This window comes from Cantharellus anzutake (genome assembly GCF_015039405.1).
Source record: "Cantharellus anzutake strain C23 chromosome Unknown EI90scaffold_13, whole genome shotgun sequence".
NCBI lineage: Eukaryota > Fungi > Basidiomycota > Agaricomycetes > Cantharellales > Hydnaceae > Cantharellus > Cantharellus anzutake.
The window spans coordinates 889,001-1,168,611 of NW_024066963.1; the positions used below are offsets into that span (position 1 = coordinate 889,001).

Genomic DNA, 279,611 nt, shown 5'->3' on the forward strand with positions numbered 1-279,611 from the left:
TACCTGGGAGTAAACGACTTCGCCCAAAAGGCAAAGGAAAACCTCATGGCAGCACATGACACGATAATACACAATCACGCCGCTCAAACAATCCAGGCGAATAAGAAAAGATGCCCAGACCCGCCTTTGAGAAAGGGCGAGCTCGCATACTTATCCACGGATAAGCTGAACCTACCCAAAGGAAGGGCAGGAAAACTAAAGCCCTTATACATAGGGCCTTACAAAATTCTGGAAACATTTCCAAACTACGTCCTCAAGTTGCCACCACAACTTGAACAATGCGGAATCCACCCAAGATTCCATGTATCCCGGCTCATACCTCACGAGCCGAATGACCAAGAAATCTTCCCAAATAGGGAAGTAAACATATTCTATGATTTTGGGGAAGACCCCAATCGCGAAGCAGTAGTTCATGAAATCTTAAACCACACGTGGGTTCAAAACGAACTCTGGTTTAAGGTCAAATGGGAACTAGGGGACACCACATGGGAACCCCTAGGAAATTGCAACGACCTCATCCACCTGGACAAGTACCTCACATTACAAAATGTAAGGAAACCAGAAAAACTCCCTATCAAAGAAGACAGGGAACTCTCAGCATCACTACGCCCCCAAAAATGGAGGTGGAGGCAGTAAAGCCGAGGGATGATGGCCCACAGCCAAGAGCGTGGGAAAGTTCTGGGTGAGTAACTTGCCTGGACAGCCACACCATGTACTAGAGATCACATGGGCCAGGCGAGTAACTCACCTAGACCACGTGAACCACAGGCTCACATGTAAAAGCACACACAACTGCAGCAAATCCCACGCATGCAAGAACGAAAACCCCTCCCACCACCACGAGAAACATAAGGACAAAATGTTGTTCTCTGGGGGAGGCAACCCTCGGTTCGATCCAAACAAGCCACTGGACATCGAAATATGACAACCCAGGGAGAGAGGCTCCCTGGAACAACAACAACACCAGGCGCAGATAAGTGCCATGGACTACACGATGCACGCAGCACAAATGAGTGCCATGAACCAACAACCATCTGTGTTGCTAACAGGCACTGCATACCCCCACCTCAAAGGGGCTTCCAACCATATGCGGTGCAAACTGCACTGATGGTGCAACAAGCGCCATTCCAGGGGCAGCATTTGCTGCTGCAGCCCCAGGTATACTCCCCAGGGAACTTCCCTGGCCAGATCAACCCCTGGATTGGCCAATTCGGCCCAGGTCCAACAACACCCCAGCCAAATGCAGGCTGGGAATCAGCCATCGCATCAGTGGTAGCCGCTCAGACAGGTCAGCTTCACAAGGAGCTGAAAGAGATGAAGTCCCTCATAGGAGGGAGATGAGGGAGCGACAGCGGCTCCTTGTCCAGACCGTCCAAACAGGCATGGTCTGATAACTCGAGGGTGTCAGAAGACGCCTGCAACCATTGCACCCACTGGAGGTGTGAATACAACAGAGCACAAAGAGATGCCGAGGGCATCTTCAACTCTCTGAAAGACACAGAGAGAGAGGTTGATCTCCAAAAAAGGGAGATCGAATTACTGAAACGCGAGCTCAGAGAGGCACGCACACTGGCAGACCTCGCTGCCAGGCCCATTATGATGGGGGCCTCCCAGGTCAGGGGGAGGGGATATGGTTCTGGGCCTCATGAGGTGCAACCCCACATGGGGACTAGTGCACCAAGGGGTGGGGCACCGAATATCCCACCACCCTGTGGGCAGGCAACCCTGTCCGGGTTGCATAAGGGCCTGCCCTCAGAAGGGAAAACCCATGTTGAGGGGAAGAGGGAGAGCGGTAGGCAACTGACAGCAGACCCTAAAACAGGGACCACTGCCAGAGGCAGCAGGCCGCTGAGTACCTCAGCACCCTATGGGCAAGCTACCCTGCAGGGAAGTGTCCACATGCTATACAAGACCGCTGAACTCAATGAGTTCGGCAAAGTCAAAGCTCCAGTCGGCATAACAATCGACCCCAACTTCCCCATGAGGAGAATAGCGGGGTCAGAAGCGGTGCACGATGCCGCATACGCTTGGTGGACAAGTGTGAGTGGGAAAGAATTTGTACACTGGTATGAACAGGCCGAAGCTGCCTTCAAAAGCGGCAAGGTACACAGAACCCTTTGCGAAAAAGCGAAGGAAACCGAGAAATACTTCTTGGGACTCCCAAGTATTGCAAGACTTGTGGAGGAGTATAATTCCCCAGAGAACAAGGGAAAAATCTCCTGGGAAAGTCTAGGCAAAGCCGCCTATCTAAAGTCCCAGTTCAAACCACTCAGGACTCCTGAGGAACGTGCCACAAGAACTGCGGAGCAGGAAGCAAAAGCATCCAAATACCGGGAAAGAGACGCAAGTCTCTGCGCTGGACAACCAGCCCAACGACCACCCTTCCCCATGGGAAGAACGGTAGACCTACCATACTCCACACCTGAGCCAAGTAGCTCAGGAACACAACAACCCACTCCCACCCAAGCCCACAGCCTGACAACATAGCCCAGGCTACATCATCGCATCCGACGCAGCAATCGGATGTCCAGATGAACAACCCAGAGGAAAACCCTCCTCCGGGGCAATGATTCCACCCTTGAGGAAAGGGAAAGTGACACGGTAATATGCCATCGAGGTGCCTGTGAAAATACCTTCCCCCAACTCAAGGCCCCACACACAATACTGTATGTGAGGAACCGCAAGTAACAATTGTGGAAATCTCTACTCCGTCAAAAGACCCACATCCACCACTCACACACGAACCCTCATGGAACAAGTGAGGAACACCAAAGACATACAACCTTTGGGTCAAAATTCATTTTCGACAAACTCCACTACTTTTCTCCCTGCAATACCCATGTATCGCCGTTCACTTCAAAGTGACAGCCCACACTCACTTATTCCCTAAACCCTTTCTCTCTCCTTCACCAACATGTACAAAAATCACCCACTTTAAAGTGGCGACAACAAAACACTCATTGATAATTTCAAACTCAATGTAAATCAATTTTTAAAACGTTATTTTCTTCACCATCAACCTTGTATGCATTGCAAATGCAATGCAAGGGGGGAGAATGTCAGGGCAATAGCCCCAAACCCCAAGCCACATGTAATTAGATACATATAGTCACGTGGGTAAGCGGGAACCTCCAGGTAACTGCTTACACACTACTGTAAAATACACACACTTGTATCACTTACGGCTCTGTGTGCTGAGCTACCCTGAGACCTCACACCAGATGACCCAGCAGCTGCTATCGACAAAGGGGATGACTGCCTCGTCAATGATCCATATGAACACCCTGATCCTCAGGATGAGTTAGAAAGTGAGCCTGAAGGCGAGGTCGCCTTTGGGCATGTGGGTCTACAAGGGATGACATTCATGGACCCATCCGAGGACAATTACACCCTAAAACTTGCTTCGGCTCAGAGAGCGGAGAAACCCCTGAATGAAGAAGAAATTTACGCTGAACTGGTCAACGAACCCGTTCACCGATTCAAGACTGAGGGCCAGTTACCCCCTTGCAAGCAGGAAACCAAAACGGTTCCTGCTAAAATTTCAAAGAAAAACCTGCCCATGTTTGATGCGAAGTTTAGACTATCGCAAGAGGCAGGTAAATACCCTATGGATCGGAGTGCGGACTTGTGCCGCACTCTGACTGGTCTCGTTGAAATCAATGGGACTAGAGCATTCACCCTGTTTGATAGTGGAGCAGAGACGGATGCACTGTCCCCTGACTTTGTCAGGGCATGCCACATCCCTCTGCTGGAGCTACCAAACCCTTTGGTACTCCAAATGGGTACCAAAGGGAGTCGTTCCTGCATTTACTACGGAACAAATGTTGACCTGAAGATATTAGGTCAGAATAAGAAGCACTATTTCGATGTTGTAAACATCGAAAGGTACGACGCTATATTAGGTGCTCCGTGGTTGAACATGAATAAGGTGATGCTTGACTTTGGCAAGCATGTCATCCATGTCCACAGAGGCCAGCTCCCTTCATTTGACATTCCAATGGAACGTTCCTTTATCTTGACTGGGCACCAGGCCCACTGACACAATTCAAGCCTAGTTAAGAAGGCTTCGCCCTCAAATAATCAGGTGTCCAAATTGCCAAGCACACAGCAATTGTGACTTGGTAAGGCGAAGCCAACTTCGCCACCCGATCACCCCTCTAGGGAGGAGCCCAACTGTCATATCCATTCCTGGCCATTGACTTCCAATCCCTCCGATCCCTCCAGGCTACCTCCGCTCCTTCTTCACTAACCTTGGAGCTCCTGTATTCCGCTATCCCCTCGGTACCCCTTGATGGTCACCACCCCCTCCTTTCAATTTATTACCTATGCCTCCCTAAGTACGGAGCCCCGAAGACTTCCGGACAGCTCTGACGTCTGCTAGCACACTCCGGCCTCCGCTGGGCAATACACTCGCCTGCCCTGCAGAGCCCACCTTCGGGTCTATCCCTCCTTTCCATTTCTGGGTTATCGCCCACCTTTCCGTTAACCCTGTAACCCGACTCGTCGGTAACATTCAGTCGGCTAATGTTTAACCCTGTTAGTTCCGCTCCGCTTGGCTCTGCCATTTGCGGACCTGTCTTTGCTGTAACTATATATATCTGGCTTGTACATAGGTTACACTTCAGTAATAAAATCGACTAGAGTTTACCCCCTTCAGTTCTGGTTGCCAGTTAGTAAGTTAGGGCATGGACGTGTTACTTGGCACAGCGCTCCTGGCACAAGTCACTGAGGCTGAAGCCCTCCGCCACGGAGACATTCCTTCGTCTCGACCTGGTCTCTGACACCAACCCTCATAGTATAGCCACTATGAGGGGATCTTCTTATGTGTCGTCTGTACAGGATGCCACACATAATTTTCCGGAACACTGGCCTGACCCAAAGTCAGGTCAGTTACCTGATTGTTCTCATCTGGAACATCGCCCAATGATGGACGATGGTTTCATTCCCCTCTGCAATTGGTGGAGGGCGCATTTTGAAGACATCATGGCACCTGCACCTGAGGTCTTGCCTCCTTTCTGTGAAGTTAACCATAGGATTGGTCTTATCAATCCCATGAAGGGGTACAATGAGCAGCGCTCTATGTGTCCTCAGGCTCTCGAGCAACAGCTACAAGAGAAGGCTCTTCGTTACAAGCGTGCTGGGTGGTGGGTTAGACGTCCTGCTGCCATGGCATGCTCGTTGCTCTGCCTTGCAAAAAAGGATGGCTCTCTAAGAACCATCATAGATGTGAGGAATCATAACGCGAATATGATCCTCGACATCACACCGATGCCAGACATGAGATCCATAATGGACAGTCTGGCAAGGAACTCATATTGATCGAAAATCGATATGACCAATGCATATGAGCAAATACACCTGGAACTCGACTGTGTTCCACACACTGCATTTGCCACTCCATGGGGCACATACGTCTCGAATGTGCTGCGGCAAGGGGACTTCAATGGTCCCTCAACCTTTCAAAGGACCATGTTGTGGGTCCTCTGACAAAACATCAGATGGGCCATACACGCATGGTTTGACGATATATTTATGGGAACTGATTCGGTTTCCGGACACAATGAGAAGCTTTTGTGGGTTCATGACCAACTGAAAGCTGAACACCTGCACATCAGTAGGAAAAAGTTCGAGCTGTTTGCAGCGGTTCTGGACATCCTAGGATGTAAGGTGGATGGCCATGGAGTCCATGCAGACTCTGATAAAATGGCAAAACTTTGCAACTGGCGAGTACCTGAAGATCACCGGGAAGTACTATGCTTCCTGGGACTCATTGAGTATCTCGCCCACTTCATGCCAAACGTTAGTGCATATACAGGTCCATTACAGACGATATGCACCAACTACTTACCATTCTTCTGGACCCTGTTACACCAGAAGTGTTTTGATGAGATCAAAAATCTCGCCTGTAAAACACTGATTCTGAAACCCATTGTCTGGAGCGCCCTATGGGCCTCTCTGATGATGAACAATCGAGGTTCCAAGTCTGGGTTATCACAGACGCCTGCTAAGCAGGCGTCGGTGCTATTCTGGCCCAGGACACAAAATGGGAAACCTCCCACCCTGCAGCATTCATGTCGAAGAAGTTTACTTCGACACAATGTTTGTACTTCACATACAAACTGGAGGCACTGGGAGTCCTGGAAGCCCTGTCCAAATGGATGGATGAGCTAACAGGTGGCCAAAAGTTCTCAGTAGTAATGGACCATAAGGCCCTGACGTACTTCAAAGAGAAGCACCACATGTCACATAAGATGGAAGAATTTTTTCTATGGCTTAACTGCGACATAATTTATGTCAAAGGCCATAGGAATAAAGTAGCAGATGCACTGAGTCGCTACTATGAGTCTTTGTGCAACGAAGACTTACATTATGATGAATTTGTCTCTGCAGACATCCACATAGACAAATTAGGGGATGATCTCCCCTTAAGTTGCATTGAAGAAGCAGAGGAAATGTTATATTTTCATCACCTCCGTTTGAAACTTGTGATGACCAGAGTTGGGACAGAAGATTGCAACATTGAAGCCGCAATCTTGGACCCACCCAAAGACCCTTCAGGGAGGAGCATGCTGACACTCACCAACATAGTCCCTGAAGAAGGAAGTTTGAGAAGCATAACCGAGGAAGAGCCCTTCCTTGATTCCGTGAGGAAAGGCTACGACAAGCAATCTGCTTGGCATGGTATATTGGAGAACCCATTGTGCTTCCCCAAATTCAAGGTCTCCAATGGCCTTATCTCAAAATTGAATGAGTCAGGTGCACCACATCTGGTCCTCCCAGACGTCATTCACAAAGGGGAGAGGGCGACTGGTATTGCCATTGAGCATGCACATGAGATCCTAGGGCACCTAGGATCCCATAAAACCCTAGAATACCTGTGCCGCTATTACTGGTGGTCGACTATGGTCCGCAATGTGGAGAGGTACATCTCCACATGCGAAAAATGCCGAACCACCAAACGAATGATGCAGAGGAAGTCTGGGCTGCTGCACCAGCTGCCCATACCGGAGACCCCTTGGTCTTCAATCTCAATGAACTGTGTCGGTCCATTTCCATCAAGTTTGGACTATAACTACCTATGGGTAGTTATGTGTCGCCTAACTTCACAGGTACATCTGATACCTGTGAAGACAACAACCAATGCCTTGGAACTCGCATACAAGTTCCTCAAGGGCATTGTTCATCTACACAGATTACCAAAGTCAATAGTGTCCGATAGGGACACTAAGTTCACATCCAGATTCTGGACGGAACTACACAGACTCTTGGGGATTCGTCTGAAGATGACCACTGCCTTTCATCCCAAAGGCGATGGTCAAGCTGAATGGATGATCCAGAGCATGATCCAGATCATTTGTGCTGCAGTCAGACCCGATCAGTGTGATTGGGTCCTAAAACTGCCTCTTACCTGTTGGAATTTGTACACGTGGTCTCAGGAACCTTAATGCATAAAATATGGACATTCTGGGAGTCGAACCGCAGAGCCCTGCATAGGTACCTTGAGTGTGTTACCATTACACTAAATGCCCACATTAGGCGGAGGTGGTTTCTAACATTACCGAGTTTGCAATAAACTCGAGTGTTAACAAGTCAATGGGGTATGCCCCCTTCGAGCTTATTTACGGGATTATGCCATGTATGGTGGTAGAAGTACCACCTGTGCTAGATAATCTCCAGGGAGCTCAAAACTCGATTAAAAGAGTTGTGTAGAACAGGCCATCCAGTTGAATAAGCTCAGGCAACCAGACTTGCCTAAGCTGAAAGTTGGTGACCTTGCCTACCTTTCGACTAAAAACCTGAACCTTCCTAAGGGACGAGCCAAGAAGCTCCTCCCTAAGTTTGTTGGACCATATGAAATCCTCGAAGTATTCAAGGATTCATCTAACTATACCCTCAAGCTCCCACCAGAGCTTGTGAGTCAGGGAATATTCCCCAAATTTCATGTTTCTCATCTGGCCCCTCATGAGCCAAATGATCCATTACTGTTCCTGGGATGGGCTGCCCAAGTATTCTGTGACTTTGACAACGATCCTGAACAGGAATATCAGGTTCAAGAGATTTTGGACCATGCATGGGACACACACAATAGCCTGTGGTTCCGTGTTAAATGGGGCCTCGGAGATCTCACTTGGGAACCCCTGTCTCACTGTGACGAACTCGCTGCATTGGACAACTATCTAATGTTACATGGTGTTGATGCAGTTGAGAAATTAAACAGGGAAAGCTGCTTTCCCTCACCTCCTATATGAAATGCCACCTCAGCATCTCGTCCCCATCATTCCTGATGGCCTGCCCACTTGGGAATGGTCCTGTGGCCATCAGAAGGCCGTTTATGGCATTAGTTGCCATAAGTGGAAATTGCTTCCGTGGGTTCGTTAATATTCCCACGCATGAAAATTGCTCCTTCTTATCTCCTGCCATCATGCCTGATCTGACAAAGACTTCTGACGTTGGTCGCGGGCCAAGCCCATGCCCCTCTAACAATGCCATGGACGCTGATGTGTCCATGCTGTCCCTTGACTCACCTCATCAGCCGTTAATGCCTGGCATTGACGAGCTAGACTCTGTACTCCCCTGGATTCACGACCAGCAGACCCAGTGCCTATTCTGGCCATATCAGGCCAGTTGCCCCCTGCCACAGGTGAGTTTACTCAGTCCCAAGTCAACTATTCATCGAATGAGCCCCAATACATGGGGCAAAACTATGCCCCAGAAATGATGGTGCCTATGCAGGCGCCACCATACCCAATATTTGCCCCAGGCATGTGGGGGTATAATCCCCACATGCAGCAAGAGCCGGTGAGACTGCCCATTGCAGCCTCAAATGACTCAATACTAGGCAACCTTCTTAAGCAAGCCAACAGGTCCGCCTCTTGGAAGGCGAATTCTTCCAATCTTGCAATGAAGCCAATAACCTCAGAAACGAGAATAAAGAATTATGGGAGAATTTCCACAGGCTTGAGATCAAGAACGTTTGTCTCGATCTTGAGTTGAGAAACTCTTCCCATCACCAATCGTGGCTCTGAGACAAGTGTGACAACCTCGAAAAACAGATCGATCACATGGAAAAGGACGCTAATGCCTATGAGGGCTCTCGCCCTCGTAAGATCCCCCACATGTCAAGAGTAGGTATGCCACCTGTACTGTCTCAACACAGCCAGCATAGGGCACCAGTGGTCCCTATGTCTGTTTCGAATGTGGAGGCACATAACCACACTGCGAGACCTCCTGTCCCAACAAGGGTAAGGGTTCCTCTTGCTGGCCTCATGGATGGCCATTATGGTCACCATGCGGCTCCCATTCCTCCCCCAGGGCCTCAAGGGCCCTCATCTTCTTTTGGTGCCATGATGGCACCTCCTCCTCCCCAACCCAGTGAGGTGCCTAACTTAGTCCCAGAGGGGTATTCATGGTTCGCTGAGGCGAATCGCTCTCCTGCTGCTGGGACCTGGAGAAATGTCCCTATCCCAGGCACATTTTCCAGGGTGACTTCCGCTTTGGTGTCACTATCAGTGGCCAAAACTGGCCTGTGTCGGACAGTCATAACCGCTGCCAAAAGCGGTGGAATGACTGGGTTCACCCGTTCTTGAACTCGATTGAAGGGTTCAAGTTCATGGTGGACTTAAAATGGCTCGACCATGGAATGAGGAATGGGTTCAGCAGCGCTTCACTGGAGGCTCATCAACTTCATGGTCGATTCTTTGACATTAAGTTCGTGAATGGACAGAACGTGTCCACCACAACTCAATGGACGTTTTGGGGATCGTCCCCAAAATTTCGAAAATACTAACGAGGCAGGGAAGAAGTATCTTCTTTGCTGCCTCTGGAAACACTACCACTCAGAAGCGGCACAAATAGTGAAGGCGACTAGTGCCACTGCATACAACCTTTCCAGGTTGCAGGTAAGTGACCCTAGTTCTACCATTTTGGGACCCCCCCAGGTTCTGCCTCCTCACTACACAACAGTGGATAATAATCCACCGTTGCCATATTCGCAGGTAATAGAACCCACCCCACCCCATAACCCTGTCCCCCACACTGAGGGAATGTTGGTGGACAATGGTGTGGTAGAAGAGGCCCCAAGGCCGAGACATTTCCCGGCGGCCCAACAGATGCAGGCCCCCTCTGCTGGAATGCAGTGGCGGGCCCATCGAGAGGGCCCCAGGCTAGTGGGTCCATGCCCACCCGAAAGGGCAAAGCCAAGAAGGACTGATGTCCCCTTGGTAACCCCTGTCTACACTCAATGAGTGGGATGGGGTGTTTCTTGTCCAACGAGCAGACAAGGTCTAACAACCTTGGCTGCCTAGCTTAACTTCTGCGAGAGTGTTGAAGGTCTGACCACCTTTGTGTCAGGGATGCGTCCGGGGTCGAGAGGGCCCGGGGGTAATGTCTGGCACTGAGGCCGTTGCGGGGTGTGGAGCAGGCGTGCGTACTGGCGGGCCCGATCCAGGACAGTGGTCCCTGGCCACTCAGACTGAAGTGGAGAATGTGAGAAGAAGGTTACTTCTTCGGTTCCCACTTCAGGTACATTTATGTACATGCGGCTTGAGTCACATGACAGGTGCCACGTCATCCTCGGAGGCAGCCGCAGGCATCCGGGTGTCCCTGTGGGGGATCCTGAGAGCGTCCGCTGCATGCGCGCGTGCTGGGCACAGCAGGAAGCTGTCTGGGGTGTGTGGGCCGGACGGGTCAATAGTACATCGATACAAAGGAAGGTGGTCTGTGTAGATAGAAAGAAATAAACAGGAAGAGGAAGATGAGAAGAATGAAATAAAGAAAGGGGAAAGAAGAGGGAGGAAGGAGGGGGGAGGGGGATAGACAGTGGGGAGCGGGTGTGGTGTGGCCGGGTGGGTCCGGGTGGACCCGGGTCAGGCGGGTGTGCCCTGACACTTTGTTGCCTTCTATACTTGTTCCAGGAGGCTGGGGTTTAACCACCTCTGCCCAATTATTCTTGTTCAATTGAGTAACTGGGGCCTAACCACCCTGGCTACCACCCTTCTCCTCGCTGAGTGTCTCAGGTCTAACCACCTGTGAGGCCTGCAACTCTGACGCAGAGTGAATTGAGGTCTAACCGCCTCTGTCACCTGTGCCTTGGCATCCACAAAGAGAAACTGGGGTCTAACCACCTCTGTTTCCTTGTGTCTATTGTTAATTACCTTCTTGTCTAATGCATGTTTGTCGCATTTCTTGTTAAATTTTGTATATCTTTATTTCTTGTTCACAATAGAATATTTTTTTTTTGATTCTCATTTGCGATATTGAATATCGCAAGGGAGGAGAGTGTAAGGACTTACAATGTGTACCCACACATTGTCTGTCCTTTCCATACTTCACATCAAGCATGACTGCAGTCACGCTTCAGTAACATAAACAACCTGTATAATATTAAGCCACATTACATCATGTAAATACACATATATAAGATGCATGGGTAGGAGGAAAGGCTCCTCAGCCTTTACTCCCCTGTTAACAATATAGCTCATTAAAGCGTATTTGTGTGACAGACTGGGAGTGTGAGGCACTTATAACCACATGCTTACAGTGGCCAACCATGTAGCCACAGACACCCAAGATAACCTGGATGAGACCACCCACCCCTGCTTTCACTTGCGACTGAGAGTTGCGCACGCATGCAAGCGCCTTTTTTGGATTCACAACAGAGAATGAGCACAAGAGGGAATGGATGCTGCTGGTGAGGGTGCCCAATCCCTGCTATGGCCGCTTAGGCATGCGGCATAGAGGGAGGGTTGTGTATCCCAGCTGCATCAAGGACCCGACTGTCAGGGCACACCTGCCTGACCCAGCCCCACCTGGCCCCACTCCACCCGGTACCCCGCCACCCAGTCTTCCCCTACCTCCTCCCCCCTTCTTCTTTCTTTCTTCCTCCATTCCACTCTCTCTTTACTTATCTCACCTTCTCTTTATTTTCTCTTTATTCTACACGGACGACCTTTCCGTGTATCAATGTACCATTGACCCACCTGCAGTGCGCTCACGACACGCCCAGCCCGGGCGCCTCGGGTGACCCCCGCTATGTCCAGCTCGCGCGTTCACAGTGGACGCCCTCGGGATCCCCCACAGGGACACCCGGGTGACTACAGCTGTATGCGAGGATGACGTGGCACCCGTCATCTGACCTAAGCCGCATGTATATAAACACACCTGAAGTGGGAACCGAAGAAGTAGCCTTCTTCTCACCCTTTTAATAATAATAACACCCTTTTCCACTTCAGTCTAAGTGGCCAGGGACTGCCTCCTGAGCCGGGCCCGCCAGTACGCACGCCCGCTCCACACCCCGCGAGGCTTCTAGTGTCGGGCGTCTCACCCGGGCCTCCTCTACCCCGGATGCATCCCTGACACCGACTCCCTGCGGTGCCAGGCACCCAGGAGAGAGTTTGACATTAGGATTTTGATGGAGGATGGACATGAGAGGGGGAGGATAGGAGCTGATGAAGGAGCCCAAGGTCCCCTGCTGTGACCGCTTGGGAATGTGGCACAGAGGGAGGGTGGTGCTCAAGTAACCCCATGGTCCATGCACCCGGACTCCCCAGTGCACAAGATGCACTCGGAGGAGAGTTGTTTCTCACACACGACCCTGCATGGCCCGGTATCGGGCCTGATTAACTTTACTGCACACCTGCTACCCACCCCAAATTTTTTTCCCTTTCCATATTCTCCCCATCCACCCGAAGAGGAGCCCAGCATCCTAGGCAACGAACCACCATGTGCAGAGGAGGGAGGAGGGGGGGTTTTTGAGGTTTAGCCACTTCAGGGCGAAGTGGCATTAGAGGGAGGGTGGGAGCAGGGTGTAGACCCTGCCGGATCCCCTGGGACTCTCCCACTATCGCCACTACCTTGGCACTACCACACCCCCAACCCCACATACCTGGAGGAGCGCAGCCTGGAGGTCAGAGTGCAGGCATGCAGACAAATGGCCCAGAGGTCAAGTGCTGCACGACCACCCTCCATACCCGAAGCGGGCACAGCCCTGAGGCCACATCAGGAAATTGTCGTGGTCAACTTTGGACACTTCTGATGATCCTGTTGCTTCTAATACAATGAAACTGGCCGAATTGACCAATTTCCCAAAGCATTTTAGTAAAGGTGTCATGTTTCAATTCAGTTCAGAAGTGAACTCAATTGTTTTCAAACCATTTGAAGTGAAACCCTGAGGACCTTTTGCTGATGTGGACGTGATCACAGGGATGACATGACTGCAGCCATTGGGGCATCATGGGATGATGAGGGATGCAGGCTGGAGGTTGCCAAGTCACGAGCAGACAATGGAGGGTGCTGAAGGACCCAAATTTTTTTCGGGCAAGTCTTAGGGGAGTGCCACATATGCGGTGATGGACAACTAGTTTAATTTTTTTAACTTAGAACAGTTCTAACCACCTGAGGGACAGGTTACCTGGGGACTAGGGCCACTTTGGGGCGAAGTGGCTTAGAGGGAGGGTGATGTCAGGCACATACCCTGACTTAGCCCGGACCCGGACCTGTGTCCGGACCTGCTCCACTTCCCACATGTGCTTCCCATGCCACATGATCCATGCGCTGCATGCTCCGGTCCCCGGATCCTACCTTCATGTGACTTCCGGGTATCCCCGGAAGTTTTCACCATATTGGGGCCACTGTGGGAAAGTGAGAAGTTAACCTTCTTCTCACTTTCTTACCCACAGTAGTCATGCCCTGAGATGGGCTGTGTTTACAGGCTGGACTGTGGACTGTAGAGAGGGGTCATGGGGACCCGGGTCCGTCCCCTGACAGATTTGGCAATGTCCCCAATATTTTTTCACTGCCCATGCTGCTTCTTGCCCATCAAGACCCCTTTGATATGTGTCCATATAGCGGAGTGTGTCAGAGACTGGAGCGAGATGAAGGAGTTGTCTCTGTGGTGGAGGGCTTCAGCCTCAGTGACTCAGACCAGGAGCATTGTGCCAAGTTACACATCCGTACCCTAATTTACTTACTGGCAACGAGAACTAAAGGGGGATCAACTCTAGTCGATTTTATCACTGGGGTGTAACCTATGTACAAGTTAAGTGTATATAGTTACAGCGAGGGTGGGCCTGTGAATAGTGGGGCTGAGCAGAGTGGAGCTAATGGAGTTAAACATTAGCCAATTGAATATTACCGATGAGTCGGAGTTAGCGGAGTGGCAGGTGATAACCCAGAAATGGAAAGGAGGGATAGGCCCAAAGGTGGACTTGCAGGGCAAGCAAGTGAATTGCCCAGTGGGGGCAGGAGTGCACTAGCAGACATCGGAGCTGTCCAGAAGCCTTCAGGGCTCCATACTTAGGGAGGTGTAAGTAATATATTGAAAAGAGGGGGTGGTGACCATCGAGGGAGGCAGAGGTGATTGCAGAATACGGGGGCTCCGAGGTTAGTGAAGAAGGAGCAGAGGTAATCCAGAAGGACTGGAGGTAGTAGAAGACGATGGCCATGGATGGATATGACAGAGTGAGCGGTTTGCAAACCTGAGAATAATCAGCAATTTTAATCCTGAAATTCCACTGAGTACATACCTCCAGATTGAGAGTAAAGACACCGAGTCCAACGCATTTTTGGCATTAATCTCCACATCTCCAATCTTTGATGATGGGGAAGATTCATGATAAACCTGCTTTGCATATCCCCAGACTTGTTCAATAAAATTCAGTTCACAGTGGAACTTAGGGAGAAAAAGCACATCAAAACCAGCTGCTTTTCAATGGGTTTCAAGAAGGGTTTTGATGTTGATGAAATCATTGGAGTGAAAAAGAATATTGTGGCAGCAGCATTGGCTTGCACTGGCTTGGCACTTGAATTTCTTGCATTGGGCACGCAAGTGAGTTGTGTCATAGCCCTGCTCAGTAAGGATCTGGGCCATGCCTTTGAAATACCCAGGATACTGTGGGTGGTCATCAGGGTAATAAAGTTGCTGTGATTGCCCATTGAACATCGTATCAGCCATGTCTTGGTAGTCATGCAGGGTGTCATATCCATCCCCAGCCATCAACTTCCACTCCCTCCGGACTACCTCCGCTCCTTCTTCACTAACCTCAGAGCCCCCGTATTCCACAATCACCTCAGTATCCCTTGATGGTCACCACCCCCTCTTTTCAATTTATTACCTACGCCTCCCTAAGTACAGAGCCCCAAATTCCACCTTCAGGCCTATCCCTTCTTTCTGTTTCTGGGTTATTTCCTACCATTCCGTTAACCCCATAACCAGACTTGTCGGTAATATTCAATCAGCTAATGTTTAAACCCGTTAGCTCCACTCCACTCAGCTCCACCATTTGCGGGCCTGCCCTCATTGTAACTATATATACTCAACTTGTACATAGGTTACACAAATCGACTAGAGTTTACCCCCCCTTCAGTTCTGGTTGCCAGTTTAGTAAGTTAGGGCACGGACATGTTACTTGGCACAGCGCTCCTGGCATAAGTTGCTGAGGCCGAAGCCCTCCACCACGGAGACATTCCTTCGTCTTGACCTGGTCTCTGACATGGGGCTTTCCATCTGGACCATAAATGATTGAGCCACTATCGTCATGCAAGGCAACAGGAACTCCCCATGGCTTGGGATTTCTTGGGATCTTGACAGCTGATAATGCATCGTCAGCACACTTAGAATGAGTCTGAGCATTGTCAAAGACAAAAACATGTTTGTCGTTCGGGTAGCATGCCTGTAATATCTCCATGGCCTGTGATGCTTGCTGAATCACATCATCATTAGTGAAATATCCATCTTTGTTCTTTCCCGGCTTCAGAGTAACTGTCATATCCATACAATCCCGACCTCTGCTCCGGGCTCCTGGAACTCCAAACCTGACTTCTGGAGCCCTACTTCCCTTCTGTCACCTTCTCCTTGCCGACTCCCAAGAGGTTATCCCACCTCCGGCTCCAACACCACCTTCAGTCCGACTCTGGAACATTCCAGGTCCAACCTCAACCTCAACACCTCCCAGACGAGCACACAACACCTATGCTCCTGACTCCGGACCTCTGCTCCAGAATCCCATTTGTGTCTCCATCTCCGGAACCTCCGGTCTTAGCTCCGACCTCGGACTTTGACCCCACCTCCACTTATACCCATTGTATTGGTTACCTCATTCCATTTAATTATGTTTGCCAATATTCCAGAGTTTAACTTCCAAGTTCGGACTTTCCGGACTTATGTTGGACCTTGCAACTATTGCATTGCTCCATTCAATTCCGCTATACTCCCTCATTCCTATTTGGGCTGCTGCTTCCTTTCTATTCAGTCAGTCAGCCATTCCCCACTCCCATCCTCCTTCCTTCCTCCTTGGGCCTTGGCCCTTCACTCCTCCTTTGGGAAACACCATTGAGTCAAACCCTTGACCCTCGGTTTTGTTCCTCTTTCCAGCTCCCTTTGTCTCCTTTCGGAGTACCCTCGCTCCTTTTGATTCTGGACCCCTCCTTATATACAATGTACATAGTAACTTGTAACCTCAGTCCGAAATTGACCTGAATTCCTCCCAAGAGACTTTCCCTCTGCTAGATCCGAGGGACCCCCAGGACAACCAGCAATGGCACAGCGCTCCACCTGAGTCGCTGAGGCTGAGGTCCTTCCACACTAAGTCTCCGATTCCACTCTGAAGTCGTCCGAATCCGCCCATTCTAACAGACTTAGAGTACTTCAGGTTCTTGCCCAATTTCGCATTCTGCTTGGAGGAGTCAGGTGAGGTAGCTCGATCTCTCAGACAGTGCGACAACTTGCCCTTGCGCTCCCAATATCGTCCATCGATATCTTGGGCAAGAGAGCACATGTCATGCAGCAAGCATGGCTTACCATAACAAGTGATCTCATCCTTGATCCTATCTGGCAACCATTGTAGAAATGGTGCCTCAAGGCAACCTCACCATATCTGGATAACTGTGAAGCATTGTGATTAAACTTGACGATGTACTTGGCAATTCTGTGATTATCCGACATGGTCAGGGTACTTAGACGACGTTCAGCATCACCAAATGGGTCATGTGGGCCAAAGTTCTCTTCGAGTTCTCGGACGAAGAGAGTCGTCCATCCAACGTGGACAGTGACGTGGGTTATCATGAAGAAGTTCAGGCTTGAACCAACTCAGAGCAATCCCCTTGAGGAATGATGTGGTGTAGATGACTTTGGTACGCTCGTTGACAAACACTTGGGGGCGGTTCTGGAAGTTGAGTTCACACTGAACAAGGAAGGTATGGAGTTTCTGAGGGTCAGTACCGTCAAATTGGTCAGGCTCACGAAGCTTCGTCCTATGGCTGGGGTCTGGAGGTTGATGAGCAGCAGTGGTTGAGCGGGCCAGGGCAGCAATAGCGTCCATAACTGGGCCAACACATGGCTACCGGGGTCATCTGGCAGCTGATCCTCAGGCAGATCATCACCACCGTCATCACCACCACCACCATCACTGTCACCACCACCGTTACCACAGTTGGGTGGGGCATCTGGCAGGTCTAGAGGATTAGTGGGATCAGGATGTGGAGTAGGGTTACAAGAAGCTTCAGGGTCATAGTCATCAGCTTGGCTGTCCAGATCGACATCTCTCTCAACAGCAGCCGCCTCATCATGGTCTTGGAATATGGAATGACGAAATCAACAGGAGGGTGCAGGAGTGGAGGAGGAGGTAGGGTTGTCACAGTCAGCCATAAAGCTTTGGAATGGCAGACATTCAGAAGGGTCTAGGTCATGTCTGCGCAACAGTTCTTCAAGCATACCGAGACCTGGAAGCCTAGAAGAACCAGGTTCAGTGCACGTCTGTGAATGGGTCTGATAAGCTCTAGACATAGTTCAGTGAAACAATGATAGAGCAAGGAAAGAACGTAAGAGCGATTTGAGTTCATATATACTGTCAGGAACATGTCAGGCGCGTATCTGGGTGACCCGCAAGGCATATGAAGTTGTCTGGGCTCGTAAGGTCGGAGGGGCAGGACTTTAGCTTCAGTGACTTGGGTGGAGCGCTGCACTTTGTTCTTACGTTGGTGTCCCAATTTCAGACAGAAGCCTTACGATGAGGAGAAGAGTCTAGAGGGAGAATCCAAGTCGATATACGAACTGAGGTACATCCAGTGTAACCTACACACGTTATAAACACAAGTAACTAAATAGGACCGGTGTAAGCGTTGTTTAGGTTGAGTGAGTGAGTGATCTCGTGATAGTCAGGTTTTGCCTTACACTCCCAGTCCACTGAAGTACACTGTATGAAGCTGTATTTATCAATGGGGGGGTAAAAGGCTGGGAAAGCCTTTACCCCCCTTGCATGTAGGTTAAATACAATATTGTATATACATGCGATAGTTGTGGCTTGGGACCGCATGGTAGAAATGAAGGGTTTGGGAATAGAAGTGTTGTGTCAGGTACAAACCCGATGCGATAAATAAAGAATGAAGAATGAATAAGGTTGGCCGCAAGTATGCGGCCTATATCCCTTACACTCTCCTCCCTTGCGATATTAATATCACACAGGCAGGTATAACAAGAAGTTGTCAAGAAATTAATATAAAGTGGGGAATGGCGATTAAGCCATTCCCCTCAAAATTTTTTACAAGAATTATTCAAGAAAGAATTTAAAAACGATAGCTGTTAGGCCTTGACGAAACCGTTATTATGATGGTTTCAGGATTAAGTGAAAGTAGAGGCTGTTAGGCCTCCATGGGTCTGTTGTTTCGACAGACCAAAGAAAAGATATAAAGCAGAGGCTGTTAGGCCTCCACAGGTCTGTTGTTTTGACAGACCAAAGAAATATATATAAAGTAGAGGCCGTTAGGCCTCCACCGACCTGCTGTTTCGGCGGATTAGAGGAACTAAGGAAGTGAAGGCTGTCACGCCTTCACACAACTGTTATTATGACGGTCCAGAGAATGGGGTGGAGAGCAAAGCAAAGGCTGTTAGGCCTTTGCAGGACCGTTGTTACGACGGTCCCAGAGCAGAAAGCAAAAAAAAAAAAACGATGAATGAGGTGGTTAGGCCTCAGCGGTACGAATGACACACCAGAGTGGATGATAGAATGGGGGGTGATTAACCCCTCTTAAATGAGGCACATATACCTCGACGAAGAGAAGGTGATTAAACCTTCTTGGAGGAAGGGCCAGCGGTAGCTGAAATGGCAGCATTAGAAAGGTCCGAAGGACCAGCAACAGCGGCCTCGGTCTCAGACCAGATCACAGTGGGGAAACGACGTTCAGGAAGAGGGGCAGCCTCGTCGACTGACCCTGTAGTCGCCTTGCCATCACTCTTCATATCCTCGTCCTTGTCAGGGATAGGCAGTGGGGTGGGAGGGCACACAGCGGCAGGTAGATGGCCATAGTTGCCATCCATTAATTGAGAGAGAGAGAAACCCACATCTTTTGTGGAGGCGTGGGTGGAGCTGGTTCAGGCATGAAGTGCCCTGACCACGATGGAGGGGGAGGAGGTACAGGGTAGTCGCTCACATTTCCGAGAATTTGAAGGCAGTCATATTGGCCACCCTACAAGCCCTTGCCTCGTTGGAGGGATGATGCCTCCACAACGACAGCAGGATGTACTTCATCCCTGCCTCATTGGGAATTTTGGGAGTCCTTTGGACGTACCCATACCTCTTGTCGAAGTCATCCACAGAAGGATTCCTTCTGTCCTCGAATTTTAGCTCAAAGTAACGAGCATGAAGGTCACTGTCACGACCATGCATCCCGGCCCATTAGCCGCCCGTCCCGATGCTGCCCGAGCCTATTCCCGCTGTGCGAGCGCGAGCGCGAGCCCCGACCTCAGCCCTATCCTCCCTGAGGGCCCCCTGCTCACTCCCCCACTTGCCCCTAGGCTCCCCTACACTTGGCCGACTCCCACACAGCCACACCGACCTCCCTGCCCCGAGTCCGCCTCCGGTACTGACCTAGCGTGACTCTGCGACATCGCCTACTCCGCTATGATACCATCGCCGCTATCGCGGCCCTACACCCCTTCGTTTATTTATCTGTTATTGTTTGTTTTGACCCTCGGTCATTGCCGGCTGCTGTGCGGCCAACCCCGCTCGTTGTTCCTATTTGCTTCCGGACCCTTCGGCCTTCGGCCCGGGTCCGCTTCTATTCATTCTACCTTCATATATATATCCTGTATACTACATTATAGTACCTCAGCTCTAATATCGACTTGACCACGACCCCAAGCCCTGACCCCAACAAGGCAGCCCCAGTAAGTTCGAAATGAGGGCCAAGAGACAACTAGGGGGCACAGCACTCCCTTTAGAGTTGCTGAGGCCAAATGCCCTACCCTCGGGCTTTGTCTGAGGCATCGCGGCCAATAGCGGCCCGCATCGGCGACCTTCGGTGCCGACCCCGGACCAGTGTCTAACAGTCACGAACATCACCTGGGGCATCATCAATAACCCCAGCTGCCCCAACCTGCTGGTCGATCCACTTGAGGTCAACCAGCAATTTAAACCCATTCACTGTAATCAGGAACGGGAGTACGAAGTTGTCCCATTGCCATTGACGATAGCCTATTTCAGTGGTGATTAGCCACCTCTGGCCACTAACGGTAACTCCATGTATGAAGTCGTTGGCATGGAAGGAACCCGGGATGGGTATGTTTCTCCATGTCCCAGGAGAAGGAGAACGATTCTGGCTAGGTAGCCGGAACCATGAATATTCGAGTGGTAGGAGGGGGTGATGCGGTGCCTGCTCTTTTCCCAACTCAGGATTGGATGTATTTGATTGGATCCTATGGCTCACCGTTGGGTCAGCAACGGGTACTTGAGGACGGGCCAGTTTGGCTGGTCCAGGGTGTCGATGAGAGTTGTCATCTACATGATGCACCCTCTCAACGGGGGCATTCTGGGTACATGTTTCTGTGTGAGGGGTTTTTCGAGGGCATGATGCCTCATCTTCCTCACAACCTTTTTCAAATGGCTCGAGGTCCCTTTCCAGCAAGTCGCACTTTTGTCAGAGGAAATCCCGGTGTAACGAGACCTCCTGCAACTCGCTGGTGAGACGCTGGTTCTTGAGCTTGATGTTAAAGAGTTCCTCATGGAGCCCTATGTTTTCTTCTTGGATACGTCAAGTCCCTTCTCGAGACTGCAACAGTTCGTCATCAAGACGTTGAACACAGGCGTTTGCATCCATAAGGAGTTCAGTCAGGAAAGACCCTGACATTGTAGCATGTGGCTGGTGAGCCGCTTCAGGAGTGGGTGCTCCACAAGGGAGGGAAGGGTGGTAACCCTAGAGATTGGGGTTAAAGTATGGCAACAGCGGCGCTTGTCCTGGTGCCATTGAGTCCACGAAAAATTGCTGGCCCATTGTCTGATGGTCAGACACAGTGTAAGCTGCAGTAGCTTGCACATCCATCACAGGGGAAGGACGCCCTGATACTGTTGGTATCGGGGTAGGATTAGGGATATTTGCAGCGCTGGGGGCCTCAGCACCCGGTGTCAAAGTATGTTGAATGCTGTTTAAGGCAGGACCCATGGTCTCAGTGTCCATGGGGGTGGTGTTCGATCGTGGGCTTTGCCCACAGTCATCGTCGGGCAGCATTTCCCTCCCGAAATTTTCTTGCACTTGCTCAGACATGGTGGGGGAAAAGAAGAAGGATGAAGTTTTGTCCGTGGGAACAATGTTCATACCCCGGAGGCAAAACCCAAATACAGCAACTAGCACCATAATTGTCCTTCGTTAGGCCATAAGACTATTCCCAAGTGGGTAGTCCATCAGGAGCGAGTAGGATGGGGTGCTTTATTAGCCCCTCATGTGGGAATAGAAGGAAATTTGCTTTCCTTATTCAAATTTTCTACTGCATTGACCCCATGTAAGTAGTCATCCAATGCAGCCAATTCATTGCAATGAGTGAGAGGCTCCCATGAGAGATCCCCCAGGCCCCATTTGATGCGGAACCACAGGCTACCGCCAGTGTCCCAGGAATGATCAGGATTTCCTGGACCTGATATTCCCGTTTGGGATCTTCACCAAAGTCGTAGAAGACTCGGGCAGCCCAACCCGGGAATAGCAGTGAGTTGTTTGGCTCGTGTGGGGCCAAGCGAGAAACATGAAACTTGGGGTGAATATCCCTATTGAGAAGCTCTGGAGGGAGCTTGAGTGTATAGTTGGATGAATCCTTGAATGCTTCGAGGATCTCATACAGCCCAACATATTTGGGGAGGAGTTTCTTTGCTCTTCCCTTAGGCAGGTTGAGGTCCTTGGTCGCCAAGTAGGTGAAGTCGCCTACCTTCAGCTTAGGTGGATCTGGGCACCTATGCCAATTGGCTTGGACCAATTGCTTGATGCAACTCTTTATTATCGCATCATGGGTGCCTGTCAGGGACGCGTCCGGGGTGGAGGGGGCCCAGATGTAGCGCCTGGCAGAGGGACCTTCTCGGGGGCGAAGCGGGCGCACGTACTGACGGGCCCGATCTGGGACTGTAGTCCCTGGCCACTTAGACTGAAGTGGAAAACATGAGAAGAAGGTTACTTCTTCAGTTCCCACTTCAGGTACATTTATGTACATGCGGCTTGGGTCACATGACGAGTGCCACGTCATCTGCAGGGAGAGCTGCAGCCATCTGGGTATCCCCATGGGGGATCCCAAGGGCATCCACTGCAGGCGCGCATGCTATGCGTAGTGGGAAGTTGTCTGGAGTGTCCGAGCCGGATGGGTCAATAGTACAATGATACAAGGAAAGGTGGTCCGTGTAAATAGAAAGAATAAATGGAAAGGGAGAATGAAATAAAGGAGGAAGAGGAAAGAGGGAAAAGGGAGGAAAGGGAAGAAGGGGAAGAGGGAGGATGGAGGATGGAGGATGGAGGGAGGATGGGTAGCGGGGAGCGGGTCAGGTGGGCCCAGGTGGAACTGGGTCAGGTGGGTGTGCCCTGACAGTGCCCTGGAGATTATCTAACGCTTTCTGTGCAAAGGTGCCCACTCCAGGGAGGTCAGTCGGTGGAACTTCCACTGTCATACAGGGTATTGTCCCATAGATAAGTTCGAAAGGGGCATACCCTGTCGATTTATTCATGCTCAAGTTTTAGTACCCAGTCATGCTGATCTGGCCGAATAGCTGCACGAATTACTTGGATGATGCTCTGAACCATTTGTTCAGCTTGTCCATCACCTTCTGGATGGAAAGCGGTCGTCATTTTTAGATGTACACCAAGTAACCTGTGTAATTCCGTCCAAAATCTGGATGTAAACTTAGTGTCTCTGTCAGACACTATGGATCTTGGGAGTCCGTGAAGGCACATGATGCCTTTCAAGAACTCATACACGAGTTCTAGCACGTTGATCGTGGTTTTCACAGGTATCAAGTGAACCTGCGAAGTCAAACGGCACATAACTACCCAGAGGTAGTTATGATCTAGACTCGCTGGGAAAGGACCAACAAAGTCCATCGATATAGAGGACCATGGGGCCTCTGGAATTGGCAGCTGGTGCAACAGCCCAGCTCTTCGTCGAGTAGACCACTTGGTGGTCTGGCACATTTCACAGGAGGAGACATACTTCTCCACGTCGCATACCATTGTAGACCACCAATAGTAGTGGCGTAAATATTCTAAGGTTTTATGGAATCCTAGGTGACCTAGGATCTCATGTGCATTTTGGATGGCGATCCTAGTCGCCTTCTCCCCTTTATAAATGATGTCTGGGAGAACCAGACGTGGTTCTCCCAAGTCATTCAACTTTGAAATAAGGCCGCTCTTGACCTTAAATCTTGGGAATTGTCTGGGATTCTCTAGAATCCCTTGCCAAGCTGCATGCTCGGCATACCCTTCTCTCACAGAGGAGAGGAAGTCATCTTCCTCAACAACACTCCTGAGGGAATCCTCAGGCAGTACAATGTCAGCGAGCATCAGCTCGCTCCTCCCTGAATGATTGTCGGGGGGTCTAGGACTGCAGCTTCCAAGTTGCGGTCTTTGATCACACTACTCACCATAGCGAGTCATAACGAAAGTCGATGCAGAAGAAGCATTTCTTCTGCCTCTTCAATATGACTTAGAGGGAGGTCATCTCCAAATTTGTCTATGTGGACATCTGCAGAGACAAAGTCATCATAATGAAGGTCTTCGTCCAACGAAGACTCATAATAGCGGCTGAGTGCGTCAGCCACTTTGTTTTTGTGGCCCTCGACATACAAGATGTCGCACTTGAAGCCATAAAAGAAGTTTTGCCACCTTATGTGGTGCCCAGAGTGTGCTGCTTCTGTTTGAAGTAGGTGAGGGCCTTATGGTCTGTAACGACCGTAAATTCATGCCCTCCAGTCAATTCGTCCATCCACTTGGATAGGGCTTCCAGTTCATATGCAAAGTATGAGCGTTGTGTCGAAGTAAACTTCTTCAACATGAAGGCAGCTGGGCAGGATAGTTCCCAGCTGGCACCCTGAGCCAAAATAGCCCTGATGCCTGCAGGGAAGGCGTCGGTAATAACCCAGACTCGAAACCTGTTCCTCTCTTGTTCAGAGAGGCCATCTGGTACTTGCCAGATGATTGGTTTTAGAATCAGCATCTTGCATGCGAGATTCTTTATGTTATTGAAACACTTCTGGTGCAGTGGCGACCAGAAGAAAGGCAGATTGTTAGTGCAAATGGTCTGCAAAGGACCAGTGTATGTGCTAACATTAGGCATAAATCGAGCAAGGTATTCTATTAGGCCTAGGAAGCGTAGCACTTCCTGGTGGTCTGAAGGTTTGCGCCAAGCGCAAAGCTTCACCTTTGATCAGAATCCATGTGGACCCCATGGCCGTCAACCTTGCATCCCAGAATGTTGAGAACCAGGGCAAATGGTTCGAATTTCTTATGGCTAATGTATAGCTGTTCAGACTTCAGTCGGTTGTGCACCCACTGAAGTTTCTCATTGTGTTGGGAAACCATATCGGTTCCCATAAATATGTCATCAAACCATGTGTGAACAGCCCACCCGATATTATCTTGGAGGACCCATGACATGGTCTGCTGGAATGTGGAGGGACCATTACAGTCCCCTTGTTGGAGTACGTTTGAAACGTATGTGCCCCAAGGAGTGGCAAATGCAGTGCGTGGAATGCACTCAGGTTCCATGCAAATTTTCTCATAAGCATCTATCATATCGATCTTTGATCAATATGAATTCCTGGCCAAGCTATCCATAATGGATCGCATGTCAGGCATCGGTGTGACGTCGAGAATCGTATTTGCATTACGATTCCTTGCATCCATAACAGTTCTTATTGAACCATCCTTTTTTGCAAGACATAGTAACGGGCACGCCATAATGGCTGGTCGGTGAACCTGTCATATCCGTGCATACCCAACCCCGACCCGACTTCCAGACCTCCACCCTCTTCACCTCCGGAGTCATACCCTACCGCTGCCATTCCGATACTCACCTCCGGTCCTGGCAACACACCTCCTTCTACCCCCACGCCACCTCTGCTCCTCCTTCCCTCTCCTCCCCTATCTCCGTCCGCTCTGATACTCACCTCGGACCGAACACCGCCCCTCTCGCCACCCTCCTACTACTCCTCCTCCTACTCCGCTCCTCCTTCACAACACCTCCACCCTCCTGTCACCCTCCTACGCTTCCCCCGTCTGCTCCGATACTCACCTTCGGACCTGACAACTCTCCTTTCCACCACTCCTTCTCCCTTACCTTTCCCCTCTCTCCTCCCTCTGGTACTCCTCCGCCACCCTCCCACCAAGTTACGACCTTCCACCGCTGTCCCGTACTTCGTACTCAGACACTGCTTGTACCTTTGCTCCGAGCCTCCGTCATAGTCCCTACCTCGGACTTTGACTCCACCTCGGTCTTAGTCCATTGCATTGGTGACCTCATACTATGTAAACACCATTGCCAATATCCCTCGGACTTTCAACCCTGCCTCCATAACCTCCGTAAGCTCCGCAACCCCCAAGCTTCGTGGATCGCCTTCAGCACTTTCACCGCTTGTAATGTATCTCTCGCATTTTCCCCTCATCCCTATTTGGACTACTGCTTCTTCCCATTCTAGCCAGTTAGTCATCATCCCCACTTCTCCTCATCCTCCTGCCCCTCTGGGCCTTGCCCTCCCTACCTCCTTTCAGACGTATCACAGGTCCTGCCTTATGACCTTCGGTACCACTCCGCTTCTTCTACCCTTTGTTCCCATTCAGACGTCTTCGTTCCGATTCAGTTTCCCTTTGTTTCCTTGTGCTTTTGCCCCCTCCATTATATATATCGGTGCTTGTACATACTCGTTTTGGTTCAGTCCGAAATCAACCTGAAATGCCCCCTAGAGACTTCCTGCTCACCTACTGTGAAATTAAGGACCAAATGGACAAACAGCAATGGCACAGCGCTCCGCTTGAGTCGCTGAGGCCAAGGTCCCTCCACGCTAAGTCTCCAATTCCACTCCGGAGTCATCTGTATCCGCCCGGTTCTAACAGAACCCACCAGCCCACGCACTCGTATCAAAGAGTTTTCTCTTGTAGCTGTTGCTCGAGAGATTGGGGGCACGTTGCATGCCTCTCATGATACCTTTTATTGGGATCGATAAAGTCGATCCTGTGATTAACCTCCTGGAAGGGAGGTAAGATCTCAGGCACAGGTGCCATGACATCCTCAAATTGCGACCTCCACCAGTTGCGGAGGGCACTAAAACCATCATCTGTCATTGGGCGATTTTCGAAATGAGAACAGTCTGGTAACTTCCCAGACTGGGGATCAGGCCAGTGAGCTGGGTAACTTAATGCATCTGTTGTGGACGCATTGGATGTGGCCTTCATAGCAGATATGCTATGAAGACCCTGCTCCTCCCTAGAGGAGTGATTGGGTGGTGAAATCTCCTTCACCTTATTGAGTCACACCTTGGGTGTGTTGGTCAAAGCAGACACATGGCTGCTTGTGGGTGGAGGCCTCTTAGAGAGGCTAGTGAAATCTCGACAGGCCTGGTGGCCAGTCGACACGAAGGAACCTTCTGTAGGAACATCGAAAGTGGAGATAAGACTACCCTTCACATGGATGGTGTGCTTGCCGAAGTCCAGCAAAGCTTTGTAGGTGTTCAACCATGGAGCACCTAGAATAGCATCGTAATGTTCAATGTTCACAACATCAAAGTAGTGTTTGTTTTTCTGACCAAGTATGGTCAGATCAGCATTGGTCCCGTAGTAAATACAGGACCTACTCCCCTTGGTGCCCATTTGGAGCATGAGGGGATTGGGAAGTTCAAGGAGTGGGATGTGACACGCTCTGACAAAGTCAGGGGATAATGCATCGGTCTCTGCCCCACTATCAAACAATGTGAATGCTTTGGTCCTGTTGATCTCAACGAGACCAGTCAGGGTGTGACATAAGTCGGCACTCCGATGTAGGAGAAATAACGGCCACACTATGGAAACCCATTATGGAAATATGCCAGATAAATCACAAAAACCTCATACGACAAGTAGATATGAGAACATAGAAGGACCTGAATTTTAACGAATTTTACGAATTTTTACGAATTATTATGACTATACACAATAAATCGAAAGAAAGAAAAATAACAAAAATACTTCAAGCTTACCATCAACGAGACGGAATTCTCGGGGGAATTTATAGCAAATATTAAACCAAGAATTAGGACAATCGACCAAGATTTGACTATAAAAATAATCAGAGAACCTCCACGGAAACTACTTTCCCACGTCCGCACACGTAGCAAGGATGGAAGTACCACGGAACAAAGATTCCTCAGGAACTAATGCAAAAGTCAAAGTCGTGTTTATAATAGGAAATGTAGATGTCCCCCAAACGGAACCAATGAGAGTAATTACAGGGGAAACTACCCATAAACGACGGAGATATGACTAAAACTCCTGCAAAACGAGGACAATGTCTAAAAAGCAAGCGCGAAGATTAACTAGTAACGACCGAGACAAGCTTGATAGCCCATTAGAAAGGAAGGGATCTACTCTTAATCCTCCCAAATTTCCATAATAAAAGGATCATGCGTTAATGAGAAATCCAATAACGGGAATAGCGACATCAAAAGTCCGAGCTCAGGGACAAGACGATGATTGCGTAGGATCCATAATAAAAACATACAACGAAATTTACACGGAAATTATGAAAAATAGGAAACTATAGCTATGCAAATTCTCAGCCCAAACGGTCCAGCCGTTGTGAAGTTATACCCATGACGGGAATATAGGAATCCGCATCATGTGTAATGACACGTGAGGGTGGCGATGCGCAGGGAACCGGCCGTCAGAACCGAGATCCGCACTTCGGCAGATCGCGAAGACCAATTTCCGTCCAAATAAGGAAGAGCCCGGTCAAAACAAAGCACGGAAAGTGCAAAACAACCTTAGAACATGAGGGAAAAATCTGAAATAAATCACAGAAGCCCATATGAAAGAAATAAACACCCGCGCATATCATAAATCCCGAACAACTAAACGAAAACGGCTCCCGCATACGAACAACTATGGGAACGACGCACGTGATTACCAAATGTGCGCGCGAAACTTTGCTAACTCAACGAATACAGGGAAATAGGACACAACCTTAGTACCATTGGAAAGGTGGGAATAAATGAAAATTTATGATACCAAGAACGTGAGAAAACATCCAGAAATGAATGAGATACAAGGACATGAAGTTAGAAACCTGAAAACACGCGGGAAGACAGCTTCAAGAGGTCTAGAGCCCTAAATAAAATACATAAAAATATGATATCTTCGAGGACGACCTACTATAACAACGAACAATACATATGGAGGATTAGGATGTGATAATACAAAAGGGAATCAGGGAATATGAACGAAATTCACGAAAACTACTAAACTACGACAGACCATGGCGGGAATTTTAGGGAACGATGTTCTAATGAAGTAGAGAGCTATAACACATTCGTTTGAGTAATTCTTGATTACTAGCAACTTTTTCTTTCAGTTTTAAACCTGAATAATTCACTCATTTATCATTTCAGTCTCATTTTAACTAAATGTCACTAAATAAAATTGGAATAAATCAGCTGAAGGTCTCAGCACAGTCGCACGCATAGTAATGCGAGGTTTGAATTCAGTATGACCGAGTCATAGTGAACTTAATGGGAAATATGGGGAATTTGAAATAGGGAACTGCGGCAAATGCAGTGCAGACAAATTCTAATTAACCATTAAAATAGCTTAGGCGAGGAAGGACAATAAGGATTCCAGGCGCAGTCTGACCGCAGTAGAGCTGCAGTTCAGCGCAGCAAAGCGCAGTGGAACTATAGCGTGAAAATTTCACTTTTTATTCAGTTTGAGAAAAATACACTGTAAATAGATCCTGTAAATAGAAGGTAGAGCGTGAAAAAGGAAGGCGACCCAAGGAGTATAAAAGGGAGACCCTTTCTGCGACTTTTCGCCCCCCTCAGAGAAGTAAGAAAATAGAGTATTATTTTTCTCAAGCATTTCTGGTTGTCACTCCAGTGCGAAAAAGTGATATACAGTTAAGATTGCCACTGTAGTAAAAGGCAGCAATTAAGGAGAGAAATATTAAGTAGATATTTCAACAGGAGAGCTGGTTAACACTCCAGATTTCAAAGTGTAAACACAAAACAGTTATTTTGCTACTGTTAAAACAAGCAATAAAATAAGACAAAAATAAAACAAACTCAAGGGACACTCCAGACATAATCCAAATTCATTAACTGAATAGAATCTTTGAAACTTCACCAAGTAGAAGATTAAATTCAAGTTTAAATCCAAATTAAACAACGCTACACAGAATTACACCTAGACAAATTAATAAATTTCAATAAAGAAACAGCTCCGCAGGGCTCGGTTTATCTGTAAGTCAATTCCCAGGAACTTTAAAACTAACCCATAAAAATAGAATTAGCCAAAACACTCGGATTGGTACTTTATTTACAATAAATAACACTAGTACACTTCCCCATCCTAACTAAAGAACCAGGGAACAGCTTGGTGGTGGTCTCGTTTGAACCTCCCAACTGACTTTCCTTTGTTCTCTCCTTCACCGATCAGTAGGGTCTTTACCTGCCTCACGCAAAAGTCTGAACTTTGCATCGAACATAGGCAGGTTTTTCTTTGTTATTTTTGCTGGGACTATATCAGTCTCCGGCTTTGGGAGAGGCAACTGCCCCTCAGTCTTAAATCGACGAACTGGTTCGTCTACCAGCTCAGTGACAATTTGCTCTTCAGAGAGGAGCGAGTCAGCTCTTTGAGCTGATGCTAACTTAAGGGCATAGTTGTCCTTGGATGGGTCAATAATACCCATCCCCCGTAAACTTAAGCACCTGAAGATGACCTCGTCTTCAGGTTCACTGACCGTCTCATCAGGAGGACCAGCTGGTTCGTATGGGTCCTCGACGAATTGATCATCGGGATCGCCATCTTCAGCAGTAACTTCTTCTTCTGGGGCCTCCCCAGATGGATCATCTTCGTCTCCCTGACCCTCTGGCTCGTGGGGAGGGTCTTGGTCCCCTTCTACGCCCAGAGCGTATAATTTGGCTCTAGGTGGGTGGTTTGGACACTCGAAAGAGTATCCGATCTTGCCACATTTGTAGCAGAGGGGGTTGCCCTTCAAATCCTTCGAAGGGCGTCGTTGGGTGTTATAAGAATTACTGGTATTCGAAGAATACTGGTTGTTTGACGAAGAAGGGGCCTGGAGAGTCCCTTTGGCATGTGAAGAAGGTGAGCCTGTAACAGGCTTCATCGTGGCTGCAGTGGGCTTCTTATTACTAGTGTTAGAATGGGGCGGATTCGGATGATTCCGGAATGGAATCGGAGACTTAGCATGGAAGGACCTCGGCCTCAGCGACTCAGGCGGAGCACTGTGCCATTGCTGGTTGTCCTAGGGGTCCCTAATTTCGGATCTAGCAGAGGGAAAGTCTCTTGGGGGAATTCATGTCGATTTCGGACTGAGGTTACAAGTTACTAGGTACATTGTATATAAGGAGGGGTCCGGAATCAAAAGGAACAAGGGTAGGACGAAAGGAGACAAAGGGAGATGGAAAGAGGAACAACACCGAGGGTCAAGTGTTTGACTCAATGGTGTTTCCCAAAGGAGGAATGAAGGGCCAAGGCCCAAGAAGGAAGGAAGGAGGGTGGGAGTCGGGAATGGCTAGCTGACTGAATAGAAAGGAAGCAGCAGCCCAAATAGGAATGAGGGAGAATAGCGGAATTGAAATGGACAATGCAATAGTTGCAAGGTCCGGAGTAAGTCCGGAAAGTCCGAACTCGGAGGTTAAACTCCGGAATATTGGCAAAGATAATTAAATGGAATGAGCTAACCAATACAATGGGTATAAGCGGAGGTGGGGTCAAAGTCCGAGGTCGGAGCTAAGACCGGAGGTTCCGGAGACGAGACGTGAACGGGATACCGGAGCGGAGGTCCGGAGTTGGGAGCATAGGTTTTGCATACTCGTCTGGAAGGTGTTGAGGTTGGGGTCGGACCCGGAATGTTCCGGAGTCGGACCGAAGGTGGTGTCCGAGCCAGAGGTGGGATAACCTCTTGGGAGTCGGCAAGGAGAAGGTGATGGAAGGGAAGTAGGGCTCCGGAAGTCGGGGTTCGGAGTTCCAGGAGCCCGGAGCGGAGGTCAGGATTGTATGGATATGACAACTAGAGTAAGAAGAGAAATTCGGATAGCCCCTCATTGGGGCTATCCTAGGAGCAACTCCTGATGATCCCCTTGTGGACAGGGTTGAGTTGTTGGATACACTCGACTTGCTAGTCAGGTGTGTATTGGTTGATTTGGAGGGGGCAAGCCCTCCTTTATATGTGTTTATTGCATGCATTGAGTCCATTGCGTTGTCAACGTGAAGAATAGCCGTCCACAGTTCATCTTTGGACATGAAGTTGACCGAAATTCGGTCACGTAGTATGAGCTCTTCCCTTATATGATAGGGGAGAGTGTTTACAAAATGTTCGTTGAAACTCACCTGGTCAGGGCGAGTGATCATCTTCTCCGATGCTCAGAGAAGCTGAGTATAAAAATGCTTAATCCCCTTTGCAGGGTCATAAGCGAGCATTTTGAAGAGTTTGGTGGCAGGTACTGCCACCGACCTCTTCACATATGTGAGCATCAGCTTTGTTAAAAGCTGAGTGAAGGTGGGGATGGTCCCACTCTCGAATCCTAGCTTCATTTCATGAAGCACAATCTGTTTAGGATCGCCATCTAGGGTGCGAGCAAGAGCGTCTATGTGGAGCTCATTGTAGCTCTCGCCCTTCCACCCATTTCCTGAAATCCAAGAAGTGAGTTTGACAAGCCAACTCTCGAATTTTCGAGATTGTTCTCCCCAGACCATAGGGTCGTGGGGAATGGAACAGAGTTTTTCTTTGATAACTCTGTTTTTACATCAGCAGGAAGAGGGGTCAGGATCCTTATCCTGATCAGGTTCGTGATTCAGCGAACCAGCTCCTCCATGAATCCCTCAGGGTCGCTGGGGGACAAACTACTCAGGTCCCTCAAATAAGACCTGAGAGTGGATTCAACAAATCCGTTGCAGGGGATAGTCGAGCTCACCATCCAAGGGTGGACAGAGCTCGCAACACATGGAACTTGGGAGCTAGGCTCCCTTTCCCTCTTTACTGGGGAAACCACTATGGGATGTGAAGCCCCTCCAAGACCCTCTTGGAGGGTATGGTTGGTTGGCTGTGGGGTCAAGACTTCTAGTCTCGATGCCCTGAGAGGAATTTGTTGGGCATCCGCCCGACTGGGCCAATCTTGGCCTAATCTTTCAAGGGCCCCACTTCGTGGGTCCTGCGTGGTAAATCGACCATAGGAACCTAGCCTACATCTGATCTCCCAGGCATGATCATCCAGACCTTCAGGTCTGTGCATGTAGATGGCATCGCCATCCATCCGTGTCCCATACTCCATGGACATCTCACTAGGTGCATGGGGAGCAAAGATGGTTCTTTGCTTTTTCTTTATTTCGCCCCATGCGTTCATGATGAGGGCAGGCCCGGAACCGTGATGTAGGTTCCGGGTCAATCATGGATCACGATCAGTCTCCCCTTCATCTGTCAAACTTTCCAAAACAATGGGCGTTTCAGGCACAGGAAGCGACTGAGGAAGTGGCTGTGTCCTTCTGAGAACAACAGGCGGGCCCTGAGGGCCCCAATCGACACTCTTTCCCTTCAGATAAGAAGGGATTCTCTTTGGCAATGGGGTCGAAGAACTCCCAGGCACAGGTTCATCAGTGTGAGGGACATATGTCATCATCCTCACACTGGGATGCCTGGGCACAGGGAGGTAGGTGGTCATCCTGATGTAGTCTTTGTCAGCAGAGACTTCGTCCACCAGCAAGTTTCGTCGCTGGATGGGTTCTCTGTCCCGTCCCCTGACTGGTACAGGTGGAGGCACACTTGTTGCCTCAAACTGGGGTGAGTTTAGAGGGATTTGGCTTCCAGCCAATCCAGGGCTAGGGCAATAAATCCAAGCCCATAAGTCCTTTATAGCCTCGTTGTGGCGAGTCAGCCATTGATCGATGCTTCTTAGCATCATCATCAATTCATCATGCTGATCATTTGACGATCCAGGAGTTTTCGCTCGTGGTTTGGTGCCACCCACGTCGACAACCTCAACTGAGTTGTCAGGGCCATCACCAAGCCCTAACGCTTCACCTGATCTGAGAGGATTGGGGGAACCAGGTGCATCAGCGAACGGATCAGGTCCAACTGGTGCATTGGGTGGTCTTCCTCAAGGGGAAGAGGTGCAACCATGGCAGGTACAACCGTGGTTGTGGATTGGGAAGGGCCTGGCACATCCAGGTCTCCTGGTGGACCTGGAGATGTGTCGGGGTCGTCTGTCTCTCCTGGATCGGGAGGGATATCAGGTGTGTTAACGCTGGGAACCCCAGCGCTATCTGAAGTCTGTGCATTGTTTCACACAGCTGCCCTCATCCTCTTTGCAGAGGGCGAACCCGAAGCTTTCTTTACCATGGTGGTAACGAAAAGTCAGGAACTTCAATTAGATCGGTGCGCTTCACGACATCGATCGAAGAAGAAGTTGAAAGGTTTAAATTTGTTTGCTCACCAAGCATAAAAAAGTGTAAGCATTGTTTAGGTTGAGTTCACGAGTGATCTCATGATAGTCAGGTTTTGCCTTACACTCCCAGTCCACTGAAGTACGCTGTATGAAGCTGTATTTATTAACAGGGGGGTAAAAGGCTGGGGAAGCCTTTACCCCCCTCACATGTAGGTTAAATACAATATTGTATATACATGTGATAGTTGCAGCTTGGGACCGCATGGTAGAAATGAAGGGTTTGGGAATAGAAGTGTCGCATCGGGTACAAACCCGACACGATAAATAAAGAATGAAGAATGAATAAGGTAGGCCATGAGTACGTGGCCTATATCCCTTACAACCGGCCCGGAGGGAGTGGCAGATCAAGCACAATATTAATGAATGAAGAAAGAGACAAATAGTTAATATCGGAAAACTTGGTCAACAAAAGGCAAGCAAGAACAATGAGTGACAAAGGAGGAACAATAGTCCACAAGCGGACAAAAGAGAAAAGGCCATCTGGCCATCTAGCAAGCCGTCTGGTTGGCGAGCAGACAACAATGAAGCGGGCAACCTAGGTTGGAAGGTATGTGTGCGGGGGAGGAAGTGTGGATGAGGGTGATGGGTGGACAGATGGGTGGATGGATGATGATGATAGCGGCCAAGTGGCACTAGGACACATTGACGGAAGTGATGGATATGTTGGGTCGTGACAGAGTTACCGGGTTTGATATGCCAGCTGAGGGAAGTGTGGGTGGTGGATTATAAGTGGATGGGGACACAGGCCCAGGTTCAGGTGTGGATAAGGGTGTGGGTGCATGTTAGAATGGGCAGATTCAGACGACTCTGGAGTGGAATCAGAGACTTAGCATGGAAGGACCTTGGCCTCAGCGACTCAGGCGGAGTGCTGTGCCATTGCTGGTTGTCCTAGGGGTCCCTAATTTCGGATCTAGCAGAGGGAAAGTCTCTTGGGGGCATTTCAGGTCGATTTCGGACTGAGGTTACAAGTTACTATGTACATTGTATATAAGGAGGGGTCCGGTATCAAAAGGAGCAAGGGTACTCTGAAAACAGACAAAGGGAGCTGGAAGGAGGAACAACACTGAGGGTCAAGGGTTTGACTCAATGGTGTTTCCCAAAGGAGGAGTGAAGGGCCAAGGCCCAAGGAGGAAGGAAGGAGGAAGGGAGTGGGGAATGGCCAGCTGACTGAATAGAAAGGAAGCAGCAGCCCAATTCCAAATAGGAATGAGGGAGAATAGCAGAATTGAATAGGACAATGCAATAGTTGCAAGGTCTGAGGTGAGTCCGGAAAGTCAGAGCTCAGAAGTTAAACTCTGGAATATTGGCAAACGTAATTAAATGGAATGAGGTAACCAATACAATGGGTATAAGTGGAGGTGGGGTCAAAGTCCGAGGTCGGAACTAAGACCAGAGGTTCCGGAGATGGAGACGCAAACAGAATTCTGGAGTGGAGGATCCAGAGTTGGGAGCATAGGTGTTGCATGCTCGTCTGGGAGGTGTTGAGGTTGAGGTCGGACCTGGAATGTTCCAGAGTCGGACCAAAGGTGGTGTTGGAGCCAGAGGTGGGATCACCCCTTGGGAGTCAGCAAGGAGAAGGTGATGGAAGGGAAGTAGGGCTCCAGAGTCAGTTTTGGAGTCCCAGGAGCCCGGAGCAGAGGTCGGGATTGTATGGATATGACAGAACCAGAAAATCTCCCTATCAAAGAAGATAGGGAACTCTCAGCATCACTATGCCCCCAAAAACAGAGGTGGAAAAGTGAAGCTGAAGGGCAATTGCCCACAGCCAAGAGCATGGGAAGATTCTGGGCAAGCAACTTGCCTGGACAGCCACACCATGTGCCAGAGATCACATGGGCTAGGCAAGTAACTTGCCTAGACCACATGAACCACAGGCTCACATGTAAAACCATACACAATTGTGGCAAATCCCATGCATGCAAGAACCAAAACCCCTCCCACCACCATGAGAAACAAAACAATGAAATGTCATTCTCTGGGGGAGGCAACCCTTGATTCGATCTGAACAAGCTGCTGGACATCAAGATACAACAACCCATGGAGCAAGGCTCTTTGGAACAACAACAACACCAGGTGCAGATAAGTGCCATGGCCACATGTGGCACAAATGAGTGCCGTGAACCAACAACCATCTGTGATGCCAACAGGCACTGCATACCCCCAGCCTCCACAAAGGGGCTTCCAACCATACATGGTGCAAACTGCACTGATGGCGCAACAAGCACCATTCCAGGGGCAGCATTTGCTGCTGCAGCCCCAGGCATACTCCCCAGGGAACTTCCCTGGCCAAACCACTCCCTGGATCAGCCAATTTGGCCCAGGTCCAACAACTGTCATATCCATACATACCTAATCCTGACCCAACTCCCGGACCCTCCTCTCCACCACCTCTGGAGTCCTACCTTACCCCCATCCACTCCGATACCCACCTTCAGACATGACACCTCTCCTCACCTCCTATCACCCCTCACCTTCTGTCCACTCTGATACTCACCTTCAGACATGACCCTGTTCCTCTCTCCACTCCTCTCATCACTCTCCTCCCTCCTCCCCTCTTCCACCAACCTCCACCAAAGTTAGGACCTTCCGCCACAGTCCCATACCCTGTACTCAGACACCACTTGTACCTTTGCTCCGAGATCCCATCATAGTTCTGACCTTGGACTTTGACTCCACCTTGGCTTAAGTCCATTGCATTGGTGACCTCATTCTATGTAAACACCATTGCCAACATTTCTCAGACTTCCAACCCTGCCTCTGCAACCTCCATAAGCTCCACAACCTCCGAGCACCATGGACCATGCCCAGCACCTCCACCACTTGTAATGTATCTTTTGCACTTTCCCCTCATCCCTATTTGGACTACTGCATCCTTCCATTTTAGCCAGTTAGTCACCAACCCCACTTCACCTCATCTTCCTGCCCCTCTGGGCTTTGCCCTCCCTACCTCCTTTTGGTTATACTGCAGAGTCCAACCCATGACCTTCAGTACCACTCCGTTTCCATCTCTGTTCAGATCCCTTTGTTCTGATTTGGACCTCCTTTGATTTACTTGTGCTTTCATCTCTCCACTATATACAGGCACTTGTACATACATACTTGTTTTGGACCTTCAGTCTAAAATCAACCTGAAATGCCCCCTAGAGACTTCCTGCTCACTGCTTCTGAAATTAAGGACCAAATGGACAAACAGGAATGGCACAGCGCTCCACATGAGTCGCTGAGGCCAAGGTCCCTCCTTGCTAAGTCTCTGGTTCCCCTCTGGAATCGTCTGCCCTTGCCCAGTTCTAACAGACAACACCCCAGCCAAATATAGGCTGGGAATCAGCTATTGCATCAGCGGTAGCTGCCAAGATGGGTCAACTCCACCAGGAGTTGAAAGAGATGAAGTCCTTTGTAGGAGGGAGACAAGGGAGCGACAGTGGCTCTTCATACAGGCCATCCAAATGGGCACAGTCTGACAACTCGAGGGCATCAGATGATGCCTGCAATAATTGTGCCAACTGGAGGCATGAATACAATAGAGCACACAGAGATGCCAAAGGCATCTTTGCCTCTCTGAGAGATACAGAGAGAGAAGTCGATCTCCAAAAGAGGGAGATCAAATTATTAAAACATGAGCTCAAAGAAGCACACACACTGGCAGATCTCACTGCCAAACCCATTATGATGGGGGCCTCCCAGGTCAGGGGGAGGGGATACAGTGCTGGGGCATTGACTATCCTGCCACCCCATGGGCAGGCGACCCTATCTGGGTTGCATAAGGGCCTGCCCTCAGAAGGGCAAACCCATGTCGAGGGGAAGAGGGAGAGTGGTGGGCAACCAATGGCAGACCCCAAAGCGGGGACCACTGCCAGAGGCGGTGGGCCACTGAGTACCTCAGCACCCTATGGGCAAGCTACCCTGCAGGGAAGTGTCCACATGTTATATGAGACCACTGAACTCACCGAGTTCGGCAAAGTCGAAGCTCCCATCAACATAACAATCAACCCCAACTTCCCCATGAGGAGAGTAGTGGGGTCAGAGGTGGCACATGACACTGCATATGCTTGGTGGACAAGTGTGAGTGGAAAAGAATTCATACACTGGTACGAACAGGCCAAAGCTGCCTTTAAAAGCAGCAAGGTACATAGAGTCCTTTGCAAAAAAGCAAAGGAAACTGAGAAATATTTCTTGGGACTCCTGAGTATATTCTCTTCATCATTAACCATGTATGCATCGCAAATGCAATGCAAGGGGGGAGAATGTCAGGGCAATAGCCCAGAACCCCAAGCCATATGTAATTATGAGCCACATATAGTCACATGGGTAAGTGGTAACTTCCGGGTTAACTGCTTACACACACCATAATATACACACCATCGTATCACTTACAGCCTTGTGTGCTGAGCAAACCCACTGAGACCTCACATTACACCAAGGCTTCAGTGACTTTCTCATCTGCCGTGTTTTCTAACTGGTGTGCCATGGCCAGTTTGATTTTGTAATTTGTGTCATTGTGGTCAATGACAGACATTGGACCCATTCTAATGGTTCTGACATTGATTTCCTCACTTTCTGAGTTGGGTGAGTATTGAGGTCCCTCATATGGGTCCTCTACTTCGAAGCTTGATGCTCCAGAGTTGCCAGAGTTGTTCTCTGGTTTTTTGTCTGATGAGTCTTCTGACTCTTCTTCTGATGTGTTCGCAATTTCCATGGCATAATGTTTAGGGCAATCTTTTGTTTGCCCTATTTTGCCACATTTGCCACAAATTGGGACTAACTTTTGGTCAGTTTTCCTCAAATATTTCAAGGATGTATCCTCTTTCCATCTGGATTTGGGCTCCTCAGCCCTTTTCCCTGATGGGAGGGTTCTACTGCAGCTTGTGGTTGCCATGGTAGTTGTTCAGGTGTAGTAACCTGATTTGTATGCTGAAGACATCTTCAGCCCATCGATTATCTCATCTACACAAGTTATCATCTCCTCGTTTGAGGAGAAGTCTGCTCTGATTCTGTCATGAGTGATCATTTCCCTCTTCCATTCAAGGGGAATGTTGTTTAGGAACCTGGCATTGAAGGACACCTGGTCTGGCAGCATCACCATCTGGGATGCTGCTTTGGACAGTTCTAAGTAGAACTGTTTTAAACCTTTCTCCACTTCATATTTAACATTGTGGTACTTTTTTGTCATGTTGAACATGGCAGAGGCTTTGATGAAAGTTCTCATCAGTATGTTGAGAACTTTGAGGAACATGCCCTCATCTCCTCTGAGGAGAGTTTCATCTCGGAGTCTTATTCCAAGGTCAAATGCAGGTCCCCCTAGTCTGCAAATTAAGCAGTCCAAATGGACTTCATTGAACTGGGGGCCTTTGCATCCTTGGGGGGCAAGGAATCCCAATAGTTCCGTGAACCATTGCCAGAATGACTCCATGTCATTCTCCCCTGACCATTTCTTGTCAGGGAAAGCCAGGCTGTTCTTCAGGGCCTCCAGCTTTACTCCCTCTGGGTATGGAGTGAGTATTCTTACTTTGGCCATTTTTTGTACCATTTTTCCAGGTACTCCTCTTGTTCCCCTGCCTTAGCAGGGTCACTGTCCAATGGAGATTTCTCCTTTGGGGGGTTTTTTGCTGGGAGAGACTGTTCTCTCAGTGGTTCTTCTGTTTTGGGTGGTTGTACCCAAGGCTGGTTATAGATTCTCTCATTCCTTTGAGAGAGTGGTGTAGGAGAAATAACGGTCACCCTATGAAAACTTACTATGGAAATATGTCAGATAAACCACAAAAAACCCCATACAACAAGTAGATATCAGAAAATAGAAGAACCTGAATTTTTACCAATTTTTACGAATTATTATGACTACATATGATAAATCACTGCACCACACCAACCACACCCTCCTGTTGCTCCTCTTTCCCTTTCTTCCTTCCTTTCTTTCTTTATACAGATGACCTCTCCTCTTACCCATGTAGCATGGACATGTCCGATGCCGAGTACTCCATGTGGGTACTGCACCACCAGATATGCTGTGCATCCTCATTTGTACTTCTCCCCTCTGACACTCAGGATTGCCTGTGGAGCCATCCGTGATAGCCCAGCTCCACCTGGGCTGATGTGGCACCCCCCACGTGACCCACTCCCACCTGTATACAAACTGAGCCAAAGCAGAACCGAAGAAGTAGCCTTCTTCTCATTACTGCTTCAGGCAAGTACCTTACTCTAGCTTAGTTTAGTTTAGTTTAGCCTTTCATCCTAATAACAATCATTACTGCTTCAGCCTAAGAAGCCATACAGGGATGTGAGCCTGAGTGAGGGCCCCTCACCATACATTCCCATCACTCCACTGCTGCCTGGGCCACTAGTGCTGGGGGCTACACTGCTACCCCCACCTCTCCTGTACCATCCCTGACAATCCTGCATCAGCCAAGTCTGCACCATCAAAAAAACCACCTCTTCCAAGAGATGGAAGGTGAATGGGTCGTTGACCCTGATGCCCCCTTTGAGGAATTTGTTGCAAACCATCCACCCAGTTACCACTACTACAAATACTACAATGCCAAGCTCACTGTAAGGCTGATATAGGTATCAGCCTGGGTTGACTCCTTAGTTCTCAATCTGCTGAAACTTAGGCTGTATTGAGCTTAGTATTCAAGCAGGATCAAGGTAAAAGAGTTAACTACTCTTTTCCTGACCCTGTGCCAAACACATGTAAATACAGGTAATTTCTATTATTTATTGAGAATAAAGAATGCATGCTTAGCATGCAATAACCACTCCACACCCACCATCCATCCCTTACACTCACTGAAGTGCATGGCAAACCCCTACCCCCACCAACATATTGTCAATCAGTGGCCCTTCCTACCTGCTTCTACAACATTGACCATGTCGATAGAATCAAATTCCCAGACGCAGCTGCACCCCCCCATGACACCAAGTGGTTCAAATTGGTCCGAAACTACATACACACCGAAGAAGGTGTGAGATTCTATGCTATGATGTACCATCTTGCCTGGTCATTCAAGATGGGCAAGCCCTCACAAGAGGATGTCGACACCTGTACTGACTGGTACAGGGTGGCTACAAACAACCACACCTCATGAATGCATATGTCACACAACAACATTGAGACAGAGGCAAAAAGACTTCCCAACCAGTACCCCCTGACTCGTGTTGCACAGATATCCTTGCATGTAGATGGATAAAACCGATGACCAACAATGCTTGTGAGCATCATAAGATTCAGTGTCAAGAACGAGCACTTACTGTACCCACATGACCAACTACCTGTCACATGTCACATGGGCTCGCAGGTCAGGCTCATTTGAAGACTCTGTCACACATCATACAAGGCAAGCGGTCAAATTGTCCCATGTCATGCAAAAATGCTCATTCACTTGTGGCTATGCAAAGGCAATATCAAATTTCCTTTTTTGGGTAATTGGTATGTTCCAAAATGAAAAACAGCCACCTTGTCCAAATTGTGTGTTTTTCTAGCTTGCATTCCATGACCAAGGTTGGAGGGAGCCAAAGCAACCTCATCAGGCTCAGCCATTTTCCTGAAATTAGCACTGCCTCCCTTTTGGGGCCCAGCTGGCCATCAAACTGAGTCGCTGGTTGAAAATTTTGTGTCACGCTCAGGACCCAGCCGGTAGTTGGTCATGTGGGTACAGTATGTACTTGAACTCTCCCCCAACATTGTACACAAACCCACCTGTGATGTACGTGAACCCTCACCCTGTGGTGTATTCAAATCCTCCACCACAGTACCCCCCTCCAATGTATGCACATTCATATCCGCCCATGCACCACCAGTGCATGGGCATTGTAATGGGGATTTGCTGGTGCACCCTAAATGAGCCAAATCCCGCGATTTTACTACCCTCAGCAAATGCCTCACATCCATCACATGTAGCCCATATCCACCTATACTCCTTACACATATTTCCTATATTTCCTAATTTTTCTGATTTCATTTCTGGTGTCTAGAGCCCGATGTTTCTGTTTTCTTATTGTCATGTGATACTCTTTCCTTATTTATCTATCGGACTCTTCCGTGACCTGCTGTACAGTAGCTAGAGAGTGATCAGCACCACACTCTAGAGGACCGATATACCCCACTTCAGACCTGACTTGTAGTGAGATCCTTATCCCCCCTCTTTCCTGTTGCAAGTCTAGTTGGATAGACCCATTGCAGCATGCTCCCTCCACTTCCCATGGACACAGCCATCCCGCACACCATGTCCATTACTCGCACTGTCATCAAGATGAGGATGCATCCATGATCGACACCAACATCAAGACTCATCACTACGATGACAACTATCTCAGCAACAATGTCGCTGTCGATGCAGCAAGGTCCACAGTAACTCACAGGACCATGTCAAATCACCCATCCAGCTCTGGCCTGTCCGGGTCCGCACCGTGTAAACAGATGAGGAACTGATTGTCAGGGACTGCATGTCAGTTCATGACAATGGAGGTGTTCCTGAGAATCCTAGTCATTGTTAACACTGAAGTGCCACCTTCAGTGGAGATAGGGGTTATATACATGGGTACTGCTACCCACTAGAGTGCAGCTACAACAAGATAAGAGACAGCTGATAGAATGATGACATGAAAAGATAGATATTCATTTGGATAATCATAAGCAAGGTGTGGGAAAGGGGTGACATGTGGACGGAAGATAGAAGCAGGATGCTAAGTGAGAGCTAAGCGAGATTACCTGCATTCTTCAGATCACTCCAGATCATCTTACGGAAACTCCCTTCCGGCATAGGGAGTCAGGGTAGCCAGTTAGGCCATGCCCTGACACTGATCCCTTCCAAGGGAGAGAGGGAGTAAAGGGTTCCTAGGGGTGGTGATGTGCCTTCCTCCAGGTCAATCTTCAAGTCGTATTCATGATGCGGCGCTAGTATGGAGGCTTTGCTCTTGCTAAACACATCCACAAAATTGTGGTACTGCTCTGGAACAGCTGAAAGGTCGACAGCTTTGGAGGCTGAAGAAGCAGTGTGGAGCTTAGCTTCTATCAGGAGTGTGCTCAGGCTATATGAAGTAGAACCTTCAAGTTTTCACAACTTCATGAATGCGGAGTGGCTAATGAACTCAATGGAGGGGGCCTGGCAGTCAGATGCAATTGGTGTAATCAGGGTAGAGGAATTGACAGGCGGAATGAGTTCTGGATGCAATGGAGGTGTTAGAACAGGCAGATTCAGACGACTCCGGAATGGAATCAGAGACTTAGCATGGAAGGACTTTGGCCTCAGCGACTCAGGTGGAGCACTGTGCCATTGCTGGTTGTCCTGGGGGTCCCTAATTTCGGATCTAGCAGAGGGAAAGTCTCTTGGGGGGGGGATTCAGGCCGATTTCAGACTGAGCCTCCCATGAGTATGTACAAGCGCCAATATATATAATGAAGGGGGCGAAAGCACAAGGAAACAAAGGGGAACCGAATCAGAATGAAGGTGTCCAAACGGGAACAAAGGGATGACAGAAGCAGAGCAGTACCAAAGGTCATAAGGCAGAACCTGTGATACGTCCAAAAGGAGGTAAGGAGGGCGAGGCCCAGAGGGGCAGGAGGATGAGGGGAAGTGGGGATGATGACTAACTGGCTAGAATGGGAAGAAGCAGCAGTCCAAATAGGGATGAGGGGAAAACGCGAGAGATACATTACAAGCAGTGAAAGTGCTGAAGATGATCCACAAAGCTCAGAGGTTGTGGAGCTTATGGAGGCAGGGTTGAAAGTCTGAGGAATATTGGCAATGGTGTTTACATAGTATGAGGTCACCAATGCAATGGACTAAGACCGAGGTGGAGTCAAAGTCCGAGGTAGGAACTATGATGGAGGCTTGGAGCAAAGGTACGAGCAGTGCCCGAGTACAAAGTACGGGTCAGCGGTGGAAGGTTGTAACTTGGCAGGAGGTTGGCAGGAGAGGACCAGAGGGAAGAGAGAGGAGAGAGGGAAAAGGGAAGGAGTGGCAGAAGGGAGAGTTGTCAGGTCTGAAGGTGAGTATTGGAGCAGACAGGAGAAGAGTAGGAGGATGACGGAAGGGTGGAGGTGTTTGTGAGGGGGGAGCAGAGGAGTAGGAGGAGGAGTAGTAGGAGGGTAGCAAGAGGGGTGGTGTTCAGTCCGAGGTCAGTATCGGAGTGGACAGAGATAGGGGAGGAGTGGGATGGAGGAGTGGAGGTGGCATGGGAGGTAAGAGGAGGTGTGGTGCCAGGACTGAAGGTGAATATCGGAACAGACAGCGGTAGGGTAGGACTCCGGAGGTGGGGAAGGAGGAGGTCCGGAAGTCGGGTCGGGATTGGGTATGCACAGATATGACAGGAGGGGTGCGTGTGGAGGTAGGACTGGTATGTTCGGAGGTTTGGAATGAGATACTCCTCTTTACCCAGTCAATCAATGGATTGTGGCAGGTGAGCCAGTTGTGTCCTAGAACCATGGAACAAGTACCATCCAACAAGGTGACGTAAAAACTCATCTGGGTGATGTTACCAGAAGCAAAATGGAGTTTAATGTCTACTGCTTTAGTAATGATGGAATTGGTGGTCCCATCAAACAAGTGGAGAGACAATGGTAAAACCAGATAGGTCGACAGGCTGTTCTTAGTCACAAACTTTTTGTCAATGAAACAATCCAACGATCCTGAATCAATGAGAGCTTGGTATTGCTCATCAGGGGTGTTTTTATTATTGGGAGGAACAGAAGTAACAGGAAAAGGAGAAAGAGGAAGTGAGGACAGGGGAATTGGAGCAACAAATGATGAAGGAGGTAGACCATTTGGAGAAAACAGTTATCCTGAATCAACAACAGAAGGGAGAGAAGGAGGAGGAGAAATTAGACCATTTTCAGACAAAAGAGAAGAAGAAAAAAAATGGGAATGATGAGGGAGGATGTTTCGGATATCAAGGCAGCACTCAAGCAAACCTCTTTGATAGCACACAAGGGAGTAACACAACCCCGGGTTTGTGCTGAGTCCATGGAGTCGTGAACTAGTTTTTTGGCTCTACAGGAGGAGCCATAGAATGTGCAGTTTGGGCAATTCATGCCTTGGAAGCGTGAGAGGATGATTTTGGGCAGTCCTTGACCATATGGCCAGACAAGCCACAAAACATACAAAGATTCCCATTGAAATGGCACTTATGCTCTTCCGGTGTTAGCTTGCCATTTTCACCGAGTTTTGAAGAGAGGTCCGGTTTGGCCACAGGTGTCAGAGTCCGTGTGTCTATTCGCAGCGTAAGAGTATCCCCAGGAAACTAGTCGATATCAAAGCTGGGGGGCTAGCCCAGCTGGCATAGTAGCCTTATGTACATGAGTTCTGCTAACTCACGAGAGCGCAGTTACATTGGGAAGATGGTAACTAATAGAAACACGACATCAAATAGGAAGATAGAAGATGCGGGAAATGAGGGAATATCGGGTAAGGGGTGACGCAATAGCGAATATAGCGCAATGAGTTATATCTGTGTTCTAACTACGTAATTATCTCACGCAATCTCGGCTAACAATTACCTCATTGATATCGCTTAGAGTAAAGGGGGGCCGGATAACCGGGCGTCCCCTGACATCACCTCCCCTTCAAGATTCTCGCCTCGAGAATCCGCTAGTTTCCTTAACGCGGCACTCCGCCCGGTGGGAGCGGAGGAGCATCCGGGTGTCGTCCTCCTCGACGAGCGGTCTGCCGGGTGCCGGAACGGATCCGATCCAACTCCATGGTGTCAGGATCACGAGGGGTTGCCTGGCCCGGCTGCGACGAAGCAGGCCTAGAGGAGGGGGGTGGAGGTGCAGCTGATGGAGGGGGCCAGGGAACCTGAGGAGAGAAGGAGGGCCCTGCAGCGGCCAGAGGGGTGCTCGCGGTGGCCTGCAGTGGCGGCGGTTGGAGCATGGTAGCAGGAGTAGCGGGTGCAGGGGGAGGGAGAGGGGACTTGGCCGGTTGCTTGCGCTTACGACGAGGGGTACGGATACGTTTTTTGGCGATCCGGCGGCCGAGGGCGATAAGAGCATCGCCGACACACTTGGGCTCTCCCCTAAGCGTGACAGCACGCGATTCTCCAGGTCCAACGTGTGGCGAGACGTTGACCTTCGCGTGGGAGAAGTCCTGGATCTGTTTCAATCCAGCGCCCGCCCGCCCGATAACGTGCCCGACAATGGCGTCCAGTATGCCAATCGTCATGGTGATACGGGGCGGAGGTGTAGTGGTGGTGGTATGGATCTGCGCGCGGGCGGGGCGCTTCCCTTGCGCCTGAGTAGAGCCGCCTGGTCCTCGTTGTGCCCTAGGGGTACGTGCTTGCGAAGGCGCAGGAGGGGGGTTATGAGGGGGACGGGAAGAAGAGGGGGCGGGTTCTTGCCGGGCCATGAGAGAAGCAAAGGTGTTGACGAACTCTGGATCATCAGCGATCTGCCGGACCATAGCGTCGAGCTGCTCCTTAGAAAGTCATGGCGTAGACATGAGTAGGGAGGGGATAGATAGAAAGTAGGGTGGTGTCGAGGGCTAGAAAGATGCGGTCGACGTTGGGTAGCTTTGATATTCTGTCAGAGTCCGCGCGTCTATTCGCAGCGTAAGAGTATCCCCAGGAAACTAGTCGATATCAAAGCTGGGGGGCTAGCCCAGCTGGCATAGTAGCCTTATGTACATGAGTTCTGCTAACTCACGAGAGCGCAGTTACATTGGGAAGATGGTAACTAATAGAAACACGACATCAAATAGGAAGATAGAAGATGCGGGAAATGAGGGAATATCGGGTAAGGGGTGACACGATAGCGAATATAGCGCAATGAGTTATATCTGCGTTCTAACTACGTAGTTATCTCACGCAATCTCGGCTAACAATTACCTCATTGATATCGCTTAGAGTAAAGGGGGGCCGGATAACCGGGCGTCCCCTGACAACAGGGCATCTTTCAGACTTCTTGTGGTCTTTAGGAGGCAGAGGGAGTAGAGGAAGGACAGAAGGAAGTACTTGCCATTTGGGAGGCAGCAGCCTTGTCGAAGGTAGTGGCGAAGGAGGGCAGAGGTCTAACATGTTGTTGTTGTGGGGACAACTCCATGTAATGCAAAAAGTCGGATTCTGCGGAATTTGGTCACTAACATGCACTACATATCCGCTGACGCTCCCGATACTCATTCTATCACTATCCGACACTCCATACACTCACTCCATATTTTTCCATATTTTCCCCATCATTCCCAACAACCCCAAGCAAAATTCCCACACCCAACCATGCCGCCAATTTCACCCCCTCTCTAGATCTCCATAACCACACATACAACACAGCCATTCTTCTACCCGATAGTGATACTCTACCACCCTTCTTCACCCCCGGATCATTTCCCAGAATGGCAATCCCATACCTGGATGGTTCAGCACAGAGTATAGTCTCATGTGGTCTTGACAGCACCTGTCAATGGCCACATCTCAAGAAGTACTGCACCAAATGGGATGAATGAGGGCTCGTTGGAAAGCTGGAGACGAGGAGGTTGCTGACGGGAGGATAGGCGGGCGCTGTGGCGAAGTGTTGCGGAGATAACTTTCACAATTCCCATTTCGGACCCGTTATCATATATTCCCCATTCATTCATATTTCTTTTATTGTTTCTTTGTTCCCAATTAGATATTCATCATTTACGGTTGCCTAACGGCCCGTTTACATTCCCCCATTCCATTTATTCCATTTCCAACTCATATAAAATAGATGATAGCTTGTACATAACGAGTTAGTATTGAATAGACCCGTGAAGGGACAAGCAGAAGTTGCATCCAAGTGGCAAAGACGCCATCCACGACCCTAACGCCCCCTCTGAGCTAGTTGCTCACGTCTAAGACCCCTCACATCATAATACTCAGCCTTGACATCCAAGAGAGATGTAGGTGAGTGTTTGTTTGAGGTTTTTGCAGACTCAGTAGCGCCCACGGACCAAAACCCAGCCCCACAAACCACACCCGTGCACACTACCACCCTCCCCCTTCTCTCTGTCTCGAGTCTAGGTGATAGACCCGTTACATTGTCCAGCTTCAGCCTTACACTTCCAATATCGCACGTCGAACATCTGCATGAGTTTTTGGAGGGCAGAAAGTGAAGTAGGCTTAGTGACATGTGAGAAATCGTCCTTGAGACGCTCTGGCAGTCCATCCTAAAAGAACTGACAAAGTGCAGGCTTGCCATAACCATGCAACTGCATAGTATATCGATTAAACTCAACAATTTACTTATTGATGTGATGTCCATCTTTCATACTCAACTGGAGGATCTCGTCTTCAGTGTCACCCATTGGATCATGGGGGCCAAAGTTCTCCTTAAGCTCTAAAATGAATTCCTGAAAATTATCCATCCACAAAGGTCGAGCGCCCTCAGGCAGCCCTTCCAGAAGGTCCGGTTTGAAGCGACAAGGGCCATCCCTGTCAGGAATGACGGTGCATAAATGATCTTCAAGCAGTCACTCATGAAGGCCAGGGGGCAGTCCTGAAAGTTCAATTCACACTGGACCAAGAAGGTGTGGAGTTTGTGAGGATCGACCCTGTCAAACTGGTTGGGTTCTCGGACCTTGGTTCGAATGGAGGTGGATGGAGGTTGTACAGGAGCGGGTACCGGAGCAGGAACTGGGGTGGGACAATGTCAGGGCACACCCGCCTCCTGGCTCCACCTGGCTCCACTCCACCCACTACCCCCTTCTCCCCCTTTCTATCTCCTCCTCCCTCCACTTCCTGTCAGGGACAGCTCCGAAAGCGGCGAGGTCCCTGCACATGGGACTCGGTGGGACGAGTAGCGGCTGTGCGTAGCAGCGATCCCATCGCAGGGTGAGCATCCCCGACCACTTAAGCTGAAGTGGGAAGTTGTGATTATCATTAAAAGGGAAAAGCTACGGTACTTACCTGAAGTGGGAAGTTGAGAAGAAGGCTGCTTCTTCTGTTCCCACCCCAGGCACTATTATATACATGCGGCTAGGGTCACGTGGAGGAAGCCACATCATCTCTGCACACAGCTGCACCTCCCTGGGTGTCTCTGCAGGAGATCCTGGAGGTGGCCGCTCAGTAGGCGGGAGTGTGTGCAGCACGTGCGGCGATCAGGGGGGCAGGGTCAGGTATGTAGTAGTACATGGAGAAAGGGAAATCGACCATAGAATAGAAATAGAAATAGAGATAGAGAGAAGGGGGAAAATGGGGGAGGGGAGACGGGGAGTGATAACGGGGTAGTGCGGTACGGTGCAGGGTGCGGCGTGGGGTCAGGTGGGTGTGCCCTGACACCCACATCGCTTAGCTGCGAGACGGGTCCCAGTACCTCAAACTCTTGGATGACCCTGTTCACGGACTCGCTCCCCTGCCAGATGCTTGCTAGCTTCTGCCGGGCTGTAGCTCCCCAGTTCAGGTCTTGGAACATGGTGTCAAGTTCTGAATCGAACTCATCCATGGTGGGTGTGGGAGAGCTTGCTGCCAGCAGTGCCATGGTGCATTGTGTCACCCATGCCCCTGCAGTCCCTCCTTTCATGTAGGACAGCACAAAGAGGACCTAGGAGAGGGCATCAGGGAACTTGTCTGTGCGGACGTAGAGGTAGATTCCGCATTCAGCCCTGAAACAATCAAGGTCCCTGCTGGCTCCGGAGAAGGGGGTGGGGGGGGCAACCTTCAGTGGCTTGGGTCTGGGTGCATGAGTGGGCTGGTCCCGGGTTCGGCTCTCTACAATGGTTTGTAGTTTCTGGAACTGGGCCAGCAGGTCGTCATATTGTTCTTGCATCACCATGGCAAGGAGGGGGGCGGGAGAGGTGGGGGGGGAATGAGGTTAAAGTCTTCTTCTGCTGTCAGGGACCGGTCCAGGGTCAAGAGCGCCCAGGTATATCACCTGGCACTGAGGGCCTGGTGGGGTATGAAGCAGGCATGTGTGGCAATGGGTCCAGCGCAGGCAGACGTCCCTGAAGTGGGAATGGTGAGAAGAAGACCGCTTCTCTGGTTCCCACCCTAGGTATGTTTATATACATGGTGCTCAGGTCACATGGAGTTGCCATGTTGTCCCCATGCACAGCCCCAGCCACCCAGGTATCCCCATGGGGGATCCCGAAGGGATCTGCTGCAGGTGCGCATGCTGGGTGTGCCTGGGGGTTGTCCGGAGCATCCAGGGCTGGGTGCATCATGCATGGGTCGCGGGCAGGTTAGTAGTACATCGATCAAGGGAAGTCGTCCATGTAAATAGAAATAGAAAGAATAGAGAATGAGACAGAGAAGAAATAAGAAGAGGGGGAAGTGTCAGGGCACACCTGCCTGACCCCGCGCTGCACCCCATGCTGTACCGCACTACCCCGTTATCACTCCCCGTCTCCCCTTCCCCATTTTCCCCCTTCTCTCTATCTCTATTTCTATTTCTATTCTACGGTCGATTTCCCTTTCTCCATGTACTACTACATACCTGACCCCGCCCCCCTGATCGCCGCACACGCCATGCACACTCCTGCCTACTGAGCGGCCACCTCTGGGATCTCCCGCAGAGACACCCAGGGAGGTGCAGCTGTGTGCGGAGATGACATGGCTTCCTCCACGTGACCCTAGCCACATGTATATAATAGTGCCTGGGGTGGGAACAGAAGAAGCAGCCTTCTTCTCAACTTCCCACTTCAGCTTAAGTGGTCGGGGACGCTCACCCCGCAACGGGATCGCCGCTATGCACAGCCGCTACTCGTCCCACTGAGTCCCGTGCGCAGGGACCTCGCCGCTTTCGGAGCTGTCTGTCAGGGGACAGACCCCGGGTCCCCATGACCCCTCTCTACAGTCCACAGTCTGGCCTGTAAACACAGCCCATCTCAGGGCATAGCTACTGTGGGTAAGAAAGTGTATAGATAAATGGAAAGTAGGCTACACTTGCCTACTGTGGGTAAGAAAGTGAGAAGAAGGTTAACTTCTCACTTTCCCACAGTGGCCCAACATGGCGAAAACTTCCGGGGATACCCAGAAGTCACATGAGGTGGGATCCGGGGTCGGATCATGCGGCATGCGGAGCGTGCAGCGCAGGGAGTGCATGGGAAGTGGAGCGGATCCGGACTAAGTCAGGGTATGTGCCCTGACACTGTCTGTCAGGGTACCAAGCTGCTCGGACTCTAAGTCGAGGGATCCCGAGCCTTCGCTGGAGCTGAGGCCGAGGGGGACAGGATCAGTCTCAATGGGGGAACCCGGCAAAGCGGATTGCAATAGGGATTCCAGCTGAGCAGCGAGGGGAAGTGAGAGAAGAAAGTTATCTTCCTCACTCGCTACCCAGGGAATGATAAAGTCAGTATACCCGGCGAAGCGGGGCCGCTCTGCAGAAGGAAATATAACAAATGTCTGTGCCAGTCTGGGGATGATGATCAGGCTGTGTGGGTATGGGGCAGGTGTGTCATCAGTTGTGTGTAAGCAGTCCGGACTTAACCGGGCTGTACTCTGACACTGTCCCTGACAGTGGGGCTAGTCAACCACTTTGAGCAAGCGATCCACCCCTGGCTCCATGAGAGCATCTACCAGCTCCGCCCCATGCCCACCACCTGGGCTGAATGGAAGCATGAGGCCACCCTCCTCGACAGCCAGTGGCAGCGCTTCCAGAGGACGCAACCACGGACGCTTGCACCCGAACCCCCTCTCCCACCAACACCATCCGTAACCCCTGCAGCCTGCCCCAAGGCAGGGATGAGCCCGCACCGCAAAGCCCACCAGATCCAACGCTTGCACCCTGAAGACCTTCAAGCGCTGATGAAAGGGCTGAAGGGCCAAGCAACGAAAGGATCAGAGACAAGGGAGAAGGGAGTAAGGCCAGACCCAAGAGACCGCCCAGAGGACCATCCTGCGAAGGATACACACTGGCCGGTTACAGAGAGTGGCCCATGCAGACGCAGCGATGCACGTAAATTGTCACCAGCACCAAAGCTCCACCGACTCATCACAAAGAAGAGGAGGAAGGGTGCACCCTCAGCCCACACAGACAAGAAAGCCACGGAGGAGGCCCCAGAAGTAGCAGTATCCCCACCCACCATCTACATCCTCTCCAAATGCTCCCCGAGATCTCTGAACCTCTCCATGAAGCTGACCACCCTCACCTCCCTTGCCTCTGTGTCCGTGTCAGCCCTCCTAGACTTGGGGGCCACTGGGAACTTCATAAGCCCCGAGTTCATCCGGAAGCACAGGCTCAAAACCACCGCACTCCCCCAGCCCATCCCTGTCTGTAATGTCGATGGGACCCCAAATGAGAATGGAGCCATAACAGAGGAACTAGAAGCCCTCCTGACATTCAGACAGCATACAGAACGGGCCCGCTTCATGGTCGCAAACCTCGGGCAACAATCCCTCATCATAGGGCACTCGTGGCTGCTGCACCACAACCCGGAGGTGGACTGGGTACGACAAAAGATCACCATGTCCTGCTGCCCATCCTCCTGCCAGCTGCCACGAGCATGAGATGACCAAGACCCCATGCTAGAGCCCAGAGATGGGATCTACGCCACGATCATCCCCCCAGACTGGGGACACAAACTGAGGGCGACTACTACCCCCTCTCAGCAGATGGCCCAAGAGGCCCACAACCCAGAGGTGGAACCCGCACCGTTCGAAACACTGGTACCAGAGCAGTACCAAGACTTCCGGGACGTATTTTCGAAAGAGGCCTTCGACCAGCTACATACCTCCCCAGAAACCTTGGGACCACACCATTGATCTGGTACCAGACACTAAACTCCCCAGGGGGAGGACCTTCCCGCTCTCATGGCCGGAGCAGAAGGAGCTGGACGAGTTTCTGCACAAAAACTTGCAGAATGGGCGCATACAACCATCCAAGTCCCCAATGGGAGCCCCAGTCTTCTTTGTCAAGAAGAAGCACGGGTCACTGCACCTGGTCCAAGACTACCGGAAGGTGAACGAGATCACAGTGAAGAACTCGTATCCACTCCCACTCATCTCGGACATCCTTGCCTGCCTCCGCAGTGCTAAGTACTTCTCTGCACTAGACCTACACTGGGGGTTCAACAATGTCCGGATCAAGGATGGTGACGAGTGGAAGGCCATGTTCACGACCAACCAAGGGCTGTTCGAGCCCCTGGTGATGTTCTTCGGGTTGTGCAACTCACCCGTGACTTTCCAAACCATGATGAACGACATCCTTCGGGATTTCATTGACTGAGAGGTTGTCATCTGTTACATGGATAACATCCTCATCTTCACTGCTACCCTGGAGGAACACCGGAGGGTAGTACGAGAAGTCTTGGAGACGCTGCGGAAGAGGAAGCTCTTCCTGAAGCCCGAGAAATGTAAGTTTGAGCGGACACGGATCGACTACTTGGGGCTCGTCATTTCTGAAGGTAGCATGGCAATGGACCCTGTAAAGGTCCGAGGAATTCTCGACTGGCCGGTTCCGACCAAGGTGAAGGAGGTGCAGTCCTTCCTAGGGTTCGTGAACTTCTATCACCGGTTCATCAAGGACTTCTCAGAGAAGGCACGCCCACTCCATGTGCTCACCCAGAAGACCAAGGTTTGGAGTTGGGGCCTGGATGAGGATCTGGCCTTCCATGCTCTGAAGGAGGCCGTCACCACTGCCCCTGTCCTCTCCTTCCCCACCAATTCCGGGTGCTTCAGACTCGAGTGTGATGCCTCCAATTTCACAACCAGCGCGGTCCTCTCCCAACTCCAGTCGGATGGAGAGTTCCACCCAGTAGCGTTCATGTCCAAAAGCTTCATGGACGTAGAATGCAACTACGAAATATACGACAAGGAGATGCTCGCGATTGTCTGAGCTCTCGGAGAATGGAGACATTTCCTGGAGGGTGCCCAAGAGAGGGTCAAGGTTTACACGGATCACCATAACCTGGGGTATTTCCGGACGGCCCAGAGGCTGAACCGATGCCAAGCACAATGGTCCCTCTTCCTCTCCCACTTCTACTTCACCCTCGTCCACTGCCCAGGGAAACTCATGGGGAAACCTGACGCACTCTCCCGCTGTTTGGACCACCCGAGAGGGAAGGATGACAACGAAGGGCTGACGCTCCTTCAACCGGCTTGGTTTGAAGCCTGGGGGATGGAGGCGATCTCAGTGGAGGGTGAAGAGGCAGGTATACTGGAGAGGATATGTGGGGCAAAGGACCATGATGAGAGGGTGGTGAAAGCTATGCGAGAGTTGGGAGAGGGAACACTTAGGTCGGACGAATGGGAGAAGCAAGGAGAGCTAGTTCTCTATCGGGGGAGGGTGTACGTCCTGAAGGACCCTCAACTCCGCCATGATCTGGTACAGCTACACCATGATGCACGGGCGATGGGGCACCCGGGGTGATGGAAAACCCTGGAACTCGTCTCCCACGACTACTGGTGGCCCTGGATGGCAGAGTACATCGGGCGATATGTACACAGGTGCGACACCTGCAACCACGTCAAGTCCTTCCCCACACGCAAAGTGGGAAAGCTCACCCCAAACAAGATCCCTACCCACTGCTGGCAGGTGATCTCAGTAGACATGGTGGGAGAACTCCTGGAGTCGAAGGGCTACAATGCCATCCTAGTCGTAGTGGACCGCCTGTCCAAACATATCCACATGATCCCCACCACAACATCAGTGGACTCGGCTGGTATCGCGCGGCTCTTCCTGGACCATGTCTGGAAACACCACGGGCTCCCAGAAGAAATCCTCAGTGACAGGGGGAGCGCCTTTGTCTCCCGCTTCTCGAGAGAGCTCACGGACCTCCTAGGAGTGAAGCTGACCCCCTTGACACCCTACCACCCCCAGACAGATGAACAGACAGAGCAAGTTAACCAGGAGATCGAGGCCTACCTCCGGGTATTTGTCAACCACTGCCAAGACAACTGGGCAGACTGGCTCCCCTTGGCAGAGTTTGCCCACAACAACCGCATCCACTCCTCCACCCACCGGACCCCCTTCAAACTCGACACCAGGCAACACTGCAGACACCTTCTCGTCTAGGATGATGAAAATTGTTAGAACCGGGCAGATTCAGACGACTCCGGGATGGAATCAGAGACTTAGCATGGAAGGACCTCGGCCTCAGCGACTCAGGCAGAGCGCTGTGCCATTGCTGGTTGTCCTGGGGGTCCCTAATTTCGGATCTAGCAGAGGGAAAGTCTCTTGGGGGGAATTCAGGTCGATTTCAGACTGAGGTTACAAGTTACTATGTACATTGTATATAAGGAGGGGTCCGGAATCAAAAGGAGTGAGGGTACTCCGAAAGGAGACAAAGGGAGCTGGAAAGAGGAACAACACCGAGGGTCAAGGGTTTGACTCAATGGTGTTTCCCAAAGGAGGAGTGAAGGGCCAAGGCCCAAGGAGGAAGGAAGGAGGTTGGGAGTGGGGAATGGCTAGCTGACTGAATAGAAAGGAAGCAGCAGCCCAAATAGGAGTGAGGGAGAATAGTGGAATTGAATAGGACAATGCAAAAGTTGCAAGGTCTGACATAAGTCCAGAAAGTCCAAACTCGGAAGTTAAACTCCGGAATATTGGCAAATGTAATTAAATGGAATGAGCTAACCAATACAATGGGTATAAGTGGAGGTGGGGTCAAAGTCCGAGGTCAGAGCTAAGACCGGAGGTTCCAGAGACAGAGATGCAAACGGGATTCCGGAGCGGAGGTCCGGAGTTGGGAGCATAGGTTTTGCATACTCGTCTGGAAGGTGTCGAGGTTGGGGTCGGACCCGGAATGTTCCGGAGTCGGACCGAAGGTGGTGTCCGAGCCGGAGGTGGGATAACCTCTTGGGAGTCGGCAAGGAGAAGGTGACGGAAGGGAAGTAGGGCTCCGGAAGTCGGAGTTCGGAGTTCCGGGAGCCCGGAGCGGAGGTCGGAATTGTATGGATATGACAAAAATGCAGGAAGAGGCGAAAGCAGCGCTGGAACATGCAGCGGACGAGATGGCCCACTATTACGACCGAGACTGTGAGGCAGCCCCAAAGTACCAAGAGGGTGACCAGGTCTGGCTTAGCGCCCAGAATTACACGACAGACCGGCCGACCAAGAAGTTGGACCACAAATGGCTAGGCCCCTTCAAGATTATTAAAGTCGTCTCCCCAGCCACTGTTAAACTCCAACTCACTGCACGACAAAAGGGAGTCCACCCAGTCATGTCCATGACAAACATCAGACCGCACCACCCAGACAAGATTGCAGAACGACCTCCCGACCCCTGCCCAGGCCCAGAGCTCATAGATGGAAAGGAGGAGTATGAGGTGGAGAAAATATTGGACACCAAGTGGCTACACTGGAGACTTTGGTATTTAGTAAAGTTCACCGGCTGGCCGGACTCAGAAAATGAATGGCTTCCCTGTGACCAACTAACCCACGCCCCTGACCAAATTAAGGAGTTCCACCAGACGCACCCCCACGCCCCAGGGAGGGAAAGGGAAAACCCTCTGGCCGCTTCGAGGTGAAGCGGCTTAAGGGGGGGTGATGTCAGGGCACACCCACCTCACCCAGCTCCACCCGGCTCACTCCACCCACTACCCCCTTCTCCCCCTTTGTTATGGAAATGGGAATTTCCCATTTTAGACTCTTATGGGTTCTGTGTCACATGATTTGTATAGTAATTAAGTTTATCCAATCAATAAACAACCAAAAACCCGCTGTGCTAACATCTGTTACAACTAATGTTAAACTGCCTGTGATAACATCTGTAAACCCTAATGAACCACCTCCCTTCCCCTTTCCCTTTCCCTGTGCCTTGAACGGACAAAAATGGGTGCCTCCGGCCCCATTTTTGTAACACCCTTCCTATCTCCTCCTCCCTCCACTTCCCCCTCTTCTTATTTCTTCTCTGTCTCATTCTCTATTCATTCTATTTCTATTTACATGGATGACTTCCCTTGATCAATGTACTACTAACCTGCCCGTGACCCATGCACGACGCACCCAGCCCCGGATGCTCCGGATGACCCCCAGGTACACCCAGCACGCGCGCCTGCAGCGGATCCCTTCGGGATCCCCCATGGGGATACCCGGGTGGCTGGGGCTGTGCATGGGGACGATGTGGCAACTCTCATGTGACCTGAGCACCATGTATATAAACATACCTGGGGTGGGAACCGGAGAAGCAGTCTTCTTCTCACCATTCCCACTTCAGGGACGTCTGCCTGCACCGGACCCATTGCCGCATGTGCCCGCTTCATACCCCACCGGGCCCTCAGCGCCAGGCGATATACCCGGGCGCTCTCGACCCCGGACCGGTCCCTGACAGACAAGCAGTGGAGCAAGCAAGGTTGGTTATCACCTGTGCTAACTGGGTGAGTACCAGAACAGGGACTTGCTCAACTTTGTCGTCGTCACCAATGAGAATAGGAATTGGTGGGATAGGGAGGTTGAGGTCAACGAGAGGGACAGGTTCATGAGGAACCAGCCCATCTTCATTAACAGCCTCGATGAAAATGACCAAGTTGTGCATGCTACTGGCTACAACATGGTCGAAATCGGAACCTATAAAAGAGTGATTTGTAACTTGAGAGTGGGAACATGAATGTCTAGGTCATGAACGTGAGGAACGTGAACATCTTTCGGAGGATGATCGTGAGCTAGTAGTAGATGGAATGGTTCAAGAAGTAGGACTAGGAGACTCAGCTCCAGCATGTCTATTTGAAACAGGAAGACCAGAACTGGTTCCTGCTCTCAGCGTTGCGTCTATAAAGGAACATAATGAGTGCAAAATACTGTCAAGTACACAGCGAGGAGGGGCAGTGTCCTTGGACCTTTCCCCAGAAGGAGGCTGGAGGTAGAGAACAGGCAGGAGGACCATGGCCTCAGCAACTCAGAGGGGAGTGCTGTGCCTACATTCAGTAATGCTTAGGAGCTTGGTCCTTAACTTTCAGAATGAGGGGCTTGAACTCTGGGGGATAGTCTTGTCAATTTTGCACTGAGGTGCCATCAACTACAGTACAGGACTCAATAGAAGATAAATGAGAACAAAGGGGAAAACCCAAGGGGGACTTATGTCAGGGACGCGTCCAGGGTGGAGGGGGCCTGGATGTAGCGCCTGGCAGAGGGACCCTCTCGGGGTGCGAAGCGAGCATGCGTGCTGGCAGGCCTGATGTGGGACAGCAGTCCCTGGCCACTTATACTGAAGTGGAAAAGGTGAATTATTATTGAAAGGGAAAACTATGCTAGCTTACCTGAAGTGGAAAAGGTGAGAAGAAGGTTACTTCTTTGGTTCCCACTTCAGGTACATTTATGTACATGCGGCTTGAGTCACATGATGGGTGCCACGTCATCCTCAGAGACAGCTGCAGCCATCTGGGTGTCCCTGTGGGGGATCCCAAGGGCATCCGGTGCAGGCGCGTGTGCTGGGCACGGTGGGGAGCTGTTTGGGGTGTCTGGGCCGGACAGGTCAATAGTACATTGATGCAAGGGAAAGTGGTCCATGTAAATAGAAGGAATAAACAGGAAGAGAATGGTGGGAAGAGTGAAATAAAGAGAAGGGAAGAAAGAGGGAAAGAAAGAAAGGGAGAGAGAAAGAGGGGGAAGGAGGAAAGAGAAGGATGGGCAGTGGGGCAGTGGGTGAGGTGTGTCTGGGTAGACCAGGTGGACCCGGGTCAGGCAGGTGTGCCCTGACAACTTACCCACTTGCTGGGTCAGCGAGCTCGTGAGAGAATTGCCTTATCGAGCATTGTGGAGTGGGTAGGTGAAGGGTGGAATTAGCAACAGCTACTGGAGAGTGGGAAAACCTTTGCAGGGGTGGTGGAGGTCCTAGGAGGTCCATAGTAATGTTGGGTAGATAGAAATATTAAACATTTAAGATGAGGATAAGAGGTACTGGAGAAGGTACCAGAGATCGGAGGTGGAGGTGAACCAGAGGTGAACCAGAGGGTATGGCAGAGGTGCAGGGGGAGGATGGACCAGAGGTGGACTGGAGTGGTGTCAGGGACGCGTCCGGGGTCGAGAGGGCCCGGGGGTAATGCCCGGCACTGAGGCCGTCGCAGGGTGTGGAGCGGGCGTGCGTACTGGCGGGCCCGATCCGGGACAGTGGTCCCTGGCCACTCAGACTGAAGTGGAGAATGTGTTATTATTATTAAAGAGGAAAACTATACTACTTACCTGAAGTGGAGAATGTGAGAAGAAGGTTACTTCTTCGGTTCCCACTTCAGGTACATTTATGTACATGCGGCTTGAGTCACATGACAGGTGCCACGTCATCCTCGGAGGCAGCCGCAGGCATCCGGGTGTCCCCGTGGGGGATCCCGAGAGCGTCCGCTACATGCGTGCGTGCTGGGCACAGCGGGAGGCTGTCCGGGGTGTGTGGGCCGGACGGGTCAATAGTACATCGATACAAGGGAAGGTGGTCCGTGTAGATAGAAAGAAATAAACAGGAAGAGGAACATGAGAAGAATGAAATAAAGAAAGGGGAAAGAAAAGGGAAAAGAGGGGGGAGGAGGATAGACAGCGGGGAGCGGGTGTGGTGTGGCCGGGTGGGCCCGGGTGGGCCCGGGTCAGGCGGGTGTGCCCTGACACAGCTGCCCTGAGTTCCACCTCACCACATCTCTCAGATATAGCACCTGACATCAATTTTTCCGTGTCTTCATTTTCAAGCACTGTTGTGTGATTCAATACACCCTTTGCATATAGCAGCATAGTGTGTCTTATTATCTGTCAGGGCACAGCCCCCAACCCCACACACCCTCAGGTACCCTTCCCCTATTTTCTCCTATTTTTCCCTTCACTGTTCCACATTTCCGCATGCATGCAGACCCGTGGGAACGTTCTGGGCGAGCAGCTTGCCCAGAATCTTCCCACAGGGGGGTGCCAATTATGGAAAGTTGGCAAAGAGCCGAAAACTGTATAGTTCCCGACTCCCATTTGTAGTGGCTTCACAGGAGGTTGAGAAGGTTACCCTTCTTCTCAACTCATTTCCTGTGAAGGCAAGTGTAACTTGTTGGAGGAAGCGCCCTCAGCGCATGTATTTACACATGTTTATATTACTCCATACAATCTAAGAGTTAACCATCATGTTGTCCAACCACCGTTGACCTGGTTCTTTCTACAGGTTATGAGCCCAGGTGGCTCACCTGGACACCTGAGGTATCAATCAAATCTGCCTGACTCTTGCGGTACCCCAGCCTGTTTTCCTTAGCCATCTGAGAAAGTCCTCAGGCTTGAGGCAGGAACCTGTGATAAGTCCTGCTGGGCCTGTGTTGATTTTGGAAAGTTCTATTTATTAGGAACCTGTCACGACCCAGAAAATTCCCACGGTCAGGTGATCACTCCCCACACCTTCTCCCTCCTCTGCTTCGACCCTGTCAACTCCGCTGCCTGCCCAACGCTGCCTGAACAAGCCCATCACCCTCCCCTGTCACTGCTACCTGTTCCACGGCCCGTCATGGGCCTATGAGTCACTCCTTATCACGCTTGTTTTCCTTGATGGCCGTGCATGGTCATCCTTCTCCCACACTCTTTGTTTGTTTTCGTTCCTTCTTAAACCCGCCCGCAATCTCCATGAGATCTGGCGACTTATTTCTATTCATTCCATTACACTTAAATACCGGTTGTACACTACCTCGTACTTCAGTTCGAAAATCAACTAGGGTTACCCCCTGCACTCTCTGTTATGGAAATGGGAATTTCCCATTTTAGACTCTTATGGGTTCTGTATCATGTGATTTATATAGTAATATAGTTTAACGAATCAACAATTACCAAAAAACCCGCTGTGCTAACATCTGTTAAACCTCATGTTACAACATCTGTGAAACTACCTGTAAAGCCTAATGAATCACCCCACCTCCACTTTCCACTTTCCTGCACCAAGAATGGACGAAAATGGGCGCCCCCGGCCCCATTTTTGTAACACTCTCTGTCTGACTCAGTCGCACCCTCTGACCCCTGAAATATCGGGGCCACATCAAGTACGAGGCACAACACTCATGAACGAGTTGTTGAAGCCAAAACCCCACTTCACCGCGATTGTCTTCCCTGCCCTTAACAGGCTGTTACGCTGAAGTAGCGGACCTTAACGGTCGCCGATGGCGAGTCACGGTAACGTTTTCCCACGCCCTGAGAGCACCAGTAATCTGAAAGCCCATGGGACATGGCACTTTATCACTGTAAGCCCTTAGACAGGCATGCAATGTTTACCTCACATTTTCCTCTCAGCCCCTCCTTGCCACATCATCACCTCTCTTTAATTTTTCCCATGCCTCATCACACCACTGTTATTCAGAGGGTGAAAATTTTACACTCCTTCCTCATCATGCTGGCCACCACCCCATTCGACAAACTAAGTGACGACAATTATACAGCCTGGTCCCAGTACATGAAGGCTGACTTAGTCCAGAAGAAACTCTGGGGCTATGTTTCTGGAGATATACCCTGACCACTTGGAAGTGCGCATCACAGGACTGTTCAGGCCTGGCAAGAAAAGCACGATATTGCTGCAGCTGAGATTCTACTCAATGTCTCCCTGAAATATATCGGTCATTGTGATGACACTGATGCGCCTGGAACCTGGAACAAACTCAGAACCATATTCCACACAGAGGGCAGTAGTTCTATTGTGGCACTCCATTATCAGTTCAATTCTATGTGCTACAACGGGACCACAATGCGAGAATGGATTACCAAAGTTGAAGATGCCATGTGTCATCTTGAAGATGTCAAGTCCCCCATGATCCCAATTGACATCATCAACATCCTAATTCGCAATCTCCCAGAATCATACCCCCCCCTAATCGTCATTGTTGATACTCTGTTGGATGACCCCCTCCAACCTGTCATATCCATACAATCCCAACCTCCGCTCCAGGCTCCTGGAACTCCGAACCTGACTTCTGGAGTCCTACTTCCCTTCTGTCACCTCCTCCTTGCCGACTCCCAAGAGGCTATCCCACCTCTGGCTCGGACACCACCTTCGGTCCGACTCTGGAACATTCCGGGTCCAACCCCAACCTTGACACCTTCCAGATGAGTATGCAAAACCTATGCTCCTGACTCCGGACCTCCGCTCCAGAATCCCGTTCGCATCTCCATCTCCAGAACCTCCGGTCTTAGCTCCAACATCAGACTTTGACCCCACCTCCACTTATACCCATTGTATTGGTTAGCTCATTCCATTTAATTACATTTGCCAATATTCCGGAGTTTAACTTCCGAGTTCAGACTTTCCAGACTTATGTTGGACCTTGCAACTATTGCATTGCTCCATTCAATCCCGCTATTCTCCCTCATTCCTATTTGGGCTGCTGCTTCCTTTCTATTCAGTCAGCTAGCCATTCCCCACTCCCAACCTCCTTCCTTCCTCCTTGGGCCTTGGCCCTTCATTCCTCCTTTGAGAAACACCATTGAGTCAAACCCTTGACCCTTGGTGTTGTTCCTCTTTCCATCTCCCTTTGTCTCCTTTTGTCCTACCCTTGCTCCTTTTGATTCCGGACCCCTCCTTATATACAATGTACATAGTAACTTGTAACCTCAGTCCGAAATCGACCTGAATTCCCCCCAAGAGACTTTCCCTCTGCTAGATCCAAAATTAGGGACCCCCAGGACAACCAGCAATGGCACAGTGCTCTGCCTGAGTCGCTGAGGCCGAGGTCCTTCCATGCTAAGTCTCCAATTCCACTCCGGAGTTGTCCGAATCTGCCCAGTTCTAACACGACCCATGGACTCTACAACCATTCAAGATGTCATCAGGCAACTTCTAAATGAGGAAATTTGCCTTGCTAACACTACACACGATGGAGAACCCTGGGCTGCCAAAGTTGCCAAGGAAAGTAGGAACACAGACAGGTGTTATAACTGTGGGCAACCAGGACATATCAAATTCAAATGCAAACTCAGCCCATATGAAGTTCAGACATGCTGCAAGTGCAGGAACAAGTTCAAGAACATAAATGTGGATGAAGCAAAAATGGCAGAGCAAGATGGGCCTGATTATGAATCCCATGCCATTTATTAATTACATGCTCCTTCGTTTGAGAGGGTGTGTTGGAGGAAGTGCCCTCAGTGCATGTATTTACACATGTTTATATTACTCCATACAATCTAAGAGTTAACCATCATGTTGTCCAACCGCCATTGACCTGGTTCTTTCTACATAACTAGCTTCTCCCTAAATGTGCAGCAACTCATTTCCTGTGAAGGCTGGGGCTAGCCCCCTCAGTGAGTTTGAGGATCTCAGACTGGGACTAGACACCCCAGCAACTAGGAGGATCTCCCTGGCCCTGTCATGGAATGAGGGCCAGACCCTGACATTATCCCCATAAAACTCAGACAATTTGTGAAAGAACTCCCAGAGGGGGCTAGGTGCTAGATCCATTGGTGAAGCATGATGTAGGAAGTGGAAGGATTATTCACATTTAAAATTTTAAACTAAGCCTTAAGCACCATCAGGGTTCAAGTTGCATGGACACTTTAATTTCACAAAACTAATAAGATGGCTGAGATGGTGCTCAGAGAGCTTCACATTTAACTACAACCCACACCAAATCTACATGCTTTTCAAGGGAGGGAGGGTCGGCACTGGCATGACAGTTGCCATCTCAATGCATGCTTGCTTCCTGTTTGGTGTTCCCATGGGGATTGACCAGCAATTGACGCGGAATTGACATGATCTGGATGGATGGATGGTTTCATTTTAAAGTATGTAACTGTGCCTATCGGCATATGCCATACTATAGTGAAAAAAGTTTGGAGAACATAAGGATGTGAAGAAAGGAATTTGTTTGACCTAGGAAGTATGAGACATCAAGTAATCAATGGTGTGAAGGAGAATAAAGTGAGATGAAGCAATAACACATAAAGGGGCATGCAACCCCTGCACTGGGATTGAACAATGGGTGAGGGAGAATGGAGGTGGAAAGAGGTTGAATAGAGCCAAAAAAGGACACGCAACCCCCAGTGTTGGGGTTGCATGTTTTGCTGCTGTGTGCCTATGGTTAAGTCAATGTTTGAGTGCACGGTTCTTGCAGGTGGGTGAGTTGGAGGTGTTATGATCACAGCATTGCAGCCTGATCCTCTGAGTACGATATCACAGTGTCATTAGATTTTTTGTCATCCAGCTCTACACATCGTACTTATATACATTTCTGTGTGGCTCAAATGAACAAAGGCAAAAGCATTGGGACAACGAAACTTCCCATAAAAGGGAACAACAACCATAACAACAAGGGCATCAGAATGCCACTTCAACAGGAGGGTGCTTCACAGGTTTATGTCATGGTAGGCTGGTGAATGTTCCAGTGGCAGTGAAAGGCAATGAGTGTTGGTGGCATCTTGCTCATGCTTGTTGAATAAAGGCATGTGGCAGATAGGCTTTTGGTAGAAGAGGTAGTGGAGAGAAATGAAAGTGTTGGGGTGACAGCAGGACTTGAACCTGCATTCCTTGCAGTCAACTTTTTGTCGGCATATGGGGCTATCATTGGCACTACCACTATCATGCCTCATCACTAAGAGGTAGTGGAGAGAAGGATGAATCGGAAGGGTGTTGGGGTGACGGCAGGACTTGAACCTGCACTCCTCCAGCCTGCCCATGGACTTATGGAGGCTGTTGGAATTTGCATGTGGTCTTTTAGGGAAACCTAAAAGTTGGACATACTGGGAATCGAACTCCAGTCTTCTGGATCGCAAACTCAGCGTGCACTGCCATTACACCATATGCCCTGTTAGGCTGAGGTGGTTATTTCAACAGAGGCTACCACTATTGCACCTCACCATCCCAAAAGGTAGTGGAGAAGAGAAAAAGAAGGAAGGGTTGGGGTGACGGTGGGACTTGAACCCACAGTCCTCTGGCCAGTCCCATCTGGGCTTACGGAGGTCACCATTGGCATTGCCACTATCACGCTCATCATCCCAAAAAGGTAGTGGTGAGAAGAAAAAGGAAGGGTTGGCTTGATGGTGGGACATGAGTAAACCTAACAACCCCCCTTAGTAGAACAGATAAAAGTCACATGCACAGGCACGTGCGCTGAAAAATTTCTCGAAAATCATAAAATTAGTTCCGCAAATCTGATTCCAGATTTTCCATATTTGTAATGTTTCCAGAAGCATATTTACAAATTAAGTCCAGGGATAGCATTAGCGGTGTCTTGGCCTAATGGCTAATTCATGGTTAGCCTCCATTCTTGGCTTGGTTGGGTGCCAGTTCGATTCACGGCTATTTGTGCCCTTTTTTTTTTCTTTCTTTCTTACTCCCCCGGGGCAGGCGGGGGTTGGGCATTTAGGTCAGGGGTTGGGCTTTGGGTCGGGGTTGGGCATTGGGTCGGGAAGTTGGGTTGGGGTTGGTGGCTGTGTATTGGGTATGTGTCTATTTTTTTCAAAATGAGTTCGGTTGGGTTGGGTTGCTCATACCGTAGTTCAGATTCAGAGTCGAGCAATTCAGATTACCACACCTTGATCATTTATTTATGATAAATATAATATTCACGACATGTATCTCTAGTTGGTTTTAAAATATATTTCCTTATTTACGTAGTTGTGCACGTGGCTTTTGTCCGTTCTACTAAGGGGGGTTATTAGGTTTAGTGCGGGACATGCACCCGCGCTCTTGCATCTCTCCAGCCAGTGCGGCTCTGGGCTTACGGGGTTGCGGTTGATTGGCATTACCACGGTGGCCACGTCATCCTCCCTTCAGATGTTAGAGGCCTAATTAGTTTTAAACAAGGGCACCGCGTGAAGGTTTAGGCCCGCGCCGGGTGTTCGCTGTGGTAGCAGACCTCCCCCTCGACTGACATCCATCGTCGAGGCCCTGACGTGATCTGATACGAATTTGACCCGTCAGTGTCTGACCATGTGACAATTTGTGACCAGTGTCAATCCAACACTGGCTTTCGCAGCTCAAGCCGATAGCGCATCAAGAGCCCCGGAAGCATTTCCGAACTATTGCCTGAATGGCCGCCGGTTCTCCTTAGGCAGGACTCCAGCCTCTGTGACTTCACTCCTTCCTCGAGCTAACTTTTGATGGCTCCGGCTAGGAGCTGGATAACCAGGTAGGAATCAAGCACGTTGTCAGCAACAAGCTCAGTAGTACTGAACGGACGAATAGCATGACTCCAAGCTGTCCAAGGCACTTAAATCTCCAGGGATAGATGCGTGGGTATCTCCAGAGTCCGATATCCAGTATGAGTCTCAGTTAGCCTCTCAAGCCGATATCGCGATGGGGCTTCGGGAACCCCAGCTAGCAGCGACCCCAACTTTATCGATCAGCAACGGGGTGCGCCTTTAATTGGCCAAGCCTCTTCCGGTTCTTGAACCAAACATGTGACTATCCAATGCCAATATTTGAATCGGGTTGACTTTACGCAGTACAGTGATGGATGAACAGTGTCACCTTACCCAAGTCACTGAAATCCCCGGGGATATCGTACCCACTTGGGTACCTCCAGAATTCAACCTTCAGCGTGAGCCTCAACTCCCTTTCGCAGCTCAAGCCGACAGTGCTTTGAGAGCCCCAGCAGCAAGGTCGGCAGCAGCCCCTCCAAACTTTTATCGATCAGCAAAGTGGTACGCCTTTTGGTTGTCCACCATCCCCTTCATTCTGAGAGTAACTGTTTTTTTGGTAGGTCCCCGGATGGTTCGTGCGCGTTAACTGCAGACGAATCCATAACGTGTAGAATCCACAACCTGTGAATTGCTCTTCCTTCACAAATAACACAGAGTTGGATACCTGAACACTTTGTTCGCGTTTAGCAAAGCCACCGATGGAGTAACTTCACTAGGTTCGACTATTTTCTCTTTTCTTTCTTTTCTTCACTCTATCGCTTATTTTTGAAAATCACCATCGCAGATACAACATGCACTCTTCTCCAACCAGCTCCCATTCTGGACGGAGTATGGTACCCAGGAGCATCGATACAAAGCCCCGAAACCTTCTGCTTCATGGCGTCCGTTCGGAACTACCCCGTGAAACTTCTTGACGCCTCATCCGGTAGGGTATATCGATTCTTTTTCTCCTCCCCCCGCTACCATCGCGGAAAACTCAGCACTTACTCTCCCCCCCCCCCTCCCTGATTAGTAGTTACGAGCTTCGTATCGAATCGTGGATCATCGTGAACGCTTCGTCGCACCTCATAGTATGGCATTCGATCCTACGATGACAAAGTATGTTGCTTGTTCGTCACAAAAATTCATTCGCTCCGTGGGTCCGTTTGGGGGGCGGGAAGGGGACTCTAGTGCCTAATCTAATTTTTAAGATTATACTGCGGCTGCGTCGACTTTATCGAAATATTTGACCTTCAGCAACCTGGGGATGGCGTTCGTCTCGCTACCACCCCATCAAAGAAGAGTCGTGACGGCTTGAAAGGTATGGATCAAAGAGTTCTATGTAGGCAAAAAAAAAAAACACCGTTGTTAACGCAACGTTTATCCATCCATATAAAGGCATCATCTCAGCTATATCCTTTTGTTCCGATTATAGTGGCCTCTACGCTGCTGCAACTTACTCCACAACACCCAACGCTATCGCCTTATTCGATCCAGAAGTAGGCGAAAGCGGTACGCTCACTCATTTCCTAGGGGACGTACGACCAGGTGGTGTCACCCAACTCCTTTTCCACCCTACTCAGCCGCACATCTTGTTCGCTGCGTCTAGGAGAAGTCCCGTCGTTCAAGTGTGGGATTTGCGAAATCCGTTATGCGTTGCTGCGGAGTTGGATCGATGGACGAGTGAAGGGAAGCTGACGAATCAGAGGTTGAAGTTCGATGTAGATTTGGGGGGAAAGTGGCTTGCAGCTGGCGATGAGGTATTCTGCCGTCTTTTTTTTCTTATATAGATCGTGCATAGTGATTTTCTTGCTAACTTGTTTCCTCGTTAGGCTGGTTGGCTCTCCATATTTGACGTATCCAATGGATTAAGTTTCAATACTGAACCTGTTTTGAAGTTCAGGGCTCACAATGGTGAGTAGAACAGAACGTTTGCGCAGATTGATTTTTGACACATGCTGCAGATGCTATCGGATCCGTGTCATTCCATCCTATTCAATCCTTGGCGTTAACGGTATCAGGCTCACGACATTTCGACGTTACATCTCCAGCGTTACCCCCTTCCAGGCCAGCTAGTACTACAGATATGACATCCGACTCTGGCAGTGACTCTAGCCTCGATGAGGAACTTGAGAACAATGGAATTAGAGTCCATGATCCTACTATCAAGCTCTGGAACTTCTCTCCTCAGTCAACCATCCCGCATTCTCCAAAGTAATGCAAGAATATTATCACTATACGTACTCTTGGGTGAATGTAAAAAAGGGCACCATAATTATCCAAAAAATGCAATATAAGATTTTCATCATGAATCAAACGAAGGCCAAAGAGCAAGCTGGTGAAATTTCATTCTAGTCACGGGTTCAAGGAGATCGGGTCTCCAGAAGGACGGCATCCAACCATCGAAAAAGAGCACGTTCCAACATGTCTTCCCAACCTTCTTCCCGTCTCGCTGGGACTCTGGGATCGAAGAAAATGGGGGGTGATAGTATGGGATCAATGAATGTGCGGGGCAACTTTAGACGTTTGGCTGAGCCATCCTCAGCAAGTGGCGAGTCGGTAAATGGTATCATGTACCTGAGACCCACGGCACTGTTTCGTTTCATTACAATGCCCAAAAGATCAGAATAGGAGGTAGCAAACCGAGAGAACGAGGTTGGACTCACGCAGCCCAAAAACGTAGATTTTCCGTTCTTCTAAACGTCCATGTTGTTTTGCCCTTAGTCTGCATGCCAGATCCCAGGCTCATGGGGTCCTTCTCTTCCTCCACATCGGAATCCTCCGTCAGCTCCAACAAGTCATGCACCGTCTCAAGCTGAATGAACCCCCAGGGCCTCTTGCTCTTTCTGACTGCACCATTGTAAGCTGTACAAATGATCTGACCATCAGAAAGAACATCAAGGAGCTTGGATCGGAACTTCCTCTGAGCGGAAGACGGGGAAGCAGGGGGAGAGGAAGGTGGGGTGGGTGGAAAGGGGAGGAATGGAAGAAGGTCTGGTGGAAGGTAGGATATGAGGAAACTCAAAAGACGACTCAAAGGCTCGTGATGGAATTTTGACCGCTTTGCCCAGTCAGGCAGTTCATTGTCCGGTATTTCCTCTTCCTCTTCCTCTTCCTCCTCTATAGCCGCATCATCCGTGTCTTCAGTCTCTTTGACGGAGGCAAGGTCGTTCATGGCATGAAGGAGACGATGACTAACTAGTCTCTTCTCGTCGGTTTTTCGTGGAGAACCTCCCACCCCACCGAAGCTGGGCCGTCCAGTTCTCTTGTTCAACTTGCTTCCACTTGCCATTTCTATCTTGGCACGGACCCAGCCTCTGTGACCTGGCACTCCGCTTGCGCCTCCGAACAGTATCTCGTCTACGACGTCCAGGTATTGGTTTACGATTTCCTTCTCCTTTCCTAAACTGGCCAGATCAACGTCGTTCCGGTATAACCATCCACCTCCTAGCACAAGTCTCTCATCCCATGGATCCCGCTTGGAATCCTCATCGATGTCATCCTCCCATTCATCATCGCTCGGATCAGCCCATACGTGCACTGCTTTATTTCTACCTTGAACGATTAAAGGCACGACATCGGGGCGACTGGGTGACTTGGTGGCCCTCCGTCCACCACGTGGAGAAGACCACGATGTGGACGAGGAAACTGCCGTCCCTCCTCCAAGTTCGCTCACGTCGTCGTCAGCTGAATGCGTGGATGGGCTCGCCGTCCGTTCGGTAAGGAATGGCGTCGGACTTTGTGATATCCTTCGATTTCCAACACCCGAACCGGTCATCTCGAACGGGTCATCTGACATTGGCAAACGACATCGCTCTTCGATATCCCGAAGGGCACCCAGGACGTCCAAAGCAGATTTCCTGATAAGGGTGAGAGTTGATGGGGGTAAGGGGACTGTGAGGACCTGAGGGGGTGGGGCTTGAGTCGTGATATGGTGAAGTGATTTGGTTGACTTCTTGGGTGAAACTACGCGTAATGATGCGTATTTCACTTTCTGGTGTGGCTGGTTCCGGAAAGCGTCTACAACGTGTGGTCTGAACTTAAGTGATGGATCGTCTTCAGGTAATGCTAGCATGTAATTTCGAACTGATCGAATGGCACGCGTGGTGACCTTCAGGAGGTCGAGGATATTGAGGTGGTTTGACGGCACAGAGGGACTAAACGGGTCGAGTAATTTCATTGTTTGTAAGCCTAGTGCAGATGACCCTGTGGGGGACAACGACCAGCAGGTCTGGACATCTTCAAGATCCTGAATGGCCGTTGCTTTCAACGCGTCCACGTCGATAAAGGGTGTCGGATCCACGGATGGAGGGGCATGTGATACAGTGCTCTTAGGGAGTTCCGGAGAAGGTGGTAAATCGAAAATGAGAGTTGGGACAGAAGGTTGATCTTGCGGGATCGCCAAAGGGCCCAGTGCCGGCACGAAGGGCCCTTTGCCGCTCAGAGGTCTGTTCAAAGCGCGTTCAATACGCGTCAAAGCTTACACCGACAGTTATTGCTCACTTCTTGGAAGCAGAAAGACCTGTTTTGGTGAAATAGTGCTGCAGGTGCTCTATGCTTCCTAATGCAAGGACGCTGTCCCGTTTTGCTGCGCTTTTCGAGAACGGTTTCTCGACCTTGTTTGTCGAATTAATATTTGGGTATACTGCTGTCTGTCGCCTTTGCTTTTTCCGCTCTACATTGCTTGGGGATGACTGAGCGCTGTCCATCAAGGGCCAACGATGTGGCAGTGGATGCGGGTTTGGCCGGGGCCATGAGCTCAGCCATTCAAGCTCTCCGAACGCTTTGCGTCAACTATCAATGTGATGGCCTACTGCCTCGCATTATGTTTCATGTAAAAGGTCTACGTAGCAGCTAGCCATAACATGTGTCTAAACTCACATACCACGCCGGGTTCCATCGATTGGCTTCGCTTCGTACACGACACGCTCCGCAGTTGGTTTGTCTCCTTCCTAGCGGTTTCACCCTTGGTTATGATGACTAGCATGCGACCTAGATTCGGATCATGGACGTGATGGAGGCATGGGACTGGCTCCCACACATAGAGGCGGACTGAGACTCCGAGAATCCGAGGGACGCGCAAGGTGAGAGCTATGGCACACCGTATTGTTTGCTCACATGGCGCTTCCGAGTGCGCTCATGCGGTCAATGTCAATCTTCCATCGTGAGAGGGGGCACTGCTCCAGAACTGGTCTTTGAAAGCATTCCGTGAGGAATCGTCACCCTCATCGGTGCAAACCTGTTTGAGGAGTTGGATAACTTATTGCGCGATAGCCGATTTTATGAATTGCGCTCGCACACTCATTGGGTTCGAAGTGTCACTCACTCTTCCTGGAATTCGATCAGAGTGCCACCATCTTTGGAGCTTCCTGTTCCCAATTTCATGCAATATCGTTAATGCGAAGTATCGTAGGTAGACTCAGCTTCTTGCCTTTCTCGGTGTCATGCCTGTTGCTTTCTGTGCGGCCTCGTCTCGATCACAGGAGATGGTTATTAGTTTTTCTATTTAGAGATCTTCGCTCGGCCTCGACCTCCGCGAGCTTAACTAGCTTCTTTTCTTCACCGAGGCTCGTAAAATCGCCATGACCAAATAGGAGACCTTCTTCGGCCCCCAATTGTATTGCATTATCGGTCAAGAAAAACTCTGTCGCATGTCTCTGGGCCTTGATTCCGTGAAGTATGCTTTCAGAACCGAACTTAGCGCAGCGAGCTCAAGCATCTGGATGAGCACTTCCTATGACCTGAAGGGACTGGCCACAAGATCAAGATACATTGATACGATGACGGCCTAGGTTAAACGCGTCCGAAGCGGTACTCTCCTTCTGGCCACTTCCTTAGCAGGCGAACAGACAACCCGCAACCCGTCGCTGGACTTTGCGCAAGCTCGCTGTCATTCTACAGGACCTGATCATATTTCCGGATACTTTATTCTTTGATCACAATCCTTACCTGTTTCGCATGAGCATGCATTCCGCATGCCTCCGGTCTTCCATGTTTGTGCAGCAGGAATATCACACATCAGTGGGATCACCTCACTCCCGGAACTAGTTGTCAAATCCACAATGAATGACTACTGGTCTGAGAGGTGGCAAGGCTATGCGATACCTCTCGATTGTTGCTGATTTATTGTTGCGGTCAAAAGCTGTAGTGTAAACCTACTGATTAACCTGAAATGATGCCACGGTATGCTATAGCTGCTGGGTGTTGTACTCCTTTCTTGGCCAAGGACGTTATGCATGGTACCGCCCTTTGCACAAGGCTAACTTGGCCATCTGGTATCATCCCTGGTTCTGTGAATACTTCGCTGAACGGGTCAATGGGACAGCTCATTGATCAGCCCTTTCTAACACTATGCCTACTTCCGAGCTTCCTCTTACCATGACTGGCAATTCTACGCACTATGTGACGCCCGGACGAACCCGAAGAACGGGGCGGCACGGTCCGGCCTACGTAATCCACTGGACACGCTGGCCATTTGGTGGGTCTGGCATGCTTTAACGATACCCAACTCGTTATTCACCCCCCCCCCCCCTTCGAGCAGCATTTAGCCAACTTCAACCATGGGCATCCTCGGGTGGTTCTACCTGCTTGTCAGGCATCCTGACGATGTTCGGACATTGGTGCAATATAAGTTGTTGTATGAGCCTCCTCTCCCTGCTGCACCTTGGGCGTCTGGAATACTCCAACCCATCCACATTCTGGAATTCAGGACCCACATATGAGCAACCCGATACACGGGTATTGTGGCTCAATGTCCATGAAACTATTAGCCGTCCTCGAACACACTGCTTTCTTCACACCTATACTCTTCAAAAGAACGCACAAGGATGTTGCGTTGTTATGGTGACTCTTGCCACCCCTCTCCCTACTGCACCTTGGGCGCCTGGAACACTCCAATCCATCGGGGCCCTTCACATGACTTGCAGTCAGCCCTAGATGCGTTACCCAGGATGATCTGGGATCCATGGAGCAGCATATGACCCGATCCATGGGTGATCGCGGCTCTAGTCTCATGGCTCGTCGTGAAGCTATTGGCAGTTCAACAAATCGTTATCATGATCAATACTCCAGCGGAATTCATGCTGGGCAAATGAAGGCCAGGCTACCTCCGCCTTGATATGACCGCTCCTGATTATGTAGTGGTGAACTCTTTCGCCAACCTGAGGAAGGGACGAGGCTCATTTGTAACACATACTATGTACTGCCGATATGCTAGCAGCAACGAATGATCTACTCTTGCACTTTTTTCGCTTGTACCCATGCCTATATTGCCAAGGCATGTGGTTTGTTCATCCCCAAATCCATTTGCAATGTTTCCCCAGTTATCATATCAAGGTAACTGACAACTGATCGCGTTCGGTTTCCCCGGCGCCAAGGGACGTATAAACCTCAATTCCATGCGATTTCGACTCAAACCACAAAATGGGTCGATTCTGGGCTTGACATAGTCTTGGAATTATATATCCATGATTGGGTCTTGTCAGACGTTCTCTTGTCATTGCGTTTGCGCTGATAGTTCTGGTAAGCTTACATTAGAGCACAGCGCAAGCAACTGACGTGGGTGTAGATGAAGCAAGATCCAATGCACTCACTTACCACTGACGCTACTACCTTTTGGGGCGCCTGCGCAAGTCTTATTTTACCTCTGTACCTAGCCTCATCGCGAGTGCGTAGGGTCCTTTCGCCTCTTTCACCACTCCTTTCGGCTTGGTACCTTTTCTTTATAGGCAAAAGTTGGCGAAGAAAAGCAGAGATGGAGCATGTGCTCCTAGTGCGGGTAGCGAGAGCCTGAGCGCGAGCGCGTGAAACTTGTGAGAGGGCTATCCTCCCCCTATGTTTCGATCTATGGTAGCAGATGAATATGTGCTCAGAGTCCGGTCCAATATCACGCGGTAAAATTGATTGCTGTTCACAATTCCAATTTCTAAATTTAGCTAATAGACTGCCAAAAGTGGTACCTCTCCATCTCCTGCTTCAGATTTCTTATCCATCTTCCCCGTCTCAACCATGATCAAATTCACCCGGACATAAGCCTGAAAACCCGTCACCCGGGCATAGGGGTTGTGTTACGCATTGTGACGCTCCAAACTCGGTCGTTATCGTGCCAGTACAGTAGCAATTGGGCATCTAGATAGGTGCGTGAAGCTACATGCGCGGACCGTAGATGGAGGCGTGCCTCTTGGTAGACGCGGTGTTCGATGGCACAAGACATCGATTTTGTGGGTTTCCTTCTTTGGCAGCCGGCTTAGCCAGAGACGATACCGTTGAATTGGATAAATGAGACAAAATGAATTCTTCCAAAACACGCCCACGTGATGAGTATGGCGTACTTTATCAATGCGAATCGCACTTGCGTGTTCCCCGTCTCCTTCCGGTGTTTAGGGGCATGAAGTCTCTCGTAGGTATCTCACTGGCCCTTGCAGCCACAGCTCTAGCCCATCAGCCATCAAGTCGTAAATCCTTGGGCTTTGGGCCAAAGAATCCCCTCGTTAAGTTTGTCACGAATCCCGCCCGCGTCCCAAGCTTCGTCCCCTTGACGACCCCGAGGGATGTAGCGGTTAATTTCCTCACCTCTATCCAGGCTGCCCGTCCTGGCAGTCCCAATGTCGAGGGCTTGGACTATGTTATTCGAGATGATTCGTACACGGATGAACGAACAGGGGTTTCCCATATCTATGTTCGCCAACTGTGGAACGGTGTTGAAGTGGCTGATGGAAATATAAATCTCAATATTATGGATGGCGAGGTCATTTCGTACAGCGACTCGGTATGTTTGCTTTTTGAGGATCGAGATCAATATTGAACCGTTCTTGTGACCAGTTTTTCCGCGGGAAAACTTCTGAGGACTTCTACAACCGGGAGCCTGCTGAGGATTTTCACGCCGTCTTCTGTGCTCATAACTCGGGATCCGTTGAAGAGCCGAACTGGAACGAACAGCTCGTTATTGGTCACGACACCTTGTCTTCCAAGTCGGGACATGTCAACTGCAACACGATTTCCACTATCGACAAGGCTCGTTTGATGTCGCTCGCCAAGTCGGACTTGTCGCAGGAGGGCTCCAATGAGCCACAGAAGGCGTTGTTACACTTCATGATTGCCGCTCATCCATCTCCTGAATATGCTGAGTCATTGCTAAACAATTTCGATGAGCTTGTGAAGAAGATGGACCTTGTTTTCACGTCCCACCTCGTGGGTGCCAGCCACTATCCTACTGTGGAAGTTAGGAATGTCCCTGGTGCCGTGAATCCCGTCAAAGCCAAGCTCGTATATGTCCAGTCTCCCAATTTAGAGGATACTCAGCTCACCCTGACATGGAAATTCGAAATCGAAATGCAAGATAATTGGTATGAGGCCTACATAGATGTCTCTCACCCTTCGCATATCCACACCGTCGTTGACTGGACATCCGATGCGCCGATTCCCGAGCCTAAACCGTCCCTCGTGCCAAAATACACTGTCTGGCGATGGGGCATCAACGACCCATCTGAAGGTGTTCCTTCGGTTGAATCTGGCTACGATAGACTGGCTAGTCCTCTCGGTTGGCACACCTTGCCTCTCGCAAATGACCCATCTGAATCTGCGCTCGGGCATGATCCCGGTCAACTGCGTAACACTACCACAACTTGGGGCAACAACGTGAGACTTCCACTAGTGAATGCTCCTCAATCTGAGCCATTTGTTTCGCAGGTTTTCGCTCACGAGAATTGGGAGGGTGCCAATAACTGGATTGAGAACTATCGGCCTGATGCCCAAGATCTCAACTTTGACTACAAGTACGGTACAAAGAAGAATGAACCCGCCTCAGACCCAAAGGATTACGTTAACCTCACTGTCACGCAACTCTTCTATACGGCGAATAAGGTATGTCAAACTAACGATCTTTTGGTCAACCACTCAATCCGTGAAACTCAGGTTCACGATTTATTCTACCGTTACGGATTCGACGAAGTCAGTGGGAATTTCCAGCAATATAACTTTGGAAAGGGGGGAAAGGAGGGTGACGGAGTCATCGCCAATGCTCAAGATGGCAGTGGTTACAATAATGTACGAGAATTTGCTGAGTCACAGTGTAGATTCGTCGAAACTGATCCCTTGTCTCTCTCTCCTTAGGCTAATTTCGCAACGTCGGTATCTTCTTGGATCCCTAATTGATGTTGTCTCATCAGAGTTTCTATAGTCCTCCAGATGGGCAACACGGGCGCTGCCGCATGTACATTTGGAACACAGCGGTCGTAGGCATAGTTTTCTTTTTGTCGCCCGAAAATAGCGTGACTGAGAAAGTGTTGATCTCTCAGCCCTACCGCGATGGTGATTTAGAGTCTGGCATTGTTATTCACGAGCTTGCGCACGGTTTATCCACCCGTCTCACTGGCGGTCCTGCTAACAGCGGCTGTCTTGGATGGGGTGAAAGCGGTGGCATGGGTGAAGGATGGGGTGGTGAGTGGTTTGCATTCAGCAATGCTTCCGGTGACCTTCAACTTTCTTATGCCAGACTTCATCGCCACTACTGTCCGCAGTACTAGCGCTTACAAGGATTATCCTATGGGTGCTTGGGCTGCAAATCAGGAGCGGGGCATTCGGAACTATCCTTATTCAACTGTAAGTGAAAAAATGATCATGTGTGCGTGTTTATTTATGCTGATGATTTTTTTTAGGATATGAGCATCAATCCCTCCACCTACAAGACGTTGGACAAGCCTGGTTACTGGGGCGTTCATGCCATCGGCGAGGTTTGGGCAGAGATCCTCTGGGTTATCGAGCAAGAATTCATTAAGAAGCACGGATTTTCGGACACACTCTTCCCACCCCAGCCTGATGAGAATGGCGACATCCCAGAGGGGGATTTCTATCACAAGCAGGAGTACAGGGCCGACGGCACCAAGAAGCCTTTGGTACCCAAGCACGGTAACTCTTTGTTCTTGCAGCTCGTGATCAATGCTATGAAGTTGCAGCCTTGCCGTCCTTCGTGCGTTTGCTCTTCGTTATCGCCCTCGATGAGGCTCATGCTGTTTGGTTAACACTAGATTCTTCGACGCTCGTGATTCTATCCTCCAGGCTGACCGAATCCTTACCGGAGGCAAGAACCAGTGTGAGCTTTGGATTGGATTCAGTCAGCGTGGATTGGTATGTTACTATCGTTGCGCGATAACATATCCGTATACTGAGTCTGGTCTACCATAGGGTCCTGATGCAACCATTATTGGCTCCACTCCTTGGGGTGGAGGTGTCCGCACTGATGTGAGTTCGCGAAAATTTAGCTCATTAATGATCGCTCAACATCCTTCCTTTCAAGGATTTCGACGTTCCCCCTGGTGTTTGCAACAAGTAGAGGCGTACTTTCGAAAGATTCAATCGGCGATGGATACAAGATGTCGAATTATACATACATTACAGTACTACCATGGGTCGTCTATAGCTTTTTTTAGACTATTGGTACTACCATTCTATATGGCACTTCAACGTCTTACAAATTTCTGTGTGGATCCTCATTATACGTGTACAATTAGGTCAGCTATGGATCTGGGTTGGATTGGTTTCATGTTGTCAGCATGCGCCACAGTGTGTCAATATTGCTGTCATTGCATGCTGTTTTGCGTCCGCAGAACTCGGTTAAACGAACTTGGATCGTTGCGCGCGCACTGCTACGGATCGATCTAGCTCGCTGCAAGTCCAAACCAGTATTTGCTTGTGTAAACAGTAGCCAAAGCCAGACGAACTTCCGTGTCTTGATTGGTTTCGAACGCAGCAATGATAACAGGCATAACCGGATTTCTTTCACTGATGAAAATTTATTGCCGGTTGTAAGTATAACCGAAATCAATGCCATCAAGCTTTGCTAGGACTTTCCCCTTTCGGTTCCGTCTGAGGTGATACCTTTCTACTCTTTTCAGGTGCTGATCGATATGCACCATGCACACTCATTCACTTTGATGCTCACGTACGTATTAACCATACTGAATTCTGCCTCCTGTGTTTTGCGTCTCGGTGCTCGAATCATTTTCCCTTTCCTTGCGACGTCCAAAGCTCTTCGAGCACGATCCAACACTTTCGGTCAAATGTCAAACATCGCCGTCGGGCCCGTTTAGTCATCCATCGGGTAGAACGACGTTAGTGGCGTAATGCATGCTTTGCCGCTAGCTCATTGCGTCCTCGAGTTCTATCTTTCTGCGGCTTTCGACATGCTTTTCCTAAGTAATTATATTGAAGAATCAAGTATGTTGATACTGCAATGTATGCTAAGCAGCCCAAAAAGTGTGAGAGCAGTCAGCCGACCTTCACTGGTTATTACCGTATGCTGCTAAGGGGGAACTCAAATGACCTCGTATAAACGACTCTACACATACTATATTTCGAAGCTGAGGCTCTTCGACAATTATGCCCCTATGTGGCGTAGGACTATCGAGAGCATATTCGGTTCCTTGTATCGGAAGACTAGAGCGCTAGGGCGTGACCCAACGGTACCCAAGACCCACACGATGCCTAGCTAATTGTTCCTTGTGAAGGCCAGAGTGTGATTCTCCTTGATCGTCTGACGAATACGCAAACGCCTTATTATCCCCCTGAACTTGGGTCAATGCTGGTGATGCAGAGTGAGCAGCAACACTAGGTGATGGCCCATAGGCATGGGCGTTTGTGGTCAGCGTGTATTCAAGAGTCATCCTTACGGCGGAGGTCAATCTCGTCCGCGTCTCGAGAAAACGCCCTTCTTCAGGTAAGGAAGCACTTGAAGTTATCTCACGAGGCAATAAATTAAGTATTGATGGCGCATTGGGCTCAAGTCCATATCGAGTGGCCGTGCTGGATGACGCCTCTGCTGCGTGGGAATAGCCCAAAGAAGTTGTTTAATGTCTCAGTACTTCATTGGTAGCTTCATATGATTCCTGTACGTCGAATTGCAATCAATCCGCCTCGTGTCAACCGCTGGCTTGCCGATATGTTACCAATTGACGGTGACTAAATAACCTGGTGGATCAGTAGAAGAATCCACGGGTGTGCAGTATGGGGCAGTTCGGGTCCTGGGTTTCATCGATCAGGTAAGTTCTATACCTGATCTTTAGGTGTTGCTCAGCAGTGAACGCGTTTCACAACAGGAATCAAGCGGATGGGAACTAAATATTGGTTTCATGCGTGAGACTACCAGAAAATGGGAGTGAATAAACAAATGTATGCCGCGAAAATGGCGCAGTGGGAAGTTTATGGGGACCATATTTGATGGATAATGCCCCTTCCACGGTATAAATATGCAGGAAGACTGCAGCGTGCTATACCCCCTTGACGGACTTGGAACTGTACTGAGTGGCTCATTAGTCTGTTCAACCCCGTGCCGATTGTGGGGATGTGTGATCCTGGTCATCCAATTTGTACCACATGCAATGGGTGGGTAGGGTGAGTAAACCCCGCAGAGCGGATCGGTGGTTTGGGGAGAATATAATGGTCCACAGCAGTGCGATTCTAAATGTCCACACGTCCGACACTGTTGATCATCGTATTTGAACGCGTGTGACTCACTGGAGCGCCGTCATCGCCATCGAGAGACATATTGTAGGGGAAGGGAACACTCGGGATCCACAAGATGAACATGGTGAGCGAAGTGTTGCCTTGGATGCAGATGCTATCCGCAGTGTATGCAAAGCAGCCCAAAACGTGTGAGCAGTGGGGCTAAGGGAGAACTCAATGAGTATCAACGACTCTACATATATGTTTCGAAGCATTATCCCGTGGCGTAGGACTATCGAGAGGATATTCGATTCCTTGCATCGAATGACTACGTGTGACCCGACCCGACCCAAACAATGTAGATGCCTAGCTAACTGTTCCTTGTGAAGGCCAGAGTGTAATTCTCCTCAATCGTCTGGTTCCGGGTGGCTTCCGTAGTTCTGAAAGGGAGATCCTTTTGTCGACTGCATTTTGCACTAAATTAGCGCTTCCATCTTTTTTTTCCGTAAAGTCTTGAATATAATGCGCAATCTTCTGTGGAAGGTGCACTCCTGGTCGATCGACAATCAGTGGTTAGCAGACAGACTGTCAGTCAAGGTATCGACAGTTAAGGCAAGTTTGTGGGATTCCAAGAGCATGCTGTTTCCGCCAGCGAGCGCGACGAATATGGGTTGAAATGTGCTCGCCGATAGGGAAACGTAAACCGCAAACGCCTTATTATTCCCCTGGACCCGCGTGATGTAGAGTGAGCAGCAACCATGGGCGTATGTGGTCGGCAGGAACCATCCTTACGGCGGAGGTCACGGAGGTTAATCTCGCCCGCGTTTCGAGAAAACACTCTTCTTCAAGCAAGGAAGGACTTGAAGCTATCTGGAGCAATGGGTACGAGGCAGACGGCGCAAGCGCATTGGGTTCAAGTCCATAGGGCTGACATCTCTGCTGCGTGGGGATAGCCTAAAGAGGAACTGGGCCACTCAGAGTCTCACTTTTCGAAACCGTTAATTGGTGTGATACCTTCACATGATTCCTGTGCATCGAATTTATATTTACTTCCAACGATCGGGATGAGGCGCTGATCGCAATCAATTCGCCCCGTGTCAACTCTGGCTTGCTGTGATTGTGCGGTGACTAAATCCCTTGATGAGGTGGACTGTTGGTGAATTTTCCCCGTCGCGCGGGCCGTACTTGCAAGGACGCCAGCGACTCTTAAATAACCTGGTGGATCAATAGGAGAATCCGCGGGTGCGCGGTGCGTGGTAGTTTCGGGTCCTGGGTTTCACACCTGCTCTTAGGGATGCTCAGCAGTTGAACAAGGCGTTTCGCAACAGGAATTAAGCGGATGAGAACTGAATATTAGTTTCATGCGTGAGAGTACGAGAAAATGGGAGTGGATAAACAAATGTATGCCGCGAAAACGGCGCAGTGGGAAGTTTATGGGGACCATATTTGATGGATGATCCCCCTTCCACGGTATAAATATGCAAGAAGATTGCAGCGCGCTATACCCCCTTGACGAACTTGGAGTGGCTCATTGGTCCGCTGCTCTACTCCGTGCCAACTGGGGCTCGAGGAGCCGGTTCGAGCCATCACCGGCTGCGCATGCACTGGTGTTCCTGCCTGCTCTTTGTTATTGGTTGGTTCGGAAGTCTGGCGGCGAGATGAACGGAGTGATGAGACGATGTGGGAGTGCGGGGTTTTTGTGACACTACGCTTACCGAACCGATTTTCAAGTGGAGATCCTAATACAAGAATCCCCCCATTCTGGACGTCCGAGTCAGTCGTCGGCCCTCCAGTGGAAGTCATGAAGTAGAAAACGTACGCTGGACCCGTCATGACCGGGAGAATCATTATGGGGAGCATCCACATCTCCACTTTGTGGAGATATAGGACTAAGGGCTATGCCCTCGTCGGAACTTCCCCGTGGTGTAATGCGGAGGACCAATATCAGAAATGATAAATAGTGTACCTGCACAGACAACATCAGATTTCTGCATGTATTAATGTCGAACATAAAGGAAAACTAACCGGTCCGGACAAAACCGACATCAAATCCATGACAAGTGGATTGGGCTATGTAGTGGTAAAGGATGGAGATGAGCCGGTCCGCGAGCTCTTGTCAGATGATGTCTCACCCAAAAGAGGAGGAGAAATCCTCTTGGGAGTTGTACAGGGAGAACGAAGAGGAAAGCAAGAATCTTGAGAGTTATTTAATATAGTGTGGCGTTTGACAAGTGGCCTTTATGTACACAACGCTGCCTCCATTTGAATAATGTTTGCTTGAACATATCATCAGAAGATGGTTGTCGCAGCCCTCTGCTAAGAATTCGCCGTTGTTCTACATGCCAGAGAAGGAAGAAAGTGATGGCGAAATTCATGAGCAGGCAGACGGTGCCTGTGAACATGGCCGTCGCCATTATACGGTTTCGTCGTTGATCGTGTGAACTGACGGGGGGAACAGAAACTGTAGTATGAGGTCGTCACGATGAGTAAAGCAGCAAGAACTTACGGCCCTTGCTCCGCTAAAATTACTCCATAAATAGACAGTGCTGTTGAAGGTGTTAAGCAAAGGAAACGTGTGAGACACAATAGCGCCCACCGGACTCAGCTGCACAGAGAAAAATTGTGACCACCAAACAAAATAAGACAACTGGGTGCGTCAATCGGCGGCAGCTGAAGCATGTACAGATTGACCGTAAGGCTCTGACCGTCTACAGCATTAGACTCTAGAGTGGATGACGAAATGGAGACCTTGCCTGGAGCTTAGGAATACTGAAGGCAAACACAATCAGAGTGGGAACATAGTCAATGGCCAGAATTATACTACTCACAGTGAAATCCGCTGATTGTTGGAGCAGAGGCTAACAGAGTGCAACTTCGGAGTGTCGTTGCAGCCATTTCGTTGACCGAATTGTCTGGAACATAGGTCGAGGTAATGACCGAAGCCTCAATATTCTGGTACAATAGCATACTGACAGGTCCAGAGATGTTTGGTTATGAGAAGCTCCCCACTAACTATGTGGGAATGAATGTATATCAATTGGTGTGATCCTGGTCATGGAACTCACCAATTTGTACCACATGCAGTAGCATGAATAAAATAGCAAAAATGAGGTAACCCCGCAGAGCGGGACGGTGGTTTGGGGATGATATGATGGTCCACAGAAGTGCCGCTGGGGTACCGGAGACACAAGTGAGGATAGCGAGCCCCACAATGCAAAGAGCGATGCTAATGTCCACACATCAGACACGGTCGATCATCGTATTTGAACGCGTGTGACTCACTGGGCCGCCGTCATCGTCATCGAGAGGAATATTGTAGGGGAAAGGGAAGTCAGCAACAAGGGATCCTCAAGACGAACACGGTGAGCAAAGTGTTGCCTCGGATGCAAATGCTATGTGCTGAAGCGACTCCCGTCAAGCATCCTTCGGCGAGCTAAGCTAGGTCGACAACCTTCGAATCTCATCACGCAATTTCTTTTCTGCCACACCAGCCGGCGCTGCTCACACGATCCTGGGCTGGCGTGTGGCGTGTGGCGTGCGGCATGCCGCTTGAATGGAATTATTTGCACGAACCCTGGGAGGGGTTGCTTCTGCCACATGGACATCCAGAAGATCAGGACTGGGCATTCCAAGTCCACGAAATAAATGGGTTGCGCGAGAACAAGCACCATTCACCTCGTCAAAACGTCTTCACTCGATTGATTTTCCCCCTACACCAGTGACGCTGCGGTACTATTTTTAAGATCAGCAGCAGAGCAGGAGCGCGCATGCGATATCTGGCCTGTAGGTCTCTCATGTACAGTCAAGGTGAGCGACATTCATGAACCCAAAGATGTGATGTTGGATGGGGGAAATTGGCAAGAGCGGCGAAAACAAACATACAAGGTATCATCGTTTAGTATTTGGATTGATAACGTCAAGTCTCGACCCAAGATTTCGTGCATCCCAACGCCCAACGCATTTCAGCGTGTATCGTTACGCAGTGGTGTGCCCGAGGAAATCAAGGTTCGCGTTACTTGTACATTTCGCACAACGTCAGCTGAAGAGGTAAGTAGACACAATACCTACTTCGAGGCGCGACCCACAAGAAGACGCTGCTGACTCTCAGTTTGTGGACAGGATTCAAACGTTGACAGCGTTAGATAGAAATCCATCCTCGGCCGAAGGCGCGCAATGTGGCTCTGATTGATCTACCATCGATTACGGTCCAACAGTACGCTGATGACATTGGAGCTGGACTTGATACTACAATTGGCGACAGAGATCGGTACAGACGTCTAATATGCTGGATGGAAAAGGTAACGGGAATGACTCGAGAGAGGTGTAGGGCACTTGAGCGCTGTTGAGCAATCAGGTCAATTCGACAAATCGGCTCGATGATCCCAACGTTCCGAGCCGGAGTAGGAAGACTCAGCCTATATAGCCAGGACATCAAGGTTTCCAGAATTCCATAGCGCATACAGTATGAGCCGCTGCAATTAGTCCGGTCGGAATGCAGTGTTGCGTTTAGTCGAGGCCGGATTGCCAGCGTTTAGTCCGGGGGGGTGCACCACTTCAAACAAACAGATAGGTCATTGGCAACATTTTGGATGTGAAGCGAGCTTTCTCTTATCATTCTAATTGACGGAACCTTGAAGTCCGCAGAGATAATCAGGTATGACAGAACAGTTACTACCCGCGCGGCATTCTGAATGCCAGCCCTCGGCGAACGCCGCTTTCATACACTGGTGCAGCCATCCCTTGTGCCTTGCTGGCTGCACGCATCCCTGTGGTCGTTTTTCCGGGCTGCTTTGCCTTTTTGACTACGACGATCTACTTTATCAGGCTGTTGAGTCTTGGTTGTTATTGCACAATTCTTGCAAGTAATACCCAAGAGGACTATCGCATCCGAGACCTCAACACCGTTTCCTCTCTCCTAACGGATCAATTTCCTCCAGACTCGCGTCGACATTTCTTTTTGTCTCGACACATAAGCACTGCTGATGCACCATGCACTTAAACTTGGTGGTTCTCCCAGTCTCGGACCTCGTCTTCGGGCTTATGCGTTAACCACACTGGATTCTGCCTCCTGCACCTTGCACCTTGCCGAGACTTTCACTGCCACATAGAAAAAGGTTTCATCAATTCTAGCTCCTTATTAGATTTACTTTACATGCGACGAACAGCGAAGAATGAGTTCGGGTGACGCAGTCAGGCCACCTGAGTATGCTAATACATCGGTGTAAGGGCTCAGGTTAGCCCGACGTTTCCGGACTATCATAAGGCATACGGCAAGCGTGGCAGGTTGGTCCATTTCGAGCATACTTTACGATCTGAGCCCGACACACTTGACAAAGAACATGGCCGCATGGTGCGCCAGTCGTTGGGGCCCGCTCTGTGTCCATTTCTTCGAAACATATAGGGCACTCCAACGTATAGGGTTTGGCTTCGAGTGATCGCAACACTGTTGGGATTTGAAAGAGATTCCAAGCAGTCCATGATTGGGAACCCCTCCAAATCACCATGGGGTCTCGATAGAGAAACAATAAGACCATCGACCATTTGTCAAGTGCTTGCAGAAATCTCAGAAGCATAAGATAACCGCAAATAAGTGCGTTGGCGACGATCAACAAAACCAGACATCCTGTAGCGTACGAAACAAGGAGTATCGAACGCATGACATTCAAAACATATGGTTTTAGTTCGTAAGTATGCCTAAAAGTCGTGGACAGAACTATTGGCATAACGTGTAAAGACGGGGGGATACAACTGACTCACAGGTTTTCTGTGCTCAAAAAGCCAAAGGGGGTTGGATTGGTAGTTGACATGGTGGTGCTGTTAATTGCAACTGGGATACGTGCCCTTCAGTCAGGTTGATACAGCGTTCGTCAAAGAGATAAAACTGGCGAATGGAAACCATACCCTATGAGAAGTGTTGTTGGTCATAGTAAGGAGGAAGGAAGAATCGCCAGCGAGAGGGCAGGTTTTATCTAGAATCAAAGCGTCGATTTCAAATCTCAAGGAACACAGGTGCAAGTTTCACGAACTTGAGCGAGATGAGACTCAAACCAACGATGTCCCTGTTTATTGTTGCAGATTTCTCCACCAAGTTAAGATTTGTTTTGGCGTCCCCCCTCCGATTGGCTGTTTCCAAGTTGCCGTTCTCTCCTGTCCGGCCGCTGTCTTGTTCACACTCAGAACATCTATTGCATTCATATCCTCATGAAGTTATTCCCACTATTTCGTAGCGACTTTATAACTTAGGCAGAGTGCGACGGCTCCGATCGCTCGAACTGTGCCCCTGAATTGTATCTCCAGAATGCATCTCTTGTTTCACTCTGGAATTCGGTGCTCACGTCGAGCAGATTCATCGTTCGGCGATGTCGAATTGGTCGTGACAGGTATTGACCCACTTCTGCTGCCCTTCGTGCTCAAGTATCAATGTTAACGACCTACCAACCCACCCCTTCCCAATACCTACCTACTCGCCTTAGATTCCCGGTGAGATCGGTCATATCTGTAAATAAGTACAAGTGAAGATAGAGAGATCCTCGAAAAGAACATGAATCTAAACCTATAAAGCACCCCAAACTTGGACGAAGTAGGACCATATATATTGCTCAACCACCCACACCGCTTTGGACAGGTGCGCCCGTTCATCTGGCACTTGCTTGCCACCATGCCCCATAGCTTTGACTACAATCTCTCTTCCGATTTGGACGGCATCATGCGTTTAGGTGACTCGGGGGCTTAAGTAATGGAGTACTACAGCTAAGATCCACAATAAAGTTTTGGGATTCGTCCACCTGACGCCACCGGCTATTAATTTTAAATTGCTCTCATGAGGAAATATAGGCAAAGTGCCTCGTTCTGGTGTTGCGTGCAACTTCTATGGCAAGCGAGTCATACCCGCCCTACTTGAAAGATCGGCAATGTCGAAGTTGGAGGGGAGTGTTATTGCCCGTAGTGGCGCTCATGCCTAGCGCCTATACTAGCCGTTGGATGTGGTATGACAAGAACGTTCGGGTCGAGCGGTCCGGAAGTGGCCAAGCAAGCGCTTCGCGGTAGAGCCCCGTCCTTGAGACCTGGGATCCCCCCTCAGTTTCCTTGCAAAGTCGGTTGTAGGCAAGAGGATTGTTCCACCATTTAGGCGAAATACTCTACTTCGCTAAACCTGCCGCTGGTCGCGTTTAAGGATAACAAGGAGACGCTGAGATACTTCTTGGAAGGTGGTGTAAGCGTAAGACTTGCTGCAAACTAAAAAGTGACCCAAGACGATCTTGCTTGGGAAGTAGGGGACATGCCTAGACTGTTCGTGGAAATCCCGGATATGTGAGGCACGAAATGCAGAGCTTGTGAAAGTCTGAGCACGAGTGTGGTTGGATATCGGGTTCTCAGCCCACATATCGAACTTATAATGCGTGGCGCAAGGTAAAGAACGAAAGGCAATCCCTTAGCGATGCCGCACCTGAAACCTCGGCTTTGTCTCCAAAATGGTTGCTCATATTGTCGACTAGCCAACCATTGGCACAAAGGGCATCGGAATCTTCAACAGAGCTCCTCGAAGTGCATAATTCTTTGTTTGCCCACTTGTCGAAGGGATACCCTCAGGTCCATGAGGCCTTGCTCTTCCGACCTTCAGATGGATTACATTGATCCCCTCTACCAGTATCCTGACGCCTTGGCACTTATCGAGATCACCGTCAGCGCAATGGCGATGCTTGTTAAGGGAGCAGTGTTCCCAAGCAGTTAATTTGCGGGTTCATACGTCCGCGTTGCTTGGGGGAGGGTAGATTGGTCCATCAGAACCGTCTCACGATTCGACGTACGGCAAGTTCCCCGTGTCCTGGCCTGGGTCATTTTCACCTTCGCTGTGGGTCCAGAGAGGCCCGGAGGCATAATTCATAAGGAGGTTGAGGATTACGCCAGTATCCTCCAACTCTTGAGTATCGTCAATTCGGCTCATGATATCTCCACACAGCGGCCGCGCGTCGGGCATATTTATATCTCGATCCCTGACTTCCCTGCTGAAGACTGCATGCGCAGTTACTCCCACAGAGTAACTCAAATTTGCCTCGCCTCATTGTTTCCCCAAGGCAATGACATGACTCCTATCCCTGGAACTTCTAATGGTGTACTTCATAGGCTTGAATGTCGTGAGGAGTTTCTTCCCGTAGTGGAACAGAGAATGTCAGTAAACCGGAGAACTGTTCCACCGAAAAGCATAAGCGCCGTTGATCTATATACTCGAGTCTGTGACTGTGAATCGAACGAGCTGCGTGGCACCAAGGCTAGTTTCGATAATCTACTTCTAGTGTAACTACGCCAATTTAGGCAGGACTATTTATGCGCGGGTCTGAATGGCCATTTTCTGAGCAGAGATTGAACGGTTATTATCTTCTGAGTGATCATCTACGGACTAGACCCGATCTCTCCTGACTCAGAAGAAGTCAGATGGGTGGCAATAGAGCGCTAGATGGTCGCGACGATGATTTATACGTAATTGCACAAAAAAAGTGGTTGCCGGCTCGACCATGGGGCGCGGGGAGCTGCATGGTCATGCTCTGAGTCAACAACCGCGACTGATAGGTCGTCCATTTCCAGAACAGCGGCTGTGCGCTTTCGCGGAGCTAGAACGACGAGTTGCTGTGCATGTATGGCCTGCACAAGTCTCAGGCATCTTTGGAAAGATGGACGTGAGGCGTCAGCCTGAGGGTCGTCGAGGAATGGTTATTTCCAAATAAATCTTGTCCTTCAATTTATAGAACTATCCTCATTGGGGACGCGTTTCAAGCGATTAGAGCACAGTGTATACATCCCAGGGATGTTCCTGTATCCTTTCTCCCAAACTCTTCAAACGAGTGGGCGGTTGATGCCTTGACAAATGAAAAAGGACGTTTCTCCTCCCGTATCCCCAAACACCATGAGGGAAGAGATGTGGAGTATATCAAGAGGGGGGAACAGAAGCAGCACAGAAGGCAGAAAGCCACGAGACAGGGAAAGGGGAGACGTGGACCTGTGTTCCGGCGTGGGGGGGGGGCTGAAATGGGCGCTTGTACCACGAATCGGATGACATGAGAAGCACAGGTGCGAGCAGGAGGGAAGGGGAGAACGAGGAGGAAAAGGAACAAGGCGGGCTGGGTCTCAGCGAAGGCCAAAGCGAGATGGCTGATGATAGCGTAAGACCCAAATGATGTTTTCGAATTCGATCGTGCTGTGGTGCGTAACACTCGTTCGGGGCGCCCCACAGTACGTGGTATCAAATGTTAATCCGGGAACTTTTGGTATTTTATTGTCACCGTAGGTTGTCTGGCCATGGCGCGGGACGAGTTAGACCGGATATATTAGTATAACGATATCTGTTCCAAGATGACATTCAGCTCTCCGCGAGGTCTCTGAACTGCGTTATCCACTGGAGGAATACATACATTGTGACTATAGCGCGTGTTTCTGTTTATTATTGCACAAGGTTGTCTGAATTCGAGCTCGGGATAAATTTGAGCAGGGATAATGATATCTTTCCCAAGACGACGTCCGACTTGCAACACAGTTTCCATCTCAACTTTCCACTTAGCCATCGCCGTCCTCGAGGTATGCTGTAGCTCGATAAGCTTCAGGTTTCGACTCGATGGAGAGTTCAGGAAACGCATGAACTCGTGTGGCCCAAAATAGGTCCGCCAAATCAGGGTGCGCAATATGCGAAGTGTTTCAGGTGGTTTGGAGAATGAAGAGAGTGGAATTGGGCTGAGGAGCGAGAGCTCTTCTAAATGTGGGGAGCTTTGGAAAAGTGCACAAGGGAGTTCGGAAAAATCATGCCACTCCCATGTTTTGGTGATATGGAACTGGTCTGAGCCGAGAGGACGACAGGTGAGAATGAGTGTTTTGAGATTGGAAAATGCTTTTGTCGTCTGTATCATCCATAAGAAATCCTTGGGCGTTAACCAGTATGGCCGTTGTACTTCTAAGACACGTAAACGGGAAGTAACATTCTCATCTTCCTCGAGGCACTCTGTACTTTTAAGAAGCTCGAGCATATGGGGCAATCGAGGGGCTGACGTTGTTTTAAGACGAATTTCTGAAAGTCGTGGAAGAGAAGGGAGGTGTGAGATGGGAGTGAAAGGCCGGCGGAATGTGGACATAGGAGTGATTGGATCCCACTCATAAATAATCAAAGTTTCTAATGTCCGAGAAAAATGCTGGAGAGCACAGCGCAACCCATGTGGATAACCTCCATTTGTCCACGTAAAATGCTTCATGGAGGTTGAAGGAGCGACGACAGTCTCAAAGTTGTCATTGAACTGGGTGAGTTCGGCAAAGGCATCATCGTGCCAGCCAAAACTCTCCAAGCCCATCAGGTGCGAACATGATGCAAAAATTTCATTTATCAGCATAGCCCTCTGATTGAACCGAGCCAGCTGATCAGGAACCCTGTCAATGAGAGATGGACGGTCCTTCAAATGATGCGTTCGAGAGTCGAGAATGACGGTTCGAACGAGATTCCCACGAGACTTGAGTGACTCACGGAGAGAATATACGGACGCTTCGGTGCAGATGAATATTGCGATTTTACGATAGAGGCCACGCATCACAGGATCGACCCAATTTCGAGAGACGAGAGCGAGAGATGCCAAAGCAGCACGTTTCTGGATGTAACTCATCACAAATTGACGGAAAGAAGATGAATAGCCATCATCCCCAGGATACAAGTGACGCGGGATGAGGTAGTGAACAATTTCGTGTATAACATCCGAGGGGAGTGTGTTCCAGGATCTGGATGCACGTGCTGGGCCGTCAGTCGCGTGGGCAGGATGTTCCAATCCTGGTCGCAGCTCCTTGATCATGACGGGCCCCTAACGCCGACACTGGGAACTAGGTAGGACTCCAGCTTCTATGATTGCGTAACGAAAGGCCTGTTGTTCTCGTCAATTGCCGTGCGGGGAAGGGCAAGTGCCGACACAACCATACTTGTGTATTACGGTGCTCCAACCAGGCTGGAAAGTGACCCTGCAAGCAAGGTAATGGACAGTTTGCTACATGCAATGGGCCTTGTTTAGATCAAGAAGACAGAGACCGCTGCATTGATTTAAACTATTGTTCGTCCAACCGGAGGGCTTCTGTGTATTCCTCAGCCTGATATTAACGTGTCTTCTACTGATTTTGCATGGAAGAGAACCGTGGCGATATGCACACAGGCAGCTTCTGAAAGCTGCTGAGAAATATGCCTCTGATCTGGTGATCGGCTTTAAATTGGGTGCATACAGGCGCCTCATGATTGAAATCCGACCCCTGCAACACTTGTTGCTGCCATCTTCCCTAGTCCACATGTCATCCCAGGGACAGCCCTCATCGCCTCTTAATACTCCAACTCAAATATTTCAGACTCGATTACCCGCTGTGGACCAAGGCCGCCTTGCAGGCGTCCTGGAGAGACAAAGGAAACAGCATTCTAGGTATTTTGGTATCGGGAGGCCTGCCAATGAGACAGTACTCTATGGCCCTGTCAATGCCATTGTGAATGCTGTATTCCCGGATAACAGTTTATACAGGCCTATGCAGCAGTACACACTAGAAGATGGGAAGCGGGACCAACGCGAACTGCTGCGACCTGACATTACCGTAGTAACGGATACAGAACTTTTCGATCAACACTCGGATTCCCTCACCTGCTTGGTGATAGAGGTGAAGAATAAGCCACTTTCTGCTAAAGATAGGAAGGAGGACACAAGGAAAGCGGTGGATCAACTCTATCGGTACATGGTTGATGCCTACCAAAAGAGAAATTGTACGGATGTGCTATACGGCATTGCCATCGTGGGCTTTCGAATGTACCTGTACCAGATGATGGGCATAGCTGCACGGATGACTCACGTCAAAGATGGATTTGCCCCAAATTTTCTAGACGACAGTGCAACCGAGCTTTGGATGGACATTCGCAAATTGGTTGACAATGAAGTCCGTTTGAAGTCACCTACGTGGCCGCGTGCAACTCGCTCTCTCAACAGCAGTGTGGGTGTGGCCCAACAAGATGCTGACATGGAGAGATTCCAAGATACGATGGAAGATCTCTTTGAAGATGCCGAGGCATTGAAATTCCCTCCAATGCCTGAACCCAAAGACCCCAATGCATTCGGTGCTGCGTCTTACCTACCAGGCCTTAGCCCTGCAAACACTGATTCTACTGGGCACCGTGAAATCGACAGCCCAATACAACTTCGCTCAGCTGATCGGGTTGGGGGGACTCTCTCATACATCCCATTCTTCGATTCCCCTGCCTCAAGCAGCTTGAGCAGCGATCACGGAGTCAGCAAGACACCGCGTCTCCCCGGCAGTGCCCAACAGATGTCCATCCCCCAGCCAGGCCAAACACGGCCTTTTCAGGGGATTCGATCCATGCCCGCTGCTCATTCAGGTGGAATGCCAATCACTCCAAGAGCTCCCTCGGACTCACTGCTGCAACCTGTTGGAACTCCATCCTCTCCGAGTCTTCTCATGCCTCCATTGGAATCCCCTGAATCACCACTCCACCGCTTCTCAACACAAAGGCGGCAGCTGCAGATAACTAATAATGTTAATGCAATTGGTATCCTTGTGAGAGACCAGGATCAGTCCTCTGGTACTGCAAGTCGAGGTGAACCTGAAGAGGTTCAAGTTCCTCGAGGTGGCACTGGCTGGAACCCGAGCTATGCTGCTAATGCGCCTAGAACACCTGAACCAATCGGCCGGCGCACCATAACGGACCGGTACTCTATCCCGGCTTCACATGCACCTTCAATGAGCAGTCAACCACGTAACTTTCCGGCTCCCAACATCGTTTTGCAACGCTCGCGGCACTTTCACGCGTCCGAGCGAAATGTCGACAATAATAGCCCCGATACGCCCTCCCCCTCAACCGTTACAAGTGGGATTGATCAGAACAGGGGAAGTGATGCCCAACCAACTCGCCCATAGGTCGCATCGTACGTAGCAAGGGGGTTCTTGCCATCACACTATTGTTGAACACGATTGCTTGTAGATCCAACAAGTGCATGAGCTCGTAGCATGATCATCTCTTTATAGAATGGGACCAAAGGCACTGATGTCTTACTATGTCCACGGGCGTTCTGTTCTCTCTTGTATTGTTGTTTAGAAGACCCAAGCGGGCCGTTACATACAGAAAGTGAATGATAGACACGTGCACTGTGTTCCACAGGATAACTGGGCACCGGATCTTTAGATTCCTATGCCTCCCCATATGCGAGTCCGGCGATTCTCTTCAAGATTATATCCGCTAGTCGCTTCGCCATTGCAATGGTTGTTGCTGTAGAGTGGGCCACAATCTGGTTCGGGAAGACTGAAGCCTCACATATGTGCAAGTTCTGGACATGCAAAGAAGCTTTCGGTGACTCAGCCATCCGAGCCGTAGTAGTCTATTTCCACTCCCCATCAGCTCCCACATAACTCCGCGTTCTGGATGATACACTGTCTCGGCATGCAGTCTTCAATCTCTTTATCAAAGTCTAAGGATTTTGATCAGCAAGCCAGTACATGTTCGTCGTATCATTGTTCAGTTTCTCCTTAGGGTCGACAAAAACAAGGTGGTCCGAAAGTGGCTTGGTGCGTGCTACCTTCAACACGATGCGATGCGGAGGCCTGGCACGAGGGCCTGCAAATCAACTTTCAACTCCAGATAACTGGATTGTAATGGTTAGATAAGATACCATACAAGGTTGGTGAACATACTTCGGTCCGCAAATCACCTTATCGGATACATTCCTGGATCGCACCTTGGCTCTCAGGCCTGAGATGAATAAGTAGCTTTCGAAACCAATTGTCATGATATGTTCATTAGGATAGGTCAGTACTGTGATCGCTCACTATGACTTTCCGCCTGGCTCAACGGGGATAGAACCAGCATGGAAATATGTCACAGGAAAGCTGACAAGTCTAATATCGGGCGGGTCTGGCCCTGACGTTGTATCTGGTACCAGGGCATCAGAGAGACTTGATGAGTTGGACCTCCACGGCTTCCTGGATGAAGTCAATTTAGAAAAAAAAAATTCGGCGAATCAAGGCAGAGAAAAGTGACACAGTCCGTGTGCTGAGCCACTACGTTAGCAACTTCAAAGAAAAAGTGGCGGGAACAAACATTAGGGCAAAATGGACCTGTGCCGAAAGGGCGTGTTGGAGAAGATACAAGCTTTGAATGATTGAGATAATCAGCTGAGACCTAGAGCGGAAAATGGCGGAAACCGTGAGATGCTGAATGACGGTTGGTACAAAAAAAATAGAATATTGACAGTTAGCCAGATTTTTCGTGTACAGGCGTCGCTCAGGTTCATTCCACGTGTATGCCGAGGCCTTCTGCGTCGGGGACTAGGCCGGAGATTTCCACCTTCAGTAGCACGTCGTCGGGTCTGGTCCCAGTATCTGCAGCATGTTGATCGCTCCTGCGCACAGAATGACTTCCTTCTTGGCAACAATTTGAGTCTCATTTGCGTGTGGCGGCACTCCAGCTGATGGAACCTCGACCACTATGCAATTGGGATTAGGATCGTCATGTGCATCAGCAGATGAGAGAAGGAGCCCCAAGATATAAGGACGGGACGTGCAACGACAGCGGGCAAAAGATAAGCAGTAGAAGGGGGACTTCCCGCTGCATTGGTGGTTCCGATAGATCCCTCAACTAAGAGAAGCCAATGAATGTATCGATGATAACCTGCTGCCTGGCTCTGGAAGTTTACTGATCAGTCAAGTTCCATTCGTAGTATCTCCGGCGAATACATATGTTGAAAACTGGGCCGAGATTCCGTCAGCTAGGCTACAACCTTAGCAACCTAGTCATTATTCAACGCCGCATGTCTTGGCACTGAAGATCGTTCTACATCTAGCTCAGTGTCACATTAGACAACATGCATCATTCAGTGGCCACAGTGGTTCTCAGCACCGCCAGTACCTGAACTTTTCATTGGGTGACACTGCGGGCTAGGATCGCGGACATGGCCTCAAGATTTATTTGAAAAGGCCCGCAGTTGAAATTAAATTGGCAACATCATACCGGTGGTGGCAATCATACCCACCTGGATCAGATGGCGCAAACAGTGCGAGTCAGGTGAGACGAGAATCGCGTTGGGGGTGCCGAGGATGGGAGGGGCCCGTATCCCAGTGACCCCCGACATCGAGAATGGCCGCTTCTTGTTCGTGCGCACCTCGAATGGATTAAGGTGCAGAGAGGAACAGGAGCACAGAGAGCCATGGGGTATGAATGGGTCTGTGTTCCGGCGTGGTGGGGGCTGTACTTTGAGGAAATGCACTTGTCCAAGCCCTCGAGCCCAACGAATCGAATGAAACGAGAGACACAGGGGCGATCATGAGGGAAGGCGAGAACGAGGAGAAACAGGGACAAGGCTGGGCTGGTCTCAGCGAACGGCAAAGCAAGATGACTGCTGATAGCGTAATAAGCGGTAGGGTAAGGTCCAGAGGGTGTTTTCGAGTCCGATCATCATTCCCAGTGCGAGGCATTCGTATGGGGCGCCCAATGGTACACGGGACCAAAATGCTAACCCGGGCACTTCCCCTCATTTTATTGTCGCCCCAGGGTTGTCTGGCCATGGCGCGGGACAAGTTAGAGAGGGTATATTAGTATAACGATATCTGTTCCAAGACGACATTCAGCTCTCCGCGAGGTTTCTGAATTGCTTTGTCCACTGCGGGAATACATACAGAGCGACTGTAGCGCACGATTCTGGCTATTATTGCACCAGGTTGTCTAAATTCGGGCTCGGGATAAATTTCGGTGGGGATGATGGTATCTTTCCCAAGATGACTTCCAACTTGCAACACAGTTTCCATCTCAACTTTCCACTCGGTCATCGCCGACCTCGAGATATGCGGAAGCTCGATAAGCTTCAAATTTCGACTCAATGGGGAGTTCAGGAAGCGCATGAATTCATGCGGCCCAAAATAACTGCACCAAATCAGGGTGCGCAATATGCGAAGTGTTTCAGGTGGTTGGAGAATGAAGAGAGTGGAATTGGACTGAGGAGCGAGAGCTCTTCTAAATGTGGGGAGCTTTGGAAAAGTGCACAAGGGAGTTCAGAATAGTCATACCACTCCCATGTTTTGGTGATATGGAACTGGTCTGAGCCGACCGGACGACAGGTGGGAATCAGCATCCTGAGATTGGAAAATGCTTTTGTCGTTTGTATCATCCATAGGAAATCCTTGGGCGTTAACCAGTATGGCCGCTGCACTTCTAGCACAGGTAAACGGGAAGTAACATTCTCGAGACATTCTGTACTTTTAAGAAGCTCGAGCATATGGAGCAATTCAGGGCCTGACGTTTTTTTAAGACGGATTTCGGAAAGTCGTGGAAGAGAAGGGAGCCGCAAGATGGGAGTGAAAAGCCGGCGGAATGCGAACACAGGAGTGATTGGATCCCATTCATAAATAATCAAGGTTTCTAATATCCGAGAAAGGTGCTGGAGAGCACAGCGCAGCCCGTGTGAACACCCACTCGTCCACGTAAAATGTTTTATGGAGGGAGCGACGACAGTTTCAGAATTGTCATTGAACTGGGCGAGTTCGGCAAAGGCATCATCGAACTCTCCAAGCCCATCAAGTACGAACATGATGCAATAATTTCGCTTATCAGGATAGCCCTCTGATTGAACCGAGTCAGCTGATCGGGGAACTTGTCAATGAGAGATGGTTCCTTCAAATGACGGGTTTGGGAGTCGAGAATGATGGTTCGAACGAGGTTCCCATGGGACTTGAGTGATTCGCGGAGAGAATATACGGATGCTCCGGCCCAGATGAATATTGCGATTTTACGATAGAGGCTACGCATCACAGGGTCGACCTAATTACAGGAGACGAGAGCAAGAGCTGCCAAAGCGGCACGTTTCTGGATGTAACTCGTCACAAATTGGCAGAAAGATGTGTAGCCATCATCTCCAGGATACAAGTGACGTGGGATGAGGTAGTGAACAATTTCGTGGACAATATCCAAGGGGAGTGTGTTCCAGGATCTGGATGCACGCACTGGACCCTTCGGGTGAGTTCCAACCCTCGTCGCAGCTCCTTGATCATGACGAGTCAAACCCCTAACGCCGACCCTAGAAATGAATCAACCTAAGTAGGACTCTAGCTTCTGTGACTGCGTAATATGATGCGGAAAGGCCAACTGTGTTGTTGGTCTCTCGTCAATTGCCGCACGGGGAGCAAGTGCCGACGTAACTATATTGCGATCACCTGTGGCGTCTTCGAAGGCCATGGTTTGCTGCCAGTTTGACGCAACGGACCTTGTTTAGATCGAGAGGACGAGGACCTTTGCATTGATCGTCATTCCTTCAACCTGAAGGTTTCCGTGTATTCTTCAACCTCAAATACTCCATTTCCGTGGTGTGCTTATACCAGCCTGGCCATTATCAACATGTTATACGTGAAAGAAGAGAACCGTCCATAATGCCAGCAATACTACACGGTCAACTTATGAAGGCTATGAAAGAAAACATCTCTCCCGTATGATATGCTTCTGATTTGATGAGCCCGGGCTTTTAATACGGGCACTTCATGTTCGAAACCTAACCCCTGCAACATTTCTTGCTGCCATCTTCCCTGTCTTCTATGTCATCCCAAGCACAGCGCTCATCAGCCAACACAAATATTTCAGATTCGATTATCCGCTGCGGACCAAGGTCGCCTTGCATGCAGGTGTCCTGGAGAGACAATGGAAACAGCATTCTGGGTCTTTCGGCATCGGGAGGCCTGCCAACAAGACAATACTTTATGGCCCTGTCCATGCCATTGCGAATGCTGTGTCCCCGGGAAATAGTTTGTACAGGCCTATGCAGCAGTATACGGGAAGCGGGATCAACGCGAACTGCTGCGACCTGACATTACGATCAAAGACTCGGATTCCCTCACCTGCTTGGTGATAGAGGTGAAGAGTGAGCTAAAGATAGGAAGGAGGACACAAAGAAAGCGGTGGATCAACTCTATCGGTACATGATTGATGCATATCAAAAAAGACATTGTCCAAGTGTGCTATACGGCATTGTCATTGTAGGCTTTCGAATGTACCTGTACGTCCCGATGATTCATGTCGAGTCGGGATTTGCCCCAAATTATCCAGCCAACAGTGCAACCGAGCCTTGGATGGGAATTCGCAAATTGGTCGACGACGAAGTTGCGCCCGAAGTCACTTACGTGGCCGCGTGCAACTCGCTCTCTCAACAGCAGTGTGGGTGTGGCCCAACAAGATGCCGACATGGAGAGACCCCAATGTATTCGGTGTCGCATCTTACCTACCAGGTCTTACACTGACTTCACTGGGCACCACGAAATCGAGAGCCCAATACAACTTCGTTCAGCCGATCGGGTTGGGGAAACTCTCCCGTACATCTCGTTCTTCGATTCCCCTGCCTCAAGCAACTTGTGCAGCAATCATCGAGTTGGCGGAACACCACGTCTCCCCGCGGCCGGGCAGTGCCCAACAGATGTCCGCCCCCAGCCGGGCCAAACACGGCCTTTCAGGGGATTCGATCCATTCCTGCCGCTCATTCAGGTGGAATGTTGGGAACTCCGCTGCAACTCGTCGGAATACCATCCTCTCCGAGTCTTCTCATGCCTCCATTGGAATCCCTTGAATCACCAGTAGTAGACATATTTTCTGGTTGGATAATACCCCGTGGCGGATTTGATCCTAAGGACAGGGCGTAAAGGCAATAGCTTTCCATAGATATCCGAAGGTCTAGACTCTGAGTGTTTAGATAGGAAGCAGGTAAAATCAAGTGGAAGTATATACATAGTAGTTTCCTAGAAAGAATAGGTTATTTTTCACACATTGATCATGGGCGGGGACACATCAAAAACATAACAGGTACACAATATACATCAGAGCACGCATCCGAGGGATCAGAGTGATATAGACATAACCAAAGAGCACAACATATTTTGGATCACTACGATCGATCTCACAAGATTGACGCCAAAGGTAAGGGAGATTACTAAATCAGATTAGTAGTTCGAAGGTTAAGTCTCAGGCCGCCGTTCGGTATCTGCCGGTCCGTGCACGAACGGGGCCAGGCCCAAGAATTTAAAATTCCAGCGGCGATGGCATGCGCGTCCAGTTCCTGAAGCTATTAATTGGAGTAGAAGCCGTTTGTTGCGTCAGTTCCTCCACTCGAACCGGCTCTATGTCTTATCCTCCACCAAGTTATTAATATGTTATTTTTCCATTATCCTGCACTGACGCAAGTCCTAACCCCGTCGGCATGAAACGTTCTGACGTCACATTGCCTATAAGAACGATATCCTCTGATCATGAGTCCCCTCAGCCTCTGCCCTCTCTTTGACGGTCTACTTCATGTACGTCCGTACTCAAAAGGTCTTCACCCGTCCTCACATCCTTCTAGAAGCTCTGAGTTTTACAACAAGACCACGATCGAGTAGCACTTTCAATGTCCATCCTCACACGAAAGATCAAGGACGTCGAGATTTCAGGCAAGTAACCGAGCATATATGATATGCCGTCTCGGATTTGACGTCAAACTTGCTTTTGCACCCCAGCCATTGGATATGGCACCATGGGTATAGGTGGCATGGCCTATGGTGAGGCCGCTGACGATGAGGAGCGTTTCAAGGTGAGGCATAAATACAGAGTAATGTTAGAGAAACATTATGAGAATCCTTTTTTTTTCTCATTAGGTTCTCGATCGCCTTTATGAAATTGGTTGCAGGAATTGGGACACTGCCGACATCTATGTATGCTCTTTCTTCTCGCTCCGTATTGGGTTTGCTCATGTATGGATGCATTTGGACCATGGCAGGGAGACGCAGAAGACCTGATCGGAAAGTGGTTTAAACGTGAGTTCCTTTTAACCCGCTCCTCATTGACAATCAGTTCCACTTTTCTCACTTATCTGAAGGCACGGGAAAACGGAATGATATCTTTCTTGCTACCAAGTTTTCATTCTTCAAGGATAAAGATTCACAATTGACTCTTCGTGGGGACCCTGAGTATGTCAAACAAGCAGCTGCAGCTTCCTTGAAGCGGTCCGTCTATCTCGTACTAGTCTTTTCCCTCATGAACACTGATCCTTCTTACCGCCGGATTTCCAGTCTCCAAACGGATCACATTGATCTTCTTTACCAGCACCGACCCGATCCCAAGACGCCTATCGAGTTAACCGTGGGCGCGATGGCGGAACTCGTCGCGTACGTCTCATTTCTTTCTGTACTCATCACCACGTGTTTGCTCATTTGCTTCATTCAAGTGAGGGCAAGGTGAAGTGGCTTGGTCTGTCTGAGGCATCTCCGAAGACTATCAGGCGCGCATACAAGGTTCACCCTATTGCTGCAATCCAAGTCGAGTTGGTATTCGTTATTGGACTTACTTATATCTCTCACTCATAATCCCGAACCAGGTACTCACCTTTCGCTCTCGAACCCGAACAACCTGGAGGCATCATCGATACTGCTAGGGAACTTGGAATTGCGTAGGGGCTGCGTTACTTCCACTTCAAGGCCAAACGCTCTAACACCTTTGTGTTTTTTTTTTTCCAAATAGGATTGTCGCATATTCTCCTACCGGCCGAGGCCTCATCACCGGGCGTTACAAATCTCCGGATGACTTCCCTCCAGAGGATTTCCGTCGACACATCCCTCGTTACAGCCGAGAAAACTTTCGACACGTCCTAGCCCTTGTTGAAGTCTTCAAACGTATCACAGAATCTCGCCCTGGAACGACTCCGGCCCAAATCAGTATCGCTTGGTTACTTGCACAGGGCAATGACATCATTCCGATCCCCGGAAGTAAACAATTGAACTATGTCGAGGAGAATTGGGATTCTATTCATATCAAGCTTAGCGAGGCGGAGTTGAAGGAGTTGAGGGATAGTATCAAGAATGTTGAAGCGCATTTGGGCCCGGAGGCGAGGTATCCCGAAGGGCTCATATCTCAGCTCTATGCTGATACTCCCGAATTGAAGGAGTGAAGGTCTGCTCCAGTGAATGCCTTTCTGCGGTGGCCGATGACCTGTTTTCTGCTTATTATAGCGAAGGGGTGTCCAAAGAGCTCATGACGAATGGCTTTTCCACAAATTATGCCTGCACAGATGTTTTTTCAAAGTTGCTTGTCGGATAAATTCTGTAACAATGTTCCCGGTCACAAGTCATCATTTGCGCGGTTGTAACAATATATCAAACGAAATAAATGCGCAATGTAACTCTGGTTAACCAAATAGTGAGCTCGGCAAAGTGGGGGAAGCTTTGCATGGGAAAAAAAAAACGATCGATAAGCAACACTGAACTTTGAAAAACGAGTTATCCCCATACAGAACTTATTTATTTTTTTCGTGCGCGTGTGTAATCTGCCGTAGCTTTCGCTCTCAAAGACAACTGGTGGATGCAGCATGTCGCCCACTATTCTTACGTAATATTTCATACAATTGTTAGATAATCCTCTATGACATAATAACTAGAGACCTTAAACCCGTGGGGTGCTCGTTCCTCGCACACCCACGCGTTCTTCGGTCTCTAGCTCCTGCGGAGGGCATCGGGGCTGCGCCCCGAACCCCCCTGGGGCGTTGCCCCAGACCCCATTGGGGCTCCGCCCCATGCAACGACATCCTTGGTATTATTGTTCCCCATGTGCTAAAGAAATAATGAGATATATGGTGATTATTTATGAACCAAGGGGCCAGCCCCTTGAACCCCAGCTCCTGCGGAGAGCTATTGGGGCGTTGCCCCAAGCCCCACTCCTGCGGAGAGCCTGGGGCTGCGCCCCAAACCCCCCTGGATATATTTGATTATTTTTTACACCAAGGGGCCAGCCCCTTGAACCCCTGCTCCTGCGGAGGGCCATCAGGGCGTTGCCCCGAACCCCACTCCTGCGGAGAGCCTTGGGGCTGCACCCCAAACCCCCCCCCCCCCCCCCCCCCCATTAATCATGTACACAAATGAGAAATGCCTTTTCCCCTGTTGACAATGCACTGGAAGTGGGGCCTGCTACACACAAATTACATGGACCACATACCCACCTTACACCCTTGAGCACATTTGTGTATTTTTATTTGCTGTTTTTCTGGCTATTTCCACAAATTTACCATGAAATTTGTTCATTCTCTATCAGGTTTTTTGCTGTTATTTATAAAGCAGTGTTCCCCATGTTGCCATGATTTTTTTTGATTTTATTTTATAGAGAGCACCTTTTATTTTTCTATCTTTTTATTCTTTCCTGTCCCCTGTTGCCGTGAATTATCTGGATTTTAATTTGTATAGAATACCTTGGTATTATTTTTCTTGGTTTTCCCACATTGCCGCAATTTTTTCAGATTTTATTTTATATAGAATACCTTGGTTTTATTTTTGGATGTTTCTATTTCATGTTGTCCCATGTTGCCGTGAATTTTTCGAATTTTTACCTTATCTGGAACCTTAGTTCATTTGGTTCTGTTGTTGGAAACTCCGGATTTTAACTTACTTACTTCCTATTTATTTATCTATTTTACATGCTAATAGCGAAAATACAAAGAAAAAAACAATACCACCATTGATTGTACATGCCAATTTTCGACAAAAAAACAATAACTTATACAACAAAAATACTACTACTACTACTACTATTACTATAATTATTTATTCACTATTTACTACTATTATTATTATTATTATTATTTACGACTATTATGACCTATTTATCTACCTATTTTATCTATTTATCTATCTATTTTATCTATTTTACATGCCAAAGTCACATGGGAACAAAAAAGAATTGCTCCCATGAGGGGGTGTAAACCGGTTTTGAGTGGGGGTATTAGTACTTTTTCGCTTATGTCTGTGCGCGAACAAAGTTGTGGGAGGTTACACTCAATTACTCACGTGAATTTCCTCAAACTAAACATATACACGTGATTTTTCACATAAACCTATCATATCTCTCTCAGTTCTCATCCGTTTCTCGTCGGGTTTTTTTCAATGGGCGCGTCTTGATGTCCTCTACATGTTGTATTATTAGTCCGACTCGTCGTTCGGCGATCCCGAGGAGACTATGGCGATTTTCTCATTTCCCACACAAAACTGTATGGTATTATTCTTATATCTCGCTTAATACCTTACCAAATGTTTTATGAATTTGCGTACTAATTTATATATTATCAACGCAAGTTTTTGACATTTTTTTATATTTTTTTAACATGCCGTGAGGCACTGGAAGACGTTTCCCACGCACAGACCACGCGCAGAGCAGACACTACATTTGTATCTCTGTCAGTTCTTATTCGTTTCCCTTCGGGTCTTTTTCAACGGGCGCGTGTTAATGTCCTCTACAATTTGTATTATTACCTCAACTCGATATTATGCGATTTTGAGGGTGCCAAGTGGAAATTAATCACATAATTTATTATATCTCGCTTGATACTGGCCCGAATGTCCTGAAATTTTGCGAACCATTTTATATAGTATTAACGCAGGTACCTGGTTTTTTTTCATATTTTTAGAACATCTGTAGGGTGCTGGGGACCGTTTCCCACGCACAGATCAGCCGCGGAGCTGACACTGGATTGGTATCTCCCTCAGTTCTTGACCGTTTTCCGTCGGGTTTTTTTTAATGGGCCCGGATTAACTTTCTTTACATTTGGTATTGTTAGTGCAAGTCGTGAATCGGCGTGTATGAGGAAGTAGCACGATTTTTCCACAAATAAACCATGTACATTAGTATCTCTGTCAATTCCCATTCGTTTTTCGTTGGGTTTCTTTCGATGGGCTCATACTACCTCCCTGGTCATTTTCTATTATTGGTTCAAGCCGCGAATGAGCGCGTATGAGGCGGTAGGACATGTTTTTACATTTTTTCACAAAAAAACCATGTACATTCGTATCTCAGTCAATTATCATTCGTTTTTCGTCGTTCTTTTTTTTACATGCTTGTACTAACGCCCTCATCTCTTTATATTATTGGCGCACATCGCGAATGAGGGTGTATGAGGCGGTGGGATGTTTTTTCACATTTTTTCACACAAAAACACATGTACATTCGTATCTCTGTCAAATCTTGTTTGTTTTTCGTCAAGTTTTTCTCAATGAGCTCGTCCAAACGGCCTCTCTATACCGTATTATTAACCTTAGTCATCAAACAGCTTGTATGAGGCCGTGGACACTTTTCCCACACTCAAAACACGCGCTGGCATGGGCCACACCCCATATCTCTCTCAGTTTTCAACCGTTTTGCATGGGGTTTTTTGCAATGGGTTCATGCCAACGTCCTCTCCATTCTTTATTATTGCCTCGCCACAGGTTATCCAGCTCAATGGCAAGATGCCACCAACAGGCTTGAGCGCGGGAAAAGCTTATATAATTAACTGTGAAACAATACATTCAACCTCACTTAAGTATATACTAGAGACCTTAAACCCGTGGGGTGCTCGTTCCTCGCACACCCACGCGTTCTTCGGTCTCTAGCTCCTGCGGAGGGCATCGGGGCTGCGCCCCGAACCCCCCTGGGGCGTTGCCCCAGACCCCATTGGGGCTCCGCCCCATGCAATGACATCCTTGTTATTATTGTTCCCCATGTGCTAAAGAAATAATGAGATATATGGTGATTATTTATGCACCAAGGGGCCAGCCCCTTGAACCCCTGCTCCTGCGGAGAGCTATTGGGGCGTTGCCCCAAGCCCCACTCCTGCGGAGAGCCTGGGGCTGCGCCCCAAACCCCCCTGGATATATTTGATTATTTTTTACACCAAGGGGCCAGCCCTTGAACCCCTGCTCCTGCGGAGGGCCATCAGGGCCTTGCCCCGAACCCCACTCCTGCGGAGAGCCTTGGGGCTGCGCCCCAAACCCTGCGCTGCCAATCATACACAGGAATGAGAAATGCCTTTCCCTCTTGGCAATGCACTGGGAGTGAGGCCCTGTTTTCCTTCATTTCCTGCCCATTTCTGCAAACCCACCACCCCAACTGATCAAGTTTTGTCTGTTATTCCTTTGTAAGTTTATAAAACAGTGTTCCCCATATTGCCATGAATTCTTTTGGATTTTATTTTATGGAGAGCACCTTGCTTTTATTTTTCTGTCTTTTTATTCCATGTTGCTGTGAATTTTCTGGATTTTATTTTATAAAAAATTTATTTTCCTTTGTTGTCCACACTGCCGCAATTTTTTCAGATTTTATTTTATACAGAACACCTTGGTTTTATTATTTTTGGATGTTTCTGTTTGATGTTGTTCCAAGTTGCCATGAATTATCTCAAATTTTACCTTATATAGAACCCCTCATTTGATTCTGCTCCAGATTTTAATTATTCAATTAGTATTTATCTATTTATTTTACATGCTAATGGCGAAATACAAAGAAAAAAACAGTACCACCATTTATAATACATGCCAATTTCGAAAACATAACCAAACATAACTAATACAACACCACTATTACTATTATTATCTAATTGTATATGCTAATTAGCGAAAACAACAAAAAACAATAACTAATACAACAGCAAAACTGCTACTACTACTACTATTTATTAATAACTAATTAGCGAAAACAACCAAAAAAAAAAATAACTAATACAACAACAACAACAAACAACAACTACTACTATTTTTATTTTATTATTATTTTATTACTATTTACGATTATTATGACCTATTTATCTACTTTTATTTACCTATCTACCTATTTTATCTATTTATCTACCTATTTTTACATGCCAAAGTCACATGGGAGCAAAAAAGAGTTGCTCCCATGGGGGGTTTGAACCGGTTTTGAGTGGGGGTATTAGTACTTTTTCGCATATGTCTGTGCGCGGAAAAAGTTGTGGGAGGTTAACCTCATTACTCACGTGAATTTCCTTAAACTGAACATATACACGTGATTTTCACATAAATCTCTCATATCTCTGTCAGTTCTCATCCGTTTCTCGTCGGGTTTTGTTCCATGGGTGCGTCTCAATGTCCTCTACATGTTGTATTATTGGTCCGACTCGTCGTTCGGCGATCCTGAGGAGATTACGGCGATTTATCGCATTCCCATGCACAAACTGTATAGTAATCTATTATATCTCGCTGGATACTTTACCAAATGTTTTAAAAATTTGCGTACTAATTTATATATTATCAACGCAAGTTTTTGACATTTTTCCATATTTTTTTTAACATGCCGTGAGGCACTGGAAGACGTTTCCCACGCACAGACCATGCGCGGAGCAGACACTACATTCGTATCTCTGTCAGTTCTTATTCGTTTCTCCTCGGGTTTTTTTCAACGGGCGCGTATTAAATTCTCCTACAATGTGTATTATTACCCCAACCTGATACTTTGCGATCCTGAGGGTGCCAAGTGGAATTTAATGGAATAATTTATCATATCTCACTTGATATTGCACCAAATGTCCTGGAATTTTGCGAGCTATTTCATATAGTATTAGCGCAAGTACTTGGTATTTTTACAGATTTTTAAAACATCTGTAAGGTGCTGGGGACCGTTTCCCACGCACAGATCATGCGCGGAGCTGACACTGGATTTGTATCTCTGTCAGTTCTTATTCGTTTCTCTTCGGGTTTTTTTAACGGGCGCGTGTCAATGCCCTATACAATGTGTATTATTACCTTAACCTGATATCTTGCGATCTTGAGGGTGCCAAGTGAAATTTAATGGACTAATTTATCATATCTCGCTTGATACTGCACCAAATGTTTTGAAAATTTGCATGCTACTTTAAATATTATTAACCCAAGTACTTGATATTTTTACATATTTTTAAAACACCTGTGAGGTGCTGGAGAACGTTTCCCACGCACAGATCACCCGCGGAGCTGACAGTGGATTGGTATCTCTGTCAGTTCTTGACCGTTTCTCGTCGGGTTTGCTGCAATGGGCCCGTACTAACATTTTATGCATTTGGTATTATTAGTGCAAGTCGTGAATCAGCATGAGTGAGGAGGTGGAACGTTTTTTCCACAAATAAACCATGTACATAATTTTCTCTGTCAATTTCCATTCGTTTTTCGTCGGGTTTCTTTTAATGGGCTTGTATTAACTCCCTGGCCATTCTATATTATTGGTGCAAGCTGCGAATGAGCGCGTATGAGGCGGTAGGACGTGTTTTTACATTTTTTCACAAAAAAACCATGTACATTCGTATCTCTGTCAATTATCATTCGTTTTTCGTCGTTTCTTTTTGTACATGCTTGTATCAACGTCCTCGTTATTTCATATTATTGTCGTACATCTCAAATGAGGGTCTATGAGGCGGTGGGACGTTTTTTCACATTTTTTCACACACAAAAGACATGTACATGCATATCTCTGTCAAATCCCATTTGTTTTTCGTCGGGTTTTTTTTAATGAGCTTGGATAAACAGTCTCTCCATTTAGTATTATTAGCGTGCATCGTCAAACAGCCTGTATGAGGCTGTGGAGACTGTTTCCCACGCACACACCTCGCGCAGGGATGGGCCACACCCCATATCTCTCTCAGTTTTCAACCGTTTCGCATGGGGTTTTTTGCAATGGGTTCATGCCAACGTCCTCTCCATTCGTTATTATTGCCTTACTACAGGTCATCCAATGCAATGGCAAGATGCCACCTTGAGGCCTTCAGCGCGGGAAAAGCTTATATAATTACTTGGAATCAATACATTCAACCTGACTTCATTGTAGATTGTAGATAAGTATATATCCACACCGTCTGGCCGTTTTTAGAATCAAATCTCACATTTTCATTGTCAGGGAACGTGCTGGGGGTCGCATTCAGGTCTACTAGCGGGAGAGAGTCGCCACCCCAATCGTAAGATGGACGGGTCTGCAGTATATAGCTGTAGCCGCAACGACCCGTATCGGATAGGATACTATATATAGTTCGCGCGCTTATGTAGGTTGAATGGTTTGATCCTCGGGGCTTCTTTTGACACAGGAGATGTCGATGCTTGCACACAAAGTGGGTCACTTCTACACGTTGTTTTTCCATTCAATTTACATAAATGCGTAGCAACGACGAACCAACCCCAATTTTACCTTCACAGTGAGGGTAGCAGCTTATCATCTTGTCTCAACCATCTCTTCCGTGAAAACATCTGGTCTTGTCCTATCCAAAGTTCGTAAACTATCCAATCAGCAAATCGTCTCAGAAGCTAGGCCCAGATACATGTGGAGATCCTTGAAAAGTTCGCCACCCTCGCACTTATTTCGGGTTTCCACTGCGTGACGGGCAGCGTGGCCCTTCCTTTCCACCTTCCTGTTCTCTTGGGGCAATGCTTATGACCTTCTGAGGCGCACGAGGCGCAGAGAGGAGTTGAAAGTCGTTGCATTGGAACGCAATCTAGCCCTCAGGAAGATCGAACTCGAAGACGTGGCCTTCTCCATTATGATCGCCTTGATATCCTCGACGTCAGAGAAACAGGGAGGCATCGATCTCAATGATCTCGCTCTTGATTTGACATCCCAGCCGTCTGATTTGCTATCGATGGATGTGTCTCGCGTGCCCAAAGCATCTGAGCCCGGCTCTGGGCCGGTTGACGGGTTCCAGGATCTGAGTGTCCATCTGTATGATGCCACTACGTCTGCGCTTTCTGGGGGGAATAACATCAGTCTGTCAGACGAGGTACACTCTCCGTCCTTTACTAGCACCCCGAAGTTCACACCTTTATCTGCAGGTTGGTAAACAGGGAACAAAAAAGGTTACTTGAGACGAAATTGTTGGTAAGTGAAGATTGTTACGGCTTTCACGTATGGTGCGTGCTAACAGCATCACCAGAAGGAATCATCTGATCCAAAAGAGGAGCCACCTAGAGGCTCCAGTGGTCGGAAGATGGGGCAGTCGCTCGGAGGAGGTGGTGCGGTGGTTGGCGGATCCTCTAATGCAGGGAGTACGCCAAGTGCGCCGGGTGATACTTGTCCAGTGGAGGAACGATTCCAGGTGTGTCTACCTTAGCTTCGTTCGACCTCTTAATTTTTTTCTGATCCAAGTGCAGCTCCAGGTGCGCCCAAAAAGTTGTTTTTTTGTTCCTGTACTAACGACTCGTTTTCAGCAATTAACTGGTATGGGTTTTACCAACGCGCAACAGAATATTCGGGCATTATTAGCTACGGGTGGCAACGCGCACGCCGCGATTGGGTACATTCTGGAAGGCGGTGGCCTGTAGAGTAACCGGCAGCCGGTATGGTCGATATGGAACGATTGGCGAAGGTGATCAAGAATGCCCACCACGAATTATCTATCTGCATTGTTTTTATTTATTCCGAAAACCGAAATTGATAAAACATGCAGGTGCTTCGCTGATCTTTTCATTCCCGATCGATTTCTTGGTCGACAGGGATAGCGATAGATGGTGAACCCAGATGGCTCTTCATCTTCATTCCAGTTGTTAGACGCGGGAATGGGCTCAGGCGCTCCATCATTAACGCCCAGGGAAATGGTCTTTGCCCGGTTCGGGTGGTTCAGGCACTCGTAAGAGTACCCAATCTTGCCCATTTGTAGCAAAGAGGGTTTCCCTTTCGAATCCTTCGAAGGTCGTTGTTGAGTTAAAGTATTACCGGTTGTCGTTGGAGTAAGGGGCTTGTGAGAGCCCCTTTGAAGCAGACGAACCCGCGGTGGGTTCCGTGGTTGTCAAAGTCGTCTTATTACTAGAGTAAGAAGCAGGGTTCTGGTGACCCTGTGTGGAAGCAACTCCCTTCGATGGGTTATTGGATTCACTCGGCTTTTCAGTTAAGTGGTTTGAGGGTGTAAGATTGGAGGGGGTGAACCCTCCTCTATGCGCGTGATCAACGCGTAGTACGGCAACCCAAAGATCCTCTTTGGACGAAAAGTCAACCGAAGTTTGGTCGCGCCTCACTAGTTCCTCCAAAACTTTGAACACATCTTAGCCCTTATCGAAGTGTTCCCACTCAAGGCTGGACCAAATTTAAGGCCTGCAACATGAAGCAGAATAAATGGACGGTGGCACTCATCTCTGGCGTTTCCTACAGTTTCGCAGGATTCAACCGTGCATCGGTTTGAGCGTTGGGCGCTGATACGCTTTCGAAATCTGCAGCAGCATGGGGAACCAACGATGTTGGTATAAGAAACGCTATAGCGGGAACGACACCGCTAATTGTCCGTGTCATCCCTTCTCTCAGTGTCTACTCGGGAAGTGCCGAGGAATACGAGCCTATTTTGAATTTTGACATCGAACGACGCGCTTTCTGGTATTTGTTTGGTTTTACCGCTACTCGTGGATTTCACCTTTTTTCACTCTTCCTCGCTCTCTTGGGATCCAATCATGTTCAACGTTACGAATCATATCACTTCCGATGTTTTATACGCCCAGGCTGGCACTGATTTCAGCAAGCTGAGTTGGTTGGAGTCGAAATGGGCTGCTTGGTACTTGTGGATTGGCAACCCAGTCCTTGCCACGGGAATCATGAGTTTTTTGATGCACGAGGTTGGATATAATTACATGCATTTATGGCCCGGGGGTGGATTGCTCACTCTTGTGGCCGGGGTCAATAGTTGGTTTATTTTGGTCGTTGTTTACCGTGGATGGTCATTGATGCTATCCCGTATTTCCGCAAGTGGAAGCTCCAACCAGTAAGCAATGTGTTTATGGCGGGATTGGGTGTCGTCTAATTTACACTTGGTCCGTAGAACAAAATCCCAACGCCAAAGGAACAATGGGAGTGCACAAAGTTGGTATTGTTGACGCATTTTACAATTGAACTCCCTCAGGTAACTTGTCTCCACCTCCTTGTCAACGATTAACATCTTTCTGATGCGCATATATAGATTTGGTTCTTCCACCCGCTAGCAGAGTCATTAGGCATGGAAACATGGCAGGTGCCACTACCTCCCTGGAAGACAATTGCACCACAAGTCCTCCTCTTTTTCATTTTGGAAGACGCTTGGCACTACTTCTGTAAGTCGACTTATTCAGGAAGTTTTGTTTTGGATTATTCTGAAATGTACATCTTTTGACGTCTAGCGCACCAAGCTCTTCACTATGGCCCCCTCTACCGACATATCCACAAATTACACCATAGATATAGCGCTCCTTTCGGTCTCGCGGCCGAGTATGCCCATCCCCTTGAGATTCTGATCCTTGGAATGGGCACCGTCGGTGGACCGCTGCTTTTCTGCTACCTTACACGGGATTTGCATATCATTACGGTCTACATCTGGGTCTTCTTGCGTTTGCACCAAGCTGTTGACGCTCACTCAGGATATGGTGAGTCGGAATGACTTTCTTGATTCAATCCGAGTGGGATTTTAATCATCCTTTAGATTTCCCTTGGTCGTTGCGTAACATATTCCCTCTGTGGTCTGGGGCTGAACATCATGATTTCCATCACATGGCTTTCACCAATGTATGACATAACTTTGCAAAGCCTCAGTATGTTTATGGGTGACTGATTCTTCTTGTATACAGAACTACTCCACGTCCTTCCGTTACCTCGACTACATCTTTGGCACAGACAACAAGTACCGCGCTTATAAAGCTCGTGTCGCTGCTGCTGCCAAGGCTGGTCAAAATAGGGCTGAGGTGGAGAAGCGACTGTTGGAGGAGACAGAGAGGGAAGGTCAACTTGCTGAACACGAAGCTGAGATGGCGGGTAGTGTTTTGTCGAAGACTAAGACCTTGTGAAGTGGATTGTTATGATGGATGCGTGGCCATGTCTTGTGATATCTCTTACAAACTTATTTTAATAACATGCCGTGGCTCCCCGTGGGGGGGTCATTACAGCGCCTCTTTCATGGGTTTATGGTTACGCCGTTCTTTTTTCGAAGGCTGCCCAGGTTTTTCACACCACATTTTCGCGTCATCGTGATGCTCATCGATCTTGAGCACGTACGCACGATAAAACTCGGGCACGAATCGGACATGCTGATTGAAGTACTTTTGATTCCCGACTCCTAGGGAGATTCCTCCACGTCTTGCAAAGCTATACCTCCCCGCTCAAGCGACTGCCATACATAGACGGTCATGGGTGGGCTTGGTCTCAAAGCTCAAGATAGCTGGCCGCGGCTAACCGTCTTCAACTAAGGATTCGCACCGGCCGCGATACTCGCCTTAGTGTGGCGGGTCATGCCGTCGCCTACATACTCTCCAAGGAAACGTTTCCCATCAGTTCCTTGAGCTCACCGAACGATGCGCTCTTTAGGGGGCCTTGTCCTCAAAGGCTTGGTTCCCTTGTTTTTACGCAGGGGGCTTTGGGAAGCCGGAACGCTATGGAGTTTGACATGATGGACCCCGATTGATTGTCCTGACCGCATTTGAAGCGACAGATCGGACCAAAAAGTCACCGTAAATATCAGTTTTTGATGACACGACGTTGGGCAAATTGGCATCACATGGGTGCCTAGGCGCAGGTCAGTTGGAGTGCGACCTCGCGCAATGCTCATCGTTCGTGCTTTAGCGTGGATGACAGCCAATAAACTAACTGGAAAGGTCGGTCTTAGCCCACCTCGCTGTCGCCCTTCACCTGTCATTGTTAAATCCAGAGAACCTATCTGAATTAGTCCAGAGGAACTACGCCTTGTTCCCGAAGTCTTGGAATAGGGTGCGATCGTTTGGCCCGGATTTTGAAATTGCCCATCGCTTTGGCATGGCTGACCAAATCCAGAAGATTATTTCACCAAAGAGAAGCAAACCCATTCTGGTAATTGCAAGATGGTATCAAGGTGTGAATACACGCATGGTGAAATACTGAGAGTATTGGAGTGGTGTCTAGGGGCAGGGTAACCCAATGGTGCCACATGGGTGTGAAACGAAGGATGTCAGCGGTCAATATTAAATTGAAGTGGGATGAGCCTCAAAGATGGAAAAAAAAATTAAATGCGACCGAATCATACATCTTTCTTCAGAGTCCTGTGAAGATGCGCTACGACCTGCTTGCTGAGTTTTTCCTGGCCAGTTTTGAGGTCAGGGAACGTTACGGGTAACTCGAGCCTCTCTTTCCCCATCACGATCCAGATACTGTACTCAACACTTCTTCCGGTGTTCACCGCATTAGAGTGGAACACGGGTCGAGGTTTACCAGCTTCCTTACACAATTCTGAATCGCGAGATTTGAGAGATTATGGTCAATGAAGATGAATGCAGCAGCGTGATGGCCTACCGAAGAGCTGCTTCAGATAAGATTTGTCACTGGGCTGGGTGGACTCAGAAACATCTACTTGGACAGTAACAGAAGTTACACTAGGTTCCTGCACCGCCTCCATAGGGGGCCCTGCAGAGGAGGAGAACGGAATAGAGTCATCATCAAACTCAAATGCTCCCAGATGTGCACGAGTGCGATCTGAAGAATCAAGTTGTTTGTCCGGGTCGGCCCCTGAGAAAGTCGTATCAGAGGAGGACAAGGGGTTAAGTCACATTCTACCCACCGCTCGCGTAGGCTGTAGGGTTTGCATCTAAGCCCGAAGACCCAGCGGCAGATACGACACCGCTTTTGAATCTGTTATTATGGTTGGAAGTAGAGCCCGGACTTCCATACAAAGAATCATCATGATAAGAATCGCCACTGGGTGCTGCGTCGAGATCGAGGTATGTCCTGGGACCCTGATCTGGGACGTTGGAATGCTGAGAAGGCTCATGTGGGGGAGGAGGATATGCAGCATAGAGTTCATCGAGAATCTCCTGCTCTGAAAGGGGACGCTCGGCACCAGAAGGCTGAAGTGTGCGCTGGAGTTTTGGTTGAGAATGATACGGATGCTTCGCGAAGCCGGACATAGGGGCGAAGTGGTTTTGATACGGAGGGTGATTGGGCTGCCGTCTCTCCAGGCCAGGGTTAACAAAGGTATGATGGTTCTTCATAAGAGACACCGTGGCCGGGTTCGAACGCGACTCTGCAATCATGGGATGCACAGCAGACCGATTAAAATCACGACCCAATTCATCCCTACCCTTTACACCCCAGTTTTGAAACCTTCCACCGCCGCGGTAGGGAAACTGAGGACGAGCCAGACGTTGGCTACTAGGTCCTCTGGGAATGTGCTGGTCAGGTGTCCATGCATAACCTTCCTGCGATACGTCGCGATCTGAAGGACGACTATACGGCGTGGGCCCATATGGATCGTCTAGACCACGACGCATTGCTTGAGGGTCAAATCCAAGGCGCTGATGCCGACCAAGCACAGGTTGCGAAGACTGCGCTTGAGCAAACTTTCCCTTCCAGGAAGCAGGATATTGAGGGGGAATACGCCCCCGAAACTCGGGGTCCACGCTCATACGGCTTGAATCAAAGTTCTGCCTCGGTCGTTTGAACGGGTTCTCACCGCCGTGACCATCAACAACCCCAGCATCAGACAAAGGTGGTTTTTGATGCTCCAAGGACTCAAGAGCCACGTCCTCAAGTTCACGCTTTCGCTTCTGCAGCATCTTCTGCTTCGCCTCAAGTTCAAGATTTTGCCTTCTGAGTTCCTCCAAAGCCGCTTGTCGTTCTGCAATAGCTTGTCGCTTCTTTTCTTCGGCGATTACCCTTGCAGCAGCATCAGCCGCTCTCTTGGCCTCCACAGCCTCGGCAGCCTTCTTCGTCATATGGACCCTCCAATCAAACGTGTCTCTATTGTAGTCCGCCGGCGGCGACTTGCCGCGAAAACGGATCAACTCTAGCACACCTTGATTGACGGCCATGAGGGCGACGGCTGCCTTCGCGTCTCCGCGACTTCGGTATTCCATTTTTGTCCTATAAGTTCGTTTGGAGACGCCATTCTCCATTGGTATTGGTACCGTGAGGTTGCAACCGAAGACTGCCATAGTGGTCAAACCCATTATTACGGGCACCGCTAACAAACAATATGAGGCACCTTGATTCTCGCAGATGAACTCCCATTCTGCTCTCTGACTTGGTTTTGTACGAGATAAATCCTGTGTAATGACAGTATATAGCTTTGTTGCTTGTTCCTAGGAAATGATCAATGCCAAGCTTCAACTGATGCACTCCCTTTGGAAGATAGGGCAGAACATTTAGTAGAACGATACGAACTTTCATATCTTTCGTCAAACTCTCATTGTACTTGATCCCTGTCGAGCGAATATATTCCCCGACATCTTCGGATATAGCCTGGAGGCAAACAGCAGTCTTCGCTTCTTGTCTTTTGGAAAACACTGCATCGACCATGTAGGACCTAGAAGGCAAAGAAGGGTGATCTAGACGCAAAACGCAGCCATGCACTGGTACCAAATGGATCTCCATCAACGTGCATACTTAGGAATGATAAACGAAAGCCACATACAACCAGATCGTGGATGCATTGACCATGAGAAAGTCAATGTCAGCTGGCAGCCTTTGTTCTGCTGCAGCATCTGATTGACCCATGACTTCGGGTCCACCAAATCCCCAGAGCCGACACCCACACCAGGGGCCGGGAGCGGTTTGGGAAGGGCGTCCCAAAATGTGTTGATCGTTTGGATCTTGGTCATTTCGTTTTCCTTTGCGACCCTGTCGGAGGCTTGGCGAGTTGCCGGAAAGGATGGATCATCCGGTCCCTCCATAAGGTATTCGGGAGGAGCATATTCTGCCGCTGATGGCATAGGTTCTTGTTGCCCATCCCCGTGTTTGATGAATTCGAGGATACCTTGGGCAACGGCTTCTTTTGCAACCGCAGCTTTCGCATCTTCATCGTCCTGATGCGCCGTCCGGACAGAAAACACTTTCTTCAGATGTGGGGTAAGAGCGATGCGAAGTGCGCAACCATGAACTGCAGAAGTCCCATATGTGCGTTAGAACGACAAGCGGATGCGTAATAGAGTGCATTTCAACTGACGTCCCGTCTTTGGATCTGTAGTTCTAACGAAGTCAGGTCGAACGTGGTCGGCACGCCACTCCTTACAGCATTTGTCTATTTCGTCGACTTCTTTGAGTTTCTCAGATCGGTCAACGACAAGAAGTTGTTCCGATTGGCCCTTCGTCTCACCAGCAGGAACCACTAATCCACTACTGCCATCCACTGCGGCGGCGGCTGCGGGATCAGTGTGTTTCTTCCCTCGTTCTTTGTCCGGGGCGTTGACTAGGCGGAGATTGTGCAGTGAGTTGGTACCGGGATCCCCGCCCGCAATAAAGAGCAAAGCATCATGTTGAATAGCGATGGTCGCTACTTTCGCTTTCGCCTCTCCTTTACGGGCGAACACGGGTTCAGTAGTGTATATCCTCTTCTGACCGTCAGGCTTGGTTATTGTCAATATGCATTTCTTGCCTGAGAAGCACCCTTGAGTGAACATCGAGGATTCCATGAAATGTAAAAAAAACGTTACGTCGGGGACCCTGATCTTCCAGGAAATCATAATTCAAATGATGAACGGACGACCCAAAGGCCCGCTGGGCAGCTCGGTTGAGTTTCGCCACGCTGGCATACTGTAGTTGGTGGGCAGAGGTAGAGTTCAAGCCCTGTATGATTTCTTCGTCTTCCTGTAATTCAACATCTTCCTCGACATGAGTAGATGGTAAGGTTGGGGGTTGAAAGGCGTCGTAGTCGGTGGCAGGATTCGAAAAAGTAGATAGAGGTGCGCTCCCAAGAGCAAGGAGTTTCTTTGAAATCTCTGCTCGGTCTGAGTTGGATGGATTTGAGAGGAGGTCTGCTGGTGTTGAGTTGAGTTGAGTTGAGATCGACATGGAACCGTCGCGATCCTGATCCCGAGATAGCTCTGCAGAGGAGCCAACGAATGAGCCCGGCTTTGTCTTGGAGGGAAAGCCCATCTCAGCGGTCGCTATTTTCAGCATCATTCGTTCGCAACTCAGAGGGATAACGGAGGGTCCGGAGTGTAAATGCTGAGATCAGAAAAGCGCCCACCTTCTGGGGTGTTCGGCAATCCCCAGTTCCAGATCGGCACTGCCTGATTGCAGACTTGCAGCAACGCAGGCTTTGGTACTTCATCTATTGGATCTGATTCCGGCACCTAGGTAGCACGCGCGCTTACTTGATGTGTGTATGTTGCTGATTTGCCTCCACGGTAAGATACCGCGTCCAAAACAACTTCACATTTGGTACCTCCCGGAGATTTACCACTCCCGATATAGTTTGCAAGACTCAGGTTCAGGTTCTTCCAGGGATGATACCAGCATTTTGGTAGACAGTCCTGCAATCCTCTGCTACAAAAAGCTTCTTGCACTTACACGTGCAATGGCTGTCACGATGGAAACTGTGGCCACTCAGACGCGGACGGAGCAGTGACCAGATACGCCGCAGTTTACTGCAGCACACGCAACTCTAACAAGCTTCCGCCCCCTGAACATCCTCAATACGCTCGACGTGCGATGTGCAGCGTCTTGTAGAAACGTAGACTGTTCTCAGTTATCGGTAACGGGCATTTATGAATCCAGCGTGGTTTCTTGTGCGAAGCTGGGTGAAGGTAGCACAAGCGATAGATCTAAGCATGACATTAGGAAATATATCTCTTTGAGCTAGTAAGGCGTATATATCAATGAGCCGGTTTGCACCGGGCCTTCGAGCTTCTCAATCTTGGTCAAGGGAATCTGTGTCAAAAATCAATCAGCATCTCTCCGGGCTGACCGTTCCCGGTCTACCCAGACCCTAAATTTTCATTAACGGGGCTTGTGAGCGCGTAGATGGAAATGATGACTGGTGTGGCCTCGATTGTTTAACCTCACTCATTTCATATACGACTAATCCCTCCAGCTTACATGTGACACGTTTTCCCCAATCTCGAATATTCTGAGTAGATGCAATGTATTCATAGTACTTACTCAGACGTTTCTCTCAATCATGAGAAGTTTGATGAGACGATGGGAGGCTGTGACCGCTTCGTGGGAGTTGCCGAGGTGCCAAACTAACTCCGCGGTGTTAGACCATATTCAACGATCCTCCAACCTCAGGCACACCCCGAGAGGCCACTAACTTTAAGTAAGTGAGCTTGAATTAAGGATATTCACTTGTTGGCGCTTATCTACTCCCTCTTGCACTCGCTTTGGCAACGAAACATGATTATGCAGCGTCTAAACGACCCCTCCATTTTCACGGACCGCCCTATCACCGGGGAATCGATCTCGAATGACCTCTCGCAAGCGAGAAGGTGAGGCTGCTACACCTGCAGCCTCGGATTCCGCGTTACAGAAACCCAGCAAGAGGGTTAGAAAGGCCATAAACTGGTGTGTGTTCTTTAAAATTGCATTTTCTTGCCTATATGCGATGGCATTTATTATTGATCCCCCCTATATATTCACCAGTGAGCCTTGCCGAGCTTCCAAGTTAAAATGCGACCGAGGCCGTCCTTGTTCCGGCTGTGTTCTGCGTGGGACGACGGCACAATGCTATCCTGATGAGGAAAGGGGACCGCCCCCGCTTCAGGACCATAAGAAAGAAGAAGCGACACTGTGAATACCCTGGGATGTTTAGATTCTGTGGACTATCCATTCACTTGCAAACCATTCTCAATACAGGTCGTTAGTGGATGTACGGACGGAGGTCGGCCGTATTCGCAAATCGCTTGCCATCCTCGAGTCGTTGGTTCCACGAGAGGGTAGTTTTTCAGCTTTCTTGTCTTCTTCATCTTTCCAGGGAATACTCTTGTCGTTGATGAAGCAGTACGATCTGACACCCACTAGGCCGAAAGAAGGAGGTTTGTACCTTGGTCCAACGGCCCCTTGTTCAGCCGTCTTGACTCTGAGAGTGTGTTAAGTCTATGCCACGCCGAAATTGGATATTGCTCACTCTAATTGCCAATTAGAGCGACGAAACCGGTTCTCCGGTCCAGTCTGAAACACTGGCCGCTTCCGCAATCAGAGCTCTGCGCTCCCCCCACGCCAACGCTGATATTCGCTCAGAGATACCTACTGACTTCGTGTATACGACTTCTCTTATCACTTTCTTTTTTACTCGTACCTCCCCCTGTCCCCCTATTGACCATAATGCTTTCAGTGAGGCATGGGCACGCGCACGAGGCTCGGATTATACGGACCATCTTGTCATGGCGACTCTGTTCCTTATGCTGGCCGTCGCTGTTTACTATCTTCCCCCTCGCGATCCTCTATTGGCTCGTCTGCCTGCACCGCCCAACGTCGTGGCGAACAGGTGGTACAACGCCTCGTTGATAGCAGCAAATCGCTACAAGAAGTTTAAAAATCCCCCTGATTTGGATTGGATTGAGATGCTTCTTCTCAAAGCGCAATTTTTGAGCATAAGTGGCGCAGATCACGAAGAGATATGGGGAGTTAAGTGCGAAATTGGCTCGGCTGCGTTGGCGATGGCTCTTCACCGAGACCCTGGGGCGTGGAAGATGGATTTGGAGGAAATTCAGAGGCGCAGGTGGGTATGGTGGAACTACGTCGTTCTTGAGAGGTGGTTGTCTTTTCTGGTGGGTTTGTGTCTGCAGTACTATCGGTCGACTTTGGTTTCTCATCGGGGAATCGTTTTTCTTCAGTTCGGTCGCCCGCTCGCCGTTCGGTCAGACCATTTCGATACTAAGTATCCTGTTTCTGATGCAACGCCTTCCCGAACGGCCACTGGCTCATCTCAAAAGTTGGTTGTGAATCACCCTTCTGCTCCGCTCTCCCATCTTTTCGCACTCGCGCAATTCCGCCTTGCCGCCATCATCGGTGAGGTAGTCTCGGATGCGACATCTGTTAAACCTGTCCCATACGACCGCGTCAAGGAACTGGACAAGTCTCTTGAAGATTGGGAGAGCATGTTGCCCGAAATTCCGTATAACTCAAACATGGACAGATACGGTATTGGAATCAATGGGAACATGAACAGGGGCAACCTTGACCCGTTCGAATTGAGGACTTTGACACTATGGAAAGTACATCTCAGGGTGCAGATGTTTCATGTTCGTTTCATTATGCATCGACCTTACATGAACAGCGCTTCCCTAAATGGGTCGGATGGAGCTGGAGCATGGTCAGTAAATGGCCGTGCCACGGCGATACAAGGTCCTGGAGCTCAAGCCTGCCCCCCACCTCACTCTGGCAGCGTTCCGCCATACACCGACGGGAGCACTGAGGGGAGCACCTCGAGTGTAGTTGCACCCTCAACCACGCCAAGTTATGAAGCTGCTTTACACTCGGCAGAAATGGTTATTCAGCTTGTTTCCGATGCGAGCATTCAGCTCCTGGGTGAAGGTTCAAGCCCGTCTGGCGGAATGGGCTTTCTTGGTGTTCCTGGGCACATCGCTTGGAGTGGGTCATGTTCTCTTGTTCCATCTTGTTAATCTAACCCTGCCCCCCTCTGAACAGTTGGATATTCCCTTTTCTCGGCTTCCGTCTTCTTCGTAACGCTCATGCTCACAGGGCGTTCCAATGCGCCTTCCTGGTCGAACACTTCGGTCCACTACCGTCGGATCTTAGCCGCATCCGAAACACTTAAATATGTCAAAGCTGCGGTCCCTTTCGCAGAAAAGGCGCTTCTTGTACTATATGCCATGGCTCCGTTTTTCGAAGACGATCTTGACGACGCAGGGAAGAAAGCTCAAATCGACGCCATCCGAACCTTAGCGTTTCCGGGCCACAAAGACCCTCCTTTGCCCTTGCATAAACCAGACAACGGTGCTTTGGGGGACTTGAGCGCTCACGAGTCATTGGAAGCCGAACTCGAAAGGGATTTGGACTCGCGGCTTGAAACTCATGTGCCATCCAAATATGACGGGCACCATCGCGCAATCGCAGCTCCGAACGTTCCTCCCCCTCAGCAGAACGTGATTTCGCCGGTGGTGAGGGCACCCGTGGAAGCGGACGAGTTACCATCTATGCCTGGATCCTCGATGGCAGGTCGAGCGACTTCACAGGCTTTCACGTCCACGGAGCCTGCGAGCATTTATGGTACACCTGATAGATCGACGCGTCCTCCGTCATCAATGCGAAGCCCCTCTGAGGTGTCGATGGTACCCTATCATCTACAACAGCAGCCCAATTCCTTTCTTAATCCCATAGTGATGGGTCCAACCGATGGTGTCTCGAGTCCGATTAGTGGAGTCGAACCCCCGTATAATGTTCCTTTGAACGGGCCATTCCAGATAGCCGACAATTCGTCCGCGGAGATGAGGGCGATGCCACCTCCCTCAACTGGTGGTCACACTGCCCGCAATCTTGCGGTTCCTACATCTCAACCAAGTGCGGGCAGTCATTCGGCAATGTCAGCTCCACCTGCTCTTCACCCCTCCCAGTCATCGACAGAGGCCATGTGGTATCCCCAGAATCGCCTCGTCGGGAGTTCTCAAAAACAAAGTGGCAGTGGGATGGGGTTGGGGATGGCAGTTGGTCCTGGAATGGGGATGGTGATCTCACCTCAGCCCAAAGTGAATCAGCCTCCCCAGTACTTCTTGCAGCCTAACGCTGCGCCTCTCTCTGGACCTGGAACATATATGGGACACATCACCCCTCCTGGAATAGCTGGAGTTGCGATGGGCCCTCCTAGCGCAATGGATGTTTATGTGGGTTATATCCAGCGGACTGTAGGAGATGAGGTTTGGGAGCCCAATCCTCACGGCAGTTCCGATGGGGTGGACTGGGCCGATAGCGGCTCTTCCCAAAGGCAGCAATGGTAAGGTTTTCTCTGTGATGCAGACGCGACATTGTGACTTTCTTATCCCGACTGGAGAGCTTTCCTCATCTATATGCTTGCTTTGGGGGCTCTGAGATTTTGCTTGTGTATGATATTCCTTGTACATACTTTATCACTATATCGTGCCCAGTACTCGAGTGATCGTGTTTGTCATGTTCACAATCTATTATAATCGTCGGAGACACGACACTACAGTCATGGAGCAGGTGGCAGCTGAAGAAAGCACAAATGTATGTATAGTCCATCCGGATCCAGATTGTGGATTGCGACGGCAAGAGACAAGTAGGGAAACTACAAAGATCCTATCTGGGTGGTCCCTGCCTGCCCTGCCAACTGTCTCTTGCTTTACTAGCTTTGGTGTCAATCCTGACATACTCAGCCTCATCCAGGGCACTCCCTTCTTTCTTCACGTTCAAATATGCTTCTCCAAGCACAAGCAGAGCTCTAGTACGTAAAGCTAGTTTCTCCCTGGATGGAGCATTAGGCCCGTTGGGGGGCGGATTTAGTACACGATCGCACGTCTCCCTCAAGACAGAATCTATTTCGAGCTTCGTCCCTTTGAAGAGCGCTTGAAGTCCCTTCTCGGCTGCCTGCTCTTCCAGATTTTTCTTCTCCGCTTCGGACGCCCCTGATTTCTCTGCTTCTGCAAGCTGTTCGAAGACTTGCTTCAATTCGAGTGCTATCAAGATACGTTAGTGAGAAACGAGGGACGAGATATATACTAACCTGAGCGCACCGTCGAGACACTACCATGCCACGCAGGATTTGTTCGTTCAGAACAGTACGAATAATCATGAGGCTCCACTCACGTTTCAGTGAAAGTATGATATGTTCCCTTGATCCCGTGCATCCACCCGCCAACGCCTAAAAAAGTCGAATTCGTTGCTGCGTAGTGTCTAAATCAACCCATAGAGGTGAGCCGTCGAATGGGTGGAGATTACTACACCTACCTAGCTTTCGCAACGTAGGCGTGACCCACGGCATGCAAGAGTTCCACTCCGTACGACTCTTGCTTGAGCTCTTCTGCTTCAATTTGGCATATCTGTTTCCAACTGCTTAATACATCCCGGTCATCAGGCCCAACGGCCGACTCGCTGAAGATGGAAAGCTTGCGTTCTAGCTCGGCGACAAGCTTCCGAACCCTTTCTTCCCGAACTTTCGTTCTCTGCGTTGAGGATCCGTCCATGAGCCTAGTAGAGATTTAGGGTTTCAGGGAGTACGCACTTCAGCAGCAATCCTTTTGTCCTTCTCCTCTTTCTTGGCCTTCTCTTCAGGCGTTAGAGCCTCCTTGCCCTTTTTCCCTTGACCCGAAGCTTCGGCCTCATCTGCTTCCTGCAAAGCAGCCTTCATATCCCTCCCAAGAGAGATGTCGCCAATAATTGGCACAAATCTCTCACCACCGAAGATCGCACTGAAAATTTCTTCGGGGTCGACGAAACCTCCTTCAGGAGACCCTTCTTTAGGACCAAATTCATTGTACTTCTTGCGTAGGACCGGGTCCGAGAGGACCTGGTAGGCCATCGCTATCTCTTTAAACTACATCATATGTTCTTAGATGCCAAATTTGCCCAGCGAGGCTAATGTATTGAGGAAAGCTCACTACTTCCTCGGAGCCTCCCTTGTCGGGATGATTCTTGATCGCCTGGCGCCGGTAGGCTTTCTTTATTTCTTCGTCCGTCGCGTTAATGGGAACCCCAAGAAGATCGTAATACCTAGTTTCCTGTTGATGTTAAGATTGATGAGGGAGTATCAGCTAATAAAACTTAGGGGCGATGAGCCACAGAAGGTGTGCCTACCAATGGTCTCTCGTTTGTCCCAATTTTTCGGCCTTTCCGAGCACCAGATGATGAAGATGAGTCACCATTACCCTGAGCGCCGTTCAAACTCGTTAGGCCCCCATGCGAAAGGGAATTAATGGAGTGCGATTGGATGTTTCCGCATTGAAAGCATTGTACTTGGTATGATATGGAAGAAGAGGTAGAGCTAGTGGGCGGAAGGAACTCCAAGGGCTTGGAGCATTCGGAGCAAGGCCCTATCTGGACATGGGGTACGGCTAGACGTGAAGGTAGAACTTCTGTGGATGACATCGATTTGACTTCACGTGCAGAAAGCTGATGATTCAGATCCTTCAGAGGCTATTGAATTTGCAATGGTATTCAATTTATCGGACTTGAGAACTAACACGGCCCAGCCAAGCCCAGCTCTCCTGCTTTCAGTCGTTTATTTCGACGACGGTTCGTGCATGTAGCATACTATAATAATATATATATGCATGTGTACCGAACAGACATTCCAGAGTCACGTGATTATCGAACCGTGTCACTTCAGGAGCGGCCCCAACATGTCGGACGTGTATAATCTCAAACTCTTACTGATAGGTTTGTGATCATATTTGCATTCCACTTTATTAACTAATAGTGCTTTTATGTTTTCACTATTTCGCCGACCGGGTGATAGGTATGTGATCTCACGAGTTTCCACTGTGAGTCCGCAGGCCTTGTTGTGTCTTTATCCAGGCAATTCTTCTGTGGGGAAATCCAGTCTTCTCTTGAGGTTTGCGGACGAGACTTGGCTTGACGAGGATGAGAGCCATGCGACAATTGGGGTCGACTTTCGGTTAGTGTTGTTGCAGCTTTGCGATTCAATCTGACCATTCGGTCTGCCCTTGTGTAGGGTACATCGAGTGCAAGTCAAGGATGGAAAGAAGGCGAAACTCAGCATCTGGGTGAGTTTACTCGGCTGCTGCGTGCGTGTGGACATTATGGTATTCATTCGAGGGGCCAGGACACAGCAGGGCAGGAGAGGCAGGTCGCTCACATTAGACTGCCAAGTCACCTGTCTGAACAGTGGCCAGGTTCCGAACTATAACGTCTTCTTACTACCGTGGGGCCCAAGGGATTATTTTGGGTATGCCGACATGCATCATATCCCATTCGTGATGTCAGACACGATTTCGTTTGCAGTCTACGATGTTTCTAACAGGGAGTCATTTGATGCCCTGCCACGATGGTTCTCGGAAATGGAGTCCTACGTCTCTCCTTCTGTTGTTAAGATCATAGTTGGTAAGGATGACCTCATGTTCGATCCCTGGTGACGTTGACTTGCTACATCTAACAGGGAATAAGGTTGATAAGGTATCGTGCCTCAGAGGAATAACCGATATCTTTGAGAACTCCATTTTGTAGGAATATTCACGAGCTGTCTCCCCAGGAGAAGGTCGGAGATTTGCTGAAAGGATGAACTCCCTTTTCATAGAGGCCTCTGCTAAGACAGCAGTTGGAGTTCGTCAAGTATTCATTGACCTTGTCGAAAGGGTTAGTACACCATTCCCTCAATGATCGCATGCATCCCGGAAATCATCTGTGTTCCTAGATTATTGATACCCCTGAGCTGTGGTCAGCTTCGGCTCCCCGTGGTATACCCAATCAGCCTGGTGTTGCTATGCCTGGGAATATCTCCCTCACTCAAGTATCTGACACCTCGGAACCTTGGGCTTGCTCCTGTTAGAAACCTGACTGTGTGCAAACTACGTTTCTTTGGCGTAAATGTTTATACCCATACATGGACCAGCGTTTCATTACCATAATTACTGCAATTAACGAACTTCAGTGACCGACCTACAAGGCTATCTGCATCCTATGTGCATATTGATTTTTGGTTATCATACATAAATCGCATGCATGTACTAGTCGTTTCTACGCAGAATACCTTGTCCATTTCAATTCTGAATGCCTAATTTTGGTGATCTCCGAAGGGTTTTTATACAGACCAAGCACCTGGTGGCAGCTAGCCCATCACCATAGCAAGCAGAGCCATACGGACCTGAAGAGGGTGAGATAAGCAACAGCTAGAAATCTTGACGACTTACAAAGAGCCCGTATCGCATCTGTCGGAAGTACACTGCGCGCCGAGAATCAAAGTCAACCTCAGGGTCAATTTCTGAACAGCAGGACCAATCAATTTCGATCCAAACCTGTGAAACGAGGGCTACCTACCAGTTAGCCGAGGCAATGGATGCATGACGATCATATCTGCCTTCGCTCTCGCAAGTACAGAGTGATCAACGACGTACGACTTGTGGACCCGCTCCCATTCGACGAGATCGGTGAAACGTTCCTGTTGAACGCGAGTGACATAAAGCACATCTGTCCCAGATAAAACATCGTTGAGCGAGTTGGTCTCTGTGATGCTCACACTCGCTCTTCTCGCTGCAGAGGTGACACTGTCGGGCATGGTGAGTTCAGGCGGCGAGACAAAATTTAGCCGAACTGAGTAGAAACAGAGAAGGGTGACGAGACTATGGACCGTCCGACCGTTCTTAAGATCGCCGAGGAGAGTGATAGTCTTTCCATTGACAGTACCAAGCTCAGATCGAATAGTGAAGATATCGAGCAAAGCCTAAGGCATTGATCAGTTCTATTCGTGACGGCGCTGGGTATGTGCAGTACCTGAGTAGGGTGCTCTCCTACACCATCTCCGGCATTGATAATCGGTACCGGCGAGAATTTTGCGGCGCTGGAGACAGCCCCCAAAGTTGGATGTCGCAAGACAATCGCATCTCCATAACAAGCAAGAGTGCGAATGGTGTCTGCGAGGCTTTCTCCCTTGGCGACGGAAGACCTGTCTGCCGAGACAGTAACGACCTCGCCTCCAAGACGCTTCATCGCAGACTCGAACGAAGAACTGGTGCGAGTGGAAGGTTCGTAGAAAACATTACACAATATCCGACCGCGCAACACGTCAATAACACCATTTCGTTCGACTTGCAGACGCATTTCATGAGCAAGGTCAAACAATTGGTGTATATCAAGGTGCGAAAATTGTTTCACACTGAGGATACTACGTCGGTGGAACGCTGGATGAGGTGGGGGCAAAGTCACGAGTCGGTTCGGCGAGATATCCCGCGTTGAGAGATGGAATGCTTGCAGGACGTCAGTGACACGACTCGCAGAAGCAAGAGTAGGAGATACAAGCTGGTCAACTTGGATTGAAGGCCGATTAGTTGCGATAAAGGAACTTGCCCTGCCAGCAGCGCGCTGGATTGGCATGACTTGCAGACCGGAAACGTCGCGACCCAAAGGATTTGCAAAGTTCACACCATCAAGATAGACGGTTTGACCTTGCAAGACAACCCTATGAACGCAACCCTTCACCATTACTCCCTGAAGTGGTGACCAATGTGGACCTTGAGCAAGATAAGTAGTCCTTCTATTTATTTCGACTTCGACCTGAGAATTCGGCTGCTCTGGTAGCTCGAAGATCTTCAGAGGATTGTCGTGAAGTTTAGCGCGAATATCGTCCAGCGTCAGTTGGCCTTCAGACTGTGCAGTCAATAACAATGGTAAGGTTTCTTCGATACCACTCCGGGCACTGGAAGATTCCCCGAGATCGAGGGCTAAGCGGTAGGGTGCTGTCCCCACGGCAAAGACATCAATGGAGGATAAATGACTCCACAACGCCTGCTGATCAGCGAAAGTAGGCAAGTGGGTAGACGCAGGATACTGTTCTCGAGTGAAGAATAAAGAGTACACAGACACATCACATGTCACTTTCAGTCCCCTTTCTTTGCTGAGTGCAATGAGTTGAATGTCCTCTTTGCTGCCAACATCGGCAACGTGAACGCTTCGGTTATGGAGGCTCGCAAGGAGAAGAATTGTCGCCAAGTCGGTAGCACGTGCATCGGTAATGATAGGTTTCTCCTTGGGCCAGGCAGCAAAATGTGCAGCTACTGCAGCTACTTTGCTGATATTTTGGTCTGACAAGCCATTGAACGGAATAAACAAAGCTTTTGCCTCCTCCTGAAGCTCTTCGTCCAGCGTTGAGGCATTAGTTGCCGAGGCAGCGATCGACAGTGCGTAGTTGCTATAAGCCGCTCCTTTGAGGTTGCTTCGTGTCACATCCAGACTTTCGCCACTCGTGACACTGGCTTCGACGTCGAAGGGCATGATCTGAACGGTTGTAAATCCAGCACTAACTGATGCTTTTGTCATGAGCTCGAAGTCTCTGGACCCTTGCTTCATCCTCGGTACGAAAGCCTGAACATTGATGAGGCCGGGGAGACTGAATGTCGTGTGAGAGGTCTTGAAGTCAATTGGCGATACCTCCAGCGGCATCTTTCTAACCAAAGCCTCAGCTAAAAGCTTCGCTATCTTGACATTCGTTATCAGTGGGACGGCGAAGTCCACTGCCATGCGCCGAGTGCGATATCCCTTACTCGTATAGGTGGCGGGGCGACGATAGTTGTTCTTTGAGGGCAAATTGATGTAAAGGTCGATCATGTTGTTAGCGAGATGCTGAGTCAATGAGTACTCGGACTTCTGGGTATGACTACCACTGTCTGGCAGAGCTTCAAGGTACTATGAGAAGGTGTCAATATATGACACGTCCATAGCAAGGTATGCAATGCACCTTGCAAGGAATGTTATGTTCGGTGAAGAAATCCGCTGTTCCCGCCGTTCCGAGTAGGTTGTATCCTGCTTGGTGAAGCTTCTGGACGGATGGCAGCATTTCTAGCTTCTCCTTAAAACTTCCGATAGATAGGAGGATGTTCTTCTCGGGCAAAACGATGCCGGTGGAAATGAGTGCTTTGAGGTATGCCTCGTACTTGTTCTTTCCAAAGCAGGCTACTTCGCCTGTGGAGGCCATCTCGACACCCAGAACAGGGTCAGCTCCGGAGAGCCGATTGAAGCTGAACTGTGGGACTTTAACCCCAACGTAGTCAGGAGGAAGATTCAAGTCAGGGTACGGAACGACGGGAAGATCCAGCATGACTTTGGTGGCCATCTCGATTGCATCAACACCAGTAACCTTGGACACAAAGGGGAAGGAACGTGCAGCACGGAGATTACATTCGATGACCTTAATGTCGTTATTCTTCGCGATAAACTGGATGTTGAATGGGCCAGTAACGTTGAGTGCATTACCAATCTTGCGTGTCGCGTCTTCAATACGTCGAACAGTCTCCGGATCCAGGTCTTGAGGTGGCAGCACCAAGGTAGCATCTCCAGAGTGGACGCCAGCATTCTCGATATGCTCCGAGATATAATGCATTACCAGCTTCCCGTTTTTGGCGATGGCATCCATCTCAATCTCCTTTGCCTCTTCGATATACTTCGAGATGACAACAGGATGTTCGCGTGAGACGGCAGTTGCTTGATGAAGATAATTTGACAAATCATCCTCGGTGGAAACAACATTCATGGCCGCTCCCGACAACACATAGGATGGCCTGACCAAGACGGGATATCCAACTTCAGTGCAGAATGCTTTGGCACTGGCAAAATCAGAAAGTTCCTTCCAGTGGGGTTGATCCACCCCGATCTTGTCCAACAAGCGAGAGAAATTGTACCGGTTCTCACAAGTATCGATCATCTCTGGAGAAGTACCGTAGATGTGGACATTTTGTCGATGAAGCGGAAGGGCAATATTATTAGGGGTTTGTCCGCCCATCGATATTATCACGCCCGAGGAACCCTCTAAATCGTAGATGTCTAGGATTGTTTCGAGACTGATGTTGTCGAAGTAGAGTCTGTCGGCTTCATCATAGTCCGTGCTAACCGTCTCAGGGTTATAGTTCACCATCGCCGCCTTGAGACCTTGCTCTCGAAGAGTTCTGATGGCTCGTACAGCACACCAATCGAACTCCACGCTAGATCCAATCCGATACACACCAGAACCAAGTACCATAACGCCGTGGTCTCCAAAGTCGACGTCATGCTCGGAGGCATTATAAGTGGTATAAAGATAGTTCGTGAAGGCGGGGAACTCAGCAGCCACTGTATCGATCTGTTTTACGAAGGGGAAGATCCTGGCTTCTTTACGAAGCTGACGGATAGCCAGTTCGGTAGTGTTCAGTGCCCGAGCGATCTGCCGGTCGCCGAAACCCTTTTGTTTCGCCGTCCGAAGGCACTCGGTAGTGATGGTGGATAGTGACTTGCCGCTACAGAGAACCCTGCTGAATCCGTTCGCACTTGATTGCCGAGGATGATGCATACCTTAAGTACACGTTGAATTCGTGTAGCTCGAGTAACCTCGCCAGGAACCATTTGTCGATACTTGTGAGCTTCCAAACTTGATCAACGTTATACCCGGCTTTGAAGGCTGCTGCAATCGCGAACATGCGCTTATCCGTGGGATTCGATAGCTCTGCATCGATGTTACTGCTAAAATCATTCTGAGCGCTTTGTAAGTAGTCGAGTCGCAGCTTAAGGACGATACACCAACCACGTCGAAGCCAATAAACAGATCGTCGATCGCCCGGATTGCCTTTTGAATACTCTCTTCAAACGTCCGACCAATAGCCATCACTTCGCCTACACTCTTCATCGAGCTACTGAGCTGCTTGCTGACGCGACTGAACTTCTTTAAATCCCAACGGGGGAACTTTACCACCACATAGTCAAGACTAGGTTCAAAACACGCCGTCGTCAGCTTCGTCACGGTATTCTTGATTTCATTAAGGGGGATACCAAGACCGAGTTTGGCGGCAATAAAGGCTAGGGGGTAGCCGGTTGCTTTTGATGCTAGTGCGGAAGATCGAGACAAGCGAGCATTGACCTGGAGGACATGGATGGGACCGTGGAGCTACAGGAGTCTCCGCACTTACTTCAATGATACAGTACTCCTTGGAGAATGGATCCAACGCATACTGAATATTACATTCACCGACTACTCCTAGATGTCGTATGACATTGACAGCAGTCGTCCTCAACATGTTGTAATCGGCATCAGAAAGAGTTTGCGAAGGTGCAACAACGATCGAATCTCCAGTATGGATTCCCAATGGGTCAAAATTCTATTGCGGCCAATAGCGAATGCAATTTTCACGCGGAATGGGAGTGGATCATAAATAACGACCATAAAAGATGCAACAGGAAGTGTACACACCTCCATGTTGCAAACGGTAATGCAATTGTCATTACAATCCCTCACAACTTCATACTCGATCTCTTTCCACCCTTTCATACTCTTCTCCACCAACACCTGAGGGCTCGTCGCAAAAGCTGTCGCGCAAAGACGTTTCAAGTCCTCCTCGCCCTCGGCAAATCCGCTCCCAAGGCCTCCAAGAGCGTATGCAGCGCGGACAATCACCGGATATCCGATCGTCTGCGCAGCTTCAGATGCCTCGTCGAAGGTAGTAGCACTCGCACTTTCAGCACACTTCTCGCCTATCTCTGCCATGGCTTGGCTGAACAGATCCCGGTCTTCGGTTTTGATGATTGTATCAATGGGGGTGCCAAGGACGCGGACGCCCAGTGACTCGAATTCGTCTTTGAGTTTGATTCCCACGTTAAGAGCTGTTTGACCACCGAACGTTACATAGATACCATCTGGGCGTTCGTACCGGATAATGCGTCGAACGAAGTCTGGAGTTACTGGAAGGAAGTAGACCTTGTCTGCAAGTCCCTTCGAAGTTGCAATCGTTGCAATGTTAGGGTTCACAAAGATCGTGTATATTCCTTCCTCTTTCAGTGCCTTGATGGCTTGGGATCCGGAATAATCAAATTCCCCCGCTTGTCCAATTGATAGACCTCCAGAGCCAAGGATCATGATTTTGCGGAGAGTCCCCGAAGGCTTGAGATTTGGAACGATATGATTTGATAATGATGATTTGGGCATTGTACTGATGGGGGTGGGGTTATGTGTGCGCAAGATCTCTTCAATCTTGTCGATGAACACATCAAACAAAAATTCAGTGTCGCGAGGACCAGGAGTCGATTCAGGGTGGAATTGAACCGAAAAATAAGGGAGGGATGTATGGTATATACCCTCATTACTGCCGTCATTGGCGTTCTTGTAGAGCTCCCTCCATCCTGATGGAAGCGTGTTCACGTCGACTTGGTAACCATGATTCTGGCTGGTGATATAACACCGTCCAGTGATCGCGTCTGTACAAGGGATGTTATGACCACGGTTACCGTATTTCATTTTGGATGTGGAAGCACCGGCCGCAAGAGCAAGGAGCTGATGACCCAGGCAAATCCCGAAGATGGGTTTCGAGGTTTTCTGAAGCGCAAGACGCAAGAACCCTATCGTTTCAGACATAACCGTAGGATCGCCTGGTCCATTCGATATAAAAATGCCATCATATGGCTCTTCGGTTGCCGCCAAATAATCGTAGTTCCACGGCACAACTTTAAGTTCAATCCCCCGTTTCGTGAAGCATCGTATTTGGTTGTATTTCATCCCAACGTCAATAGCAATCACCCTAAGGCTCCTGCCCGAAGAGTGGAGCTTGCGCGATGAAGTCGGATGGTAGAGTTTGGGGGCGGCTAGTGACACTCTGGCGACTAAATTCTGCACATTGGGGTCAGAAAAAGGAACATCGATATACTCTTCGGCCCAACCGATTTTTGAGCTCGGAGAAGGGGCCCGTGAGCTCATAGCTGAGTGGTTGGTGGATGCCGCGAGGCCCTTGGAGCGAAGTGGAAGGCCTTCGCGTTTCGCAAGGATTTTACCCAGCATAGATCCCTTCTCTCGTATTTTCTTCGTGAGGGCTCGAGTGTCCACGCCATACATGGCAGGGATTTTGCTTTCTCTGAGCCATGCGCCAAGAGACGAGTTGGCCAGAAAATGGGAGAAGTGATCAGAATAGTAGGCGACCACCAGAGCAGAAACATGGATGCGACCAGACTCAAAATTCTCGGGGAGTTTGCTTAGCTTTTCGATCGTTCTTTTTGGCACGCCGTAGTTTCCAATCAAAGGATAAGTTAGCACAAGGATTTGGCCCTCATAGGAAGGATCAGTAAGAGACTCAGAGTATCCAACCATTCCTGGGAGTACAAAGTAAGCTTGGAAGGCCTTAAAAAAGCTAATAGCGCGGCTACAAACCAGTCTGGAACACACACTCCCCCGAGACACTTCCTTTGTAGCCGAAATTCGTACCATAAAAGGCCGATCCATCGGCGAGGACGAGCGCTGTGTCCTCAGTAGGTGCTCCATTAAGCATTATAGGTTTTGGCCGCTGGTCGGCTTTGAGAACATCATTCTCTTGCATAGTTGTGGGGTTTGAAGTGAAGAAAAAAAATATTGCCCTCGGGACGCAAATTCAGCTGGGCGTGAGAACCAACACTGGATTTCGGTTAACTCCGTTATGCGGCGCCAGAAGAACCCCCGTGACTCGGAATCTTGTGGTTTCGACTGTCCAAGATGACAAAGGCAAAACAAACCCGATTTCCTGTTGTAAGAGATCGCGACAGATCCCTCTAGAATTTTATATTGAGATTGCCTTGGAATTAGGCCAGAATCAAAAAGATTATGCAAAAAGACGAGGAAGTTGGGAAGGTCGCCCAAGCAACTCCCATGCTCATCTGTTCGTTCACTCGCCCCGGTTTTTCTGTTCATAACTAATAATGTTCATTTGTCAGCCAAGGCCTTGGAACTGTTCATGACGGACTTGACGAACGAAATGGCCAAGGTGACTCAAGAACGCAATCTCAGCAAAATAGAGCCATGGCATTTGTGAGTAAACTTTCGATTGCGCTTGTTTCACTGTGTTAGATCTCATTGTGGCTCAGGAAACGCGCGATTGAGACTATCGATACATTTGACTTCCTTCGCGAGATTGTTGCGCCAATCAACGATCCGGCGGACGCAGGTGGGGAGGAAGAGGAAGCACAGCCTCAGGAGCCGAAGAAGAAGCGGCCAAGAGCCAAAAAGCCTCTCGATTAGCACACAGTGTCGTTGCAAAGATATCCTGCTTCATGCAAACGGGTCACATTCGGGGATGGCACACCTCACGTCCTGTTGTAAGCCGAAATGCCCCTGCAATGTATTTCATGGTTTAATGTGCTTATTTCACACGACTAATCATGAATGGTTTGTAGCACTGATGGGATTTCGCGGCTCTCGCCATTCTGAGTCATGGCGTTTGGTGTCTTCATGGTTACACCGTCTGGTTAGATTATGATAACAGGCACTGACTAAAGTGCTCGATGCTCTGCCCAAATGTGCTCAGCTTTTTCGATGAAACCACCCTTCATTGTTCACGGTCTTTCTCTTTTCGAATTTTTCGTTGTTGTAACTTCACTTGCTCGGCTGCATTGTTCAAGCGTTACCCTCCGCCTCCGCTGTCTCCTCTGAGTTACTATACATTAATGGATCGCCTTCAATTTTCAGATTGTCAGGGCTGTCGCCACACCACACCTACTATGTGCTTCTGTGACTGCACACAACTTGATAAATAGATGACACGGTCCGTGCTAGCTCGCGACGCGCACCGAGCACTCCAGTTTTGAATAGCCTCTAGAGGGCCATCTCTCTTTAACGGGAGGATGGAGCTCAGGTGGTTCCCCGCGTTTGCACAGCGCTCTCAAGGACGTGACATTCATAGAGCTGATGTCTGTAGCCGTAGCTTCTAGCTAGTGTGTTCCTCATAACAAGAGTTTGCTGGTTCTCCTAATAGCTCCTGTTGCAGGCAGCAGACCGAGCCGAGCGAGACTGGACAGATTGTTACGAAGTCATAGAGGCTGTAACTGGACAGTCCTGAATAGGGTACTGGTTTAATGCTTGCCAGTTCGACGAGATGGACAATAATGCGTCTTCCAGAGAAACCGGAAAACTGATCTTTGATCGTTATCCACGCTTCGTGAACCTTTGTGCAACCGAGCCTACTATTGATAAATTGCCACTCTCGTCCTTAAGAGGATACATGCCTTGCGCAGCTCGTAATTAGATACGTCTCTTGTGAGTCCCTGCAATTCTTGAGCAACGCCATTCACGCCCACACAACAAGTTAGCAATACCACTAGCACTCACTCCGTTGACGTAAAGGCGAGATCGGTAGAATTAGCCTTTGTACAACAGACCATTGCTTAACAATCCAACGAGGTCAGAGGCGATCACAACCTTTGGGTGCGCTTAGTGGAATTTCCCTCTGGGAAAATTCACTTTTCATGCAAGTAGCCAGCAGATAGCGTCTCATCAGGGCCAGTTTGTGATTAGGCCGTGGTGGCGGGCGCCCCTAGTTGGGCCGGGCAGAAAAATAACCGCGGACAACGCAGGTCGACCATACATAAACAAAATGACGTTCATCGCTAGAGATAACCACAAAATGGGAACGGAGGACTGTATCAGTGACACAGGCGGCCCAACCAAATGTAACATGATCAACGGTGACGATACCCAGCACCCTTCATTGGTGTTTCGAGAGTTGTGTCACTACTCATTGCAGGCACCAGCGGGAACGTTGAAATCCTGTAAAAGGAATAAAGGGAGCATTGAGCAAAAATAGGCGAGAATTAGATGCCATGCACGTACGTCGGTGCGGACATTTCCACCTTTTGAAGGGGAACGGGCGATCTTCGCATTAGGTCCCTATTGTGATCTTCTTATTCAACCGTGGGGAACCTCATGAGGGAACATGGCAACGTACCAATCCACGCTCACTGAATCCAGTCCAAAGCTCACACTTGTTCTGGCCTCCTGTGAGAATCTGGTCAGCCTGAATGATAGCATCGCGAGCATTGAAGAATCTGGTGATAGTCAATGAGCATAAACTTCACTAATGATGAGGACAAGGGGAAACCTACGTAGGACGGCAGGGCTGTAGTTTCAGGGCATTAATAACGAGCTGCAAGATCAACGAGTTGCCATGTTTAGGCACTAAAGGCTTCTTGGTCCCGTCAGGTCTGTATTCCTGTTTATTGTAAAAATCGCCCTCTGGAACAACGCCGTTTTCATCCTGCTGAGGCGGGAAGAGGGTATCCGTAAATCCGTGCTTTTTAATTAACTTCTGTTCAATGATCCAGAGGATCTCAGCCCACACTTCGCCAATGGCGTGGACATCTGCAAAGTCACGCCTATCCAGGATTTTGTAGGTTGTAGGATTGAAGGTTTTATCCTGAATAACAGGCGTTAATATGAACATGGACGTTGGTGTGGTTCCTCATGCTTACAATTGAATAAGGGTAGTGTCGGATTCCTTTTACGTTGTTCGCAGCCCAGGCACCCATAGGGAAATCCTTGTACGCACTGGTGCTGCGGACTGTAGTAGCGACGAAATCTAGAGACCCTAAGTTTTAACCCAAATACCCATACTCAAAGGACTCACCACCCCACCCTTCACCCATGCCACCACTCTCGCCATTTGGAAGGCAGCCACTGTTGGCAGGCCCTCCGGTGAGACGGGTGCTTAAACCATGTGTGAGCTCATGAATTACAATCCCGGCTTCGAAGCTACCGTCACGATATGGCTACGTGGCAGAAGTTAGAGTTAGGGCTTTAAGATCGCAAGAGAATCGCGCTTGCCGTTGCAGTGTTCCATATGTACATGCGGCAGATTCCGTGTTGCCCATCTGGGGGTCTATGAAAGGTTAATTAAAGCGCAGTGCCATTCGAGATACGAGGATGGCACCAACGTCGCAAAGTTGGCCTAAGGGGGGAACGAGATAATACGTAAGTTTCTGTTACACCAACCGGACGATGGGTCATACATTATTAGTACCGCTACCGTCTTGGGCGTTAGCGATGACTCCATCACCTTCCTTGCCTCCTTTCCCAAAGTTGTATTGTTGAAAATTACCGCTGACTTCGTCGAATCCGTAGCGGTAATATAGATCATGAACCTGTTTTACAAGTTGAACGATTTGATTGGAAGTTCAGAATCGGCTTGACGCACCCTGTTGATCGTATAAAAGAGCTGCGTAACGGTGAGGTTGATGTAATCCTTAGGGTTTGAGGAAGGCTTGTCCTCAGGACCGTACTTGTAGTTGAAGTTGAGATCCTCGGCGACAGGGCGGTAGTTCTCAAGCCAACTCTCAGCACCCTCCCAGTCCTCATGTGCAATAACCTGGAAAGTAGTGGAAGACAAGCTACTCAGATCTAAATGACGATCTTTGGTGGAGTACTCACGTTGTTACCCCAAGTCGTCGTGGTGTTGCGCAACCCCTTGGGCTTGGGTGAAGTTTGAGATGGGTCGTTTGCGAAAGGTAAAGAGTGCCAACCCAGTGGACTGGCGAGTTTGTCATATCCAGATTCAACCGAACGCACGCCTTCAGATGGGTCGTTGATGCCCCATTTCCACACGTTGTACTTCGGCTGGCTCACAGGTCGCGGAAGGGGAGCATCGGAGACCCAATCGATGACGGTGTGGATGTACGAAGGGTGCGACGCATCCATATATGCTTCATACCAGTTGTCTTGCATCTTGACTTCGAACTTCCATGCAAGAGTGAGCTGGGTCTCCAAAGTGGGAGACTGAACGTAGACAAGCTTGGCTTTCACGGGGCCCAGTGCGCCAGGGACGTTCTGAACTTCCGCGGCAGGATGGTGATTAGCGCCCGTGAGATGGTACGTGTAGACGACGTTCATTTTCTCTAGGTGCTTCTCGAAACCGTGGAGAAGCGATTCGGCATACTCGGGAGAGGGATGTGCAGCAATCATGAAGTGAAGCAATGCCTTCTGAGGCTCACTGAAACCATCTTGCGACAAGTCCGCCTCGTCGAACGCCAGACGAGCCGCGTTGACAATGGAAATGGTATTGCAATTGATATGGCGTGATTTCGAAGATGGGGAAATACGGCCAATAACGAGTTGCTCGTCATCCCAACTTAGCTCTTCAGCGGGTGGAGATCCAGCGTGCTTAGCGCAGAAGGTCCCATGATGGTCCTCCGCAGGCTTGTTGTTGTAGAAGTCGTAGGGGGCTCTTCCGCGGAAAAACTGATTGTAGGACAGGTTCATTTCTAACCTCAACGGACAAAAAGGCAATCTTACCGAGTCGCTGTACGAGATCACTTCATCACTCAGAATGTTAAGGTGAATATCCCCATCAGAAAGCTCAACACCGTTCCACAACTGGCGAACATAGATATGAGAAACACCTGTGCGCTCGTCGGTGTAGGAATCATCTCGAATGATGAAGTCAAGTCCCTCAACGAGGGGAAGCCCTGGGCGGACAGATGGGAGAGTAGTGAGGAAATTGAGCGCTACATCCCTCGGAGTGTTCAAGTGGGCAAAGCTGGGGACGTGGGCGGGATGCGTAAGGAACTTGGCAGTTGGATTTTCTGGCCCGAAGCCTAAAGATTTACGAGCGGAAGGTTGGTGCGCCACCGCTGCGGCTGCGAGAGTCACATAAATGCCTACGAAGGACCTCATGGCACCCGGATACAGGGGGACAAAGTGCCTACCATGGCGACTTAAAAACTATCTGAACCCCGATTTGTGCCTGATTTTTTTCAAAGGAGTCGAGCCTGGTGACCACTGCTCAACTCGGCGCCAAGAAATTTACACAGCATATTGGAAAATCCAGGATACTTCATGTCCGGCGAGCGCTGCGTGAATTCATAGTTGATTCCTAATTGCAGCGATTAGGGGGGCAGCACTTGGTATGATCATCACAAAGCAGAGCAAAGTCAAATACTCCGAGCGGCGGTCATCCTCCGGTCCAGCTCATGAGGCATTTGTGCCATAGTTATCGTAACGCTGGAACACAGGGCACAAGGCGGGCTTTACCATGTCCTCCATTACTCTGCACTGCAGAATCACCCAGGAGTTCACCGTGGTCACTGTGGCAAATTTCGACGCTGAAATTACGTCATCATCTTCATTACTAATCTTTGCTTACAGTGTTCTCTTTATCAAGTAAAACGATCCTCCTTACTCATTTCCTTCCCTTCTTCGCCATTCCTTTCTTGTGACTTTTCTCCCCTGCCCTATAGAGGCTGGAGTCCTGCCTACCCCTGCCCATTCCTCTCATTCCAAGAGGTCCCTCTTTCGGGTGTGGATCTGCCCAGGTGCTGGCGGCCTCGACATTCGCGCCAATAGCGTTCGTGACACCGTCGAACACCCATCGATGATCGAGTATTTCCTTTAACGCGCCAATCCTTCTTCCCTTCCCGAGCGCTCAATCCGAAAAGCACATGCCATGTCTTGCCCCCGATTAGACTTGCTGCTATTTCGGTGTAAGCGCCTAACGCAATCTTATCGATCGCATTGTGTTTCCCTCTCCCATGAGGATCATTCGCAACTTCCCGGGTCGTTCGCCATGCATTCTTTGCTGCCAAATGATGCGTGATGATGCTATAAGTATGCATGCAGTTGATCCGGATGGAAATCCCCAAATGTTTCCGTCCTGTCCAAATACTCGACATTGCTGTTTCGCAAGCACCATACGTCATACTCATCAACTCCTCACACTTCTGCCCTTGGTGACGTCAGTTCTCTTTCCCGTTAGCGATTGCGACCACTTGATGAAATTGCACAAGTCATTCCTGCTTGCTGCACGTACTTGTTCTTGCGATATCTCCCGCTCGTTTGCATTGTCTGCTTTCCTTGTTCTTTTCTGGTATTTCTCGTACGTAAGAAATGGGAGGGTCAATATTTCTTGCAAAAAGGAATGTGAACAAATGAGGCGTGACTTCATCGAAAAAAAGGGACAAGGTGCCGTGGCAAAGCATCAGTCGGTGCCTGTTTAATCTAATGTAAGCATGAAGACGCAAAACGCCATGACTCAGAATGGTGAACATCCACAAAATTCCATCAGCGCTTGCACTGCTTACTCTTGTTTGGTTGTGAGCCGTCTGGTTGTGCTGCCTGCTTGCTCTGCACAGAAGCACCGGCAACAAACTCTTGCTATGAGGAACACACGAGAAGCATGAATGCCGTGTCCTTGAGAGTGCTGTGCAGATCGCGAGGAATCATAGGCTATTTGAAATGACGCCTTCGTGAACCAATAGCGTTAAATAATCATTGATGATCCTCCTATAAAGGGCTAGGTTTAAATTCTTGCTATTTGGAGCTCGTTTTTGTCATAAATGGATGACCTATCGCCAGCGCCTTCACTTCTGCACCAGGGCCGCACCACCTCGCACCACCTCGTACGAAAACCTTTACTGGCTTTGTGGGTGATGCTTGATTTAGTCCAGAGGTCACGAAACTCTAGGATGATTCGACAGAACATGCTCCAAACGTTGCGACTTCAGCGTCATTCCCTGCAGTGGCTCAAAGTGGGTACGGACACGTCCAACTAAGGGATATCTCATGCCTTCTGACACGCAGTCCGAACCTTGCAGAGCTGTTGCCATAGTTTCCATCGCTTGTCCTTCCAGACCATAGCCGAGGCTCGGTGCAGCCAGAGGCCAAGACGTTTCTAATTTTCGCCCCATCCTCTGCCTCCTCGGCCGAAGTACGCAGTCTCAAACCTCCCTCGCCAACGCGATCAGTGGAAGTGGGCCGGAGGACGCGATGGTCGCGTCAAAAGGCTACAGGAAGTCCATCGGCGAACGACTTGGGGACTGGAACTCTTTACCCACGCCCCAAGTTCGCTGCGAGGACTAGCGGAGCGCGTTTCACTTACATGCCTAGACATGCTATGCTGGGAAGTATAGTTTCTAGTACTAATGTTCATACACTAGTTACATACCCACAAACGAGGTCCTCCGGTATAGCGGTGCTTGCATTCCAAACATACTTGAAGGTTGGATGGGCGCCTGGGCGAACGAGACGACGTTTCAGAGAGAACATCACATAATATAATCTTTCCGATTGGCCCACCTCTTTTAATCGAATGCCCCGCCGACGGCTAGCATAGGTAGGTAAAAACTCTCTTTTGTAGTGTCAAGCATGTCAGACTACTCAAGTATGACTGCGAACTGCACTGGCACCAAGAAACGTCGACGGCGAAATACAAGGGACCACATCTTGAGCACTGAGCCTAATGGCCTCTGGCAAAATGCGACGCAATCCCAGCCTGTCTCTTGGCATTTCAGACGATCAAATTTTGAGGGACAAATCTTACTGTAAGGTACACAAAGAATCGAAGCTCCAGTTTCCCTATTTATCAGAACGAGCTCCAATAGATTTATCACAAGTATCACAGTTAGATAGTTGGCGTGCACTGATAAGTGCTCATGAGGCCGGCAACGAGCACGGTCAGGTTGGGTCAGCAAGTCGTCGTCAAATCCAGTCCCTATTGGAATCAGCCCACACTTATTGTTCAGGAGCTTGCTGAACTCGGCCGCATGCCCCAGGCTTATAGCTCATATGAAGCAGCGAAGGAGCCCGGACTTGCCTAAGCCGTGGTGACCCGGAATGCATGAAATCCAAACCGATGTCTGCTTACTGGAGGTCGCCGTACTACATACTCGTGAGGGTCTCCACACAAAACTCCGGAAAGCGTCTCGGTACATGTTGACCTGGGTGATACAGAGCAGCTCGTGATGTGTATTGTTTTAATGACATGGGTTCTTGGTCACTTTTTCAGTCCATTATGCCAACTTGCTGGTTTGGAGAGTCCGCAGATTGATGCGGTGGGGCTGGGGGGAGAGACGCTTTAATCTGAAAGATCTGGACTCCCAGGCGCATGATTCTCTTATCCTTGGAGAAGTGTCAGGGTCAGTCAAGAAAAGGTATATAACTCTCCAGCCCACACATTGTGCAGATATATGTAATGGCTACGTGAAAGGAACAAGGAAGCGCGTCCTGTCGTGATGCAAGTCCAGTGCCAAGCAGTTCGCTTGGGAGGTGGAAGGGCGATTCAAGATCAGTTGTTATGGCTATGGGAGAACGGATACTGGAGATTCATTCCAAGCTACCAAATTGAGCTACGGCGGCGCAGCAAAGTAAGAACGTTCCTGGGATCCCCTATTAAGACATCAATCACGATACCATTCATCGGAATACAGAGAGATATTGTATTCGTCAATTTCTCAGCCTCTGGGCATGGCAGCGCTCGGAGTCGAAGAACATGTTCAGGAACAATACGGGGAAAGCGGATCTAGGATAAAAATTAAGGAACGACGCGTTGTTGGAATTGGGCCAGATAGGAGTGACAAAAGGGGATCGGTTGAGTCGGTGCGTGACATTGGGTAGGGTAGCGCAACGGCGACACATCGCAGAACGTCGTGAGGGCAAACAAACCTATCCCGGCACGGGTTGGTGGGAGCGGAAGGACGATAGGCTTACCAGATCCCAACGTTTCGCGACTCATGCAGGATGTGATGTTTTGGAATCAAGGTTTGCGCAAACGTAGCAAGATCATCTAATTAGCTACGAAGCGAAAATTTCTTGGGTAAGACAAACGTCTGCCTTACTCTGCGGCGTTGACCATCCTTCCGCGAGGGATATCCTAACCAGACTCCAATCAACAACAGCAGGTGCGATGTCAGGAGGACGGCGGAAGAGGTGTTCGTGGAAGGAAATACATTCCAAGCATATTCGATAGTTCCTAAAAGCATGAATCTACAATATGGGGGTCTAAGAAATCTGCGATCTTTTTGGTCATATCAAACTCCATACCTCACAACAGAGGGCAACTTCGATCGCCACAATAGGAAGGGAATTTGTTGCGCGTACCAGGCGTAAAACTGGTAGTGCAGGGACCGAGCAAATATTAAGCCGATTAGATTCGTGGTGAAAAGAATTATGACGATTTCTGTTGCAGGAAAAAATCAGTGAGAATCTAGATCATTGAGTTAGGGACATGCGTACCGTTCCGTGAAGATTCTGCGGAAGCCCCGCCCCTACTGGGTCCTCTTAGAGCCCGCTTAAGGATCGATATGGCGCCTCCATCGTCTGCACACCATTTATACGACGCAAAAAGGACTAGAGTGACCAAGTGGCTAATGAGGAGGACGTTCGCGAACGATTTGGATAAGAATGTTTCTTCGGGAAAAAACCTCCAGTTGACCGTCCATTTAAAGAGGAACACGCGAGAGAGGTCGAAGGCATGTGATACATATTCTCTGGGATACCGTTCTAGGAAGGGTTTGGCCACAACTATTTGGACAGCAAGGGCAGTCGCGATGTACTTAAAGGTGCAGAGAATCCCAGCATCCTTTACCAGAATAAGAAATATCCCGGGAAGATAAAGCAATATATTCATTTTGACGGAGAGAGAGACGCTGCTCCGGATCCGTGAAAACAATGGGAACGAGTAGTCATGCTGTCATACCTGTATAGCACTGCCGCTGCGAAGTATGACCGCTTGCAATGACAGATGAAGGACAGGAGAACGAAGAAAACAGCCCAACAGTCGTTGAACAGGCGAAGTACGTATATCGAGTGAAGCCGTTTGCTTAGTGCGACGACTGGCAAGACCCAGTTCGGTACACCACCAGCCAGATCGAACAGTGCCATGTAAAGAAACTGGTTTGCGGTATAGATACCCGCGTATATCTGCTGAGAGAGTCTCTGGTTCTTCCCGCCATCCGTCAGGTAATGCAGCAGCCGATGTATTAGAACGTGGCCCGCGGGATATCTCCAAATGAAATGTCAGAGTCGGGATAAGGATCCTTTTGGAGAAGAGGAAATACGCACACCAGTGGACCACTCGGGCCATGAATGAGAGAGTACCTTCGTTCGCCGGAATTGTACACTTCGATTTGAGACATGTATGTGGCGAAATCAATCTCAGTATCTACGTGATGAAGATGTCATAACACGTAGCTCAAGAGACAAGGATTGCAGGAACTCACAGGGGACGTATCTGATTACGAGCTGCGTAAGACATGCATCCCCAATAAGGACGAGGGCCGCAGTATACCAATAGTAAGCTCGGTTGCACAAGAGTTCACGAAGGATGGAAAGCGGATTCTTCGAATCAAAAAGCAGTTTCCCAGTTTTTCTGGTAGACGTAGCATTTTTCACGTAGTCGGACTGGCGGAGGACGGACATAAGCAAGTGGTTGACGAAGACGTATCGGATGCGTTGTTTACTCTTGTTTGGTCGTGTCTGTGCTATCAATACCCCGAGCGTTTTCAACGTTCACATGCTGGGAATGAATTATAAAACTAATTGCATGGGCCACGCAAGCAGCCTCGCCATGCTCTGTCAATTACTCTGATGCTTCTGTGGTCGGGATTTTGGAACAGGCTAACCTACTGAGGATGTTAAGGTAGTCCTCTAGATTTATCTCTGCCGCAATTTGCCACACCTAACCGCTGGCATGTTTTTCGGACTTTAGCTTTCCGACCACAAACGCTTTGCGGATCGTCTTTTCCGGGTATCTGGTGGCCAGCTGGAGGCTGTCATTTATTTCAACCGACATTACTTTAACATTGCAGTCCTACGCACAACGTAACAAGTCAGTATGAGTCCCGACCTGCTCCGTCGCAAAATGACGTGACCGAGGAAAGAGGAATTATGGGCGGTGTTAAACAATCTGGCTGAGATCGACGATGATCGGGGCTTTCATCTTGCCCTGGATAGAAATCGAGTTCCATCTTTACTAGCCTGGGGAAAGTAAGGCTTCGTTCTGGTTGAAGAAACTGGTTTCTTCGACCCGTTTCTTCAAGCAGTTTCTTTGGTGCCTATGATAAGAGTCAGTTTGTCGCACTCCCAGTTCTTTGGCCTCCAATATGTTCACGGCAAAGGTATCCTGTGAAGGGGATTAGGGTTGTGGATAAGTCTATGTTGAACGAGGGCGCTATTTGACTATTTCATCCATCCAGTCAGAGGGACATTGTCCTGTCTGATGCTATGGACATCGCGAATGGGGTTCGAGGCCAAATAATCCATATATGGACGGACCCTAGAGAAGTTGACCGAAAGCATCCAAGCAAGTGTCCAGATTGTATGCTTCCATCGCAACATAATTAGCCCCGACAAGCTGAAAGAATCTTCATATTGAACTCTCAGCCCACACTCGGTTTGTCCCTTCTGCTTGCAGGATAGCCCGAAGGCGGTCAGATATTAAACACCAAATTATAACGATACAGCATTTTTGACATTGCCACATACGACATACAACGGTAAGGCAACATGATTCTTGACCTACTTGACCACAAATCAAAGACGGTGGCTGAGGAAAGGGAAGTTATGGACGTCAGTTGGGGCATTGAAAGACCTTGCTGATATCAACAACGATCGGGGCTTTCATCCTGCCCTGGATAAGAAACCGAGTCCCATCTTTACTGGCCTGAGGAAGGTAAAAACGGCACCAAAGGTACGATTTGTTGCTGTATATCATTCGATCTCCATACCAAACTTTCCAATCATCAGTGGCTTCTAGCTGTCGCTCGATTGTGCGGTAATCAGATGGGATGGTGAGTTCATGGTTTCCGTTGAACCAGATCCACCGTGCAACATCAAGGCAAATTAAAGGGACCTTTCCCGCAGCAGAGGAATAAATGCCACAGTGTTCATATCCGCTGCCCTTCATGTTTGGTGAGAGGTCATAAATGGGGTACTCCAGCCAGGATTCATCTGAGTCATTCCCAGAAACTGGCTGGGTATCCTCTTCTGAGATCAGTGGAAAGGAAGGTTGATGGAATGTGGCATCCGGGGTGGGACAGGAGCGAGATGGAACAATGCCGGTATTGAGGACCATGTTGCCGGGACCTGGACTACGAAACCGCGCGATGAACTCGCCTGAACTTGTTGACCAGACAAAAACGTCATCTGCATCTGAAGCACAGACATATCGGCCTCTAGGAGAAAAGCCAAGCATGTTACGTTGAGGAAGAGATAAACGATTGTTGGGCCAGGAAGACAGAGTTGGAGGTGTGAGAAGCTGAATGGATGGGGTGTCTGAAACTCGTAAGACTGCTGTGTTCTTGTACCAATAGCCTTTGGCATTTTGTGGGACCCGTATGATGAAAGATCCATTGTCCGACACCACAGTAACAGGAGGGTAATGGCTACTGGGGAGAGGGCCAAATTTCACTGAAGGCATTCCACCGAGAATCGCAATGTTTCCATGAGTATCCTCAGTGGCAATGTGAATGTTGCCACCGTGGATAAACTCGATCCAAACAGGAGGATAGGGAAGATTGTTTTGAAATCGAGAGATGGTGCACTGATTATCAATGTCGGCTATTTCGATGATACCACTTCCAAATCCAAGTGCAATGTGATGGCCGTCTCTTGAGAGCGCTGCACAGGTCACAATGCCATTGCGAACGTTGTCATTGAGAAACTCGGCTTCATAATTGATCACCTCTTTGCCAGCATATTTATCAACTACCTTTGGCAATTTAGGCAGCTCCCCCTCCATCACCTTTCGAGCCCTACGTGCATCCTCACTTAGAGGGATAAAGCCACCAGCAAACTCGCCGGAAACACTGAAGACTTGGACAAGAGAGAGATGACCATAAAACTCGTAAACGGGCGATGACACTGGAGTGAATGGAAGGACGTCTCGATAAACATCCTGAAGACTCTTACGTCTAAAGAGGCTGCTGGCAGTACGAATGATGGAGGTTGACTTGTGATTCTGTGAAACAGAATGTTATGTCATTGAAATAATCGATTCATTTGGGCCTCACCTCCCAATCGTCGGGGATAGTTCCACCACCATTTGCTGAGAAGAATGAAAGCAAGTTTTGTGACCATAATTGTTCAAATTCTCTCTGCAATTCATTAGACTCTTCCGAAAAGAGGAGCAAAGGGTCCAAGTGTTGGAACAAATACATAAGTGTATAGTCGACATAACTGGGCAGCTTCTTTTGCTTCATGTCTCGAAGACCCCAGTCATTCCTCTGAATCGCACCATTCACAGTTTGAAGGAGCCGCAACCCAAATGAATATCCTTCTTTGTCGCTAATAAAGAACACTTTGTCCTCTTCCTTGCCGATCGGATTTCCTGTGATGAATTCCTTCACCGTTGCGTGGTAGAATTTGATAAGTCTTTTGTTCTTCGAAGGTAGACCGACTATTGAGCTGATGGGCTTGAGTGTCGAGTAGACCTCATACTCCGTGAACGTTCCCAGGAGCTGTGATATATCATACACGCTGAGTTCCTTCCGTGCAGCAATCATCATCCCAACAACTTCACGGTATTTCTTGGCGGTACGTGAATTCATTTCGGGATGCTGGCGTAAATAGGCTCGGCGCATTATCCGCAAGTACTCTGAGTTTAGACCCTGAGGTGCATCTGTGAGATTGAGATAGTAATCAAACTCGGATTCTAGCGTGGAGCCGCTTTGAGTCTGAAGATGCACGTCACGTATTCTGGTTGAGGCGATAATTGGTAAGCCACGGCAAGCTGAGGTGAAATCATAGAGATCCTTCGGAGTCGGTTTCCATGGGGAGTCCTTGATACAACCATGAAGCCCATCCGCAACCATACAATGGATCGTATGGAAATTCTCGTCTTCCGCAATCTGATCCATATCTTCATGAACGATTGAGAGATGTGATTTAGCTTGGTTCCAAGCAGAAATCACTTGTGGTTCTGGGCGACAACTGACGAGTATGGCAAATGTCGAAGGCAGCTCATCGAGCAGAAGAACGAGCCTCATCAAGGACCCGAGTGCTTCTGGATCACCGCACTCATCGAGTCCATCCAATACGATCACAGGGCGATCATTTCCTGAAGACAACACATCCCTGAGTCCAGCCATTGGATTGATAATCCAAGCTTTCATGTCCTTCTCTGCAGCAGAACCGCGAAGGCTGCTAAATGAAGCGGGCTCTCGAAGTTGCCTGATAAGCATGCTCTTGTATTCAGCATTGAACGCTGAAAGCTGAAGAGCAAGGGTGGAGGGAAAGCGCTCAATCGAATCAAGTCCTGTTCCCTGTTGGTTCTTATCCCAGAAGAAGGATGCTGCGAGGGTGCCCTGGCTATCGAGAGTGGAAGCCACACTCATAGATATCGCGGTTTTCCCGGTCCCAGGTGAACCACGCAGCCAGACAAATCGGTTCTTAGGTTCCCTCAGGTGATCGAAAATTAAGCCGCGAATTTTGTCCCGTGTGGTTTCGAGGCATTCTGACTTGCTTTTCACGCGGTGCCACTCAGCATCCGCTTTGGGCAGTTTTGAAAGCTCATCTGAAAATGGACATTGAGCTAGAGAGCCTGAATCGAAACAAAAAAGACAAACAGTCCACCGACACTTGAATCGTATTGAGAAGGTTCAAAGTTGTTGCCACAGTCTACAGCGAAGACTTTATTAGTCAAAGTTTAGCAGCATGAATACAGATCTTGCGAACCGAAAACCGGGAGAGAGCTTCACTAACGCACGTCCTCACACCATTTATGCTTTGCGTTAAAGCGCCTGCCGTGAATATTTTCTTCCTCAAAGGCTTCCGATTCTGACTCTCGAGCAACTTGATCCGCTTGACCTGGTCTTCTAGGGCCCTGTCAACGATTTTTCAATGTTGAATGAACGATTGGAACGGTAGCCACATACAAGTGTAATTCTTTGAGTGGGAAAATTACTTCGGGAGGAATGTGTCCCGTCCACAGCTGGAGGGGGCGCAGAATGGTGTCATATGCATTTTTCACATCACCACTCAGCCCTTTGAGAGCTTCATTATTACCACTAATATTCTACGTCAACGAAGCAAACATCAGAAACATATCATTACTAGTTGTGAGAAGCTGAACTTCGTAAACCTGAAGCAGCGTGAGAAGCAAGTCTGGAATGTTAGGGAGGAACGGGATGGGAGAAAATTTGAGAGCAGTGGATGCGGTTTGGAGAATGAGCCTAGTGGCACCGATGATACTCTTCTTTTTGCCATCTGACGGGCCAGCCGACGATGATGGAGTCCGTTCTGACACAGGGGGTACAGGAAAGTTTATCCCCGCATTTTCCAGTTGTGTCCGGATGTGTGCATTATTGCCGTAGGGGCTCCAAGGGTTGGGACTTGCGCAAGGAGTTTCGGAGCACGACAGCGATGAGGGGGGGGATAGGGATCGATCCGAATGCGCAGGAGATGATGGCACGGGCGTAGTGGGGACAGAGGATCCAGGGATAGGTGTGCTTGATTGGCTACTACCGTTGGGATTTGAACGCCAGGGCGTGACCTCCATACGTGGCAGCTGAAGGGATGGAGGATCACCAGAAGGTGACCGTGGTGCGATCTGGGGATGTCGGAGATAAGATCTATCATGCCGATCACGGTGAACGTTTTCGTTGAGAGTCTGTGAGCTAGTGGCATGGTTTTGTAGCGATGAGGCCGAGGCGTGCGATTGCGAATCACTGACAGATAGCTCAGTCGCACGCTTCGGCCAAGGCATCCAGAGCTTCCGAGGGTCACCGGAAAGCCCAAAAGTGGGCGCCGGTCCAGGAACCCCGAGATGAGGTCCAACTGGCCTGTTGCACCGATCATGAGGAATGTCGCGGCTTTGGAGAGACTGGGGGTCAGTAGGAACGACTTGATGTGATGGAGGGGAGGAATACAGGTGCGGATGATTATAAGATAGCCCAGGCAGCGTCGTCACACTGCTTGGGGAGTGAGAATCACTAGAAGTAGTTGCGGTTCCGTGAGGCACAATATACGCTCCACTGTGCCAATCATCAAGACTATTGTCGCCGGTTTGAAGGGTCAGCGGGTGGGTCTGGGAAGGGTCAAGTGATGAGGATGGAGCGGAAGATTGTTGCCGATTATCATCGGGTGCCATAGGGGAACGCTGTTTTGGTGGGTGAGGTTCCGGCCCATCGGTAGAGGGTCGTCGTTTTCGGCGGTCCATAGTGCGAGTGTCGATGTGGTCCAAAGCAGGGGCCGGAGGGTAAGTAGATTGACTCTCCACCCACGGCTTCTTATATAGTTAGAGATCCATTCCAAGCTACTGATAGGCGCGCGGTTTGAGCTAATTTAGCTACGGCAGTGCAACCACAGTGAAATGCGTGGCTCTGAGACTGAGGTACCCTATTATGGCATTAGTTCATCTGCCACCCGTCATATTACAAAGCGATATTGAGTTCGTCGATGCGCAGTCACGCACTGGGCGCGGCGGTGCTTCAAGTCACAGAACTGAATGAAACCCAGGCATTGTCGCAAGGAAATACAGGTATGACGTCTGTATATTGTTTGTTTGTCATGGGGGCTGGAGTCCTGCCTAGGTGTGACGTGAAGGCATGCCATTGGTGTCGGGGAGTACGATGACGCGCAGGACATAATGTTCTATAGTCAAGAATGGCAGTTGGCATAACATAGCAAGCGCTCTTTGACAAACCGCGAAGCAAAGATGTTTTAGTAGGATAGGCACATGCATGACAGGAGCACAGCGAAAGAGGCCAGGAATACATTCCATGCACATTCGGTGGTTCTTGAAAGCTCAAGTCTACACTAGTGTGAAAGGAACACTGTATTATTCGGCCAAGTCCGTACTTCACCTAATTTTATTCGCCACAAGGGGGGAGGGGGATTTATTGCACGGATCAGGAATAAAAAACTTGTAGCGCAGGGACGGAGAAAATATCAAGTCAGTTGGATTCGCTGTGAAGAGAGTCTGATCATTGAGTCGGGACAAGCGTGCCGTTCCATGAAGATTTGCGAAGGCTCCGACCCCACTCGGTCCTTTTAGAGCCCGCTTAAAGGCTAATACAAACACCATGTGTACACCACAAAAAGGACCAGGTGGCCAACGAGAAAGACGTTGGCGAACAGCTTTATGTAATGACGAGACGCCCCCCCGAGGAAGAACCTCCAGTTGCCCGTCCATTTGAACAGGAACACGCGGGAGAGGTCGAAGGCATGTGATACATATTATTTAGGATTGCCGTTCCAGGAAGGGTTTGGCCACAACTTGGACAGCAAGGGCAGTCGTGATGTATCTAAAGGTGTGGAAAATCCCAGCGTCTTTCACCAGAATAAGAAATATCCCGGGAAGATATTCATTTTGGCGGAGAGAGACACTGCTCCGGATCCGTGAAAACAATGGGAACGAGTGTCATGCTGTCATACCTGTATAGCACTGCCGCTGCGAAGTATGACCGCTTGAAATGACAGATGAAGGACAAGAGAACGAAGAAAACAACCCAAAAGTCGTTGAAGAGGCGAAGTACGTATATCGAGTGAAGCCATTTGCTTAGTGCGACGATTGGCAAGACCCAGTTCGGCACACCACCAGCCAGATCGAACAGTGCCATGTAAAGAAACTGATTTGCGGTATAGACACCCGTGTATATCTGCTGAGAAAGTCTCTGGTTCTTCCCGTCATCCGTCAGGTAATGCAGCAGCCGATGTCTTAGAACGTGGCCCGCGGGATATCAAATGTCAGACTCAGGATAAGGATTATTTTTGGAGAAGAGGAAATACGCACACAAGTGGACCACTCGGGCCATGAATGTGAGAGTACTTTCGTTCGCCGGAATTGTACACTTCGGTCTGAGACATGTATTCAATCTCAGTATCTGCGCGATGAAGATGTCATGACGCGTAGCTCAAGAGACAAGAATTACAGAAACTTGCAGGGGACATATCTAATTATGAGCTGCAATCCTCAATAAGGGCGGAAGCTGCAGTATAGCAATTGTTGTAAGACAGCAACGGTTGGTTCGACGCTTAGCGCAAGGATACCCGACCTACATTATCTCGGTGAGATGCCCGATGATTGATGTTAGGTTTATTTCTAGTCGGTCTCTACTGTCTGATCATTCCATGTTTATTTAGCATTTATCTTCCTTTTTCCGACCTGTTGGTCGCTTCACTTTCCTTCATTTGTAATAACTTTCACTCCTGTTACATTTGAGTAATCGATGCTTAAAAGCTCGATGTTTACTTCGCTGACGCCCTCAGTTCTCATTGTGTTCACAACCGCGAGACTGAGTATTATTCTATTCTAGTCCGCGTTAGCAATAGTAAGCTTGATTGCACAATAAGTATGGAAAGCAGATTCTTCGGATCAAAGAGGAATTTCCCGGTTTTTTTGGCAGATGTAGCATTTTGTAGTCGGACTGGCGAGGGACAGGAGACGGGATACGCTGTTTACTCTTGTTTGGTCATGACTCCGTACTCTGACACTCGTGCTGCTGTCGAAGAGAGGGAACACCATGTCTACGGTCATCACCTCTATGAATGTCGCATCCCTGAAGGTGCTCTGAAACTCATCGGATATTTGAAACTGACCCACCAGGCTCTCCTGGAAAGCTTGCCGTCTCCCGTCAATCCTCCCATTGTGCACCAGAGGCGCACCAACCCACGCTGTTACAAAAATGGGGCCGGAGGCGCCCATTTTCGTCCGTCCTTAACGCAGGAAGAGGGAAAGGTTGGGAAATGGGGTTCATATGGTTATACAGATGTTATCACAGGCAGTTTAACATTAGTTGTAACAGATGTTAGCACAGCAGGTTTTTGGTTAATTATTGATTGGTTAAACTATATTACTATATAAATCACATGATACAGAACCCATAAGAGTCTAAAATGGGAAATTCCCATTTCCATAACACACGCCACCCAGTGCGAGAACCGTTACTGGTTTTGAAAGCGATGCTCTTTAGTATAGCGCTCTTTTACCCTAATGGGGGGATACCAAACTTCAGGACGACGCGATAGGACATGTTTCGAACATTATGACTTGTAGCTCAGTTTCAGTGCCTGTAGTAGTTCAAAGTGGATGCGGTGAAGGAGAGAACGAAGGAAGGTCAGTTGGGAGGTTCAAACGAGACCACCACCAAGCTGTTTTATTCCAATTTTATTTAGTGACATTTAGTTAAAAATGAGACTGAAATGATAAATGAGTGAATTATTCAGGTTTAAAACTGAAAGAAAAAGTTGCTAGTAATCAAAAATTACTCAAACGAATGTGTTATACCTCTCTACTTCATTAGAACATCGTTCCCTAAAATTCCCGCCATGGTCCGTCGTAGTTTAGTAGTTTTCGTGAATTTCGTTCTTATTCCCTGATTCCCCTTTGTATTATCACATCCTAATCCTCCATATGTATTGTTCGTTGTTATAGTAGGTCGTCCTCGAAGATATCATATTTTTATGTATTTTATTTAGGGCTCTAGACCTCTTGAAGCTGTTTTCCCGCGTGTTTTCAGGTTTCTAACTTCATGTCCTTGTATCTCATTCATTTCTGGATGTTTCCTCACGTTCTTAGTATCATAAATTTTCATTTATTCCCACCTTTCCAATGGTACTAAGGTTGTGTCCTATTTCCCTGTATTCGTTGAGTTAGCAAAGTTTCGCGCGCACATTCGGTAATCACGTGCGTCGTTCCCTTAGTCGTTCGTATGCGGGAGCCGTTTTCGTTTATTTGTTCGGGATTTATGATATGCACGGGTGTTTATTTCTTTCATATGGGCTTCTGTGATTTATTTCAGATTTTTCCCTCATGTTCTAAGGTTGTTTTGCACTTTTCGTGCTTTGTTTTGACCGGGCTCTTCCTTATTTGGACAGAAATTGGTCTTTGCGATCTGCCGAAGTGCGGATCTCAGTTCCGATGGCCGGTTCCCTGCGCATCGCCACCCTCACGTGTCATTACACATGATGCGGATTCCTATATTCCCGTCATGGGTATAACTTCACAATGGCTGGACCGTTTGGGCTGAGAATTTGCATAGCTATAGTTTCCTATTTTTCATAATTTCCGTGTAAATTTCGTTGTATGTTTTAATTATGGATCCTACGCAATCATCATCTTGTCCCTGAGCTCGGACTTTTGATGTCGCTATTCCTGTTATTGGATTTCTCGTTAACGCATGATCCTTTTATTATGGAAATTTGGGAGGATTAAGAGTAGATCCCTTCCTTTCTAATGGGCTATCAAGCTTGTCTCGGTCGTTACTAGTTAATCTTCGTGCTTGCTTTTTAGACATTGTCCTCGTTTTGCAGGAGTTTTAGTCATTTCTCCGTCGTTTATGGGTAGTTTCCCCTGTAATTACTCTCATTGGTTCCGTTTGGGGGACATCTATATTTCCTATTATAAACACGACTTTGACTTTTGCATTAGTTCCTGAGGAATCTTTGTTCCGTGGTACTTCCATCCTTGCTACGTGTGCGGACATGGGAAAGTAGTTTCTGTGGAGGTTCTCTGATTATTTTTATAGTCAAATCTTGGTCGATTGTCCTAATTCTTGGTTTAATATTTGCTATAAATTCCCCCGAGAATTCCGTCTCGTTGATGGTAAGCTTGAAGTATTTTTGTTATTTTTCTTTCTTTCGATTTATCGTGTATAGTCATAATAATTCGTAAAAATTCATAAAATTTGTTAAAATTCAGGTCTTTCTATGTTCTCATATCTACTTGTCGTATGAGGTTTTGTGATTTATCTGGCATATTTCCATAATGGGTTTCCATAGTGTGGCCGTTATTTCTCCTACAGCGGACATATCCAAGATAAGGGATTCATTGTCCTTGTGCGTTCCAACATGCATCTCAGGCCTTGCAGAGCCATTGGCACACCCCACCCATTTCACTTGTCCTCCCTGACGATAGCTTGGAGCATCTATGCGACAGAAGGCGAGACGCTTCCAATCCTTCCCAGCCCAAGGCCTCTTTGGTATCTATACATGACTCTATCTAGAGTATACAGTCCCAACCATTCATCTCCAACGCCGAAGATTCCTGCCAACGGCGACAAAGGACACGATATTCGCGTTGAGATCATTCAAATAGTCATGGGAAACAACAGGGAATCAGTTTGCAAGCCAATTGGGACTGGAACCTGTTACCCACTGCTCCAACTCGCTAGCAACGACTACTGGTGTGAAGCACTCACCTCATACCCAGATATTCTACACTCAAAATTGTTCTAGATTCTGGTGATTCGGACACAGTTTTAGCTTCGAATATGAACTCGAGTTTCAGTGGGCCATTGGGACCAAAATAGCCCGCTTCTGCTAGTTTCGAAACCATTTATCCAAGCCCCCTCCCGCAGGATTTCTCGAAGCTCATGTCTGGCTGTCCTCGAAAATTAATGGTCAAGATGTCGTCCGGCTGGGCGTCCTCCAGCATCATTGGTACTCAACTTCACATGGCAGAATGAACCCCGATATTTGGAAGATTTATGTGGAATACTCAATGACTGGACATGCAGCCCAGGAGTTTTTGCTGAAGCCATCGGTCACCCTCCTGATGATGGATTCGCTTCACGACCCAAAATGGAGGCCGTCGGTGTGGGTCTCAGCACAATGCTTCATTCCGATTAGTGTAACTATTTGTCTTTGGAAGCGCCAATGGGGCTGCGATCACTGATACCGTTCGTTGGATGGATGTTGAATATTACGAACGTGGGATTAGTAGGCTACATCGAGTGGCGAAAAGGGAATTGCCTGGAACTAACATGTTGAATGAGGTGGTTTTGAAGGTTACCAGGCACTACATATTCGAAAACGTTGCTGGAAACAAGCATTTCTATTCCCTTGGAACGCTTCACCTTCAGGTCCATTCTTATTTCTATAGCCTCAGTGGCTTATTTCCGACCTCTATCGAAATAGCATGTGAATCTAATGAATAGCATTCAATCATGTCTCCAGCATCGTCAGACATGCAGCAAATCATGCAGAGCGGAGACAAAAGCCATACCTGACTCTGAACATGCAGAAATTTAGCACGTTGGACATGTGTGTTCTGAATACAACCATGAAAGCACAAGTGGCCGTTTCTTGAGTATGGAGTCGTCATGATGGTTGCATGTCAAAATTTCCCGGAGCTTCTGCACTGCACCGCAATACGATACACCCCACCTGGATTGACAACGTGCCATTGGCAGAGACCAGATGGCAGCATAGATTCGCAATTATCAACTCCGCTCTTTGCACAGTGCCAACAGTGCCCCCTTTGAGATTCCCTGTTTTCTTGTGAACTGCTCGAAAACGCATTGAAACTGAAACCGAATTAGCCGAATCCGGAGACGTGACATCTTCGGAAGTGGCAGTAGTTCCGTCGAGAAAGGATGTAGTGAGGGACACGCATGTCAGGCAATATAACCACACAAGAAGGCCTGGGTAGGCACTGAGCTCCTTAATATATTGTGTCACCACAATGATAGTGCACAGTGGGAAGTAACCCTGGCAGATGGTGTAGGGTTGCCCCGGTACTAGCCCTACTAGGTAGCCCCATTACCATTTGACAGGGCCAACCATCAGATTTCGAGTGCCGGGACCTCCTATCAGATATGCGCAGTCTGACGGGGCCATCCTGACTAGGCAGGGTACCAGCCTCTATAAGAATAGAGGCTGGGACTCGACTGACCCTCTTGAATGGGAGCCCATATTTCAAATTGCATTAAGGAACGGATTCTTACTTAACCAATTCAAAAGGGAACTCCCATAATACATACGTTCAGAGTATTTATTTTGTTTGAATTCACTTCCTAAATAGTATACTGCCGTTTCGGGCATTGTTTACCTCTACACTGGTGTCAGGGCACAGCCCTTGACCCCACTCACCCTCAGACACCCTCACCCTTTCCCTAACCACCCCCTCCTCACATTTCCCCATTCCCCTTATCCTTCCCCCCACTGTTTCACATAATGACACGCGCACGCGAACCCGTGGGAACATTCTGGGCGAGCAGCTCGCCCAGAACTTTCCCACGGGTCACACCCATTATGGAAAGTCGGCAGCAAGCGGGAACTGTATAGTTCCTAGGGTCCTTTTGTGTCGGCCTCACAGGGGGCTGAGAAGCTTACCCTTCTTCTCAGCTCATTCCCTGTGAAGGCTGAGGCCAGTCCCCTCAGTGACTTCGAGGAGTTAGCACCTGGGGAGAGTACCCCAGCATCCACACCCGGCCTCGCCCTCCGGCCACTCCCAGCTGGGGTCCGGGTCCTGACAACTGGCATACAAGTGGAAAAAATCCACATACATGCCCATGGATACCCAAAGCTCAATGTGTGCACTTGGAGGTCACCCTCAGCAAACTCCACGCATTCGGAGGCAACTCAACCCTGGTACATCATTGGGTCGACCCCCAAAACGCAAACTTGAGACACTTTCCAACACTCCTCAGAAGCGCAAGTCACCACAATCACCACGATCACCACTCAGCGACCTAAACAATCCTTCAAGTGAGCCTCATGCTTTCTCAAATAATTCTGGGAAATTAAACCCACCTTCTTTATCACAAATGGTTACAGAAGCCACTGATGTCTCAGGTTCCAAGCATGTTGCACACACATCCTCTGGTCTCCCTCCGATAGACTTGAGTGATCACGGAGTCAACACATACCTTCCCTCTACCCCTACCTATATCTTGGCATGCAAAACTTGCGGCTCCACACAGCAACAACAGTATGTGCATGCTGCTGGCAGTGAAAGGCTCCGTGGCGTGAATCTTGTGATGGCTATCATGCACCGGGAGGGATTGTCCTTAGGAAAGTTCCTATCTGTCATTTTTGACTTGCAGAGCAGAAAGGATGCTTTACTTCCCAGTGCACATCAGAAAGTCAACAGCTTTCTCAAGGGCTATACTGACCAGGGAACGCTGTTGGAGATCAAGCACGAAATCATGTATTTACAATTATTTACTCCGAAAATATACCTTAGCGGTCTACTGTCATCTTGTCCGACCCCGGCTCTGGAACTCCCATAACCCTATATTTTCTATAAACGCAACCTGTTGATATTGTAAGACTCGTCTTTGAACATGACTTTGGCCGTGACATGGGATGCCAGCCAACATACCACCCACTCCCTCCTTTCACTTCTCATCCTCATCAAGAGGCTGCTGGTGGCTTCCCTGCAAGCGCCAAAGGAATTCAGGCAACAAGCTTCTATGAGCGTCAAGACTTCAGTGGCGAGGGTTCTGAAAAGTCATTGAAACAGTACTTTGCCCAGAAAGTACTTGAGGAGGTGGATCAAGAGATGACATTGTTAGCAAGCGACAAAATACTGAAAGCCGGTGAACATACAGCACTTACATGGGCAAAAGTGACCGGCTTTTCCTTCACACAAATCCAAGGGAGAGTGAGGGAAAAGGCCCCACTACTCTGGACAATTCTCACGATGAGTGCAATTGGATCAAATGTGTCTCGCTTGGAAAAGGCCTGTGAAGATGCCATTGAGGGAGCAAGAGGCTGTGGAAGCAAGAATAGACGGGACCCGTGGCTGGTTTGTGCTTTAGGCAACACACTCACGTACCAGATCTGATCTTTGGTTGGTCAGGGATGTACCGTATCCATTCTCATCCTGGCCTACTTCCGTTACGTCAAAGCGAACATGTTACAAACTGTGCTTGGGAACGTACTTTTCACCACCAGTGCTCACTGGTCTCTCCATTCAATTCTTGGGCATGTGGGCCTTGTCACTGCATACAGCAACACCCTTGAATGGCTGTGTAGTCTGGGCCAAGATAAGAAAGCGATGCTGAAAGCCCTCGGCTGCGCACTTGTGGCAGGAAAAATTCAAATCCATCTTGTCTACGATAACATAAATCAATATCACTGAGCTTGGAGAGCAAATCTTACCAATCAGAACAAGCTCGAGAGTGGAACAGCTGCCACTGTGATTGTACAACGCGAAGTTGATGGATTGAAGGACGCATTTGACGGACCGGAGTATGAGTGCCGCAAGTCAGAGTCAAGCAACAAATCTATCACCTTCAAGAGTCTCAAGGCCGATCTGAAACCACTCCACCTCGAAGGTGTTGCCATTGCAAATATCCTGCGGATTTTCCTCAAGTTTATACCTCACCTTCAAAAGTTCAAAAAAGATGTCGATAATCTCCAATATGTGAAATATGCGAAGTGTCGCACGAAGCTGCAGAAGACTGAGTACCATCCACTGGAGTGTTCAGGTTTTAATGAAGCATCTACCCAAGGCAACCGTGATGTCGTGTTGGATGCCTTTGTTCGACAACTGGGACTGAGCCGTGATGAATTGGAGGGAAGGCAGTTCCCGGTGTCTGGGGACCAAGCAACAGTAGCCCGCTTACGCACTCTACTCAATCAAACATCACTCTGTCGCTCCTGGTTCACTGCACATAAATGGGTGCTCCCCGTTATAGAGCTGTGGCACCTTAAGTGGGCGTTTTTAAAAGGGATTTTCAAGGCTCACTGGGCATCAAAAGTAGGGAAGGGGGATGTTGGATTTCGTACTGCTGCTGAGGCACTGGGGTGGAACATCAATCCTGAAAAAGTCGAATTTTACCCATGCTACCAGCTGGCTGAACTGGTCTTAACAACCATGACTCTTCATTATGCCAGGTAAGTCTGTAATCTCTTTGTCTATCCATTAGTTTGATGCCTGTCATATCCATACAATCCCGACCTCCACTCCGGGCTCCCGGAACTCCGAACCTGACTTCCGGAGTCCTACTTCCCTTCCGTCACCTCCTCCTTGCCGACTCCCAAGAGGTTATCCCACCTCCAGCTCTGACACCACCTTTGGTCCAACTCCGGGACATTCCGGGTCCGACCCCAACCTTGACACCTTCCAGACAAGTACACAAAACCTATGCTCCCGACTCCGGACCTCCACTCCAGAATCCCATTCACATCTCCATCTCCGGAACCTCCGGTCTTAGCTCCGACCTCGGACTTTGACCCCACCTCTGCTTATACCCATTGTATTGGTTAGCTCATTCCATTTAATTATGTTTGCCAATATTCCGGAGTTTAACTTCCGAGTTCGGACTTTCTGGACTTACCTCGGACCTTGCAACTATTGCATCGTCCTATTCAATTCCGCTATTCTCCCTCATTCCTATTTGGGCTGCTGCTTCCTTTCTATTCAGTCAGCTAGCCATTCCCCACTCCCAACCTCCTTCCTTCCTCCTTGGGCCATGGCCCTTCATTCCTCCTTTGAGAAACACCATTGAGTCAAACCCTTGACCCTCGGTGTTGTTCCTCTTTCCATCTCCCTTTGTCTCCTTTTGTCCTACCCTTGTTCCTTTTGATTCCGGACCCCCCCTTATATACAATGTACCTAGTAACTTGTAACCTCAGTCCGAAATCGACCTGAATTCCCCCCAAGAGACTTTCCCTCTGCTAGATTCGAAATTAGGGACCCCCAGGACAACCAGCAATGGCACAGTGCTCCACCTGAGTCGCTGAGGCCAAGGTCCTTCCATGCTAAGTCTCCGATTCCATTCCGGAGTCATCTGAATCCGCACGTTCTAACAATGCCCATCCTTGATCACAGATGTTTTTTGCGCGAGAAGGCTGCAACACAGCCTTTTGTCTCCAGTGAAATCAATCGATTGCACCTCATCGAGGAGCTTCAAGAATATTGCAAGCCTGGTTACCCGCTCCATCAATGTTCATTTGCTGACTTGGTTGATCTCGCGCGTAACATATATACAACATATGGCACAACAGAGGCTGCGACTTTCGCTCAGCACCACAACTCCACTGTTGGTGGGGCCTTTTTTGGCTCTCGGATGAGTGGGATTCATTCATCTCCAACTTCCATGTTGTCCCCCACACCCCAACCATCTTTGTCTGAGCCAGATGATGGCATTTCATTTCTTAATACTGGTGACATGGATGACGCCACTCCATCTGACAATCCCGACCCCATTGCAAATGACCTTCCCCACTTAGATGACCAGTTCACTGGTGACACACAACTTTATAATAGTATTGTCCTCTATTGCGATCTGCTCCATCTGTACAAGTTCAACACCAGTGTACATGATGGGGACATTGGTCGTACATTTGAGGTTATTCACGTAAGTTTTGTTCAATCTCTAAATTACATAAAATCTGATGTTGCAGTGGCTCCGTTTCTATTTTTTTGGTGTTGGGTCAAACAACTATGGCAATGAGTTGCTTCAACAAGCCTGTGATTTTGTTAGATACTGATCCGGGGTCGGGCACCGAAGGTCGCCGATGCGGACCGCTAAGGGCCACGATGGCCGCGATGCCTCAGACAAGGCCCGAGGGTAGGGCATTCGGCCTCAGCAACTCTAATGGGAGTGCTGTGCCCCCTAGTTGTCTCTTGGCCCTCATTTCGAACTTACTGGGGCTGCCTTGTTGGGGTCAGGGCTTGGGGTCGTGGTCAAGTCGATATTAGAGCTAAGGTACTATAATGTAGTATACAGGATATATATATGAAGGTGGAATGAATAGAAGCGGACCCGGGCCGAAGGCCGAAGGGTCCGGAAGCAAATAGGAACAAAGAGCGGGGTTGGCCGCACCGCGGCCGGCAATGACCGAGGGTCAAAACAAACAATAACAGATAAATAAATGAAGGGGTGTAGGGCCGCGATAGCGGCGATGGTATCATAGCGGAGTAGGCGATGTCGCGGAGTCACGCTAGGTCGGTGCCAGAGGCGGACTCGGGGCAGGGAGGTCGGTGTGGCTGTGGGGGAGTCGGCCAGGTGCAGGGGAGCCTAGGGGCAAGCGGGGAAGCGAGCAGGGAGTCCTCATGGAGGATAGGGCTGAGGTTGGGGCTTGCGCTTGCGCTCGCATAGCGGGAATGGGCTCGGGCGGCATCGGGATGGGCGGCTAACGGGCCGGGATGCATGGTCGTGACAGATTTCTGGTGGCACCTACCCACAGCGACACAAACAGCAATTCTCCTCAACTACTTAGTTAACCCATCTGGATTGCCCAGCCACTTTCACGAACGGGACTTACTTCAAGAACATTTGAACTTTTGGTTGAAGTGGGTTTTCAATGGACGAAAGAACGCATTTGATTCTTGCTTTCTCAGGGAAGCCGTCTCACTTAATATTGTTGAACTGAAAGATTTACTTCAAAGCTTCATGGGGATGATCGGGCTTGCAAGAGTTCATCCAGGTCGTACCCAGGCAGACATCGAAGCAGATATCAATTGCCTCAGAGTGGTGTATCTCCGGGAGTCGCATCATCTGTACGTCCCTGGTCGCTCCCAGACCACAAAGTGTATAGATGGATTTGCATTGGGGGGAGAGAAGCTTTTGACATGTATCTTGGCAACCCAATCTAACTAGCTAGGATACTCAAATCCATTTAAATTCTAGACCTAACTCTCTTGTAAATGTCTCCATTAATTGCCCTAGCGGTGAGCCTAACTTCCACTTCCCTTTCGCATGGCTCTAACCCAATACTTCGTCCATCAAAATTCTAGGTCCAATTGTCCCCGTAAACATCACTTTCAGGGTGAGTCTGATTTGCCGCTTCCCTGCTGTGCACCTCTGACTCAACACTTTAGCGGATGTTGTCATATCCATCCCCAGCCATCGACTTCCGGTCCCTCCGTTCCCTCCGGTCTAACTCCGCTCCTCCTTCACTAACCTTGGAGCTCCCGTATTCCACAATCCTCTCGGTACCCCTCGATGGTCACCACCCCCTCATTTCAATTTATTACCTACGCCTCCCTAAGTACAGAGCCCCGAAGACTTCCGGACAGCTCCGACATCCGCTAGTGCACCCCCACCTCCGCTGGGCAATACAATCGCCTGCCCTGCAGAGCCCACCTTCGGGCTTATCCCTCCTTTCCATTTCTGGGTTATTGCCTGCCTTTCCACTAACCCTGCGACCCAACTCGTCGGTAATATTCAGTCGGCTAATGTTTAACCCCGTTAGCTCTGCTCCATTCGGCTCCGCCAATTGCGGACCCATCTTCGCTGTAACCATATATATATCCCGCTTGTACATAGGTTACACTCCAGTAATAAAATCAACTAGAGTTACCCCCCCTTAGGTTCTGATTGCCAGTCAGTAAGTTAGGGCACAGACGTGTCACTAGGCACAGCGCTCTTGGCAGAAGTTGCTGAGGCCGAAGCCCTCTGCTACGGAGACACTCCCTCATCTCGAATCTGGTCTCTGACAGATGTGAGAGGCCTTTTCCACATGCTGCTGCAACCAGAGTTATTCCCAAAATCTTTTATGTTGTTTGATTCAGGATCATATCTACCCAAGTTTACATCTAATCCTCTTTGTATCTGTTAATTGCTTTAGCAGTGAGTCTGATTTGCCGCTTCCCTGCAGCACGCCTCCCACCCAACACTTCGGCTGATGCGGGTTCTAAAGTAATATGAGATTGCTAGCGAAGCAGGGCAACTCAGTCTCAAGCAAATAATGCGAAAGAGAACTAGAATATATTACCTAGCGAAGCGGGGCAACTAGAGGTAATATACAGTATATAAGTATAGATTGAAATAAAGGAATGATGTTGCTAACCTCAGTCTCAAGCAAATAATGCAAAAGAGAACTGAGGGAAAAAGTGATTCAAAGAGTGGTAATTCCCATGTAGTTTGGGAGCGGGATAGTCCGAAATGAATACAAAAGAATGAATAAATAGATGTGGCTGGCCAGGCAAGTTCCTCGCTCGGCCGTGGGAATGTGGCTGTACAAAAACTCGCATGGCCACGCTAGCGCGCTGTTTTCCAACAGGTTCTACTGCCATTTCCCTGGTGAGCACCAATCCCTCATCGCCATCATCTTGTGCGACTTGCACCCGAGATCGTTTGCGGACTGCAGTGCTCTTCTTCATTTCAGCTTCTTTCTGCTGGGCTTTTGTCTGCTTGCGCTTCGCATTCCACCATGAATTGCATGCGCTCACCACCGGAATGAGAGACAGCTTTTCTTCATCACTGAGGTCAAGCTCCAGGATATTTATCCACTGGTCCAAGATCTCTAAGGTGCGACTTTCCATTGTTGCTTGGTGGATTACTGACACCAGCAAGCTGAGTGCTTGGCCAGTGACTATGAAATTGGGAGGATCCAAGTGACTAAGTTTGGCTTCTGCACGGCGTCTTGCCCACACATCCTCCCTCCAATCCATCAAATTCTTGAGCCCTAACCCAATCATTTCCTTATCATACTTTGGTAAATCATTGGTGTCTTTGGCCAACTGAACTGAAGTTGTTCCACACATCTTTGGTGATTTCTTGGCATACTCGGAGGCCACTTTGCATCAGCAAAAGGTCCTCAAGGTTTCACTTCAAATGGTTTGAAAACAATTGAGTTCACTTCTGAACTGAATTGAAACGTGACACCTTTACTAAAATGCTTTGGGAAATTGGTCAATTCAGCCAGTTTCATTGTATTAGAAGCAACAGGATCATCAGAAGTGTCCAAAGTTGACCGTGACAATTTCCTGATGTGTCAAGGTCCATGGGTGGTCCGGGGTGGCAGCCAGGTGCCTTGCAGCAATTTGCTGGTTTCTGGCAAGGTTCACCATAGTAAGAGCACACCACTTCACGGCAGCACCTCATTGGCCGTGGGTTATAGTACTCGATGATCACTGGAGGACACCTATCCCGATACTCCTTCTGTGCTGCAAGCATTTTCTCTGACATTTTTCGCTTTCCTGCTACAAGGTCGCCATCAAGGTCCACAACATTTTCAATCCGAACCGCATCTGACGCATATATGATTGCACGCCCCCCTGCCCATCCCGACCAGCCCGTCCATTCCATTGCGTGATTGCTTCAAAATCTGCTGGTAGGTCAAGGACAATGACATCACGTACTGCCATGTCTAATCCTACTTGTCCAGCTGTCGTTGCAACAACAATCCAAACTAACCCAGACTCAAGGTCAGCGAGGGTTTGGATCCGGTCCTCTTGTGGAATGATCGAATGGAAGGGGTGAACCCACGCTGATCTTTCCCCTCCCTCTTCGAATCTTGCAAGCTGCTTATTTAACCATTTTACTAGGTTCTGAGCAATTGCAATAGTCCCAACAGCAATAAGGGTCCGCAGTATATCATTGGGCGATGCAAGCGCGTTGAAAGAGGGCTCGCGGCTCTCTATGCCGACCAAGCTTGTGGGGCCAAACTCTCCAAAACCTCTACTTTCTCTCTTGACTTCGCTATGCTCGATCCTAAAACTCCGTGGTGGGTTCTCCGGGATTCCGCAAGGTCCGGGCTCAACTAATCTACTACCCACTCGTTGTGGGCTAGACAGTTGCCCTTATTCCTACTGTTGGATTCCACACACTCACTCCAACTCTAGCGTGTCCTAGAGAATTTTGGGGGAGGGGAGAACTTCTTTTCAAAAATCCGGTATGTACAGGATTATAAGAAATAATTATTTTTAGAAATAATAGATGGTGAATATTGGTACCATATGGCACCTGGGTACCTTATTAGGCGAAATAATAAAAAGGGTAACAGTAACAATAAAAGAATATCAATCAATAACTGAAATGATGGTGAAATATGAAAATAAGCGATATCTCCAATGGATTTACGGAATTAAGAGCCTAAATTGGAAATGTAGCCGGAGATAACTCTCACGCAGCCAATGAGCATTTTTACCAATTTATTAGACGCCGTGGGAACGAGTGAGGCTGGAATTCTGGGTTGCCGCCTGAGATTCCCACGCCCGCACATGCCCGTGACCTGCTGTGCCTAACTTGCCCAACATTGAACTCCGTCAATTCTCCACCGATTGGGACGTTCTTGATATCGTCAGAATCGTACGAATTAGGACTATTTTTAGATACCGAATCCGTATCGAATTGTCGCATGAATGGAAGGGGTTTTCTAATCGTAGAAGCGGGTATCCGAGCCGGCTCTGCACGTGGGCGATTATCCTGCCTACAGCGTCTGGAACAAGCCAAGCTAGGTCTGGGAACTCAGTACCGGTGATGGGATATTTTAGGGTATGTGGACAATAAATGAGGTCAGTCCGATCAATTGGGAGTGATACATCATCGAATTGTGGAGGTATGAAACCCAGGATTTCTTGTGTCTTAGGTCGTGCAGTCATAGGGTGCATGGAACCAGACATGGCCAGGAATGTGATGTAGGAAGGGAGAAGGGAGCGCAGTTTTCCCAGAATTTTGTAAGACTCTCGAAAACCATTCCCCCAAGGTATGATGAGATGTGCTTCATCAATGACACAAAACCCTAGTTGATCTTGGAAGGTTATAGTTTCGAGTAGCTCTTTGAAATTTTTGGTTGGGATCCTCTTTGGTGCGCATGCAACAATATCATACTTTCCGGATGTGGCCTCAGTCCAAAGTATGCGAGGTGGATTTTCCTGTGATGCCCACGTCAGAGATTCATTGTGAATTGCCAAGAACTGTATTGCCTTCAAGTGGGCTCTGGCTTCCTGCATTATGCATTATGTGAATTTGGGGATAGAACACTGTTCAGGTACCGACCTGGTCGTCCATTAGTGCCCGAGTTGGATAAATAGCTAAAGCAATTCTCCGCTTCCACATGAGCTTCCGAGCCAGAACAGCTGCAAGCATCAGTAGCGTCTTCCCGCTCCCAGTCTTGGATGTAAGAAAAATATCTCTATTATGGTACAAGCGGAGAGCATTCTTTGCCTGCCATTCACAAGGCCAAAATCCAAACCAGTTTTTGATTATCTGAGCCATCCACTCCACCGTCTCGCAACGTGTATGTTGTACTTTCTGCACAAGACACTGCAGCTTCTCTTCATCTGGTATAGCAAGTGTGCTGATGGGTGTTGTGCTGCTAGGAACCTCAGCCATGGGTTAAAAGGGGAGGCAGTCACGGCGTTGAACAAGGGAGCGTGTTACTTAATATAAAACTTCCATTTCCGTGACATTGTCGCTTCTGAAGTTCCATTTCTGTCCAACTAAATACAAATGTGTTCCTTAATGGAATTTGAAATAACAGCTCCCATTCAGAAGGGTCAGTTGAGTCCTTGACTATGGCTCTGCCTAGACTTCCGTGACTGCCTATTTTGCATTTTCACAGAGAAGTCCCTTGCCTGCATGCACGATATCTTGGAATCGTTGAGTTGACCGAAAGCATTCAAGCAAGTGTCCGGATCGTATGCTTCCATCACAACGTAGTTGGCCCTGGCAAGCCGAAAGAATCTTCATATTTAACTCTCACAGCCCAAACCCGGTATGTCCCTTCTGCTCACAGGATAGCCAGAAGGCTGTCAGATATTAAGCGCCAAGTTATAACAATAACAGCATTCCTGACATTGTCACATACAACATATGACAGCCACGGTAAGGCATCATGATTCTTGACCTACTCAACCACAGACCAAAGATGGTGGCTGAGGAAAGAGGAAGTTATGGATGTCAGTTGGGGGATTGAACGACCTTGCTGATATCAACAACGATCAGGGCTTTCATCTCACCCTGGACAAGAAATCGAGTCCCATCTTTACTGGCCTGAGGAAGGTAAAACGGTCTTGATGGTCCAATTCATCTGATTTGTTGTATATCATTCGATCGCCATACCAAACTTTCCAATCATCAGTGGCTTCTAGCTGTCGCATGATTGCACGGTAATTGAATGGGATGTTGAATTGACGTTTCCGTTGAACCAGATGCCTGGTTGGATAGAAAGGTAAATTAAAGGGACCTTTCCTGCTGCAGAGGAATAATTGCAAAAATTGTCGTTCGTCATGCTTGGTGAGAGGTCATAACAGGGGCACTCCAGCCAGGATTCATCTGAGTCATCCCTGGAAACTGGCTGGGTATCCTCTCCCAAGATCAAAGGAAAGGCGGGTTGATGGAATGTAGTGTTCAAGGTGAGAAAGGAGCAAGACGGGACAATGCCAGTATTGATGATCACATCGCCGAGACCTGCACTACGAAACTCAGCAATGAACTCGCCTGAATCTGTTGACCAGACAAAAACAACATGCCCATCTGAAGCACAGACATATCGGCCTGTAGGAGAGAAGCCAAGCAGGTGACGTTGAGGAAGAGATAAATGATTAGAGTTGGACCAGGAAGACAGTGTTGGAGGTGTGAGAAGCTGAATGGATGGGTTGCCTGAAACTCGTAAGACTGCTGTGTTCTTGTACCAATAGCCTTTGGCATTTTGTGGGACCCGTATGATGAAAGATCCATTGTCCAACACCACAGTAACAGGGGGATAACGGCTACTGGGGAGAGGGCCAAGTTTCACTGAAGGCATTCCATTTCCGAGAATGGAAACATTTCCATGAGTATCCTCAGTAGCAATGTGGACGTTGCTACCATGGATAAACTTGATCCAAACAGGAGGATAGGGAAGATCGCTTTGAAATCGAGAGATGGTGCACTGATTATCAATGTTGGCTATTTCAATGACGCCACTTCCGAATCCAAGTGCAATGTGATGGCCATCCCTTGAGAGCGCTGCACAGGTCACAATGCCATTGCGAACATTGTCATTGAGGAACTCGGCTTCATAATTGATTGCCTCTTTGCCATATTCATTCACCACTTTTGGCAATTTAGTCAGCTCCACCTCCATCACCTTTCGAGCCCTATGTGTATCCTTGCTTAAAGGGATGAAGCCACCAGCAAACTCGCTGGAGACACTGAAGACTTGAACAGGGTCTGAGAGATGACCATCAAACTTGTAAACGGGGGATGACTTCGGAGTGAATGGAAGGGCCAATCGATAAACAACCCTGAGACTCCGGACTCCAAAGAGGCTTATGGCAGCACAAATGATGGATGTTGACTTGTGACTCTGTGAAACAGAATGATATCACGTCATCGAAATGATCGGAATACATTTGGGTCTCACCTTTGACCAATTATGAGGAATAATTACACCACCACCTGCTCCGAAGAACGAGAGCAAGTTTTGTTTCCAGAATTGTTCATATTCTCTCTGCAATTCATTAGACTCTTCCAAAAAGAGGAGCAAAGGGTCCAAGTGTTGGAACAAGTGCTTAAATGCATAGTATACATAATTGGGTCGCTTCTCTCGATTCATGTCTCGGAGACCCCATTCATTCCTTTCAATGGCACCATTCACAAGTCGAAGGAGCCGCAACCCAAATGAATATCCATTCTTGTCGCTAATAAAGAATACTTTGTCCTCTTCCTTGCCGATTGGATTTCCTGTGATGAATTCCTTCACCATTGCGTGGTAGAATTTGATAAGTCTTTTGTTCTTCGAAGGTAGATTGACTATTGAGCTGATGGGCTTGAGTGTCGAGTAGACCTCATGCTCAGTAAACGTTCTCAGGAGCTGTGATATATCACACACGCTGAGTCCCTTCCGTGCCGCAATTACCATCCCAACAACTTCACGGTATTTCTCCGTGATACGTGAATTCATTTTGGGATACTGACGTAAATAAGCTCGGCGCATTATTTGCAAGTACTCCTCATTTAGACCCTGAGGTGCATCCGTGAGATTGAGATAGTAATCAAACTCGGATTTGGAGCCACTTTGAGTCTGAACATGCACATCACGTATTCTGGTTGAGGCGATGATAGGTAAGCCACAGCAAGCTGAAGAGAACGCATCGAGGTCCTTCTTGGTTGGCTTCCAGGGAGACTCCATGATACAATCCTGAAGCCCCTTCTCAACCATACAATGGATCGTGTGGAAATTCTTGTCTTCCGCAATCTGATCCATATCTTCATGAGCGATCGAAAGATGTGGATTAGCTCGAGCCCAAGCCCAAGTGCAAATCACTTGTGGCTCCGGATGGCAACTGACGAGTATGGCAAACGTCAAAGGCAGTTCATCAAGCAGAAGAATGAGCCTCATCAAAGATGCAAGTGCCTCGGGATTCCCACACTCATCGAGTCCATCCAATACAATCACAGGGTGACCCTTTCCTGAAGACAATAGACCCCCAAGTTCATGCATAGGGTTGATGATCCGAGCTTTCACCTCTTTCTCTAGAGGAGAACCATCAATACTACTGAATGAAGCAGGATCCCAAAGTTGTCTGATAAGCGAGTTCTGATACTCGGCATTGAATGCCGCAAGCTGTCGGGCAAGGGTGGAGGGGAAGCACGATATCGAATCGAGTCCTGTTCCCTCTTGGTTCTTATCCCAGAAGAAGGATGCTGCAAGGGTGTGCTGCTTGTCAAGCGTGGAAGCTACACTCATAGATATCGCAGTTTTCCCCATCCCAGGCGAACCATGCAGCCAGACAAATCGATTCTTAGGATCCCTCAGGTACTCGAGAATTGAGCTGCGGATTTTGTCCCGAGTGGTTTTGAGGCATTCTGACTTGCTCTCCACACGATAATATTCAGCATTTACTTTGGGCAGTTTTGAAAGCTCATCTGGAAATGGCACTCAGATAAAGAGTCTAGAATCAAGCAAAAAAGACGAACAATCCACCAACACCTGAATTGTATTGAGAAGGTTTAAAGTTGTTGCCACCGTCTACAGAGAGCGCTCTATTAGTTGAAGTCTAATGGCATAAATACAGATGTTGCGAACCGCAAACCGGGAGAGAGCTTCACTAATACATGTCCTCACACCATTCATGCTTTGCATTAAAGAGCCTGCCTTGAATATTTTCCTCAAAGGCTTTCGATTCTGACTCTCGAGCGACGTGATCCTCTTGACCTGGTCTTCTAGGGCCCTGTCAACAATTTTTCAATTCTGAATGAACGATTGGAACAGTATCCACATACAAGTGTAATTCTTTGAGTGGGAAAATTACTTTGGGAGGAATCTGTCCCGTCCATAGCTGGAGAGGGCACAGAATGGTGTTATACACATTATCGGAAAAAACCGAAATCCGTGGAAATGCGTTGCAACGCAATGCAATGCCCAAAACGGGTAAGTGGCAATGCAACCGTGGTGTCGAACACTTGATGTTGCAATGGCTAGGTCCGTGTTGCAACGGCTAGGTCCGTGTTGCAGCGGCTAAGTCCGTGTTGCAATGGGTTTGTAAAATGGACCAAAAATGAAGACCACCCCAGTTTCGAACTCACAACCCTCCAGTGGAGCCTATTACTATATAGGGAATCGAATGTATATAGGACATATTATTAATACACAATTACAATTAATATACACAACCATAATACCGCTTGGCCAGCGAGCTCCTACATATACCTACTCTACTTGGGCTTTATATCAATAACTATTGATGAACCGTGGATGGTCCGGAATAGGAACACTCCCTTCATCAGTTCAGTGAGTAGCAGTCACGGGCTTCTCTGCAACACCTGAAGCGATGACACACACAAAATATGGCTGAGCTGGCCACTTCAACTTATTATCAGTGACTCGGAACATGATGAGAGGCAGTGGACTGGTATGACTAGGTGCGCAATATCGTGTTTGCTTTAGGGTGGTTCTGCTGGGTATGGCACAATACTGTTGTGTCATATCGCGGGTACCTCAACAATAATTTATTACGTGCGCTTACTACTATCTTACACCACTCCCTACTCCTATGCAGTACTGGCAGATTGACACCTCCCGACTTCATCATCACCAAACCTCATCAGCAACACTGTTAGGCCAGATTGTAATATCGCATGCACACCGACTAATCTCGGCACTATATACTCAACCTCGCAGCGGATGCCCATTGCCCCAGCCATTCCTGCCACCACCACCAAGCCGATTAGCAGTCAGCAATGGGATTGGGATAATGTTGCAACACTGCATGCATTCTATGCCAACCAATCCCAAAGCAGACGGCGTCCCCCATCACCAAACTCGCAGCCAGCGCTTGTATTGCACATTAACACCTCCAACTCCCTCATCATTGAGCTGATCTACGAGTGTTGGACTTCTCCTTTCCCATTGTTGTCAAATAGTAAAACATGTAGTTAGCAATTTGAAATTCAGTTTTCAATCCTTCCAACTACCACAAGGCCCTGGTTCGCTGTCTGCAATCTGCCTGCAATCTGTCCGATAAACATTGAAGGAGGTTCCTTTCACGGCCCACAATGTCCATCTCACCAAACCCAAGCTCCAGTGCATTCCGATCTTGTCGATTCCAGGCACCAACTAGCTCTGAGGTTGCGCCACCTGCTGACCCTCCTACCAACACTGTGTTGAAATCCTTGTTTTCTTGGTACGCTGTGGACTGTCCATTGAGTCTGTCGGACTATACATCTTGCGCATGGGCATTTCCATGAAGGATTGCCTGATGCTTCTACTTTTGGCATCCATGTTGATGAACGCAGTCGAGGATGGCTTAAAAGCCACCTTGCGCGATTTTTCTCTTTCCTCTCTCCTCAGTTCACATCTTTGGAACTGAGGTGAGACTCCTTTTTCATCACTTGGAATATTGTCTAATCTTGTACATATTTCCTAGCGCTAATTCGCGACTAGGTAATGACTAATAATACTTAGTTCACATCTTTGGAACTGAGCACTAATTCACGACTAGTTCATAATTTCAATACACTGATCCTCTCACCCACACTGATACCTATGATAAAATCAATGATGGCACTGATGCAGATGGTTCAGATCCTGGCTCTCGTGATATAACCAGTATTAAAAGTGTCGAGAAAAGAATTCGGGAATATGCAGCTCTCTATGCAGTTCTCTATTCTCCCTTTTTGTCAAAAGCTTCCCTTAGAGTGGAACTCAATAGCAACTTCCATTCATGGACAGCTGAGGCAATGTTTTCATCCGAGGCAAATTTCAGCCAATACTGTGTCCACAAGATTCTTGAAATGAAGTACTCTATATTGACAGATGAGCTCCACACTCATTCTGGAGTTATGCCCTGGTTGGCCAAGGTATTCCCTATGTCCTGGTGGCTTGCCTTACAATTAATTAATCAGATATTTCTGGTATGGCTAGTTTGTTTCTGATGTTGGGGCAAGGAGACAGCAAATGATGAGCCGCTTGCGAAAATCAAGCCTTCAACTGTTTGGCATGGACTTAAGTGTAACATTGCTGAAGTCAGGACATGGCCCAACTGCTGAAGAACGCCAACAACATCTCGGAATAATTCCTGATTCTCCCACTCCCATCGATCATCTGCCCTTGTTTTTGTTTCCAAATAATGACCGTTCTTGTCGCCAGCATGTATTTCGCTCACAGGTTGTTGCAGCTGTGAGCACTTTACTTGTGTGTTATGCTAATCATCTCACTCATATTGCTCAACAAGGCAATTATTGTTGGACCTGCTGCACTCAATGATGCTGTGTCTGCTATCCCCTTCCTGGATCTCCTTTGCTAGAGGATTGGGAATCTGCAAGGCTGCATGCATCGCCAAAGGCATTGGGTGTTACACATGCAGTAACTGAAATAACTCCAGGCACTGTTGCCATTGTTGCAATGCTGGTGGGCACCACTAAAATCCTATTTGACTGTCTTATACCAACCAATTGAATCTGAAATAACAGGTCTATTTCATGCTATCTGGTGATACTGAGTTGGTTTCTGCCCATGGGAAACCTAGTCACACCAATTATCTTGACATCCTTCTCAACTTTTACAAGTTCATCCTCACTGTGCTCAAACGAGAGGAAACTGCTACACTCCATCCAATGCATGAAACAATGCAGTGGTATCAGCATTTATTGTTTGGTTCCCCTGCAAGAACAGAAGAGTCAAATCTGTTGGTGGAAGGTGGAGGCCTTGCTGGGGGCCTGGATGCCCTTCTTGCTGAAATGGATGTCAATGATAGTGAGGTGAGTCCACTGTCCAATTTCTCTGTATGAGTTTTGACATGGGGCGGGTCTCCATCTTGTGTTGATGCTGAAAATTTGCTGTAGGAACCTGAAACAGATCCAGCATCACCCAACATGCCCTCTGAAGAGCCTCATAAGTTCAGCCAAAACTCTTATATACATTTTGGTGCTAACACTCTCACAGAGGGCCCAGAACCAGATGTTCAGACTGAAGTGGTGGCTAGCTCTGCAATTAGCTTGGGTGAAGGGGGTTTGACAAGGCATGGGCGCAGAGGTCGAGTTCATAGAAATGACAGCCCTGGAGATAACAGTTCCAGAGAGGTCAGTCGTGGAAGGAGAGGCCAGAGGCAAGGGAGCAGAGGCAGAGTTAGGGGCAATAGTGGCTGTGGAAGTCATAGAGGCCATGGAAGTCATGGAGGCCAGAGTGCTGCAACTGGTGATGAGTAGCTTCTGTGAATACACCATGTTTATACCCCTTTCCCTTTGTCTGTTTTTTCTCTTGTCTTTTGTCTGTGTTTTGCCTTTGTCTGAGTATGTCCTTCTGAGTATGTCCTTGTCCTTTGTCTGAGCATTTCCTTGTCCTTTGCTTGTGTAACTGTCATGGTCCTTGCATGTTCTAATGAAATAATCATTGGATATAGAGCCTAGGGATGGAAAGTTAGACTAGGTAGATACATACAAGGCAAGTTGGTGTCAGGGAACATGTGTCAGTTTGACCTTGCAGCTGAGAATCTCCACAACCACTCCCAGTTCCATTACCCCCAGTTGTCATATCCATCACTTTCCACCACCTTCCATCACCTTCCATCACCTCCAACCATCTCCATCCCTTCTGCACCAACCTCAGGACCTCAAAATTCCGTATTCACCTCCACACCCCCCAATGGTCACCACCCTTATATTACATATGCCACCCTAGTGTTAGAACCAGGTGAGAGTGGACGATTCCAGAGGGGAACTGTAAGAGACCAGATCGAGACAAAGGATTGTCTCTGTGATGGAGGGCTTCAGCCTCAGCGACTCAAGCCAGGAGCGCTGTGCCAAGTTACACATCCATGCCCTAATTTACTTATTGGCAACAAGAACTAAGGGGGATCAACTCTACTGAGGTGTAACCTATGTACAAGTTGAGTATATATAGTTACAGCGAGGGCATGTCAGAACCGTGCGAATCTTTGCCGATGGTAGCCATAGGCGACCGAATGTTGCCCGCTGGTGGTAAAGGCGTCCTACACATGACCGAGCTTTAGCGAGGGATAAACCCCACCGATCTCAAGGCTGAGGCTACTTAGGTGAGTGAGCTGGGATTTTGGCTTCAACGACTCAAGGAGGAGCATTGCGCCTCGTTCTTGATGTGGTCCTGATACTTCAGAAGGTTGGAGGTCTTATGGGGGACAGAGGTAAGCTTAGGGGTGAATTCTAGTTGATTTCGAACTACAGTACAAGCATTAGTTACAAGCTGTATATAAGTGCTAGGGAACTGAATAGGGAATAAGTCGCCAGATCTCACAGAGATTGCGGGCGGAGAAAAGAAGGAGGAAAACAAACAAGAAGCACATGTTCAAGACAGCGAAGGTCAAGTGTGACCTTCGCCACGAGATAACAAGGTGCGGTGAAACATGGAACAACAGGTCGCAGCACCCTGCACCGCTAGGTCGTTCAACGACAATTAGGAGAGGGGTTGTGGAGAGGTGGCGGGAAGGGGTTAGACAGCAACGGGTGGTGAGCGGAGTGTGCGGGGAGTGTTTGGGTGTGGGAGAAGGTCGGGGAGGAGGTCGTCTGACCCTGGGGAATGCTGGGTCGTGACAGGGTGGGCCCGTAAATGGCAGGGCCAAGTGGAGTGGAGCTAATGGAGTTAAACATTAGCTGATTGAATATTACCGACAAGTCAGGTTACAGGGTTAGTGGAATGGTAGGTGATAACCCAGAAATGGAAAGGAGGGATAGGCCCGAAGGTGGGCTTGCAGGGCAAGCAAGTGAATTGCCCAGCAGAGGCAGGAGTGCACTAGTGGATGTCAGAGCTGTCCAGAAGCCTTCAGGGCTCCATACTTAGGGAGGCATAGGTAATATATTGAAAAGAGGGGGTGGTGACCATCAAGGGAAGCAGAGGTGATTGCGGAATATGGGAGCTCCAAGGTTAGTGAAGAAGGAGCGGAGGTAGTCCGGAGGGACCGGAGGTAGTGAAGGACGATGGCCATGGATGGATATGGCAGAAGGTGACTAATTAAGATGATGAGGGCAGAGTCAATGGAGGATGCAGGTAGCTCCAAAGCCGCAGTTATGTCAGGGTACCGAGCTGCTTGGACTCTAAGTTGAGGGATCCCAAGCCTTCGCTGGAGCTGAGGCCAAGGGGGACAGGGTCAGTCCCAATGGGGGAACCCAGTAAAGCGGATTGTGATAGGGATTCCAGCTGAGCAGCGAGGGGAAGTTGTTGGAGATCAACCTCAAAACATGTATTTACATATATTTGTGCTGACAATTCTATTCAGCGGTCTACTCTCATCTGGTCCAACCCTGGCCCTATTGTGGCCTCATCCTATGGTTTTCTATAGAAGTGAGAGAAGAAAGTTATCTTCCTCACTCGCTACCCAGGGAATGATAAAGTCAGTATGCCCAGCAAAGCAGGGCTGCTCTACAGAAGGAAATATAACAAATGTCTGTGCCAGTCCAGGGATGATGATCAGGCTGTGCGGGTAATGTCGGTCTGGGGCAAGTGTGTGTGTAAACAGTCCGGACTTAACCAGGCTGTACTCTGACAAGTTACCTATCCAAGAAATGTTGGGTGACTCCAATAAATGAAATGGATAGAAGAAGGGTTTAGAAGTATATAACAAGATGTCAGAGGTCCATTGGGAGGTTGGAGCATTCTGGGGGTGCCGGAGGTTCCGGCTTGGGACCGAGCTTCCGGGATGGAGGTGGCTTAGGGTGAGTGTGCCAAAGTCCAGGCTGGAGCTGAGATGGTAGGGGTGGAAGTGGGGTAAAAACATAAGGAGAAATGTGTTGGAATTTGTACACATGGTCTTGGGAACCTAAATGCTAAAATATGGACATTCTGGGAGTCAAACCACAGAACCCTGCATAGGTACCAAGAGTGTGTTACCATTACACTAAATGCCTGCATTAGGCGGAGGTGGTTTCTAACAAAATGGTGCAGAGGATGGTGAGGTTGTTAGGAAGGTGTAGTGAGGTGGGAGAGTGTGGGGTTGTGTCATATCCCAGAACCCCGACCCTGCACACTCCCACCACATCACACCTTCCTAACAACTTCACCATCCCCTACACCATGCCTCCCCACTCCCCAAGTCACCTTCCCTCCTGACTGTCTCAGCTCTGGTCTGGTTGCGGCACACCAAACCTTGGCCACTCCCATCCCGGAAGCTCAGTCCTGAGTCAGAGCATTCAGAGACTCCGGATTTGCTCCGATACCCCGATGGACCTCCGACATCCTGTGACACACCCTTAAACCATTTCTCCACCCATTTCATTTATTTGAGTCACCCAATATCCTTTGGATATGCAACTCCGCTTTCGGAGTTACCTGCATCCTTCGGTGATCTCACTCACGTCATCACTTATTAGTCACCTTCCATTCTTAGCACAACTATCTTCTTCTTACCATTCAGTCGGCTAACCCCCCCTTACCCATTTCTCGTTCCTATTCATTTTCCGGCCTCTTACTCCGCCCTCCATGGTCCGACACCTCGGTTCCCCATTAAAGATATCATTTGGGACCTTTCGGTACCTCTCGGTATCATTTGGCACCTTTCGGTGTTGTCCCATTGTCATTCGGACTTTGACTAAGTCCATTCCATTTCCCTTTATAAATACCTGTAGATTAGAACCTGTAGTTCCTCAGTTCTAATCTCGACTAAAATGCTACCCAAAGTCCCTCTGAGTGAATCCCGTTCTGTTCTACAAAATACCTCAGACATAAGAAATACAAGGACTAACTGAGATGTAACGGAGGCACAGCGCTCCCTCCGAGTCGCTGAGGCTGCATCCTTCTTAGAGCCTCTTGTACCATCCAGCAGAACCAGGCTTCCTGGAGAAGCTTCGGTCCACCACCGGAGTTCTCGGATCCCCCTCTAGTTGAGCCCTGCCTGCATTCAGACTCACGCATTTACCCCATACGATCCGGGTTTTTGACAGGTCAGGATTCCAGGATATGGCAGTAGCTGGCTAATGTGTGCCCTGGAGTCCTCCCCCAGATGACCATCTGACCAATCCAAGATGTGGCTTGAGTTTGACATGGTGATGTGGTTGCCAAGTGGTGGTAACTTCCCATTGCATTTTAATGTGGGAGTTAAAAAAAATAAGTCCAAGAATTTCAACAATGCCAATAATGAGTTTTAATCAATCAATAATCAACCAAAAACCTGACTCTGGAACTACTCATTACACCACATGTGCCACCACCTGTTCTACTACCTATAAACTCTCATGAATCATCTCCCCCCTTTCCCTGCACTTAGAAGCTTTTAATTCATTTCTTTATATATATTATATATATACCATGGACAAATTGACCCATAATCATTAGTTATATTACTTCTGGACTGCGAGTGAATGGCTGAAGCAGTTTGCCATATTTAGGATGCCATATTACAACAACAGGTTGCAGTGATGCAATGCAACACTTCAGTGTTGTATCTCATTGAAATGTGTTGCAACGCGTTGCAACTACAGTCACGTGATGCAACGGATCTGCAACTTTTCGGACAATTTTGCACATCATCACTCAGCCCTTTGAGAGCCTCATTATCACCACTAACATTCTACGTGAATGAAGCAAGACTCAGGAACATATCATTACTAGCTGTGAGAAACCGAACCTCGTAAACCTGAAGCAGCATGAGAAGCAAGTCTGGAATGTTGGGGAGGAATGGGATGGGAGAAAATCTGAGAGCGGTGGATGCGGTTTGGAGAATCAGCCGAGTGGCACTAATGATACTCTTCTTTTTGCCATCCGACGGGCCAGCCGACGATGATGGAGTCGGTTCTGATACTGAGGGTACAGGTACGTTTATACCTGCGCTTCCCAGCTGTGCGCGGACGCGTGCATTATTGTCGTAGGGGCTCCAAGGGTTGGGACTTGCGCAAGGAGTTTCGGAGTGCGACAGCGACGAAGGGGAGGATAGGGATTGGTCCGAATGCGCAGGAGACGACGGCGTGGGCGTAGTGGGGACAGAGGATCCAGGGACAGGTGTGCTCGATTGGCTACTACTGTTGGGATTTGAACGCCAATGCGTGACCTCCATACGTGGCAGCTGAAAGGACGGAAGATCGCCAGCAGGTGACCGTGGTGGTGCAATCTGGGAATATTGGAGATAAGATCCCGGCGATCCATGACGCCGATCATGGTGAATGTTTGAGCTGGGGGTCTGTGAGCTGGTGGCATAGTTTTGAAGCGATGAGGCCGAGGCATGCGATTGCGAATCACTAACAGATACCCCAGTCGCACGTATCGGCGAAGGCATCCAGAGCTTCCAAGGGTCACCGGAAGGCCCCAAAGCGGGCGCTGGTCCAGGAACCCCAGGATCAGGTCCAACTGACTTGCTGCGCCAATCATGAGGAATGTCGCGGCTTTGGAGGGCCTGGGGGTCAGCAGGAAGAACCTGATGTGATGGAGGGGAGGAATATAGGTGCGGATGACTGTAAGATAGCCCAGGCAGCATCGTCACACTGCTTAAGGGGCAAGAATCACCAGAACTAGTTGTGGTCCCGTGAGCCACGACATACGCTCCATCGTGCCAATCATGAAGATTATTGTCGCTGGTTTGGAGGGTCCGCGGGTTGGCAGGATAGGTCTGGGAAGGGTCAAGGTCAAGTGATGAAGATGGGACGGATAATTGTTGCTGATTATCGTCGGGTGCCATAGGGGAACGCCGCTTTGGTGGGCGTGGTTCCGGCCCATAGGTAGAGCGTCGTCGTTTTCGGGGGTCCATAGTGCGAGTGTCGATGTGAGCCAAAGGAGGGGTCAGAGGGCAAATAATTAACTCTCCACCCACAACTTCGTGTATCTATTAAAATAGCTGTGTGAAGGAATCGGGCAAGAATGCGTTGTCCGCGATGCAAATTCAATGGAAAGAAATGCCAGCTTAATTGATAGTTAGAGATCCATTCCAAGCCACCGATATCTAGGCGCGTAGTTTGAGCTAATTTAGCTACGGCAGTGAAATGTGTGGCTCGTGGACTGAGGCACCTTATTAGATCCTCTGCCACCCATCGAATCACAATAGCGGCACTTAGAGTCACGGAGACTGAATGACACCTGGATAAGAATGAGAAAATAGGGCATTGTCCCAATTGGAAAATACAGGCGCGACATGAAGATGAGTGGAGGCATGCTGTTGAGTGCGATGACAACCGCCCCGAAGTGTCGTGAAGGTAAATGGAACTGGACAGCGCCCGTTGATGGGAGGGGGAGTACGTAGAGTGTGGGGCCTGCCGACAACAATTTTTTGAGATTCGCGCGGGACATAATGTTTTACAGTCAAGCATGGCAGTCAAGGATCCTTTGACAAACCGCGAAGCGAAGATATATTGGTAAGATAGGCACTTCCCCTGCTGTACACATCTAAGTTGGATGGAGGGCGCTAGCCCCTTCTAGAGGGATATCCTAGCCAAACTCCAATTAACAACGAAAGGTGGGATGCTAGGAGCACGGCGAAAGAGGCCGGAAATACATTTCGGTAGTTGTTGAAGCTCGAATCTACACTAGCGTGACGGAAAAATCTTCGGCCTTCGTACCTCATAACCGTTGGCAATTTTAATCGCCACATATGGAGGGGAGGGGGAGGATTATTTGGACGTACCAGGAATTAAACTTGTAGCGCAGGGACGGAGAAAATATTAGGTCAGTTAGATTCGTTGTAAAAAGAATCTGATCATTCAGTGGGGACAGGCATACCGTCCCATGAAGATTTTCAAAGGCCCCGCCTGCACTCGGTCCTCTTAGAGCTCGCTTAAAGGCCAATATGGCGTCTCCACCATTTGGGCACCATGCACACAACGCAAAGAGGACTTGGGTGCCAATGAGAAAGACATTGGCGAACGGCTTTGACGAGACATTTCCTTGGGGAAGAACCCCGAGTTGACCGTCCATTTAGAGGGGAACACATGGGAGTGGTCGAATGCACGTGAGACACATTTTCTGCAATACCGTTCCAGAAAACGTTCCGCCACAAGTACTTGGACAGCAAGGGCAGCTGCGATGTATCCAAGGGTATAGAAAACCCCAACGTCCTTCACCAGAATGAGGAGTATCCAATCCAGAGAAGATAAACAAGCACGCTCATTTTGACGGAAAGATCATGCAGAGATGCTGCTCCCGATCGTGAAAATGATCGGAAGAAGCAGTTGTGCTGGTATACCTGTATAGCACTGTTGCTGCAAAGTACGACGGCTTGGGAAATGAAGGACGATAGAACGAAGAAAACAGCCCAATGGCCTTTGAAAAGGCGGATTACGTATATCGAGTGAAGTCGTTTGCTCAGCGCGACGACTGGTAAGAGCCAGTTTGTCGCACCCCCAATTCTTTGGTCTCCAATATGTTCACAACAAAGATATCCTGTGAGGGAAATTAGGGTTGTGGATAAGTCTATGTTGAACGAGGGCGCTATTTGATTATGTCCTTCATCCATGCAGTCAGAGGAACACTGTCCTGTCCGATGCTATGGACATCGCAAATGGATGGAGTTTGAGGCCAAATGATTCGCATATGGGCAGATCCTAGAGAAGATTTAGGAAATGCATCGAGTGAGCAAGAAATGGAATACCTGCCGATTTGCATTTTAGTTCACGCTAGAAAGGTTTCGTGGACATCAAACAGAAGAACTGAGAAAACGAAGGGTCCGATTCAACGAACGTTCCAGGTATTCATGCCAAATGGAGGCAAGAAAATTATTCACATAAGGCAAATGATGATGGATGCAGCTTACGCTTTCATAGATTATCGTGCCCAATAAACAAACTATCGAATATTTGTGAGTGGACACTGGAACTCCGTCGAGAGGAAGCCTTGTACCTTTTAACGCGTATGTGACATTGCCAGGGGTACGAGAACGAGCGGACATTTTTTTGGAATTTCAGAGGCACATTTTGCAAAGACCCACGTGAAGTACTGGAGGAAGAAGATGAAAGAGTAGGGTTGAACGAAAGAACGATATTAGCATACAGCGATGTAGCAATAGAATTCGGACAACCCACAAATGAACTCGACAAGTGGATTCGTGGCTGAAACCCCACCGGGGGCGGGAAGCGGACAGGAGCGGCGCCAATGAAAAACTATGGAATCAGCCACCGAAAAATAATATACTTGTCACGGGTTCATAAATTATATGTCTGACTTGTCTGAGGTCCGGGTTCAAATTTTATATTACAAATGTAGAAGTCACGCTCTGCTTTCAATACAAAAAATCACATGTTACACGGGGATAAACCCAAGTCCGATCATTTACTCCATTCTGGGAGTGGGCTCAGGCATTTGCCGAAGTCTGAGGAAACAAGTCTGGGGCATGTGAGGTTCCCATGCAGAGAGAAGGAAAGTCTAGACACAGGCCCAGTTACTTTGCTATCATCAGCAAAAAATTGTTATGCTCCTGAGTGCTCCGGAGTATTGAGAGCACTGGGAGAATCAGGAGGAGATTGGCTGGTCCAGGAACAGCCCATTTCCTCCGGAGTTGGCTAGGTACTCCAGGGCACTCCCAGGAGGGCCTGGAGCATTGCTTTGTGCACAAACATATCCAGTAAATACAATTTAAATGCTTCAAAGTGTATAGGGGTGAGAAGCTTCTGGGAGCTCCTGGAGCATTTGAAAATGAAAACAAAAAAAAAAGAGGGAAGATCCCACATGAATACCTCCTACCACAAGACTAACACAACAAGACACTGCTTAACATTTAGATCAAACACTATACTATATATCAAGGACACTGAGACTCACCAATACACAATCAAAATTTATGGCCTGATATATGATTAATCTGGCAACTTAATCACTTTTGGGCTGGCAGAATATGGGGGAGGGGGAAATGGGGGAGAATGAGGGGAGAATGAGGGGGAGAATGAGGGGGGAATGAGGGGGGGAATGAGGGGGGGAATGAGGGGGAATGAGGGGGGGATGTAGAAGGAAATGAGGAAATTTTGAAAAATAGGGACTTCTAAAAAGTTGAAAAAAATAATTAGGGAAAAAATCAAAAAAATTCAGGAACTGTAGTGCCTTTGAAGTGCTTTCAGGATATATAATTATTTGCAAAATCGAGGAAGAAATGATGGAGAAAAATGGAAAATACTTTCGGAGACCCGAGAAATAATGAGAACTGAATTGATGGGAAAGTCTGAAAATTGAATAGGGAAGTGAGGGGAAGCCTTGTAGCATTGTTATTTTCTGCTGTTCTAATTTTTCCTGATTGTTCTTGGTCTCACTCCCAGCTGCTACTGGATACTCCTGGATACTCCTGGAAGCTCCTGGGAGGGTCCAGGAGCAGCTAATGGAAAATACTTTTGGAGACCCAAGAACTGAATTGATGGGAAAGTCTGAAAATTGAGTAGGAAAGTGAGGGGAAGCCTTGTAGCATTGTTATTTTCTGCTGTTCTGATTTTTCCCGATTCTTCTTGGTCTCATTCCCAGCTGCTCCTCAATACTCCAGGAAGCTCCTGAAAGCTCCTGGGAGGGTCCAGGAGCAGCTGGGAGTGAGACCAAGAACAATCAGGAAAAATCAGAACAGCAGAAAATAACAATGCTTACAAGGCTTCCCCTCACTTTCCTATTCAATTTTCAGACTTTCCCATCAATTCAGTTCTCATTATTTCTCGGGTCTCCGAAAGTATTTTTCATTTTTCTCCATCATTTCTTCCTCAATTTTGCAAATAATTATATGTCCTGAAAGCACTTTAAAGGCACTATAGTTCCTGAATTTTTTTTTTGATTTTTCCCTAAATTTTTTTTTTCAACTTTTTAGAGACCAAAATTTTCCTCCCACTGCTCCTGGCACATTACAACTCCTCACCACTCCCAGCTGCTCCTGAACCCCCTCCCAGGAGAACACTATTGGCTCCAGGAGTGCCCAATCTGCTGTTTTGTCTCCCACATGCTCCAGCCACTCTTGATGCTCCGGAGCATAACGGACTTTTGCTGATGATGAAGTCAGCACCCAAGCCTGTGTTAGGCTCTACTGCTTATATATTACTTCGCATGCTGTAAAAGTGTTGGGTGTTGCGGTCCAGATGGTGGAGTGTTAGCTTGTGATTTTTATTTTGAAGCCATGGGTTCAATTCCAAATCTTGTTTTTTTTTTTTGGTTTTTTGTTTTTTGCATTCCCATCTGGTTGCAGTGGGAATGTTTTATGCACAATGCCAGTAAATTAGGAACACTGGAAAAAAATAGAACCGAATCCATGCCTTCATATAAGTATTCAGGCCAAGCATGGAATACAAAAAAAAGATATACACAGTGGGAATCGAACCTGCCACAACACCTAACATCTTTATTGCATGCAAAGTAATATATAAGTAGTTAAACCCAACACTGGCTTGGGTGGGCGGTCTAGATTGTCCCATGGGAACTTCGCATGCCCCAGACTTCTCAGACTTCAGCAAATGCCTAAGCATGTTGCCACTCCCAGAATGGACCAAATGATTGGACTTGGGTTTATCCCCGTGTAACATGTGATCTTTTGTATTGAAAGCAGAGCGTGACTTCTACATTTATAATACAAAATTTGAATCCGGACCCGAGTATGTCGATCAAGTCAGACAAGTCAGACATATAATTCATGAACCCATGACAAGTATATTATTTTTCTCCATCTAATCAGGGCTATCAGTGTTGTTATATAGCTCTCAGCGGGGACACTCGGATAATGGGGGAACAAAACCGACTTGATATTGTAACCGCTGTAGGAGAAATAATATTCAAAGAATAAAACAATGATCTATCAGAATAGTCAACGAACAGGTGACAAGTTCAGACGTTTAACAGATCTCATGATCTTTATGAGACTGGACAGACATTAGAAGATCATTATAAAATATCTACACCCATGTAGTATGAGATTTAATCTACTACAATCATGCCTAGAACTTGACATAGGTGTAATATTCAAAGAATATATCCCTACAACAAGAAAATAGCACATAGACGGCAGAATAAGAAGGAACATTGGGAAAGAAATGTAAATATCTCGGGAACCAGTAAACTTTTGACTGTAATCTTTTTACCATCTGGAAGGACTGTTTCTTGACTTTATCCACGGTTTTGTTTCATTCTATAAGCTTCAAAACTGACGGAGATATCGCTCAAACGGCGAAACACCTTATAATTCATATATATTTATTTGCTAATTCTTACAAAAGGTAATGTGACTCAAAGGAAATATATTGGCACCCGGAAGTCAGGCGGACCGAATACCATATGATAGAGTATTCCCCGGCGCGGGCAGACAGTTTTTGATCGCATCAGAAGAGGAGAAAATGCTAAAAAACCGGATCTTGTATATTTTCCCATGATTCATCAAAACTTTTTGATTTTAAGCCCAAATAAATCGGAACAAAGGAATGATTGATGATCTGGATCTCGGATCATAAGCATGAAGTGATTCAGAAGTCCGTGGATCAGTTAATTAATTGGGAAGGCTCTAGAACATTAGTAATGATGTGGCTTCACAAAAAGGGGTCAATTAGAGAACAGTCTAGAAAGTTCCTTTATAGCCGAGTCATTTCTAAAGATAACCGTTCGTAATTAAGGCGGTGTAGAGCATAGCTTCAGCGCTACAAGATCCCGCTGAGATCGGCCCAAAAGACAAAGAAATGAATTACTTATTGCTGAGTCATGTCCTAAGTCCATTATTAAGCTTACACAGCCCAAGCCCCTATATCATTCTAGAACTATCTATAATACAAATGTAGCACATGTAACTAGTGCGAGGCGTGGGAGTAGAGAGGCCTCTGAAAAGCATAAAAGGCCACCGCTTCTGCCCCCTCTCAAACCTCAGGTAGAAATAAAAGTTTAATTCTCCTCACCAGTGGTTGGTTCGTTTGCTCCAAAAGATAAAAGCAAATATTAGTTGTTAGCTAATATAAAACTAACACGTCACTCTAAGCGTGAGTTAGGGTCAGTTAGACACAGCTGAACAAAAGTGTCATAGTAAGAATTAGTGAGAATTTGGTGGAGGGACTTCTTAATTGAATAATCTCTCAGCAATACTTGGTTATCACACCACAGGAGAAAAGTGAGCGATCCTGAACCTGCTAGATAACTAGCACGCACTCTAAGCGATAGAAAGAGCAGTTTGGTCACTCCTGTATTGAGTAACATTTATTGCAGAATTATTTTATTAGCAGTTTTCCTTCAGTAAATTATCAGGAAAATCACATCCTACTGAAAAGTGGTAAATATAGGTGTAATATTGACTAGAAATCATAGTAAAGTCAATATAGAATTTTATTCGTAGACGATCTATACATCAGGTGAGATCGTTGGGGGGTGTTTATTGTTGTTTAGACAGTGAACAATCATATATTTGGCAACCAAAACACGGTCAGTATGCAAATCAGCACAAACTCTAATATCGTTATTGGACGTAGGAAACTGGTTACATAAGGTGTTCCAGCTCCGCTCCTTCACCGCACAGTGGTATAAGTAGTTAGGGTAATTACACAGATATCAGACAAGAACAATAAAAGGATGAGATACATGCAAGTGCTACATGTGGAATGCAGTCAACAGTGAGACACGCAGCACATGGTGAAGGGGTATCATGTCGGCTAGCCAATATGGGCATGATATGCGTACCGGCGCATCGTTATGTCTTGCTCAAACAACACTCCCCCTCAAGTCATGACGTCATCCGTTAGTGAAGAAACAAATTTGGTGAAAACAGGGTTTGGAAGCGGTTTAGTAAAAATATTAGCCAAGTTATCTTCAGAATGGATGTGAAAAATAGAAATATTTCCACGTTCAATGTGGTCACGAATAAAATGATGATGGATATCGATATGCTTACTGTGGCCATGGAACTGAGGGTTGCACGACAATGCTATTGCTCCTCGATTATCGCTGTTAAGCCTGAATGGATGCAGGGCCTCAAAACCTAGTTCCGCCATAAGCATATTATGCCAAAGTATGTGCCAAACAGCATGGCTGATAGCAGCATATTTGGCCTCCAACGTAGAAAGGGCAATAGTGCCCTGCTTCTTCAACGTCCACGCAATCAGTCCACCAGACATAACAAACATGGCACTGGTAATGGAATGGTGATTGAAGTCTTCTGCATAGTCAGCATCAGCAAAACCTTCGGCAGCAAAACCAGAGTTGGATTTCCTATACATGATCCCACGATTGACAGTGCCTTTAAGGTAACGTAAGACACACTTGACACCATGAACATGATCGGGTCTGTATGTCATGTTGAATTGGGCAAGATGTTGAGTGGCAAATGCAATGTTGGGACAGGTGTTAATAGCCAACCACATAAGTGATCCGACCATAGTGAGGTAAGGGTAGTTTGGACGGGGGCCAGGGAATGGGGAAAGCTTCCTCTTGGGTGACATGGGTAGGTCTTCAATGTTGCAGTCGACCATCCCAGCCCATTCGAGGACTTCATGGGTATAGGATGATTGGGAGATGGTGATGGACTCACGTGTACGATCTCGCATTACTTTAATCCCAATGAAATGATGTAGCTCACCAAGGTTGTGTGTGTTGAACTTAGACTTAAGTTCATCCTTGACTTGGTCCATGTGAGTGTCATTGGCGAAAATTGCGGAGTCATCAACGTGGAATGTGATCATAGAGATTTGGTCATCTAAGTGCCGAACGTAGACACATGAGTCCGTGAACAAACGAGTGTAGCCCAGATCGACGAGAGCAGTGTGCAAACGTCTATTCCAGACTCGGCCTGCCTGTTTCAGGCCATAGAGCGTCTTCTTCAGCCTCAAGACCTTATCCGTCCCATCCTCATACCATGGTATCTGCTTCATATAGATTTCTTCCTCCAATTCCCCATTAAGGTACGCCCCTACGACGTCCATCTGGTGAATCTCCAGGTCTAGCTGCACAGCAAGTGCCAGCAGGAGCCTGAACGACTCAGTCCGCATCACTGGTGAGAAAGTCTCACCATAATCCATCCCCGGAACCTGCGCGAAACCCTGCACAACCAACCAGGCCTTAAACTTCACAATCTCCCCCTCAGCATCCTTCTTCGTAGCTAGAACCCATCGACATCCAATAACTTTCCGATCTGCAGGTGCACATATGGGTTCGAAAGTGTCCAGGTTTAGTAACTGTGCGACTTCAGCATCCATCATGGCCCACCAGTGCTCAGCATGAGGTCCTTGAAGAGTGTCCTTGACCTCGGGTTTCCTGTCTGTGAATGCTGCAAGAGCAACAGGGTCACAGTCCCCGCAATGGGAGTACTGTACTGTTGATTGAACAGCACCACAGTCAGAGACAACCTTGAGGAAAGGCTCATTCAGAGGAGTGCGGCATGTGTGGTATGGGCAGATGGGGTGGTTGGACTGATTGGAAGGAGGTTCAGAGTGTTTGGGAAGGGAAATGGGATTGTGGGTAGCGTGCTCCCCCTCTTCCTGCATCACCTGTCCACTTTCAGCAATCTCCCCCTCAGGCGATGGCAGTGGAAGAGGGAGGGAAGGTGGACTCTCAGGGGTGGGGTTAGGGAAAATGATGTTCCGTGACTTTGCAACCTCCCCACTGGACTTGTAATACCAGTAGGCGGTGGTCTCCTCTGAGTTGCCTAAGAACCTGAACTTGTTAGAACAGGGATCTAACTTCCCATTCTTACCAGATTGGTCTAGGACCCAAACATTGCACCCAAATATTTGACTGCCTGCGACACTTGGCTTCTTTCCAAAGAAGGACTTGTATGGAGTTTGGCCATCAAGCGTGTGCATCAGGGTACGGTTTTTCAGGAAAGTGGCATATGATACAGCATAGGGCCAGAGGGACTTAGGGAGTTGGGAATCGAACAACATGGCATGCAAGTGGTCTAGAACGGTGCAGTTCAGATGCTTGGCAATGCCATTTTGGGCAGAGGAATGGGGAGCGGTTGTCGTATACGTAGTTCCTTGTTCAGCAAGAAAAGACTTCATTGAATCGTCGAGATACTCGGTGCCGCTATCAAACTGGATGGCTTTGATTTTACGATTGAACTGAGTCTGGATGCAAGCAGCAAATCAATGATATTGAGTAACCGATTCGGATTTCTGACAAAGGAATGCTACGACGCTAAAATGGGTGGCAACATCAGTGAATGAAATGAAGTACTGATACCCACCTTTGCCTAGAACCTGAGTCGGACCCCAGACATTGGTGATGATCAAGTCCCCAACTGATTTATATTTAGTTCTGGACTCTTTGGGGAAAGGCCTCGAGGCCTGCTTAGCTTGGTGTCATATCCATACAATCCCGACCTCTGCTCCGGGCTCCTGGAACTCCGAACTCCGACTTCCGGAGCCCTACTTCCCTTCCGTCACTGTCAGGGTCGTGCATGCTTGCAACAAAGGATGCCCCCAAAACCAAGTTGATAGCAAAGCTGGGGGACATGCCCACGCCAGCAAAGGATATATATGTACACAGTAGAGATGGTAACTAGCCAACTAACTAATAACCGGTAGAAGCGGATCAAAGATGATAGAAGATCACATGGCATCATAACCAATACCATGTGACCAGATCAAATAGAAGATCAGAAGCGGAAAAGAAGAAGAACCTGATGGGGATACAGGCCATGTGGCACTGCGCTACTTACGCTAGCAACCCAAAGACGTGCCCTGACAGTCACCTCCTCCTTGCCGACTCCCAAGAGGTTATCCCACCTCCGGCTCTGACACCACCTTCGGTCCGACTCCGGAACATTCCGGGTCCGACCCCAACCTTGACACCTTCCAGACGAGTATGCAAAACCTATGCTCCCAACTCCGGACCTCCGCTCCGGAATCCCATTTGCATCTCCATCTCCGGAACCTCCGGTCTTAGCTCCGACCTCGGACTTTGACCCCACCTCCACTTATACCCATTGTATTGGTTAGCTCATTCCATTTAATTATGTTTGCCAATATTCCGGAGTTTAACTTCCAAGTTTGGACTTTCCGGACTTATGTCGGACCTTGCAACTATTGCATTGCTCCATTCAGTTCCGCTATTCTCCCTCATTCCTATTTGGGCTACTGCTTCCTTTCTATTCAGTCAGCTAGCCATTCCCCACTCCCAACCTCCTTCCTTCCTCCTTGGGCCTTGGCCCTTCACTCCTCCTTTGGGAAACACCATTGAGTCAAACCCTTGACCCTCGGTGTTGTTCCTCTTTCCATCTCCCTTTGTCTCCTTTCATCCTACCCTTGTTCCTTCTAATTCCGGACCCCTCCTTATATACAATGTACCTAGTAACTTGTAACCTCAGTCCGAAATCGACATGAATTCCCCCCAAGAGACTTTCCCTCTGCTAGATCCGAAATTGGGGACCCCTAGGACAACGAGCAATGGCACAGCGCTCTGCCTGAGTCGCTGAGGCCGAGGTCCTTCCACGCTAAGTCTCCAATTCCACTCCGGAGTCATCCGAATCCGCCCATTCTAACAGTATTTCGGACTCCATGTTGCTGTTGTCCAGCTCTGACTCCTAGCACCTGGCGTCTGACTGAGATTCCACCTTCCGCAGTCAACTGCACCCTCTGCTCTGGCTTCGGGTAAGCCACCAGCACCTCCCAGCCACTTTGGGCGCCCCTTCCGAAGTCCTGGAAGCGGGTTGACTAGGCACCACTACTCCTTTCTTTCTAGGTGGCGCTTGCAGCAGCCTCCTTCCCCCTTTAGGTCCCTGGAAGCACCCTCCATCCACCCATCCTAGGTTCCCCTGCAGTCCATCACTTCCATCGGCGATTAGATCCATGTCTACATCTGCCCACTGATGATTGCACCTACCCGGAACCTCTGACCTCACCTTCTGCTTCCACACCTCTTCACCCTGAGGCATCAGAGATGCACTCCAACCCCTCTTAGGTCATCACACACCGACCTACTTCACTCTCCTTACCCTCAGTTCCTGGAGTTACCCTCCAGACCACACCCCCTGATGGATGCAACATACCCAACTCCCTTGCTACCATCTCCTGTGATGTCTTGCACCTCTGACTTCAACTCCGCCTACCTCTGATACACCCCTATCCCTGGTTATCGAGGCCCATCCTTCGGTAACACCTCCAATTGGATCTGTGGTTAAGTCCAGCCCCTTCGGCTGTTGATTTACTTCAAGTCCTTGTTCTCCCGCACCTTCGGCTTGAGCAACCAAGGTCTGCGACTCCGGAAATCAAACTGGAAGTCTCTTCAGAGACACACAAATAGTCTGCTCTCTCTTTCTCTTGTTTCCTCTCTTTGGTTTCCTTTTCTGTTTTGTTTAATGGTCTACATTTCTCGTCTTTAAGTATAACACCAAACAAAACATCTCATCCCTCCACTATCACTTTCCTCCTTGTCCTATATCATCAATTCCTGCCTTCTGTACCCATAACCCCGACTCTCCAACTCATATTTAGATCTGTTTCCTCTGCTTTGTTATTTTCATTTTGGTTCTAACTTTCGGTTCCTCCTTTAATATGTCTTCTGTTTATTCTAGAATTCTCGGTCCTTCCGGACCTCACCTCTTCTGTCTCGGACCCTTCAGTCCTTGACACCCATCACCTTCTGATGCACCGGCTCCTTGCTGGTCATCACTCAACTGTCGATTAGGCACTGCTGGCACACCAGTACACAGGCCATCAACTTACCCCATCCGCTTCACTTCAGTCTGAATCAACCTGGACGAATCTTCGTCATTCGTAGATGGTCCTTGTCCCTTAAAGCTCTGGGACACCTACTGACTCGCCCAATTTCGATCCGTTGATCAAGGGGTTTAAGAGCAGTTACCTAGTCTGTGCTTCAGAACAACCCAGTCTGGCTTTCTGTGATCACCCCCCAGTCTCCATCTGTACTCCTTTGTCCAATGGTAGACGCTTCCACCCGATTCCCCATTGCACTCACCACTGCCTGGCATTCCATTAGTAATGCTGAAGCACTCTACTCCAGGATAGCGAGCCATGCTCCGCTTCCATCCCATCTGGCCCCCATCTTCCTTTGGACCTCATCCTGTTGGTTGATACTACGTCCTCCTCTCTTCCGATGATGTTTCTACGCCACCCTGGCTGACTTGGCTTGTGGTTCTGATGTCTCATGGCATAACTTGTCTCTCCTATGCGCTCCGTTGAGCGATAGTCTTGAGCTTACCTTGTCCGGACCTCCGGAACCCACAACCCAACTCATCCACCTCCACTTACTCTTCCGTTAACCTTCGGACCTCACACCGCTGGTTGACACACACCTTCCCTCATCAATTCCGAAGATGTTCTTACATTGCCTTTGTCAAATGGACCTTGTCTACTGTCTAGGGCACACTGGTACTCTACCTCTTGCTCCATTGAGTGACTGGTACCACAGTACCTTATGTCCAGACACTTCGGACACCCCAGTTTGACCACCTCACACTCCAACCCTGACTCTACCTCACCTCGTTGCCTTCGGTCAGTGTTCCACCGCTAGGATAACTGTCTCACCTATGTGCTCCGTTGAGCCTAGATCATGAGCAGTATTTCCGAAACACCGGACACCCTACTGCAACTTCCCCATACTGTCAGGGGACGACTCCTGGGTCCCCATGACCCTCCCCTATGGCCCACAGCCTCAGGTCTGGCCAGCCCTATCCAGGGCACAATCCTACTGTGGGTAAGAAGATGAATAGATAAAGAGGCAAGTATATACACTTGCCTACTGTGGGTAAGAAGATGAGAAGGAAGCTAACTTCTCATCTTCCCACAGTGGCCACAATATCAGCAAAACTTCCGGGGATACCCGGAAGTCACATGAAAGGGTAGGAACCGGGTCCGGAGCATGCGGCGCGCGGAGCGTGCGCGCGTGCAGGAAGCGCGGCAGGTGGAAGCGGGTCCGGACGCGGGTCCGGGTCCGGGCTAGTCAGGGTGTGTGCCCTGACACATACTCTTTCCATCACCTCCGGACCTAGTTCCGCTGGTTGACCCGTTCCCTCCATCCTCTCTCCTTGAGTTAGGATCCCATCTGTTGACATTTCCATGTCTCCCCATCAGATAAGTTTGTGCTCAAGTATCTGGCTAATGTCTGCTCACCCTGAGACTCCGTTGAGTAATGGACCTGAGTAAAACGTTGTCTAGGTATGAGAACACTTCCTTTCCTTCCACCCTCGCCTTTCCCTGTCACCTCCGGACTTTGCTCCAATGGTTGATACTCTTTCTCTGTCTACCTCTTACCCTGAGGAAGACTCCTACCCCATTGGTAACCTTGTATGCTTTGCCAAAGCTTGCTACCGGTTAACTTTTAACCTTTGCACATGGCACGCACACATCTCTACTCCACTTACTCTCTTGCCTTCGGGCTCACCTCCAAGAGTTCTCTGGACGATCGTTAGCATGATCTTCGCCCTCCCACATCTCCTTGGAAGTATTCCGGAACCCTCCAGTTACTCCATACACCTCTCTTCCACCTTCCCTATGATGTTCAGCTTCCGCTTCCGGATGATCCAACTTTAGCCTGTTGTCGATTAGATGCTGGGACTGTCACGACCGACAAATCCCGGGGCTCCGTCAGCGGTGAACCAATGCTGATAGGCGAATCCGCCGACCCGAAACCCATCCTAACCAGCCCCCAACCCCATGTCTGGCCCCCTGCCTTACTGTGTGAGACTTGGCCAAGAATCAGAACCTAGACCCTGTCGGTATTCCGACCTTACCTCCAGTTCCTGAGCCCTTGGTGCTCCCGGCATTCAGTCATGCCTGCCTTGTCTCCATCTGAACCACACTCATCGCTTCCTGCTATGTGGTCACAGCCATGCCCCGCTTCCATGCATTCCGCACCCTCTGCCCACTCTGCACCCTCTGCCCACCTCTGTACCTCTGTTGGCCTTCATGCTGTCCTTGTGTGACAGTGCTGGCAGATCAACCTCTGTTCGCGGACTTGTGTCGGCACCGCACCGACCCCGCTTATTTGCGGACTTGTATCGGCGCCGCGCGCTGACCTCCGCTTTCCCTCTGGCCATTTGTCACTTGGCAGCTTATCATTCATTCCTTGCCGAGTGCCATTTATTGTTTGCTTCCCTGCCAATATCAGCATTTGATCCCCTCTTTATTGGCACTAGGTTATTGATCTCATTCAGTTATTCATCAATAACCCTTGCCACTTATTGTTTAGTGATCTGTTCCTCATTTCCAGTTCCCAGGCTCTTGTCCTTATTTAGTTTGACAATCCCCGCTTATCTCCGCGCCGGACTGACCGGCCTTTCTATATTCCCTCTTGCCTATTTATCTACCTTGTAAATACTTTCGGGGACCCCAGTCTGAAATCAACTAGAGTACCCCCCTGTCTGTTCTGAGTCTCTTCTTCTGCAAAAGGGGCTTCCCCCCCTCTGAGTCCGTGCTCGCGGAGTCCGCGCTCCTCCTACAGGTCCGCTCCGCCCGCAAGTCTTGTTTGAAGTCCGCTGTGAGTGTCAGTTTGTAAATACGGGATCTCCCCCAAACGTCAAGCTCAGGGCACAGCGCTCCACCTGAGTCGCTGAGGCCGCGATCCCACTCTGCTAACCTTGAACAGCACTTCCGGACGCGCCGCATATTTCCGCCCGCATATCCGCGCGCGCGCTCCAACAGACCTCTGCCATAATCTCCGACCCCGACTCAGACAGAACCCAATCCATTGTCTATCTGTCTTCTGACAGTCTGCCAGACTCCAACAATATTCCCAGTCTCTGACAGCATTCCAGATCTCTGACAGTATTCTGATTCCGACAAGAATCCCGACTCTGACAGGGACGTCTAATCCTAAGAAGGGGATATGGACTCCGCTTCTATCTACCTCAGCACTGTACATCAGTCTCCACCAGGAGTATTTTCGTGTCGTCCCTACAGACAACCCTAGCTGCTCAAGTTCCCTGAGCTAGCTCTACCTCCGATGCCGAAAACACTGCACCCCAACATCATACCCAACCTCCTTTTCGTCATCCTGTGCCTTGCACACCCTCGGACCTTCACCATTTCCGACAATCATGACTCCATCGATGCATAAGACCCATTCAGGTGGGCAACCATACTCTTCCTCCTGATGTCAACTACCCCCGATTCTGTATCTCATGATACACCCTCTCCCATCTTCGACAAACCTTACCTGGCTGGTACCCCAAGTTTCTGCTCCGGACCTCCGGACCTTCGATACCATGCCAAGGTACTCCTTTTCAAGCCTTCGGCTTGCCCCCCAAACAACTCCAATCCCTATACGCCTGTGGAACTCCACCCCTTGTGTTGTCAATCTTGAGTTCCTCCCCATGTCAACTCCGAAAGGGATCCCAAGTTTGTTCTCTTACCTCCCCTGCTCCTTCTGAGCGAGCTCCATTCCCACATGTTCTTTGGAACTCCATGGACCTCGTCTCCCACCATCATTCCTTTCTGTGACTGAGTTGTACCATGCGCAGCACAATCCCATCCTTGAGATTGTTGTGGCAATTGGGGACTCCTTCACTCCGTTCCTTCGGATACTTCGGAGCTGACTTCGGTCCTCCTTGTATCATCACATGGACCTTCGGTCCCTCCAACACACTTTGTGAGTCACCCATCCAGCCTCCTTTGTGTCACACCTGGGTTCCTCCATTCCTTGAGGACCTCCCAACCCACCAAAGCTTGGTCTTGGAACAGACTTTGCTCCGGATTTTCCGCCATGACCTCCGGACTTGCCACTCTTAGGAAGTTATGGTTAGGAAGGTTGAAGTTTTCTTTCTCAGACAAGGGATGAATCGCATCCACTTGGCTCCACTTCCCTTCCTTCTCCAAGCTTACCCTCTTACTCTAACTCCATTCCTACTTCCGATCAAGTCTCCTCCATGTCCAGATCCGACTCCGCTTCCCCGAGTCTTCAACATCACCTTCAGTTCCTTGTCAAGTTCTTCCGGACTTTGATCCCACCTGCCTCCGGACCCTTCCGGACCTCTCTTCTCCTCCATCTCTTGTTGGTTGAACACTCTCCCCAATCTCTCTGAGTTGATTGACGAAAGCCTGCTAAACACCTGGCAGCCTTCATCTCACTCCTGTGTTCTCCCACTCCCTCTGTCGCTATTGTAGTCGGAATATTCAGCCCCCGATTCTAAGGCCTTCAAGGGTTCAGGCCCAAGAAGGGGATACTGTCATATCCATACAATCCCGACCTCCGCTCCGGGCTCCCGGAACTCCGAACTCTGACTTCCGGAGCCCTACTTCCCTTCCGTCACCTCCTCCTTGCCGACTCCCAAGAGGTTATCCCACCTCCGGCTCTGACACCACCTTCGGTCTGACTCCGGAACATTCCGGGTCCGACCCCAACCTGGACACCTTCCAGATGAGTACGCAAAACCTATGCTCCCAACTCCGGACCTCCGCTCCGGAATCCCGTTTGCGTCTCCATCTCCGGAACCTCCGGTCTTAGCTCCGACCTCGGACTTTGACCCCACCTCCACTTATACCCATTGTATTGGTTAGCTCATTCCATTTAATTATGTTTGCCAATATTCCGGAGTTTAACTTCCAAGTTCAGACTTTCCGGACTTATGTCAGACCTTGCAACTATTGCATTGCTCCATTCAGTTCCGCTATTCTCCCTCATTCCTATTTGGGCTACTGCTTCCTTTCTATTCAGTCAGCTAGCCATTCCCCACTCCCAACCTCCTTCCTTCCTCCTTGGGCCTTGGCCCTTCACTCCTCCTTTGGGAAACACCATTGAGTCAAACCCTTGACCCTCGGTGTTGTTCCTCTTTCCATCTCCCTTTGTCTCCTTTCATCCTACCCTTGTTCCTTCTGATTCCGGACCCCTCCTTATATACAATGTACCTAGTAACTTGTAACCTCAGTCCGAAATCGACATGAATTCCCCCCAAGAGACTTTCCCTCTGCTAGATCCGAAATTAGGGACCCCTAGGACAACGAGCAATGGCACAGCGCTCTGCCTGAGTCGCTGAGGCCGAGGTCCTTCCACACTAAGTCTCCAATTCCACTCCGGAGTCGTCCAAATCCACCCATTCTAACACTTGGATACATTCACAGGTGAAATTCAGAGTGGAATTGGGGGTGACCTCCAAGCCTTCAACGACTCCCATGTCCCTCATCGTCCTAAGTGAGGACAGGTTAAGATGTCCAAGGGCCCAATGCCACTCCTCCCAGGTACAACTTTTGGGCAAAGAATCACCCGAAATCGCAGCTAGTATGGAAGGGGCATCGGTGTCATATCCATCCCTGGCCATCGACTTCCAATCCCTCCGATCCCTCCAGTCTACCTCTGCTCCTTCTTCACTAACCTCGGAGCTCCCGTATTCCACAATCCCCTCGGTACCCCTTGATGGTCACCACCCCCTCCTTTCAATTTATTACCTGCACCTCCCTAAGTATGGAGCCCCGAAGGCTTCTGGACAGCTCCAACGTCCGCTAGCGCACCCCCACCTCTGCTGGGCAATACACTCGCTTGCCCTGCAAAGCCCACCTTCGGGCCTATCCCTCCTTTCTGTTTCTGGGTTATCGCCTGCCTTTCCGTTAAACCCGTAACCCGACTCGTTGGTAATATTCAATCGGCTAATGTCTAACCCCGTTAGCTCCGCTCCACTCGGCTCCGCCATTTGCGGACCCACCCTCGTTGTAACTATATATATACCCAACTTGTACATAGGTTACACCTCAGTAATAAAATCGACTAGAGTTTACCCCCTTCAGTTCTGGTTGCCAGTTTAGTAAGTTAGGGCATGGATGTGTTACTTGGCACAGTGCTCCTGGCATAAGTCATTGAGGCCGAAGCCCTCCGCCATGGAGACATTCCTTCATCTCAACCTGGTCTCTGACAATCGGCCATGACAGTCTGTATGTCAAGACGGTAGAGGTGGTCTTGAATTCGGCCATCACAGAGTGGTGTGCGATCATGCGTGAGAAGTTTGATCTGGCCGGACTGTGTTTGCATGGTACCACCAACATCATCGAGATGGGAAAGGGATAGGAGGTTGGGTTGGGATGATGGAATGTGTAGACAATTGTGGAGAGTGACAATCCATGAAGAATCCCCAGCATGCATTACCATTGCAACAGTCCCGCGTCCTCGGATGGGAACCTTAGCTCCCCCTACACCAGTCACAAATTGGCCAGGGGTCTCTGCATAGTCAAAGAAGGCTTCTCGCTCAGATACAATGTGGTCATCTGCACCAGTATCTCCAATCCATTGACTACCAGCCAGGACAGCAGGATTGGCAGATGCGATGAAGGAGAAGCTTGGCTCCTGCTCCTGAGAGGAGACATTTGCTGAATTCTTCTTCTTCTCGTCTGCTATCCACTTCCGGCACTCCTTGGCCCAATGGCCATGCTTGTGGCAATAGCGGCACTCAGAGTTGGATCAATCGGGTTTCTGTTTGTCTTTGTTTGGTTGGTCGGATTTGGAATTGAATGCGGAGTTGGATGGCTCTGTATTGCACGATTGACGACGATTGGCTTCGCCTTTAATCCTGTTAAGGATGTAATCAGCAGCGGCGCTCTTCACAGCAGTGTCTGTAGAGTCAAGATCTTTGAGTTCAATGGTAGAGGTGAAGCTATCCCAGGAGGTGGGGAGTGAGATAAGTAATGCCATTACAAACTCTGAGTCATGAATGTTATCACCAGCTATGTGCAGATTATTATAGATCGTGTGCATCTTCTGGACATGCGTGTCCAGGTTGTCATCTTCGGCCATGCAAGTTGTGTATAACTCCCGGCGAAGGAATATGCGGGATGTGGCACCGGTCACCTCAAATTCCCTTTTGAGGATCTTCCAGGCCGCCTCGGGGGTCTGAGAATCAACGACAAATGTGTGGACGAACGGTGATACTTGTAGACGAATCAACGTAAGCGCCTTGTGCTGTGCCTTCTCAGCTGTGGCCTTCTGAGTCACATCAGTGGGCAACATGTAACTGGTTTGAACGTAAGCCCATAGATCCGAGAAAGTCAGTATATCCTCCATGCTGGTTTTCCATTGAGTGTAGTTTTCCTTCCCAGACAAGATAGGGAGACGTTTTGTTACGGGGATGGGGGAAATTCCCCATTCCTCGATCCGTTCTTATAGTGGGATGACGAGGGTCATGTCTAGTCTGTACCATAACAGGATATGTAATCGATGAGTGATCCCAGTCTTGCCTGGGAGCGGACGATCGAATTCCCATCGATCGCGATTGGTGATGTAGTGAGCTATTAAGGGATTGATGATAGGTAGTCAGAGATACCAGGACAGATGGGTCAGCCATGGGTACTTGGCGCTCCTCAATGGAGCATACCGTGTGCGAGGTTGCGACTTGTGAGATGGGTGAGAACTTCGTATAGTTGCCATCGGGTACTTGGCATTCGCAGTGCGAACGTACCGGTAGCGGGTTGATATCATAGGTGTGCAATGAGGACTGACTAATAGGGCCTTCGGTGACTTGGCGTTCCCAAAGGGAACGTACCATTGGCGGGGAAACATGATGACTGGCGAAGGAAGAAACAGATGGTGGATGGGCAGCTACTTGGCGTTCACGTAGCGAATGTGCCGGCATCACAGGTAAGTGGGCCTCAGAGTATTCACAATCTCCATGATCATGATGGGACGTCGTGTGTCGAGTACTGGGGGAGAGCGTAGTGATGAGGACCCATAGGGTACAGATTCCATAGGACAAAATACATGTCGAGAGTCTTCAACTTGCGACCTCGAGTTCTCACGGTGAGGGCCGTTAGAGGACTCGATATAACCAGACATATAAGACATATTGAGAGTTGTACAATCACACGGGTTCAGTTGAGTCACAGGGAGGGTTGTTACAGAAGACGGTACACGAGACAGTTGTAGAGCAGTTGTTTTCTTAGTTCACAGGAACTGCCTTCGGCGGTTTCCGTACATGATGCATGACTATCTACAAATGGTAAGGTCACAGGAAATCCCACGAAACACAAGCAACCTCAGCCAACACCAAAACCCCAATTGGGGAAAGCTTTGCATGAGGGGGGGGAAAGGGGTAGAACAGGTAAGGAGGATAGGGTATCGGGATAGAGGATGGAAGGGAGAAAGAGGGGAGGAACGATAGAGAGGAGAAGTCTTTGACCATGCAATGGATATGGTCGTTGGAGACTCCGTATCCATAACACGTTTGCTGAGGGATACCAAGTCTTCAGCCATGGGTTAGGTCAACTAGAAGTTGAGTGCAAGGTTTAGATGTAAGCAGCGATCGAGTGTTTAGAGTTGCGGTGGTTAAGCCCTAGGTTGGGCTCATAACCTGTTGTTATATAGCTCTCAGCAGGGACACTTGGATAATGGGGGAACAAAACCGACTTGATATTGTAACCGCACAGCGTTATAAGTAGTTAGGGTAATTACACAGATATCAGACAAGAACAATAAAAGGATGAGATATGCGCAAGCGCTACATGTGGAACACAGTCAACAGTGAGACATGCAGCACATGGTGAAGGGGTATCATGTCGGCTAGCCGATATGGGCATGATATGCATACTGGCGTGTCGTCATGTCTTGCTCAAACAACAATCAGGCATTGGTAGCAGGAAACGGCCACAAAGGGCCAGGTGGAATTGGCAGCATGTGTGCAATGCGTGACCCATATCCTTTCAATCTACTGATGGTGGAGGTGAGGGTGGATGGTGGTGGAGAAGATAATGATGAAGCATGTGCAACTAAGTTCTCTGAGCATAGCCAGACAATGAATCAACTGGCACCGCCATCAAAAGCTGATGTTCCCGACAGTGTCCCTTGGATCAGGATAGGGTTTTGCTGCACATAAATCAAGAAGGCATCTGAAGACCAACGCCCGATTGCTTGGATGCAAGTGAGTGGAGTTCCAGCAAGGGCCAGTGCAGTTGCCCCACCCGATCACAGAGAATGGCTGCTGACATTGTCATTAGCGAAGATTAGCACGATTTGGGATCCTTCAAACAGACAATCCGCTTTATGCATTGGTAAAGTGAATGAGATGTGTGGGTGCAGGAGTTTGTTAAAGTGAACACTTCGACAGGATATGGTTTTGCGGAAATTGCGCAGCATGGAGGAATTGGGGTCCACCAATTCTCCTAACCGCATCAAGCAATGCCAGCCTGTGAACACCATTGCAAGGAACAATATGTCATCATGGGAAGGAGAGAGGGGCAAGCTGTTTTGGATGCTAACGAGGTCCTCCTCTGTGAGCACCCTCTTCCGCCTGGTGGGGGAGTTGTGCAGCTTCATGCATCCATTGAGACAACACATGATAAAAGGTGAGTTTCTGATTGTTCGAACCTCCAGCCAAGAGCCTTCCAACTCTGCGCAAATACCTGAAAGGTAAGACTTTACCAATGAAGGCTGGATGTAATGGCACATATAAACAATGAAGAAACTCAGCGTGTTTTTGGTGGGCTTTATTGGGAATTCGTGGGTGTCGCAAAAAACGACATAAGACATGAAAGCAGAAGAGTAAGCCTTGCAAGTACTCCATTCAAGGGAGGCGCCTAAAGCACGAGTGCGCTCTCCCATGAGATGCTCCATCGACCATCTCTCACGAACAGGATGTGAGGTCAAGGAGCCCCCCTGAGAATTCATACCTTGACTGCCCCCGGCATATCCAGCAGAGGCGTGAAATGCTTGATTAATAATCCAGGCATATGCAAGCATGCGATGGCAAAGGCCTGTTGTGAGAGTGCATTGGCAATGAGATTCTTCTTTCCCTTAATATGGAAAACACGCAAGTCGATCTTTAACTCCAAGCGAATTTTGATGGCTGCCATGATGATAGGGTTGTACATCTCCAAGGCACACAGTATTAAAAATCGCAAAGGATGTGGTAGAATCGGTGTGAATTGCCAGACATTTTGGAGGGGGGTTAAGGGAGGCCGCCCATTCTAGAGCAGCAAGCACCGTGACCGCTTCGTTGAAAAAGATGTTAAATGTTCGCTCTTGACCAACAATGGGGTCAGCAATATAGGCTGTTTATGGGTGGGGGAAAAGAAAGCCAAACCCATTGCGGAAGTGTCCCCCCAAATCTGGAAGTCTGCATCCTCAGTGCCCCACTCCTCGCTGTCCAACATCCGAACACCCTCCAGAGATTCCACCTGATCCGCAAACCAAAGTAAGTCGTTCCTTGTGAGCTTGTTAATATAAATGAGCGCGCTCATAAATTTCCTCCCTGCAACCTTGTTGTATGAGGAGTTGAGTGCAGGTTTGAGGAGGGGGAAAACATTGAGGGCCCAGTTTGCATATCCGAGGATTTGCAGCCAAGATCGGAGAGATTGTTGCCACAGGGTAGGAGGGTTGTTGACAAAATCACGAATTGCTGTCACCAGATTTGCCTTTGCATCCTTCGGCATCCAAATGGTCATCGCTGGAAGGTCGACTTCAAAACCAATGATTTCCAAGACTTCACCATACTGTTGCTTGTGGTCTTCATGAGGAACCCCGATGATGTCCAACAATTGGAGGAACTCAGCCTGAGGTGTAGGCATGCTTCGGTTGTAAGGTGCATAAAAAGTAAGTGAAGGAGAGAAACTGGCCGAGAATGCATCATTGACATAGTGCAATAAGTTCGTAATCCCTCTATCATGAATTCTGATCCAGCAGACAAGGCCAAAAAACAAGCACCACAAACGATCAGATGCATGATTCCCAAACACAGCACACCTGTCAACGTGATACTGTCCATCAATGAGTGTGGCCTGGTGCATCTGCCAATGTGGGTGCATCAGAAGCCGTCGGTAAGCCTGAGAAGTGTCAGATTTCCACACATAGAAAGGTCTTTTACCACCCTTGGTTGCCATTTGTGCCCGGATATTCGTTGCTAAATCTGTGAGGTTGTCAAGCTTAACAAAACCCCCCTCTGCTGGGATGAGAGAATTAAGAGACTTCAATCCAGCACTATGGTCATTCACCAAACGGAGTTTTGAAGATCATTTCTTTGGGACAGTGAAAACTGGTTGCGCTGTCATTCCTGGTAAAAGAGAAGCACCGAAAGACTCGGAATACCGCTCCAAAAGCATCTTGGCATCATGTTGTCGGCAAAGAAACTCAACTAATTCATCATCCAGGCTCAGTAAACCTGAAGGACACGCAACCATACCCCCAGGTTGCAACTTGGGATCATCAGTATCTGCAAATGGCCAGGTGCAGCCCATGGCACATTGAACCCACAAGTGTACGATTCAGATGATTCTTTAATAAGCACTCAAAGAGGTCAACATTTATCATAATTTTAAACAAGTGTGGGTGCTTAGCAATTGTCTGAGTGATATCCTTGTATTTGTAATCGCTAACGGGCACAGGTGGGATTGGGAGAGCACTCTCGGTATAAGTTGCCGATGGGGTATGCCCACAGTCATTCCGCCCAAAGATGAAGCACATATGTCGAGGTTGCCTTCCAGCGCGTTCTAGTGCCAGTTCAGCTTCTTCAGACAGTTGTCTTTTGAGTCAAGTCTTTGGTACATTGGAAGCGTGGATGATTTCCATTGCAGTCCCGGCAGATGTGCCTGAATCTACATGGGTTGAAAGAACACCCCTTTTTTGTATTGAATTCTCCACAGATGGGGACTGTACCTGGGCTTCTCCCTTGTTTACCTTTCCCCTTTCCTGGGACAAAGTGTGCATTGTGCGCCGATCCTCCGCTGTTGAGGTGGATGTCGATGAAGCAGAGGTGGTGTCGTTCTTGGATGAACTTGCAGACAGCAGAGTCGTATCTGATGACGCCAAGGGTGTCCTTGCAGATATTAAACTTGTCCAGCATGTGCGCGTAGTAGGTGTCGAGTTCATTTCGCCAGTGCAGGTAGGCGTAGAGAAGCGCACACTTATATTTTTTGTAACCCAAAATCCACTCGCCTTGTGATTGAATTTTCGCTTTCCCCTTTGAATTCCCTCTGTTGAGTGTGAGCTCAGCCCCGCTTCCAAGGTCAATAGCTTCATGGTACTGGGGGGCAATGGCGTTATGGTCCTCAACAATGGCATTGAGGTCGATGTGTCTGTTGCATATGAGGTCATGCCACTGGCTGTAAGGGAAGGGTGGTGACTGTCCCTGTGCAAGGAGGCTCTGGACAGTGGCCTTAGCGTCAAGGCTGTAGATGTTACGAAGGTACAAGGTTTTCTGTGGGGTGGTGAGTGAGGAGTTAGCATCCCAAGGTCTGTTACCTCCTGGGAGATCCCAGTTCCAGGCGAAGCTGTCAGAGACCAGGTTGAGACGAAGGGAAGTCTCCATGGCGGAGGGCTTCAGCCTCAGCGACTTATGCCAGGAGCGCTGTGCCAAGTAACACGTCCATGCCCTAACTTACTAACTGGCAACCAGAACTATAGGGGGTAAACTCTAGTCGATTTTATTACTAAAGTGTAACCCAGACTCGTACCCAGTCAGAGGAGCTCTGTGGACGCGCAAAATAATAGCTTTTTACGCAATTGTCAGGGACTTGTCCAGGGTTGAGGGAGCCTGGGTGTAGCATCCGGGGCTGAGAGCCTGGCGGGGGGCGGATCGGGTGTGCGTACTGACAGGCCCAATGCGGGACAGTAGTCCCTGGCCACTTAGACTGAAGTGGAAAGTTGAGAAGAAGGCTACTTCTTTGGTTCCCACTTCAGGTTCGTTTATATACATGCGGCTTAGGTCACATGACAGGTGCCACGTCACCCTCACACACAGCCATAGCCACCCAGGTGTCTCCATGGGAGATCCCAAAGCTATCCGGTGCATGCACACATGCTGGGCACAGTGGGAAGTCGCCCGAGGTGCCTGGGCTGGGTACATGGTGGGTGCGTAGCAGATGGGTCAATGGTACATTGATACGAAGAAGGTCGTCCATGTAGAATAAAGAGAGAATAAAGAAGAAGTAAGATAAAAGGGAAGTGAGGAAGGGAGAATGAGGAGAGTAGGAGGGGAAGGGGGAGGAGGTGAGGAAGGGTGGACAGCGGGGTACCAGGTCAGGTTGGGCCGGGTGGAGCCGGGTCAGGTGGGTGTGCCCTGACAGCAATGTAAATAAACGTTCTCACACTGGTACTCGACTGCTTCCAATGCTAGTCACGTTCTGAACTCAATACAAAGGATCACATGGTATGGAGTTAAACAAATATCCGATCACCTACTCCAAAACTTAGCCCGTGACACTTCGCTCCTCCGACTGGGGCAAAATGTAGGTGGCGATGCATCGGAAACACCTGACTCTCACGCTAAGCCTGAATGAGTTGTACATAGAGGTTGCACAATGTAATTGTTAGTGTTGACACATGCAGTCATTATACCCAACCCAACCCATAGAGACTTGGAAGCACCTTGAGGGTTGTGAAATCAACAACCTGGGCATGTGCGGAAATTAACACTTCATATAATACTTCTATAGCATTCTGTAGTTGGTGCTTTGTAGTGAAGTGGTACGAGCATGAGCTGAGGCTATGCAGCCTTTTTTGGCTGCAGGTGTTCGATTCCCACTCAGTGAACCTTTTTTTCTCCTTCTTTACTCCTTAGTGTAAATGGGAGGTTGTTACAATTATTCCTGAGACCATTAAAAAAGGTTCATTGAGTGGGAATCGAACACCCACAGCCAAAAAAGGCTGCATAGCCTCGGCTCATGCTCATACCGCTTCACTACAAAGCACCAACTACAGAATGCTATAGAAGTATTATATGAAGTGTTAATTTCTGCACATGCCCAGGTTGTCGATTTCACAACCCTCAAGGTGCTTCCAAGTCTCTATGGGTTGGGTTGGGTATAATGACTGCATGTGTCAACACTAACAATTACATTGCGCAACCTCTATGTACAACTCATTCAGGCTTAGCGTGAGAGTCAGGTGTTTCCGATGCATCGCCACCTACATTTTGCCCCAGTCGGAGGAGTGAAGTGTCACGGGTTAAGTTTCGGAGTAGGTGATCGGATATTTGTTTAACTCCATACCATGTGATCCTTTGTATTGAGTACAGAACGTGACTAGCATCAGAAGCAGTCGAGTACCAGTGTGAGAGCGTTTATTTACATTGCATAAAAAAGCTATTATTTTGTGCGTCCATGGAGCTCCTCTGACTGGGTACGAGTCTGAGTGTAACCTATGTACAAGTTGGATATATATATGGTTACAGCAAAGACAGGTCTGCAAATGGAGGAGTGGAGCTAACGGGGCTAAACATTAGCTGACTGAATATTACTGACGAGTTGGGTTACAGGGATAACGGAAAGGCAGGAGATAACCCAGAAACGGAAAGGAGGGATGGGCCCGAAGCTGGACTGTCAGAGTACACCCACTTCCGGCCACTTCCAGCCTACTTACCATCATGATCTGATTCCATGATCTATGATCACCCAGATTCCATGATCCATGATCCCTGTACAGCCTTATGATCTGATCCCACTCCAAGATCCATGTTCCATGATCCATGATCCAACACAGCCAGACAAACCTGGATCATTGATTGTTGGTATGTACAGTGCCTCGTAGATTAGCTGTGTGTGTAGGCTACAGTATATTACACCCTGAGTAGCGAGCAGGAAGACCAGCTTTCTTCTCTCATTTCCCCTCGCTGCTCAGGTATGTTGTACATAGTAACATAGTGGCTGGAATACGACTCATTTCCCCTCGCTGCTCAGCTGGAGCCTGTGTCACCTAGCACACCTCGCGGTTCTCCTATTGAGACCGACCCAGACCTTCCTAGTCTTACCTCCACTTCCACTGGATCTCTTAACCTTAGCTCCGAGCAGCTCGGTATCCTGACATGGACTCTGCAGGGCAGGTGAGTGTATTGCCCAGCAGAGGCGGGAGTGCACTAGCGGACGTTGGAGCTGTCCAGAAGTCTTCGGGGCTCCATACTTAGGGAGGCATAGGTAATAAATTGAAAGGAGGGGGTGGTGACCATCAAGGGGTACTGAGGGGATTGCAGAATACAGGGGCTCCAAGGTTAGTGGAGAAGGAGTGGAGGTAGACCGGAGGGATCAGAGGGACCGGAAGTTGTTGGCTGGGGATGGATATGACAGAAGCGAGGATCGTGGTCGTTGAAAGAGGGCTCGCAGCTCTCTATGCCAACTAAGCTCGTGGGGCCAAACTCCCTAAACTCCTACTTTCTTGACTATACTCTGCTTATCTCAATCCTTAACTCTGTGGTGAGTTCTCCGGGATTTCCACAAGGTCTGGGCTCAATGTCAGGGCACAGCCCCTGACCCCACACACCCTCAGGTACCCTTCCCCCATTTTCTCCTATTTTTCCCTTCACTGTTCCACAATCCCGCATGCATGCAGACCGTGGGAACGTTCTGGGCGAGTTACTCACCCAGAAACCATCACAGCCACAACCGTGGGAACTTTCTGGGCGAGCTGCTCGCCCAGAATCTTCCCACGGGGGGTGCCAATTATGGAAAGTCGGCAAAGAGCCGAAAACTGTATAGTTCCTGGCTCCCATTTGTAGCGGCTTCACAGGAGGTTGAGAAGGTTACCCTTCTTCTCAACTCATTTCCTGTGAAGGCTGGGGCTAGCCCCCTCAGTGAGTTTGAACACCTCGGACTGGGACTAGATACCCCAGCGACTCGGAGGATCCCCTTGGGCCCGTCACGGAACGAGGGCCGGGCCCTGACACTCAACAAATCCACTACCCACTCGTTGCAGGCTAGATTGTTGCCCTCATTCCCACTGTTGGAATCCACCCACTCACACCCACTCTAGCACGCCCTAGCACCTTAGAGAAAATGGGGAGGGGAGAACTCCTTTTCAAAAATCCGGTATGTACAGGATTATAAGAAATAATCATTTTTAGAAATAATAGATGAGAAATATTGGTACTATATGGCACCTGCATACCTTATTAGGCGAAATAATAAAAAGGGTAACAGTATCAATAAAAGAATATCAATCAATAACTGAAATGATGGCAAAATATAAAAATAAAAGAAAATAAGCGATATCTCAACGGATTTACGGAATTATGAGCCGAAATTGGAAATGTAGCCGGAGATAACTCTCACGCAACCAATAAGCATTTTTACCAATTTATTAGACGCTGTGGGAACGAGTGAGGCTGGAATCCTGGGTTGCCGCTTGAGATTCCCACACCCGCACATACTCGTGACCTGCCATGCCTAACTTGCCCAACATAGAACTCTGTCAAATCTCCACCGATTGGGACGTTCTTGGTATCGTCAGAATCATACAAATTTAGCACTATTTCTGGATACCAAATTCATATCGAGTTGTCGTGTGAATGGAAGTGGTTTCTGAATGTTGGAAGCGGGTGTCCGAGCCGGCTCTGCATGTGGGCGATTATCCCACCTACATCATCATTGACTTCTTGCAGGCACTTAGCCCCTCCTTGTAAATCATCCCCATCGTCATCCCGCTGCCATCGCCCTCGCAAGATTGCATGGGGTTCCCCAGAGAGATTGGCTGTCCCAGGGGTTTGATCATTGGGAACGATCGATTGGGTCCAGCTGAAGCCCAGTGGGTCCTCGATCAGGCATTGCTTGGCTCCAGTTGCCTCGGACAATTGCCTCTTCTCTGGATTCAGCTGTCTGATCAAAACGGGCAACATACCAGCTGAAGAGCTCATTGGACTGTTCTCGGGTAAGTTCTGTGGTGCCATCAAGGTGGCGATGAAGTCCCTGGCACGCATCATACAAGCTGATGGAGCGGTTGGAGTACCCTGAGACAAGGTCATCAAGTTGGTCGCATTGTCAGGCACGGATGTAACTTGTTCGAGATCAGCCTAGTCAGCCACCTAATGACGGCCTATAGAGGGGGGGCCGTTTGCCCTTCAAATGGGCCTAAAAGGGGGTATTTACTAGTGGATGTCCTGGACATCCTGGTGAAGACTGATCCATTCACCAGGACATCCCCAGGACGTCCTAGGATGTCCTGGGATGTCCTGGGATGATTCTATAATTCAATCAAATTTGTATTATTCAGGGTAGACATTCAAAACGTAATGCCGCAATTGAATCTGATTTCCCATGACAATCCTCAGGCTGCTCAACTGTCTGTGCACAATGCTGGCCACTGTCTGAAGGGGTGTCAACACTGTTTCCCACGTCCCCAACACACTTTATGCAGATGGATAGCCCCTTTGAATAGCTTCCAGAATATATATTTTGAGACTGAATTGACCAATAAATCATCGAGAAAAACGCAAAATACTTTTTTGGACGCGAGTCTTTTGGGTTAGTGTGGCTGTCCACCTCATGTCTGTGCAGTGCTGGTCATTGTCCGGAGGGGTGTCCAGACTGTTTCCCACGGTGTCAACACACTTTGCGTAGTTGGATAGCCCCTTCAAATAGCTTCCAGAATATATAATTTGAGACTAAATTGACAGGCAAGTTATTGAGAAAAATGCAAAATACTTTTTTGGACACGAGTCTTTGGGATATCAGTGACCCGGGAATTTCGATGACTTCGATGACTGTCAGTGAAATTTAGTGGCCCAAGCACTATCCCAAAGACTCGCATCCAAAAAAGTATTTTGCATTTTTCTCAATAACTTGCTTGTCAATTTAGTCTCAAATTATATATTCTGGAAGCTATTTGAAGGGGCTATCCAACTACGCAAAGTGTGTTGACACCGTGGGAAACAGTCTGGACACCCCTCCGGACAATGACCAGCACTGTGCACAGACATGAGGTGGACAGCCACACTAACCCAAAAGACTCGCATCCAAAAAAGTATTTTGCATTTTTCTCGATGATTTGTTGGTCAATTCAGTCTCAAAATATATATTCTGGAAGCTATTCAAAGGGGCTATCCATCTGCATAAAGTGTGTTGGGGATGTGGGAAACAGTGTTGACACCCCTTCAGACAGTGGCCAGCATTGTGCACAGACATTGAGTTGGACAGCCACACTAACCCAAAGACTCGCATCCAAAAAAGTATTTTGTGTTTTTCTCAATAATTTATTGGTCAATTCAGTCTCAAAATATATATTCTGGAAGCTATTCAAAGGGGCTATCTATCTGTGTAAAGTGTGTTGGGGCTGTGGGAAACAGTGCTGACACTCCTTCAGACAGTGACCAGTATTGTGCACAGACATTAAATAAGTTGGACAGCCACCATCAAAAGACTCGTGTCCAAAAAAGTATTTTGTGTTTTTCTCAATAATTTATTGGTCAATTCAGTCTCAAAATATATATTCTGGAAGCTATTCAAAGGGGCTATTCAACTATGTAAAGTGTGTTCAGACTGTGGGAAACAGTGTTGACATCCCTCTAGACAGTGGTCAGCATGTGCACAGACCATGGGATGGACGAGTATGGCATTCCGGGACAATTTGCAACCATTGAATCAAACTGAATTAGGACATCTGAGGACGTTTGCAACAAATGAATGAAACTGAATGGCCAGGATGTCCTAGGATGTTTATAGTGAAAAAGGCCTTTTAGGCCCCATGCAAACGTCCTGAGGTCCCCCCTATAAAGGCCCACATAGTGGTTGTCCAAGGTGTTCAAGATCAATCCCTCCAAAGATCGAGTCTCTAGTGTCTGCATAGGTGTTTCGTGCATTGGCTGAGACATGCTGCGAGTCTCGAGTATCTGCAGTGGCGTTTCGTGCATCGGTTGAGGTATGCTGGGTGTCTTGAGAGTCTTCAGTGGCATTTCGTGCATTGGCTGAGGCATGTTGCGACATGCCAGTGATCACAAGATGTTCGGAGAAGAAAGAGACAAGAAAAGGCAGCAAGAGCTGAAAGCTGAAGCAAGCGGGAGTGAAGTCACACCGCGAAGTGTTGGCAGTAGCAAGTTCAGGGAGAACAGAGCGTCGGTAGCGGCAGCGGCAGTGGGTCAAAGGAGTAAGCCCGGAAAAAACAGGCGGCAAGTTGGATCTCACTCACCGAGGGAGCGCGAGATACCAGGCAATAGGGGGAGGAGAAAGGGGGGCCATCAGGGTCCCTTTATAAGCACAGCCAAGGCAAATGAGTGCTCTCCTCAATAGCGGAAGTTCAGTACGTACCTCCACTGAATGGTCCGCTTCATGCATCTGCGCCGAAACATCCAGCATACGTCTGAGGCAGCGTCCCCTGACCCATTCAGGCTAAGTTGCGCGAGAAATCACGAGAGATCACCGCGATCAGTGCTGGGAGGCATGTGAATGCCAAAACGGTCCCGACAGGGTGCAGCCAGGTTTCCCAGCTAGTGGCGAGCGGAAGCGGGAACCTGAGATCAGCTGATGGTAAGTTGCTATCCCATGATTAGTCTTGTGAAATGGAGACAAAAAAAAAAACACAAGGGCCATGCATAAGAAGCATTACACAATCGACCCCACATTCCCGACACTATACACGTCCAATCCGGGGTATTCGGCTTGTGAACCCAAGTAGTATAGGCCCCCATCGTGAAATACTCTAAGCCCATGTTTTACATTTGTTTTACCTGTTTCTTTACCATACTATCACAAAATTAAGCGCAATTCAGTTCTCGCTACGGAGATATCAACTGCCAGTGGGTGAATGGATACTTTGCAGAGCGCACGAGTATCCAAATTCGAGAGAAGATCACATGCACAGTGATTAGTCCGATGTTGCCATAAGGAATGATGTCTGTGCGTGACCAGGGATCGAAGACACCGAGTCCGTAAGAGGTAAGTAGATTGAAACATCGGCATCGGCATCGGCATCGACATCCGACCCCCACAGATTTGCATTCGCCAACATCACTCTTCGCCACCTTTAAGCTTCATGTCCCTTTGAAAAACTCATCGGGAACATCCCTGGATCCCTGGATAATTGGATGTGGATTGACAACGCGCCGTAATGTTGGCAGAGACCAGATGCCAGCCTAGATTCCCAATTATCAACTCCGCTCATTGCACAGTACCAACAGTGCCCCCTTTGAGATCCCCTGTTTTCTTGTGAACGCATCAAATCCGAATCCGAATTAGCCAAATCCTGGATACGTCAGAAGTATCACTAGTAAGTTCCATCAAGACCCTTCGCGCGTCGACATATATGTCGGAATTCCACTGGTGTTTCTGCAACACAATCAACATGTTCCAAAGTGGAAGAAGGTACTTAGCAGTCTCTGGCTCTACCTAGGCTTCTGCAACTATCTATTTTGCATTTTCACAGAGAAGTCCTTTGCCTGCGTGCATGATATTTTGGAATCGTATCGTCGAATTTCCGAAAGCCTTCAAGCAAGTGTCCACATAGTATGCTTCCACTGCGCTGAAACATGGTTGGGCCTAGCAAGCCAAAAGAATCTTCATATTTTAACTCTTAGCCCATACCCGGTTTATCCCTTTTGCTCGCAGGATAGCCAGAACTGTCAGATATTAAACGCCAAAATTATAATGATACAGCATTCCTGACATCGCCACATACGACCCACGACAGCCATGGTAAGGCAACATGATTCCTTGACCTACTCGACCACAAATTGAAGACGGTGGCTGAGGAAAAGAAAGTTATGGACGTCAGTTGGGGCGTTGAACGACCTTGCTGATATCAACAACAATCGGGGCTTTCGTCTTGCCCTGGATAAGAAATCGAGTCCCAGCATTACTGGCCCTCGGAAGGTAAAAATCATACCAATGGTATGATTCATCTGATATCATTCGATCACCATACCAGACTTTCCAATCGCTAGTGGCTTCCAGCGGTCGCCCGATCACGTTGTAATCGGATGGGATTTCAAGTTCTCCTTTTCCGCCAAACAAGATGAATCCGTTCCAAGGAATGCTAATTAAAGGGATTTTTCCCGCTGCAGAGGAATAGATGCTACAGCATCCAAAACTCCCATTGCCCTTCATGCTTGGTGAGAGGTTGTAGATGGGGCACTCCAGCCAGGATTCATCTGGGTCATGCCCGGACACTGGCTCGGTATCCTCTTCCGGGATCGAAGGAAAGGTGGGTTGATGGAATGTAGCGTTCAGGGTGAGAAAGGAGCAAGACGGAACAATGCCGGTGTTGATGACCATTTTGCCGAAACCTGGACTACGAAAGTGAGCAATGGACTCGCCTGTATTGGTTGACCAGACAAAAATGACATGTGCATCTGAAGCACAGACATATCGGCCTCTCGGAGAGAAGCCAAGCATGTTACGTTGAGGAAGAGAAAATTGATAAGACTCAGACTGGGAAGACAGAGCAGGGAAAGTTGGAGGTGCGAGAAGCTGAATGGATGGGTTGCCCGAAACTCGTAAGACTGCAGTGTTCTCGTACCAACAGCCTTCAGCATTTTGTGGGACTCGTACGATGAAAGATCCATTGTCCGACACCATAGTAACAGGAGGGTAACGGCTACTGGGGAGAGGGCCAAGTTTTACTGAAAGCGTTCCATCAAGAATAGTAATGTTCCCATGAGTATCCTCAGTAGCAATGCAGATGCCGCCACCATGGATAAACTCAATCCAAGCAGGAGGATAGGGAAGATCGTTCTCAAATCGAGAGATGGCGCACTGATTATCAATGTCGGCTATTTCAATGACGCCACTTCCGAATCCAAGTGCAATGTGATGGCCGTCTCTTGAGAGCGCTGCACAGGTCACAATGCCATTGCGAACGTTGTCATTGAGAAACTCGGCTTCATAATTGATCACCTCTTCGCCATCTTTATTAACTACTTTTGGCAATTTAGGCAGCTCCGCCTCCATCGCCTTTCGAGCCCTACGTGCATCCTCACTTAAAGGGATAAAGCCACCGGCAAACTCGCCGGAGACACTGAAGACTTGGACAAGAGAGAGATGACCATAAAACTCGTAAACGGGTGATGACATCGGAGTGAATGGAAGGACGGATCGATAAGTATTCCAAAGACCCTGATGTCTAAAGAGCCTGCTGGCAGCACGAATGACAGGAATTGACTTGTGATTCTGTGAAACAGAATGTTATCACGTCATTGAAATAATCGGAATACAATTTATTTGGGCCTCACCTTCGACCAATTATGAGGAATAATTACATCACCATATGTTCCGAAGAACGAAACCAAGTTTTGTGTCCAGATTTGTTCAAATTCTCTCTGTAATTCATTAGACTCTTCCGAAAAGAGGAGTAATGGGTCCAAGTGTTGGAACAAGTACATAAATGCATACTCGACGTAATTGGGTAGATTCTCTCGCTCTCGTTTCATGGTTCGGAGACCCCAGTCATTCCTTTGAATGGCACCATTCACAAGTTGAAGGAGTCGCAACCCAAATGAATATCCTTTCTTGTCGCTAATAAAGAATACTTTGTCCTCTTCCTTGCCGATCGGATTTCCTGTGATGAATTCCTTCACCGTTGCGTGGTAGAATTTGATAAGGTTTTTGTTCTTCGAAGGTAGACTAACTATGGAGCTGATGGGCTTGAGTGTCGAGTGAATCTCATGCTCCGTGAACGTTCCCAGGAGCTGTGATATATCACACACGTTGAGTCCCCTCCATACAGCAATCATCATCCCAACAACTTCACGGTATTTCTCCGCGATACGTGAATTCATTTTGGGATGCTGACGTAAATAAGCTCGGCGCATTATTCGCAAGTACTCCTCATTTAGACCCTGAGGTGCATCCGTGAGATTGAGATAGTAATCAAACTCGATTTCTAGCGTGGAGCCACTTTGAGTCTGAACATGCACATCGCGTATTCTGGTTGAGGCGATGATAGGTAAGCCACGGCAAGCTGAAGAGAATCCATCGAGGTCCTTCTTGGTCGGCTTCCAGGGAGACTCCATGATACAATCCTGAAGCCCCTTCTCAACCATACAACGGATAGTGTGGAAATTCTCGTCTTCCGCAATCTGATCCATATCTTCATGAGCGATCGAAAGACGAGTAGCTCGAGCCCAAGCAGAGATCACTTGCGGCTCCGGACGGCAACTGACGAGTATGGAAAATGTCGAAGGCAGTTCATCAAGCAGAAGAACGAGCCTCATCAAAGACGCAAGCGCCTCTGGATTCCCGCACTCATCGAGTCCATCCAATACGATCACAGGGCGACCCTTTCCTGAAGACAATACACCCCCAAGTTCACGCATAGGGTTGATGATCCGAGCTTTCACCTCTTTCTCTAGAGGAGAACCATCAACACTGCTGAATGAAGCAGGATCCCGAAGTTGTCTGATAAGCGAGTTCTGATACTCGGCGTTGAATGCCGCAAGCTGTCGGGCAAGGGTGGAGGGGAAGCGCGATATCGAATCGAGTCCTGTTCCCTCTTGGTTCTTATCCCAGAAGAAGGATGCTGCAAGGGTGTGCTGCTTGTCAAGCGTGGAAGCTACACTCATAGATATCGCAGTTTTCCCCGTCCCGGGCGAACCACGCAGCCAGACAAATCGATTCTTAGGATCCCTCAGGTACTCGAGAATTGAGCCGCGGATTTTGTCCCGAGTGGTTTTGAGGCATTCTGACTTGCTCTCCACACGATAATATTCGGCATTTACTTTGGGCAGTTTTGAAAGCTCGTCTGGAAATGGCACTCAGATAAAGAGTCTAGAATCAAGCAAAAAAGACGAACAATCCACCGACACCTGAATCGTATTGAGAAGGTTTAAAGTTGTTGCCACCGTCTACAGAGAGCGCTCTATTAGTTGAAGTCTAACGGCATAAATACAGATGTTGCGAACCGCAAACCGGGAGAGAGCTTCACTAATACATGTCCTCACACCATTTATGCTTTGCATTAAAGAGCCTGCCTTGAATATTTTCCTCAAAGGCTTTCGATTCTGACTCTCGAGCGACGTGATCCTCTTGACCTGGTCTTCTAGGGCCCTGTCAACAATTTTTCAATTCTGAATGAACGATTGGAACGGTATCCACATACAAGTGTAATTCTTTGAGTGGGAAAATCACTTCGGGAGGAATCTGTCCCGTCCATAGCTGGAGAGGGCGCAGAATGGTGTTATACGCATTTTGCACATCATCACTCAGCCCTTTGAGAGCCTCATTATTACCACTAACATTCTACGTGAATGAAGCAAGACTCAGGAACATATCATTACTAGCTGTGAGAAACCGAACCTCGTAAACCTGAAGCAGCATGAGAAGCAAGTCTGGAATGTTGGGGAGGAATGGGATGGGAGAAAATCTGAGAGCGGTGGATGCGGTTTGGAGAATCAGCCGAGTGGCGCTAATGATACTCTTCTTTTTGCCATCCGACGGGCCAGCCGACGATGATGGAGTCGGTTCTGATACTGAGGGTACAGGTACGTTTATACCTGCGCTTCCCAGCTGTGCGCGGACGCGTGCATTATTGTCGTAGGGGCTCCAAGGGTTGGGACTTGCGCAAGGAGTTTCGGAGTGCGACAGCGACGAAGGGGAGGATAGGGATTGGTCCGAATGCGCAGGAGACGACGGCGTGGGCGTAGTGGGGACAGAGGATCCAGGGACAGGTGTGCTCGATTGGCTACTACTGTTGGGATTTGAACGCCAATGCGTGACCTCCATACGTGGCAGCTGAAAGGACGGAAGATCGCCAGCAGGTGACCGTGGTGGTGCAATCTGGGAATATTGGAGATAAGATCCCGGCGATCCATGACGCCGATCATGGTGAATGTTTGAGCTGGGGGTCTGTGAGCTGGTGGCATAGTTTTGAAGCGATGAGGCCGAGGCATGCGATTGCGAATCACTAACAGATAGTTCAGTCGCACGTATCGGCGAAGGCATCCAGAGCTTCCAAGGGTCACCGGAAGGCCCCAAAGCGGGCGCTAGTCCAGGAACCCCGGGATCAGGTCCAACTGGCTTGCTGCGCCAATCATGAGGAATGTCGCGGCTTTGGAGGGCCTGGAGGTCAGCAGGAAGAACCTGATGTAATGGAGGGGAGGAATATAGGTGCGGATGACTGTAAGATAGCCCAGGCAGCATCGTCACACTGCTTAAGGGGCAAGAATCACCAGAACTAGTTGTGGTCCCGTGAGCCACGACATACGCTCCATCGTGCCAATCATGAAGATTATTGGCGTTGGTTTGGAGGGTCCGCGGGTTGGCAGGATAGGTCTGGGAAGGGTCAAGGTCAAGTGACGAAGATGGGACGGATAATTGTTGCTGATTATCGTCGGGTACCATAGGGGAACGCCGCTTTGGTGGGCGTGGTTCCAGCCCATAGGTAGAGCGTCGTCGTTTTCGGGGGTCCATAGTGCGAGTGTCGATGTGAGCCAAAGGAGGGGTCAGAGGGCAAATAATTAACTCTCCACCCACAACTTCGTGTATCTATTAAAATAGCTGTGTGAAGGAATCGGGCAAGAATGCGTTGTCCACGATGCAAATTCAATGGAAAGAAATGCCAGCTTAATTGATAGTTAGAGATCCATTCCAAGCCACCGATATCTAGGCGCGTGGTTTGAGCTAATTTAGCTACGGCAGTGAAATGTGTGGCTCGTGGACTGAGGCACCTTATTAGATCCTCTGCCACCCATCGAATCACAATAGCGGCACTTAGAGTCACGGAGACTGAATGACACCTGGATAAGAATGAGAAAATTGGGCATTGTCCCAATTGGAAAATACAGGCGGTAAATGGAACTGGACAGTGAGATAACGCCTGTTGATGGGAGGGGGAGTACGTAGAGTGTGGGGCCTGCTGACAACAATTTTTCGAGACTCGCGCAGGACATAATGCTTTACAGCATGGCGGTCGAGCATCCTTTGATAAACTGCGAAGCGAAGATACATTGGTAAGATAGGCACTTCCCCTGCTGCACAGATCTAAGTTGGATGGAGGGCGCTAGCCCCTTCTAGAGGGATATCATAGCCAAACTCCAATTAACAATGAAAGGTGGGATGCTAGGAGCATGGCGAAAGAGGCCGGAAATACATTTCATGCACATTCGGTAGTTGTTGAAAGCCCGAATCTACAGTAGTGTGGGAAAAATACTGCAATCTTCGGCCATAACCGACGGTAATTTTAATCGCCACATTTGGAAGGGGGGGGGGGGAGAGATTTATTGCACATACCAGGAATAGAACTTGTAGTGCAGGGACGGAGAAAATATTAGGTCAGTTAGTTTCGTTGTGAAGAAAATTTGATCATTGAGCTGGGACAGTCGGGACAGGCTACCGTCCCAAAATAGACAATTGCATAGAAAACTGAAGCTTCTAGAGAAGCAGGGTGGTGTCAGCACACCCCTTCCAGCGATTTGCACTCCTTCCCCTCTTGGCCTTGCCCTTTTGGGAAGCACCATAGAGCTCCAATCCTTGACCCTTGGGGTTGTTCCCTCATCCAGTCCCCCTTTGTCTCCTTCCAGTTCCCTTTGCTCCCTTTGGGTTCTATTTGTCCTCTGACTCCACTCCTGTATTATTATATATACACTCTGTACATAGTTGCCTGTACCCTGTCAGGGGACAACTCCCGGGTCCCCATGACCCTCCCCTATGGCCCACAGCCTCAGGTCTAGCCAGCCCTATCCAGGGCACAATCCTACTGTGGGTCAGAGATGAGAAGGAAGTTAACTTCTCATCTTCCCACAGTGGCCACAATATTGAAAACTTCTGGGGATACCCAGAAGTCACATGAGACCCAAGACCCAGGGCCTGGGGCATCCAGCTGCATGGAGCATCCGACACAGGGCATGCATGGGAAGTGCAACAGCCAGGTGTGGGTGCGGGTGCAGGTGCGAGTGCAGGTGTGGATGCGGGTATGGGCTAGGTCAGGGTGTATGCCCTGACATACCCCTAGTTTGAAATTGATGACAACTAGAGAACCAGAATTGACTGGATTGTCCCCCCAAGAGACTCCCCCTTGCTAACCTGAAATTAAGGACCACCTTAGACAACAAACCAGTGGCACAGTGTCAGGGCACACACCCTGACTAGCCTGGACCTGGACCTGCATCCAGACCCACTTCCACCCACTGTGCTTCCCACATGCACACATGCTCCACACACTGTAACGGGGATTTGCTGGTGTACCATAAACAAGCCAAATCCCGCGATTCTACCACCCTTAGCCAATGTTCCCTCCTACACATTTCTTATTTTTCCTGATTTTTCTGACTCCATTTCCACCTGATGTTTCCCTTTCTTATTGTTCTTTCCTTATTTGTCATTACCAGACTCTTCCGTGATACTGTGACCAGCTGTATAGTTAGCCAGACAGTGAGGAGTAGCAGAATTCACTCCAAGTTAACGAACCTGTGCATGCAACCACTCCAACCCTCCCCCTCTCTTCTGTCTCAAGTCTAGTGGTGATAGACCCATTACAGCGCCCGCATGCTCCGGGCCCGGTTCCTACCCCTTCATGTGACTTCTGGGTATCCCCAGAAGTTTTGCTGATATTGTGGCCACTGTGGGAAGATGGGAAGTTAGCTTCCTTCTCATCTTCTTACCCACAGTAGGTTGTGCCCTGGATAGGGCTGGTTACACCACAGGGCTGTGGACCATAGGGGAGGGTCATGGGGACCCAGGAGTTGTCCCCTGACACACTGTAAGGGGTTGGTGCAGGTTCCAACCCCAGTTCTCCTCAAAATTCCCACATTATTGTATATACATTGTTTATACATGTTTATTATGAGACACATATAGAATAAAGATAGAAAGTAAGGGTGGGGTTACCACTCCTTACACACACAGCACACATTCTACTTGAGTTGCTGAGGCCAAGGTCCCTCCTTACTGAGTCCCTTCTCCGCTTCTGGACAATTATGCACTCTATAACAGTATTTCAGACTCCCTGTTGCTTTGTTGTCTAGTTCCAACTTTGAGCACTTGGCATCTGACAGGCTTTTTCCATCTGTAGTTGTTTGCACCCTCTGCTAGGGCTTCAGGTAAGTCACTAGCAACCCTCAGCCCATTCTGGCCCTGCTTCCAAAGTCCTGGAAGTGGTTGACTGTCATATCCTTCTATGGCCATCATCCTCCACTACCTTTGATCCTTCTGGACTACCTCTGCTCCTTCTTCACTAACCTCGGAGCCCCTGTATTCCACAATCACCTCCGACTCCCTCGATGGTCACCACCCCCTCAATTCAATATATTACCTATGCCTCCCTAAGTATGGAGCCCCAAAGGCCTCCAGACAGCTCCAACGTCCACTAGCGTACTCCTGCCCCCACTGGGCAATTCACTTGCTTGCCCTGCAAGTCTACCTTTGGGCCTATCCCTCCATTCCATTTATGGGTTATAGCCCGCCATCCTGCTAACCCCATAACCTGACTTGTCAGTAATATTCAGTCAGCTGATGTTTAACTCCATTAGCTCCGCTCTGCTCAGCCCTGCCATTCATGGGCCTGCCCTCGCTGTAACTATATATATACATAACTTGTAGATAGGTTGCACCTCAATGATAAAATTGACTAGAGTTGATCCCCCTTTTAGTTCTCACTGCCAGTAAGTAAATTAGGGCATGGACATGTAACTTGGCACAGCACTCCTGGTCTGAGTCGCTGAGGCTGAAGCCCTCCACCATGGAGACAATTCCTTCGTCTCGCATCTGGTCTCTAACAGTATTTTATCACTCCCAGACAAGTACACATCTTGTATGGCACCCAAAGCCCCTCACACTCGTTCACAACTATGCACATTGGTTCCTAACTCCACCTCACCATCTCCCAAACCCTTGCAGCCTGGTCCTAGTTGTCTGGCGAGAAACCCAGTTGAGTTTTGCAGCTTCTCTAATTTAGAAACTCCTCTCCCATCGACTCTGATCATGCATCCTGTTAGAGATCGATCACCAGTTGCAGATTCTGACTTCGGAGATGCCACAGAACAGCCCATAGATCCAGTCCACTTCTTTGGACTTGGCTCTGAGGTCCCCAACTTTGTCGACCCTCCTCCTGCTGATCCTCCCATCCCTGCTGTCCCAGCCACTGACAATGCCAAGCCCATCCCCAACATAGCTATCACACAGCTAGCCCAAGCCATCGCCAGTTTGGCTCGTCACACCAGATGCCCACCTCCTCCACCATCTTCTGCTCTCTGGACCAAGGTCCATGAGCCCAAACAGTTCAACGGAAAAGACCCCCATGAACTCCGAGTATTCCTGGTCCAGTGCGAACTGAACTTCCAGGACCACCCCCTTGCTTTTGCTAGCGACCATGCCAAGGTCATCTTTGTGCAGTCCTACCTCAAGGGGATGGCTCTTGATTGGTTTGAGCTGGACCTGCTGTTCAACCAAAATTATTTACTTCATCCTTGTTGGATGAATAACTACCAGGAGTTCATCAATGAACTTCAGTCCAACTTCAGTCCTCACGATCCCGTGGGCGATGCCGAAGTCCAGCTTATGACCCTGGATATGAAGGACAGGCACCATATCAACAAGTATGTTGTTGAGTTCAATCAACATGCTTCTCAACTTCACAGTTACGGAGAAGCTGCACTCCACTGTTTTTTCTATAATGGATTGCCAGAACATATCAAGGATGACGTTGCCAGGGTAGGGAAACCATCTACCCTTTCGGAACTTCACACCTTATCACAGACTTTCAATGCACGCTATTGGGAGCCTAAATCCGAAGTAACTTGTCATGCAAAACCCTCCACCTCCAATGTCTTCGACAAGACCACTACCGCTTCCCACTCTGACCCTGTCCATTCCTCCTCCTCGTTCAACTCTGCTTCTGGTAGCAAGCCTCCAAAGGACAACAAGAAGTCCGAGGCCAGCCCCGCTAAGCTGGATCTTTCATCAAAACTCGGAGACAACAGCAAGCTCATGCCACAAGAGTGCAAGCATCATCTCAACAAGAAACTTTGCATGTTCTGCAGTCAGTCTGGCCATATGGTCAAGGACTGCCCTAAGTCTTCTTCTTGCATGTCTAAGGCCTGCACAGCCCAGACCGAGGAGCAAGGATCTGCTTCTGCAGAGGCAAAAAATTAGTCCACACCCCCGTGGACTCTGCACGGACCAGGGGTTGCAATTCTTCCCTCCATGCACTCAAAGAAGTGCACCTAAATGCGTCTTCCATTTCTGACTTGTCCTCCCTCCATATTCTTGTTTCTTTTCTCTTTCTGATGGTCTATTTTCTCCTTTTAATGTTGACCCTTCGGTTGATGTTCTACCTGTTGTAGATAGTGTTGCTGATGTTTCACTTTCTCCTCCCCCTCCACCTCCGACTACTTCCATAGGTCATTCCACCTCTCTTCTCTTCTCTTCTCTTCTCTCGCTTCTCCTGTTTCTACTTCCCAGTCCGATGTAAGGACAAAAAATAAACTCTTCTGCACCTATGAGAACGTGCCCGCACTCGTAGACTCTGGGTCTCCGGACTGCTTCATCAACAACAAATTTGTGAAGAAGCTGGCCCTGAAGACATTTCAGATTAAACCTCTACAACTACACCTTTTTGATGGTAGCACCAACTCAATCATAACCTGCACCATTGATATTCCCCTCCACTTCACTTCCGGAAACATCACCCCCACGACTTTCTTTGTCACATTGCTGGATGGATCTTGTTCTCTAGTCCTAGGACACAACTGGCTTACCTGCTACAATCCATTGATTGACTGGGTCTCAAGCAGTATTACGTTCTGAACTTCTGAACCAACCAAGGCAGTTACTCCGAGCTCTCCCCTGTCGTCTCTGGCACCACTGCTGTTGTCCAACATCCAACCATCTGATGTTCCGCTAGCACCTCAGTCCCAGGCTCCCATTCCTCCATTACCATCTATCAAGTTTGTCAGCTGTTCCACATTCGTGAAGGCTTGTTGACTCGAAGGATCGGTATCCTTCAGCCTTACCATCCCTTCCGAGGACAGCTGCTTGAGGGCTGCCTCCTCCCACACCAATTCCGTTGACCTTTCAGCCATTCCAAAGGAGTACCATGAGTTCGCAGATGTGTTCAGCAAGAGCAAAGCCTCGATGCTGTTGTGGGGACAACTCCATGCACCACAAAAAGTCGGATTCTGTGGAATTTGGCCACCAACATACACCACATACTGTCTGACGCTCCCGATGCTCATTCTATCACTATCCAACACTCCATAAACTCACTCCTTATTTTTCCTTATTTTCCCCATCATTCCCAACAACCCCAAGCAAAATTCCCACACCCAACCACGCCGCCAATTTCACCCCCTCTCCAGATCTCCATAACAACACATACAACCCAGCTGTTTTTCTACCCGATAGTGATGCTATACCTTCCTTCTTGACCCCCGGAGCATTTCCCAGAATGGCAATCCCATGCCCAGATGGTTCAGCACGGAGTAGAGTCTCACATGGTCTTGATAGCACCTGTCAATGGCCACATCTCAAGAAGTACTGCACCAATTGGGATGAATAAGGGCTCGTTGGAAAGCTGGAGACGAGGAGATTGCTGACGGGAGGATAGGTGGGCGCTGTGGCGAAGTGTTGCGGAGTTAACTTTCACAATTCCCATTTCGGATCCGTTATCATATTTTCTCCATTCATTCATATTTCTTTTATTGTTTCTTTGTTCCCGATTGGATATTCATTATTTACGGTTGCCTAACAGCCCGTTTACATTCCCCCAGTCCATTCATTCCATTTCTAACTCATATAAAATAGATAATAGCTTGTACATAACAAGTTAGTACTGAATAGACCCATGAAGGGACAAGCAGAAGTTACATCCAAGTGGCAAAGATGCCATCCACAACCCTAATGCCCCCTCTGAGCTAGTTGCTCACGTCTAAGACCCCTCTCATCATAATACTCAGCCTTGACGTCCAAGAGAGATGTAGGTGAGTGTTTGTTTGAGGTTCTAGCAGACCTGGTAGCGCCCCAGGACCAAAACCCAGCCCCACGAACCACACCCACGCACACTACCACCCTCCCCCTTCTCTCTGTCTCGAGTCTAGGTGATAGACCCGTTACAACGCTAGCACCACACCATGAGCATGACCTGAAGATCAACCTTGAGGAAGGCACTTCCTGTCAGGGATCGGCCCCTGACCCCGCTGTCAGGGCACCCAACCACACCCCAGAACCACCTTCCCAGACTTCCCCCACTTCCCAGACCTCCCCATCCCTACATACCTCTCACAACTTCAACCCGCATGCGAGCCCGCGGGAAAAAATCACGTGGGTTAAGGCAAGCAACTCACCTTAACCCATGTGACACCTTTTCCGAGTCGCGGGAACATGCTCGGCTTCTACCTGGAGTCACGTTATGAACTGTACAGTACACTTCCTTTTTATAGTAGCCAAGCGGGGAATAGGGAAACTTACCCTTCTTCTCAACTCAATCCCCGCTTAGGCAAGTTGTAGCTACCCTCTGTAATACATGACAACTCAATCCCCGCTTAGTCCCTTCAGTGAGTTTGAGGAGCTGAGGACAGGGTCTAGCGCCCAACCACCCGGAACACCGCACACACCTAGGACTGAGGTCGGGCTGTCCCTGATCGAGGACCGAGCCCTGACACTTCCCCACCCTTGGGAACTATGTATTCCCTCTCTACTTTGGAACTCGAGGCTCTCCAGGCATTCTTAGATGAACACCTAGCCTCCAGGTTCATTCGTCCCACTACTTCCATGACTTCTGAGGGCTGAATAAGATCACCAAGAAAGATCGCTACCCACTTCCCTGCATCTCAGACCTCCTTGATGCACCTAGCTGTGCCACTGTCTATACCATACTCGACCTCCGGCATGCTTACCACCTGGTTTGCATTGCAGCAGGCAATGAGTGGAAGACTTCCTTCCACACGCACTATGGTTCCTATGAGTGGCTCGTCATGCCATTCGGTCTCACGAATGCACCTGCAGCCTTCCAGCGATTTGTCAACATGATCTTTGCCAACCTCTTGGACATTTCTGTGGTAGTCTACCTAGACGACATCCTTACCTACTCGGAAGACATGGCTTCACACCAGGAGCATGTCTGGAAAGTTCTTAGGAGACTCCACAAACATGGCCTATACACCAATCTGAGGAAATGCAAATTTCATACAGACACTATGGAATATCTCAGATACTGCCTTTCTCCCTCCAGACTCACCATATCCATTGAGAAGGTCAAAGCCATCCAAGATTGGCCCAAGCCCCATAAAGTCAAGGATGTCCAGTCCTTCCTTGGCTTCGCTAACTTCTATCAGTGTTTCATCCACCAATACTCCAACATTGTGGTCCCCTGTCAGGGCACACACCCTGACTAGCCCAGACCCGGACCCGCATCCAGACCCGCTTCCACCTGCTGCGCTTCCTGCACGCTGAAGGAGAGAATGAAGGAAGGTCAGTTGGGAGGTTCAAACGAGACCACCACCAAGCTGTTCCCTGGTTCTTTAGTTAGGATGGGGAAGTGTACTAGTGTTATTCATTGTAAATATAGTACCAATCCAAGTGTTTTGGCTAATTCTATTTTTATGGGTTAGTTTTAAAGTTCCTGGGAATTGACTTACATATAAACTGAGCCCTGCGGAGCTGTTTCTTTATTGAAATTTCTTAATTTGTCTAGGTGTAATTCTGTGTAGTGTTGTTTTAATTTGGATTTAATCTTCTACTTGGTGAAGTTTTTCTAATAGTTAATGGATTTGGATTGTGTCTGGAGTGTCCCTTGAGTTTGTTTTATTTTTGTCTTATTTTATTGCTTGTTTTAACAGTAGCAAAATAACTGTTTTGTGTTTACACTTTGAAATCTGGAGTGTTAACCAGCTCTCCTGTTGAAATATCTACTTAATATTTCTCTCCTTTATTGCTGCCTTTTACTACAGTGGCAATCTTAACTGTATATCACTTTTTCACACTGGAGTGACAACCAGAAATGCTTGAGAAAAATAATACTCTATTTTCTTACTTCTCTAAGGGGGGCAAAAAGTTGCAGAAAGGGTCTCCCTTTTATACTCCTTGGGTCGCCTTCCTTTTTCATGCTCTACCTTCTATTTACAGGATTTATTTACAGTGTATTTTTCTCAAACCGCATAAAAAATGAAAATTTCATGCTATAGTTCTACTGCGGTCAGACTGCACCTAGAATTCTTATTGTCCTCCCTCGCCTAAGCTATTTTAATGGTTAATTGGAACTTGGCTGCGCTGTATTTGTCGCAGTTACCTATTTCAAATTCCCTATATATACCATTAAATTTGCTATGACTCGATGATTCTGAATTCAAACTTCGCATTATTATGCATACAGCTGTGCTGAGCCCTTCAGCTGATTTATTCCAATTTTATTTAGTGACATTTAGTTAAAATGAGACTGAAATGATAAATGAGTGAATTATTCAGGTTTAAAACTGAAAGAAAAGTTGCTAGTAGTCAAGAATTACTCAAACGAATGTGTTATAGCTCTCTACTTCATTAGAACATCGTTCCCTAAAATTCCCACCATGGTCCATCGTAGTTTAGTGGTTTTCATGAATTTCGTTCATATTCCCTGATTCCCCTTTGTATTATCACATCCTAATCCTCCTTATGTATTGTTGGTTGTTATAGTAGGTTGTCCTTGAAGATATCATATTTTTATCTATTTTATTTAGGACTCTGGACCTCTTGAAGCTGTCTTCCCATGCATTTTCAGGTTTCTAACTTCATGTCCTTGTATCTCATTCATTTCTGGATGTTTTCTCACGTTCTTGGTATCATAAATTTTTATTTATTCCCACCTTTCCAATGGTACTAATATTGTGTCCTATTTCTGTCAGGGACAGCTCTGAAAGCGGCGAGGTCCCGGTGCGAGGGACTCAATGGGACAGATGTCGGCTATGCGTAGCGGCGGTCCTGTTGCGGGGTGAGCATCCCCGACCACTTAGTCTGAAGTGGGAAGTTGGATTATCATTAAAAGGGGAAGCTACAGTACTTACCTGAAGTGGGAAGTTGAGAAGAAGGCTGCTTCTTCTGTTCCCACCCCAGGTGCTATTATATACATGCAGCTGGGGTCATGTGGGAGGAGCCACGTCATCCCCGCACACAGCCGCACTCCCCTGGGTATCTCCGTGGGAGGTCCTGGAGGTGTGCCGCTCTGTGAGCGGGAATGCATGTGGCGGGCGCAGCGATCGGGGGAGTGGGGTTAAGTGTGTAGTAATACATAGAGAAGGGGAAGTCGACCATGGAACGGAGATAGAAAGAAAGAGGGAAAAGGGGAAAGGGGATACAGGGAGTGATAGCGGGGGAGCGGAGTAGGGCGGTGCGGCGCGGGCTCAGGTGTGTGCCCTGACAATTTCCTGGTATTTGTTGAGTTAGCAAAGATTCGCGTGCACATTCGGTAATCATGTGTGTCGTTCCCATAGTCGTTCGTATGCGGGAGCCGTTTTCGTTTAATTGTTCGGGATTTATGATATGCGTGGGTGTTTATTTCTTTCATATGGGCTTCTGTGATTTATTTCAGAATTTTCCCTCATGATCTAAGGTTGTTTTGCACTTTCCGTGCTTTGTTTTGACCGGGCTCTTCCTTATTTGGACAGAAATTGGTCTTTGCGATCTGCCGAAGTGCGGATCTCGGTTCCTGTCAGGGCACACACCCTGACTAGCCCGGACCCGGACCCGCGTCCGGACCCGCTTCCACCCACCGCGCTTCCCGCACGCGTGCACGCTCCGCGCGCCACATGCTCCGGGCCCGGTTCTACTCCTTCATGTGACTTCCGGGTATCCCCGGAAGTTTTGCTGATATTGTGGCCACTGTGGGAAGATGAGAAGTTAGCTTCCTTCTCATCTTCTTACCCACAGTAGGCAAGTGTATATACTTGCCCTCCTTTGATATCATCTTCTTACCCACAGTAGGTTGTGCCCTGGATAGGGCTGGTTACACCTCAGGGCTGTGGACCATAGGGGAGGGTCATGGGGACCCGGGAGTCGTCCCCTGACAGTTCCGATGGCTGGTTCCCTGTGCATCGCCACCCTCATGTGTCATTATACATGATGCAGATTTCTATATTCCCATCATGGGTATAACTTCACAATGGCTGGACCGTTTGGGCTGAAAATTTGCATAACTATAGTTCCCCATTTTTAATAATTTCTGTGTAAATTTCGTTGTATGTTTTAATTATGGATCCTATGCAAACATCGTCTTTTCCCTGAGCTTGGACTTTTGATGTCTGTCATATCCATCCCCGGCCATCGACTTCCGGTCCCTCCGTTCCCTCTGGACTAACTCCACTCCTTCTTCACTAACCTCAGAGCTCCTGTATTCCGCAATTATCACCTGCCTTTCCGCTAACCCTGCAACCCGACTCATCGGTAATATTCAGTCGGCTAATGCTTTAACCCTGTTAGCTCCGCTCTGTTTGGCTCCGCCAATTGCGGACCTGTCTTCGCTGTAACCATATATATATCCCGCTTGTACATAGGTTACACTCCAGTAATAAAATCAACTAGAGTTACCCCCCCTTAGGTTCTGATTGCCAGTCAGTAAGTTAGGGCACGGACGTGTCACTAGGCACAGCGCTCTTGGCAGAAGTCACTGAGGCCAAAGCCCTCCGCTACGGAGACACTCCCTCATCTCGAATCCGGTCTCTGACAGTATTTTATTACTCCCTGACTAGTACCGTCTTGTATGGCACCAAAAGTCCTCCGCACTCGTTCGCAATTACGCACATTAGTTCCCAACTCTGCCTCACCTTCCCCAGAACCCTCTCAGCCTGGTCCTAGTCGATTGGCGAGAAACCCAGTTGAGTTTTGAAGCTTTTCTAACCTTGAAACCCCTCTCCCATCGACTCCGATCATGCGCCCCATTAGGAATTGATCACCAGTTGCAGACTCCGACTTCGGAGACACCACAGAACAACCCATAGACCCTGTCCACTTCTTTGGACTCGGTTCCGAGGTCCCCGACTTTGTCGATCCTCCCCCTGCTGATCCTTCCATCCCCACTGTCTGTCAGAGGCGGGATTCTTGTCGGAGTCGGAATACTGTCAGAGATCTGGAATGCTGTCAGAGACTGGGAATATTGTTGGAGTCTGGCAGACTGTCGGAAGACAGATAGACGATGGATTGGGTTCTGTCTGAGTCGGGGTCGGAGATTGTGGCAGAGGTCTGTTGGAGCACGCGCGGATATGCGGGCGGAAATATGCGGCGCGTCCGGAAGCGCTGTTCAAGGTTAGCAGAGTGGGATCGCGGCCTCAGCGACTCAGGTGGAGCGCTGTGCCCTGAGCTTGACGTTTGGGGGAGATCCCGTATTTACAGATTGACACTCACAGCGGACTTCAAACAAGACTTGCGGGCGGAGCGGACCTGTAGGAGGAGCGTGGACTCCGCGAGCACGGACTCAGAGGGGGGGAAGCCCCTTTTGCAGAAGAAGAGACTCAGAACAGACAGGGGGGTACTCTAGTTGATTTCAGACTGGGGTCCCCGAAAGTATTTACAAGGTAGATAAATAGGCAAGAGGGAATATAGAAAGGCCGGTCAGTCCGGCGCGGAGATAAGCGGGGATTGTCAAACTAAATAAGGACAAGAGCCTGGGAACTGGAAATGAGGAACAGATCACTAAACAATAAGTGGCAAGGGTTATTGATGAATAACTGAATGAGATCAATAACCTAGTGCCAATAAAGAGGGGATCAAATGCCGATATTGGCAGGGAAGCAAACAATAAATGGCACTCGGCAAGGAATGAATGATAAGCTGCCAAGTGACAAATGGCCAGAGGGAAAGCGGAGGTCAGCGCGCGGCGCCGATACAAGTCCGCAAATAAGCGGGGTCGGTGCGGTGCCGACACAAGTCCGTGAACAGAGGTTGATCTGCCAGCACTGTCACACAAGGACAGCATGAAGGCCAACAGAGGTACAGAGGTGGGCAGAGGGTGCAGAGTGGGCAGAGGGTGCGGAATGCACGGAAGCGGGGCATGGCTGTGACCACATAGCAGGAAGCGATGAGTGTGGTTCAGATGGAGACAAGGCAGGCATGACTGAATGCCGGGAGCACCAAGGGCTCAGGAACTGGAGGTAAGGTCAGAATACCGACAGGGTCTAGGTTCTGATTCTTGGCCAAGTCTCACACAGTAAGGCAGGGGGCCAGACATGGGGTTGGGGGCTGGTTAGGATGGGTTTCGGGTCGGCGGATTCGCCTATCGGCATTGGTTCACCGCTGACGGAGCCCCGGGATTTGTCGGTCGTGACACTGTCCCAACCACTGACGATGCCAAACCCACCTCCAACGTGGCTATTGCACAATTGGCCCAAGCCATTGCCAGTCTGGCTCGTCACACTGGACGACGACGACGACGACCATCTTCTGCTCTCCGGACCAAGGTCCACGAACCCGAACAGTTTGATGGAAAGGATCTGTCAGGGCCCGGCCTCGGACTCGGAGGCTCCCTGACCTCAGCCCCCATCTAACCTGTCCTCACACTATGCGGGGCATGAGATGTATAGTAAAAGGAAAGATAATATATACACTTGCCTATGCGGGGCATGAGATGAGAAGAAGGGTAAAGGTCTCATCTCCCCGCATGGTTGCTATATAAAGGAATGGGTCACATGCCCACAACTATACAGCTCCTAGAGTTGTGTAGTGTGACCCGGAGGGAACATCCAGGTGGCAGTGCCCAGTAAGCGTGGGAACGTTCTGGGCGAGTTGCTTGCCCAGAACTGTGGCTGTGACCCGTGGGAACATTCTGGGCAAGCTGCTCGCTCAGAAAGTTCCCACGCTATCCCGTGCACGTGTGTGTACACAACACACAAAGGCAACAACAAGGCAACAGTCAAAGAATAAAAGGGGATAAAGTAGGTGGGGAGTCCGGGGCACCCTAAGGCAGGGTGCTGAACCCTGACAGGATCCCTGAGAACTTCGAGTATTCTTGGTCCAATGCAAGCTCAATTTCCAGGACCGTCCCCTCGCTTTTGCTAGCGACCGCGCTAAAGTCATATTTGCGCAGTCCTACCTCAAGGGAATGGCCCTCGATTGGTTTGAGCCAGACCTGTTATTCGACCAGAATTCCACGCTTTGTCCGCGATGGATGAACGACTATCAAGAGTTCGTTAATGAACTTCAAACTAACTTCAGCCCTCACGATCCTGTGGGTGACGCCGAGGTTCAACTGATGACCCTGGACATGAAGGATGGGCACCACATCAATAAATACGTCGTCGAGTTCAATCGACACGCCTCTCAACTTCATGGTTACGGAGAAGCCGCACTTCGTCATTTTTTCTACAACGGATTGCCGGAATGTATCAAGGACGATATTGCTAGAGTAGGTAAACCCTCTACTCTCTCTGAACTTCGCACCCTGTCCCAAACTCTCGATGCGCACTATTGGGAGCGTAAATCGGAAGTTACACGTCATGCAAAACCCTCTTCCTCTAACGTTTTCGACAAGTCCACCGCCGCTTCTCGTTCCGACCCCATCCCTTCCTCCTCCTCTTTCAACTCCGCTTCCGGTAGTAGGCCTCCGAAGGACAATAAGAAGTCCGAGGCTAGCTCTGTTAAACCGGACCTCTCATCTAAACTCGGAGACAACAGCAAGCTCACGCCACAAGAGCATAAGCGTCGTCTCGACGAGAAACTTTGTATGTTCTGCGGTCAGTCTGGCCATATGGTCAAGGACTGTCCCAAGTCTTCTTCTCGCGCGTCTAAGGCCTGTTCGGCCCAGACTGAGGAGCAAGGATCCGCTTCCGCAGAAGCAAAAAATTAGTCCGCACCCCCATGGACTCCGCATGGACTGGGGGTTGCGATCCTTCCTTCCGTGCACTCAAAGAAGTGCATTTAAACACGTCTTCCATTTCCAACTTATCCTCCCTCCACATTCCCGTTTCCTTTTCTCTTTCAAATGGTCTATTTTCTCCTCTCAATGTTGACCCTTCGGTTAATGTTCTACCCATTGTAGATGGTGTTGCTGATGTACCACTCTCTCCTCCACCCCCTCCGACTACTTCCATAGATCGATCCACCTCTCTCCACTTCTCTTCTTTTTCTCCTCCTGTTTCTCCTCCGTCCAATATTAGGACACAAAATAAACTTTTCTGCTCCTATGAGAATGTACCCGCACTTGTAGATTCTGGGTCTTCGGACTGCTTCATCGATGACACATTCGTAAAAAAGTTGGCCTTGAAGACATACCAGATTAAACCCCTACAACTACACCTATTCGATGGTAGCACCAACTCAATCATAACCCACACCATTGATATTCCCCTCCACTTCACTTCCGGAAACATCACCCCCACGACTTTCTTTGTCACATCGCTGGATGGATCATGTTCCCTAGTCCTAGGACACAACTGGCTTACCCGCTACAATCCGTTGATTGACTGGGTCTCAAGCAGTATCACGTTCCGAACTTCCGAACCTACCAAGACAGTTACTCCGAGCTCTCCCCCGTCGTCTCCAGTACCACTGCCATCGTCTGACATCCAATCATCTGATGTTTCGCCAGCACCTCAGTCGCAGGCTGTTACTTCTCCGCTACCATCTATCGAGTTCGTCAGCCGTTCCGCATTTGCGAAGGCTTGCTGACTTGAAGGATCAGTATCCTTCAGCCTAACCATCCCTTCCGAGGAAAGCCGCTTGAGGGCTGCCTCATCCCACACCGACTCCGTCGACCTCTCGGCTGTCCTGAAGGAGTATCACAAGTTTGTGGATGTGTTCAGTAAGAGCAAAGCCTTGATGCTGGCACCGCACCATGAGCACGACCTAAAGATCGACCTTGAGGAAGGCACCTCCCCACCCTTGGGTACCATGTACTCTCTCTCTCTCCTTTGGAACTCGAGGCCCTCCAGGCATTCTTAGATGAACACCTGGCCTCTGGTTTCATTCACCCCGCTACTTCTGCTCACGCGGCACCGGTCCTCTTCATCCGCAAGAAGGATGGATCCCTCCGTCTTTGCGTCAACTTCTGAGGGCTGAACAAGATCACCAAAAAGGATCGCTACCCACTTCCCCGCATCTCCGACCTCCTTGATGCACCTAGCCATGCCACGGTCTATACCAGACTCGACCTCCGGCATGCTTACCACCTGGTTCGCATTGCAGCAGGCGATGAATGGAAGACCTCTTTCTGCATGCGCTATGGTTCCTATGAGTGGCTTGTCATGCCATTCGGTCTCACGAATGCACCTGCGGCTTTCCAGCGATTCGTCAACACGATCTTTGCCGACCTCTTGGATGTTTCTGTGGTAGTCCACCTAGACGACATCCTTACCTACTCGGAAGACATGGCTTCGCATCAGGAGCATGTCCGAGAAGTTCTTAGGAGACTCCGCAAACACGGCCTATATGCCAATCTGAAGAAATGCGAGTTCCATACAGACACTACGGAATATCTCGGTTACTGCCTCTCTCCTTCCGGACTCACCATGTCCATCGAGAAGGTCAAAGCTGTCCAAGATTGGCCCAAGCCCCGTAAAGTCAAGGATGTCCAATCCTTCCTTGGCTTCGCTAACTTCTATCGGCGTTTCATTCACCAATACTCCGACATTGTGGTCCCCTTGACGCGCCTCATGCGTAAAGGAGCCCCCTGGCTATTCTCCGATGATTGTCGCTCTGCTTCCAACACCTTGAAAGAGGCCTTCACTTCTGCTCCTATCCTCACACATTGGCTACCTGATGCCCCCCTCATTGTAGAAACCGACGCTTCCGATTACGTGATCTCCAGAATCCTTTCCATTTGCTGTGATGATGGAGAGATTCACCCCATCGCTTTCCACTCTAGAACACTCTCGGCGCCGGAGCTCAATTACGACACCGATGACAAGGAACTGCTCGCCATTCATGATGCGTTCTGATCATGGCGTTGTAAGCATGCTAGGGATGTAACCCAGCAGAAAACAAGAAAAGAAAAAGGGGGGCAAAGAAAATCTTACTACCGGTAAGGCCGCACACGGTCCCGGTGCAAGTGCACGATACTAATAAACTCTTTTAAAACTCAGAACTCACCCTGGTCCTTCTTGGACAGTCGTCAGGGAGCCAGACTAAGCTCTTTAAACGTGTGGAAGGGTCGCTCAACACCACAGTCTTTGTAGCACAGATGAGGGGTCCAACAACTGTAAGTACAATGCAAACTGGGTGTATATATAGAAAAAAAAAGAAATCAGAACAAAAAAACAAGTAAAATAGCCGATGGATGGTGGCGATGGAAACAGGAAGAATGTTGAGAGTTCGGCTAAGAAACAATAAGGCAAAAAAATGTCCACAAGGTAACAATAAAATCAATAATTGAGGCCCATAAGGTCAATATCAGCCATCAATCTCGCTTCTCCACCGCATATCCGTCATCCTAACTCCCATCCCGTCCTTCCATCCTCCTCTCCTGATCCGTCGCTGTCCTTCAAGCTCAAAATCGTGTGAATTGGTGGAAAATTGGTGGAGATATGGGGGAAATGGTGGATATCCGTGAATTTTGGGGAAGTGGCAATATGAGTCTTGAGAAAAAAAGCATGGAAAAAATTGGAAAAAATGGGGAAATGTGCCGTGGGCATTGTGAATGTGTCGGAGGCTTGAGGGTGCTCGTTGGAGCCTCGAAAAACGTGGTTCTGGCCTTGTTTGTGTGGTACTTGCTGTGCCCTCCTACAGCGTCATTACCTCGAAGGTTCAGGAACCCCAATCAACGTCGTCACCGACCACAAGAACCTCAAGTATTTCTCCACCACCAAACTCTTGACCCAGCGGCAAGCCCGCTGGTCAGAGTTCCTCTCCCAATTCCACATGACTGTCCGATTCCGTCCTGGAAGACTCGGAGTTAAACCAGATGCGTTGACTAGATGCTGGGACGTCTATCCCAAAGAAGGGGATATGGACTACACTCGCGTCAATCCGCAGAACTTCTGACTGGTCTTCACTTCGGAGCAGCTCACTGCATCCTTATGAGCTATGTTCCTAGCTGCCACAGTAATCCAAGCAGCCGTACTCGTCGACACAGAGGCTCTTCATCGAGACATCTTAACCTCCCTCTCCTCCGACACCACAATCTCTTCTCATCTCGCTTCCCCCAACCTCCCCAACTCCCGCTGGTCCGTTGATGCCGAAGGCCTCTTAAGGCTGGACAATCGCATTTATGTGCCGGATTCTAACGATCTCCGTCTCCGCATTTTGCGAGACAAACACGACCACCAACTTTCCGGACACTTCGGGCAAAACCGGACTCTGGATCTAGTACGTCATGAGTATACCTGGCCAGGCATCCATAACTTTGTCAAGAGTTACGTATCCTCCTGCACTTCGTGTGCCCATGCCAAGGTCCCCCGTCATAAGCCTTATGGCTTACTCAAACAACTCCCCATCCCCAAACGTCCTTGGAACTCCATCTCCATGGATTTCATCGAACAGCTACCCTCCTCTTCCGGATTCACTTCCATCTTGGTCGTCGTGGACCGCCTGTCCAAACAGTGCATTTTCATCCCTACCCACGATACCATCACCTCTCCGGAACTGGCCAAGCTCTTCCTCCTCCATGTGTTCTCCAAGCACGGAGTTCCATCCCATGTCACCTCCGACAGGGGTCCGGAGTTTGTCTCTCATTTTTTCCGTTCACTTGGTAAGGCCCTTGACATCCACCTCCACTTCACCTCCGGCTATCACCCAGAAGGAGACGGTCAGACCGAACGGATGAACCAGATGCTCGAGCAGTACCTGTGCATCTACAGTAACTACCAGCAGGACAATTGGTCCGAACTCCTGCCTCTCGCAGAGTTCGCATACAACAACGCTCCGAATGCCACCACGGGCGTCTCCCCATTCTTCGCCAACAAAGGCTACCATCCGAACATCACCATTCACCCGGAGCAAGACCTGACATCAGTACGCGCCCAAGAGTACTCTGTCGATCTCGACTCCCTCCACCACTTCCTTCGCGAGGAAATGCATCTCGCTCAGATCCGCTATCAGGGCCCGGCAGACTCCTGTCAGAGCCCTGCCCCAGCTTTCGAAGTAGGAACCTCGGTCTACGTAAAGGCCAAGTACTTCCGCTCCACCCAACCCTCCAAAAAGCTCTCCGAGAAAAACCTCGGCCCATTTGAGATCATCACCCGCATTGGAACTCATTCCCTCACTCTCTGCCTGCCAGAAAACATGCGAGCCATTCACCCGGTATTCCATGTATCGCAGATCGAACCCTCCGTCCTGAACACCATTCCGAACCGCCACCAGCCACCTCCACCTCCCATAGAAATCGAAGGCAAGATGGAGTTTGAGATCGAGGAGATACTCGACTCCAAGATCAACCGACATAGACGCAACAAGTTGCTCTACCTGGTCAAGTGGCTAGGCTATGAAGGGACCGACGAGGAGACACAATGGCTCCTTGCCGGCAAACTCGATCACGCCTCTGACCTTGTCGAAGTGTTCCACTCTCGGTACCCAGCGAAGCCTGGACCCGAAGCTCCTTAGGAACCCCGACTCCTCCCCCATTTCTCCTTCTCCCTTCACTCCTCACTTCCGTTTTTCATTTTCCCACTTTCTCTTTCTCTGTAAGTACAGCTCCCCTCACCTTACTAATTCTGGGCCTTCAAGGGTTCAGGCCTAAGAAGGGGATACTGTCATATCCATCCCCGGGCATCGACTTCTGGTCCCTCCGTTCCCTCTGGACTAACTCCGCTCCTTCTTCACTAACCTCGGAGCTCCCATATTCCACAATCCTCTCGGTACCCCTCGATGGTCACCACCCCCTCCTTTCAATTTATTACCTACGCCTCCCTAAGTACGGAGCCCCGAAGACTTCCGGACAGCTCCGACATCCGCTAGCGCACTCCCGCCTCCGCTGGGCAATACACTTGCCTGCCCTGCAGAGCCCACCTTCGGGCCTATCCCTCCATTCCGTTTCTGGGTTATCGCCTGCCTTTCCGCTAACCCCGCGACCCAACTTGTCGGTAATATTCAGTCGGCTAATGCTTTAACCCCGTTAGCTCCACTCCATTCAGCTCCGCCAATTGCGGACCCGTCTTCGCTGTAACCATATATATATCCTGCTTGTACATAGGTTACACTCCAGTAATAAAATCAACTAGAGTTACCCCCCCTTAGGTTCTGATTGCCAGTCAGTAAGTTAGGGCACGGACATGTCACTAGGCACAGCACTCTTGGCAGAAGTCGCTGAGGCCAAAGCTCTGCTACGGAGACACTCCCTCGTCTCGAATCCGGTCTCTGACAATGTCGCTATTCCTGTTATTGGATATCTCATTAACGCATGATCCTTTTATTATGAAACTTTGGGAGGATTAAGTTTAGATCCCTTCCTTTCTAATGGGCTATCAAGCTTGTCTCGGTCGTTACTAGTTAATCTTCGCACTTGCCTTTTAGACATTGTCCATGTTTTGCAGGAGTTTTAGTCATATCTCCGTCGTTTATGGGTAGTTTCCCCTGTAATTACTCTCATTGTTTCCGTTTGGGGGACATCTACATTTTCTATTATAAACACGACTTTGACTTTTGCATTAGTTCCTGAGGAATCTTTGTTCCGTGGTACTTTCATCCTTGGCTACATGTGCGGACGTGGGAAAGTAGTTTCCATGGAGGTTCTCTGATTATTTTTATAGTCAAATCTTGGTCGATTGTCCTAATTCTTGGTTTAATATTTGCTATAAATTCTCCCGAGAATTCCGTCTTGTTGATGGTAAGCTTGAAGTATTTTTGCTATTTTTCTTTCTTTCGATTTATCATATATAGACATAATAATTCGTAAAAATTCGTAAAATTCGTTAAAATTCATTAAAATTCAGGTCCTTCTATGTTCTCATATCTACTTGTCGTATGAGGTTTTGTGATTTATCTGGCATATTTCCATAATGGGTTTCCATAGTGTGGCTGTTATTTCTCCTACAATGCGCACATGCTCCATGCGCCGCATGCTCTGGGCCCGGTTCCTACCCCTTCATGTGACTTCCGGGTATCCCCGGAAGTTTTGCTGATATTGTGGCCACTGTGGGAAGATGAGAAGTTAGCTTCCTTCTCATCTCCTTACCCACAGTAGATTGTGCCCTGGATAGGGCTGGCCAGACCTGAGGCTGTGGGCCATAGGGGACCCGGGAGTTGTCCCCTGACATCCCCTTGATGTGCCTCATGTGTAAAGGAGCCCCCTGGTTATTCTCTGATGACTGTCATTCTGCTTTCAACACCCTGAAAGAAGCCTTCACGTCCGCTCCCATCCTGATGCATTGGGTACCCAACACCCCTCTCATTGTAGAAACTGACACCTCCGATTAGGTGATCTCTGGAATCCTGTCCATCTGTTGCAATGATGGAGAGATTTTCCCCGTCACTTTCCACTCTAGAACACTTTTGGTGCTGGAGCTCAATTACAACACCCATGATAAGGAACTGCTCACCATTCACGATGCGTTCCGATCATGGCATCACTACCTTGAAGGTTCAGGAACCCCAATCAATGTTGTCACCAACCACAAGAACCTTGAGTATTTCTCTACCACCAAACTCTTGACCTGGCAGCAAGCCTGCTGGTCACTGTCATGATTATACCTGGCCAGGCATCTGTACCTTCGTCAAGAACTATGTGTCCTCCTGTACTTCTTGTGCCTGTGCCAAAGTCCCTCATCACAAGCCTTACAGCGTGCTCAAACAACTCCCTATCCCCGAATGTCCTTGGAACTCCATCTTGTCAGGGCACACACCCTGACTAGCCCGGACCTGAACCCGCATCCGGACCCACTTCCACCTGCCACGCTTCCCACATGCATGCACGCTCCACACACCGCATGCTCCGGGCCCGGTTCCTACCCCCTCATGTGACTTCCAGGTATCCCCAGAAGTTTTGCTGATATTGTGGCCACTGTGGGAAGATGAGAAGTTAGCTTCCTTCTCATCTTCTTACCCACAGTAGGATTGTGCCCTGGATAGGGCTGGCCAGACCAGAGACTGTGGACCATAGGGGAGGGTCATGGGGACCCGGGAGTTGTCCCCTGACACATCTCCATGGATTTCATTGAACAACTTCCCTCTTCCAGATTCACCTCCATCTTGGTCATTGTGGACCACCTGTCCAAGCAGTGCATCTTCATCCCTACCCACGACACCATCACCTCTCCGGAACTGGCCAAGTTATTCCTTCTCCATGTGTTTTCCAAACATGGAGTTCCTTCCCATGTCACCTCTGACAGGGGTCCGGAGTTTGTTTCTCATTTTTTCTGTTCACTTGGTAAAGCCCTTGACATCTGCCTCCACTTCACTTCTGGTTATCACCCAGAAGGAGACAGACAGACAGAACAGATGAACCAGATGCTCAAGCAGTACCTGCGCATCTATAGTAACTATGTAAGGGATTAACCTTACTTCACTATAATTCCGATTATAGTGATATTTATATTATGTTGCATTGCTATAATTCCCATTATAGTGATGTGGTTATTTCTTTATTTATTTGTGCCGAGATATGTAAATTACATATATATACCTCGGAGTAGTTGTAAAGGCCTGGTAGCCTTTTACCTCTACCCTGTTGAATATACAGCTCATCAAAGCTTATGTTTAGATGGACCTACTGGGGCCTGAGGTGAATGGGGGAACGGAACGTTACCATCCCCAAAATAGTAAGATAACCTTTCAAACTACCAGCAGGATAATTGGTCAGGGTTCAGGCCTAAGAAGGGGATACTGTCATATCCATCTACAGCCATTGTCCTCCACTACCTCTGATCCTTCCAGACTACCTTCGCTACTTCTTCACTAACCTCGGAGCCCCCATATTCTGCAATCACCTCTGACTCCCTTGATGGTCACCACCCCCTCAATTCAATATATTACCTACACCTCCCTAAGTACAGAGCCCTGAAGGCCTCCGGACAGCTCTGACGTCCACTAGCGCACTCCCACCCCTGCTGGGCAATTCACTTGCTTGCCCTGCAAGTCTACCTTCGGGCCTATCCCTCCTTTCCGTTTATGGGTTATAGCCCACCATCCTGCTAACCCTGTTAGAGACCAGATCGAGATGAAGGAATGTCTCTAGTGGAGGGCTTCGGCCTCAGTGACTTATGCCGGGAGCACTGTGCCAAGTAACATGTCCATGCCCTAACTTACTAACTGGCAACTGTCAGAGACCAGACTCGAGATGAAGGAATGTCTCCGTAACGGAGGGCTTTGGCCTCAGCGACTCCTGCCAAGAGCGCTGTGCCTAGTGACACGTCTGTGCCCTAACTTACTGACTGGCACTTAGAACCTAGGGGGGTAACTCTAGTTGATTTTTCTACTGGGGCGTAACCTATGTACAAGTGGGAGATATATATATGGTTACAGCGGAGACGGTTCCGCAATTGGCGGAGCCGAACGGAGCGGAGCTAACGGGGTTAAAACATTAGCTGACTGAATATTACCGACGAGTCGGTTTGCGGGGTTAGCGGAAAGGCAGGCGTTAACCCAGAAACAGAAAGGAGGGATAGGCCTGAAGGTGGGCTCTGCAGGGCAGGCGAGTGTATTGCCCAGCGGAGGCGGGGGTGCGCTAGCGGACGTCGGAGCTGTCCAGAAGTCTTCGGGGCTCCGTACTTAGGGAGGCGTAGGTAATAAATTGAAATGAGGGGGTGGTGACCATCGAGGGGTACCGAGAGGTTTGCGGAATACAGGGGGCTCCGAGGTTGGTGAGAGAGGAGCGGAGTAGAACGGAGGGAATGGAGGGACCGGAAGTCGATGGCCGGGGATGGATATGACAGCAACCAGAACTAAAGGGGGTCAATGTCAGAGACCAGATTCGAGATGAGGGAGAGTCTCCGTGGTGGAGGGCTTTGGCCTCAGCGACTTATGCCAAGAGCACTGTGCCTAGTGACACGTCCGTGCCCTAACTTACTGACTGGCAATCAGAACTGAAGGGGGGTAACTCTAGTCGATTTTATTACTGGAGTGTAACCTATGTACAAGTTGGATATATATATGGTTACAGCAAAGACGGGTCCGCAATTGGCAGAGCCAAATGGAGTGGAGCTAATGGGGTTAAACATTAGCTGACTGAATATTACCGACAAGTCGGGTCATGGGGTTAGCAGAAAGGCAGGCGATAACCCAGAAACGGAAAGGAGGGATAGGCCCGAAGGTGGGCTCTGCAGGGCAGACAAGTGTATTGCCCAGCGGAGGCGGGAGTGCACTAGCGGACGTCGGAGCTGTCCGGAAGTCTTCGGGGCTCTGTACTTAGGGAGGCATAGGTAATAAATTGAAAGGAGGGGGTGGTGACCATCGAGGGGTACCAAGAGGATTGCGGAATATGGGAGCTCCGAGGTTAGTGAGGAAGGAGTGGAGGTAGACCGGAGGGATCAGAGGGAACGGAAGTCGATGGCCAGGGATGGATATGACAGTCAACTCTAGTCGATTTTATTACTGAGGTGTAACCTATGTACAAGTTGAGTATATATAGTTACAACAAGGGCAGGCCCATAAATGGCAGGGCCGAGCAGAGTGGAGCTAACAGAGTTAAACATTAGCCGATTGAATATTACCGACAAGTCAGGTTATGGGGTTAGCAGAATGGTAGGCAATAACCCAGAAACGGAAAGGAGGGATAGGCCCAAAGGTGGGCTTGCAGGGCAAGCGAGTGTATTGCCCAGTGGAGGCGGGAGTGCGCTAGCAGACGTCAGAGCTGTCTGGAAGCCTTCAGGGCTCCATACTTAGGGAGGTGTAGGTAATATATTGAAACGAGGGGGTGGTGACCATCGAGGGATGCAGAGGTGATTGCGGAATACGGGGGCTCCGAGGTTAGTGAAGAAGGAGCAGAGATAGTCCGGAGGGATCAGAAGCGGTGGAAGTTGATGGCCGTGGGTGGATATGACAAACCCCATAACCCAACTTGTCAGTAATATTCAGTCAGCCAATGTTTAACTCCGTTAGCTCCGCTCTGCTCGGCCCTGCCATTCACGGGCCTGCCCTTACTGTAACTATATATATACATAACTTGTAGATAGGTTGCACCTCAGTGATAAAATCGACTGGAGTTGATCCCCCTTTTAGTTCTCGCTGCCAGTAAGTAAATTAGGGCATGGACATGTAACTTGGCACAGCACTCCTGGTCTGAGTTGCTGAGGCCGAAGCCCTCTGCCATGGAGACAATTCCTTCATCTTGCATCTGGTCTCTAACAGAATCACACAAAGTCTCACCAATGGTAGCCATCAGCAACTGAGCATTGGCCGCTAACGATGTAGGCTTCCTACTAATGACTGAGCTTTAGTGAGGATCAATCTCATCGATCTTGAGGCCAAGGGTGCTAGGCAAGCAGGCCAGGGTTTCAGCTTCAACGACTCAGGGAGGAGCATTGCACCTCATTCTCAATGCAGTCCCAATACTTCAGATGGCAGGGGTCTCACAGAGAACAGAGGTAAGCTAGGGGGGTGTCAGGGATTGGCAATGACCCTGGACCCTATGCCAGCTGTGCATATGTGCATGGGAAGTATGCTGGCAATTCCCATCTACTCCGCTTACCTAAGCCCCAGTGGCCCAGATCATCTCCAGCATTGTTCTGGAACATTCTATGATCATGTGATTCTATCGGCAATCTGTTTGGTTTCCTTATTGCTGGACTCTGTCACGAATGTCTTTCCTTAGAGGATAGGTTGATCGCTATCCAGGTGATGCTGTCAGGTGGAGCTTGGTGTTCCAGGTCATCCAACAGTGGGTTGGAGACAGACCAGAGGTGGGGCAGAGCTCCGAGGGTGACAGGGTGTTGAAGGGACTCGGCCTCAGCGACTTGGAATGGAGCACTGCACCCAGTACATTCTCGTTGTCCCCATTTGTCAGGGGAGCTGGTGATGGAGTGTAAGGGGCTGGTGTAGGTGCCAACCCTGGTTAGCCTAGTTCCTCAGGCTGCCAACAAAAGTAACTTGTATGAAGTTATTATTTGCAACAGTATGGGAGGAAAGGCTAAGTTGCTCTTTCCACTTTCCCACACTATTATATGTACTTTGTATATACATGTTTATTATACAAGACAATCATACAATTATGTAATGGGAAATAAGGGGTGGGGTTACCACTCCTTACATGGAGGAACCGAGGCTGCCAGCAGAAGGGGGCTGGAGCCCCCCCCCTCACTACTTAATGGAGGAGGCGTTAGCAAGGGTCAATCATTCATCATGCAATTCGTTGGGTGTTATACCAAGGCATCTCTGGGAGCACCTGTTACTCAGTTCTTAGGAGCAGCAGATGAGTAGGACATGATAGACGTCCTGGAAGAGGTTTTGGAGGGTGTCATATCCATACAATCCCGACCTCTGCTCCGGGCTCCTGGAACTCCGAACTCCGACTTCCGGAGCCCTACTTCCCTTCCATCACTTTCTCCTTGCCGACTCCCAAGAGGTTATCCCACCTCCGGCTCGGACACCACCTTCGGTCCGACTCCGGAACATTCCGGGTCCGACCCCAACCTCGACACCTTCCAGACGAGTACACAACACCTATGCTCCCAACTCCGGACCTCCACTCTGGAATCCTGTTTGCGTCTCCGTCTCCGGAACCTCCGGTCTTAGCTCCGACCTCGGACTTTGACCCCACCTCCGCTTATACCCATTGTATTGGTTAGCTCATTCCATTTAATTACGTTTGCCAATATTCCGGAGTTTAACCTCCGAGTTCGGACTTTCCGGACTTACTCCGGACCTTGCAACTATTGCATTGTCCATTTCAATTCCGCTATTCTCCCTCATTCCTATTTGGGCTGCTGCTTCCTTTCCATTCAGTCAGCTAGCCATTCCTGACTCCCATCCTCCTTCCATCCTCCTTGGGCCTTGGCCCTTCATTCCTCCTTTGGGAAACACCATTGAGTCAAACACTTGACCCTCGGTGTTGTTCCTCTTTCCATCTCCCTTTGTCTCCTTTTGTCTTACCCTTGTTCCTTTTGATTCCGGACCCCTCCTTATATACAATGTACCTAGTAACTTGTAACCTCAGTCCGAAATCGACATGAATTCCCCCAAGAGACTTTCCCTCTGCTAGATCCGAAATTAGGGACCCCCAGGACAACCAGCAATGGCACAGTGCTCCACCTGAGTCGCTGAGGCCAAGGTCCTTCCATGCTAAGTCTCCGATTCCATTCCGGAGTCGTCCGAATCCCCACATTCTAACAGAGGGCTGAAGACTGTTTATATTATAACTGGGGGAACTATTTACTAGAGGGGTACATGTGTACATATAGTGGAAACAATTGGATCCGAAGGTAAACAAAGGTTACCAAGGGGAAGGGGAAGTAAATAGAAAGAAGTCCACAAGACAAATAGGAATAGGCAAAAAGCCCAAATTATGTCTGAGGTTTTGTGGAGTGAGAGAAATAAAAGCCAACTGAATGGCAAGGTCTGAAAGCATCTATGAACAAGCAGGGAACTACAGAGAAAGATGTCTGGAAAGGTCTGGAGCCCGGAAGTTGTAGTCCAGAAGATTGGGATTGTAGAAAATATCAAATGATAAAACAATAAGATTATCAAGACCAGAGGTAATATAGGAATGAGGAGGTACTGGAGGTAAGAGGTGAGGAGGTGAGGAGGTACTGGAGGTGTGGAGACCAGATGTGAGGCCCCGGCCCATGTCTATATTCCACCCACAACATCAGTTGATGTTGTGTTGTCTAATAATTATGTTGCAACGCTAATTTAGCATTGAAAGAGGGCTCGTGGCTCTCTATGCCAACTAAGCTTGTGGGGCCAAACTCTCCAAAATCCTACTTTCTTGACTGAACTTTGCTATGCTTGATCCTTAAACTCTGTGGTGGGTTCTCCGGGATTCCGCAAGGTCCGGGCTCAACAAATCTACTACCCACTCATTGCAGGCTAGATTGTTGCCCTTATTCCTACTGTTGGATTCCACTCACTCACACCCACTCTAGCATGTCTTAGCACCTTAGAAAAATTGGGGAGGGGAGAACATCTTTTCCAAAATCTGGTATGTACAGGATGTCATATTCATGCATACCCAACCCCAACCCGACTTCCAGACCTCCTCCTTCCCCACCTCTGGAGTCCTACCCTACCGCTGTCCATTCTGATACTCACCTTCGGTCCTGGCAACACATCTCCTCTTACCTCCGATGCCACCTCCACTCCTCCTTCCCTCTCCTCCCCTATCTCTGTCCGCTCTGATACTCACCTCGGACTGAACACTGCCCCTCTTGCCACCCTCCTACTACTCCTCCTACTCCGCCGCTCCTCCGCTCCTTCCTCACAACACCTCCACCCTTCCGTCATCCTCCTACACTTCCCCTGTCCGCTCCGATACTCACTTTCGGACCTGACAACTCTCCTTTCTGCCACTCCTTCTCTCTTCCCTTTCTCCTATCTCTTCCCTCTGGTACTCTTCTGCTGACCTCCCACCAAGTTACGACCTTCCACCGCTGTCCCGTACTTCGTACTTGGGCACTGCTCATACCTTCGCTCCGAGCCTCCCTCATAGTCCCTACCTCGGACTTTGACTCCACCTCGGTCTTAGTCCATTGCATTGGTGACCTCATACTACGTAAACACCGTTGTCAATATTCCTCGGACTTTCAACCCCGCCTCCATAAGCTCTGCAACCTCCGAGCTTCATGGATCACCTTCGGCGTTTTCGCCACTTGTAATGTATCTCTCGCATTTTCCCCTCATCCCTATTTGGACTGCTGCTTCTTCCCATTCTAGCCAGTTAGTCATCATCCCCACTTCCCATCATCCTCCTGCCCCTCTGGGCCTTGCCCTCCCTACCTCCTTTCGGACGTATCACAGGTTCTGCCTTATGACCTTCGTTATCACTCCGCTTCTGTCTACCCTTTGTTCCCGTTCAGACATCTTCATTCCGATTCGGATCCCCTTTGTTCCCTTGTGCTTTTGCCCCCTCCATTATATATATCGGCACTTGTACATACTCGTTTTGGGCTCAGCCTGAAATCGACCTGAATGCCCCCTAGAGACTTCCTGCTTGCCTACTGTGAAATTAAGGACCAAATGGACAAGCAGCAATGGCACAGCGCTCCGCTTGAGTCGCTGAGGCCAAGGTCCTTCCATGCTAAGTCTCCGATTCCACTCCGGAGTCATCTGAATCCACACCTCATCTCTGACACAGGATATAAGGAACAATTATTTTTAGAAATAATTGATGGTGAATATTGGTACCATATGGCACCTGGGTACCTTATTAGGCGAAATAATCAAAAAAGTATCAGTAACAACAAAAGAAAATCAATCAATAAGTGAAAAATGATGGCAAAATATGAAAATATAAGAAAATAAGTGATATCTCAACGGATTTACGGAATTAAAAACCAAAATTGGAAATGAAGCCGGAGATAACTCTCACGCAGCCAATAGGCATTTTTACCAATTTATTAGACGCCATGGGAACGAGTGAGGCTGGAATTCTGGGTTGCCGCTTGAGATTCCCATGCCTGCACATGCTCATGACCTGCCATCCCTAACTTGCCCAACATATAACTCCATCAATCCTCCACCGATTAGGACGTTCTTTATATCGTCGGAATCGTACGAATTAGCACTATTTTTAGATACCAATTCCATACCTAGTGTCGCATGAATGAAAGTGGTTTTCTGAATGTGTGAACAGGTATCCGAGCCGGTTCTGCACGTGGGCAATTATCCTGCCTACAGCATCGCAGAAGCTTCTCTATTTATTTGTGCTGAGAATGCATTAGATTGTATATAAACCCTCGGGGTAGCTGTAAAAGGCGGATCAGCCTTTACTTCTACCCTGTTAATATACAGCATATCAAAGTGTATACTTAGATGGACCAACTGAGGCCTGAGGTGAATGGGGGAATGGAACGTTACTGTCCCCAAATTAGTAAGATAACCTTTCACTTTTTTATGCTCTATTCTCTTTTCCATTCTCAGCACCGCATTACCGGCACTGAAACCCCATTTGGCAACGCGTGCGTTGTCGGCCCCTGACAATGCGCAACTTCAATCAAGTTCTCATGCAAACTTGTTGAACAACTCGACACATCTTCTTGATGTTGTGGAGATACAACACCAGGAGTACATCCAACGCTCCCGCCAACATGGCTGGCCCCTCCACTGGCTGTAGGGTGGAAGACAACACCACCTCAAGTGATGGTGGTGATCTGGGCCTGCAAGGGCCCAGTGACGCATCTCACCTACATGAGAGATGTTGACCAAGTCACAACATCTGAAGCCCTCACAGCTGAGACTCTCGCAGCAGATGTCCCAATGTGTGCATCACATCCTCCATCCCCAACCCACTCCCTTGCATCTGAAATGGCGCGAGTACTAAGAAATCGCGTCGACCAAGTTGACGACAACATTGCCGACTTGAGGGGCGATGTCCATAACATGAATACCCAAATCTCTGGGAATAGCGATAACATCGCTCGTTTAGATCGTAACATCATTAATGTGAGGTCTGGGGGTAGCTCAGCACACAGAGCCATAAGTGATACAAATGTGTGTATTTTATGGTAGTGTGTAAGCAGTTACCCGGAAGTTCCCACTTACCCATGTGACTATATGTATCTAATTACATGTGGCTCAGGGTTCGGGGCTATTGCCCTGACATTCTCCCCCCTTGCATTGCATTTGCAACGCATACAAGGTTGATGGTGAAGAAAACAAGGTTTTAATAATTGGTTTACATTGAGTTTGAAATTATCAATGAGTGTTTTGTTGTCACCACTTTAAAGTGGGCGATTTTTGTACATGTTGGTGAAGGAGAGAGAAAGGGTTACTCTGCACACAGAGTCACTAACCACTCCCGATATTACGCAATTGGTGACGCTGAAAATTTGTCATCATCTTCCCTTTCGGGTTGTTTACATGCTTTCTTTTACGTCATCTCGCCTGTCCCTTCTCTCTTTTATTTTCCGCTCCCCATTTGTCCTCCTGTTCCAGAACTTCACTTCGACTTTAAACCCAACTATGCAAAATACACAGTCCGATGGAAACAGTCTCCACTTACTCTGTGACGTTCAATAATTGCCAAGGACGCACTCTTGATCGAGTACTGTTTGATTGTAGAGAGGATGTCTTTGCGCATGGGCAGCTGTACACTGCGCTAAGCTGTGTGCGACATAGGTCTCATGCGATGCTGTTCTTGCCCGAGTCAAAGCTGGACGTTGCGAATGTAGAATACAGAAGACTTTTGGGTTAATGTTAACCTGGCTTGCTACATTACTTCAATGAATGGACGGCAATTGTTGTATTTAATGCACAGGTTAGTCCAAGACAAATGTAGTGGGGCTTTGCTGCCAGTCATTGGCAGCAGTCCTCTCATGCCAGGAGGTTTCTGATGGTCCATCCGACCATCTATCTATAATTTATTGGCTCCTTAGCCCCAGGAGCCGCTGCTGTTTCTGGAAGCACCCTGCGCTTCCTTCCTTCCTTCCTTTTCTGGGTTTTCCCTATGGAAAGCCAATCTGCTTTCCTCTCAGTCTGCGAGGCTGGAGATGGTCTAGGTGACCATCTCTCCACTGGTTTTGCACCAGTATTATAACTCTTTGAGCTCAGGAAGCGCCCTGCGCTTCATCGCATCCAGGGTTGTTTCAGATTTCAAGCCCTCACTCTTTTTTCCACTCATTCCGAGAGGTTCCAGATGGTCTATGCGACCATCTCTCCACTGGTTTTACGCCGGTATTAAGCTCAGCTGAGAGCTGAGTTCTGGATGCGCCTGCGCTTCGCCAGATCCTGGGTACATCGAGGGTATGGCCCTTACTTCTTTCCCTTTCATTCCAGAAGGCTAGACACGGTCCCAGTGACCGTATTCCTACCCATTTTCACCGGTGTTCTTAGCTTATGCTGAGAGCTGACTCTCAGAAGCACCCTGCGCTTCCTCCTGTTTATGGGCCTCTTGGCTCTGAGGCTCAACCGGTTCCTCTTATTCTGCGAGGTTATAGGTGGTCTATGTGGCTGCATCTTTACCAAGTTGAATATGGCTCAGCTTTCCACGGTATCGTTTCAGTTTGATCAGTACCATCATATCTGAAGGCTGCCATGTATGGCCTTCACTCGCTGCCATGGCATCCGTTTTTTTTTAGATTTTCTTGAATGTCTTTCCCTGTATCGTGTTGTTGCGAGAAAGATGATTGAATTTCATTGATGGTTGCAATATAACAACATAGTTATTTGATGAGAACGGAATAAGTGGGCAGTGCAGAGTTCTGCAAAGCATGAAGCGCAAGCACTCTAGTTTAGGGAATAAGTGAGTGTGGGCCGTTACTTTGAAGTGAACAGCAATACATGGGTATCACAGGGAGAAAAGTAGTGGAGTTTGTCGAAAATGAATTTCGACCCAAAGGTTGTATGTTTTTGGTGTTCCTCACTTGTTCCGTGAGGGTTCATGTGTAAGTGGTGTTTACACATGAGCAGTGGTGGATGTGGGTCTTTTGATGGAGTAGAGATTTCCACAATTGTTACTTGCGGTTCCTCGCATACAGTATTGTGTCGGGGCCTCGAGTTGGGGGAAGGTGTTTTCACGGGTGCCTTGATGGCATATTACCATGTCACTTTCCCTTTCCTCAAGGGTGGAGTCATTGCCCCGGGGGAGGATTTTCCTCCGGGTTGTTCATCTGGACATCCGATTGCTGTGTCGGATGCGATGATGTAGCCTGGGCTACATTGTTGGGCTGTGGGCTTGACAAAGTGGGTGCTCCCTGGGTGGGAGCGGGTTGTTGTGTTCCTGAGCTACTTGGCTCAGGTGTGGAGTACAGTAGGTCTACCGTTCTTCCCGTGGGGAAGGGTGGTTGTTGGGCTGGTTGTCCAGTGTGGAGACTTGTGTCTCTTTCCCGGTATTTGGAAGCTTTTGCTTCCCACTCCGCAGTTCTTGCAGCATGTCCCTCAGGAGTCCTGAGTGGTTTGAACTGTGACTTTAGATAGGCAGCTTTGCCTAGACTTTCCAAGGAGATTTTTCCCTTGTTCTCTGGGGAATTATACTCCTCCATGAGTCTTGCAATACTCAGGAGTCCCGAGAAGTATTTCTCAGTTTCCTTTGCTTTTTCGTGAAGGGTTCTGTGTACCTTGCCACTTTTGAAGGCAGCTTCGGCCTGTTCGTACCAGTGTATGAATTCTTTCCCACTCACACTTGTCCACCAAGCGTATGCAGCGTCGTGCACCGCTTCTGACCCTGCTATTCTCCTCATGGGGAAGTTGGGGTCGATTGTTACATTGACTGGAGCTTCGACTTTGCTGAACTCATTGAGTTTGGTGGTCTTGTATAGCATGTGGACACTTCCCTGCAGGGTAGCTTGCCCATAGGGTGCTGAAGTACTCAGTGGCCCACCACCTCTGGCAGTGGTCCCCATTTTAGGGTCTGCCATCGGTTGCCTACCGCTCTCCCTCTTCCCCTTGACATGGGTTTGCCCTTCTGAGGGCAGGCCCTTATGCAACCCAGACAGGGTCGCCTGCCCATGGGGTGGCAGGATAGTCGGTGCCCCACCCCTTGGTGTGCTAGTCCCCATGTGGGGTCATGCCTCATGAGGCCTGGAACTGTATCCCCTCCCCCTGACCTGGGAGGCCCCCGTCATAATGGGTTTGGCAGCGAGGTCTGCCAGTGTGCATGCCTCTCTGAGCTCGTGTTTCAGTAATTTGATCTCCCTTTTTTGGAGATCGACCTCTCTCTCTGTGTCTTTCAGAGAGTCGAAGATGCCCTTGGCATCTCTTCGTGCTCTGTTGTATTCGCGCCTCCAGTGGGCGCAATGGTCGCAGGCATCTTCTGATGCCCTTGAGTTATCAGACCGTGCCCGTTTGGACGGTCTGGACAAGGAGCCGCTGTCGCTCCCTCATCTCCCTCCTATGAGGGACTTCATCTCTTTCAGCTCCTTGCGGAGCTGACCTGTCTGAGCAGCTACCACTGATGCGATGGCTGATTCCCAGCCTGCATTTGGCTGGGGTGTTGTTGGACCTGTGTTATGGAAATGGGAAATTCCCATTTTTAGCCTCTTATGGCCTCTTACAGTATATTATCACGTGACATGTATATAATAACAACCTAACCAACAATTATCACCCAAAACACCTGATGTCCATGTTATTGTAAACCCCATTGTTACAACATCTGTTACATTAATTGTAACATCTTCTCAATGTCACGGCCCCCTCCTGCACCCGGACGCTATAGAAATGGGCCAATTAGGCCCCATTTTTATAACAACCTGGGCCAAATTGGCCAATCCAGGGGTTGATCTGGCCAGGGAAGTTCCCTGGGGAGGATGCCTGGGGCTGCAGCAGCAAATGCTGCCCCTGGAATGGCGCTTGTTGTGCCATCGGTGCAGTTTGCACCACGTATGGTTGGAAGCCCCTCTGAGGAGGCTGGGGGTATGCAGTGCCTGTTAGCAACGTGGATGGTTGTTGGTTTGCAGCACTCATTTGTGCTGCGTGCATCATGTAGTCTATGGCGCTTATCTGCACCTGGTGTTGTTGTTGTTCCTGGGAGCCTTGCTCCCCAGGTTGTCATATTTCGATGTCCGGTGGCTTGTTTGGATCGAACCGAGGGTTGCCTCCCTGTCAGGGGGCGACTCCCGGGTCCCCATGACCCTCCCCTATGGTCCACAGCCTGACCTATGAACAGCCCTGTCCAGGGCAACAACTACTGTGGGTAAGAAGATGAGAAGGAAGCTAACTTCTCATCTTCCCACAGTGGCCACCATATCAGGAAAACTTCCGGGGATACCCGGAAGTCACATGAAGGAGTAGGAACCGGGCCCGGAGCATGCGGCGTGCAGAGCATGCACGCATGCGGGAAGTGCAGTGGGTGGAAGCGGGTCCGGACGCGGGCCCGGGTCCGGGCTAGTCAGGGTGTGTGCCCTGACACTCCCCCGGAGAATGACATTTTGTCATTATGTTTCTTGTGGTGGTGGGAGGGGTTTTCGTTCTTGCATGCATGGGATTCACTGCAGTTGTGTGTGCTTTTGCATGTGAGCCTGTGGTTCACATGGTCTAGGCGAGTTACTTGCCCAGAACTTTCCCATGCTCTTGGCTGTGGGCCATTGTCCCTTGGCTTTACTTCCTCCGCCTCCGTTTTTGGGGGCGTAGTGATGCTGAGAGTTCCCTGTCTTCTTTGATAGGGAGTTTTTCTGGTTCCCTTACATTTTGTAAAGTGAGGTACTCGTCCAGGTGGACAAGGTTGTTGCAATTTTCTAGGGGTTCCCATGTGGTGTCCCCTAGTTCCCATTTGACCTTAAACCAGAGTTCGTTGTGAACCCATGCATGGTTTAAGATTTCACGAACCACTGCTTCACAATTGGGGTCTGTCAGGGACAGCTCCGAAAGCGGCGAGGTCCCTGTGTGTGGGACTCGGTAGGACGAGTAGCGGCTGTGCGTAGCGGCGATCCCGTTGTGGGGTGAGCGTCCCCGACCACTTAGTCTGAAGTGGGAAGTTGAATTATCATTAAAAGGGGAAGCTACAGTACTTACCTGAAGTGGGAAGTTGAGAAGAAGGCTGCTTCTTCTGTTCCCACCCCAGGTGCTATTATATACATGCGGCTGGGGTCACGTGGGAGGAGCCACATCATCCCCATGTACAGCCGCACTCCCCTGGGTATCTCTGTGGGAGATCCCGGAGGTGTGCCGCTCTGTGAGCAGGAATGCACACAGTGGGTGCGGCGATCGGGGGAGCGGGGTTAAGTGTGTAGTAATACATAGAGAAGGGGAAGTCGACCATGGAACGGAAATAGAAAGAAAGAAGGAAAGGGGAAAGAAGAAACAGTGGGGGAGCGGAGTAGGGCGGTGCGGTGCAGGGTCAGGCGGGTGTGCCCTGACATCACCCCCCCCTTAAGCCGCTTCGCCTCGAAGTGGCTGGGCGGTTCTCCTTCTCTCTCCCCGGGGCATGGGGGTGCGCTCGGTGGAACTCCTCGACTAGGTTGGAGGCGTGGGTCAGGTCGTCGTGCGTGAGCCACTGGTTTTCTGAGTGTGGCCAGCCCATATACTTTACCAGGTACCGGAGTTTTCGGCGTAGCCACTTAGAATCCAGGATTTTCTCGACCTCATACTCCTCTTCTCCATCTACGAGGTCTGGGCCAGGGCAGGGTTCGGTGGGGCATTCTGCGATTTCATCAGGGCGGTGCGGTCTGATGTTTGTCATGGATACAACTGGGTGGATCCCTCTTTGTTGGGCGGTGAGCCGGAGTTTGACGGCGGTGGGGGAGATGACTTTAACGATCGTGAAGGGGCCAGTCCATTTGTGGTCTAGCTTCTTGGTTGGGCGATCAGTTGTGTAGTTCTGGGTGCTGAGCCAGACCCGGTCACCTTCTTGGTACGTGGGGGCCGCCTCGCGGTTCCGGTCATAGTAGTGGGCCATCTCATCCGCCGTGTGCTCTAGCGCCGCTTTCGCCTCTTCTTGCATCTTCATCATCCTTGATGAGAAGGCGTCAGCGGCTTCTACCTCGGATGTGCATGTGGGTTCCGTTCCCATCCTGGGGTGTTGGCCAGTGTCGACTCGAAAGGGGTGCGGCGAGTGGAGGAGTGGACGTGGTTGTTATAGGCAAACTCCGCTAGCGGGAGCCAGTCCGCCCAGTCATCTTGGCAGTGGTTGACAAATACCCGGAGGTAGGCTTCTACCTCTTGGTTTACTCTCTCCGTCTGCCCGTCTGTCTGGGGGTGGTAGGGCGTCGAGGGGGTGAGCTTGACGCTGAGGAGGTCCACAAGTTCCTTCGAGAATCGCGAGACAAAGGTGCTCCCTCTGTCACTGAGGATCTCCTCAGGGAGGCCGTGGTGCTTCCAGACATGTTCAAGGAAAAGCCGCGCGATCCCCACCGAGTCCACCATTGTCACTGTGGGGATTGCGTGGATGCATTTGGATAGGCGATCCACCATGACCAGGACTGCGTTGTAGCCCTTTGACTTGGGGAGCTCTCCGATCATGTCCACCGAAATCACCTGCCAGCGGTGGGCAGGGATCTTGTTTGGGATGAGCTTCCCCACTTTGCAGGAGGGGAAGGATTTGACGCGGTTGCAGGTGTCGCACCTGCGGACATACTGCCCAACATACTCCACCATCCGTGGCCACCAGTAGTCGCAGGAGACAAGTTCCAGGGTTTTCCACCATCCTGGGTGTCCTGTCACCCACGCATCGTGGTGTAGCCGCACTAGGTCATGGTGGAGCTGTGGGTCTTTTGGGACATATATCTTTCCTCTGTATAGAACCAGCTCTCCTTGCTTCTCCCACTCATCCGACCTCAGTGTGCCCTCTCCCAGTTCCTGCATCGCCTTCACCACCTTTTCATCCAGGTCCTTTGCCCTGCTAATCCTCTCGAGGATAGTCGTCTCCTCACCCTCTACCAAGACCGCCTCCTGTTAGAACTAGCGGACTCGGACGACTCCGGAATGGAATCGGAGACTTAGCATGGAAGGACCTCGGCCTCAGCGACTCAGGCAGAGCGCTGTGCCATTGCTGGTTGTCCTAGGGGTCCCTAATTTCGGATCTAGCAGAGGGAAAGTCTCTTGGGGGAATTCATGTCGATTTCGGACTGAGGTTACAAGTTACTATGTACATTGTATATAAGGAGGGGTCCGGAATCAAAAGGAGTGAGGGTAGGACTAAAGGAGACAAAGGGAGATGGAAAGAGGAACAACACCGAGGGTCAAGGGTTTGACTCAATGGTGTTTCTCAAGGAGGAATGAAGGGCCATGGCCCAAGGAGGAAGGAAGGAGGTTGGGAGTGGGGAATGGCTAGCTGACTGAATAGAAAGTAAGCAGCAGCCCAAATAGGAATGAGGGAGAATAGCGGAACTGAATGGAGCAATGCAATAGTTGCAAGGTCCGACGTAAGTCCGGAAAGTCCGAACTCGGAAGTTAAACTCCGGAATATTGGCAAAGGCAATTAAATGGAATGAGCTAACCAATACAATGGGTATAAGCGGAGGTGGGGTCAAAGTCCGAGGTCGGAGCTAAGACCGGAGGTTCTGGAGACGGAGATGCGAACAGGATTCCAGTGCGGAGGTCCAGAGTCGGGAGCATAGGTTTTTGCGTACTCATCTGGAAGGTGTCGTGGTTGGGGTCGGACCCGGAATGTTCCGGAGTTGGGCCGAAGGTGGTGTCCAGGCCGGAGGTGGGATAATCTCTTGGGAGTCGGCAAGGAGAAGGTGATGGAAGGGAAGTAGGGCTCCGGAAGTCGGAGTTCGGAGTTCCGGGAGCCCGGAGTGGAGGTCGGGATTGTATGGATATGACACCTCCGCTGCACGGGCCTCAAACCAAGCGGGTTGGAGGAGGGTCAGCCCATCATTGTCGCCCTTGCCTTTCGGGTGGTCCATGTGGTGTGAGAGCGCATCCGGCTTTCCCATGAGTTTCCCAGGGCGGTGGATGAGGGTGAAGTGGAATTGGGAGAGGAAGAGGGACCACTGCGCTTGGCGCCGGTTCAGCCGTTGCGCGGTGCGGAAATATCCTAAGTTGCGGTGGTCGGTGTAGACCTCGACTTTCTCCTCCGCTCCTTGTAGGAAATGCCACCACTCCTCGAGGGCATGCACTATTGCGAGCATCTCCTTGTTGTACACTTCGTAGTTACGCTCTATGTCCGTGAAACCCTTGGACATGAAAGCTACGGGGTGGAACTCTCCGTCTGTCTGGAGCTGGGATAGTACGGCTCCGGTGGCAAAGTTAGAGGCGTCGCACTCGAGTTTGAAACGACCTGTGTCGGTGGGGAAGGCGAGGACCGGGGCAGAGGTGATGGTGTCTTTGAGGGCACGGAAAGCATGGTCCTCGTCTGGTCCCCAGGCCCATGCTTTGGTTTTATGAGTCAGCATGTGGAGGGGGTGGGCGGTCTCGGAGAAGTCTTTGATAAACCGGCGGTAGAAGTTGACAAACCCCAAGAAGGACTGTACTTCCTTGACCTTGGTTGGGGTTGGCCAGTCGAGAACTCCGTGGACTTTCATGGGATCCATCGCAACGCTTCCCTCGGAGATGATGAGGCTGAGGTACTTGATCTGTTTCCGCTCAAACTTACACTTCTCCGGCTTCAAGAAGAGTCTCCGCTTCCGCAGCGTCTCCAGGACTTCTCGGACAACCCTCCGGTGCTCCTCCAGGGTGGTGGTGAAGATCAAAATGTTGTCCATGTAGCAGATGATGACTTCCCAGTTGATGAAGTCCCGGAGGATGTCGTTCATCATCGTTTGGAAGGTCGCTGGGGAGTTACACAGGCCAAAGAACATGACAGTGGGCTCGAATAGCCTGCGGTTGGTCGAAAACGCCGCCTTCCACTCGTCGCCGTCCTTAATACGGACGTTGTTAAATCCCCAGTGCAGATCTAGTGCTGAGAAGTACTTGGCGTTTCGGAGGCGTGCGAGGACGTCCGAAATGAGTGGAGGGGGTACGAGTTTTTGACTGTGATCTCGTTGAGTTTCCGGTAATCCTGGACCAGGCACAACGTTCCATCCTTCTTCTTGATGAAGAAGACTGGGGCTCCCATCAGGGATTTGGACGCCTGTATGCGCCCATTCCACAGGTTCTCGTGCAGGAACTCGTCTAGTTCCTTCTGCTCTGGTCGTGATAGGGGGAAGGTCCTCCCTCTTGGGAGTTTGGCATCTGGCACCAGGTCTATTGCATGGTCCCAGGGCTTCTGTGGGGGCAGCTGGTCGAAGGCCTCTTTCGAGAATACGTCCTGAAAGTCCTGGTACTGCTCTGGGACCAGTGCCTTGAACGGTGTGGGCTCTGCTTCTGGTTCACGGGCTTCCTGGGCCATCCGCTGAGATGGAGTTGTGGTTGCTCTCAGTTCGTGCCCCCATCCTGGAGGGATGATAGCGGCGTAAATCCCGTCCCCTGGTTCCACTACAGGGTCCTGGTCGGCACGTCCTCACGTCAACTGACAGGAGGATGGGCAGTGAGACATACTGACCTTTTGCCGCATCCAGTCTACCTCTGGGTTGTGGTGCAGCAACCACGAATGGCCTATGATGAGGGACTGCCACCCTAGGTTTGCGATGGCGAAGCGGGCCCGCTCCGTGTGTCGTCTGGATGTCAGAAGGGCCTCTAGTTCCTCAGTTATGGCCCCGTTCTCGTTCGGGGTCCCATCGACGTTGCGGACAGGGATGGGTTGGGGGAGCGGGGTTGTCTTGAGCCCATGTTTTCTGACAAACTTGGGGCTCACGAAGTTCCCAGTGGCCCCTGAGTCTAAGAGGGCTGATACAGAGACAGTAGCGAGGGAGGTCAAGGTAGTCAGCTTTACGGCTAGGTTAAGGGATCTGGGGGGTTGCTTCGACAGCACATAGATGGCGGGTGGCAGGACCACTACCTCCGGCGCTGCGCTTGGTATCTCTCTGTTCAAGCACGCAGTTTTCCTCTTTTTCTTGGTGATGACTCAGTGGAATTTAGACGTCGGTGCCGACTTAGGTGCCTCACAGTATCTACATGAGTTGGTATTATCGCCTGCAGGCGGCCAGGACGCGTCCCTCACCGGTCACCTTCCTGAAAATCCTCTTGGGCCTCTGCTTCCTGCCCTTCTCCCTCTGCCTCTGGTCCATCTACCAGCTGTCTTCTCAGCCCCTCCATGAGCACTCTGAGGTCTTCGGGGTGCATCCGTCTGGGTCGGCGGTGAAGGAGCGGAGCTGGATCACCTTATGTAACCAGTTTCCTACGTCCAATAACGATATTAGAGTTTGTGCTGATTTGCATACTGACCGTGTTTTGGTTGCCAAATATATGATTGTTCACTGTCTAAACAACAATAAACACCCCCCAACGATCTCACCTGATGTATAGATCGTCTACAGATAAAATTCTATATTGACTTTACTATGATTTCTAGTCAATATTACACCTAGATATACCACTTTTCAGTAGGACGTGATTTTCCTGACAATTTACTGAAGGAAAAACTACTAATAAAATAATTCCACAATAAATGTTACTCAATACAGGAGTGACCAAACTGCTCTTTCTATCGCTTAGAGTGCGTGCTAGTTATCTAGCAGGTTCAGGATCGCTCACTTTTCTCCTGTGGTGTGATAACCAAAAATTGCTGAGAGATTATTCAATTAAGAAGTCCCTCCACCAAATTCTCACTAATTCTCACTATGACACTTTTGTTCAGCTGTGTCTAACTGACCCTAACTCACGCTTAGAGTGACGTGTTAGTTTTATATTAGCTAACAACTAATATTTGCTTTTATCTTTTGGAGCAAATAAACCAACCACTGGTGAGGAGAATTAAACTTTTATTTCTACCTAAGGTTTGAGAGGGGGCAGAAGCGGTGGCCTTTTATGCTTTTCAGAGGCCTCTCTACTCCCACGCCTCGCACTAGTTACATGTGCTACATTTGTATTATAGATAGTTCTAGAATGATATAGGGGCTTGGGCTGTGTAAGCTTAATAATGGACTTAGGACATGACTCAGCAATAAGTAATTCATTTCTTTGTCTTTTGGGCCGATCTTAACGGTATCTTGTAGCGCTGAAGCTATGCTCTACACCGCCTTAATTACGAACGGTTATCTTTAGAAATGACTCGGCTATAAAGGAACTTTCTAGACTGTTCTCTAATTGACCCCTTTTTGTGAAGCCGCATCATTACTAATGTTCTAGAGCCTTCCCAATTAATTAACCGATCCGCGGACTTCTGAATCACTTCATGCTTATGATCCGAGATCCAGATCATCAATCATTCCTTTGTTCCGATTTATTTGAGCTTAAAAATCAAAAAGTTTTGATGAATCATAGGAAAATATACAAGATCCGGTTTTTTAGCATTTTCTCCTCTTCTGATGCGATCAAAAACTGTCCGCCCGCGCCGGGGAATACTCTATCATATGGTATTTGGTCCGCCAGACTTCCGGGCGCCAATATATCTCCCTTGAGTCACATTACTTTTTGTAAGAATTAGCAAATAAATATATATGAATTATAAGGTGTTTCGCCGTTTGAGCGATATCTCCGTCAGTTTTGAAGCTTTTAGAATGAAACAAAACCGTGGATAAAGTTAAGAAACAGTCCTTCCAGATGGTAAAAAGATTACAGTCAAAAGTTTACTGGTTCCCGAGATATTTACATTTCTTTCCCAATGTTCCTTCTTATTCTGCCGTCTATGTGCTATTTTCTTGTTGTAGGGATATATTCTTTGAATATTACACCTATGCCAAGTTCTAGGCATGATTGTAGTAGATTAAATCTCATACTACATGGGTGTAGATATTTTATAATGATCTTCTAATGTCTGTCCAGTCTCATAAAGATCATGAGATCTGTTAAACGTCTGAACTTGTCACCTGTTCGTTGACTATTCTGATAGATCATTGTTTTATTCTTTGAATATTATTTCTCCTACAGCGGGTTTTCGGTTGTGGGCAATCCCACGCGATGTGCCCTGGTGCGTTGCAATTGTAACACAGCCCATTTTGCCTCTGGTCAATCCTCAAGTGGTCGAGGTCCATGGGTTGTGGCCCTGCTCCTGTGGTGGGGCACGGTGCGGGGGGTTGGGGCAGGGTGGCAGTGGGTGAGGGGCGTGGCAGTGGGAGAGTGGCAGGGAGTGGGGGTCTCGGGGTTAGGAGTGGGGGTCTGGTGGGGGCTAAGCGGGGTTGCGTTGCCTGGAAACACCACCACTGGTTGTCGAGGAGGGTGGCCTCGCATTTCCACTCAGCCCATGTCGTTGGCATGGGGCAGAGGCGGTAAATGCTTTTGTGGAGGCGGGAGTTGATCGCCTGTTCAAAGTGGTCCACTAGCCCCATGTCCCCTAGCCATGAGGTGGGTCCGAGGATCTCAAACTCCTGGATGATTTTATCCATGGAGTCGCTGCCTTGCCACAGGGTGGCCAGCTTCTCTCTGGCTGTGGCCTCGCAGTTCGGGTCTTGGAACATGGCGTTGAGTTCCGTGTTGAACTCGTCCATGGTGAGCCGGGGGGAGCCCGTTGTCAGTAGCGCGATGGTGCGCTGCGTTGCCCACGCCCCTGCAGTCCCTCCCTTCATATAGGACAGGACAAAGAGGATCTGGGAGAGGGGGTTGGGGAATTCCGCTGCTCGGACATGGAAATATATCCCGCATTCGGCCTTGAAGCGGTCAAGGTCTTCGGCTGCTCCAGAGAAGGCAGTGGGGGGGCAACTTTAGGCGGTTTGGCTCTGGGGGCGGGTGCAGGTGTTGGTGCAGGAACCGGCACTGGTGCAGGCGCGGCTGGGGGTTGGTTCTGAGCTTGGCTTTCTACAATGGCCTGGAGCTCGTGGAATCGGGACAGCAGTTCGTCGTACTGCTCTTCGGTCACCATAGCGGGGGAGGCGGGGGAGATGAGGTTGAAGCCTTCTTCTGCTGTCAGGGACAGCTCCAAAAGTGGCGAGGTCCCTGCATGCGGGACTCGGTAGGACGAGTAGCAGCTGTGCGTAGCGGCGATCCCGTCGTGGGGTGAGCGTCCCTGACCACTTAGTCTGAAGTGGGAAGTTGAATTATCATTAAAAGGGGAAGCTACAGTACTTACCTGAAGTGGGAAGTTGAGAAGAAGGCTGCTTCTTCTGTTCCCACCCCAGGTGCTATTATATACATGCGGCTGGGGTCACGTGGGAGGAGCCACATCATCCCCATGTACAGCCGCACTCCCCTGGGTATCTCTGTGGGAGATCCCGGAGGTGTGCTGCTCTGTGAGCGGGAATGCACGTGGCGGGCGCAGCGATTGGGGGAGTGGGGTTAAGTGTGTAGTAATACATAGAGAAGGGGAAGTTGACCATGGAATGGAAATAGAAAGAAAGAAGGAAAGGGGAAAGAAGAAACAGGGAGTGATAGCAGGGGAGCGGAGTAGGGCGGCGTGGCGTGGGGTCAGGCAGGTGTGCCCTGACATGGTGCCGACCCCGGACCAGTGTCTAACAACTGCACACCGAGTATTCGGTGTAGTTCGCGCCAAAATTTTGACATGAATTTCGAGTCTCGATCTGATATGATCGAGTGTGGTAGACTGTGGAGTCTTACAACTTCACGAAGAAATACAAATGCTAGTTCTAGTGTGCTCATTGTTGTCTTTATTGGAATTAGGTGGATGTTGGATGTCAACCTACAAATGATTACCCAGAGGTAATCATATCCCAAGCTTGTTGGGAATGGACCTGTGAAGTCCATAGCTATTGATGACCATGGTGTCTCCGGGGTCGGGAGTGGGTGAAGCAGTCCGGGATTTCTCCTGGTGGTTTTCTTTGTTGTCTGACAAGTTCTGCAAGACCTGCAGAACTTGTGGGTATCCTTCCTCATTGACTTCCACCAGAAGTGTCGACGGAGGGTTTCCACTGTTTTCTTGGATCCTAAGTGTCCAAGTGTTTTGTGGATGTTTTCAAGGATTATTCCTTGAATGGACTTCCTTTCGTAGTTCCCTTTCGGGACTACTATTTGGGTCGTTCCTCCTTCTCCAAGTCGGGTTATCAGCCCATCTTTTATGGAGAAGTTTTTGAAGTTCCCTGGGCTCTCTAGGATTTCCTGGTGGATCTGGCTTTGCGAGTATCCAGATTTTATTGCCTCAATGAGGTCTTTCTCTTCAAATTGTTTTTGAAGGTTCTCTTCTGGAATTATGATTTCTTCCAGATTTTGGGCACTCCCCCCTAGAGCTTCCTCTAGGGTATTTCTCGCATGTATCGCTGTGAGTCTCTTTCTCTCTGAGTTTTTACTCAGGGTACTGCTTAGCAGCAGTTCTTTGTATTCCTCGATTGTGTCGGGGATAGTATCTTCTGCATTTTTGTCCAGATGGATGTCTGCTGACATGTAGTCGTCAAAATGCAGATCCTTGTCCATTGACAAGTCGTAGTACCGTGAGAGTGCATCTGCCACTTTGTTCTTGTGGCCTTCCATGTATTTTATTTCGCAATTAGCACCCCACGTCACTCAGAACCAGCCGTAGCAGTCGGCCATGTCAAATGCCTAGTTGAGATACGCCGCGAGCATCAGGCTGAAGCCCCATCCAGAGCCGAGTCCGAGTTGCCTAACGATTTAGAGTTGTTCATCGATGAAGACTGTAACGACGCCGAGACCCCTGTTGAGGTTGAGCTTAGGAACACCAAATCATCGAGTCCAGAGGTGACTCGCGGAGTATTGTGGTGTTCAAGTGACCCACATGAGATGTACAACGCTGGCCAAGACGTTGAAGTGCCCGGCAATGCTAAGACGCTGCATGCGGAGCCTGAGCTAGACGAAGGCTATATTCCTTCACCCGAGAAAGATCCGGATAAGACGTGAAAGACGCAGCACGGTCTGGGCAGCCAGTCGGCCCAACTTGTGCGTGAGCCTGGACAAACCAGAGGCCCAGCACTCCCAGGTCACCGAGTTCCCTGGTGACACCCGAAAACTCTCGATGCCGGAGGGTATCTTGTTCCGAGCATAGACCCGCCCTCGCCTTAGTTTAAGCCGATGTTCAATCAATTTCCAACACTCCTTCGAGTTCTTACATGTGTTCTTATGATTTCCGAGGAGTCCAACTTTTGCGCTTATTTCTTGCATGCGAAACTACATCGTCATTTGTGTCTGAGCTTGATTCTACATCGCGTATCGAAAATTACACGCCGAGTACAGGAGTTTACAAGTTTATTTGAGTCGGACGCGTCGTTATTCCTCGATATCGCGACATCCGAACCCCTTCCCCCAGCCAGACGACCTTTTCTCAAGTTTTACACGTCCAATCCACATTCTTTTCGCTTTCTATTCGATTTTCCCCTAGTTTTCGCGCTGGAGACGTCGATGAAGCCCCCCAAGTACAGAATATGATCCCGCGACCTCACAGCGCCAGAGTACAGTGAGCTCAAGTCAAAAGAGCTAAGGCCTCCCGGCCTTAGCATCAAGATTGCCGTCTGACGTCGATCCCGAGCCCGCGCGCGCGATTCCTACCGAGGCAGCACCGACCCCAACCATTGTATGCGACATGAGAACCCTAGCGTCGCCAGTTCAAGCCCAAAGAGCTAAGGCCTCCCGGCCCTAGCTTCAAGTCCCAGCAGTTGATGACGATCCAGAGCCGAGCACACGCCCCAGCCAGAGATAAGTTGAGTCCAGTACACGACCACGCTGAGCACAAGCCAGAAGAGCTAAGGCCTCCCGGCCTTAGCAACAAATCCATTCGTTTTTCGAGTGCGAAGTCGATCGCATGTTGGATATGCGAAGTTCTAAGCCGGTGTGGACGAAGTTAGTCATTGAACTCGCAGGTTAGCGATGGGAGTAGAAACGGGGCGTACTATTGTGCCCAATCCTCCCATTCGACCATGGTTCTCCAGTGGGTGGCAGTGCGCGCGCGGTAGCGCAATGTTGAGTTCTGGCATAGGTTGGCATTGATGGTGGCAAGGTTGAGGTGAGGTTGGTTAGTGCCGAGTTGTTGGTGCGGGGAGTAGTCACATGGGCAAGACAACTTCGTCACAGCCCATGTGTCCGTGGGAAAGCTCTGGTCACATGGCATCCGACACCGTGCGCGGAGTGGGGACTTACATATCTTTGTGATGATTATCCTTTCTTTGGTGTTTCTTTTTGGGAGATTGCAAGGGACTGCAATCCAGAGCTAGGCCTGTATGTTGTGGGGACAAGTCCGTGCAGGTCAAACCAACCCTTATCATGCATTTCACCCCCTACTGCATCAGGGACTAGGATTGGTGAGTCGTGGTAATAGTAGGAGTTGTAGAGATTGTGGAGGTGGTTCTGACGAGTCCAAGATCGTCGGATTTGGTGGAGTGGTTGAGGAGATATGACTTTTTCTTTATTTTCCTTACTATTTTCATTCATTCACATGTGACTTTCCTTTTATATTTGTATCGGACTCTTCCGTGACAACTGTACAGACAGTTAGTTAGAGGTTAGAGAGAGTATCAGCACTGTACTCGCAGGACCCACATCTACCCTGAGAGATAGAGAGATACCTACCCCCCCTAGACCTGAGCCACGAGTCTAGATTGATAGACCCGTTACAACGTCGAGGATCATGTTTGAGTTACAACTCCTCACGTCTATTACTGTGCACAAAGATCCATCTGCTTTGCAGATACACAGTAGCAGGCATGCTCACTTGCTGTTCACAGGATACCACCATCCAGCTTTTACATAGCAATCTATTTTGGTCGCTGGTGCTTCCTGCAGTGCTGCAGGACATCTCGGCGTGTTTTCCCGAAATTTCTTGTTCGGATCCTTCAACAGGATTCGATGGTTCACCTCCCTCAAGGGAGGCATTTCTAATGGCGCTGGCACCATTATGGTTTCAAATTTCTCTCTCCACCACTCCCTGAGTATTTCGAACTCGGGGTTGTTCATGGAGAGACCTTCCAGATGTGGTACGTCTGGAAGTTCTAGTCCTTCCAGACTAGGATTGGGCCAACTTTCAGGGTACTTTCTTTCGATTACCCTGAGGTGTGTTTCAATCCCACCTCCCTGTCAGGGGGGCTTCTTTTTTGGTTGTTCTCGAGCTCTTGCTCGAGTTTTCCATCCATGTGATCTTGTCACACAGTCTTCGCTTACTCCAAGGGTGTCTATGTTGCCCTTGTTCACCGTTCTCACTTTGTGGGACCGGAAGTCTAAGCTTACCTGGTTTTTGTTTAACCAGGGGGCGCCAAATATGGCATCATATCTATCGATGTTAATTACATCAAAGTAGTGTTTTTCTACATGGCTGTTAATCTCAACATCCACATTTGTTCTGAACAGGATCTGTGATCTTGTTCCTTTCATCCCCATTTGAAGGACGGTGTCATATCCGTGCATACCCGACCCCGACCCGACTTCCGGACCTCCACCCTCTTCACCTCCGGAGTCATAACCTACCGCTGCCGTTCCGATACTCACCTTCGGTCTTGGCAACACACCTCCCCCTTACCTCTCCGACCCTATCTCCGTCCACTCCGATACTCATCTCGGACCAAACACCGCCCCACTCGCCACCCTCCTACTACTCCGCTCCCCCTTCACAACACCTCCACCCTCCTGTCATCCCCCTACGCTTCCCCCGTCCACTCCGATACTCACCTTCAGACCTGACTACTCTCCTTTCCGCCACTCCCTCTTCCTTACCTTTCCCCTCTCTTCTCCCTCTGTTACTCCTCCGCCACCCTTCCACCAAGTTACGACCTTCCACTGCTGTTCCGTACTTCGCACTCGGACACCGCTCGTACCTTACTCCGAGCCTCCATCATAGTCCCTACCTCGGACTTTGACTCCACCTCGGTCTTAGTCCATTGCATTGGTGACCTCATACTACGTGAACACCATTGCCAATATCCCTCGGACTTTCAACCCCGCCTCCATAAGCTCCGTAAGCTCCGCAACCCCCGAGCTTCGCAGATCGCCTTCGGCACTCTCGCCGCTTGTAATGTATTTCTCACGTTTTCCCCTCATCCCTATTTGGACTACTGCTTCTTCCTATTCTAGCCAGTTAGTCATCATCCCCACTTCCCCTCATCCTCCTGCCCCTCTGGGCCTCGCCCTCCCTACCTCCTTTCAGACGTATCACAGGTCCTGCCTTATGACCTTCGGTACCGCTCCGCTCCTTCTACCCTTTGTTCCCATTCGGACGTCTTCGTTCCGATTCGGTCACCCCTTGTTCTCCTTGTGCTTTTGCCCCTTCCATTATATATATCGGCACTTGTACATACTCGTTTTGGTTTAGTCCGAAATCGACCTGAAATGCCCCCTAGAGACTTCCTGCTCACCTACTGTGAAATTAAGGACCAAATGGACAACAGCAATGGCACAGCGCTCCGCTTGAGTCGCTGAGGCCAAGGTCCCTCCACGCTAAGTCTCCGATTCCACTCCGGAGTCGTCTGTTTCCGCCCGGTTCTAACAGGTTTCGGCTCTTCAGCCTTCTTTCCTGATGGGAGGGCTCTGCTGCAGCTTGTGGTTGCCGTGGTAGTTGTTTGGGTATAGTATCCTGATTTGTAGGCTGAAGACATCTTCAGCCCATCGATTATCTCATCTACATGAGATATTGCTTTTAACATCTCCTTGTTTGAGGAGAAGTCTGCTCTGATTCTATCATGAGCAATCATTCCCCTCTTCCATTCGAGGGGAATGTAGTTTAGGAACCTGGCGTTGAAGGATGCCTGGTCTGGCAGCATCACCATCTGGGACGCTGCTTTGGACAGTTCTAGGTAGAACTGTTTTAGGCCTTGTTACAAAAATGGGGCCGGAAGCGCCCATTTTCGTCCATTCTGGCGCAGGAATAGGGAAGGGGGTTGGACATAATGGTTTACAGGTGGTTTCACAGATGGTTTGACATGTGGTGTAACAGATGTTAGCACAGCGGGTTTTTGGTTAATTATTGATTGGATAAACTATATTACTATATAAATCACATGATACAGAACCCATAAGAGTCTAAAATGGGAAATTCCCATTTCCATAACAGGCCTTTTTCCACTTCATATTTGACGTTGCGGTACTTCTTTGTCGCATTCAATGTGGCAGAGGCTTTAATGAAAGTTCTCATCAATATGTTGAGAACTTCGAGGAACATGCCCTCATCTCCTCTGAGGAGAGTTTCGTCTCGGTGTCTTATTCCGAGGTCGAACGCGGGTCCCCCTAATCCACGAATCAAGCAGTCCAGATGGACTTTGTCGAATTGGGGACCTTTGCATCCTCGCAAAGCGAGGAATCCCAGTAGTTCTGTGAACCACTGCCAGAATGATTCCATGTCGTTCTCCCCTGACCATTTCTTGTCAGGAAATGCCGGCCCATTTTTCAGGGCTTCAGGCTTCACTCCTTCTGGGTAGGGAGTGAGTATTCTCACTTCGGCCATTCTTATGGCTTTTTCGTACCATTTCTCCAGGAACTCCTCTTGCTCCCCTGCCTTTGTGGGGTCGCTATCCAATGGAGATCTCTCGTTTGGGGGGGTTTTTGCTGGTGGAAATCTTCCTCGCAGCGTTTCTTTGGTTTCAGGCGAATTCACCTGAAGTTGTATTTGGATCCTCTCATTGTTTTGAGAGAGTGTGGTTGAGTTACCTCTCTGTTCGAGAGGTCCGTTGTAAGTGGATGTTTGGCTGAACCTTTGGTACATGCCAATTCTCCTAATTTCTGAACTGTCATATCCATCCCCGGCCATCGACTTCCGATCCCTCCGACTCCTCCACTCTACCTCCACTCCTTCTTCACTAATCTCAGAGCTCCCGTATTCCGCAATTCCCTCAGTACCCCTCAATGGTCACCACCCCCTCCTTTCAATTTATTACCTATGCCTCCCTAAGTATGGAGCCCTGAAGGCTTCCGGATAGCTCCGATGTCTGCTAGTGCACTCCTGCCTCTGCTGGGCAATACACTCGCTTTCCCTGCAGAGCCCACCTTCGGGCCTATCCCTCCTTTCCGTTTCTGGGTTATCGCCTGCCTTTCCATTAACCCCATAACCCGACGAGTCGGTAATATTCAATCAGCTAATGTTTAACCCCGTTAGCTCCGCTTGGCTCAGCTCTGCCATTTGCGGACCTGCCCTCACTGTAACTATATATACTCAACTTGTACATAGGTTACACTTCAGTAATAAAATCGACTAGAGTTTACCCCCTTCAGTTCTGGTTGCCAGTTAGGGCACGGACGTGTTACTTGGCACAGCGCTCCTGGCACAAGTTGCTGAGGCCGAAGCCCTCCGCCATGGAGACACTCCCTCATCTCAACCTGGTCTCTGACATGAACAGTGCCTTCTTTCGGCATCATCTTCTCCTATCCTTGGGAGAAGGATCTCCTTAGCATCTCTGTCGAGTCGCTGATGATACTCCAGTGTGCTTTCACTGGTGGTTCTTTTCGTGAATTTTTCACGAGTTCTATTTATGTCCTGGACCGTGGTCCAGGGGTGTTTATTTGTTTCCTCACTTTTTTGTGAAAAATTTATTTCCTTCAACAAGTCTGTCTGTTCGCTGATTTTTTCAGTCAACGCATCGATTGCATTGGCCATTCTTTCTAGAGTTATCTCTAGACGAGCCATACTATTGTGGTTTGTTTCCTCAATCTTTTTTTGGATTGAGTTTATCGTGTTTATTATGCACAATTCCTGGTTTTCCAGGAGGAAGTTTGGTTGGGCGAGCAGTGACTCTCCCCAGTTGACATTACCGCTTCTGGGGGTTCCAGAAGGGGTTCTTGGAGTGAACACTCCACGCTTGCTTTGTTTAGGCAAGGCTGTTGCGGAGGGTGCTTCCCTTTCATAGAGGGGTCTGTTCGCTGGTTTTTCCTTACTTTTCCATAAGGCTTCCTCAGCGAACTCCCTCATTTCAGTTTGCCTCCTCTTCATTATCTCGGAGACCTCCTCTGAGGTTGGCGACCTTGCCTTGTCTGGCATGGCGTGGGGGAGTGTAAACAGTGGAAGTTCTTTTGGAGCTTCTGCACTCTGGGAGATCCTGCTCTCAGGGTGTATCTTCGCACCTTCTCGGGCTTTCAGCCTGAGAAGAAGTTGGTCTTCGCTTTCTGTCCTCCATTTGGATGGAACCTGGAACAAGTCCAGTAGTTTTTTGGATAGCTGATGCAGGGGCTCTTCCCTTTGTTTCCCTTTGTCTGCCTTTGGGGCTTGACTTGGGGACATGAGGGGGGACTCCAGGGGATAGTTGGGCCCTGGAGTTTCCTGCAACTCTATCCAATCAGCTTTTTGGGCTGATTGTTCAGCGCTTATGCGTTTATTGCACAAGTCAATCACCTCGTGAGGAGGTGAAGGATCTTCCCCAGCTTGTGTTAGATTGGTACACGTATGTCGTGGAGTTCTAGGGGTATTAGGCCCCGCACTTACTCCACATAAGTTTCTAAAACCTTCAGGGGCCAGCCCTGAGGTTGTTGCTAATGCCAGATCGTGTTGATCCTCGTCGTCATCTGATGATGGCTTTTGGTTTGAATCTCCCATGATGGGAGATTGCGGTTTCTTAATAAACCACTCGTTTCTTTTTAGCGTCGCTGCAGATGCAACCTTGCCCTTGCGGGCGTGTTTAGGCGCCATAGGCACTACTGAGTCAGATGTTAAGATTGGATAGTTTTTGTGGGTTGTGTTGTAAAACACACCTCATACACTTAAAAAGTGTGAGGTCTGGGGGTAGCTCAGCACACAGAGCCGTAAGTGATACAAATGTGTGTATTTTACGGTAGTGTGTAAGCAGTTACCCGGAGGTTCCCACTTACCCATGTGACTATATGTATCTAATTACATGTGGCTCGTGGTTCGGGGCTATTGCCCTGACAATTAAGGTGGAAGAAAGACTTAATGAGAAATTAAACAAAATTCTCCTCACGCTATCTCGATGCAACAAGCCAAAGCCACCCGCAGCAACGGTGGATAACCCTCCTGTGAACCCTCCTGTGAACCCAGCAACGGGTGGGGACCCTATCGTCGTCTCTGAGCAGACAAAAAAAACCCGCTATTGAGGCACAGGCGCCCCAAGAGGTCCCTGTAGTCCCCGTTAATCAAACGGGTCAACCAATCATTGAGGTCCCCATACCTGAAGGAATCCCCACTGTCACTGCCATCGTCACAGAGGCAACAAGTTCACGCCCGTCCGTTGAGGTACAAGAATCTGACGGATGATTTGTTCCCATCTTTAGTGGAACTAAGCCACCTACCCTGTCGACGGTGCCAGTAACCACTGACACCAAGGGGAAAGGTAGGGAGATTGACCCAGGACAACTGGCTGGATCGTCGACTGTGGGGGAGAGTGGAACTTCTCCATTCCATTTCAGGCCAGGCTTCATGCCTGCGCCATTCATTCTGTCATCGCAACCCATGAACAGTGGGGTGAAAATACCATGGGTTGACACTACTCAAATGCGTAATTTCCCTCCTGACCATGGGAGAAAGAAAGCAGTGCCAATGAAGGCCACTGTGGAGATGATACAGGAGGAAGACAGTGACATGGAAGTCACCAGTGTTCCGTATGATTATTACACACGGAAAAAACGCCCGATCTATGTCCAGGATCGTGTAGATGACATTGGCAGGCAGCCCACCAAGGTCAGACCAATCTTTGCTGAGCGTAGTCTCAGCAAATCCACTTTCGACTTTAATGCCCATCTGGATACAGATGTGGCATTCATATACAATGTGGGTCGTGGGGCAAACAGTGAAAACCCCGATAGACTGTCCCACGGCACAGCACTCAGATGGGTGCTGGATAATTACCACCATTTCTCACAACCGCCTGTGGCTCCAGAAGGGAGCAAGAGGCGTGTAGACCAAGTTAGGTCTAACTCAGGAAGAAGGCCCTGCTGTCCGAGTGGGACGGTGATGACGAGGATGGTGGCAAGGGTGGCTCATCCTGGCCCAACCCACCATTTCTTGACCCATTTGGCACCGAAGTAAAACAGGAGCCTTCATCCAACTTGCCAAACCGCTCGTCTGTATGACCTGGTTTGTTTGACTCAACCATGTGTTCATACACAGCACCTGTGGCACGAGTAGTGCCTGATCCATCTGAGTTCATGACTCAGCTCCTGAATCTGCACGCTGAAGTGTAGAGGTTCAAATCCTGCAGCCACTGCCTGCAGATGTACGCCCAGAACTGCTTAAAAAGATGCAGGGACTAACTCCAACCATCAAATGGTCTGGAGAAAATAACTCAAATATATTCCACAACTGGCTGCATTCCTGGCTAGCCTATATGTCGTAGTGTGGGTGGAAGGGTGAAGCTTATAACGAGTTTCACATCCACACTTTGACAACCACTGTTGAAGGTGAGTGTCAGGGCACCGCCTGACCCCACTCCACCCAGTCCGACCCCACCCGATCCCACTTTCCTCACCTGCCGCCCCCATCCTCCCTCCTCCCTTCTCTCCTTCTCTCTTCCCTTCCTTCTTCTTTCCTTTCTTTCTCCTTCTTTCCTTTTCTACTACATGGACGACTTCCTTGCTCGATGTACCATTAACCAGGGTGCACAATATGCCCGGACCTGGACACACCAGGTGACGCCCTACACACCGGACGCTCCTGAGACCTCTTACGGAGATACCCGGGTGGACACAGCTGTACGTGTAGATGATGTGGTGCTCCCCACGTGACCTCCAACCGCATGTACATAAACACAGCCTAAGTGGGAACTGAGAAGTAACCTTCTTCTCACACTTCCCACTTTAGTCTAAGTGGCCAGGGATCCTTGCCTGCTTCAGGCCCATTGTTACACACGCCTGCACCGCACCCTACCAGGCCCTCAGCCCCAGGCGATATACCCGGATGCTCTCGACCCCGGGTCAGTCCCTGACAGTGAGGCGCAAGACCTCCTAATGCACTATATACGCATTGGAGTGCAAAATGGGGTAACTCCCCCATTCTGGGATCTACTGGAAATCCTTATCTGCACCTTCATCAAGAAGTCTGCAGCAGTAGCGTCCATGAAAGTGTTCAAAACGCTTTCATATGATTCCACAAAGGGAATCAAACACTTCTATAATCAGCTGTATCATGCAGCTGAGGAGATGATCATGTCTCCTGACCAGGCAACGTTCAATGAACGTTTCCTGAACACCATCCCTGGCGAAATGCGTCGAGAGATGGTTATGCACCATGAAATTTCCATGGACTACACAACAAAAGATGAGTTGTGGACCGCCGTGCTCTGCCTGGACCATGCATACGATTCAATTAAGGCGATCTCTGCATATCATAACAACTCGCAGGGGCCAACCACATCGAAAATGACGCAAAAACAAAACACCAATACTGCAGCAGCACCCAAAAGGGCTGCTGACTCCTTGTCTGCCAAGAAAGTGTATAAGAACACCTTCGGGGGAAACACGTCAACTCAGAAGAGCGGGCAACGCTCGACCTTCCGTGCGAGCTATTTGCCAGCTCCAAAAACAGAAAAGTCGATGTTGTCTACAACAACGAAATCGACGCCATCCTTGGATAAGGATGGGAAACCGCATTGTTATAAATGCGGGAAAGTAGGGTATCAATGTGATTGCCCAAATCACGATAAGCCCAAACCACACATGTACAACATGGCCATCAAGTCTGATGAGCAAGACCTACAGGACTCGGAGCCTGTAGAAGAACCGGAAGGTGTTGAAGATCCTGCAGAGGTGCAAGACTACATGGCTGATGATGAGGCATTCGACAATAAACTTGTGGATGACCTGTATGACCCCAACCCCCTCGCTGAGGTGGAGGAGTACGTAGAGGTGGATGCCAACATGTTCATCAGTGCTATGACGTTTGTGGATCCCACGGACGAACTCCATTAAATTAGTGTCTGCTCAGCAAGCAGGCAAACTGCCATCTGATGAGCAGATAGTGGCTGAGCTTGTCGACGACACAGTAAAATCTTACAAAAGGGACGGCGTAGTACCGGTCCCTAAGTCTTCATCCAACAAACCGTCAACGCAAAGTGTGACAAGTTCTTCAGTGCCCAACAAGCTTCTGAAGAAAATCCTGCCAATATTCGATGCAAAGTTTAGAATCTTGTGAGAGGCGGGTAAATACCCTGAAAACCGCAGCACCGACTTAAGGTGGACACTCACCAGCGAGGTTAACATCACCAGGGTAAATGCTTTTGTCCTATTTGATGGGGACCAAAAACAGTCATTCATGCATAATGTACGGCACGAATACTCCCGTAACCATTCATGGGGTTACAACTACTCACTACTTTGACATTGTCAACATTGACCTCTATGACACCATTCTCGGAGCTCCTTGGCTGAATGCCAACAGAGCGTCCCTCAATTTCGAAACCCACACCATCCACATAAAGACAGGCGACATCAAAACGTTTGATGTCCTAACGGAATGGGGTAAAACCTCCATGGGGGCTGCTGCACATGGTCGCCCCAAACTTCCCCATGCACCGAGATCTGAACTGCCATCTAAACAGATGGCATGATGCAATACGGCGAAGGCTGTAAACCCTTCACCACATGTCCTTGCCATGTCTGCTCAAGAAGATGCGGACACCCCCCAGTGGCCCAATCACTGGCCAAGCCCGAGGTCGAAAGACCTCAGGCTTCCCAACTGTTCCCATTTAGAAGGGCTGCCAATGACAGACCCTGAATTCGTGCCACTCAGGAACTGGTGGTGTGAACGTTTCAAGGATGCCATGGCACCAGCCCCTGAAGTCCTACCTCCATTCAGGGAGGTTAACCACCGGATCAACTTGATTGATCCGAATAAAAAATATATAGAAAGGAGGGCTACATGCCCTCAAGCCCTCGAACCGCAGCTTCGAGAGAAGATCGCTTGTTATGAGTGGGCCAAGTGGTGGGAACGCAAGGCAGTTGCAATGGCTGCTCCACTTCTTTGTCTTGCAAAGAAGGACGGTTCTTTATGAACTGTAATCGATGCAAGAAATCGCAATGCGAACTCTATTCTCGATGTCACACCCATGCCTGACATGCATTTCATCATGGATGGTATGGCTTGGGTAACTTATTGATCGAAAATCGATATGACGGATGCATACGAACAGATTTGTATCGAACTAGACTGTGTACAATACATGGGGATGAGTACCCTGTATGGTACTTTCATATCGAACGTGCTGCAACAAGGGGACTGTAATGGCCCTTCCATGTTCCAGCGCGTTTTGACTTGGATCCTAAGGGACCAAATCGGTTGAGCCGTCCACGTATGGTTCGACGACATCTTCACTGGAACTACAACAGTGAAGCAACACAACGAGAAATTCTTGTGGATATATACTTGTCTAAAGGACGAGAAGCTCTATGTGAGCCCAAGAAAATTTGAGCCATTTGCCCCCATACTCGACATACTGGGGTGTAAAGTGGACTCAAACAGAATCCACACAGATTCCGACAAACTAGACAAAATAAGGAACTGGCAGATGCCAGAAAACCACACCGAGGTTCTTCGATTCCTAGGTCTCATTGAGTACCTAGCAAAATTCCTGCCCAACGTCAGTGCATACACTGGACCGTTGCAATCCATATGTACCAGCCATATGCCCTTCCGGTGGAGCACCCTACATGAAAAATGTTTCGCGCAAATCAAAGTAATCGCATGCAAGATGCCAATTCTAAAGCCCATAATCTGGGATATACCAGATTCAATTGCTTCAGAAGACTGAGACAAGTACCATGTCTGGGTCATCACCAATGCCTGCCCCACTGGCGTCGGGGCCGTGCTCGCACAGGGCAAAGAGTGGCAAACCTCTAACCCTGCTGCATTTATGTCAAAGAAATTCACCCCGACTCAACAGGCGTATTTTGCCTATGAGATGGAAGTTCTAGGCATTCTGGAAGCGCTCACCAAGTGGCTCGACGAGCTAACTGGTGGGCGAAAGTTCACTGTGGTCACTGACCACAAGGTGCTTACTTACTTCAAAGAGAAGAACCATACTGCACCGTGTCACATTCGCTGGCAAAATTTCTTTCACGGTTTCAATTGTGACATTGTGTATGTACAGGGTCACACAAACAAAGTGGCTGATGCCCTGTCACGGTACTATGAATCCTCGTCAGATGAGGATGTCCACTACAATGATTATGTATCCACAGATATACGGATTGATGAAGAGGGCGACGACTTGCCCTTGGCACATGCTGAAGAAGCACGAGAATTGTTACACCTGCACAGGTTAAAACTGCAGTGCATACACCTAGCTGCATCTCACTCTATCAGAGACGCTCAGGAGCCACAAGATCTCGAGGCATCCAAGCTCGATCCCCCTGACGATCATCAAGGGAGGAGGGAGCTTTCCCTCATACTGCCACCATTGGCAGAACTACATCCTCATGTAGAGGACAACGCTTTCATCGTGAGTGTGAAAGATGGCTACTCCAAGCACACTGCTTGGAAAGGGATCCTTGCAAAACCTGAGGATTTCCCTAAGTTCTCAATCATCGATGGCCTAATTTTTTGTCTGAATGATTCAGGCGAACCATGACTTGTCCTCCCTGAATCTATTCATAAAGGGGAGAGGATTACAGGCATCGCAATCAAGCACACACACAGAATCCTGGGTCACCTCGGCATCAAAAAGACGCTTGAGTACATATGCAAACACTACTGGTGGTCTTCGATGTCAAAAGACATCGAGAAATTCTGCACATCCTGTGGGACGTGCCAGACAACCAAGAAAAGCAAACTCAGATATCCAGGACTGCTTCACCAGCTCCCGGTCCCTGAGAAACCTTGGGAGTCAATCGCCATGGATTTCGTCAGACCATTCCCGATGAGCCTGAGTTATAACTACCTTTGGGTAGTTCTGTGCCACCTAACATGCCAGGTTCACCTAGTGCCTGTAACAACCCAGGTCAAGACAATTGAGCTGGCACATCTGTTCCTGCAACATGTCGTGCGTTTGCATGGCATGCCAACATCCATCATGTCAGATCACAACATGAAGTTTACGTCTCAATTTTGGACTGAGTTACACCAACTAATGGGTGTTAAACTCAAGTTAACCACCGCGTTCCATCCTCAAGGGGATGGCCAGGCAGAATGAGCAATCCAGACAGTGGTCCAGATCCTTCGGTCATTCATCCGACCCAATCAACAAGATTGGGCCGTGCATATACCCATGGTGGAATTCGCATTGAACTCAAGTGCGAATAAATCAACGGGATTCACCCTGTTTGAGTTGGTATATGGATACCTCCCACAGATGACCATGTCTCTGCCATCATCTGAATTTCCAGCGGTAAAATCCTTTGCCCAGCGGGCCCTGGACAACATCCAGGCCACTCACAACGCTATTATTAAGAGTCATGTAGAACAGGCTATCCAGGTGAACCGATGTCGGCACCCTGATTCCCCCAAACTGAAGAAGGGGGACTACGCATATCTTTCAATGAAAGATCTGAACCTCCTCAAGGGGAGGGCACATAAGCTGTTGCCAACTTATATTCGCCCCTACAAAATACTGGAGGTATTTGAGGACTCATCAAACTACGTCCTCAGGCTTCCCCCAGTGTTGATGCAAAGAAATATCTTTGCAAAGTTCCATGTCTCATGGCTCGCACCTCATGAGCCAAATGATTCTGTGCTATTCCCTGGGCACGCTGTAGAAGTATTTTACGACTTTGGCAACGACCCAGAACGGGAATACCAGGTTAAGGAAATTGTCGACCATCAGTGGGACGACGATAAGTCTTTATGGTTCCGTGTCCGATGGGGACTTGGTGACCTTACTTGGGAACCCTTGGCCAACATAAACGATCTAATTGCGTTGGATGACTACCCAACAGTACAAGGGGTAGAGAATGTCAAGGAACTGAACCATCAACGATGGGATCAGATGCTGGACAATAGATCCAGCAGGCCATCACGACCGTGGCATGAACGTCACCTACTGGTCCGATACCAGCAGATATCAATGCCTTATCATGGCCAACTATGGCATTGAAGCCATGAGTTGCCTAAACTGGCAAGTCCAGGATTATCCGAATAATATCGGATAAATGTGATGAAAGCGGGATCAAATCCTGCTTCCTACCATCAAATTTGAAATTGCTCAAATGAACACGACTGAATCCCCCCTCGCTGATTCTTCCCTCAACCTTTCCCCCATCAAGGAGGCCCTCATAGACTCCAGTCCAAACTCCCCACCTGTAACCATGGATGCTGCCATGTCGTCGATGGACGACAACCCCACAGTCGCTCAGACTGTTGCCCCTGAAACGCCCAGCACGGGCGGTTTAACCCCAAAACAGGACCATTTGGTCCTGCCCACTCGTGTAAGCATGAGTGAGAAATACCCCCACCTGCTGCATTCCATGCAGACAGGGCTTGATCAACTTGAAATGATTATGGAAGTCGTGTGGGCCCGTATCGAGAAGAAACTCGAGAAACGTAAAGAGACTACGTTCGAAGATGAACGTAGGAATGATGAGCTCGACGAGCTCAGGAATAAGTATGAGATGCTGCAGAAACAGGCTGACAACCTGCATTCTGAAAACAACCGTCTGCCATATCCATACAATCCTGACCTCCGCTCCGGGCTCCCGGAACTCCGAACCTTACTTCCCTTCCGTCACCTCCTCCTTGCCGACTCCCAAGAGGTTATCCCACCTCCGGCTCTGACACCACCTTCGGTCCGACTCCGGGACATTCCGGGTCCAACCCCAACCTCGACACCTTCCAGACGAGTATGCAAAACCTATGCTCCTGACTCCGGACCTCCACTCCGGAATCCCGTTCATGTCTCCATCTCCGGAACCTCCGGTCTTAGCTCCGACCTCGGACTTTGACCCCACCTCTGCTTATACCCATTGTATTGGTTAGCTCATTCCATTTAATTACGTTTGCCAATATTCCGGAGTTTAACTTCCGAGTTCGGACTTTCCGGACTTACCTCGGACCTTGCAACTATTGCATTGTCCTATTCAATTCCGCTATTCTCCCTCATTCCTATTTGGGCTGCTGCTTCCTTTCTATTCAGTCAGCTAGCCATTCCCCACTCCCAACCTCCTTCCTTCCTCCTTGGGCCTTGGCCCTTCATTCCTCCTTTGAGAAACACCATTGAGTCAAACCCTTGACCCTCAGTGTTGTTCCTCTTTTCATCTCCCTTTGTCTCCTTTCATCCTACCCTCGCTCCTTTTGATTCCGGACCCCTCCTTATATACAATGTACATAGTAACTTGTAACCTCAGTCCGAAATCGACATGAATTCCCCCAAGAGACTTTCCCTCTGCTAGATCCGAAATTAGGGACCCCTAGGACAACCAGCAATGGCACAGCGCTCCGCCTGAGTTGCTGAGGCCAAGGTCCTTCCATGCTAAGTCTCCGATTCCATTCCGGAGTCGTCCGAATCCACCCCATTCTAACACCGTCTTCATCAATGGATCGAATCCCTCCGAAAGGCCAACAACAAACTCAACGAGGACATCTTTAGAGTCATGTGCACAGCAAGGGGATGCCCTGCATCTCCCAAACCCGCCCTGATTCAATCTTCTGTTCCCTCATCGTCATGGCCCACTGTCCCTCAAACCATCGTTATCCCTGGGGTTGGCCTGGTGGATCCTGCATCGGCCAAGTCTGCGCTGTCCAAAAAAACCACCTCTTCCAAGAGATGGGCTCCCACATCCGATGATGACAAGGTCGTTGACCCTGATGCCCCCTTCAAAGAATTCGTCATGAACTGTCCACCCAGTTACCACTACTACGAATACTATGATGCCAAACTCGCTGAAGTGCATGGCAAACCCCTACCCCCACTGACATATTGTTGATTGGTGGCCCTTCCTACCCGCTTCTACGATATTGACCATGTCGATAGAATCAAATTCCCAGATGCGGCTGCGCTCCTCCATGTCAGGGCACACCTGCCTGACCCGGGTCCACCCGGACCCACCCAGCCACACCACACCCACTCCCCACTGTCCATCCCTCTCCCTCCTCCTTCCTCCCTCTCTTCCCCTTCCCTTTCCCTCTTCCCTCTCCTTTCTTTATTTCATTCTTCTCATCTTCCTCTTCCTGTTTATTTCCTTCTATCTACACGGACCATCTTCCTTTGTATCAATGTACTATTGACCCGTCCGGCCCACACACCCCGGACGGCTTCCCTGTTACAGGAATGGGTTCCGGGGAACCCAACCTGAACTGTTCAGCTCACTAATGGAGGTGGCTGCATAGCCAGAGGAGGGAGAGCGGAATGGGATGAGTATTTGGAAGTACAACCTGCGGGTTGGCCAACGGTAACTTGGCGCTCCTGGGAGCATACCGGTAGCAAGTATGATGTGGGCTCCTTGAGGGAGCCACCTGGCTGTCTGCTAACGGGGACTTGGTGCTCCTGGGAGCGTACCGGTAGCGGGTGTGCTGGGAGTGGTTGGCTAGTGGTGACTTGGCGCTCAATGGAGCGTACTGGTAGTGTGGGTGTCAGGGCAATAGCCCTGAACCCCGAGTCACATGTAAACTAGATACACATAGTCACGTGGGCAAGTGGGAACCTCTGGGTAACCGCTTACACACCACCGTAAAATACACTATCTTGTATCACTTACGGCCTTGTGTGCTGAGCCACCCTAAGACCTCACACTTTTTTAAGTGCATGAGGTGTGTTTTACAACACAACCCACAACTACACAATCTTAACATCTGACTCGGAAGCGCCTATGGTGCCTAAACATGCCCACAAGGGCAAGGTCGCATCTGCAGCGACACTAAAAAGAAACCGCAATCTCCCATCATGGGAGATTCAAACCAAAAGCCATCGTCAGACGACGACGAGGATCAACATGATCTGGCAATAGCAACCACCTCAGGGCTGGTCCCTGAAGGCTTTAGAAAGTAAGTGCAGGGCAAAATACCCCCAGAACTCCACAACATACCGATCTAACCCAAGCTGGGGAAGATCCATCACCTCCTCACGAGGTGATTGACTTGCACAAAAAACGCGTAAGTGCCGAACGATCAGCCCAAAAAGCTGATTGGATAGAGTCGCAGGAAACTCCAGGGCCCCACTATCCCCTGGAGTCCCCCCTCACGTCCCCAAGTCAAGCCCCAAAGGCAGTGTCAGAGTACACCCACTTCCGGCCACTTCCAGCCTACTTACCATCATGATCTGATTCCATGATCTATGATCACCCAGATTCCATGATCCATGATCCCTGTACAGCCTTATGATCTGATCCCACTCCAAGATCCATGTTCCATGATCCATGATCCAACACAGCCAGACAAACCTGGATCATTGATTGTTGGTATGTACAGTGCCTCGTAGATTAGCTGTGTGTGTAGGCTACAGTATATTACACCCTGAGTAGCGAGCAGGAAGACCAGCTTTCTTCTCTCATTTCCCCTCGCTGCTCAGGTATGTTGTACATAGTAACATAGTGGCTGGAATACGACTCATTTCCCCTCACTGCTCAGCTGGAGCCTGTGTCACCTAGCACACCTCGCGGTTCTCCTATTGAGACCGACCCAGACCTTCCTAGTCTTACCTCCACTTCCACTGGATCTCTTAACCTTAGCTCCGAGCAGCTCGGTATCCTGACAGGCAGACAAAGGGAAACAAAGGGAAGAGCCCCTGCGACGGCTATCCGAAAAACTACTGGACTTGTTCCAGGTTCCGTCTGAATGGAGGATGGAAAGTGAAGATCAACTTCTTCTCAGGCTGAAAGCCCGAGATGGCGCAAAAATACGCCCTGAGAGCAGGATCTCCCAGAGTGCGGAAGCTCCAAAAGAACTTCCGCTGTTTACACTCCCACACACCATGCCAGACAAGGCAAGGTTGCCAACTTCGGAGGAGGTCTCCAAGATAATGAAGAGGAGGCGAACTGAAATGAGGGAGTTCGCTGAGGAAGCCTTACGTAAAAGTAAGGAGAAACCAGTGAACAGACCCCTCTATGAAAGGGAAGCACCCTCCGCAACGGCCTCGCCTAAACAAAGCGAGCATGGAGTGTTCACTCCAAGAACCCATTCTGGAACCCCCAGAAGCGGAAATGTCAACTGGGGAGAGTCACTGCTCGCCCAACCAAACTTCCTCCTGGAAAACCAGGAATCGCGCATAATAAATGCGATAAACTTGATCCAAAAAAAGATCGAGGAAACGAACCATAATAGCATGGCTTGTCTAGAGATAACTCTAGAAAGAATGGCCAACACAATCGATGCGTTGACTGAAAAAATCAGCGAACAAACAGATTTGCTGAAGGAAATAAACTTCTCACAAAAAAGTGAGGAAACAAATAAACACCCCTGGACCACAGTCCAGGACATAAATAGAACTCGTGAAAAATTCACGAAAAGAACCACCAGTGAAAGCACACTGGAATATCATCAGCAACTCGACAGAGACACTAAGGAGATCCTTCTCCCAAGGATAGGAGAAGACGATGCCGAAAGAAGGCATCGTTCAGAGATTAGAAGGAGAATTGGCACATACCAAAGGTTCAGCCAAACATCCACTTATGACGGACCTCTTGAACAGAGAGGTAACTCATTCACACCCTCTCAAAACAATGAGAGAATACAAATACAACTTCAGGCAAATTCGCCTGAAACCAAAGAAACGCTGCGAGGAAGATTTCCCCCAGCAAAAACCCCCCCAAAGGAGAGATCTCCATTGGATAGCGACCCCATGAAGGCAGGGGAGCAAGAAGAGTACCTGGAGAAATGGTACGAAAAGGCCATAAGAATGGCTGAAGTGAGAATACTCACTCCCTACCCAGAAGGAGTGAAGCCAGAAGCCCTAAAGAATGGGCCGGCATTCCCTGACAAGAAATGGTCAGGGGAGAACGACATGGAATCGTTCTGGCAGTGGTTCACAGAACTACTGGGATTCCTCATCTCGCGAGGATGCAAAGGTCCCCAATTCAACGAAGTCCACCTGGACTGCTTGATTCGTAGATTAGGGGGGCCCGCGTTTGACCTCGGAATTAGACTCTGAGATGACACTCTCCTCAGAGGAGACAAGGGCATGTTCCTCGAAGTTCTCAACATATTGATGAGAACCTTCATCAAAGCCTCCGCCGCGTTGAACATGACAAAGAAATACCACAACGTCAAATACGAAGCAGAAAAAGGCCTAAAACAGTTCTACTTAGAACTGTCAAAAGCAGCGTCCCAGATGGTGACACCGCCAGACCAGGCATCCTTCAACGCCAGGTTCCTAAACTACATTCCCCTCGAATGGAAGAGGGGAATGATTGCTCATGATAGAATCAGAGCAGACTTCTCCTCAAACAAGGAGATGTTAAAAGCAATATCTCGTGTAGACAAGATAATTGACAGGCTGAAGATGTCTTCAGCCTACAAATCAGGTTACTATACCCGAACAACTACCACGGCAACAACAAGCTGCGGCAGAGCCCTCCCATCAGGAAAGAAAGCGGAAGAGCTGAAACCCAGATGGAAAGAGGATACATCCTCGAAAAACTCGAGGAAAACTGACCAAAAGTCAGTTCCAATTTGCGGCAAATGCGGCAAAATAGGGCAAACGAAAGATTGCCCAAGACACAATATAACGAGCGATGAAAAACCAAGGCACATAGCTGCCATGGAAATCGCGAACTCAACGGATGAAGAGTCGAAAGGCTCATCAGATGAGAAACCAGAGAACAACTCTGGTAACTCCGAAGCATCAAGCTTCGAAGTAGAGGACCCATACGAAGGACCTCAATACTCACCCAACTCAGAGGGTGAGGAAGTCAACGTTGGGACCATAAGAATGGGCCCAATGTCAGTCGTCAACCACAATGACATAAATTATAAAATCAAACTGGCTGTAGCACACCAGTTAGAAAACACAGCAGACGAAAAAGTCGCCGAAGCCTTGGTGGAAGCACCAAGAAAAGATGCCTTGGGGAAATACACCAAAGTACCCAAGGAAAACAAGGACAAAGGGAAGAAGGACCAAAAGTCCATCGAAACCCAGTCCCCCTTGTTCGATGTGAAATTCCGCATCTCAAAAGACATGGGAAAATACCCCACAAACAGACCGCTCTCAACGAAGAGAACGCTAACAGCTCACATAAAAATAGCAGGCATAAAAGCCTATGCACTATTCGATAGTGGAGCCGAAACGGACGCTTTATCGCCGGACTTTGTCTGCGCGGTCCACATCCCAATTCTCCAATTGGAGAACCCAGTCGTCCTTCAAATGGGGACGAAAGGAACAAGATCACAGATCCTGTTTGGAACCAACATGGACGTTGAAATCAATGGCCACGTAGAAAAATACTACTTCGATGTAATAAACATCGACAGATACGACACCATCTTCGGCACCCCCTGGTTAAACAAAAACCAGGTAAGCTTAGACTTCCGGTCCCACAAAGTGAGAAC

General features: G+C 49.1%; 38 protein-coding genes and 2 non-coding genes across 40 annotated transcripts; 17 read left to right on the top strand and 23 right to left on the bottom strand.

Annotated features, from left to right (window-relative positions):
* Positions 1-7,456: 7,456 nt before the first annotated feature.
* On the bottom strand, positions 7,457-7,529 carry EI90DRAFT_t89. The gene has a single exon. It is a non-coding gene; the product is annotated as a tRNA-Tyr (tRNA).
* A 1,162-nt stretch (positions 7,530-8,691) lies between these two features.
* On the top strand, positions 8,692-9,587 carry EI90DRAFT_3014649 (uncharacterized protein; the record flags this gene model as incomplete). The annotated part of the gene is made up of 2 exons (XM_039056804.1): positions 8,692-8,864; positions 9,158-9,587. 2 exons carry the CDS (start codon positions 8,692-8,694, stop codon positions 9,585-9,587), a joined length of 603 nt encoding a protein of 200 aa, XP_038918620.1.
* Positions 9,588-19,057: 9,470 nt separating this feature from the next.
* On the bottom strand, positions 19,058-19,658 carry EI90DRAFT_3120483 (uncharacterized protein; the record flags this gene model as incomplete). The annotated part of the gene is made up of 2 exons (XM_039063315.1): positions 19,058-19,358; positions 19,423-19,658. The coding sequence occupies 2 exons, from the start codon at positions 19,656-19,658 to the stop codon at positions 19,058-19,060; spliced, it is 537 nt and encodes a 178-aa protein (XP_038918621.1).
* A 44,753-nt stretch (positions 19,659-64,411) lies between these two features.
* On the bottom strand, positions 64,412-64,485 carry EI90DRAFT_t88. The gene has a single exon. It is a non-coding gene; the product is annotated as a tRNA-Ala (tRNA).
* Positions 64,486-66,133: 1,648 nt separating this feature from the next.
* EI90DRAFT_3174357 (WD40-repeat-containing domain protein) lies at positions 66,134-68,449 on the top strand (the record flags this gene model as incomplete). Its single annotated transcript, XM_039066335.1, has 10 exons — positions 66,134-66,324; positions 66,384-66,446; positions 66,511-66,539; positions 66,608-66,753; positions 66,839-66,921; positions 67,014-67,123; positions 67,201-67,314; positions 67,336-67,562; positions 67,635-67,716; positions 67,767-68,449. 10 exons carry the CDS (start codon positions 66,134-66,136, stop codon positions 68,018-68,020), a joined length of 1,299 nt encoding a protein of 432 aa, XP_038918622.1. The 3' UTR covers positions 68,021-68,449.
* Positions 67,969-70,587, bottom strand: EI90DRAFT_3153008 (uncharacterized protein). The gene is made up of 3 exons (XM_039065838.1): positions 70,306-70,587; positions 68,469-70,250; positions 67,969-68,394 (listed from the first exon to the last, which is right to left on the bottom strand). Exons 1-3 carry the CDS (start codon positions 70,509-70,511, stop codon positions 68,166-68,168), a joined length of 2,217 nt encoding a protein of 738 aa, XP_038918623.1. The 5' UTR covers positions 70,512-70,587; the 3' UTR covers positions 67,969-68,165.
* A 1,699-nt stretch (positions 70,588-72,286) lies between these two features.
* EI90DRAFT_3048205 (uncharacterized protein) lies at positions 72,287-73,237 on the top strand. Its single transcript, XM_039059607.1, has one exon. It carries the CDS (start codon positions 72,409-72,411, stop codon positions 72,736-72,738), a length of 330 nt encoding a protein of 109 aa, XP_038918624.1. The 5' UTR covers positions 72,287-72,408; the 3' UTR covers positions 72,739-73,237.
* Positions 73,238-74,089: 852 nt separating this feature from the next.
* EI90DRAFT_3120499 (Fungalysin metallopeptidase-domain-containing protein) lies at positions 74,090-77,131 on the top strand (the record flags this gene model as incomplete). The annotated part of the gene is made up of 10 exons (XM_039063316.1): positions 74,090-74,569; positions 74,623-75,663; positions 75,715-75,846; positions 75,913-75,926; positions 75,980-76,239; positions 76,295-76,401; positions 76,458-76,768; positions 76,827-76,926; positions 76,984-77,040; positions 77,096-77,131. The coding sequence occupies 10 exons, from the start codon at positions 74,090-74,092 to the stop codon at positions 77,129-77,131; spliced, it is 2,538 nt and encodes an 845-aa protein (XP_038918625.1).
* A 4,011-nt stretch (positions 77,132-81,142) lies between these two features.
* EI90DRAFT_3048239 (uncharacterized protein) lies at positions 81,143-82,120 on the bottom strand (the record flags this gene model as incomplete). Its single annotated transcript, XM_039059608.1, has 5 exons — positions 81,143-81,434; positions 81,486-81,698; positions 81,836-81,939; positions 81,993-82,008; positions 82,068-82,120. Coding segments are annotated over 2 exons (363 nt in total), but the record flags the coding sequence as incomplete, so codon positions are not given.
* Positions 81,264-82,683, bottom strand: EI90DRAFT_3048242 (uncharacterized protein). The gene is made up of 9 exons (XM_039059609.1): positions 82,522-82,683; positions 82,305-82,465; positions 82,213-82,251; positions 82,068-82,151; positions 81,993-82,008; positions 81,836-81,939; positions 81,486-81,785; positions 81,372-81,434; positions 81,264-81,309 (listed from the first exon to the last, which is right to left on the bottom strand). The coding sequence occupies exons 1-7, from the start codon at positions 82,539-82,541 to the stop codon at positions 81,742-81,744; spliced, it is 468 nt and encodes a 155-aa protein (XP_038918627.1). The 5' UTR covers positions 82,542-82,683; the 3' UTR covers positions 81,264-81,309; positions 81,372-81,434; positions 81,486-81,741.
* A 5,551-nt stretch (positions 82,684-88,234) lies between these two features.
* Positions 88,235-89,988, bottom strand: EI90DRAFT_3048264 (uncharacterized protein; the record flags this gene model as incomplete). Its single annotated transcript, XM_039059610.1, has 2 exons — positions 88,505-89,988; positions 88,235-88,259 (listed from the first exon to the last, which is right to left on the bottom strand). A coding segment is annotated over exon 1 (1,189 nt), but the record flags the coding sequence as incomplete, so codon positions are not given.
* A 480-nt stretch (positions 89,989-90,468) lies between these two features.
* EI90DRAFT_3048269 (uncharacterized protein) lies at positions 90,469-92,266 on the top strand. Its single transcript, XM_039059611.1, has 4 exons — positions 90,469-90,534; positions 90,559-91,846; positions 91,868-92,140; positions 92,167-92,266. Exons 1-4 carry the CDS (start codon positions 90,487-90,489, stop codon positions 92,253-92,255), a joined length of 1,698 nt encoding a protein of 565 aa, XP_038918629.1. The 5' UTR covers positions 90,469-90,486; the 3' UTR covers positions 92,256-92,266.
* Positions 92,267-94,833: 2,567 nt separating this feature from the next.
* Positions 94,834-95,825, bottom strand: EI90DRAFT_3120503 (uncharacterized protein; the record flags this gene model as incomplete). The annotated part of the gene is made up of 3 exons (XM_039063317.1): positions 94,834-95,265; positions 95,346-95,656; positions 95,711-95,825. 3 exons carry the CDS (start codon positions 95,823-95,825, stop codon positions 94,834-94,836), a joined length of 858 nt encoding a protein of 285 aa, XP_038918630.1.
* Positions 95,826-97,194: 1,369 nt separating this feature from the next.
* Positions 97,195-98,176, top strand: EI90DRAFT_327657 (uncharacterized protein). The gene has a single exon (XM_039066612.1). It carries the CDS (start codon positions 97,298-97,300, stop codon positions 97,853-97,855), a length of 558 nt encoding a protein of 185 aa, XP_038918631.1. The 5' UTR covers positions 97,195-97,297; the 3' UTR covers positions 97,856-98,176.
* Positions 98,177-98,265: 89 nt separating this feature from the next.
* Positions 98,266-100,384, top strand: EI90DRAFT_3048285 (Aldo/keto reductase). The gene is made up of 10 exons (XM_039059612.1): positions 98,266-98,565; positions 98,613-98,700; positions 98,767-98,840; positions 98,905-98,961; positions 99,027-99,063; positions 99,126-99,252; positions 99,319-99,414; positions 99,474-99,569; positions 99,624-99,695; positions 99,767-100,384. Exons 2-10 carry the CDS (start codon positions 98,658-98,660, stop codon positions 100,191-100,193), a joined length of 1,029 nt encoding a protein of 342 aa, XP_038918632.1. The 5' UTR covers positions 98,266-98,565; positions 98,613-98,657; the 3' UTR covers positions 100,194-100,384.
* A 7,128-nt stretch (positions 100,385-107,512) lies between these two features.
* Positions 107,513-108,370, top strand: EI90DRAFT_327954 (uncharacterized protein). The gene is made up of 4 exons (XM_039066685.1): positions 107,513-107,795; positions 107,848-107,893; positions 107,949-108,110; positions 108,166-108,370. Exons 1-4 carry the CDS (start codon positions 107,740-107,742, stop codon positions 108,334-108,336), a joined length of 435 nt encoding a protein of 144 aa, XP_038918633.1. The 5' UTR covers positions 107,513-107,739; the 3' UTR covers positions 108,337-108,370.
* A 1,082-nt stretch (positions 108,371-109,452) lies between these two features.
* Positions 109,453-110,951, top strand: EI90DRAFT_3153015 (putative ERG25-C-4 methyl sterol oxidase; the record flags this gene model as incomplete). The annotated part of the gene is made up of 7 exons (XM_039065839.1): positions 109,453-109,614; positions 109,683-109,760; positions 109,818-109,898; positions 109,956-110,085; positions 110,152-110,394; positions 110,451-110,533; positions 110,596-110,951. The coding sequence occupies 7 exons, from the start codon at positions 109,453-109,455 to the stop codon at positions 110,809-110,811; spliced, it is 993 nt and encodes a 330-aa protein (XP_038918634.1). The 3' UTR covers positions 110,812-110,951.
* Positions 110,952-111,803: 852 nt separating this feature from the next.
* EI90DRAFT_3287927 (uncharacterized protein) lies at positions 111,804-116,398 on the bottom strand (the record flags this gene model as incomplete). The annotated part of the gene is made up of 12 exons (XM_039067080.1): positions 111,804-112,222; positions 112,286-112,498; positions 112,551-113,915; positions 113,973-114,069; positions 114,152-114,339; positions 114,402-114,866; positions 114,933-115,361; positions 115,420-115,872; positions 115,956-116,061; positions 116,083-116,205; positions 116,279-116,304; positions 116,338-116,398. 12 exons carry the CDS (start codon positions 116,396-116,398, stop codon positions 112,014-112,016), a joined length of 3,735 nt encoding a protein of 1,244 aa, XP_038918635.1. The 3' UTR covers positions 111,804-112,013.
* A 547-nt stretch (positions 116,399-116,945) lies between these two features.
* On the top strand, positions 116,946-120,869 carry EI90DRAFT_3048299 (uncharacterized protein). The gene is made up of 7 exons (XM_039059613.1): positions 116,946-117,026; positions 117,116-117,271; positions 117,350-117,496; positions 117,563-117,791; positions 117,850-118,476; positions 118,543-119,299; positions 119,357-120,869. The coding sequence occupies exons 2-7, from the start codon at positions 117,174-117,176 to the stop codon at positions 120,661-120,663; spliced, it is 3,165 nt and encodes a 1,054-aa protein (XP_038918636.1). The 5' UTR covers positions 116,946-117,026; positions 117,116-117,173; the 3' UTR covers positions 120,664-120,869.
* A 113-nt stretch (positions 120,870-120,982) lies between these two features.
* On the bottom strand, positions 120,983-122,767 carry EI90DRAFT_2913187 (X-domain of DnaJ-containing-domain-containing protein; the record flags this gene model as incomplete). The annotated part of the gene is made up of 7 exons (XM_039054489.1): positions 120,983-121,359; positions 121,407-121,426; positions 121,490-121,576; positions 121,631-121,835; positions 121,901-122,216; positions 122,281-122,400; positions 122,477-122,767. 7 exons carry the CDS (start codon positions 122,765-122,767, stop codon positions 120,983-120,985), a joined length of 1,416 nt encoding a protein of 471 aa, XP_038918637.1.
* On the top strand, positions 122,733-124,441 carry EI90DRAFT_2993235 (ras-domain-containing protein). The gene is made up of 9 exons (XM_039056148.1): positions 122,733-122,914; positions 122,977-123,296; positions 123,354-123,405; positions 123,465-123,484; positions 123,535-123,587; positions 123,644-123,742; positions 123,798-123,814; positions 123,866-123,994; positions 124,053-124,441. The coding sequence occupies exons 2-9, from the start codon at positions 123,106-123,108 to the stop codon at positions 124,185-124,187; spliced, it is 696 nt and encodes a 231-aa protein (XP_038918638.1). The 5' UTR covers positions 122,733-122,914; positions 122,977-123,105; the 3' UTR covers positions 124,188-124,441.
* Positions 124,106-131,740, bottom strand: EI90DRAFT_3153020 (carbamoyl-phosphate synthase). The gene is made up of 10 exons (XM_039065840.1): positions 131,511-131,740; positions 129,567-131,452; positions 129,286-129,474; positions 128,904-129,236; positions 128,675-128,853; positions 127,089-128,619; positions 125,129-127,036; positions 124,676-125,078; positions 124,549-124,619; positions 124,106-124,502 (listed from the first exon to the last, which is right to left on the bottom strand). Exons 1-10 carry the CDS (start codon positions 131,674-131,676, stop codon positions 124,467-124,469), a joined length of 6,702 nt encoding a protein of 2,233 aa, XP_038918639.1. The 5' UTR covers positions 131,677-131,740; the 3' UTR covers positions 124,106-124,466.
* An 88-nt stretch (positions 131,741-131,828) lies between these two features.
* On the top strand, positions 131,829-132,350 carry EI90DRAFT_2913207 (uncharacterized protein; the record flags this gene model as incomplete). Its single annotated transcript, XM_039054491.1, has 4 exons — positions 131,829-131,861; positions 131,919-132,009; positions 132,047-132,140; positions 132,197-132,350. 4 exons carry the CDS (start codon positions 131,829-131,831, stop codon positions 132,348-132,350), a joined length of 372 nt encoding a protein of 123 aa, XP_038918640.1.
* A 1,307-nt stretch (positions 132,351-133,657) lies between these two features.
* EI90DRAFT_328945 (Fungalysin metallopeptidase-domain-containing protein) lies at positions 133,658-136,951 on the bottom strand. The gene is made up of 12 exons (XM_039067171.1): positions 136,392-136,951; positions 135,531-136,337; positions 135,298-135,468; positions 135,113-135,244; positions 135,038-135,051; positions 134,928-134,982; positions 134,731-134,872; positions 134,576-134,664; positions 134,210-134,520; positions 134,053-134,152; positions 133,938-133,994; positions 133,658-133,874 (listed from the first exon to the last, which is right to left on the bottom strand). The coding sequence occupies exons 1-12, from the start codon at positions 136,770-136,772 to the stop codon at positions 133,839-133,841; spliced, it is 2,295 nt and encodes a 764-aa protein (XP_038918641.1). The 5' UTR covers positions 136,773-136,951; the 3' UTR covers positions 133,658-133,838.
* A 2,774-nt stretch (positions 136,952-139,725) lies between these two features.
* On the top strand, positions 139,726-140,486 carry EI90DRAFT_3014667 (uncharacterized protein; the record flags this gene model as incomplete). Its single annotated transcript, XM_039056805.1, has 4 exons — positions 139,726-139,798; positions 139,879-140,023; positions 140,080-140,236; positions 140,328-140,486. The coding sequence occupies 4 exons, from the start codon at positions 139,726-139,728 to the stop codon at positions 140,484-140,486; spliced, it is 534 nt and encodes a 177-aa protein (XP_038918642.1).
* A 173-nt stretch (positions 140,487-140,659) lies between these two features.
* On the bottom strand, positions 140,660-142,289 carry EI90DRAFT_2913364 (mannosyltransferase; the record flags this gene model as incomplete). The annotated part of the gene is made up of 6 exons (XM_039054494.1): positions 140,660-140,855; positions 140,913-141,048; positions 141,105-141,517; positions 141,568-141,873; positions 141,933-142,032; positions 142,091-142,289. The coding sequence occupies 6 exons, from the start codon at positions 142,287-142,289 to the stop codon at positions 140,660-140,662; spliced, it is 1,350 nt and encodes a 449-aa protein (XP_038918643.1).
* A 3,593-nt stretch (positions 142,290-145,882) lies between these two features.
* On the bottom strand, positions 145,883-146,248 carry EI90DRAFT_2868620 (uncharacterized protein; the record flags this gene model as incomplete). The annotated part of the gene is made up of 1 exon (XM_039053841.1): positions 145,883-146,248. A coding segment is annotated over one exon (366 nt), but the record flags the coding sequence as incomplete, so codon positions are not given.
* Positions 146,249-146,571: 323 nt separating this feature from the next.
* Positions 146,572-148,161, bottom strand: EI90DRAFT_329279 (uncharacterized protein). Its single transcript, XM_039067351.1, has 2 exons — positions 146,744-148,161; positions 146,572-146,691 (listed from the first exon to the last, which is right to left on the bottom strand). The coding sequence occupies exon 1, from the start codon at positions 148,024-148,026 to the stop codon at positions 146,884-146,886; it is 1,143 nt and encodes a 380-aa protein (XP_038918645.1). The 5' UTR covers positions 148,027-148,161; the 3' UTR covers positions 146,572-146,691; positions 146,744-146,883.
* A 1,012-nt stretch (positions 148,162-149,173) lies between these two features.
* Positions 149,174-149,797, bottom strand: EI90DRAFT_2969769 (glycosyltransferase; the record flags this gene model as incomplete). Its single annotated transcript, XM_039055666.1, has 3 exons — positions 149,751-149,797; positions 149,602-149,692; positions 149,174-149,525 (listed from the first exon to the last, which is right to left on the bottom strand). The coding sequence occupies exons 2-3, from the start codon at positions 149,673-149,675 to the stop codon at positions 149,174-149,176; spliced, it is 426 nt and encodes a 141-aa protein (XP_038918646.1). The 5' UTR covers positions 149,676-149,692; positions 149,751-149,797.
* A 5,298-nt stretch (positions 149,798-155,095) lies between these two features.
* Positions 155,096-157,772, top strand: EI90DRAFT_3120516 (uncharacterized protein; the record flags this gene model as incomplete). Its single annotated transcript, XM_039063318.1, has 5 exons — positions 155,096-155,739; positions 155,862-156,339; positions 156,394-156,645; positions 156,703-157,433; positions 157,466-157,772. The coding sequence occupies 5 exons, from the start codon at positions 155,096-155,098 to the stop codon at positions 157,770-157,772; spliced, it is 2,412 nt and encodes an 803-aa protein (XP_038918647.1).
* Positions 157,773-161,343: 3,571 nt separating this feature from the next.
* Positions 161,344-162,577, bottom strand: EI90DRAFT_3014671 (uncharacterized protein; the record flags this gene model as incomplete). The annotated part of the gene is made up of 2 exons (XM_039056806.1): positions 161,344-162,065; positions 162,337-162,577. The coding sequence occupies 2 exons, from the start codon at positions 162,575-162,577 to the stop codon at positions 161,344-161,346; spliced, it is 963 nt and encodes a 320-aa protein (XP_038918648.1).
* Positions 162,578-163,863: 1,286 nt separating this feature from the next.
* On the bottom strand, positions 163,864-164,127 carry EI90DRAFT_2833081 (uncharacterized protein; the record flags this gene model as incomplete). Its single annotated transcript, XM_039053634.1, has 1 exon — positions 163,864-164,127. A coding segment is annotated over one exon (264 nt), but the record flags the coding sequence as incomplete, so codon positions are not given.
* Positions 164,128-165,359: 1,232 nt separating this feature from the next.
* EI90DRAFT_3174464 (uncharacterized protein) lies at positions 165,360-169,091 on the bottom strand (the record flags this gene model as incomplete). Its single annotated transcript, XM_039066336.1, has 7 exons — positions 165,360-166,562; positions 166,620-168,124; positions 168,189-168,255; positions 168,285-168,429; positions 168,482-168,537; positions 168,785-168,806; positions 169,039-169,091. The coding sequence occupies 7 exons, from the start codon at positions 169,089-169,091 to the stop codon at positions 165,360-165,362; spliced, it is 3,051 nt and encodes a 1,016-aa protein (XP_038918650.1).
* A 7,165-nt stretch (positions 169,092-176,256) lies between these two features.
* EI90DRAFT_3048337 (uncharacterized protein) lies at positions 176,257-176,726 on the top strand. The gene has a single exon (XM_039059614.1). It carries the CDS (start codon positions 176,309-176,311, stop codon positions 176,528-176,530), a length of 222 nt encoding a protein of 73 aa, XP_038918651.1. The 5' UTR covers positions 176,257-176,308; the 3' UTR covers positions 176,531-176,726.
* A 787-nt stretch (positions 176,727-177,513) lies between these two features.
* Positions 177,514-177,977, bottom strand: EI90DRAFT_329587 (uncharacterized protein). The gene has a single exon (XM_039067463.1). The coding sequence runs from the start codon at positions 177,936-177,938 to the stop codon at positions 177,618-177,620; it is 321 nt and encodes a 106-aa protein (XP_038918652.1). The 5' UTR covers positions 177,939-177,977; the 3' UTR covers positions 177,514-177,617.
* Positions 177,978-178,471: 494 nt separating this feature from the next.
* EI90DRAFT_329623 (uncharacterized protein) lies at positions 178,472-179,281 on the bottom strand. The gene is made up of 2 exons (XM_039067468.1): positions 179,236-179,281; positions 178,472-179,188 (listed from the first exon to the last, which is right to left on the bottom strand). Exon 2 carries the CDS (start codon positions 179,098-179,100, stop codon positions 178,705-178,707), a length of 396 nt encoding a protein of 131 aa, XP_038918653.1. The 5' UTR covers positions 179,101-179,188; positions 179,236-179,281; the 3' UTR covers positions 178,472-178,704.
* Positions 179,282-203,888: 24,607 nt separating this feature from the next.
* Positions 203,889-204,340, top strand: EI90DRAFT_3120526 (uncharacterized protein; the record flags this gene model as incomplete). Its single annotated transcript, XM_039063319.1, has 4 exons — positions 203,889-203,937; positions 204,001-204,047; positions 204,107-204,249; positions 204,307-204,340. 4 exons carry the CDS (start codon positions 203,889-203,891, stop codon positions 204,338-204,340), a joined length of 273 nt encoding a protein of 90 aa, XP_038918654.1.
* A 3,827-nt stretch (positions 204,341-208,167) lies between these two features.
* Positions 208,168-208,524, bottom strand: EI90DRAFT_3048341 (uncharacterized protein; the record flags this gene model as incomplete). Its single annotated transcript, XM_039059615.1, has 1 exon — positions 208,168-208,524. A coding segment is annotated over exon 1 (165 nt), but the record flags the coding sequence as incomplete, so codon positions are not given.
* A 2,369-nt stretch (positions 208,525-210,893) lies between these two features.
* Positions 210,894-213,346, bottom strand: EI90DRAFT_329647 (uncharacterized protein). Its single transcript, XM_039067472.1, has 5 exons — positions 213,222-213,346; positions 213,025-213,161; positions 212,916-212,967; positions 211,384-212,864; positions 210,894-211,256 (listed from the first exon to the last, which is right to left on the bottom strand). The coding sequence occupies exons 2-5, from the start codon at positions 213,079-213,081 to the stop codon at positions 211,248-211,250; spliced, it is 1,599 nt and encodes a 532-aa protein (XP_038918656.1). The 5' UTR covers positions 213,082-213,161; positions 213,222-213,346; the 3' UTR covers positions 210,894-211,247.
* A 39-nt stretch (positions 213,347-213,385) lies between these two features.
* Positions 213,386-213,855, top strand: EI90DRAFT_3048347 (uncharacterized protein). Its single transcript, XM_039059616.1, has one exon. It carries the CDS (start codon positions 213,438-213,440, stop codon positions 213,657-213,659), a length of 222 nt encoding a protein of 73 aa, XP_038918657.1. The 5' UTR covers positions 213,386-213,437; the 3' UTR covers positions 213,660-213,855.
* The last annotated feature ends 65,756 nt before the right edge of the window (positions 213,856-279,611 follow it).

Coding starts and splice junctions, on each gene's coding strand:
- EI90DRAFT_3153008 (XM_039065838.1), bottom strand. CDS start 70,511: ATGGACAGCGCTCAGTCATCCCCAAGCAATGTAGAGCGGAAAAAGCAA. Junction 70,251..70,305: donor GGTCTTTCTGCTTCCAAGAA/GTGAGCAATAAC, acceptor CGCTTTGAACAG/ACCTCTGAGCGGCAAAGGGC. Junction 68,395..68,468: donor AATCTACGTTTTTGGGCTGC/GTGAGTCCAACC, acceptor GAAACGAAACAG/TGCCGTGGGTCTCAGGTACA.
- EI90DRAFT_3048205 (XM_039059607.1), top strand. CDS start 72,409: ATGTTCGGACATTGGTGCAATATAAGTTGTTGTATGAGCCTCCTCTCC.
- EI90DRAFT_3048242 (XM_039059609.1), bottom strand. CDS start 82,541: ATGACGATGACGGCGGCCCA. Junction 82,252..82,304: donor ACTGCATGTGGTACAAATTG/GTGAGTTCCATG, acceptor ATTCCCACATAG/TTAGTGGGGAGCTTCTCATA. Junction 82,152..82,212: donor AACCAAACATCTCTGGACCT/GTCAGTATGCTA, acceptor CCTATGTTCCAG/ACAATTCGGTCAACGAAATG.
- EI90DRAFT_3048269 (XM_039059611.1), top strand. CDS start 90,487: ATGATTGAAATCCGACCCCTGCAACACTTGTTGCTGCCATCTTCCCTA. Junction 90,535..90,558: donor TGTTGCTGCCATCTTCCCTA/GTCCACATGTCA, acceptor TCCCAGGGACAG/CCCTCATCGCCTCTTAATAC. Junction 92,141..92,166: donor GATTGATCAGAACAGGGGAA/GTGATGCCCAAC, acceptor ACTCGCCCATAG/GTCGCATCGTACGTAGCAAG.
- EI90DRAFT_327657 (XM_039066612.1), top strand. CDS start 97,298: ATGTCGAGTCGGGATTTGCCCCAAATTATCCAGCCAACAGTGCAACCG.
- EI90DRAFT_3048285 (XM_039059612.1), top strand. CDS start 98,658: ATGTCCATCCTCACACGAAAGATCAAGGACGTCGAGATTTCAG. Junction 98,962..99,026: donor GGGACACTGCCGACATCTAT/GTATGCTCTTTC, acceptor GGACCATGGCAG/GGAGACGCAGAAGACCTGAT. Junction 99,415..99,473: donor GCGATGGCGGAACTCGTCGC/GTACGTCTCATT, acceptor GCTTCATTCAAG/TGAGGGCAAGGTGAAGTGGC.
- EI90DRAFT_327954 (XM_039066685.1), top strand. CDS start 107,740: ATGATGCCACTACGTCTGCGCTTTCTGGGGGGAATAACATCAGTCTGT. Junction 107,796..107,847: donor ACATCAGTCTGTCAGACGAG/GTACACTCTCCG, acceptor CTTTATCTGCAG/GTTGGTAAACAGGGAACAAA. Junction 108,111..108,165: donor CAGTGGAGGAACGATTCCAG/GTGTGTCTACCT, acceptor ATCCAAGTGCAG/CTCCAGGTGCGCCCAAAAAG.
- EI90DRAFT_3048299 (XM_039059613.1), top strand. CDS start 117,174: ATGACCTCTCGCAAGCGAGAAGGTGAGGCTGCTACACCTGCAGCCTCG. Junction 117,792..117,849: donor CAGCCGTCTTGACTCTGAGA/GTGTGTTAAGTC, acceptor ATTGCCAATTAG/AGCGACGAAACCGGTTCTCC. Junction 119,300..119,356: donor TCCTGGGCACATCGCTTGGA/GTGGGTCATGTT, acceptor CCCTCTGAACAG/TTGGATATTCCCTTTTCTCG.
- EI90DRAFT_2993235 (XM_039056148.1), top strand. CDS start 123,106: ATGTTTTCACTATTTCGCCGACCGGGTGATAGGTATGTGATCTCACGA. Junction 123,485..123,534: donor GACACAGCAGGGCAGGAGAG/GCAGGTCGCTCA, acceptor AACAGTGGCCAG/GTTCCGAACTATAACGTCTT. Junction 123,588..123,643: donor GGCCCAAGGGATTATTTTGG/GTATGCCGACAT, acceptor TTTCGTTTGCAG/TCTACGATGTTTCTAACAGG.
- EI90DRAFT_3153020 (XM_039065840.1), bottom strand. CDS start 131,676: ATGCAAGAGAATGATGTTCTCAAAGCCGACCAGCGGCCAAAACCTATA. Junction 131,453..131,510: donor GGAGTGTGTGTTCCAGACTG/GTTTGTAGCCGC, acceptor TTGTACTCCCAG/GAATGGTTGGATACTCTGAG. Junction 124,503..124,548: donor AGATGCGATACGGGCTCTTT/GTAAGTCGTCAA, acceptor CACCCTCTTCAG/GTCCGTATGGCTCTGCTTGC.
- EI90DRAFT_328945 (XM_039067171.1), bottom strand. CDS start 136,772: ATGAGGTCCTTCGTAGGCATTTATGTGACTCTCGCAGCCGCAGCGGTG. Junction 135,245..135,297: donor TCTTTTATACGATCAACAGG/GTGCGTCAAGCC, acceptor CTTGTAAAACAG/GTTCATGATCTATATTACCG. Junction 134,153..134,209: donor CTACAGCCCTGCCGTCCTAC/GTAGGTTTCCCC, acceptor GACTATCACCAG/ATTCTTCAATGCTCGCGATG.
- EI90DRAFT_329279 (XM_039067351.1), bottom strand. CDS start 148,026: ATGGACCGCCGAAAACGACGACCCTCTACCGATGGGCCGGAACCTCAC.
- EI90DRAFT_3048337 (XM_039059614.1), top strand. CDS start 176,309: ATGAGAAGCAAGTCTGGAATGTTGGGGAGGAATGGGATGGGAGAAAAT.
- EI90DRAFT_329587 (XM_039067463.1), bottom strand. CDS start 177,938: ATGTCCCGCGCGAATCTCAAAAAATTGTTGTCGGCAGGCCCCACACTC.
- EI90DRAFT_329623 (XM_039067468.1), bottom strand. CDS start 179,100: ATGGATGAAGGACATAATCAAATAGCGCCCTCGTTCAACATAGACTTA.
- EI90DRAFT_329647 (XM_039067472.1), bottom strand. CDS start 213,081: ATGCAAAGCATAAATGGTGTGAGGACATGTATTAGTGAAGCTCTCTCC. Junction 212,968..213,024: donor AAGCTCTCTCCCGGTTTGCG/GTTCGCAACATC, acceptor CGCTCTCTGTAG/ACGGTGGCAACAACTTTAAA. Junction 212,865..212,915: donor GATTCAGGTGTCGGTGGATT/GTTCGTCTTTTT, acceptor TGCCATTTCCAG/ACGAGCTTTCAAAACTGCCC.
- EI90DRAFT_3048347 (XM_039059616.1), top strand. CDS start 213,438: ATGAGAAGCAAGTCTGGAATGTTGGGGAGGAATGGGATGGGAGAAAAT.